This window comes from Mobula hypostoma, chromosome 13, assembly GCF_963921235.1.
Source record: "Mobula hypostoma chromosome 13, sMobHyp1.1, whole genome shotgun sequence".
NCBI classification, from domain to species: Eukaryota; Metazoa; Chordata; class Chondrichthyes; order Myliobatiformes; family Myliobatidae; genus Mobula; species Mobula hypostoma.
This window is the reverse complement of record NC_086109.1, coordinates 24,989,893-25,255,241: the sequence shown is the minus strand read 5'-3', so window position 1 is coordinate 25,255,241 and position 265,349 is coordinate 24,989,893. Positions and strand designations below refer to the sequence as shown.

General features: G+C 41.8%; 3 protein-coding genes across 11 annotated transcripts; 1 reads left to right on the top strand and 2 right to left on the bottom strand.

Moving 5' to 3' along the window:
* The first annotated feature begins 28,321 nt into the window (after window positions 1-28,321).
* On the top strand, window positions 28,322-89,380 carry rbm15 (RNA binding motif protein 15). Of its 4 annotated transcripts, none has more exons than XM_063065464.1 (5): window positions 28,322-36,789; window positions 60,244-65,149; window positions 81,193-81,258; window positions 82,431-82,705; window positions 89,300-89,380. In XM_063065464.1, the coding sequence occupies exon 1, from the start codon at window positions 28,650-28,652 to the stop codon at window positions 31,131-31,133; it is 2,484 nt and encodes an 827-aa protein (XP_062921534.1). In that variant the 5' UTR covers window positions 28,322-28,649; the 3' UTR covers window positions 31,134-36,789; window positions 60,244-65,149; window positions 81,193-81,258; window positions 82,431-82,705; window positions 89,300-89,380. The 4 variants fall into 4 exon arrangements, with proteins under 4 accessions (XP_062921534.1, XP_062921536.1, XP_062921533.1 ...); XM_063065466.1 differs by lacking the exon at window positions 89,300-89,380 and having other exon boundaries at window positions 60,244-63,962; window positions 65,025-65,149; window positions 82,431-83,883; XM_063065463.1 differs by lacking the exon at window positions 89,300-89,380 and having other exon boundaries at window positions 82,431-83,883.
* A 189-nt stretch (window positions 89,381-89,569) lies between these two features.
* Window positions 89,570-190,146, bottom strand: slc16a4 (solute carrier family 16 member 4). Of its 6 annotated transcripts, XM_063065472.1 has the most exons (11): window positions 189,900-190,146; window positions 175,524-175,680; window positions 155,695-155,847; window positions 153,430-153,580; window positions 122,816-122,948; window positions 120,138-120,281; window positions 117,066-117,227; window positions 114,332-114,943; window positions 100,196-100,407; window positions 98,281-98,374; window positions 89,570-91,022 (listed from the first exon to the last, which is right to left on the bottom strand). In XM_063065472.1, the coding sequence occupies exons 4-11, from the start codon at window positions 153,532-153,534 to the stop codon at window positions 90,769-90,771; spliced, it is 1,716 nt and encodes a 571-aa protein (XP_062921542.1). In that variant the 5' UTR covers window positions 153,535-153,580; window positions 155,695-155,847; window positions 175,524-175,680; window positions 189,900-190,146; the 3' UTR covers window positions 89,570-90,768. The 6 variants fall into 6 exon arrangements, with proteins under 6 accessions (XP_062921542.1, XP_062921539.1, XP_062921540.1 ...); XM_063065469.1 differs by lacking the exon at window positions 175,524-175,680; XM_063065470.1 differs by lacking the exons at window positions 175,524-175,680; window positions 189,900-190,146 and adding an exon at window positions 189,613-189,817.
* Window positions 190,147-234,085: 43,939 nt separating this feature from the next.
* On the bottom strand, window positions 234,086-241,475 carry lamtor5 (late endosomal/lysosomal adaptor, MAPK and MTOR activator 5). Its single transcript, XM_063065462.1, has 4 exons — window positions 241,380-241,475; window positions 239,466-239,527; window positions 237,965-238,082; window positions 234,086-234,935 (listed from the first exon to the last, which is right to left on the bottom strand). The coding sequence occupies exons 1-4, from the start codon at window positions 241,412-241,414 to the stop codon at window positions 234,875-234,877; spliced, it is 276 nt and encodes a 91-aa protein (XP_062921532.1). The 5' UTR covers window positions 241,415-241,475; the 3' UTR covers window positions 234,086-234,874.
* Window positions 241,476-265,349: the final 23,874 nt, after the last annotated feature.

The window sequence follows — 265,349 nt, the reverse complement described above, 5'->3', positions numbered from 1 at the left end:
GCAAAAATGTCTGCCACCTTGTTTCCTTTAATATCCTGTCTCACTGGTAAACTAATAACTGAGACGAGAGGAACCCTGCCCACAAGCCTGACGTAACATCAGTGTTGATGTAATCCTACTTTAGTCTTGCCCCATGGTCAAATTAGCACCAAATCCTCAGAATACCTTTTCACCTTATTCATTGGTGATAGTTGGCAAACATCTCACATTAGTGTGTCAGGTTGTAAATAGTCATTGGCAAGTAGTCAACCCTTTTAGACATCTTGTAACTTACTGGTGATTCAGTCAAAGCTGGTAGCTCCTTGTTGAGGTATAGACTTGCGTTGTCCTTACACATCTCCTTGTTTCTGACTGAAGGATGGAACATAATAAATCAATTACAGTGTGCAACAATTGTGCTAATAACCTCAGTTGCCAGAGATAATGTTACTTGTTTGAGGTGCATAGAATGTGTGGGCCTTGGTTACATGCACCTTGTTCAGTAGATTCAAGATACCTTTATTTTCAGTTTTCCTAATACTATTATAGTATTAACATTATTATAACAACATAACTTTCAGCAAATATGAATTATAAGGCATTCAGACAAAAAAAACAACTTTTTCAAAAGAAGCAAATATCACACACCCGATTATAGTTTCCACTCCACTTATTTTTTCCAAGGGATAAATGCTTCATGACTTAAAAAGACATTAAGCAAATGTTCCAAATGTCTGTCCTTCATCATTTTATTCTTCAGCTTTATCTGAGGTGCTGTTCTGGATACCAGACCCATACCAATAATCCTCCCCTCACCCAAAAACAACATAAATCACATTTTTTTGGTGGACCCCTGTTGTTACCAGTCCAATTGAGAAGTGGAGATATATTCATCCAATAGCTTCGCATGTGATTCCACTTTTATGAGAGAAAAAAATGTGATATACTTGAACATCTAATTAATTTCTACATCTTTTCACACTTGGATTCTGGCTCATGGAATAAAGTTCAGCTGTTAACATGGCCTGTCTATTTTGGCCTGTACGTGGTCCCAATAGAGAAGAAGGCTGAATAAGTATAATGGTTACTTAAAGGACAATTGCTGTTTCTGTTGGGTAATTTCTTTCAAGAAGATAGCTGTTTACTTTTTTTTTGTATTAACAACCTTGCCAGTTAACATCACAGTATGATTGGCTTTCTTTCTCTCAGTGAGTATCGATCACTTTCTAGCTCTCTTTGCAGACTTAAAAAAAGGTGCAGCATTGATTTGTTGTTAATTTGTACAAAGAGACACTTCTAATTGTTGCACTTGAATCCGGATTGCAACGTTGAGGTTTTCCCTCTGCAAATTTTACAGTACCACATTTATAGAATGTCAATTTCTCATTATAGGATATCTTATATTTAGTAGTTTTGAGCAGGCTTCATTCAGAATTATTAAAATGCTAATCTAAGAACACTACACTGAGAAGTGCAGTTTCAGTAACAAAGTCCTCAGGTCCTGGTTTCCTGTACGTCCAAGTTCTTTATCACAGTCGCACAGCTAGTAGAGCTGCTGCCTCGTAACTTCAGTGAAGGAGATTTTGTCCTCATCTTTGGTGCTGGCTGTATGGAATTTGTATGTTCTGTCCATGATAACAGGCCGTCTCCAGGTTACGAACACCTGACTTATGGACATCTCTACCCACAAAGGAGCTCACAGAATATTATTAAATTCGCAGGTCTGATGTATGTGCGTGCACTCATACTTGTGGCACCAGAACTAGTCTCCACTTTCTTATGGTCTTACGTCCTTTTGATGCTATTTATTACAATACTATGGAGGTATGGTAATTAGTGATTTTTGAGTATTTTCCAATTTTTGGACAAAATCAAATTATGGATATTTGTTTAAAAAAAGAACCCAGGGATAGCCTGCACGTGGATTTCCTTTTGGTGCTCCAGTTTCCTCTCATATTAAAAATTAAGACAAGTAGCTGAAGGCTCAATAACCAACTTAGATTGACCATAGTGTGACTGGTAGAAACTGGATGCTATTGATGAGAATGTAAGAATTAATGTAGTATTGGTGTAATGGGGTATTTAGTAGTTAGAATAGACTTGATGGATCAACTGGCATGTTTTTATGCTGAGATTATAACTCACCATGAACTGATGACCACACTTGCAGATGTCTGGACTCCTTCTAAACTTTTCTTCTCTCTAAGACAGTCCATATGACCAAGCTTATAGTCACTCATCCTAACAACTCCTGCGATTGCTGTGAAGCACCTTGCCGTTCTTTGGGAATTAAAGAAAAAATCTTGTGGTTACACTGAATTAACTATCCATAAGAATGTTTTTTTTTTCTCTCTGTAAAGATCTGTTTTTGCTTCTCCAAAGTAACCAATCTTCTTAAGTGAGTGGGAAGAATGCTAATGGTAGTATATTTAACTCTTCAAAGTGCAAACAACTACATTTAGTCTGCATCTAATTATCTGGATCAGAAATTTATGGTGAAATAATTTCATATTCTAGATGTGCAAAGTTAGCATGGCTTACCAGTCAGTTAGATGTTATAACTGGAGAATAATTAATGTAAAGTTAATCATTGTATCAAGATGTGCTGCCAGGATAATCAAGGACACGACCCACCCAGCCAACACACTTTTCATCCCTCTTCCCTCGGGGAGAAAGCTCAGGAGCTTTAAGACTCATACGGCCAGATTTGGGAACAGCTTCTTTCCAATTGTGATAAGACTGCTGAACGGATCCTGACCTGGATCTGGGCCGTACCCTCCAAATATCCGGACCAGCCTCTCGGTTTTTTTTTTGCACTACCTTACTTTCCCTTTTCTATTTTCTATTTATGATTTATAATTTACATTTTTAATATTTACTATCGATTTGTAATCCAGGGAGCGGGAAGCGCAGAATCAAATATCGCTGTGATGATTGTAGGCTCTAGTATCAATTGTTTGGTGACAATAAAGTAAAGTAAAGATGGCAATGATGAGGACAGATGGTTTGGTCTGCGTTAGTTTAATGCCCTTCCTGGTTTGTATAACTGAGATGCAACACAGAATCACTCATGTTGATTTGGAGTCACATGTTGGATGGTGTCTCTGTACCTAAGGGATAATAACAGCCAATTATCTCTCAATAATTCTGGTAGTAATTCATAAATGATCAATCACTTAATTTATGAAGTAAGGTAATTTGGTAAAGGCCCCTGTTGACCCTGACTATTTTTTTTATCAGTGCACCACAGAAAGCATTTTGTCTGTTTGCATACTGGTTTAGTGTGGAAGTTGCTCTGCACTTGATCACAAGAAACTGCAGAGTGTTATGGGCAGAGCTCAGGAGCCAGCTTCCTCTCTATGGACTCTAATTACCTCAGTAAAGCAACCTGCATAATTAAAGACCCAACCCATCCTGGATATTTTGTTTTCTCCTCTTTCCCACCGGGAAAAAGATTTTTAAAAAAGCTTGAAAGCATGTACCACCATCTTCCATCCTGCAGTTGTAATATTCTTGAATGAATCCCTCATACAATAAGATGGCATCCTTACCTCACAATCTACCTTGTTATGATCTTGAAATTTATGGTTCACCTGCTCTATACGCCCCCTGTAGTTGTTGCACTTTATTCTGCATTGTAATTGCTTTACCTTGTTCTACCTCAGTGCACTATGCAATGATTTGATCTGTGTGAACTGTATGCAAGACAAGCTTTTCACTATATAGACTCAATGTCATAGAAAAGTACAGCACAGAAACAGGCCCTTCAGGCCATCTGGTCAGTACCAAACCCTTTAAACTGCTACTCCCATCGATCTGCACTGGGAGCATAGCCCTCCATGCCTCTACTATCCATGCGTCTATCCAAACTTCTCTTAAACATTGAAATCGAACTTGTGTGTACCATTCAAACTGGCAGCTTGTTCAATACTCTCAGGACCCTGAGTGAAGAAGTTTCCCCTCATATTCCCCTTAAACCTTTCACCCTTAACCCATTACCTCTTGTTTTAGTCCCACCCAACCTCAAAGGAAAAAGACTCCATGCATTTACCCTGTTCCCCTCATAATTTTCTACACCTCTATCAAATTTCCTCTCAGTCTTCCACATTCCAAAGAGTTAACTCCTAACATATTCAGACTTTCCTTATAACTCAGGTCCTTCAGACTCGGCAACAAGCTTGTAAATTTTCTCTGTACGTTTCAAACTTATTTACATCTTACCTGTAGGTACGTGCTGAAAACTGCACAGTACTCTGAATTAGGCCTCACCAATGTATTACACAACACCAACATAACATTCCATCTCCTGTACTCAATACTTCGATTTTGGAAGGCCAATGTGCCAAAAGCTCTCTTTATGACCCTATCAACCTGTGACACCACTTTCAATGAATTATGGACTTGTATTCCCAGATCCCTTTGTCCTATCACACTCCCCAGTGCCCTCCCTTTCACTGTATAAGACTACCCGGGTTGGTCCTACCAAAGTGCAACACCTTGCACTTGTCTGCATTAAATTCCATCTGCCATTTTTCTGCCCACTTTTCCAGCTGGTCCAGGTCCCGCTGCAAGCAATGATAGTCTTTCTCGCTGTCCACTACACCCCCAATCCTGGTGTGATCCGCAAATTTGCTGATACGGTTAATTACATTATCATCCAGGCTGTTGATATAAATGACGAACAACAACGTACCCAGCACTGATCCCTGTGACCTCCTAGTTTATTTTTAGAGGCTTTCTTAAACAGTGGAACAACATTGGCTATCCCCCAATCCACTGGTACATCATCTGTCGCTAAGGATAATTTAAGTATCTCAGCTCGTGTCCTGGCAATTTGTGCACTTTCACACTTTACTCCCACAGGGTCTGAGGGAACACCTTGTCAGGCCCTGGGGATTTATCCATCCTAATTTGCCTTAAGATGACAAACACCTCCTCCTCCTTTGTAATCTGTATAGAGTCTATGAAGTGGATGCCATTTTAGCTTACATGTATTTACTTTGAGTTTGTCTCCTTTACAGATGCAAGAAATGGATTTAAGATCTCCCATCTCATGGATCACGCATGCATTACCATTCTGATCTTCCAGAAGACCAAATTTGTACCTTGCAGCCCTTTTGCTCTTAACATATATGTAGAATCTCTTAGGATTCCCCTTCACCTTGTCTGCTAAGACAACTTCATGTTTTCTTTTAGCCCTCCTGATTTCTTTCTTAAGTGTTCTCTTGCATTTCTTATACTCCATAAGCACCTCATTTGTTTCTACCTGTGTATACCTGCAATGCAACTTCCTTTTTTTTCTTAACCGAGGTTCCCTACACCTGTTATATTTACCTGTTATTCTGACATGCACATACAAGCTTTGTAGTCTCAATATCTCACTTTTGAAGGCCTTGTACTTACCCAAGTACACCTTTGCCAGAAAACAGCTTGGCCCAATCCACATTTGCCAGATCCTTTCTGATACCATCAAGATTGGCCTTTCTCCAATTTAGAATCTCAGTATATGTGACAATAATTTTTTTAAAAAACATACCAAAACCAATTCTCTTTCATCACTTTCCATAGCTGGATTTCTAATCATGTCCTACGATCTGTTATTTGAGTATTTAACAGTTTTTATTAGGAAATTCAGGGGGATTAATTCTTTTGGTAGGGAGCATCTTGAGCGTATCCAAGAAATGATGCTTCCCTATGGTAGTTGCAAGAATTGCTTGAGAAAGCATGTGGAATTTGCAGCATAGAAAGATCCATTTGCCTAAGTTTGATTCCATGTTTATGCAATGTGTTAGCCTCCTCCCTACTTCTCTTTGCCATGCATGAATATCACCATTTACTCTCAAATATTTATCTTAAAATAAATCTAAATATTTGGACACAAAGCTTTGGACATTACCTCACTTTTTTAATATACAGTATTTCTGTTTTTGCACATTTAAAAAAAAATCTATTCAATGTAGTATATGTAATTGATTTACTTGTTTATTTATTATGGTTTTCTTTTATTATTTTTTTTCTCTCTCTGCTAGATTATGTATTACATTGAACTGCTGCTGCTAAGTTAACAAATTTCACGTCATATGCCAGTGATAATAAACCTGAATCTTATATTTATATCTTAAAATAAATGTAAAATAATTCTGCCATCCCAGGAATCAATCTGCACTACCTCAATGGCTCAAGGCTGCAACAGGCCTGAAGTAAGTATTCTAAATCCTTTTTGCTCCTTCCTGTACTAAAAACCTCTTGCCATGAAGGCCAGCAAACCATTTGCCTCCTTAATTGCTTGCTACACTTTAAGATGCTTTTGCACAATAACATTTCTTAATCTATCACCATTTAAATAGTATTCTACCTTTCTGTTATTCCTATTAAATTGCTTCAGTTCACATTTAGCTACATTATACTGCATGCGCAATGTATTTGCCCATTTACATTTAATCATAGTTGTCTTAAGATGGAATATGATACAGTGAAAATATATGTGAGAAATGGTAATTCAATCTCATTAGCTTTAAGGTGTTATAGAAAAGGTTAACTATTGTTCCATTATGAAAAATCTTGGGCCTAAAAAAGAATCACAGATACTGGACATGCCCAAGTCTTCCAATCTAGACTGAGGAAGTGCATTGAAGAAGAGTCCAAAATAGAAAGGAGTATGAGAAGGATGGATCAGTAGGATTTGTTTTCACTTGGTCTATCAAAGTCTTCATTTTGGCATGACGAAAAATATTTACCTTGTGTACAGGAAACTTCTAATACTGCATTTATTGCTTGTGCTATCATGGTGTAAGTATAATATGGTATTATGTTTCACTGATTCAATTTGCCATAGAACATTGATGCTATTGTTTTGATGTTAAGGGCCCTTCTGTTTAGTACTTCTGTGGTTCCATGATTGATGACTTTACATTCCAAAATCTGTTATATGATCCTCTGGCTTTATGGATCTTTAATATTATAATTCTATAGGTCTGTATTCCATTGTTCACGGCTGTATGATTTTACCACACTAGATTCGAATCAATACAAGAGGGTCATTTACAAATTAATATGTAATTTCCGTATCATAAAAGCTTAAAACTGGACCCAACAGGTGTTATTATTTATTTTTCTTGCAATATTTATCCTTTACGTAATGTCTGTAAATCAGATCATGGTTAATGTTGGGATCTTGTTATTCATTAATTGATCTCATGATTTCCATTACAACAGAGAGAGTGCTTCACTGGATACCAATTACATTGAAAGGTTTTCCAAAAATGGGAAATGTTTTGTTCTTCAAAAGGTAAAGAGCATCAGTAATGCTGTGCCAAATCTGCCAGGTTGTCAATTCTCTATTACACCCAGCCATTCACTCTTTGAGAAGCCAGCCAAGAAAGCCTACCTCTTTGCTTCTTACATGATTCTTTCACAAACCTTTAACAATTAACCAAACTGTAGCAAATTGAAGTTCAGAGTTTCAAGAGCACTTTTATTCAGAACCAGAATTACATCATGCAAAGTCAAACTATACGCTAACATTAATGCAATTACTATTTACCTATTAAGTAATAGTTTGTAAGGAACCTTAACAAAAAGTCAAGTGATATGGTCATAATTGAATCCAGTCATACAATCTGACTTGCATCAATATGGGAGAACTTCAGGAGTACATTATTTTAGAGTCATAGAACACCACAGCATAGAAACAGACCAATCAGCCCATCTAGTCCATGCTGAATCATTAATCTGCCCAATCCCATTGATTTGCATCTGGACCTTACCCCTCCAATCCATGTATCTGTCCAAATTTCTCTTAAATGTTGAAATCAACTGCTCATCCACCACTTGCATTGGCATCTCGTTCCACTCGCACCACCCTCTGAGTGAAGTTCGCCCTCATGTTCCCTTTAAACATTTCAACTTTCACCCTTAACCCATGACCTCTAGATGTAATCTCACCCAACTTCAGTGGGAAAGGCCTGCTTGCATTTACCCTATCTATATCCCTCATAATTTTGTATACCTCTATCAAATCTCTCCTCAGTCTACCATGCTGTAGGGAATGAAGTCCTAACCAATTCAATCTTTCCTGATAACTCAGGTCCTCAAGCCCTGGCAACATCCTCGTAAATTTTCTCTGCACCTCTTTCCTGTAGGTAGCTGACCAGAACTGCACACAATACTTTAAATTAGGCCTCACCAATGTCTTATACAATTTCAACCTAACATCCCAGTATTTTCACCTAATTTTATCCTTTTCAGAGTCGTATAGTCATATGGCATAGAAACAGGCCAACCGAGTCCATGCTGACCATCTTGGTATCATTTTTACACCAACTCTACCCTAACACATTCCTCATGTGTTTGGACAATTGTGGCAAGTATCACTGCAATATTCCCTTATATCCCTCAGCCAGCTACAGTGCATTCCAATTCATCTTCATGACCAGCTTGCAGCCAAGTCTCTGTAAGGTGGCATCATTTGAGTAAATCACCTGATCCTGTTGTTTGCTGAGTGATATAAGGAAGAAAGTTGCAGAGATTCTGGGCATACTGTAACCTCCCAAGCAAGCGAGAAATGTGTTAGGATTGGATCGGTATAAAAATGAGTCTTTGATGGTTAATGTGCATTTAGTGAAATTTAAGTAGCAATATGTGTGCTGTAGCTCTTTATGTGTCTATAAAAATGAGAAGGTGAAAGTTCTCTAACTATATAAACAGAAGAATTTTAGGTGCAGTTCTGGTGTCCTGGCTATTACTTATATTTCATCTGACATCTATTAACAGATTATCTGGTTATTATCATCAACTGTTTGTGGAAGCTTGCTATACACAATTGATTGTCATAATTCCTGCATTATTGTAATGTTACACTTAAATAAGTAGGCCATTGACTGATTAGAGATTATTGCCCATCGAGGGAAGCTATTGGACAAGAAAGTCAGTGAAAAAGCTTTGAATGTGACATACTGGTAAGAAATTATGTTTGATGATGGATTACTATTGCTATTTATTTCAAGAGTGTCATGCCATGGATGTTTACTGACATCTGGTGGAAAGATTGAGATTTTACTTAGCTTGCTGGAGCTCGTTTCATGATTCGAGATTCAAGAATGTTTTTTGTCATTCTTCAGTACACAAGTGTAGAGACAAGAATATGATTCTTACTGCACATTCGACACAGCAAAAAAAAACAAGCATAAAGAATGCAATAAAACAGTGAATATAAACACACAAGTTAAATAAGCATTACTTAAGCAATATGGTAAGTTGATACAATTAAGGGGACAAATCATTTTGAGGAGATATATACTGGGAAGAGCAGTTTAGTGGACGTGAATACAAAAAACTTTAGAAATGTGTGAACATAAACAAAATACGTACTTTGATAATAAATTTTACTTTGACCTGGACTTTGTAAAAACTGTTGAAGCCTATAAAGTATAAGGTAGAGGGGTTAAATTGATATAACCTTTGGTAAGTTTTAGATACTGTGTTACATTTTGGATGTTTACTTCAGGAAGGCTGTTGAAATTATGTGGAGGTGATTGCAAGGATCAGAGTCTTTAGTCTGAAGAAGGGCTGAACCCTCTGGGGTAATTTCTTTAGCTAGAAGCACAGTAAATTGAGTTTGGGAAGAAGTGTATAAGGTGCAGGATGAATAAGTGACCCTGATTATTAAATGGAAGAAATTGAACCATCTTGGATATAAAACCAATGAAGTATATTGGCCATTGTACTTAAGTTTGCTGAATAGCATCTGGATTGATTGACAGACTGAGTGATAGGATCAGTAACATGGTTATTGACAGGTTGATGGATAGGTGATTGTCAATTTGATTGACAGGGGAAGTTATGAATTGACTGACAGGATGAGTGAATAGGTTGATGAACAGGCTGATTGATAGCAATGTCTGTAACCTGGCTGATCAACAGAATAGATGGCAGAATCAATAGCAGGTTCATTGATAGGCTGAGTAACAGAATGATGGATATGCTAAGTGAAGGCATGCTAGAACCAACACTCCTCACTTGCCTTTGGCTACCAAGTTTCTGAAGACCAGAAAACCGACAAAATACACAGAAAATTAAGAAAAATATTTTGAAGTGCCATCAATTAGACTACTTAATATTCTTCCCCCTATTGAGCTGTCCTTGGGTTTGATTCTATTGTTTGGTGAATTGATAGTTAAGAGACATAAAACTAAGATTATCATCAAAAGATATTATGAGAATCCTATTATATTAAGTGTTGGTAGGACATGAAATAAGCTACCAGTAGCATGTGGAAAGCAAACTTAGAATTTTAGGAGAACTGGAAAAATAGTTAGAAAAGCAAACAAGGGGTGCATTTTGAGAGATGGCAGGGGAATAGTAAATAACAACAGGGTTCAGAGAATGATCCTTTTAGAATTGGCATGGGCTTAGTGGGTCAAATTTCTGTGGAATTCATGGTAACTGTTTACAAAATGTGCTACAAGATTCAGGAACAAAATAAAACAGAATACTGTATTGGGAGAACTCAGCAGGTTAAGCAGCATCTGTGCTTGTAATGAGCACTTCAGGCATGTGAGGGGTGCCAGAGAGCATAAAACGCTGAGGTTTTTTCAGGAGAGTCATAAATCCTTCAGAGTTTCTTGTGTTTTTCTTAGCGACTCGCTCTTTGTAATGCAGTCTCCTGGTGTTTTCTGATTAAAATTGTTAGGTTTATTTTGATAGACTTGGGGATGCCATTTTACCTGTATTATTTGTGGATGCCTGATTAGCGGTAATCACAGGGTCCTAATTTTGAAAGTATTACTTCTCGTGGTGTCACTCAGCCAAGCCACCGATATTCTTTTGACATTATTATGAATAAAATCTCGCCATCTCTACATCAGAGACTGTCCTTCCTTCACACTTGGGTTCCAATAGTGTGACAGCACACATCGTGACAGTACTGGCAAGAGGTGTAAGTCGATATTTCAGTCAAGACCTTGCATCAGAATTGAGATGGAATCGATCACCAGTGTACATCAGAACAAGGGAGGGGGGAAATAGAGCTGCTAAGTGATAGATGAAGCTAAAGTGGAAAGGACTGAAGGGCAGATGGAGGACAGAGGCAGGAGGGTGAATGTGGAAAACAAATGGTCTCATGGTGCTTTGGAACCAGGTGAGAGAGAAGGAGGGATATCTATCTAATGGCATGGAAAGGTAAAAGGGGGAAGAAAACGAGTAGATGAGTGTGTGTGGAAGCAGTGCTCTGGTGGTGTGGGCTCATGGCAACGTTTAGGACTTGACAAACTAACAAAAGCAGAAATAATTTAAAAACGCAAACAACAGGAATTCTGCAGATGCTGGAAATTCAAGCAACACACATCAAAGTTGCTGGTGAACGCAGCAGGCCAGGCAGCATCTCTAGGAAGAGGTGCAGTCGACGTTTCAGGCCGAGACCCTTCGTCAGGACTAACTGAAGGAAGAGTGAGTAAGGGATTTGAAAGTTGGAGGGGGAGGGGGAGATCCAAAATGATAGGAGAAGACAGGAGGGGGAGGGATAGAGCCAAGAGCTGGACAGGTGATAGGCAAAAGGGGATACGAGAGGATCATGGGACAGGAGGTCCGGGAAGAAAGACGGCCGGGGGGGGGAACCCAGAGGATGGGCAAGGGGTATATTCAGAGGGACAGAGGGAGAAAAAGGAGAGTGAGAGAAAGAATGTGTGTATAAAAATAAGTAACAGATGGGTACGAGGGGGAGGTGGGGCATTAGCGGAAGTTAGAGAAGTCGATGTCGCTACTCTAACTTCCGCTAATGCCCCACCTCCCCCTCGTACCCCATCTGTTACTTATTTTTATACACACATTCTTTCTCTCACTCTCCTTTTTCTCCCTCTGTCCCTCTGAATATACCCCTTGCCCATCCTCTGGGTTCCCCCCCCCCTTGTCTTTCTTCCCGGACCTCCTGTCCCATGATCCTCTCGTATCCCTTTTGCCAATCACCTGTCCAGCTCTTGGCTCCATCCCTCCCCCTCCTGTCTTCTCCTATCATTTTGGATCTCCCCCTCCCCCTCCAACTTTCAAACCTCTTACTCACTCTTCCTTCAGTTAGTCCTGACGAAGGGTCTCGGCCTGAAACGTCGACTGCACCTCTTCCTAGAGATGTTGCCTGGCCTGCTGTGTTCACCAGTAACTTTGATGTGTGTTGCAGAGATAATTTAGAAAGGTTTCAAAATAACGTCTGGACAAAAATTGGGATTCACACGCTGGTTTTAACTCCTGCCCTCAACCACACTGGCTGATGATGCCAACTTTTGCTTGAAATATTTCCAGTACTTGTGGGTGGAAGATCGAATAAGTTGGGTTCAAATTGTCATTGAAGTCCTGAGAAGCAGCCCTTGGCAGGTCAGTGAGGGTTTGTAAGGGCAGTTTTGCTGATGTGGAGGATGGAATTTGGGGCTAAAAAAATGGGTTCCTGAACTAACAAGAATTTGTACCTCCATTCCAGTCAGTTTAAATTGTTCACCAATGTTCAGTGTGAGAACTTTTTCATTCTGAGGAAACACTGGGAAGTTTAGTTCAATAAGGCTCAGTGTGATTCTCAATGTTTCTGCAGGAATGTGCTGTTAATCTGACATTAGTATCAAGGTTTTGCATGTCCTCAGTCTTTAAGGCAACTAACTGTTTGTGACAAGAGGAAGGATTATTTAATTACTGGAATGAAAAGTAGGAAGACAGGCATTTCTTTCTAATTTTGTAAGTGAGAAAGCAGATGAAAGAAGATGAGCAGGTGAAAGGAGAATTGTTGGCTATCCACTCAAGAAGAAATTTCTTTAGCCAGAGAGTAAAGAATCTGGAATTAATTGCTACAGGCAGCTCTGGATGTCAAGTTATTGGGCATGTTTAAGGCGGAGGTTGATTAGCAAGGATGTCAAAGATTAAAGGAAGAAGGAAGAAAAATGGGGTTGAGAATCAGCCATAAATGAATGGCAGAGCAGACTCGATGGGTCAAAATGCCTAGTTTTGCTCCCACTGTATGTCTTATGGTCCTACTTGCTTCAGCTGAGGTTGTCCCTCAATGCACTCTCGCCAGAAGCAACTGAATGGATACCCAACCATTCATTTGATCTGGTGTTTAATTATCGACGTGCAAATAGAAAAAACTCAGAGAGTTGATGCCTTGTAAACTTTATCCTGTAACCTAAAACCACCTCAGCAATGATACAGTATGTTACTTGGGAGGTGACTACAGCTCTAAACCCTTTGTCAAAGTTTTAGATATCATGCTGAACCTCCACAAACTCCCAAAGCAGTAGGGGGCGCTGCTGAGCTTTCTTCGTAATTGCACATGTATTGGGCCCAGGACATGTGCACTGAAATGATAACACCAAGGATTTTAAAGTTGCTTACCCACTCCACCTCTGATCCTATAAGGGCTGGGTTATGGATCTCTGGTTTCCTTATCCTGAAGTCAATAATCAACCCTTCGGTCTTGCTGACATTGCATCACACAGCAAGATTTTCAATTCCCCTCCTATATGCTGATTCATCACCACCTTTGATTGTGCCTGTGACTGTGGTATCGTCAACAAAACATTTGTCATTGGAGCTGTGCTTAGCTACACAGTCATAATTGTAAAGCTAGTAGTGTAGGGAGCTAAGCACACAGCCTTGTGGTGCACCTGTGCTGATGGAGATTGTGAAGGAGATGTTTTAACCAATCTGAACTGTCTGAGGGCTTTGAGGATCTAATTGCACAAATGATTATTGAGGCCAATGACTTGAAGCTTTTTGATTAGTTTTGAGGGGATGAATGGTAGTGAATACTGAACTGTAGTCGATAAACAGCATCCTGATAACATGTAACTTTGCTATCCAGATGTTCCAGGTTTGAAAGAACAGCCTATGAGATGGCATCTGCTGTGCACCTGTTGCACCAGTAGGCAAATTGGAGCAGAACCAAGTTGCTTCTCAGGCAGAAATTGATACGTTTCATCACAAAACCTCTCAAAAAACTTCATCACTGGGGAAATAAGTGCTACTGGACGATAGTTATTGTGGCAGGTCACCACATTCTTTTTAGGCGCCGGTAGAAGTGAAGCCAGCTTGAAGCAGCTTGGTACCTCAGGCTGCGGAAGCGAGAGGTTAAAGATCTCAGCGAACACTCCAGTGAGTTGATCAACACAGGTCTTTAGTACTTGGCCACGCAGCTCAAATGGGTCAGATGCCTTTTTTATGGGTTCACCCTCTTGAAAGCTGCTCACATGTCAGCTTCAGAGATTGAAATCACAAAATCATCAAGGGCTTTGGGAGTTTGTGACAGTTCTTCCATGTTTTGATGGTCAAAGCGAGCGTAGAAGACATTGAGGTCATCTGGAAGGGAAGCCCTACTATTGCCTATGTCGCTTGATTTTACTTCATACCCTACCATAACTGTTGAGCATCCTTTGTTGATTCAGGTTTAGTCCAGAATTAGCACTTCGCTCATGAGATGGCTTTCCAGAGATCGTACTTGTACTTCCTGTAACTTTCTTGGTCACCAGACCTGAATGCCTCTGATCTGGTCCTAGGCAGATCGCAGATCTCATGGTTTATCCAGGGCTTCTGGTTGGGGAAGACTCTGAATGATCTGTGGGGACATACTCACCTACAACCTTTTTTTTATATAAAGTCTGTGACATTCACTGAGATACACAGATGAGTCCTTGAACACAGCCCAGTCCACCAACTCGAAGCAATCCCATAGTTGTACCTGTGCCTTCTGCAACACCTCTTTGTTGTCCCAATCTCTGGAGCTTTGCTGAATGCAGGTTGGAGAAGGACAGGCAAGTGATCAGATTTCCTGAAATGTGATCTGGGCATGATATGTTGATGGTAATTGGACAGGGATTTCTTTAAACAAGCCAGGGAAAGCATAGGGATGGATTGTTTCTTGTTTGGAGACAGCATCATACCGTATCTCAGCCACTTGATTATAGTAGGCTGCTGGTGATATATAAATTGTGGTCAGGATTATGGATGAGATCTCCCTAGGTAAATAGAAGCATGGCATCTGATCATTAAGTGTTCAAGTTCAGGGAAACACGAGTTTGGCAAATCCACCACAATGGAGCACCACTGAGAGTGTATCATGAAACACACACCTCTACCTTCTGTCTTTTCCGGATCAGCAGTTTGGCCCATCCTGTGAATCGAGAGATTGTCGTACCTGGCATGTTAGGAGTAACCCACGTCTCAGAGCTACCAGATAGATTACACACAGAATACTTAACCTGTTTGGCGTCACGTACAATCTTTGAAACTTTATATGCACGTCCAAGCGTATAATGTGCATTAAGACATAAAAAGCAGTGGTTTTAGCACTCTCACCCCTAGTGAACGCAATCTGAAAAGCAGATACAACGAATCTATTATATGTCCTTGAGGTGGTTTACTTATGCAAACTTCCACTGTAGACTCATATAGTATGTCCTTCTAAAACCATGAAGTCCAGAAATCTGTACAAGTTTGCCATTGAGAATGTTCAATATTTCAGGAAGAGAAAGCCTCTCCTGAGGGAAAGATTATGTCCTGACAGTGAGCTAAAATAGAAAAGCAAACTGCTGGAGGAACTCAGTGAGTCGAGCTCCACCTGCGTGTGGGGGGAGGGGCAATGGGATGGAGAGGGGAGAAGAAATTGTTGAATTTTTGGGTCAAGACCCTGCAGTCAGGATTGATGCAGGGTGTCGGCCTTCATCAGCATCTTCTTGTGTCTCCAGTGATCTGGGATCATTATCGCTGAAAGACAATAAAACTATAATGAGTCACATGACCTTACTGCAATCAAATAGTTTGCTACAATTTCTAAAACAGTGACTACACCACATGAGTTTTCCATGGCTGGGAAGGTCTTTGGTACATACATCTTGGGGTAAATACAGGCCCCTTACTTCTCTTAGACTTTCAGTTTTAAATAAAGTTTTAAAAACATTCAGGCTTAAGTATTAAATTGATTGTCAGTTCTGTGTTTTGTTCATCTTAACTAATAAATCCCTTTGTACAACTCAACAGTTTTGGTACCTGCCTTTTAGTCTACTAAGTTAGGAGAAGAATGCGCCATCAGATTTTGTACTGGAAGTGGTGTACAATGTTAATAAGACATCTATTGCCAATTTTGATTCCTTAAGGTTGTTATATCCGGGGGGTGGTAGTGGGGATAAGCTTCCACTACCTACTAAATGCTCCCAATGACATTCATCTCAAATAGCTTGTGACAACAAAGTCCAGCTCCTGGCCTTCACATGTGGCTTAGCTACCATTTCTACTGACAGGAGGAGGAGCAAGGATGAGTTACTGGCACCTTAAAGCTAGTCACTTTGGGTAGATGGGGCTCACCAATCGTTGTTAGCAGCTCAGCTAGGAGGAAAACTCTGATCTGAAACCTCCACTGCCTTGCGGCTGTACCCACTGGTGGGGAAGTCTTCAGGAGTAAACCCCAAGGGAAAAAATCCAGAACTGGAGTCCCCAAGGCAGTCCTAAATAGAGCTCAATGCTGACTGGCAATTCCTGCGATGCAGCTGGTGCCAAACTGTATTGATCGCTGCCATTCCCATCGGTTCATTAGATGCATGGAGAAGATGAGCTTGCTATAGCATCCTCTCCATATTGTACTGCCCAGGCTTACATATCTAGACAGCAACATCCATGACCAACTTTGACCAATGAGGGCCAATCTTGGTGTTAGTTACTCCAGAACTGGCAAATTTGTGAGTGTTTTTTGATCTCTTGTTCTTTCATAGTGTAATACTGATGGCCTCCTAGCTTGTATAATTCATTGATGAAAAGTCTACATTGCAGCAGAATAACTTGCCGTGTAAAGCTTGGTTAGATAAAATGACCACAGCCTATAGTACCTATTTTATTTCTGCCATTTTGTAGCTACATGATGCAATTATAATAAAATTATTGATCAGGAACATGTCATGAAATACAGTATAACTCACTATCTGCCTCCCAAAAAAAGGATGCTATATTGCACATAGAAGTGATAGAATCAGAGCTCAGGAGTACATATATGTTATATAAGTGAAATATTGTGAATGGGGGAAATCAAAAACAAAAGCAAAACATCCTTAAAATTCTCAATAACTCAGGTAGCATCTAAGGCGAAAGAGAAAGAAGTGGATGAAATTTGTTCAGAATTCCCATCATAGCACATAAAACTAATAAATGTATAGGAGATGAAATATAATTTTAGAGATTTATACATTTTTGAAGATGGTATGACAATTTAAATGCATATAGGAATGTTTATTTTATTACTATTGGCATCCGTTAGTCTTGCGAGACCATGGATCTGCATCACTCTTCAAGTCTTCACTCTCCAGGGTACAGGCCTGGGCAAGGTTGTATGGAAGACCGGCAGTTGCCCATGCTGCAAGACTCCCCTCTCCACGACACCAATGTTGTCCAAGTGTAAGGGCATTAGGACCCATACAGTTTGGCACCAGTGTTGTCGCAGAGCAATGTATGATTAAGTGCCTTGCTCAAGGACACAACACACTGCCTCGGCTGGGGCTCGAACTCATGACCTTCAGATCGCTAGTCGAATGCCTTAACCACTTGGCCACGTGCCCACAAATACAGTACAAATTAAACTTATTCAGCCAACTGGAATTTTGAATCTGTTTTAGGCATCATTGTCAAGCCCGTCGAGAAGAAGATGCAGGTAACTAAAAAGGTATAAAGTACGTGGAAAATAAGGTCTGTTACAGCATTGCAGAAGCTAGAGTTGTTCCCCTTAAAAAGTTTAAGAGGCAACTTTTGTGGAAATGTTAATAAAATTTATTAAGTATCATTTCTAGGCCTGGATGCACTGTATTGTACATACCAGAATTGACATCCTTTTTCTTTCCCCAGTGTGCAACTTGAGTCCAGACTTTCTGGTTCTTTCCATTACCACTGTCATGGGCTATATCATAATTTGCTACATCTGCTATTGCTTTGCGTCCTCTGCAGATGCCATTTATTTTCTCTTGAAACATGTTTTGGTGCACTGAAGGTGCAAAGTAGGTGTTGAGATTCGTAAAATCCAAACATTCCCCTTCGTAAATATCATTTTGCAGGTGCTGGAAATCCAGAGCAACACATTCAAACTGCTGCAGAAACTCAGTAGGTCAGGCAGTATCTATGGTAAGGAATAAACAGTCGATGTTTCAGGCTGAGACCCTTCATCAGGACTCATAAGGAAGGAGGAAGAAGCCAGGATAAGAAGGAGGGGGGCGGGGGGGGGGTGAGGAATACAGACTAAAAGGTGAAGTCAGGTAGGTGGAGGGGAGAGGAATGAAGATCAAATTTGGGAGGTGATGGGTGGACACATAGCTATGGTAGCAAGTCTGAGCGAGTTGGTGAGCAACAGAGATCTTAAAGGAGGAGCAGGTGAGAGAGGGTCTCGCTGAACTCCAGTCAACTTCTCTCTCGCTGCAATTCAATTCACGTAGTCAATAGGCTTAGTGACTTCAGTTCTAGTCCCTTCCCATTTCACATTTTGTCTAGTCCCTTCCCATTTCACATTTTGGACTTCCTTTTCATGTTTTTGTTTTCAGATTCAATTTATAGTTCAGACGAGTGTGGGAAAGGGGATTGATTATGGGTGGGCAAAGAGGTGGGTTATACTGGTGAATATCAGTCACCACAATCTTAAGCAACAAGGTGCAATAAACTCAAAGTCAACACCAGCCCTTGAAGGTGGTCACTGCACATTACCGTGATAGTTCATGTCATGAGGCAGTGAGATCATATTCATTTCCTGCAGAAGCTCTCGTGAAAGGCGTGAAAGTTCATTTTAGGTTCCTGCTGCAACCGCACGTTGCAGAGGAAGTGGCTTGTACCAGGTTGAAGATTCAAGATTATTTATTGTCATTCCTCAGTACATGAGGGTAAAGGAGAACAAAGAAATTGTTACTCCATATCTGATGCAGCATTAAAAAAACACAATAAGCAAAGAAACACAATAAATATAAATATAAAAGCAATCGTATAAAACACAATGTACAATTGTAACTTGAGTGTAAAGTTGCAGTGCATGGGAGAGGGACAAAGGGTGCTGAGGGGCTGTGGAAAGGAGTGGCTGACGTGGATGGAGTGGTGGTGGGTTACCAGCACAGCAGCTTTCTCAGTAATGCATGTTTTTATACACACTATTATGAAACTAACTGGAAGTGATTCGCATGCTTGAAATATTGCAACGGCTACTTCTACAATATTTAGTAAAAACAGAACTAGTGAAGTTATGATAGCTACTGTAGATACAACTATAGTTAATACAAAGAGTGCTGTTTAACACTAGTTTATGTACTAATATTCTTTGATACTGCAAAAACATAATAAACGTATCATACCTTTATAAAAGGCAAGTTAGTAATCTACATACTAGTACGATACTGTGGGGTCTAGAATAAGATATAAATCTCACGATAGGAATTGTGATGAGGATTAATGTCTCCAATGTAGAGGGCCGTAAACCGGTGGAATTTCGCAGAGAAGGTTGTAGCGACTAATTAGAGTGGATTCTGGTTAATTGAGGCATTGTTTAATCGGGGTAGTGGCTTATTTGGGCTAATTCTTAAAGAACAAAAACTAATTGAGAAAATAGCTGGGATTCCAGTCATTTATCTGGGATACTATGCTGCTTAATTGGGAAAGGAAACTGCTGCCGAACGGTTTCCAACTAGTGTCGGTCACGTGCATTTGTGTGGCTGTTAGACAAACACCCAGTCATTTCCAATGGTGTCTTAAGTGGGCATTAGGAGAAATGGAAGTCATTGGGGAGCATTCAAGATTCTTGGGGGGGGGCGGAGAGGCAGTAAGCAGCACCCTCACTTGAGGCACGAGACCTGACCGACCACTAGTAGAGCAGGCACTTTCAAAAATAAAAGGATGAGGCACTGGGACACAGGGACAGCCATAGCTCTGCAGGCGGTGAGCACCTGTTGTCACAACACGTCTGGAACTCAGCAATCTCATTCAACCTTACCAACCAAACAGACATTATTGGGCATGCATAAATTAGCAACCAGGGTCCCCAACATCTAGCCTTGACTCGTGGTACAGAACAAGTTCCAATTTGACAGTTGCTAAATCAAGTACACCATCTCAACTTTCTCTGCAGATTAATGGAAAACAGGTTGTGCAACGATACAGCGCTGGCTGGAACCAAACGGTGAAATAGAGCCAATCAGTGAACCTGCCGATCCCAAGGATTCCTCTTCAGATGTTCAAAGCGACCTTGACTTCAGGTGGTCAAGAACCACCTTTGGGGATTATGAGACCTTATGTGTTTGATTAATCACGCTAACTGAAATAGCATAAAGGTAGCTTGCCAAACATCAGTTCTATCCTGACTAATACTCAGATTCCAATCTGAATCCTTGTCAACGTAATTTTTGCTGTTGTGACTGTCTTCATCTTCACCCTGCCATTACACTGTGTGCCGCTATCATCGTTCCATTCATGTCAACATCCGATAGGCATTCCCAGTTTGTGTTAATTTTTAATTTTAATTTAGCCCTGTTAATGATAGATAAATATGTATGGCGTGATCTGTATGAGTCTGAAGGCAGTGAAGCTTTGAATTCTAATCCTGCTAAGAAACAGAAACTACAGAAAGTATCAGTACAATGTTACATGCCTGGAGTATGGTTTTATTTCATTCCCATCAGATTAACAACACCCCATGTGTCTTATTTGTAATACTGTACTATCTAATGAAGCCATGAAATTATCAAAATTGCAGGAAGACTGCCGTAAGACACCCTGAAGAGGCTACTTATAGTATTACTCAGTTCCAGAAGATGAAAGAAGCATTCAAAAAGCATTGCACACTCGAGTCAGTGGCATGAAAACTAAAAATGACCTTCATAGTGGCCTTATTGCTTCTTATAACATTTCCAAAATGATAGCAAAGTATGGAAAATCTCATATAATTGATGAAAATTAATAATGCCTGTTGTACCAGAAGTGCTCACCACTGTTCTCAAAATGGATACCAGTATTTTAAAATCAATTCCTCCGGGTATTAACTCTGTAGTTCATCGTATTGACAAAATCAGTGAAGGCACTGAGTATCAACTATGCCCAGAGCTACAAAAAAACAGAATTTGGGTTACAACTGGGTGAGTTAACTGTGCGAGACAAAGAGGCATTGCTAATGGCATCCCTTGGCTAATGTATGATTTATCAAAAATATAAATGTTTATGAAACAGTATGGGAACCAGTATGATCGAGCTGAGGATGAGCCAGCAGGTTTACAAGTAGATGATGGTTGTAACATGAATGTAAGGAAGGACAAGACAATGACTGGGTACAAATGCAGACAGAGCAAAGAGTTGAATTGTACCACAGAGGCAAAATTCGAAAGGGTGAAAAATGCAGGAATGAACGTGCTGAATTTAAATGCACGTAGCATTTAGAATAAGGTGGACAAACTTGTGGCACAACTAGAGATTGGTCGGTATGACATTGTGGGCATCACTGAGTCGTGGCTGAAAGAAGGCCATAGTTGGGAGCTTAACATCAAACGATGTACTTTGTATCAAAAAAACAGGCAGGAAGGCATAGGCAATGGTGTGGCTCTGTTCGTAAGAGATGGAATTGCATCTTTAGAAAGAGGTGACATAGAGTCAGAGAATGTTGAATCTTTGTGGGTGGAGTTACGAAACTGCAAGGGTAAAAAAAATAACGGGAATCATATATAGGCCTCCGAATAGTAGCCATGATGTGGGGTTAAGATTGCAAAGGAAGTTGGAAAAGGCATTTAATAAGGGTAATGACACAATTGTAATGGGGTACTTCAATATGCAAGGGGATTGGGAAAATCAGGTTGGTGCTGGATCGCAAGAGAAAGAATTCGTTGAATACCTACGAGATGGCTTTTTAGAGCAGCTTGTATTGAGCCTACTCAGGGAAAGGCTATCTTAGATTGGGTGTTGTATAATAACCCAGATTTTATTAGGGAGCTTAATGTAAAGGAGCCCTTTGGAGGCAGTGATCATAATATGACTGAATTCATACGGAAATTTCAGAGGGAGAAGCATAACTCACATGTATCAGTATCGCAATGGAATAAAGAAAATTGCAGAGGTATGAGAGATGAGCCTGCCCAGGTGAATTGGAGGAGGATACTGGTGGGGATGACAGCAGAGCAGAGATAGCGGAAGATTCTGGAAATAATTCACAAGGCGCAGGATAGATATGTCCCACAGCGGAAGAAGTTCTCAAGTGGCAAGGAAAGGCAACTGTGGCTGACAAAGTAAGTTAAGGACTGCATAAAAGCAAAGGAAAGGGCATATAAGGTAGCAAAAGTGAGTGGGTAGTTGGATGATTGGGAAGATTTAAAATCCAACAAAAAAGCTATAAACAGGGAAAAGATGAATTATGAAGGCAGATTAGCCAATAATATAAAGCAGGAAACCAAGTTTTTCTTAGTTATATAAAGAGTAAAAGGGAGGTGAGAGTTGATATTGGACCATTGGAAAATGATGCTGGTGAGGTAGTTATGGGGGACAAAGAAATGGTAGATGAACTTAATGGGAACTGTGCATCTCTGTTTACTGTGGAAGACACTAGCTGTATGCCAGAGGTCTGTGACTGTCAGGGAGCAGAAGTGAGTACCATTACTATTACAAAGGAAAAAGTGCTAGGCAAGCTCAAAGATCTTAAGGTGGAGAAGTCACCTGGGCCAGATGGACTACATCCCAGAGTCCTGAGAGGGGTTGCTGAAGAGATAACAGATGCATTGGTCATGATCTTTCAAGAACCACATGATTCTGGCATGGTCCCAGAGGACTGGAAAATTTCAAATGATACTTCACTCTTTAAGAAGGGAGGAAGACAAAAGAAAGGAAATTATACGCCAATTAGCCTAACCTCAGTGGTTGGGAAAGTGTCGGAGTCTATTACTAAGAATGTCGTTTTGAGGTACTTGGAAACTAATGATAAAATAAGTCAAAGTCAGCATAGTTTCTGTGAAGGAAAATCTAGCCTGACAAATCTGTTAGAATTCTTTGAGGAAGTAACAAGCAGGGTGGACAAAGGAGAGGCAGTGGATGTTATTTACTTAGATTTTCAGAAGGCATTTGATAAGGTGCCTCACATGAAGGATAAAATCCTATGGTGTTACAGGAAGGATACTGGCATGGATAGAGGAATGGCTGACAGGCAGGAGGCAGCGAGTGGGAATAAAGGCGGCCTTTCTGGATGGCTGTTAGTAATTACTGGTGATCATCAGGGATCAGTACTGGGACCACTGCTTTTCCCGTTGTGTGTCAATGATTTAGATAATGGAATTGATGACTTTGTGGCAAAGTTTGTGGATGATATGAAGATAGGTGGAGGGGTAGGTAGTGCTGAGGAAGCAATGCCGTTGCAGCAGGACTGAGACAAATTGGAAGAATGGGCAAAAAAGTGGCAGATGGAATACAGTTTTGGGAAATGTAAGATAATTTATTTTGGTAAAAGGAACAATAGTGCGGACTATATCTAAATGGGGTGAGGGTTCAAACATCAGAAATACAGAGGGACTTAGGAGTCCTCGTGCAAGACTCCCAGAACTTTATTTTACAGGTTGAGTCTGTGGTAAAGAAGGCAAATGCAATGTTGGCATTTATTTCAAGAATATAACATAAAAGCCAGGAAATAATGTTGAGCCTTTATAAGAGACTCGTCAGGCCGCGGAGCATTGTCAACAGTTTTAGGCCCCATATCTCAGAAAGGATGTGTTGTCATTGGAGAGAGTCCAGAGGGGTTCATGAGGATGATTCCAGGATGAAAGGGTTAACATATGAGGAGGATTTGGCAGCTTTGGGCCTGTACTCACTGGAATTTAGAAGAATGTATGGAGATCTCATTGAAACCTACCGAATGTTGAAAGGACTAGATAGGGTGGATGTGGAGTGTCTGCTTTCTATGGTTGGTGTATCCAGAACTAGAGGGCCCAGCCTCAAAATTGAGGGTCAACCCTTTAGAACAAAGGTAAGGAGGAATTTTTTTTTTAGCTAGAGAGTAATAAATCTGTGGAATGTTCTGCCACAGACACTGTTGGGGGCCAAATCTGCGCATATATTTAAGACGGAAGTTGATCATTTTTTGATTTGTTAGGGCATCAAAGGCACCAATTGTGTTGGGCACGTGGCCAAGTGGTTAAGGCATTCGTCTAGTTATCTCAAGGTCGCTAGTTCGAGCCTCAGCTGTGGCAGCGTGTTTGTGTCTTTCAGCAAGGCACTTAATCACACATTGCTCTACTGTCTGTGCCAGGAGTGGCGCCCCACATAGACTTCCAATCTGCGCCTTGTAAGGCATGAAAATGCCCGATGCAGACCTCTCATGGTCTGAGTCGACGTTCCCCCCCCCCAAAGGATATGGTGAGAAACAGGTGTGTGGGGTAGAGTGGGATCCTGGATCAGCCATGATGGAATGGCAGAGCAGACTTGATGGGCTGAATGGCCTAATTCTGCTCCTATGTCTTATGGTTTTATGAAGAGATTCGCTTTTGGAAAAATTTAAAAACAAATATGGAGAAGATGGCGGCGCGACGGTAGCGCGCACGGCCTCTCCGGTGATGAATATCTGTTATCTGTCAAGCAGGGGACCATGCACAATTCTGATTTGATGGAGACAGACGTGAGAGCACAGCGGAACATCTGGAAAACTTCTGAAATGACTGCTTTGCTACCGCTGCTACTGTGTGGTAACCAGAATCTCTGGAGCTGTAGGCCTCGAAATCCTCGGCTTTGCATGTTTCAGCGGCCGGGGAGAGGTCGAAGGCGCTCAGCAGAGGATGGCGCTTGGGAGGCTGTGTCGGAGAGGCTGCTCGGAAGCTCGGAGTTTTCGGACGGATGGACTCAGGGTTGGCTGCTTCTAAGGCATCGGCAAGTTGACAGTGCCTGGAGGTTTATGGCAGGAAGTTTCTCCCTTTTGCCGCCTGCTATCGGGGACTCAGGGACTTTGAGACTTTTTTTTTGCTGTGCCCATGGTCTGTTCTTCATCCAATTATGGTACTGCTTGCACTGCTGTAACTATATGTTATAATTATGTGGTTCTGTCAGTGTTAGTCTTTGGTCTGTCTTGTTTTCTGTGATATCACGCCGGAGAAACACTGTATCATTTCTTAATGCATGTATGCATTTCTAAATGACAATAAAAGAGGACTGAGTGTTCTCATAATCTAAAAAAAATCAAAAGAGAATCTATCTACAATGAACTCAAAATGTATATTGAGGAGAAAAGTATACCGATTAAGAACATGATTTCTTGAGCAACAGATGGAGCACCATATATGACAGGTTGCCATGCTGGTTTAGTGGCATTTATGAAAAATGAAATTCCAAGTCTCCTTGCAATCCATTGTGTAATTCATTGTCAATCATTCGCAGCCAAAAATTTCAGCCAGTGACTTTTCTCAGGCATGACTCTTGTAATACCTGTTATCAACAAAATTAAAGCTCATTCATTAAATAGCAGTATTTTTTTGCCAGCTAAGCCAAGATAATGATGAAGAGTTTGAATGCTTGCTTCTTCACAGTGAAGTGCGTTGGCTGTCAAAAGGCTGCTGCTTTAAATGTTTCTTCGATCTTTTTGACACTGTTCTAGAATTTTTGCTCAAACTCAACAAGAGCTTGGAAAACAAGATTGAACTTCTACATATAGGTGTGGCATACTTACCCGATCTGTATGACAAAATGAACATTCTAAATATGAAACTCAGCAGGTCAGGCAGCATCCGTGGGAATGATCAGTCAACGTTTTGGGCCGCAACGTTGACTGATCGTTTCCACGGGTGCTGCCCGACCTGCTGAGTTCCTCCAGCGTGATGTGAGTGTTGCTTTGACCCCAGCATCTGCAGAGTATTTTGTGTTTAAAGATGAAACTGTAAGGTGAGAATTTCATTTAATCCAGGCAAAAAGTGCAGTGTCCACTTTTATCAGAAAATAGGAAATATATAAGCAAAACATTGGGAGAAGAATGTTCTCACGGTTTCCCTGCATGCAAAGTATAACACACTCTTTCAGAGATGGTGATTTGCAAGAGAAATGCTTACATCTGCAGTTACTGAAGGATCTTCAGAATTGATTCAAGGATTTGAACGAGCTGGAAATTCCAGACTGTGTAATTAACCCATTTCTTTGCAAGGGGAAGATCAGGAAAAGAGCTGGCAAGAAGAAATTATCAAAATTCAGAATGATGAAGAAGCAAAAATGCTCTTCAAAAATGTCGGCTTTTGTGGTATGTGGCTGCACTGTCAAACAAGGTTTCCTGGTCTTTGAAGAAGAGCCAAATTGCTGTTCATTGCATTTCCATCCTCCTGCCTTGTTGCAAGAGGCTACCGTGCAGTGAATCACATACTCACAAAAAACAGAAACCGCTTGGACATGGTTACGCATGGGACTTAAAGGCTTTTGCTGTCACAACTCTAGTTAAAAACCATCAAGCTCAAGGATCACATTGATATTGAAGCTGCTATATAGTACACGGGTACTGCATAGGCTAGGTTTAAAGATAAATAAAAATTTAAAGCAGAATCATTTTCATGTTAGCATGAGGTAGGTATGCTTTTACACTACAGGGTGCCAGAAAGTATATTGTACCCAGGAGGTGTGTTGGCAGGTATGAAAGTGCTTTCGGGGGTGTTAGGCTAAAAGATGTAGGAAAACACTGCATTACACTGTGCTTAGAGCAAAGAGTTTTTTTAAATAGTATCAGTTGTGTGTGTTTTCGTTCAAACAGTAAGATAATTCAGAACTGTTTTGCTCATTGCGGTTTCAAGCATTCAGGCTTGGAGATGCCAGAAATGGTCAGTGGTGAAAATTAGTCCTGACGAAGGGTCTCAGCCTGAAACGTCGACTGCACCTCTTCCTAGAGATGCTGCCTGGCCTGCTGTGTTCACCAGCAACTTTGAAGTGTGTTGCTTGAATTTCCAGCATCTGCAGAATTCCTGTTGTTTGAGTGGTGAAAATTAAATGATTTCAATATTTCACCATTAGGAATACAAAGAATTTCATGGTATTGACAATCATCTTGAATGTTATAATGAAAATGGAGATTTGGAGGATGCAATTGTCAAAAGCATTGTATGAAGCAGTACATTATCTGCACTAGGTGACTACTGATTTTACATTTATTTACAATCAAAAGAACAGCGTACCGTTGAGAACTATTAGGAACTAATATATTTTTATTGTACTGTAGCAGTAATTGCAGTGCTCCAATTTGTTCTGTATCTCATTTAAATACATAATTTCTTACCGTTAAGCAGTAGGTTTTCTTTTTTCATTTACCTTATTAACCATTTCAATTAAACTTCGGCTAATTTGGGGCAGTCACATAATTGGCCCAAAATTTACTGGCCCCGCTGTGTACCAGTTACCCGGAATCCAGTGTATACTTAATAATGAGGTGGATGGAGGACCAGGCGTGTTGTCCACATCTGCTGGGATTTTTTATCTGTCCATAATTCTAGAAGGATACTAAGACTTTTCGGAAAATTTACAAGAAATGCGAAAGATAATGTATATAGCTAAATCTCAAAGACTGTACCCGCCCTCAAAGCTCTGAAGGTTTTGACGAAAACACTCAAACAACAGGAATTCTGCAGATGCTGGAAATTCAAGCAGCACACATCAAAGTTGATGGTGAACGCAGCAGGCCAGGCAGCATCTCTAGGAAGAGGCGAAGTTGATGTTTCAGAAACGTCAACTGCGCCTCTTCCTAGAGATGCTGCCTGGCCTGCTGCGTTCACCAGCAACTTTGATGCGTGTTGCTTGACACTAAAATAATAAATAGTTTTCAGACATTAAAAAAACATATCTTAAGGGGCGGGACTTCATAGTTATTTGACGGGCGGCTCAGCCAATTGGATACCAACTTGTTCAAGTGAACCAATCGAAATAGGGAAAGGGGGCGGAATGGGGTGACCGACCGTTTGAATTCGAACAGTTGAATTTTGGCCAGAATTACAGATTTTTATGCATTTTATTTTCTCAGATATTATCAGATTATCACCAAACCTAGTAAATTTTCTTGCTTTGTGATGAGAATAAACTTTTATAAAATTCGATCGGATGATTGGCCAATGTGTAGACCTCTCTGTGTCCAATCACAGAGGAGCGTAGCTTGAAAAACATCATTGAATCATCACTATTTCAGCCAACAACAGTTTATAGGACATTATATTCGATAACATCACTTATTTTCAAATAAAATAGAGAATATTTTTTAAAACTTGGGAAATTGATTTTAGCGTCTCCATTGTGTCAATTGAATGACAACCCCTAAAACAAATCAGAGCATGAGACTTTGTGGAAATGACCAATCAATGTCGGGGAATGGGGCGGGACTTCATACAAAATGGCGGCCACGAGCAGAGAAGGTTTGCGGCGTCGGTGAAAATCTCTTGGAAAAAAAATCGGAAAAAAATCGATTAGAAATTGTTGACGAAGCATATTCACCCTCACATCAGTAAAGTTCAAGAGGTAAAGTATCGGTTTTGAAACGTGGATTGTTTCTGTTTGCCGACCGAACACGGGGCATGAAATAGCGTCAGTGAAGGAGGAACGAACGGCCCGTGAAAAGTGGTAGCTCGAAAGCCGCTTAATCTGCTTGTGTTTTATTCTTTTGCAAGAGGATTTAATTTAATTTTCCGGTCCAATCTGGATTTAAAATATAATCCTGAAGGAATATGAAGGAGAAAGACGTCTCGCCCAAAACTGGTGGTAAACGAGGGGAAGAAAGGCGAGGTGGCCATCACCAGCAGCCAAGGAAAATAGGGAATAATCATAACAGTATCAATAGGAACAACAAAAACCATGGTAATGCCAAGAGAACTCGCAATATCAGTGGCAAAAGGACCAATAACAGAGATTATGATGTTTATGCACCTAATCGAACTGCTAATAACTTGAGTCTTTCTTCTGCTTCCTCAAGGACTAGTAGGAATGAAAGACAACCTGGTGAATACAAAACTTTAAAGATCAGCAATCTGGGTTCCCAGTTGAGTGATGGTGCAATTGAGGATGGTCTTTTCCATGAGTTTAAGAAGTTTGGGGATGTTAGTGTGAAAATATCCAGGGATGGTGATGAAAGAGTGGCGTTGGTGAATTTCAGACACTCCGAGGATGCAAAGGCTGCCAGGCATGCCAAGGGCAGACTGGTGTTACATGATCGTCCTCTAAAGATTGAAACTGTTTACCCTGCACCAAAAGGAAGAAGTTACTCACCTGAACTGGATGGGTATTCTGCACCCAGTGTCCAGGCCAATCGTCATCGACAGAGATCTCTGTCTCCAGCAGGACTTGGCTACCGAGAACACAGAGCTCAACAGCGCAGTTCTTTGGGACGTCAGATAGCACCACCGCCGCCACCACCACCACCACCACCTCCTCCCCAGAGAGACTTGGAGAGAGAGCGTGATTATGCCTTTTATGAAGGTCGGGGTCGAACTGCTTATGCTCTTGAGAGGACTGCATTCAGGGAAGATGAAATCTTGCCAGAAGATGACAAACGAGCTAACAGGACGTTGTTTATTGGAAACCTGGATCCTTCTGTTTCACAAAATGATCTTTTGCTTGCATTTGAGCGGTTTGGTGTTATCTTGGAAGTGGATATTAAAAGGCCACCTCGAGGACAAGGAAATTCGTATGGCTTTCTGAAATTTGAAAACTTGGACATGGCTCACCGAGCTAAGATTGCAATGTCTGGCAAAGTGATCGGGAGAAATCCTATCAAGATTGGTTATGGAAAAGCAACTCCCACTACACGTTTGTGGGTTGGGGGATTGGGTGCCTGGGTTCCTGTAGCTGGTCTTGCAAGGGAATTTGACCGCTTTGGAACCATAAGGTCCATTGACTATAGGAAAGGAGACAGCTGGGCTTACATTCAGTATGAAAGCTTGGATGCTGCTCAAGCAGCTTGCACTCAGATGCGTGGCTTTCCATTGGGTGGACCAGATCGGCGGTTAAGAGTTGACTTTGCTGACACAGAGCACCGATACCCTCAACAGTATCTGCAAGCCTTGCCTCTTCCTCATTTTGATTTGATTGGGGATGGCCTTCTTCCTCGTGGTGCGGAATGTCTGAGAGGTAGGGAAAGGAACTCTCCCCCTATGCATTTTCGAGAAAGGGACCTTTTTCCAGGCAACGATTGGCATGTTCTTTCTGTTCGGGAAAGAAGTCGAAGTAGCCACGAACCATTTGAGCACCTTGATTGTGAAGTCCGGGATAGCTGGTCTCTTGAACGTGACCGTGAACATATTTTGCATAATTGGGACCAAAGAAGGAAAAGGAGAGGACCTGTGGATGTACGCCCTTCTGATTGTTCACCCAGTAATGATAGGTCCAGAAAGCGCCGTTGTATTTCACCAGATCGCAGCCCAGGTAATAGCAGCCGTGATGGTGGACGCCATAGTGACTCTGACCGTGATGCAAAGAATGAGCGATATTCCCCCAACAGAGGAGACAGACGTAACAGCGCGGAAAAAATCTCTAGCGGTAAGCACGAAGTCAAAGCCACCAGCTTACCTGAAAAGGAGAAAGATCGCAAGCATAGAACTATAGAGTCCATGAGCCCCCTGAAGAGCAAATCGAAATCTGATCTCAATGCCAAAGCATCTGACAGCTTCCAGGAATATGATCGCAAATTGAACGTAGCCTGGCATGGAATGCTAGTTCTGAAAAATAGTTCTTTCTCAACAAACATGCACTTCCTCGAGGGTGATCTAAGCGTTGCAACCAATTTGTTAGTGGACGTCTCAACTGGTGGGAAGGTAGCGCAGTTAAAAATCACTCAGCGCTTACGACTGGATCAGCCTAAATTGGATGAGGTAACGAGACGTATCAAAGCATCTGGCACTAATGGTTATTGTGTCCTGTTGGCCGTACCAGCTTTAAACAGCGTGGAACATGTGGAAGGAGTGTCCACTGGTTTAGAGCAAGCCACTTCACCACAGCGACCATTGAGGAACTTGGTGTCCTACCTAAAACAAAAGCAGGCTGCTGGAGTCATCAGCTTGCCCATTGGAGGCAGTAAAGAGAAGGACCACACAGGTGTGCTCCATGCTTTTCCTCCATGTGATTTTTCTCAACAGTATCTGCAAACCTCTGCTCGAGCCCTGGCCAAATCTGAAGAAGACTGTCTAGTTATAATAATTGTACGTGGTGCAGCTTAGAACTGAAATTGTATTGTCTCCTGTGGTTGTGTATTGTGATATGTATGGGATACAAAAGAGGATGAAATTCACCAAAATGCTACACAAAAGAGCTATCAGACACCTTAGCCACTTAGTACATAATGGATCTATCTTAATACTGCAAAAATACTGACTGGCTTGACAGCTTTGTCTTTGGTACAAGATGTTCAGCCAGTTGATATTGAAAAACAATAGTTAGGTAATCATGTGAAGTCTATTGACCACCCTCTCAGCATGTGCTCGCCTGACACCAAATTCAGCCATCATACCATAGTGGGCATATGGACACTAATGTCTTTGGCCAAGTCACCCACAGTGTGTTGATTCCCCTATGACTTTACCTTTCTCTTTTAGTAAAAAAAAATTCTCCTATTCTTAAGTGGAGTAGTTTCTTTTACTCTATGTCACTTCAACCTCTTTGAGAAGTATCCAGTACTACATTGAAATACACAATCACTCTCATTACTGAACATAAGCCGTGAATTGTATAAAGCTTGAATGCTTCCTGCATTGTTTACGGTAGTGAGTACCTCTCAGTGCTGGAGCCCAGTGGTTGGTTCTTTACTGTTTCAAGCAGATTATATTATTGGAAACATGGAGTCCTAAAGATACTCTTTTTAACATTATTATTGAGATCTTTATTGAGACGCAAAACATTTGTTCAAAATCTAGTCATTTTCTGGTTTTGTAAATGAGGTAACATATTAGAGCACAGACATCTTGCAAGCTGTTACATGTAATGTGCTGTAATCATTGTAGGCAGTTTTCTTTGCACTTAATATCTTTGGGCACCATTCATCCTCAAACTAACTGAAACACCAGTAAAGTAATACTTTATCTTTTGCCTTTGCCTAGTGATTTAGAAGATCCTTTTAATCATGGATCTTGGGCCAAAGGCTGTAAAATTGTTCATTAATATTTAACATACGCAAAGAGGGCAACTTGAGCTTTTCTAATTACTGAGTAGGCAAAGGATCAAAGCTGTGGGCCATGTATTAAAGCAATGATGGATTATATATCGGGAGTCCTGGGTGTGTAAAAGGAAAAAAAAAAATGTGACTTTCCGAAAAGATGCCTGTGTACTTGTTCCATAGGTGGTTAATTTGTCAGTGTTGAAAGGGAGTCTGAAGGGGATGGAAAAACATGCAAGAAATCAGAAGATAATGATGGAAAGTGAAATCTAGAGATTGTGCTGTGCTTGTCTGTATTGTCTACTAGTCAAAAAATAACTAGAGGCACATGCAAGTCTGCAAAGGAAAAAAAAATGTTCATTTGAAACTTGAGCATTTGATGAGGTATTTTACCAGTCCAAAAGGCATCAGCACTTGTCGATATTGTGCTGTTTGCAGTATTAGTTTGTGAGTTTCACAGTTACCCCAGTCCATCACATAAATGTTGTTTTCTCATTAATTGGGAGTTTTTGAGGTGATCTGGTCAAATCAAATTCATCAGTACAGTACTATGTGGAAGAAAACTGAAGGTGCCTCCTGAGAGAATTGTTCAGTGGAATCTATAAACAGTACTGCTTATCACTTGGGAGGTTGTGAAATGAATTTCACGTGAAATTTGCCAAATGAACTGAGTTTCCATTCACATGTGGCAGTGACAGCTATTCAGAACATTGCTGCAAGGTCAGCAATTATTTCATTTGCAGTATTCTTGCCCTAATGAGTGAGGCGTTTTGAACAAGTACACAGGCATGATTTGTGATTTTTTTAGAAAAACATTAACTCAAAAGAAAAGTGTAAATGTACAGAAGTGCACACTGACTGTAAAACAAATTACAAATTGCTAGAAATCTGACCAAATCATAAAAGGCTGTAAATGCTCAGCAGTTCAGTCATTGTTGTAAAATGAATAGTTCACTTAGCCAGTTTATTTGACATTAACAGTCTATATGTATATTTTCCAGCTCCCTAAATTCTGTCATGAATAACTAATAATGGGAGCTTCCTTGCAAAAATCTACTGGCTTAAGTTATGATTGTGCAGATTTTCAAAAAAAAAATTCCATTTCCTAGTTCTTGGGGTTGGATATGACCACCATTTCATTCCTTTGATTGATTTTCTGCAACCTGTGCAGGCTTACCTGCTGTGACTGAAACTCTGGTTTCTTTGCTAAGGAAATTTTTTGTAAAACAATAGACGTGGGTATTACTGGCAAGGCTACAATTCATTACATCTTCCATTAGCCAATGAGAAGGTCAGAGTGAGCAATCTCCAAATGCTGCTCACTGCTTAATTTTTCTTCTCCTATGAGAGAATTCTTGCTGCATCTTTTGTAGATTTCTGGTAGACAATTGGACTAGTAGAAACAACCCAATTCCGTGAGAGGTGGAATGCCATTGAGATAGGTGGCACTCTGAATGTGAGCATTTAAAGAGGGGAGAAAATTGAAAGGAATATTCCAGAATAATTCCTCATGCCATATCCTTTGCATATGGGCACATGGAAAATTTTCTGAAGGATTTTGTATGTTAAAAGAGATGTCCAGTACATTATAATGCAGCAATTTTGGCTTTGTGCTGTACTGTTCCAGGAATTGTTTTATCTGTGGTCCATTATAACTAGCCTTTACTAATAGTAGCTTCAAATCAGCAAAGCTAATTATATAAAATCATATATATAGTAATATTGGCAACAAATTCTGCCATGAGTAGTGACAAAATCATCATAAAGCTAAATTTAGGGAAGGCTTTTTGTGCTTAAAACTGAATGAACACTTTCACCATCATGTATGGGATCTTGAAGAATAAGAATGATGCACAACTTGAAGGTGCATCTGAACTGCAGAGCCTTGCTTAACTAAATTGGTATGGACTTTTAATTCATAAAAGCAAGTCTGTGTGCACTGTATATTTTGAGTAATTTTAAACAGTGAAATGCAAACAAAAATGGCACTACGTATATGTTTGAATGGTTTAATTACAATCAGAATTTTGGGCAACTGAGATGAGAGATTAAAACATGTGACCTATCAATTACTTAGATAGTAGGAGAATTGTCTCATGGTCCAGTTGTACAAGACATGCAGTTGTCCTGCAAGTTAGATTATCTTCAATGTCATGATACATTAATGATAACTTAAACATCTTTGGACAATAGAGTTAAGCCCAGTATAGAGTCGAGTATGTTAATGTTGGCTTTCTCTCAAAGTCGATAATTATAGCAAGTGGACAAGTTTTATTCTAACTTAGAGCTCCTGCTTTCAGTGAAGGCTCTAATTACCCCTAGCCCTTGTAAATTTACTGGGCAATCTCCTAGATATGCTTACACTAATGTCTTTTACAACATTTGAGAAAGACAGTCATACTGTAAGCTTTAGTTTTAAACTTCAAATTGTAGGCTTAATCCTCACTGCCCTGGCTTTGCTTAGTCTATGCCTGCTTCCACTCATCTGTAGTTGTGAAGAGAACCAGCCAGCTCATTCTTCAGGCTTGGCTGTTGCCACTGTAACCAGATACTCAAAAGTCCAGAGTCATGGTTATCAGTATTTTCCTTGTTTTCTTTTGTAATATTTTGTTGATTTGTTTTCTCCCCCCAGTACCCCAGCTGACTTTTTAAACAGACATTGAATAAACTAGGCAACTCCCTGTGATATTGCTGCACAGTGTAGCAGCTGTTGATACTGTCAAATGCTGGGAGTGTAGTGTTCAAGCAGAAGCACGTGACCTTTTTGGAGATGTGCTGCACAATTTTTAGACATTGTGCTGCTGCAGTCCATTGATTTGGTTGGAGGACCAGTACAAATTGGGTATGTTTTCAATTACTTACCTATGATTGAGCCAGTTAGTTTTGGTCACTACTATTAATATAAAAATTTCTGAAGTCCAACATGTCATTCTCTTTCCAATTCCCAACAGCCATGGCACACAGTATTTTGATGCAGATAACCCCAGCGCAAATAAGTGGTCTTAATTTTGTTTTTCAAAGTGTAAATGAACCAGTGTTAGATTATCATTGTAAATGAAGATGAAAAGTTACTAAGGATTTTGAGCTTCAGACAAGTCTTCAGACTTGCATTTGATAGCTAAGCTTGGGGGCTATTTAACATAGGACTTTTATCTTGGACAAAGATATCAGCTTTTACACCATGTCTTTGACAACTCCGCATAAAAGCATTTGTTTTAGAAAGCTAGGGTTTTATGGGTGCCTTAGTAAGAACCAGTTATCCAATAGCATGCCAATAGAATTTCTTTAGTGATGATTTTTTTCTTTGTTGATGCTATATGTACAATTATTGTATTATTGTTAGTTATATAGAAGAAGCTGCTGTTGCATGTTTTTTTTTGTCTAATTTGATATTTCTTTCCTGCAAAATCCAAATGGCAGAATGTTTGAATGGCAAACCTGAGGAGGATACTTCCCGCTGGAATTTAGTGCAAGCCGAAGACGATGTTTGTGTGAAGTAAAATGGCCTTTTGCAGGGGGAAATTTCTGGTTGTTTGTTTTTAAAAAGCTGGAATGGCAGCTTGAAAAAAATATATATAAAAAGTTCCTGTATCTTCTAATGTGAAACCAGGTCCTGTGTTTTGAGGGGAAAATGATCTGCTGCTGTGTGCTGTTTATAACTGATTTCTGGGGGCAAAAGGAAAAGCTATTCGGGCTCAACCAACTGAATACTGGCTTTCACAGACACACGTGCGTTGAGCTGATTATGTTGTCAACCAAAATCAATAAAATGTGTTTTCTTTTGAGGAAAAAAATCTGCCTTGGAGTAAGTTTGAATGAAGCAAAAAAAAAATGACCCCTTGCGTACGTTTGCGAGGCATTTTGTTTTGGAACTCCCCGTTATTTGAGGAGGAACCGTCAGCGTCACCGTTATCCTAACAGTGGCCTGCAAGAAAGAAACGATGGGGAGTTACCCCATTTCGAAATGCTGAGAATTGACCACTGGCTGATCGTCGTGATACTGTTCTAATTGAAGATCCAGAGTTGCTTGAAAAATTTTTTTTAAAGTTTTGATTTATTTTTGATCCGACATGAGAAGTATTTGAAGAATGTGAATCTTTGAAAATAAGTTTCGATCTTGCTGCCCATGACCAAACAAAAAACAAAGCCTCCCTAAATAAGTATTCTGCTTTTCTCGAATGCTGCCTAGAATACAGGCAGCACCCCCATGTTCTGGAGCTTTAAAAGCATGCCATTTCAGTTCTTAATTTGAAGAGGAAGAAAAGGTACAATACGTCTGATATTTCGTCAGGGCTAGCAATCGGTTTAAATACACTTTTACTGTGTTACTGATGGATGCGTTATGGCTTATAACAGTTTCACACCCTATGGATGTGCATGTCCTTAGGTACCCAAACTCATTCATACCTGTATTGCCTTTCAACTCATCACAGTGAGATTTCAACTCAAGTGTTTTGACCTAGGAGACCTTTTTATGTATTTTTAAAAATGAATATAATTGCCCAGTAACTAGCTGATAAGCTTGCACTGTTAACTAACAGAAGACGCCTGTTCTGAGTTTCACGTGCGCCTGCTGTTAAAACGCTTTGTAAAGGATGAGGGAGGAAGCACTCCTGCACTGCAGTGTTTACAAGACAGACAATCGATTATCAACATTGGATGCTATGGATTTTCTGTCTACAAAGGTGTTTACACTGTTTATCAGTATTGGTGTTTGCACCCAGGTAAGGTTTCTGAAGTGGGATTATAATGTTGAAGTGCAATGTTGTATGATTAAGATGTTAACTTTTTAAAGTTTTGTATTTCCTCAGTGAAGACTGCTTCATGAAACAAAATGTCATAATGATTTTGGTGTTAACGTTTTGCACACAATTCCAGCCATCCTATGTCTCTTAACAGTACAGGTTTTTTGTGGAGATATCAAAGTTTCTTTTAAAGCAATTTTTTAAGAAAAAAGGTTGTATGCTTTGGTACCTGCCATAGTTAACTACAATAACTTGTAGGCTGCTTGTTGGATTTGCCCAGATTTTTCTTATGGGTAGTTCAAAATTATAAATTCAGGATAATGAAAAGAAATTATAGTAGAATTGAGGAAAACATTAGATATTTGGAAATTAAAACTAAAACCATTCCCCCTCAAAGTTGTAATCTGCAAAATACATAATTCTTGTACCACCTTTAGATTTGTACCGTATTTGTTGATGCCAACTGAGTTTTAGTTGGTGTATGCCTAATTTCCTTATGTCCAGGTCATTGTTGCCTGATGCCAAGACTTCAGCCTTGATTAAAATAAAAACAGTGGTGTGAAATTAAATAGTTATTGTCACACTGAAAACATTAACCACCATCTTAGGAAAAAAAGGTTAATTGTAATTTCAATGCTTTTTCATATTAAAGATGATAAATTTCTATTTTGAAGTAATCATCCACCTATTTTTTTTAAACGTTAACACTTTGTTAACATCATCTTTCCTTGCAGCATGCAATGTAATGATTTTCTCCAAAGAACATGACTATTTTGAAAGTATGTGAACAAGTGCTTTTAGACTAAATTGCTTAATTTTTTTGTGTGAATTTTTTGACGTTCGTCAAATGCTTTAGTCTATGGTATTGTGATATGGAGGTAGCACTGGTTTGCTTCTCCTCCAGCCACCCTTGAAGCCAGATCATTCCCGTATGTTGTTTTCTCATTTTACTGAATTTAGATTTTTTTAGTTTTTGGCCAGAAAATCTGAGAGAACTGTTATGAGTATTCTGATTTCCTTTAGTGATTAACTGTCTAACTTAGTGGCTAATTGCATTCTCATTTTAAAATGCTTGCAATCATTGGAAGTGTGGATTTAACTTGTCTGTTCTGAAGGCTCCATGTTATACATTTATGACTCAGACACTAAAGTATTCTTCAATGCTTGTGGTGGACAGAGAGGTGAGAAATTGGTAAAATTGTCATCTTGTTCAAAGTCTGTAAGCAAGATGAGGTATGAACCGCAAAAAGCGATTCGTACTGTAAGTACTAGTTGAGGCATCTTAATTGAGCCCTGCACAGAATTGCTTTCATTTATACTTTTGTGCTTGGAATACACTTCATTGTGAGGAAGCATTATTTTGGTAAAATTTTGTAGCAAAAATATTTGGGTAGGGAAATCAGTATTCTGATTTGTTTTAACCAAACTCCCAAGGTGGTGTTCACCATATTTTGAAGAGATGTTCTTGTGTTTCTCTGAAACCTGGACGAACAGAAAACCTGGAATTGGGCAGATACTGTTTGAGAGATAAAAAGTAAATCTGTGTCAATGTGGATAACTATGAAAATGCTAATGCGTCATCTTGGCATCTGATAAGGAAAAGTGGGAAGATATAACATCTTTTCTCTTTATTTAATGTTTCATTAGTTTATTTTAAAAGATATGTCTATGCTTTGAATTCCTTTCCAGCCTGCATATTTTGAACTAAACAAAAGTAGCATTAATCTGTATTTGGGATTATATTCTCCACTGGACTGTGCACAAAAACAACTCAACAATCTATAGGGGTGGTATTATGGTCAGTGCTTTCGGAACAGATGCAGGAAAATTGAGAGTCTTATATATAAGTTTTTTGAGGCAAAACAAGTTTGTGGATGTTATGCATTTTCTATGAATTAATTGATGACCTAATGTAATCAACAAACTGTGTGACAGTAGATGGTGACTTAAAGCTGAATTGAAGCCTGCCAAGATGACCAGTATTATTAGCTTACTATTTCTCTGGGCATGATGGTTCTCTTTCCTTGCTGCTCTAGCCATCAATTTATAAATTCATTTATTTCTACTTTAAAGTTAGGGGAGCCCAAGGCTTGGTTGTAGTTGGTTTCAATTCTCATACCATGGAGTGCATAGTTGAGTACACAGAAGTGACTTTCTTGCTGAATAGCATGATGTATAAGATATTGTATTTTCTTATTATCCATGTGATTAAACAATTTGAGATTAGCAGGATTACCATGTGATTGCCATGTTTGGGATTGTTATTTATATAGAAATTCCCACATTTAGCATCTAATTGAATGACTGGACAGCATTTTGTCCCAATGAAATTAACCTCTGAGAAATAGTGAATTATTAAATATTTGACTGACTTGGTAAAATCTTGTCTTCGATGCCAATATTTTCATTTACTCGTTAAACTGCCCTCGCCTGGCTATTGCACTTGGCTTTGCAATTTCTGGATGAGGAAGGGGAGCAGAATGAGATGGGGGTCAGTTACTACTATTGTAAAGAATATGCTTTTAAAAAAAAACATAGAATGGAGAGCAGACTTTTTGAATATGTTTTAAGTGCTTTAACCTGAAAATGGATTGGGCAGTTAACTCGCCCCAGTGGAGTCAGAGGATTCAGAAAAACCAGGTACCACCTTCAAAGATTATCGCTTATCCACTTTATATTTAATGCAATTGCTTTCAATAATGGTGAGTGGAGTCTTTGTAAAGTGTGTATGTTCTTAATGAAAAACATAACATTTGTTTTAGGAATAGTCCACTATCAAAACAGAGTTGTCATACAATGCTGTCTAGTGCTTTATTCACAGTTGCTCTTTTCATTGGAAAGTTACAAAGAGTTTAAAATGGGTATTGCTAAAATGTTTCCTTCAGTGAGACTTAATAAAATCAAGCAGTGGAGTTAGTTGGGAAGTCAAGTAGGGCATAAATGGCATAGATTTTGACAAATGCTAATGTACACCATCATTGCAAGTCCATGTACAGTATTTGGTTTTGGTTTTAAAAACCAAATGACATATTAAGTAACTAGAAACCCACTCTGATTGCCACTGAGCAATTCCAAAACTATCTTCAGCAAATGTTGTTTTTTCCAACTTAAGTGCAATATGGTAGCTCCTTATTCATAGAGAACAATTGTGGAAAAGATAAGATAGTTTGCATAAAGCAAAGTTTGGTACTAATTAATACTTTATGATGGTTGCTTATGTTAAATATATTGTGTAGTCTGATTTTTTTCCCCCTTTTTCATGGACTCCACCTCTGCCAGGTATTTCTTTAGCATCCAGCTTGTTGATACCTGGAATATTTAGTTCCTACATGAATAATAGCAGGATGAACAGTTCTGCTGTATCTGAGCTACTTCTGGGTACTGATGCAGGATGGAGAGGATTGAGCTTGAATTACCCTACCTTTCTTAATTAGGGAACATAATCTGACTCTTTGGCATTATTTTGCAGTAAAATGAGAAGGGGCATTGTCCATTTTTCTGCAGTTTCTTAATTCCGTACACATTTCCTACATGTTCTGTTTGGCCTCATTGTCACATTTCTTTTATGTGAGAGAATAGAATGCACATTCAAGTTTAAAATACTACTGTGTGTATTTGGAGTACAAAATGAATGAAGGGTTATCAATTGACCAGGTAGACAAAACCATAAAACATGCTGGATCTGAGGAAGATGAATTTGAACAGTACTTGGAGTTGGAAAGTTAAAATGAGGGTGTGCAAGTTCAGCTTGTATTCTCTTGTGTGTGTGATCTGGTTGAGTATTTTTCCTAGCCTGAAAGTGATGAAGGGATTCTTTGTATGCCTGTTTAATTTGGTGCAAGATTGATCAATTAGAGAAATATTCTAATTGAGTTTACAATACAGAAATGTAAAAATGAATCTTGTAATGAGGCTTACTCCAATTGAATCTGTATTGCATTCAGTTTTCTGTAATCATAAATATATGCTGATCTAGGCAAGGGTGTGGTGCAAATTCAAAAAATATATGTAATTAGAAGAAAAATTTGGAGTGGTAGGCATCTGGAGCATGCTGCTGGGGAAGTGGTGGAAGCAGCTACCATAAGCAATGTTTAAAAGACATCTGGTCAGCCAGATGAACAGGCAGCAAATGGGCTTAGTCCATGTGCAGGCTGATAGGATTAGTTTCAAATTGATATCATGCTTGGCGCATTCTTCGTTGGCTGATAGGCCTGTCTCTTATGTTTTAAACTGAGGCATGTTTAAAGACTTGAGTGGAATAGACAGGGAGACTTTGGTGGAGGAATACTTACATTGATTCAGACTAGTACTGATGGATCTTTCATTCGTCTTGAGGACAGATATGACTTTTACTTTAATGTCTTTTCAAAACGGAGTGAACTTTTGATAATGTGGCATTGAATGCTGCCCAGATTATGTTCTTGGCCCTCCAGAATAGAACCTAAAACTTTTTGAGTCTAGCTTTTGATGATAAGAAAGTATAAGATGATTATAGTTACTACAGAGACACCCTTAATATCTGGATCCTCTGAGCAACTTCTAGATTCCATTTCTTTCCACATTTCCTGCAGATGGGACATCAAAACTGTTCACTCCTCTGCTTTTGTCCTCTTTTGGGGTAATCCAAGTTAATACAAATCAAAATCGTGATCAGTCCGATATTGTGGGAGTAAAGAAACAATTGGTAACCTTTTGGTTGAGTACTATGGACCTCCCTGAGTATTTTGGCAGAGCAGATTTATAGCAGATTCATACCCACTGCAACTTCTGTTTAATAGCAACTTTTCAACTTAGGAAAGGTCATTTTAAATAAGTTGCTGTTAAGCAAAAATGACACAAACCATAAGGAAAACTTAAGGAAAGATCCGAAAGGTTCTAAGAAGCAAGATTTCAAGGACCAACTCGAAGGAGGAGGGGGTAAATAAGCTGTCGAGAGATCCTGGGACTTAGGCAGCTAAAGGCAAGACCGACACTGCTGGAGCATTTAGAATTTAAGAACACGTAAAGGGCCAGATTAGAAGAACAGTTTTTTTTTGTCTGAAGGAGGTTGCAACTGTCGTACAGAGAAATAAGGTTGAAACTAACAAAATGATTTGTTAAGGATATTTGTTTACTTAAGATAGCTCAGCAAAATTAACTTCTTTGACTGAAAGTTGTTCTGTTGATGTTCCTATAATCCATGCTTATGTCTGATTTTGTTCTCTATCCTTTTTTTAAACTTAGTTTCCATTCTTTTAAAATAGTCTTTGTGAATCCTTCATGCCCACTTTTAATCTATGCTTGCTGTTCTAGCAGCATAACTTAAACCAAAGTTCATTTCTGAATTCTTAATTTTAGTTTCGCATTCCTGTTTACTCATTTTGGGAAAATGGATGAAGGGAAAATGAATATTTTTTAAAGTAATATTTACAGCAAATTATGAACAAAATGTCAATTAACTACAAAATTCACTTTCTGCTTGATTGATATGTTTGAAAATTTTGTGAGGTGCTGCCTAAATAGTATTAATTCTGTAACTGAGTTTTTCTCAAATCCTAATCAAAATTGCTCAACATAAAATCCTCCCTCTGTCAACATCTTAATCTCTGTTACAAGTAAAAGTATGAGCACGACTTCTAATATCTCCAGAAAGGGCTCTCATAACCAGGAACATCACTATACTTCGGCACACCTTTCTTTAGCTTTTACTACTTTCCCAGATGTTCAACTAAACTGTTCTATAATTTGAGGGAAGCAAAAAGGAAAATTCAGAGTACCAGTAAGTGCAGTGTAACAGTTTAAAACTGAGCCGAAAAAGGAGCTAAGTAACGGTAATAAATTAGCATGGTCAGTGATAATGATGCTTTATGCTTTAAAATGTTGCATTCTGTCTTGGAATGAATGATATAACAAAACATTCCTCTAGAAAAATCAGGGGTGGACAAAAGGGTGAGATCTAAAATGCAGTATAGACTTACAGTCGACAATCAGTAACTGTTCATGTGTCAAGGATCAGTATTACACCATTCACTGATCTGTTTCTAAAATCAATGTATTTAATGTGGTAAAATGGTACGAGTCTGATGTCCTAATGGAGCTCCTGGAGCAGTTATATTTCAATTTGTAAACAGAACAGTGAAACTTGCAATTCGTGTTTCAAACTAAAAAAAACTTCTTCATGAAGTCTACATTATCTACTTTAATGTAACAATTTAGTCTCTTAATTGTGAAGTTGTCTACCAATTAGGCAAAAGTGTTAACGCAAATTTACCAGACCACCAAGGTGATAAAATTCTATGGGGAAAAGCAAGAAAAAGTAGGATTAGGTCCAGGAAATGTATATGAAAATAAAATAAGACCTGCATTTGCAGGTAATTTGAAATAAAAATTGTAAATTCTTAGCAGACTGTACAGAGTTAAAACTGAGGAAGAAAGCCCTTCATTAGAATTAGAGGGATAGGAAAATTAGGTTAACTGTGAAGGCACTTTGCTTTCTATTGAAAACCAATTGAAAATAAACTGGATAAAGAAATTAGTTGTAAATTTGGGTAGTGTCAAACAATTAGATGAAATACATAAGAGGTGATGAAGAGGCCATAAAGTAAAAACAAGGCAACTTTTAAAATTGACATTTGGTTTTGCCCTCTGTAGAATGTGTTTTAGTTGTACTTTTTTATGAAAAGTCTTAGCATTTCTTCCCCAATGTGATTGGACCCCTAAATGTACCTCCATGGGAACGAATTGTATGATTTTTTTTCCCTTGCTTCAAAAGCTTTTCCATTTGCACTGTTATTCCAAAACTGTGATTTCTGGAATTTTATTGCTTCTAATTTTATTTTATTTGGCCAAATGACTAGAAATCGATCTAGTTGATAGCAAAATTGGTAAGACACAGGCTAGAAATAATCCCTTGACTATTTTTTTTTCTAATTGCAATAACATTCATTTGAATTATAAAATACGCAAGTGCACTGCCCTCTAATAAATATATATTAGAAATGCAGGGAATTTCTTGTTTTATTTACAAAGGCAAATATAAATGATATCAGCAGAATCAGCACCAAAGATCATTGAATTTCAAACAAATGCAATCATGTACCGTTTTGTTTGGATTGCCTTAAGCTTATTTAATGTTTGATTTGTCTAGGATAGCTTCTGCCCACAAAAGGCCCTATTTCCAGTCCTACATTTTGAGATTATACTGATTGGACTTGCAGAGTACGGTCTTTCAAACTGTACTTTATTTTTCCTTTGGTGAGATAGTTCGGCAAGAGGAACAGCCATAATGGACTTGATGTTTAGTAATGAACCTGGCCAGGTGATGATTTTTATGTGGGAGAATAGTTAGGAAGTGGGGATCACAACTCCTTAAATTTTAAATTGGCTTTGGATTAGTATAGACCTTATGGAAGAGTATTAAATTGGTGCAGAGCAAGTTATGAGAATATTAGGTAGGAATTGGGGAGAAACTGTTTTTGGCCGAGTCTATATCTGGTACATGGAAGGTGTTTAAAGATGAACTGCGCAGGGTATAGGACGGGTATGTTCTAGTGATAAGGAAAGACAAGGTAAAGGAGCCTTGTATGTCAAGAGAGGTGATGAATTTACTCCAGAAGAAAATGGAAGTGTGCAAGGTTTAGAAAGCTAAAATCAAACAGATTTGAGAATTATAAAGAAGCTTGAAAAGTATGACAGAAGAGAATTAAGAAAATCAATAGAGGCCATGAAAAGTCCCTTGGCAAGCAGGACTAAAGAAAATCTCGAACTATTTTATACATGCATCAAGAAGATAACTAGCGAGTGGTTAGGATCATTCTGAGGAGAAAGCATGAACTTGGAGGTGTAAGATGTGGGTGTGGTCCTAAAGGAGTGCTTTGCATCAGAATTTACCATTGAGATCAGCATGGAGCATGCCTCCTTGCTATGAGATTTCAAGATAAAGAGGGGGTAATGTGCCTCTTAACATTAAGGTGGATAAATCCCCAGGACCTGGTGGGATAGATCCCACCTTATTGAGAGAGGCAAGAGATGAGATTTCTGGGATCTTGACCATTATTTTTGCGTCCTGTCTAGCCACAGGCAAGTCCCGGAGGACTGGCAAGTAGCTAATGTTCCATTATTCAAGAAGGGAAAGGGGGATAATCCTAGAAGCAATTTACTGGCGAGTCTTGCATCATTTGTAGGGAAGTTACTGGATAGGATTTATGAGCAGTTGGGAATCCACTCATTAGGCACAATCAGCGAGGCTTTTTGGGAGGCATGCCTTGTCTCATTATCATCATTGAGTTTTTCAAGGAAGTGATGCAGATATTTGAAAGTAGGACTGTTGTTTACATGGATTTTCATAAGATTTTTGATGAGGTCTGTCGTAGAGGCACATCCAAAAAGTTAAGATGCAAGCGTCCGCTGTGAATTGGCTGTTTGGATTCAGAATTTGTTTGCCCATAGATGACAGAGGGTAGTAGTCAATGGAAACTTATTCTGGCTGGAGGTCTGTGACTAGCAGTGTTCCACATGGGTCAGTATGGGGCCCTTTGCTGTTGTGACATAAATGACCTGGATGAAAATACAGATGGGTGGGTTTGTAAGTTTGAAGATGATACAAAGGTTGGTGAAGTTGTGGATGGCGTAAAAAGACTGTCAAAAAAACGGTATATTTATCAATTGCAAATGTGGATGGATTTTAAACTGGCCAAATGTGAAGTGTTGCATTTTGGGAAATTAAATGTAAAGAGACATACACTGTTGACTGCAAGACCTTTAACAGTTTTATGTACAGAGGGATCTTGGATCCAACCCCACAGTCCCCTTAATGTGGCTACATAGGTTGTTAGGATGCTAAAGAAGGCATATAGCATGCTTGCTTTTATTTGTCAAATTGAGTTTGAGTTGGAATGTTATGTTGTAACTTTATAAAACTCTAGACTACATTTGGAGTGTGACATTCAGTTCTGGTCACTCCATTACAGGAAAGATGTTGATGCTTTGGGGAGGGTGCAGAAGAGGATTAAGAGGATGCTTCCTGGGTTATAGGGTGGAAGAAGTTGGGCAAACTTGGGTTGTTTTCTCTGGAGCGGTGGAGTTTGAGGAGAAATCCAATAAGTGATTTATAAGATTAGAAAAGGCATAGATAGAATAGATGGTCTGTATCTCTTTCCCAAGGTTGAAATGCCTAATATTAGAGACAGTGCTTTTAAGGTAAGTTCAAAGGAGATATGCAGGACACGCTTTTTTTACAAAAAAAAAATCATAGTTGGTAGGTGCCAGGAATGCACTGCCTGGGTTGATGATGGAAGCAAGCATGATCGAGGCACTCAAGAAGCTCTTGAGCAGGCACGTGAATGTGCAAGAAATGGCAGGATATGGACATTATGTAAGCAAAAGTTGGGCATCTGGTTACCAATTTCATTAGTTTGATGTAATTTGGACTAAAGAGACTGTTCCTGTGCTGTACTGTTTTATGTTCTAAATATTTTCAAATTTCATGCATGCGAAATAAAAATATAAAAGCAATGCATAAAAAACAATGTAGCCAAGCTGGGGGAAGGGGGAAATCCTTTGGCAAATTACGTTCTGCTATTCAACTAACTTTTGAATGCCATTTTCAGCTATATATTTGGACCTATCTGGAAAGAGCAAAATGAGGTTATTCCTTCTGCATAAAAGGTGTCCCATTTTGGTGCTACACACTCCTGTCTGCCATTATGGATTGTAATGCAAGTAGTAGGACATGGTTGTAAATTGGTCTATATTGTTATGTTCTCAAAGCAGAAAAGTGATTTGTAAAAGAGAATTAGAAGTAGGGGTAAAGCCCCTACTTGGTCCCAGTTTCCAGCATCATGCCTCATATCCCTTGATACCTAAAGGCATCTCAGTCTATTGACGCTGCTATATTGGGTAGAGAATTGTTGTTGCATGAATGAAGTCACCAGAGAAAAGTACTGGTAGATATAAAGCAGCTTCTTTATTCAGCCAAACAAGGTGCAGCAGGCATCATACGGAGACGCTTTTGGTCGAAAGGTCTGGCTGGCCTTAGTGAGGCTCGATGTTTTGTGTGCCAAACATCAAAGGACTACTCCATATTTACAATATATGGACAATGCTTTCTTTGTAACTACACACAACCTTCACACCTCCCCATTCACATCCACACTGCAGACATCCAAATGAATTTTACTCGACATTGTCTGGTCTGGGATTCATGACTTTTAGGAACCCATTGTTCAGAGCTGCACTCCATATTAAATCCACAATGTGAAGACTGGTAGCCAAAGTCATTTGGTAAATGTTTATGACATAAACCCAAAAATCTCTCCCAACAAGAATTTTAAAGGTTTGCTACTCTGGATGAGAAACACAAATCTTTTTAACTTTATCTTGAATGGCCAACCCCAGATTTTGACACTTTATTCCCTAGTTCCAGAAACCCCAGCCAGGCGAGACATCAATTCAACATCTACCAAATCCATTGCAACATTTTTTTTTAAAGTATTAGATCACTTCTCGTTCTTCTAAATGTGAAACTATTGGCCAGTCTATTTTATCTGAGATCCATTTGACATGTCTAGCATTCTCAGTTGGGTGGCATGGTGGAGATATGTCTCTACCAAAGCAGGCATAAGGCACTTTTGCCCTCTGGTCACCCTTGGGCACTTCAAGCCATGGGAGCAGGTAGATGGTCTTATGAGCAGCCGGTACATATCACTAGTCCTGGTTATGTGACCACTAACTCCTGGCAGAAAATCTCTACAGAGTATTAATAATGGCTGGTGTCACCCATCTTGTAAAGACACTGCCCCGAAGAAGGCAATGGCAAGCTACTTCTGTAGAAAAATTTGCCAAGAACGATCATGCGACACATCATATGACACAGCACATAATGATGATGATAATTCTCAAAATCAATCTGGTGAGCGTTTATTCCCTCCATTGCAAGTATGTCTTTGGGTAGTGTTAGCAGATCTCTACAGATCAATCTGGGTATGGTCTCACCAAGGCCTTGCATAATTAAATTTTCACCCTTGTGTACACTTCCTGTTGCGATTTAAAAACTAATACAGTTTGCCTTTATAACTGATTGCTTTACCTGTATTTTAACATCCACTGATCCCTTATAAACATCAGTCTTTCAGTCTTGCATTATTTTTTAATGCTTTTCTGCTTTTGAAAAAGAGAATGCCCTTGCATTTTTCTGCAGCATGTTCAATATGCCAAGTCCTCACCCTTTCATTTAACCAATCTGTGCCCCTTTGATGTCTGCAAGCTTCCATGTTGCCACCTTGATTTGTCATTGATTAACTTGGATATGTTGCACATAAATCCCTCATCTAACTCATTGATTTAGATCATGAACCTCTGCAGGCCAGCATCAATCACTATGGCACCTCATTGCTCAGTTTCCCAACCTGAAAATGCACATTTAATCCAACAGTTTCTACTCCATTATGTAATCTTTATTTCACTGGTGTATTTCCAATAATACTATAGATTTATTGTTAGAGCATTTATCTCTCCTCTCCCCCCCCCCCCTCGGTTTAGGACGTGTACATTTAGAAATTGACTTTGGCTACCAGTCTTCATATCAGTTTATTAATCTGTTCATGACCTTTTGGAAGTCCGTATTCATCATGTAGCATGTTATGTGCCTCATCTATTGTTGGCTGCAATCTCAAAAATGATTAATATTTTTTAATGGTGATTTCCTTTTGTATAAAAATTAATCTGAATCAGTTTTATTATCACTGATATGTCGTGAAATTTTGTAAATACTTAGCAGGTTGGGCAGAAACTGGAAAGAAGCAAACCTGATGTTTCAAAGTCCATGCTGTCTCAATTCAATACCATTTTCCAAGTGCCAGTTATCACTTCCTTAATAATGGACTTTGGCATTTCCCTAATAATGCTAGACTTGTTTTCTCTCTTCCACCTTACTGCAGTGATATTGAACCTGATGAAACTGCATCTGGACTATTGTGCATATTTCTCTCATTGGAACCATTCAGTGGAATGTTGGCAGGTTTGTTGTGTGAGGATAGATTGAGTAGCCCATGCCTTTATTCTCCCTGGGTTAAAAGGTCAAGGGGAAGTCTTATTAAAACTTGGAAAATTTACCGTGCCCATGGTCTGTTCTTTATCAAATTATGGTATTGCTTTGCACTGCTGTAACTATATGTTATAATTATGTGGTTCTGTCAGTGTTAGTCTTTGGTTTGTCCTGTTTTTGTGTGATATCACTCTGGAGGAACATTGTATCATTTCTTAATGCATGCATGCATTTCTAAATGACAATAAACGAGGACTGAGTGTTCTCATAATCTAAAATTCTTCCAATACTTAATTGGCTGGCTGAGGGCCTGACATCCAGGACCCACTCTCAGAATAAGGGCTCAACCTATCTTTGGACAGAGGTGTGACATTTTTTCCACTCAAAAGTCTGACAAACTTTTCTCTACACAAGAATTCAAATGCTTTTTTTCTTGCTCTAATTCCTTGTTCTAATGAAGGGCTTTTACTATAGGTACTGCCTGATATCCCATGTATTGCTAGCATTTTTCAGTATTGCAGTGCAGTGCATCATTTAGTTACATAGGTTAAGAAGACATTTAAGTGTTGGATAGTGTAGTTTTGAAGAGGATTGATAATAGAGTCCAAGGCAGTTTATTTCTGGACTGAACTTTGTGGCTCCATGTTTTGTAACTTCCCTCGTACTATCTCACTTCTCTTTATTTTGAATACAGATGTCAGCTTATGTTTCTCTTTCCTTTTCTTTTACCCTTATCAGTGACTCTATAATAGCTTTTGCTTTCTGTATACCCTCTATTATAGATTGGAACTAAATTTTGTGTGTGCATGTAACAAAGCATTGTTTTCTACTGTGCCACAGTTTTCCTGGCCCCTTCTCTACAGAACTTTCCCTTTCTTGAACCAATTTATTCATGCATTATCTTCCTAGATAATATCTTTCATGATTCATTGTGTTATACCAAATCCATCGTAGGAATATAAAATACTACTACATTAGAAGTACCATTGTTTATGCAAACTATTAATAAATGCTGATTTCTAGTTTTAAAATTTAAGATGGGTATTTTCAGACTGTAGTAATGGTTTTGTTATTGATAAATTATTCCAGTGCTGATTCACCTTTAAATCAAAGAGGGGCTCCATAATGGTCTATTTCCATTTAATGTTTTTCCTCTATTCTGGGAGTAGGGTGAGGAGAATAGATGTGGGAGCAGCACAGTTCATTAGCTGAATTCCACAGTCTGATCGCACCCAAAATCATCATTCTTCTCTGCTTCCCTGCTTGCTTCCACTCCTTCACCATCCACCACCCTCCTGCTCCTCTCCCCCCCCCCCCCCCCACGGGAGAGTCCTAGGGAAACTAGTTGGCACAACAAAACATGATCATCTCCTCCTCTTATCCACGTTTCAGCAGGTCAGTGAAGAATCCTAGATTTTTCTGTCCCCCCTGTAAAACGATGCCTCCTATCTTTGTAGTTGGTTGTTTTAAATCAGAGCTTCCTTGACTTAGCTGATTCAGATCCAAACTGGGTAGTGAATGTGCTAATTGATTATTAAGACATGTTGTGGCAAGTTAAAATCAATACAGTAAATCCAAGATGATTTCAGTCTTTGAAGCAAAAGATTGCCAAGTTGCTCTGTAATAGCTGGATTATATATTGGGGGATGCTAGCAAGTCATCCAATATTAATTTGTTCAGTATAAATCTGTATTACTCAATAAGCATTTTTAAACTAGGGACATAAATATACTGGTTCAGTGGATATGAAAAAGTAGCAATGTGCAGCTTTGATCTTGTGAGTAGAGACATAGAGTATAAAAGCAGGGAAGATGCACTGAATCTTTGTAAAACACTGGTCTGAAATCAAATGGAATACTGTGTTCATTTCTAGTTGTGACTTGTAGGGAAGAAATGAATTTGATAAAGGTGGACCAGAAAATATTTAAATGGCTGCTTTCCGGGTTGGGGGCCTATACTTACAAGGTTAGCTTAGAGGCTGAGTCTTTCTTTAGAGAAGAGAAGGATGCAGGAAGGTTTAATAGAAGGAAGTTGAAAAGTTGCAAGGCTGCCGGGAAAGATCCATGGGGTTGGAACTAGTGAGGCACCCTGGTAGAGAGCTGGTGCAGATGCATTGTGCCAAGTGGCAGCCTCCGGTGCTTAAAACCATTTTGTGGTTTTCCATTAACTCTTTTGTGGACGGTTGCTAGCTCCAGCAGTAATGCCATTAATTTTATTTTGTTACCTGCAGAGTAATTACATTCTGGCACTAGCTTTTGAATTGTGATCAGATTACAGTGTTACATTAATTTCCAAATGGAATACTAGATTCAGTTAAGTGCATTTTTTTTCTAGCCTCTAGTTTTATTTTTATTCACTTACTGAATTTACTGTCACTTGTCTTCCAGGAACCTGAAGAAACAGTCTCTCTGACATGATTTCCAACTGTCTGTCTTATCTTTATAATCATTGAGTTATACAGCACTGGAACAAAACTTTGACCTAATCAACTGCATGATCCTGCTCCATATGCCTGTGCATGGCCCATATCCCACTAAGCTAGGGGATCCCAACCTTTTTATGCTATGGATCGCTATCATTAACAGAGGGGTCCATGGACCCCGGGATGGGAACCCCTGATCTAAATCTTTCTTACCACGTACATATCCAAATAACTTAAAAGCATTTGTAATGGCATCCACTTCTGCGAGTGACAGCTCATTTCATATCCCACCACCCTCTGGAGAAACCTGCCCCTCTTTTAAATCTTTATCCTCTCATTTTAAACCTATGCCCTGTACTTTTACTCTTCCCCCTACCCTGGGGAAGAAGCCTGCAACCATCCATTTATCTTCACCCTTTATGATTTTATCAATCTCTTAGGTCATATCTCAGCCTCCTTTACTCTAGAGAAAACAGTCCCATCCTCTGCAGTCTCTCCTGTAACTCAAGCCCTGCAGTCCTGATGTCCTTGTGAATCGCTTCTACCCATTCTAGGTTAATGCCATCCTTCCTTGTAGCTAGGTAACCAGAACTGCAACTCAGTGGAATCTCACCAACATCTTGTACAACCGTAACATGATGTTCCAACTTTTGTATTTACTGCCCTGGCCATTGAAAGCAAGTCTTCACCATTCTCTATGTACGTCTTTTCCTCAATAGTTTCTCAATAGGCATCACTTTGCACTGAGGCAAGTTAATTTTCCTTTACCAATTCTTTGTCCACTTTTTCCAGTTGATCTAAATCTTGTTGTAACATTGGACAACTTTCTTCACTGTCTACCATCAATTTTGATCTCCTCATCTTCCTTGCAAGCTTTCTCATTATGTCACCTCGATTCTCATCCAAATTGCCACTTTGTTCACCCTCGAGGTTTCTGGTTTTCTTCCTGTCTTTATGTTGTTGACCAAAACTGATTACATTGCCATGTCTTTCCTTAGCAAGTGTCTCCGGATTCAACTCTTCCCATATGGATTCCAACTGAAACCCTGTCCTTCCCACTTCCCACCCAGGATTGCTGCTGTGTTTGAACTATTAAGAATCTCTCACGGTCTTGATCTCTTTGCATGCTTAGATCCATGCTCTGTGCCGTGCATTAGTGTATGCGTAATTTGACCTCTCTCCAACAACAACACTTAAGTTTAAAACTTACAAATATGAGATTCTGCAGATGCCAGAAATCACATGGAATGCTGGAGGAGCTCAACAGATCGGGCAGCATTTATTGAGAGGAATAAACAGTCAACATTTTGGGCCAAGACATTGACTGTTTATTCCTTCTTATATATGCTGCCTGACCTGCTGGGTTGCTCCGGCATTTAGTACGTGCTACTCAAATTCAAAAACAATTTTCCTTAAATTGTCATATTCAGTACTGCAGTGGTCTACTTTTCTCCTTCTGTAAGACATCAAAGATCATAAACTCTAGCTGCTCTTGCATTCCAACATCCCTCTGGATCTTTCTACCTTGTCGCTTTCCTCAGACTCCATATCTTCCTCAAGCCTACCTTGTCATATTTTCACTAATCCTTATGATTTTCCTCCTCTCTGTTCCTGAATGATCAGTCCTGAGTAGATGCCTCTGTTTTGTCCATCCCTGTCCAGGCACCCATCTCAAAGAATTCTGTGCCCATTTCTTTGGCAATGAGCCTTCGCCTCATGCTGGATACACTTCCACCTGTCTTCGGTACTCCTTGTCCATCTTGACTCCTCCCTTGTTGGCACTTCCTCACGAGCAGACCCCAGTCAGTTCGGATTAGCAAGAACATCTCCACAATCTCCCTCAGCGCAGGTGCATCACAAGGCTGTGTGCTTAGCCCCCTGCTCTACCCACTTTAAATGTGTGACTGTGAGGCTCAGTGCAGCTCCAGTGCCATATTCAAGTTTGCTAACAACACCACTGTTGGTTGCCCAAATCAAAAGAGGCGCTGAATCAGGACATAGGGCGATTTTAAGTCTGGTGTCACAGCAACAACCTTTCAGGCAATGTTAGCAAGACTAAGGAGCTAGTTATTGACTTCAGGAGGGGTAAACTAGATAGCCATGAGCTAGTCCTCATCAGTGATTCAAAGGTGGAGAGCAGGGGTCGGCAACCTTTTTGCCTCTGTGGGCCAGATTGCGTATTAATGAGCGGACGGTGGGCCAGATAAATGCCCAAAAAGAACTTGAAATATAGGAATTATCCATTTAGATACATCTAGTTATGTTTTACCTCAAATTAATGAATAACACATGCTAGAAAATCATTTGTGCTTAAGGTTGCCTACCCCTGATAGAGAGGGTCAGCAACTTTAAATTCCTCTGTGATATCATTTCAGGGGATCTGTCCTGGGTCTAGCTGGTTTGAGTTACTAACTTCAAACTTTCTGCACAGTCACTCAGAGTTGAACTGCACATGCATGTAACGAGAGCTGTATAACTCATCTCCTTCTACCTTAGACCACAAACTTATCAATCACCCCTGCTGTGGACCACTTTCTGGAGGTCCAAGATGCCGACTTCTACAAAGAAGGGATCTGCATGCTCCACGACCGCTGGACTAAATGTGTAAATATAGGAGGGGACTATGTTGAAAAATAAATGTGCTACGTTTTCTAAAATTGATTCCTTCTACCTTAGACCACAAACTTATCAATCACCCCTCATATTTATCAGAGCCTAAACCTGGCATCTACAAGCTGCAGTAATGTTGCAGAATTAGTGATGGGCAACCCACGCTGTTTTTGGTAATAGTGTATCTCTTTGTCTTCCTTTCACATTTATCTCCTTGGCCCTGAGGCCCAATACAATGCTCGCTTTGTCCTCAACCACAGCCAAACCACTTCATCTCGACCACTTATCATGCATCTGGAACTTTCTGTTCCTTCTACTTGAGTCACCACGTCAGACATCTTGTACAGGGTTAGAATTATCGTAACACTTTTCAAGGGTGAACACAACTTGCCTCATGTTTCAACATTCCTCTGGTTAAAGAAGATTTTCCCGAGGTAGCCATCAAACTTCTCAAATTGGCGATTATTCCAGGGCTGTGACAATCTGTGTGCCATCATGAATGAAACCACAGTACGTGTGGAATAAGTATGCTCTCTTCTGTGGATATTAACATTGGAGAAAATTCCTGGATTTGGTAATCTTGCTCAATTCCACTCTGCAGAAGAATGTTTAAGCTTGGTGAGTTCAATTTAGGAATGAGTGTTTACCACCTAGAAATGCTCAGTGTTTTATAGGAAATACCTAGACACAGGTGCATTTAACATGCTTATTTTTCAAACTGCACTTTTTCAATAATGTAGACTGCCCTAACCTATTTGGAGATAATGTAACATTGGAATTAATGGTATTGGGTGGAACTGTGAAGGCTTGGCACTCCAGACTCCTTTGTTTCCTATCACTTGTGGTCTCTGGCCCTTTGCTTTCATTCACTGCACATTCATTTCTTGCATTATTTTATTATTGTTACCATGTACCAAAATACAGTGAAAGGCTTATTGTGCATGTTGCTTATGCATATCAAATGGTACATACGCATACAATGGTACATTGTGATGCAACAAGGTAAAACAACAACAATGCAGAATAAAGTGTGAAAGCTACCAAAGAACTGCAGTGCAAGACCATAACAAGATAGATTGTGCGGCTGAGAGTCCACCTTATCCTACAAGAGTCTGATAAGAAGCTGTCCTTAACCCTGGTGGAATTTGCTTTCAGCCTGATGGGAAAGAGGAGGACAGAGAATGTTGGAATGGGTGGGGTTTTTGATTATGCTGGTTACTTTACTGAGAAGCGTAGACAGATTCCATAGAGGGCAAGTTGTTTCCTGTTGTGTGCCAGATGGGGATAGAGTAGAGATTTAAAGATCTCTTTAAAATTAGTTTTATTTGTCACACATACATTGAAATATAGAAAAAAATGCATCATTTGCATCAATAGTGATGCTGAATATGTGAAACACACAACTGTCGCTATGCTTCCATCGCCATAGCTCAGTCTATGCCCTGCATAGTGATATTTGTAACATCAAAGGATTTCATTCCTGGAAGTCCTTAACACTTATGAAATAATGGAAATCACTAACAAATGTTAAAAGAAAACTTTACCTTTTAATCTATAAGTTTTTGTCTATTTTCATTTTGTGTGTCGGTTATACCTCCTTTTCACGTGTCAATTTTATCTGCTTTATTTTTTATTTAGAAATACAGCACAATAATATTCCCTTCCTGCCCACAAGCCTCGGCCACCCTATTACACCTACTATCCTGCTTTGTTTTTGGAATGTAGGAGGAAATGGGAGCACCCAGAGGAAACCCATGAAGTCAGGGGGAGAACATACTAACTACGTACAGTAATGGAATTGAACCCGGGTCGCTGATGCTGTAATAGCATTCCTTTCTTTAAACCCCTGCCCCCCCCCCCCATAAGAACGATTATTCTTCTGGCTTTTCTTTCAATTTTGACCTGTGGGGTGAGGGAAGCAAACATTATGTGAAGGGTTCAAAATCAGGCACAACATTTCTAAATAAGACCTAACTAGGATACTAGTCTCTTACAGGATTGCTCATACTGTATATCATTGCCTTAGAGTAGTGTCTTTTCTCTTGTCATGTTCCTTCAGCCACCGCAATCCTTTTAAGGTTGGGTGCAGTATCAACATGTTCTAATGCTTTATTTTTTCAGCATTAGAGGTATCTACCTGATGGGTATCCATTCTTGCATTGATTTTTGAAACAGATATATGTCTTCTACAAGATCCAAATACTGGCACAGTGAACCCGTGGGTAAGTTCTGTGGCTTGCTCATCTAGTTCAGAGGTTCCCAAACTAGCGTCCATAGATCCCTTGGTTAATGGTAGGAGTTCTTAGATCATTGGAATCTCTTCTGGGGAAGGCATGACCTGTACAAAAGTGACGGGTTGCACCTGAACCCGAGGGGGACCAGTATTCTCGTGGACAGGTTTATTAGAGCTGTTGGGAGGGTTTAACCTAATTTGGCAGGGGTGTGGGAACTGGAGCAAAGATCCTCTGGATAGGACGGATGGTAATAAAAGTAAAGATGGCGCTAATCAGACTGTCAGGAAGAGCAGGTTACATGATGGGACTAAATTGCAACTGGCAGGGTGAGTATCAGTGCATTAGGGATGCAGAATCAAAAAGAGTAGCAAATACAGTACTTAGTGTTATATCCCATTGCACAGAGTATAAGAAATTAGGTGGATGATCTTGTTACGCTATTACAGATAGTCAGGTATGATGATGTGGCCATCTCTGAATCATGGCTGAAGGATGGTTGTAGTTGGGGGCTGAATGTTCAAGGTTACACGTTGTATCAGAGGGATAGGAAGGAAGACAGAGGATCAGCTTAACTCTGCTGGTTAAAAAAAATGCCATCAAATCAGTAGGATGATGTGACGTAACATCGGAAGATGTAGAGTTCTTGTGGGTTGAGTTAAGAAACTGCAAGGGTAAAAGGCCCTGATGGCAGTTGTATACAGGCCTCCCAACAGTAGCTGGGATGTGGACCACAAATTACTATGGGAAATAGAAAAGGCATGTCAAAAGGGCAATATTACAGTCATGGGAGATTTTAACATGCAGGTGGATTGGGATAATCAGGTCGCTAATGGATCTCAAGAGAGTGAATTTGTTGAATGTCTACGAGATGACTTTTTAGAGCAGTTTGTCATTGAGCCTGCGAGGGGATCAGCTATACTGGGTTAGGTGTTATGTAATGAACTGGAGGCAATTAGGGAATCTGAGGTAAAAGAACCATTAGGAGGCGGTGATCACAATGTGATTGAGCTCAACTTGAGATTTGATGGGGAGAACGTAAAGTAGCAGTATTTCGGTGCAGCTAGGAGAAATTACAGTGGTATGAGAGAGAAGTTGGCTAAAGTAAATTGGAAGGAGTTGCTGGCAGGGATGGCAGCAGAGCAACAATGGCATGAGTTTCTAGGAAAAATGAGGAACGTGCAGGTTAGATGTATTCCAAAAATGAAGAAACACTCGAATAGCAAAATAGTACAACTGTGGCTGACAAGGGAAATAAAAGCTAATGTAAAAAACCAAGCAAACAATATCAAAGTGGATAATAAAAAGCTTTTTTTTAAGTATACTAAAAAAAATAAGAGATGAGAGTGGATATAGTATCACTAGAAAATGAGGCTGGAGAAATAATTAGTGGGGTGCAAGGGGATGGCAGAGGAACTAAATGAGTATTTTGCGTCAGTCTTCACTGTGGAAGCCAGATATTTAAGGGTGTGAGGGAAGAGAAGTGAGTGCAGTTACTATTACAATGGAGAAGGTGCTCAAAAAGCTGAAGGACCTAAACGTACACAGGTCACCTGAACCAGATGAACTGGATACTTGGGTTCTAAAAGAGGTAGTGGTAGAGATTATGGAGGCATTAGTAATGATCTTTCAAAAATCATTGGAATCTGGCATGGTGCCAGAGGACTGGAAAATTACAAATGTCACTCCACTCTTTTAGAAAGGAGAAAGGTAGCAGAAAGGAAATTATAGACCAGTTAGCCTGACTGCAGTGGTTGGAAGGTGTTGGAGTCAATTGTTAAGGATGAGGTTATGGAGCACTTGGTGACAGGACAGGGTAGGACAAAGTCCGTATGGCTTTCTGTAGAGAAAATCTTGCCTGAGGAATCTGTTGGAATTCTTTGAGGAGATTACAAGTAGGATAGATAAAGGGGATGCTGTGGATATTGTATATTTGGTCTTTCAGAAGGCCCTTAACAAGGTGCCACACAGGTTGCTTACCAGGTTAAGAGCCCATAGTATTACAGATAAGTTACTGGCATGGTTAAAGAATTGGCTGATTGGTAAGAGGCAGCGAGTAAGAATAAAAGGATCGTTTTCAGGATGGCTGCCAGAGACTAGTGGTGTTCCGCAGAGGTCGGTGTATATGCTGTATAAGATTTAGACGATGGATTATATAGATGGCTTTGTTGCTAAGTTTACAGGTGATTAGTGCAGGGCCAGGAGGTGTTGAGCAAACAGGAAGACTGCAGAAGGATTTAGACCGATTAGGAGATGGGGCAGGAAAGTGGCAAATTAAATACAGTGTTGGAAAATGCATGGTCATGCACTTTGGTAGAAATAAATGTGCAGACCTTTTCCTAATTGGGGAGAAAATTCAAGAATCTGAGATGCAAAGGGACTTGGGAATCTTTGTGCCGAACATCCTAAAGGTTAACTTGCAGTTTGAGTCAGTGGTGAGGAAGGTGCTGTGTACAGTTTTGGTCATGTCATCTGAACAAAGATGTGCTGGCGTTGGAGAGGATTCAGAGGAGGTTTGCAAGGATGATTCAGAGAATGAAAGGGTTATCATATCAGCAACGTTTGATGGCCCTGGGTCCATACTCCCTGGAATTTAAAAGGAGGAGGGGGATCTCATTGAAATCTTTAGAATGCTGAAAGGCCTAGACAAAGTAGATGTAGAAAGGATATTTGCCATAGTAGGGGAGCCTAGGACAAGAGGGCATAACCTCAGAATAGAGGGGCGTCCATTTAAAACAGATGTGGAGAAATTTCTTTAGCCAGAGTGGTGAATTTGTGGAATTTGTCATCACAGGCAGCTATGGAGGCTTGGTTGTTGGATGTATTTAAGGCAGAAATTGATAGGTTCTTGATAGGCCACGGTATCAGTGATTACGGGGAGAAGGCCAGGAAGTGAGGCTGGGAATGGGAAGAAAGGATCAGTAGTGATTGAATGGCAGAACAGACTCGATGGGCCAAATGGCCTAATTCTGTTCCAATGTCTTACGGGTTCCTCAATTTTTTTTTAAAAAAAGGTCGGGTACCCCTGAAGTAGATAATTTAACATTGACTGTGAAGAGGAGCAGTCCCAATGCTCATCTCTGCTGTACATGCAGGTTTAAACCTCAGCCTTGGGTGCAGTTAGTGTGGAGTTCAGGATTTCCCTGTGACTATGCATGCTTCTACCACGTGCTCCAATTTCCATCCATTTCCCAAAGACCCATTGGTAGGGTAATTGGTTACTGCAAATTATCCCTTCATTGAGGTAAGAGGCAAATTAGCTAGATAGTTGATATGAGCATATTTGAGAGAGGGGGAAGAAACTGGGACTGATGGGATGACTGGGTGTTGGCATTGTCCTGATGGCTGAGGAGACACCTTTTATTAGATAGCAAGTAAGAAGTGGTGTAGAAAATATAATCATCAAAACAGTTATCACATATTTCGTAGTTCCTGCATGATTGTGATTTATAGACCATTTCCACCCTCTGAAAGTTCAGAGTAAATTTATTATCAAAATACCTATAGATCACTGAGATTGATTTTTTTTCTGGCATTTACAGTAAGTACAAAGAAACATAATAGAATCAATGGAAAACACACACACACACACACACACACACACACACACACACACACACACACACACAACAAAGACTGGCAATGTGCAAAAGTAGACAAACTGCAAGTATAAAAGCAACAATAAATAAATAAATAATATTGAGTACATGGGTTGTAGAGTCCCTGAAAATGAATGCATAGGCTGTGGAATCAGTTCATTGTTGTGGTGAATGAAGTTATCCACGATGGTTCAGAAGCTTGGTCGCTGAAGGGCAGTAAATGTTCCTGAATCTGATAGTGTGCGACCTAATGCTCCTGTGCCTTCTGGATGGCGGCATTGAGGAGAGAGCATGCCCTGGATGGTCGGGGTCCCTGATGATGGATGCTGCTTTGTTATGGTAGCACTCCTTGTAGATGTGCTCAGTAGTGGGGAGGCCTTGCCCATTTCAATATTTTGTCATCTCCACCACATCACAGACATTCCCTTTATCCTCTTCATCCCATCGTCATCTCTCGACCTGAAGCATTGTTTTTTGTTACACCTTTTCTTTGTTCTGATTGAAGGGGTGGAGAACATGAAGTGTTAATTTATATTTCTCTCTCCACAGGTGCTTCCTGACCTCCTATGCAATTCCAACATTTTTTTTACTACTTCATCTATTTTTCCAGCCGTTCAGCCTGCTGTTGTAAGGTAACCTGGGAATGACTGAAGGACTTTCCTGATTTGTGTGGTATGTTTCATCTAACTCAGTAAACACTCTGAAGCTCAAATTCCTCTTTCTGAGATGCTGTTTTGTTCACTCATTGGCCTTCCACCAATCTCCTCTTCCCTTTCTGTCTTTCCTTCCACCCCTCTGTTTTTGCTCACTTAACAATGTAGTTAAGTTGCCTGCTACAGCATAGAACTGCTGATATAATTGCAGTAACAAATACAGATTTTGTGCTGTAAACGCTACTGTACTCTGGGCTTGATAAAGATTTCTGCAATGGACTTTTTACTGAAATGTAAAAGTACTTTTTTTCTTTCCTAAGCTACTGCTCAATCAATCAAGTGTTTTTCAGGATTGTAGACTTTTATATTGATAGTTGATTTATTATTGTCAGGTGTACCAAGGTACTGAGACAATAAATCTCTAAGCTTTTTTGCATGCTCTCTGTACAGATCATTTCATTACATAAATATATAAAAGCACAAGAGAAAACCAATATCAGAATACAAGTAAGTATATTGTTACTCTTACAGAAAAATGCAGTGCTTTGTCGTTTTGTACAAATTGTATCAACTTGCTCCTATGAATTTTCTAAATTCTTAACTTTCGGTCAATTGTTTAATGAAATTTTCATAATATCTTATTCTGGGTTATAGGGCCCTCATTTAAAAAAAAATACAGTTATCAGCAAGATTCGAATTGTTGGTATCCTGAGATTCGCATAATACAGCAACAAATAGTTGATCGATAACAATGAATTAATCCAAAACTAGCACACGCTCACAGTAAAGAAATGTCAGTTTTAGAACTGTAAATTCCAAATAATCTCTTTTTCACCCAATGATAATACTTATCTTAAATGACTAAAGGCAATGTACTTTCCTGAAATAAAATGATTTGAATTATCAGGATTTAAATGTTTTATCTTGTACCAAAAGTTACAAATAATTAGCTGCACAGAGATACATTTCAAGAGGGATTTGGATGGTTTAGAAAATGCTTTTTTCCACTGGAAAAGTTGGTAAATAATTTATAATTCTGAGAACAGTTTTAAATAAAACTGCTTTAAGAAAAATATTTCAAGTTGATAAACAAATGACCAGACATTGACTTAAGGATTTATTGAGGATTCTACATTATTGCAACCACATGAATCAAGCAAAAATTTTTCCATTAGAAGTTATAAATGTTTTTAAAAAACATAAGATGGTTATAAAAAAATTTGAATTTCATTTCACATGAACAAAGTTTGAGTAGCTAACTCAAATGGAGGGGCTGGCTCTGGTAGAGGCATAAAGGATTAAAAGTGAGTTCGAATCTCTTAATTTATCTGCCATCATGTGACATACCTACAAAATCTCTAAACTCTGAGCCAATAATTGTGTTCCCTTCCAAGCCAGTATCTCCATTGTCAGGGTTCTGTTTGGACTTAGCCAGATGCAATGAATGGGCCATATAATTAGATTGGTGACATCCACCTTACTCGGTCGTGGTGAAAGATTGCCGGGAGGACAGAGGCAAAGAATATTTCCAAAGCCACCTTGAATAAAGTATAATATCCTTGCTAACTTTTGGAAATTTCTGGCCCATGACCGCTCGAAAATAGAAACATAGGACATAGAAACGTAGAAACACAGAAAACCTATAGCACAATACAGGCCCTTCGGCCCAAAATGCTGTGCCGAACGTGTGCTTACTTTAGAAATTACCTCAGGTTACCCAAAGCCCTCTATTTTTCTAAGTTCCGTGTACCTATCCAGGAGTCCCTTAAAAGACCCTATTGTATCCGCCTCCACCACCATCGCCGGCAACCCATTTCACGCACTCACCACTCTCTGCGTTTTAAAAAAAAAACACTACTTACCCCTGACATCTCCTCTGTACCTACTTCCAAGCACCTTAAAACTCTGCCCTCTTGTCTTAGCCATTTCAGCCCTGGGAGAAAGCTTCTGACTATGCACACGATCAATGTCTCTCATCATCTTATACACCTCTATCAGGTGACCTCTCATCCTCCATTGCTCCAAGGAGAAAATGCCAAGTTCACTCAACCTATTCTCACAGGGCATTATCACCAATCTAGGCAACAGTGCAGAAAGTTTCCCCAATCCAGAAAATGGGGAAAAATTATTCAGTGTGACACTAAGAACCTAAAATTACAAAATCCATGGGTGGATGGCACCATTTCTCATGCTACTACTCAATTCAGCACATTCTGCCTGACCATGACCAAGTCTTTACACCCCATGTTGCCCCTTAATTGCATCTCTTTTCTAATCCAGTGTGGTGGGCTCCTAGGTGATTAAGATCAATCCATATCTTCATGAGGTTGAACTGGTTTTGTGTATGCAAGGTAAATTTAGGTTTGTGATGCAGATAGATCAGGGTATAACTTACTAGATCTACTCTTTAAGTTTCATTTATTAACCTGATTTTTAGCTTTATGTACTGATCTTGTAAGTGGCAAAGGCTACACAGTCACTTTGAAGAGGGAGGAGGTTCTTGGGAGAGCTATCTCTTGAACTGATAACCTTGTAAGTGTTACGTTTCTCACTGGAGCACTCTAAGGTCTATCTCTGGGGAAGTTAAGCGTACTATTGCAGGAACTATCTGATCTGATGGTGTTCAGTGTTGAAGCTGTGTGTCCGTAGAGTGTTTCCTAATCATCCCAAGCACAAAAGGACCTCCTCCAAAAACTAACAGATTTTCAAAACTATTTGTCCTCAGTGCTGCCTAAACAATTTAAAAACACAGCTGTAATCTTAATTTTTTTTGTTTACTTTTACAGCTAATTTCATGGTGTGCTGATCCATGAACAATGCATGGAGCAGGATTGTGGATAGTTTTCTATTTATCCAAGTGCCCAGTAGACAGATAAGTTGTTGTCCTCATAAGTTGTGATAATTTCATTGCATCATTTTTTCTGGTAAGTAAAATATGCATCTTTCCCTGTTTATTGTTTTTTTTAAGAAGTTTCTAGGAAGATCACTCCAACTCTACAAGCTGTCGACAATAAGTAGTAAGAAAAAGAAACATGTGTTTTCATGCTTCCACAACCCCCCCCCCCCATCTCCCCACCCCCCCAGGTTTGGATTACAAGTTTTCATTCTGCATTTTTAATGGAACAGAACAGCTAGAGCTCTTGCAAAGAGGAATGTGTTTACAGGATTTGTTGTGGGGCCATGGACCAGAATTCAATGGGTGTCCATTAATTTGTTATAAAAGGCAGTCTTGCAGTCGGAAATTGGGATTGGGAAGGGAATTCTAGAGCAAGAGATCGAGTGCCTGAGGATATTAGTGAAGTGCCAATGGGAATCAAAAACTAAAGACTAAAAAGGAGATTATAAGGTGTTGGGAAGTTTCAGCTCTGGAAAAGTGGTGAAGGAACTTTAAACAGAATTTTTAATTGGGAGTTGTGGAAGGTGAATCCATCTGCATTTATCAGTAGCTTTACCTTCACTGCTTGTTCCTGGCTGTACACCAAGTAAAGTACCTTCACAAATAATTTTCTCAAGCTCTGGTGATGTCTCATATTTGCTGGAAAGGGCTCACTCTTCAATCTGAAGCATTAATTCTGTTTCTCTTTCCACAGATGCCACCTGACCCATGAATATACGGTATTTTTGCACATTTCTACACGTAGTCTCTTATCACTGGATTCCCTTCCTGTTCATGAGTTTGTCTAAATGCCTCTTAAACATTACTATTATAAAAACCTCTGGCAGCACTTTAACAGCACTTACCATACATAAATAGATCCTTGTAGGTTTTTAAACTTTGCCATGCACCTTAAAGCTGTGCCATTTCTTGGTGCCTGTCACATGCTTTTACTTTTTTAATATGCAATGCTGCTTAGTGCCCTTACTGATGATTTTCAGTAGAGGAGATTCCAAAGGAATGCCTACATACTGTGGCTGCAGCCTATGTAACCTCAGCATGGAGTGCAGCAACCCTGCTGGCTGTAAATGACAAGGTGCTGGTGGAGCTGCAGGGGCAGGGGTATGAATTTTTGCCAGCCACTTTCCAAGAATAAATAAAAAAATAAGCCAGGAAAGACTGTCACTAGCAAGCCTATACTGGCTCTCTCCAGTTGTGTTTAATACAAAACTACAGTTGAAAACTGGACTATAAATTGAAGTGTTGAATGCTTATTTTGACTGTGTACAGGGGAGATGGGGGAATAGCATGCTGGGTGTTCTGAAGAACATGCTGGGTTGAATTAAGGTTGGGTGTTTGCCACAAATATTGTGTACCCTTGCATTATGGCAGTGCTCAGATGTTGGAAATTTTCCCTTATAGAGTACACATCCCTGCCAAAATTTTGCTCTGAGAGAACTTATTCCAGGAAAAGTAACTAAATAAACAAGAATGTGAAAGAAGCAATAAATTTTGTCATGAGCTTGTGTCAAGGAAAATCACAATGTTGAAAGCTTTCTAAGTAGACAGCCAGTCCTTAAAATGTGGGTGTACTGTCATGGCCCCAGGGTGGTTCTTTACCTTATTAGAAACAATTGAGTTGGCTCATGTTGTGACTCTGAACTCTTCCAAAGTTCTTTTGATTGGAAAATTGGACTTAACTTATTTTCTCAGAAGGGGCAGGATGGATGTCTTGGGCGTAAGTTATCTTTTAGCCTAGCACTTGAGAACTAGTGTCAACATTGGGAGTTCTGTCCCCACAGGCAAGGTGAACAACAACCTCGAGTTCTACAAGTCGGATAGACTGACTGCTGGAGGCAGCACGGTGATATGGTGTACCTTTTATATCTTGTTGACTGAGCAACTCTTGGATCTCATGGCATCATGGGTAAGGAACCTTCCTTTTAATTATCACCCACCGTCCTACCTCATTTTATGAATCTTTACCTACCAGGTTGAAAAATCACTTGCAGGTATCAAGTGTTACGTACCCCGTAACTGGGTTGCCAAACCAGCAGAAATGGATCACTCAGTTGGAGTCTGGAGTACTAGAACTAAGAAAGTTTTATTAAAGAAACAAGCAACACAGTAATCGAAAGGATAATAAATGCAACAATTCAACAATGATAACCACACATGTGCACAGAATTAAGATAACAGCATCAATCAAGCTCTATCGTTGTCTAGGGGTAAATGACCAATTTCAAAATGACTCAAAGTTCAGTCCAGTTTAGTAGTTCAGTTCGCAGTAATCGTTGTCATGGCGATGGACAAGGTGGGGAAGAGAGACAGAATAGGAACAACTGATCATTCAGAACACTGCTTCACTCACAGACCAGCGGGATGGCTCACAGACCAGCGAGATGGCTCACAAACAGCTTTTGGGCAGGTCCTTGGTGATGTCACCTGAGGTCACCGACTGTGACCCCTCCTCCAGATGCGGTCGATCCTCTGCAGTGAACCCGGCACCCAGGCAAGGGCGGACACACACCGGGTTCCCGCTGATCGTACCTTTCCACCCTTGTCGTTGTCCGGTACTTCTCACCCACTCATGAGAAGTGCACCGCTTCCAGGGTCTCGTTACCTCGGGTGGCGTGTGTGTCTGTCTTAGCGAACCTGTCCCTTTTTATCCCCCTGCTGGGGTATCGCCTGTCCATCACTTCAAACAGTTCAGGGTTCAAAGGGGGGAGCCGCTCCAGACAGCTCTTCCTCCCACATCCCTTCATTACACATCTTCAGACGCTGCTCCATTGTTCCTTATCTCTCCTTCCCCTGAGGGCAGGTGGCAGACCAACTGCTGATGCCACTGATGCTAGCCCAGGCCAGCAAACATCTTAATTTTATGTGTATTCTCGTAACACTTCCCCCCTTTAAGGATTTTTACCGGGAGGTAAAAATTGCAAACATGACTACATTATCTGATACATACACAATATACATCTTTAACAGTTATTTAGCTAATACAGAGAATTTGAAGCTGTCAACACCTTGACAGACAGTCATCACATTTTCTGTTCCTTTTACACGTGTTATTAATAATCCCTTAGACCAGGCTCCAACTCAGCAAACTTCATAGTGGCCAAAAACACTGATGAATTGCGACCAATGTAACCTCTCATTTGGTTTTGTCCCGGACCACAATAACAAGGGTCGTCCCATTCCGACTCAATTTTCTCTCGCAAGGGCTTAGTAGGAGGGGGACGGGTATTGACCGCAGAGTTATTGCAAAACTTCCTGCAGTACCCCACCATCTCCAAAAGCCTTCTGAGGGCCCTCTTGTCTGTCGGGGTTGGGAGGTCAGCGATAGCCTGCACTGTAGCTTGCATCGCTGCCAGCTGCCCCTGTGCCACCACAATTCCCAGGTAAGTGTCCTTCGTGTGGCCGAATTCATTTTTTTCAAGGTTCACTATCAAGCTGGCTTCAGACAGCCGTGTTAAATTGCCAATACACACCTCTGTGTTCATCAGCCCTTTAGTCACTGAATTACTCAAAAAATATGGGTGTTGTTTGCTTGGTTGCCCTATTGTAACCACAATCACCCAACGTCCCAGTTCTTTGCATTTCCTCGGGACAATCAAACACATGGGTGCGAGTCGTTTAATTACTCCTTCGGGGATTAAGGGAGAGACCTTATCAGTAGACCTGGCCAAAACAATAGCCTTCTCCCATCTGACCGATCCCATCCTAATCTTTTCAAAATGGTTCTTTCCTCTTATCAAGGGGCCCCAAGCTTCATTGATTTCCACGCTAACACCCACTAGGTTTGTTAGCATATCAAAAGCCGGTGACCGTCTCAGTTCGCGTCGGTCATGATCAATAACATTTTTCCCCCTGGGCAGCCGGTAACTCTCTTTCATGATTCCACCAACTGTTTCCTCCAGCACCGCAAAATGTCCACCGGGGGGTACCTCGTGGGCCATGTTAAAAACCTCATCCCCATAACTCTTTTGCACCACCCCCCACTCCTCATCTGCGGATGCTGTACTTGATTTCCCTTTCTTCCTTAGCACCTCCTTATCCACACAATAGCTTGTCAAGGCTGTGTCAGAGAGAGCGGTCTCGGCCAAAACCATCAGCCCCTCGTCTCGCTCCTGCGTCTGCACAAATTCTTTCCTGGCTACTGCTACGTCCGTCCCAGCTCCCTCACTACCTCTTATCTCACTACACCCTGTCTCATACAAGGTTGGCAGAAATGTTTCAGCCAAATTCACCATCGCGGGCGGGGCCTCCATGCTGGCAGGCTGACCCGTCAATCTCACGACTGGGAACACGATCCCTCCGGCGATGTCATTACCGAGCAAGACTTCCACGTCTTTCATCGGTAATTCGGACCTCACCCCAATCGTGACTAGTCCAGAGACCAGGTTGCTCTGTAAGTGTATCTGGTGCAAAGGGACTGACTCTGTCCCTTCCCCAACACCTTTGACCTCTACCTCCCCAGTCTGGGTCTCTGAGCTAAACTCTAATACACTCTTCAGTATTAGTGACTGACACGCTCCCGTGTCTCTCCAGATCCGCACTGGAACTGGTTTTAACCTCTTTTTCACTGACACCAGTCCGGCCGAGATAAACCTCTCGCGCCCTTCCTGGACTTTTTCAGACCTGTCCTTCCCTAGCGGTTCGCTTAACAGCTCAATACAGCCATTCAAAATTTCCGCTTTTCCTTTCCCCGTCTCCTTCCTTGGGGCAAAGCACCTGGACGCAAAGTGTCCGACTTTCCCACAATTATAACAGACGACCCCAGGAGACTTCCTACCAGACTGCTCCCGGTCTACCTTATCCTTTTCACTAGTCCCCGGCTTACTTTCTGACTTTTCCGGTGGACTCTCCCCGCCGTCCTGACTACCCTTCTGGTAGCCTTTACTCGGGGCAACCTTCATTTTATGCGTCAACGCATACTCATCCGCTAACTTAGCAGTTGCGGCTAACGTGGCTGCCTCTTTCTCATCGAGGTAGGGTCTCATACCCTCAGGGACACAACCTTTAAACTGCTCAATCAGAATCAGCTGCAGCAGTCTGTCATAATCCCCCTCTACCCCTTTCGAGGCGCACCAACGCTCACAATATGTTTGCATCTCGCGAGCAAACTCCAAATACGTGCGGTCCCACCGCTTCCTCGCATTCCGGAACCTCTGCCGGTATGCCTCCGGGACCAACTCATAAATCCTGAGGATGGCCTCTTTCACCACCTCATACCTCTGGGCATCTTCCGCGGATAAAGCGGAGTAAGCTTGTTGGGCTTTCCCTTTCAGTACACTCTGAAGTAAAACAACCCACTTATCCCTCGGCCAGTCCTGACTTATAGCTACTTTTTCGAAGTGGAGAAAGTACCGATCCACATCGGTATCGTCAAATGGGGGAACCAGCCTAACCTCCTGGGTCGCCCGGAACCCTCCACCTTGGTTCGGCACGAGCCCCTGCTCGGCCCTTATCCTTAACTTTTCCAGCTCAAATTCCCTTTCCCTCTGTTTCTCCTCTCTCTCCAACTGTCTGTCCCTCTCTCTCTCTTCTCTCTCCAACTGTCTGTCCCTCTCTCTCTGTTCTCTCTCCAACTGTCTGTCCCTCTCCTGCCTTTCTACCTCTCTCTCTTTCTCCTGCCTTTCTAACTCTCTCTCTTTCTCCTGCCTTTCTAACTCTCTCTCTTTCTCCTGCCTTTCTAACTCTCTCTCTTTCTCCTGCCTTTCTAACTGCCGTACCCGGAACTCGTGCTCGAGTCTCAGTTTTTCAAGCTGTACCTGTACCGCGTCTCCAGCAGGTTTTTCAATAGACACCTCCCCCAGCTCACCTTGGGGAAACACACCTTTAGATACATAGTGCTCTACAATAGCTCTGTGTATCTCCTCTCTCCTCATTGTCGACTTCACCTTAGCAAGATTCACCCGTTTTGCCACAGCTATCAATTCCGATTTCCTGGCATCCTCTAATGCCTCCAAGGTCGGCGCCTTTATAAATTCCTCAACCTCCATTTCTGCTGTTTGTCTTTTCTTTCTTTCGGGAATTTTAACCCAATCAATTTACTCCGTCCCAAATTTAGCGTTCAAAATCGCGGACGAGAACCCCACTTATGTTACGTACCCCGTAACTGGGTTGCCAAACCAGCAGAAATGGATCACTCAGTTGGAGTCTGGAGTACTAGAACTAAGAAAGTTTTATTAAAGAAACAAGCAACACAGTAATCGAAAGGATAATAAATGCAACAGTTCAGTGATGATAAACACACATGTGCACAGAATTAAGATAACAGCATCAATCAAGCTCTATCGTTGTCTAGGGGTAAATGACCAATTTCAAAATGACTCAAAGTTCAGTCCAGTTTAGTAGTTCAGTTCGCAGTAATCGTTGTCATGGCGATGGACAAGGTGGGGAAGAGAGACAGAATAGGAACAACTGATCATTCAGAACACTGCTTCACTCACAGACCAGCGGGATGGCTCACAGACCAGCGAGATGGCTCACAAACAGCTTTTGGGCAGGTCCTTGGTGATGTCACCTGAGGTCACCGACTGTGACCCCTCCTCCAGATGCGGTCGATCCTCTGCAGTGAACCCGGCACCCAGGCAAGGGCGGACACACACCGGGTTCCCGCTGATCGTACCTTTCCACCCTTGTCGTTGTCCGGTACTTCTCACCCACTCATGAGAAGCGCACCGCTTCCAGGGTCTCGTTACCTCGGGTGGCGTGTGTGTCTGTCTTAGCGAACCTGTCCCTTTTTATCCCCCTGCTGGGGTATCGCCTGTCCATCACTTCAAACAGTTCAGGGTTCAAAGGGGGGAGCCGCTCCAGACAGCTCTTCCTCCCACATCCCTTCATTACACATCTCCAGACGCTGCTCCATTGTTCCTTATCTCTCCTTCCCCTGAGGGCAGGTGGCAGACCAACTGCTGATGCCACTGATGCTAGCCCAGGCCAGCAAACATCTTAATTTTATGTGTATTCTCGTAACACAAGGCACACCCAACATGCTGTTGGTGTGGTATTTTCACGGCCATCATCAAGAGTGGCTTGGTGTAGCATCTCTGAATGAGCTGGTTTAGTCCTCCCTGCAGGGACAGTCTCACAAATGGTCATGAGTCAACACATTAAGGCAAACCTTGGCTGTGTCTTCACCACTGAACTGTGGCAGATAATGCCACTGGTAGAAATGAGCAGTGCACAGTCCTTGTTGAGACCAGATATACCCTCCATTGGCTGTTACTACAAATGTAGTGAATGGGGAGAAAAGAAACTCAATCGATCTGGCAGCTCAAAATGGGACGTCTACAAAACATCGTGGAGTACCAGCCACAATCTGTAACTTTGAATCCCTGCTCTACTGTTACTATTAAACCAGCAGTTCAACCCTGATTCAGTATGGAGTGCTGGAACTTGCATCAGGCGTGTCAAAGAATGGAAGTGATAGCCTAATAAGCTAGCACCACAGGACCATTTGTGTGCTAAGCAGCATGCATAAAGCACAGCTTTGACCAAAAACTAACAGTTCAAATAGGAATCCTACTACAACTGGTCATGATGAAGTACAGTTCAGCACCCAATGGGAGGCGGTGATATATTTTAAGCCTCTGTCTTTGATGGAGGCATGTGAATATTACAAACAACGATGAATCTTAAAATTTTGTTCAGACAGAAAAGTTGAATAAGGAATCTATCTCTGCCTCCTCCTGAGGGTCCTCACTATTATGGCAACCAGTTGCATAAAACTGTAGTTAAGAAGGGTAGGGAACAGAAGAGGAGGGCAGAAGTAATAGGGGACTCAATAGTTAAGGGGTCAGATAGGCGATTCTGTGGACGAAGTCCGGAAACCCGGACGGTAGTTTGCCTCCCCGGTGCTAGGGTCCGGGATGTTTCTGATCGCGTCCAAGAGATCCTGAAGTTGGAGGGAGAGGAGCCAGAGGTCGTGGTACATATAGGTACCAATGACATAGGTTGGAAAAAGGGAGAGGTCCTGAAAGAAGAATATAGGGAGTTAGGAAGGGAGTTGAGAAAAAGGACCGCAAAGATAGTAATCTCGGGATTACTGCCTGTGCTATGCGACAGTGAGAGTAGGAATGCAATGAGGTGGAGGATAAATGTGTGGTTGAGGGATTGGAGCAGGGGGCAAGGATTCGGGTTTTTGGATCATTGGGACCACTATTGGCGCAGGCATGACCTGTACAAAGTGGACGGGTTGCACTTGAATCCTACGGGGACCAATGTCCTGGTGGGGAGATTTGCGAGGGCTACTGAGGTGACTTTAAACTAGAATCATTGGGGGGAGGGAATCAAATTAAGGAGACTAGGAGAGGGGAGGTTGATGTAGGAGAAAAGGAAGAAAAAGATAACAAAGTTGTTTGCTCCATTAAGAATAAACAGAGTGGGAGGTAGAGAGTTTCTTAAATGCATCTATTTTAATGCTAGGAGCATTGTAAGAAAGGTGGATGAGCTTGGAGCATGGATTAATACCTGGAAAGATGATGTTGTAGCTATTAGTGAAACGTGGTTGCAGGAGGGGTGTGATTGGCAACTAAATATTCCAGGATTTCGTTGCTTCAGGTGTGATAGAATAGGAGGGGCAAGAGGGGGAGGTGTTGCACTGCTTGTCAGAGATTATATAACAGCGGTGCTCTGGCAGGATAGATTAGTGGACTCGTCTAGGGAGGCTATTTGGGTGGAATTGAGGAATAGGAAAGGTGTTGTGATGCTTATAGGGGTGTATTATAGACCACCTAATGGGGACCGAGAACTGGAGGAGCAAATTTGTAAGGAGATAGCAGATATTTGTAGTAAGCACAAGGTTGTGATTGTGGGTGATTTTAATTTTCCACACATAGACTGGGAAGCCCATTCTGTAAAAGGACTGGATGGTTTGGAGTTTGTAAAATGTGTGCAGGATAGTTTTCTGAAGCAATACATTGAGGTAATAACTAGAGAGGGGGCAGTGTTGGATCTCCTGTTAGGGAATGAGATAGGGCAGGTGACGGAGGTATTTGTTGGGGAGCACTTCGGGTCCAGTGATCACAATACAATTAGTTTCAGTGTAATTATGGAGAAGGATAGGACTGGACCTAGGATTGAGATTTTTGATTGGAGAAAGGCTAACTTTGAGGAGCTACGAAAGGATTTAGAAGGAGTAGATTGGGAAAATTTGTTTTTTAGGAAGGATGTAACAGAGAAATGAAGGTCATTTAAAGGTGAAACTTTGAGGGTTCAGAATCTTTATGTTCCTGTTAGGTTGAAAGGAAAGGTTGAAAGTTTGAGAGAGCCATGGTTTTCAAGAGATATTAGAAACTTGGTTCAGAAAAAGAGAGGGATCTTCAATAAATGTAGGCAGCTTGGAGTTGGAGTTAGAGGTACTGGAGAAATAGAAAGAATGTAAAAAGAATCTTAAGAAAGAAATTAGAAAAGCTAACATAAGACACGAGGCTGCTTTGGCAAGTAAGGTGAAAATAAATCCAAAGGGTTTCTACAGTTATGTTAGTGGGAAAAGGATAGTGAAGGATAAAATTGGTCCCTTGGAGAATCAGAGTGGACGGCAATGTGCAGAGTCAAAAGAGATAGGGGAGATTTTGAACAATTTCTTTTCTTTTGGTATTCACTAAAGCGAAGGATATTGAATTGTGTAAGGTAAAGGAAACAAGTAGAGTAGTTATGGAAAGTATGACAATTAAAGAAGAGGAAGTACTGGGGCTTTTAAGGAATATAAAAGTAGATAAGTCTCTGGGTCCGGACAAGATACTCCCGAGGACCTTGAGGGAAGTTAGTGTAGAAATAGCAGGGGCTCTGTCAGAAATATTTCAAATACCATTAGAAATGGGGATTGTGCCGAGGATTGGCGTATTGCTCATGTGGTTCCATTGTTTAAAAAGGGTTCTCAGAGTAAACCTGGCAATTATCGGCCTGTGAGTTTGACGTCAGTGGTGGGTAAATTGATGGAAAGTATTCTTAGAGATGGTATATATAATTATCTGGATAGACAGGGTCTGATTAGGAACAGTCAACATGGATTTGTGCGTGGAAGGTCATGTTTGACAAATCTTATTGAATTTTTTGATGAGGTTACTAAGGAAGTTGATGAGGGTAAAGCAGTGGATGTTGTCTCTATGGACTTCAGTGAGGCCTTTGACAAGGTTCCACATGGAAGGTTAGTTAGGAAGGTTCAATCGTTAGGCATTAATATGGAAGTAGTAAAATGGATTCAGCAGTGGCTAGATGGAAGACGCCAGAGAGTAGTGATTGATAACTGTGTGTCAGATTGGAGGATGGTGTGTAGTGGTGTGCCTCAGGGATCTGTACTGTCCAATGTTGTTTGTCATATATATTAATGATCTGGATGATGGGGTGGTAAATTGGATTAGTAAGTATGTAGATGATACTAAGATAGGTGGTGTTGTGGATGATGTAGGTTTCCAAAGCTTGCAGAGAGATTTAGGACAGTTAGAAGAGTGGACTGAAAGATGGCAAATGGTGTTTAATGCTGAAAAATGTGAGGTGCTACATTTTGGTAGGACTAATCAAAATAGGACATACATGGTAAATGGTAGTGCATTGAAGAATGCTGTAGAACAGAGGGATCTAAGAATAATGGTGCATAGTTCCCTGAAGGTGGAATCTCATGTGGATAGGTTGGTGAAGAAAGCTTTTGGTTTGCTGGCATTTATTAATCAGAGCATTGAGTATAGGAATTGGGATGTAATGTTGAAATGTATAGGGCATTGGTAAGGCCAAATTTGGAGTATTGTGTACAGTTCTGGTCACCGAATTATAGGAAAGATGTTAATAAAATTGAGAGAGTACAGAGGAGGTTTACTAAAATATTGCCTGGGTTTCATCTCCTAAGTTACAGAGAAAGGTTGAACAAGTTAGGTCTTTATTCTTGGGAGCGTAGAAGGTTGAGAGGGGGCTTGATAGAGGTGTTTAAAATTATGAGGGGGATTGATAGAGTTGACGTGGATAGGCTTTTTCCATTGAGAGTGCGGAAGATTCAAACAAGAGGACATGAGTTGAGAGTTAAAGAGCAAAAGTTTAGGGGTAGCATGAGGGGGAACTTCTTTTACTCAGAGAGTGGTAGCTGTGTGGAATGAGCTTCCAGCAGAAGTGGTTGAGGCAGGTTCGATGTTGTCGTTTAAAGTTAAATTGGATAGGTATATGGACAGGAAAGGAATGGAGGGTTATGGGCCAAGTGCAGGTCGGTGGGATTAGGTGAGAGTAAGAGTTCGGCACGGACTAGGAGGGCCGAGATGGCCTGTTTCTGTGCTGTAATTGTTATATGTTTTATGGTTAAAACTCAAAAGCAGATGATGCACTGGATACAGCAAAGGTAATGAGATTAGATAATGCCCCAGTTTGCTTTTGAAGGCTTGCATTCCAAAAATAGCTGTGCCTCTAGCCAAGCTGCTCCATTACTTCTATACCCCCCCGCCCAGTAGAGTGCCTGGTAAGGCTCTGAAACTTCTGCCACCAACTGACAGGTGTATTCAAGGACAAATTCAACTTCTCATTGCTACGGTTATAAGTTCCTACTTGCTTCAAAAGGGGAGCAATTGTACCAGTGCCCAACAGGAGTAGAGTGAGCTGCCTTAATGATTTGTCCAGTAGCACTCTCATCTATAGTGATGAAATGATTTGAGAGGTTGGTCATGGCCATAATCAACTCCTGCCTCAGCAAGGACCTGGACCCAGGGCAATTTCCCTATCGCCACAATAGGCCTATGGCAGATGCAAGGCTCTTCACATGGCCTTAGATCATCTAGACAACACAAACACCTATGTCAGGATGCTGCTTAGCGTTTAACACCATCATTCCTACAGTCCTGTTCGGTAGGCTACGGAACCCTGGTCTCTGTACCTCTCTCTGCGATTGGATCCTTGACTTCCTGACGGAAAACCTCAACCTGTGCGGATTGGTATTAATAACTCCTCTGCTTTGATGATCAACACTGGTGCACCTCAAGGGGTGTGTGCTTAGCCCACTGCTCTGCTCTTTCTATACCCAGGATTGTATGTTAGCTCAAATGCCATCTGTAAGTTTGCTGATAGTACAACCATTGTTGGTAGAATCTCAGTTGGCAACAAGAGGGCATATGGGAGCGAGATATACCAGCCAGTTGAGTGGTGTTGCAGCATAAACCTTGCACTGACCAGCAGTAAGACCAAAGAGCTGATTGTGGACTTTAGAAAGGGTAGAACGAGGCATCACAATCCTCAGAGGGATCAGAAGTGGAGAGAGTGAGTAATTTCAAATTCTGGGGTGTCAAGGTCTGTCGGGACCTAACCTGGTCCCAACATATCAATGCAGCCATAAAGAGGGCAAAACAGTGGCTATATTTCATAGGAGTTTGAAGAGATGTGGTTTGTCACCCGAGACACTCAAACATCTACAGATGTACCTTGGAAAGCATTCTGACAGGCTGCATCACTGTCTGGTATAGGGGGCCACTGCACAGGATCAAAAGAAACTACAGAAAGTTGTAAAATTAGTCAGCTTCATCATGGTTACTAGCCTCCCTAGTATCCAGGACATCTTCAAGGAGCAGTGTCTCAGAAAGGCGGTGTCCATCAGTAAGGACCCCCATCACTCAGGACCTGCCCTCTTCTCGTTACCATTAGGAAGGAGGTACACAGACCTGAACGCACACACTGGCGATTCAGGAACAGCTTCTTCCCCTCTACTATTCAATTCCTAAATGGACATTGAACCCATGAACGCTACCTCACTTTTTTAAATATATATTTCTGTTTTGCATTATTTTGAATCTATTTAATATCCTTGTATATACAGTGGAATTGATGTACTTATTTTTTTTTCCTATATTATCATGTAGTGCATTGTACTGCTGATACAAAGTTAAACAATGTGAAGACATATGCCAGTGATATTGAACCTGATTCAGATTCTATATACCTACCCTAAAATATAGGGAAATTACTCAGCAATATCCTGTTCACAGAAATAATAGGACAAATCTCATTTAATTTATTAGCATACTGATGATCGGTGGTAGGCTGACTTGCAGAGATGGAAACTGCAGTCTGCAGTGCTCTCAGATGGTACTCACATTTAACCATCACACTTGTATCCATTTTGGATATTACATGGACCGCTTTGCCTTAGACCCCATTCCAGACTTGGTTTTAACATGGAGCAAATATATGAATTCCAGAGTGAACTGAGTAATTACCCTTAGTACCAAATAGCATTTGGTTTTAGCGTGGCATCAAAGAGACCCTGTAAAATTTGATACAGAATGGAAAAAAATTCCAAAAATTGGATTGGCATTCCACTCAAAATTTGTGTCCAGAGGTCAGTCTCCTAGCCCCAGGAATTCCTTGGAACAGTATCCTAGACAACATTCAGTGATCAGCTGATAAGTCGGAAGTAACATGTGTGCCCCAAAAGTGCCAGACAGTGATCTGACGACCCAACATTAAGTAATAATACTAAAGCACTGTGTAAGGTGCTGGAAAGAAAAGTAATTCCAAGTGGCATGGATGTGCAAAGATTACTGAAGTGTTAAGAACACAATACAGGAAATATTCAACGAGGTTCGATGTGAGCTGCTTTAGAGACCAGAAGCAGTAGGGTAGAGTTTCTATAATCAGAGCACAGCTGGAGAACTTTGAAAACCTCTGTGAAGGTCCTTGCAAAGAGTAGTATAGTTTTATCAGAATGCACCTCAAAGTTCAAAGTAAATTTATTATCAAAGTTCATGTATATCGCTATGTATTACCCTGCGATTCATATCCTTGCGGGCAAATCACAATAAATACAAAGAAACACAATAGAATCTATGAAAAATTGCACACAAGATGGTCAAACAAACGCCTGTGCACCAAGAGTTAAATGCCAGTGTAAAGCTACACAAATTAGTCATGTACCTAGAATTTAGACAGTTAAGGGATAATTTGATCACTATTTTCAAAGCTTCATGGAGATTTAACAGGGTACATAGAGCAGTCCTGTTGCTTAGAGAGTCCGGGCTAGATTTTCTAATGAAAGTTTTGTCCAGTGATAAACATAGGGGAAGTAACAGGCTGTTTTGAGCTCTTGAGAAGTTGAATTGTTTGTTTTAAAAATCTATAGACTTTTAGTGACCAGTGGAATTAAGGGACTGAAGGAAAAATAGTTATAGAAAATTAGGATAAGAAGTTCATCTGTAGTTGGTGGCACTGGATGTATGCAAGGACATTAACTGCCAGTTGAACTAGTCTTGGTATTTCTAGCGCTATTACCTTCAGTAGAACTGAAGATGGAATGGCATACATTGGCCTCTGTCTGTATACGCGTACTTAGCATGAGTAGACAAAAATTAATTTCTTTCTCTAGCTCTTGTATCAGCAATGATCTCACACAGTTGTGGTACAGGTTCATATTGCTCAGTATTTCTCAAAGTTATTTTTACCAAGTGACCAGTAATTCCCATAAAATATTTGTGCTGAAACATTTTTGGTAGTATTGGAATATGTAATATAAAAGTCTTTGTCTTTAACATGTATGAGTGTAAATGTCAAGATAATTAATATTTTGGACATCTGAAAATTCAGTTTGAGGAAGTTACAGTGTAAAAGTATTCAGCCCTCAACTCTTCACGTAAATGAGTATTACAGCCAGAAATTTTGACCAATTTAACTGAGTTTTTATTTGTGAACCCCATGATCCTTTTCTCCCCCACAGCAGAGCCCAAAAAAGGGGAAAATTGTAAAGCATGATAAACTAAAACTTCAAAAATTGAAATGCAGCAGTTCAAAAATATTCATTCCCCTTTGCTCAGTACTTCCTTGGGCCACCACTCGCTGCTATTACAGCCAGTAGTCTTTTTGGCTAAGTCTGTTATTAGCTTTGCACAATGTAATGGAGCAAGATTTGCCCATTGCTCCCTGCAAAATTGCTTAATCTGTGCCAGGTTAGTTGGGAAGGGAAGTGAAGTGGGCAGCAATCTTGAGGTCTTACCAGGGATATTTGATCAGGTTAAAGTTAGCATTCTGACTGGGCCAGACAAGGAATTCAATTTTCTTCATTCAAAAGCACTCCATGGTTGCTCTAGCAGTCTGCTTAAAGAAGAACTGCCTTCCCAATTTAAGCTTTCTAGCAGAGGCTAGCAGGTTTTTAAAATCCAAGATCTCTCTGTATTTAGCAACGTTCATCTTCCTATCAATCCAGACCAGATTGCCAGGCCCTGCTGCTGAAAAGCATCCCTATGCCACCTCCACCATATTTTACAGAAGGGGTGGTGTTACCTGGCTGATGGACCATATTTGATTTATGTCACATGTACTGCTTAGTGTTGAGGCCAAGAGGTTCCACTGTAGTTATAGCTGACCACAAGACCACCTTCCACATCTTTACAGTATCTTCGAAGTGACTTTTTGCAAAGTCTTGATGGGAAACAATGTTTTTTTTTAATCCAGGGCTACTGCTTTATTATTCTTCCAAAAATATCCTTATTGTGGAGCCATGAACTACATCTCAAGTTGCAGCCCCTGACTTCTGCAGCTCGTTCAGTGTGACTGTTGGTGTCACAGTAACCTCTTTTGCAAGTGCCATTCTTCTCCGGCAACTAAGTTTAGAGGGGAGCCCTGACCTTGGCAGTGTGGCCACAGTTTCATATTTTTTTCCTGCTTTTTCACAATGGACTGCACTGAGCTCTGAGGTATGTTCAATTCCTTTGAGATGCTGTTGTACCCTTCCCGGATTTGTGCTTCACTATCATCTATCTGACTTGTCTTGAATGCTCTTTTGTCTTCATTTTGCTTTGGTCTGTTGAAAATCTACCATACTGTTGGACTTTGCAGAGAAATATTCTTATGAATTTATTAAAAACAGGTGATCCTCCAGTTTTCTACATCAACAAATTAGGTGAGTTATTAAGGTAATATAGAGTTCAGAATTACAAAGGGATGAATATTTTTTCAGCCTCACAATTTTTGTTTTTAATTTTTAGTAAATAGTTGACAGGTTTTGGATTTTTTTCTTTTGATTTGACATGATGTACAATGTTTTTTAGATTAGCTCAAAAAGTCTTACTTCAACATATTTTAAATTTAGAGAATGAGGCAGTAAAATGTAAAAATAGTTATGGGGGCTGAATACTTTTGTCATACACTATGTTTTCTAGCCTTCCCCGCATCAGTCAGAAGAATGTTTTTTTTTTAAAGGCAGAAACATTGGTTTTGGTACAGATGAAAGTAAAATTAGGGTCATAGTAGTGTAGTGGTTTGTGTGACGTTATTGCAGCTCGGGGCATCGGCGTTCAAGTGCAGTGCCATCTTTAAGGAGTTTGTACTTTCTCCCAGTGACTGCATGGATTTCTTCTTGGTGCTCCAGTTTTCTCCCACGGTCCAAAGATGTACCGGTTAGTGGGTTAATTGATCATTGTAGATTGTCCTGTAACTAAGCTAGTGTTAAATAGGTGGGTTGTTGAACACCTCAGCTCTTTGGACTGCGAGGGCCTGATTCTAATTGTATCTATAAATAAAAAAGGAACCTAAAATTTCAATTGTGCCCATTTATAAGTAAGTTCAAATCTGCTTAAACTTAAGTATTTTTTTTCGTGCGGTTACTATTAACATTGAACTTAGAATAATACAGCACAGTGAAGGCCATTTCGTGCTGACCTACATAAACCTACTCAGTGATCAATCTAACCCCTCCCTCCTACTTAAACCATAAAAACCACAAAAGAAATGTAGCTCTTTATAGACAGCAAGTTCTAGAAGTGTCAGAGATGAGTGACTAGATATCCACAAAGGTGTCACATTTACAGCAAACCCTTCCGCGTTCCCTGAACCAAAGTGATACTTTGAGAAGTGAAGTTGATGTAAACAGCCTGTGTTCCTCAGGTAGGAAAATGTCTCCTGAGGTAGGAGTAAATGTAGCATTGACATTAGCAACTGGAGTTAGATTTGATTATCATCACATGTAACAAAGTACAATGAAAAGCTTGTCTTAGATGCTCTTCATGCTGATTAACTCATTACACAGTGCATTGAGGTAGTACAAAGTAAAACAATAACAGAATCCCAAATAGTGTAACGGCCACAGTTGAAGTGCAGTGCAGATAAGTAATAGGGTGTAAGATGATAACAAGCTAAGTTGTAAGATCAAGGGTCCATCTGTTTGAGCCAGGGAACCATTAAATTTTGCCTTGGAACTAGACCTGATGCTGTAATTAGAGTCATGGAGCAAAGAAATGGGCTCTATGACCCAACCTGTCTATGCTGATCATGGTGCCCATTTGGATGGAAAAAGTTGCCCCTCGAGTTCCTAGTAAATCTTTCCCCACTCACCTAATGAACCTCTAGATTTAATCCCATGGCCTGGCATTGGGTGTGTTTAGTGTTCAGTCCAGAAATGCAGATGTATTAGCCGAAATAAATGAATGGCTTTGGTTTTTCCGACGTTGTGGAAGAAATTTAGATCCTTCACGAGCTGATGGACAACTGGAAGTGACCACAGGTGTCATCCATGTAGGTACGACAGACAAAAACAAGTAGGATTGCTTAAAGTACATTATAATGAAACAATTTTTCTTGTTACTGTAACACTGCCCAGTTGAAGGCAAACTATTTGATTTTTGTCAAATCAATGGCAGAATTGTTCTTTGTTCATCAGACACTGCATTTTCTGTCAGCGGCTTCAATTGCTCAAGTTGAAAAGCAATTTGTCGGTTCGATTAAGAATTACTTGTCAGGAAAGCTGCCTGAAAAGTTTAGATTATAGCAATACCAATGGTCTACATAAAGTGTGCAGGAGCCTTGGCTGGAGCTCATTTGGTTTATTAAAACCCCTATTTCTATAGTTGACATTTTGAAATTCTTCCAGAGTTAAGTTAGAAAACGAAAATGTTTACTGCTTCAAATTTTCTGAAAAATACTGATGTAACTTGATAATTTGAATGAGTGCTCAAAGAATTCTGTTTTGCACCAGTGTTATTAATGCTGTCTGCTGTTCTTGTCTAGGAGACAATTATAAAAGTAAATCAAAGTTTGCTGGCATGAGAGGAATCTTATCAATTGGATAATTCTGTAAGTTATTTCAATTGACTACTACTCTTTTGTTCTGGCAAAACTGGCAAATCAGTTGTCACATAGAATTGATCTATTAGATGAAATCGAAGGTACATTGCAGATCATCCTGGCTAGATTTTTATTATTGAAGTTAAAAACTTTAAAAACTCTTCTGATGCCAATTCCCCACTTACCAGGTTTGATGAATTTATTTTCACAACTTAGCCAAGTGGAGTTTGAACTCTTTCTGTTGACTGCTAGCACAGCACCATAACTGTAGGAAGAAAGAACAGCAGAGTGAATTAATCCACAGTTCCTTTCCCGAAGGGGAAATGAAGGATAGATTTAGATAGGTCTCATCCAAAAGAATAGGATGCTAGCTGTATTTTCAACTGGTTGAAGATGAGATTCTCAACATAGGGGTGTATCTAAAATTCTGTCCAGACAATACTGATGACTGTCAGCACTGCTCAAGTAACACAAACCAAGTCCTTTCTCCACCTTCGTACCTGACTCATTTCAACCAAAGTGCTAGGAAGCTTTATTGTTTGTTCCATGGATGTTATTTGCAAAGATATTCTTTGGGCCACTTGAGGAAATATCGCCACATCCTCTAATGCAGGATGCCACAACTGCTTTGCATGTTTTTTTTAAACTTTTAAGCTGTTAGTACATAAATGGCTTTCATCAGCAAGGGATTCAGTATTTCAAATTTGGCTTAAGTCCATTGTTTTACAGCACTTTGAAACTATTTCCAATAAGAGTAATTTACTGTTCATTCTTAAACATTTCTGAGCAGTCCCTCCATTGTGTGATATAAGAAGATCTACTCAACTTGTCTGCTTAAACTTGTATGATATTTTTGTTTGCAATTCCTTTTATAGTCAAAAATATCTATTGTGGTTTTGTGATGATCAGGTTTATTCTGATCACTGGGTATTTTATGTTAACTGCAGCACTGCTGTGATAGACAGGTGCTTTCATGGTGTGTTCCTTTGAGAGCTGAAATAGCAAATGAAAGAGCCTACTCAAAGTAATTAAAAAGAATTGATCCTCAGGGGAGAAAAGAGTATTTTTGTTAAAAATACACAATGTGCTGACTGTTGCATATCTGTTTGGCTACAATTAACATCTGATTTATCCTTCCAATGTAATAGGATAATTTTGTGTGTGTCTCTCTCTGACTCTAGCTTTGACCAGCGACCAAACCGGACATCAGAAGTTTAAGAGGAGGGGATTCCAATGCGGGCCACTGACAGAGTGCAAAAAGAATGGATCGCGGCAGAATAATTGAGCTTTGACCAGCAATCGATGGTCGTTGAGGATTGAGTAGCAAGAGCAAATTAAAGGAAGGCGGGGTCAAGCACAGCGGCTGTCGTCAGAGTGGACAGAGTCAGAGTGGTGATCTTGAGGCTTTAGCTCAAAGAGGCTTCAGTGAGAGAAAGCAAAACCAGAAAAGCTCTAGGTAAAGTTTTCTTTTTTTGTCTTCCCTTCTTTATATCTGCTCAGTTAGGACAGAGAGATGCCAGACAGAATAGTTGAACGTTCCTTTTCTGGGGTGCGAGAGGGCAGGGAGACCTCCAGTGTCCCTGATGACTACAGCCGTGAGAAGTGCATCCAGCTGCAGCTTCTGACAATCGGTGTTAAGAGTTAGAGCTGGAGTTGGATCAACTCCGGGTCATTCAGCAGGCTGAGGGTGTGATAGGTAGGACATATAGAGAGGTCAGGAAAGGGAAAGGGGTTTAAACAGCCAGTGCAGAGTACCCCAGAATCATCACCCTCAACAGCTTTGGATACTCTTTGGGGGGGAGGAAATGACCTAACAGAGAGAAATCACGTGGTCGAGTCTCTGGCACTGAGTCTGAAGGGAAGGAGGGAGAAGAGACACTCTGTGGTGATAGGGGATTCATTAGGGGAATGGACAGGAGGTTCTAGGGGCCAGAACAAGATTCCAAGATAGTATATTGCCACCCTGGTGCCAGGGTCCGGGACGCCTCGGATTGAGTCCTCAGCAGTGAGATTGTGGACAGCCAGAGGTCATGCTCCATGTCAGTACCAATGGCACGGGTGGGATGAGTGATGAGGTTCTGCATAGGAAGTTAGCTGCTAATTTAAAGGCATGACCTCCAGGGTTGTGTTCTCAAGTGCTAGAGAGGCCAGAACTCAGAAGATTATACAGAGTAACATGTAGCTAAGGAGTTGGTGTAGGAGGGAGGTCATAAGATTTTTAGATCATTGGGCTCTCTTCCAGGGAACGTATACAGAAAGGACAGTTTACACTTAGACTGGAGGGGGACTAATATTGTAGCAGGAAGGTTTATTAATGCTGCCTGGTGGGGTTTAAACTAGCGTTGCCGGGGGATGGGAACCAGAGTGCCAGAACAATTAGTGGATAGGTTGGGAAGACAGATGTTGGTAAGACCTCAAAGTCAAAAATCAAAAGGTTGAGCATGGTGTGACTAGGGTCTTGAGCTGCATATACTTCAATGCAAGAAGTATCATAGGAAAGGCGGATGAGCTTAGGGCATAGATCAACACCTGGAATTATGATGTTGTGGCCATTAGTGAAACTTGGTTGCAGGAGGAGCAGGACTGGCAGCTCAATATTCCGGGGTTCCGTTGTTTTAGACGAAATGGAGTGGGAGGGGTTAAAGGAAGGGGGTGGTGGAACTAGTCAGGAAAAAACGTCATAGCAGTGCTCTATCAGGACAGACTGGAGAACTCGACTAGTGAGCCGTTATGGGTGGAACAGAGAAATAAAAAAGGTTTGACCACGTTATTGGGGCTATATTACAGACCACCTAACATTTCTAGGGATTTAGAGGAACAAATTTGTAAAGTGATCGCAGACTGTTGCAAGAAACACAAAGTTACTATAGTAATACACTTCAAAGTTGCTGGTGAATGCAGCAGGCCAGGCAGCATCTCTAGGAAGAGGTACAGTCGACGTTTCAGGCCGAGACCCTTGACGAAGGGTCAAGACCCCTGACGAAGGGTCTCGGCCTGAAACGTCGACTGTACCTCTTCCTAGTGATGCTGCCTGGCCTGCTGCGTTCACCAGCAACTTTGATGTGTGTTGCTTGAATTTCCAGCATCTGCAGAATTCCTGTTGTTTAAGTTACTATAGTAGGTGATTTTAACTTTCAGTGTATTGACTGGGAATCCCATATTGTGAAAGGATTAGGTGCGATAGAGTTTGTCAAATGTGTTCAGCAAAGTTTCCTTCATCAGTATGTTGAAGTCCCAATGAGAGTGTGTGATTCTGGATATGCAAAGGGAATGAGATGGGGCAGGTGACAGATGTTTCTGTAGGGAAACACTTTGCATCCGGTGACCACAATACCATTAGCTTCAAAGTAAATATGCAAAAACATAGGTCTGGTCTGCGGGTTGACATTCTAAATTAGAGAGAAGCCACTTTTGTTGGTAGCAGAGATGATCTGGCAAGCGTGGATTGGGAGAGGCCGTTTGACAAAAAGTAGGAGGCCTTCAAAAACGAAATTACAAAGCTTGTATGTGCCTGTCAGAGTAAAAGGTAAAGATAACAAGTGTAGGGAACCTTGGTTTTCAAGAGATGTTGAGGCCCTGGTTAAGGGAAAAAAAGGGGGTGCGTAGCAGATAGGGCAAAAGTGGTACTTATGGAGTATAAGAAATGCAAGAGAACACTTAAGAAAAAATCAGAAGGGCTAAAAGAAGGCATGAAGTTGCTTTAGCAGACAAGGTGAAGGAGAATCCTAAGGGGTCCTACAGATATGTTAAGAGCAAAAGGTTTGCAAAGGACAAAATTGGTCCTCTGGATGTCCAGAATGATTAGTCATCTGTGGAGCCAAAACAGATGAGGGAGATCTTAAAAGAATTACTTGTATCTGAATTTACTCAGGAGATGGACACAAAGTCTATAGAAGTAAGGCAAAGCGGCATCAACTTCATGAACCCTGGAAGTGATGTTTGCTACCCTGGGGCAAATCAGAGTGGATAATTCCCCGGTGCTTGACGAAGTGTTCCCTCAGTCCCTATGGGAGGCAAGTGCAGAAATTGCTGGGACCCTAGCAGAGATATTTAAAACATCCTTAGCAACAAGAGAGGTACCAGAGGATTGGAGGATAACCAATATTGTTCTTCTGTTTAAAATGGCTCTGCACATAAAGTGGGAAATTATAGGCCAGTATGTCTCACATCAGTTATAGGAAAATTAATGGAAGGTATTCTAAGGGACCAGATATGTGTATTTTGATAGAAGTGGGCTGATTAAGGATAGTCATTATGGCATCATGTGTGGTAGATCATGTCTAACCAAACTTAGAGTCTTTTGAGGAGGCTGCCATGAAAGTGAATGAAAGCAAGGCAGTGGATGTTGTCTACATGGACTTCAGTAAGGCATTTGACAAGGTCCTGCATGGGAGGCAGGTTAAGAAGGTTCATTCGCTCGGCATTCAGGATGAGGTAGTAAATTGGATTAGACGTTGGCTTTGTGGATGAAGTGAGAGTGTGGTAGTAGAGGGTTGCCTTTCTAAATGGAGGCCTGTGGCTGCTGTGTCACAAGGATCAGTGCTGGGTTTTTTGTTTGTCATCTATATTCATCTGAATGTTAAAGGCCTGAGCAGATCAGATACGGCAAAAAGTTATTTCCCGTGGTTGGGGAGTCTAGGCCTAGAGGGCATGACTTCAGGATTGAAGGATGTCCATTTGGAACAGAGATGCAGAGAAACTACTTTAGTCAGAGGGTGGTAAATCTGTGGAATTTGTTGCCATGAACAACTGTGGAGGCCAAGTCACTGTGTGTATTTAAGGTAGAGGTAGGTAGGTTCGTTCTTGATTAGCCAGGGTTCAAAGGGTATGGGGAGAAGGCAGAGGATTGGGTTTGACTGGAAGAATTAGATCAGCCCATGATTGAATGGCGGAGCAGACTCGATGGGCCGAATGGCCTACTTCTGCTCCTATATCTTATCGTCTTGTATCAGTGATCTGGATGATAATGTGGTTAACTGAATCAGCAAATTTGTGGACGCCACCAAGATTGGGTCTGTAGTGGACAGTGAGGACGGCTATCATGACTTGCAGAGAGATCTGCATCAGCTGGAAAAATAGGCTGAAAAATGGCAAATGGAATTTAAAGTAGACAAGTGTGAGGTAGGACCAACCACAGTGGGTTTTATACAGTGAATGGTAGGCCACTGAGGGGTGATAGAACAAAGGGATCTGGGAATACAGGTCCTTAAAGAAAAGTTTTGGTACATTGGCCTTCATAAGTCGAAGTGTTGAGCACAGGAGATAGGATGTTGAAGTTGTATAAGATGTTGGTGAGCCTAATTTGGAGTATTGTATGCAGTTTTCGCCACCTACCTACAGGAAGGGTGTAAACGAGGTTGAAATAGTACAGAGAAAATTCACAAGGATGTTGCCAGGTCTCGAGGATCTGAGTTATAAGGAAAGATTGAATAAGTTAGGACTGTGTTCTTTAGAACATAGAAGATTGAGAGGAGATTTGATAGAGGTAGACAAAATTATGAGGGGTATAGATAAGATAAATGCAAGCAGGTTTTTTTCCGCTGAGGTTGGGTGGTACTACAACCAGAGGTTATGGGTTAAGGGTGAAAAGTGAGAAGTTTAAGGGAAACATGAGGGGAAATGTTTTCACTCAGAGGGTTGTGAGAGTGTGGAATGAGTTGCCAGCACAAGTGGTGCATACAAGCTCAATTTCAATGCTTGAGAAGTTTGGATAGGTACATGGAGGGCCATGGGACTGGTGCAGGTCGATGGGAGCAGGCAGTTTTAATGGTTTCAGCATGGACTAGATGGGCCAAAAGGCCTGTTTCTGTCCTGCACTTCTGTGACTCTGTTGTTCTCTGTCTGTCCTTCTGCCATGCTGTCTGTTGCCCTCCCTCCGTCGCCCTCTTATGTGTGCATGTCTCGCCCTGCGTGTCTCTCATCTCTTTCCTTATCCCTTGCCCACCAGATACATCTAAAGAGAAGTAATTTTGTCTCATCTATGTGGTACTGAATTGTTTCAAGAATTATGTACTAACTGTTCTGATCATTTTTTATTTGCACTATTTCAGGCTGTTATATAGCCTTTGAAGTTGTCAGGAAAAGATCTCAAAACCTGCTTGTAAACTCTATGATCGAATTCTGATTTCACTTAAAAACTCGTAATGATAAAAAATGAAAAGGAGGTGAACGTTTATTCCTTCTCTGAACCAGTTGAGTTTGAGCCATTATTTTGTAGTCACATAATCAGAAATGGAAAGAACAAATCAGTACTGCTTTTATGTCCCATCGATTATTACTTCACAGTGACCTAAAAGAGAGAGTCTTCTCTGCAGATGGTGTTTTTTTTTCCACAACCTCAGCATATACTGAAAGTTACTAGCTGCCAATATCCACACACCATATTCCTACAAACAGCACTGTGAAATAACTAAATAATCCATTTTGATTTCAGTGGGGAGATAATACTCAGCTGGGGCTATAGGTATTCTATGCAAAATAATTGCATAAAATCTTTAATATCTACCTGATGGAGCAGCTTTAATATTTTATTCAAAATCAGTATCTCTGAAAGGGAGCTCCTGAGGCCTCGGCTAAGAGTCTGCATGGGGTCTGATACAAAATCTCTGGAGTGGGACTTGAATCCACATCTGTCTCAGTAATGAGACGATCAGCTCTGCTACAACTGACGGCTGCCCAAGCAGAAGGCTCAGATAATTAGGCTGAAGTCTGTTCTACTCAATTCCCTGGGTTTCCTTCTCAGCAAGTTTGATTAAAAGCATTGAAAAGTGTTTATCGTGTGAGAACAAAGCTGAATAATTAGGTAGAGTGAGTGTTCCCATTGCTTGTCAAAAATTGATCTGAAATTGTGATGGATATTTTTACTGCATCTATCTATCTTTCACTATTTAATTCAATGTGTTGTTGCTATCTGGAATATAAAGAAAATTCCAACTACACAGTTACTGCCAAGTAATAATCCAGAGCATCTGCGGATGGGGCTCTGATTAGGTTATCCCCTATGAGAAGGCAGATTTTGCAGAGGGTATGACACACGGTGTTTGGCTAAATGGCCACAATATCTATTTTACAATTGCCACAGAATAACTGGAGCTATGACCTTTTGCCATTATCTTGGGTCTGAGACACATCCCAAGAAAACAAAAATGACATTTATTTTATATACAATAAAATCTAAAATCTCTTGCCACTGTTTTAAAAAGTATAAATCCATTTCCATAGAAAAGATTGATTGTTTATTAATTGGGAAAGATTGATAAAAAATAAAATGTGTTTATCAAGAAAGGGTGAAAATAGACTGAGTATGAGTAATGTCAGTGCTCATTTGCAGTGGGTTCATATTTTATATGCATGATAGCAATTGCACTGCGTGCAGAATTGATGTCTTACTGTTAGAGTGATTCCATGTGGAAGATACTGTCATACACAACAAAGACAAACTTGGGACTTAATGATTCCCACAGTTCTAGCTCTAACGAATCAATAACAAATACTAGCATCGATGGAGATAGTAAGCTAATGAAGCTCAAGTAGGCCCAGAAATCAACATTAAAGTTGTTGAGATTTTCAACTAAGGTATGGATATGGCAGATCTAACTTCATGTTGTCTGCAAATGGTTTCCCAAAATATTAGTTTCTAATCATTTCTTTATATCTATCAGAAGTCACTGAAAATCCCGTCAACAATGTCTCCTAATCTTGTCAACCATTAACTGTTTCCATTTCCAACAAAATGAACACAAATCTTTGTCCCAGTGTCTGGATTTTGTTGTCCTTTACTGTTTGCCTACATTGTATGCCCTCTGACTCTTTCTGCATATTCATCAAGCATCAATCATAGCTTTTGATCAATTCCTTGTTTTTTCCCAAAATTATCTTGGCCTCAGCATTTACTTTCAGACTTTATAAGCCTAATTCCCTCTTGTTTAGTATCTGTGAGGTATTATAGAATGTTTACTTCATTAAAGTGACATTGTTGTTCCTCTCCGTGCCTTGTGGCACATTGGGTGGCAACCTTGCCCTTTCTTTAGCATTTTCTCTTTTTTACGAGGCCGTTCGACTCAGCAGGGATGGAAGGCATGCAAGGAGCCAGCCGTATTCGAAAGCAGGACCGCTCGCCACTACACCACCGGCCGGCGTTAGAATGACATGCAAGTATTTCTTGATGTCAGAGAAACATAAAATTTTATTCTGCATTTAACCGTTTGTTAATTGGGCTGAGAGTAGCTGATGTCTTTAAACCTATAAACTGGGGAAGAAAGAAAATGTACACATTCTATAATTTTGAAATAAAAATAAAATTGAAATATACAATAGGTCTGATTTTATTAAGTGAAAATATGCTGAAATACCCTTCACCTGAGCCTTGGAGAGTTGGCCCGTTGTGCTCTTGTACCGCAAGGCATTAAATACCATACATATGTACTGTATTTTGATCTGATAATAAAAGGACTATAATGTTAAGGACCTTTTATAATAGCAGCGTCTGGCTATAGAGGATGGAACACAAACAAATATAGTCAAATCACTGTGGCTTGGGTTTTCAGCAGAATGAAGGATACTATTTAATCTTTATAATAACTTAATTGAAAACAAGAACTTGTAAGTTTTTTAAAAATTAGTTAAAGGCAACTCTTTGGCACTCTGTGTCCTCTAATACTGCCCCAGTATTGCTTTATTTGGTCAGCATATCTGGAAGCTACTAAAAACTGCCAATATTCATCAATAAAATGAATTGTAGGGTGGGTAATAATGAACATTAAGTTTAAAGTAATCAATCATAAAATGGATAAGTCCCAAGAAAGAGTTTTATTAATTAATAAAATAGTGGTTTTGCGTTTTGGATGAGAATGAGGAAGGCTGGCTCAAGGGCAAATGAAGTGATGTTGAGTTTGATAAGATCTTGAACCCATAGTACCTTATGTAAAATTGGGTGTTACTGTGTGTCAGATATTAGTTTCACCCGCTACCCCGTTTGAAATTTGTTAAAAGGAGTTAGGTTGCCATGCTGGGAGAATTGACAGTATGGTTATCTCTGTGCAAAATGGCTCAGTTCGGTTTGGCAGAACCCAAATACAAAAGTGACTAAAGTTTAGCGTTAAACTACTTCCAAGTGAGGCTGTCTGGTGGTGATAAATATGAAAAGTGAATTGTGTTGTTGCTACTGATGGAAGGTTTCTACAATGGATTAAAGTGCATTGACAGTGTGAATGGTTAGATATTTTACTTTGTTTCAAATCCAGGGATGATCTGAATTTCACATGGATGAGAAGTGCAAATCACTGAAGAATTTTCTTGTTTTTTTAAAATCTGGCATTTTCCTACCTCGCGATGACCCCCAAAAATTCACAGCTTATAATTTTTTCTCCAGTGAATTGCATCAAAAACAATACTTTGATGCACAGTTACTGTTGCTGCACAATCTTCTTGGAGCCCTAGGTTCTTGAATTTGCATCAGACGAGATTTCACCACTGCAGTGTATTAAATATATTCAAGTTCCTCGTTGGACTAAGTTTTATTTACACAGAGCTGATATGTTCCAGCTTCTCAGTTCTCACATCAGTTGGAACAATAATTCGTCCATTTTGACGTTCTGCTATACAGGCTACGTTAGCTATGGTTTCAGTCTTCACTGTCTGAGTCTCTGCTTGTTTCCTCGCCTTGTATCTACGTGCTGTGGGCTCCAAGAACAGAGGAATGGCGGACAAAATGTAGCAAATGCCCGCCAGATAAAAGGAACAGTCATATGTCCGTGTGTAGTCATACAGCCAGCCTGGAAAAATTTATGAGAGAGATTCAGTTAGACAATTAAACAACCCCTGTCTGTTTAAAATCTTCCATGACACTTTCCATCAAGTCGATGCTTCTTTCTGACTCATCCAAATCCGCATGCTGCTGAGGGTCTTAACACTACTAGTTCTTTTCTTTCAATGCTGCATTCAAAATCCACCCAACAGAACTTGTAACTAATGTGCACCCCACTTCAGGGAAAACATTGAAGTCCCAGAGGACATGGAAGCCAAATTCACCAGTTTAGGAGCTGTTGCAAAATGCTTTATAGACTAGAGTCAGAATATATGATAAGGTGTTTAATAACTGGGAAGTTTTCTGAATAGAAACAACTATTTTTGGGAGCATCAACATTGTCACAAAGTGCACAGAAATTTAGGAAAGATGTACTTTGGCAGATAGTTATTCGAGCTATGACCGAATAAGTATGGAGAGCAGGTAAAATGGAACTTCCTCACATAAAAGTGAATTGGTGCACGGCTTGTTGACGGGGGGTGGGGGGGGGGATTGTGTGGGGGGTGGATTGGAGGAATCAAAGTTATGACTGGTCCAACCCATCTCAGTGCTCTGTGATAAAAGTCTTGTGAGTATTTGGATGAACCATTGAGAATGAGACACTAGAGGGCAGATGTTCTGAATGAGCAATACTCCCTCAAATCCTCTTATCCTAACCCAGGGATTTCCCAACCTTTTTTATGCTGCGGACCCCTACCATTAACCGTGGACTCCAGGTTGGGAAACCCCTATCCTAACTCCATGTTTGCAAGCTCCTGGCTTCAAATGCTCTGGCATTAATTCTTACTTATCACTCTTATTAGAACAAAAAGCAACTTACATTTACTTCAGTACTCTGTGATATAACTATACATGTGTCCTTTAAGCATTTATCAATAGTAACACCAAGATTCCAGTTCAAGCAGTGATCTCATTTCTCACCTGTCCTTATGCACAGCATAAGAAGTTTTAATTTGGATGCTCGGATGAGGGGACGCTGTTATTCAGCTGTTTATTTATGTAACAGTTTTCCCCCCAAGCCATCGGACTACCAACCTACTGCCCTCCGCTTTATTGTAATGCCTGCACTGTTCTGTGTACTTTATGCAGTCCTGGGTAGGTCTGTAGTCTAGTGTAGTTTTTGTGTTGTTTAACGTAGTTCATTGTAGTTTTTGTATTATTTCGTGTAGCACCATGGTCCTGAAAAAGTCTCGTTTTTACTGTGTATTGTACCAGCAGTTATGGTCGAAATGACAATAAAAAGTGACTTGTTAGCAGAAATTTCTAAAGGCTAAAATAAAAATTAAAAATGGTGGAATTACTTAGCAGATCAGACAGCATATGTGGAGAGGGGCAACTGGAGCATGCAGAGGGAGCGCATGCGTTCATGAGGAGAACATACAAACTCCTTACAGACAATGGCAAAATTGAACTCTTCCTGTTCTACATTGATGACTGCATTGGTACTGTTTCATGCACCCACGCTGAGTTCATCAATTTCATCAACTTTGCTTTCAACTTCCACCCTGCCCTTAGAGATTCACTGATTCCATTTCTGACACCTCCCAATCTCTCTGTCTGCATGCCTGGAAACAAACTGTCCATCGACCTCTCTTGTAAACCTACCGCTTCCTGTGGTTATCTTGTCTGTACCTCTTCCCAGCCTGTCTCTTGTAAAAATGCTTTTTCCTTTTCTCAATTCCTTTGGCTCCGCACCATCTGTTACCACGACGCGGCTATCCTTTCCAGAACATCAGATCTTCAAAGGACAGGGTTTCCCTTCCGCCACCACTGATGTTGCCCTCACCTGCATTTTCACCATTTCTCAAACATCCGTGCTCCTGCATCTTCCCACCACCTTAACAATGATAGAGGTCCTCTTGTCCTTACCTACCTTCGTTCCCATGAGGCTCTGCACCCAACGCATATTCTCTGCAACTTCTGTCATCTCAAAAGGGATCCTACCACCAAACATTTCTTTACATCCCCCCAATCCCAGGATTGCTCCCTCCATAATTCCCTTTTCCCCACTAATCTCTCTTCTGGCACTTGTCCCCGCAAGTGGTCAAAGTGCTATACCTGTACATTCAGGGGCCCAAACATTCTTTCCAGGTGAGGCAACCCTTCACCTGTAAATCTGCTGGGGTTGTCTGTTCAAAGGTTCATTTATTATCAAAGTATACAACTCTGAAATTCTTCTTGAGATAGCCACAAAACTAAGAATAGAACAGCAGCAGATCATCAAACCTCCAAATCCCAACTCTTCACATGGAAAAAACAAATGGAACAGGCATATTGACCCCCAAAATCCTCTTCCCCCCTCACACAAGAAACGAGAAAGATTGGGCAAATATATATATAAAAAAAACTAAGATGGAAAAAAAGTGTATCGTCCAAGTCCATGTCCAAAATGCAGAAAACCTGGGTAGCATTCTCCAGTGAACAGTAGCAGCCTCTTGGGGGGCGGGGGGGGCGAATGGACAAGGGAGTCTCACAGCTACCTGGACTATTCCTCTTCTCACCCTGTCTCTTGCAAAAATGCCATCCCCTTCTCGCAATTCCTCCGTCTCCACCGCATCTGCTCTTAGGATGAGGCTTTTCGTTCCAGGACGAGGGAGATATCATTTTTTTAAAGAAAGGGGCTTCCCTTCCTCCACCATCAACTCTGCTCTCAAACGCATCTCCCCCATTTCACGCACATCTCTCACTGCATCCTCCCACCACCCCACCAACCTCCAGGTCCAACATATTATTCTCCGTAACTTCCGGCACCTCCAACGGGATCCCAGCACTAAGCACATCTTTCCCTCCCCCTCTCTCTGTTTTCCGCAGGGATTGCTCCCTACGCAACTCCCTTGTCCATTCGTCCCCCCCATCCCTCCCCACCGATCTCCTTCCCGGCACTTATCCTTGTAAGCGGAACAAGTGCTACACATGCCCTTACACTTCCTCCCTTACCACCATTCAGGGCCCCAGACAGTCCTTCCAGGTGAGGCGACACTTCACCTGTGAGTCGGCTGGGGTGATATACTACGTCCAGTGCTCCCAATGCGGCCTTCTATATATTGGCGAGACCCGACGCAGGCTGGGAGACCGTTTCACTGAACACCTACGCTCAGTCCACCAGAGAAAGCAGGATCTTCCAGTGGCCACACATTTTAATTCTGTGTCCCATTCCCATTCTGATATGTCTATCCACGGCCTTTTCTACTGTCAAGACGAAGCCACACTCAGGTTGGAGGAACAACACCTTATATTCCGTCTGGGTAGCCTCCAAACTGATGGCATGAACATTGACTTCTCTAATTTCCGTTAATGCCCCACCTCCCCTTCATACCACATCCCTTATTTATTAATTATATATATATATATATATATCCTCTCCCTCTCCCTCTCCCTCTCCCTCTTTTTTCTCCCTATGTCCCTCTCACTATACTCCTTGCCCATTCTCTGGGCTTCCCCCCTCCACCTTTCTTTCTCCCTAGGCCTCCCGTCCCATGATCCGCTCATATCCCTTTTGCCAATCAACTTTCCAGCTCTTAGCTGCATCCCTCACCCTCCTGTCTTCTTCTATCATTTCAGATCTTCCCCGCCCCCTCCCACTTTCAAATTTCTTACTATCTCTTCTTTCAGTTAGTCCTGACAAAGGGTCTCGGCCCAAAACGTCGACTGTCCTTCTTCCTAGAGATGCTGCCTGGCCTGCTGCGTTCCCCCTTTCTCCTATGGTTCACTCTCCTATCAGATTCCTTCCTGTCCAGTCTTTTACCTTTCCCAGCCTCTTGGCTTCACCTATCACTTCTAGCTAGCCTCCATCCCCTCCCCACAAAACTTCTTATTCTGGCATCTTCCCCCTTCCTTTCCCATCCTGAAGAATGTTTTTGGCCCGAAACATCGACTGTTTATCCATTTCCATAGATGCCGCCTGGCCTGCTGAGTTCCTCTTGCATTTTGTGTGTGTTGCAGTACATTAAATATCCATTTCTCTTAGTATATTGTTGACTCTCATGGTTCTGTGGGCTAGAGGAATACCTGGCCTGTGGGTTCTTTACTGTTTATTTCTTTCTCCCATTTGTGTTAAACTGTATCTATGTAATAAAAGAGCTTTCTTTGGTCATCATGAAGGGTCACGACCTGAAACATCGACTGTCCATTTCCTTCTCTAGATGCTGCCTGACTTTGTGTGTTACTCCAGATTTCCGACCTCTACAGTCTCTTGTCTCTCTATGTTGTCATTGTCCCTTTGGTCCTGACATATTTTGAATTGGACTCTTGCATAACTGTGTGACCATGTGTTTGACATTACGCTTATGCTCACTAAGTTTTGGATCCATAGATAATTTATTTCACCTTAAAAGTAATTTATGATCTATTTGAATATAAGATGATCATAAAGCTGTTTTGCTTTAAGCCCTGGCATGTCACTGACGGCAGTAAATACTACTTTCACAAGTATGTTTTAGGGAAAACTGCACCCGCTGATGGGTCACTGAGCATGGGAAAAATTTACATGAGGCAACACGAATTTTTTACATTTGTGGATGGAAAAGTACATAGCCCCTGTGGAAATGAAGCATTATGTAGTTTGCAACTTCAGGGTCGACAAAACTGCTGACAGGAAGAAGTCTGCCTGAGGTAAGGAATGAAATGGAGCTTGTTGTACTTGTCAGCCTGAATTCACTGAGTGATGAAAGGCTGGGAGTAGATTGTGTCTTGATGATTCTTGACCAAGAATTCAAAAGCCCAATTCTCATCTCCAATTGCTTTTATTACTAATGGATAATCAAAACTCTACTAAAATAATAGAAAATACTTTATACATTAATCCTTAACTCAGAGCCATCAGTGTTTTTTTTTTGGTTGGAGTAAAAGTGTTGGGCAGCTGACGATTTATTTATTTAGAGATGCAGTGCGGAATTGGCCTTGCCACCCAGCAACCCACACATCTAATACTCACCAAACCACAGGGCAATCTACAATGATCAATTAACCTACTACTACGTCTTTGGACTGTGGGGGGAGGAAACTGAAGCACCCGGAAGAAACCCATGTGTTCACAGGGAGAATGTACAAATTGCCTGCAGACAGTGCCAAAATTGAACTCTGATCTCTGACCCTCTGAGCTGTAATGGTGTCATAGTTGTAATGCTATGCTACCATTATGAACGAACAGGAAGAATCTTATTATTGCTGATGACTGCAAATAGACTGAGTTGCAGAACAAGTAGGGTTTCTGCCTCACAGTTCCAGAGACCAGAGTTCAATCCTGATCACGGATAATACGTGTGTGGAGTCTGTCTGTTCTCCCTGTGTTTGCACAATCAGAGGTTCCCAACCCTTTTTATGCCATGGACCATTATCATTAAGCAAGGAGTCCATGGACCCCAGGTTGGGCACCCTAGCTGCTCTAGTTTTCTCTCACGTCCCAAAGGTATTCAGTTTAGTAGGATAATTGTCTGCTGTAAAATCATCCCCAGTGTTTATTTCAGTGGCAGAATTTGGCAGGAGTTGATAAAATAAAGTAAGATTAATACAGTCAGTATAGAGTGGGTACTTGTTAGTTGACATGGGCTGGAAGTGCTGTTCCTGTACTGTATAATTTTAATCAATTGCAACAGCGTTTTGGTAGTTCAGCTTTCTGTACCTGCCTCAGTCACTTCTATAATCAAAGAATCGCCCCTGTTTGTCCATTTGAATTCTATTACTACTTAATGTGTGCAGGTCTGTAACATTGCCATGTCTTCTTGCTCCAGCAACATTACGTGCTGAGTTCTGAGCAGCTTTAGGGTTCCGTGTTGAAGAAAATCTGACAACATTGCAGTTACCCTCAGAAGCATCACTGACTATCATATTTTATCATCTCACACATACAAAGAGCAATTCTTTGGATACCTGAACATAAACAAAAAGCTGTCTTCTTTTTGTAATGTTGCCCAGCACTGGACAATGGTCAAGAAGGAAAGATATTACCAGAAGTGAGCTGATTTAAACTAATGACACTGGCTTTAAGAATGAGGTGACACAAAATAGTGCCAATAAAATCAGACTTCTAACTTCAAAAGAGTGAAATCTATTAAATCAAATAAACATACAGTCCTCTGTTTCTTAGTTCTCTCTCTATCCCAATATATCAAGTTGTTTGCAGTATGTTTAATCTTCCCCCTGCACCAACCTTATTTCACATAAAGTTCACATTATTTTTGCTGATCATTGAGTTTGCATGCTTATTGTGCACCATTCATATGCTATTCTACTGCCACGATGAGACCAAATTCAGGTTAGAGGAGCATTTTTTGTCTGAGTAGCCTCCAACCTGATGATGGCATGAACATCAATTTATCCAACTTCTCCGCCTCATCACTTTTTCCATCCTCCACTTGGGCTCCCCTCACCCCTTCTCCTCAACTGCCCACCACCTCCCGCTGTTGCCCCTTCTTCACTTTCTTCCATAGTCCACTGTCCTATCGGATTCCTACTTTTTCACCCCTTTACCTCTTTACCTCTTCCACCTGTCATCTCCGGGCCTCTTATTTCATACCCCCTCAGCTGGTCTCACCTGCTAACTTGTACTCCTTTCCCTCACTCTCCTCCTTATTCCTTCTTCCTCCATCTTCTTTATCAGTACTGATGAAGGATCTCGGCCTGAAATGTCGACTGTTTACTTCCCTCCATAGACGCTCCCTGAACTGCTGACTTCCTCCAGCATTTTATGTTTGTTCTAAAGATTTCCAGCATCTGCAGAATCTCTTGTGATTATGACATGCAAGACTGAGTTTTCTGTGTAATTTTTGATATAGACGGTAATGTCTATCTATCACTATCACTATGTCTATCTACCACACCTATCACTGAACAATGCTTTCCTGGTATTTTGAAGATAATTGGGTGTTCAACGAAATCCAAAGAGATGTCATGGTGTTTTGTTCTAATTTGACAGGGAGGAATTATTGAAATATTAGCAGAAACAGAACCTGGTAATTAAAATCTGCTACTTTGGGCTTTTTTTTTACGGTCATTCAGCAATCCTACAAAAAGAGAATGTTCTGTTTTTTGTAGAACACTTATCTGGAGAAACAAAGATGGCAGCATAACATTTTGTACTTGCAGGTGCTGATTGCAGAGGAACATTATGCTCTTGAGAAACATTGTAGATAGTTGACCTAAAGAAATATTGACTCAGGAGAAAAGTTTGCATTTGAAGCACATTGAGTGTAGGGGAAGCACTGGAAAAACATTGTGCAAGCCTTTACCTGCTGCTGGAGGTCCAGTCAGACAGCCAATCCCAGCAAAAAACATCGAGAAACCCAATGAAATTCTTACTCTAGTCACTCCAACTAGATCAACCTGTGCAACATAAGGAAGCCAAGAAATCAAATCAGTATATTTGAATTCATTTGTGCATTTCTATCATCACTTCAAAAATCTGAGCCAGAATCTGCAGCAGTGCACTCTCCCATTAGAAGATGTTCATTCAGAAGCACCTGCAACTTTCCTGTAACTGACTATATTCAAATGAAGATACAGTACTGTGCAAAGGTCGGAAGAAGCTCCAGAAGAACACGGCGCAGCACATCACACAAACCAATCTTCTGTCCTTGGACTCACTTTACACCGCACGCTGTCAGAGCAGTGCTGCCAGGATAATCAAGGACACGACCCACCCAGCCAACACACTTTTCCTCGGGAGAAGGCTCAGGAGCTTGGAGACTCGTATGGCCACATTTGGGAACAGCTTCTTTCCAACTGTGATAAGACTGCTGAACGGATCCTGACCCGGATCTGGGCCGTACCCTCCAAATATCCGGACCTGCCTCTCGGTTTTTTTGCACTACCTTACTTTCCATTTTTTTATTTTCTATTTATGATTTATAATTTAAATTTTAATATTGACTATTGATTGTAATCCAGGGAGCGGGAAGCGCAGAATCAAATATCGCTGTGATGACTGTACGTTCTAGTATCTTTTGATTGGCGACAATAAAGTATAAGTATAAAAGTATGCTCATATAGATAGGGTGCTTAAGACTTTTGTACAGTACTGTATATTGGTTAAAATAGGAAGGTAGTTGGGAAACTGAAGTAAGAGTACTTAGCTTTGTATTAGCTCAGTAGTATTAAGTGTTATTTGGTAACTGGAAAGACGTTATACAGTACTGTATAATCTGAGATTTAAAAAGTTAACCAAGAATTTAATTCCCCACATTGTCTTTGTTTCCAATGAACTAATTATGAACAATTTTGGGCAGAATTTCAAGAATCAAGTTTCAGCTATGTGGAAAATAATTCCTTGAAATTTCGCTATGGCGTTTTACCTGACTTTACTACTGTTGTGTTGATGCAGAAACAGATTATGACAACACCTCTCAAATATATTGTTCATGGGGCTATTGTTCATCAGAGATCTTCAGACCATTTGATCAAGAGTTAATCAAACCAGCCCTTGCTAGATTTGGTGCTAACACATGGCTCGGTTGATAGCATGCTTGCCTCTGAGTCACAGGCTTTCATTTCCTTCTCGCTCCAGAGACTTGAGCACAAAATATAGCTGGCACTCCAGTGCAGTAAAATGGGAGTACTGGGACTGCTATCTTGCACATGGGATGTAATGCAGCTGAGAAATTTTTAAAATATTAGAGGGTCTCTGGCTCCTGTACACTTTCTCATAAGGTTGCAGAATACTCAACGATGCTATTTTGCAAAGTGGGATGTAATTGCTGGTTGTGAGACCAGGAGTGCACACATTGGCTGCTTCGTCTTCTGTGTTACACTAGGAAGGACATGTAAAAATAAACCAGTGACTGTAACGCAATCAGACATGGTGTAAAAAGCACTATAAAAATGCAAATCTTTCATTGCCATGAATAAGGCCTTTCCATTGAGTCATGGGTGGGGGGGCGTGGTAAAAAAGATTGGGTAAAGTACAGATTTGGGTCTGGAAGATAAAGATATGGGTAAAGGGAGGATCTGGAAGAGGAGATGTCTGATTTTATTTTTCTTCTAAGTTATATTTCTCGTCACCTGATTGGCTAAGTCAAGTCATAATAAAAATCAAAGCTTCGAAGATTTGACCAAACAAAGCATCGTTCATTATTCCAGCAAACTGCCCTTCACCCTATAAATTTTCTGGCATTTTGCACACATAACAAAGAGGATCTGTTGATTTACCAGGACTGGGAGAAGCAGGGCCATGTATCCACCACAGAACACAGCAAAGAACACAACATAAACCATCAGCTGGGCGTAGGTTGTCGCCATTGGAGCCAACAAGTTGGAAAGGCCACAGAGGAGGAGATAAGCTTTGTGATAATGGAACTTGTTGGTGTAGTTTTGGTCAGCTATCCATCCTGATGCAAGCTGGGCCACAGTCTCTGTTATGCCTGAAATCACAGAGTCACAACAGCACTCTTAGTACAATACCAACAACAAGCATTTATGTAGTACTATGAATGCCACAAGACATCTCAAGGTGCTTCCTTGTTTCTTTAGTAGACAGTGAACCCAAGGTTTCAAGGGATAGAATGACTAAATTTCATGGTAAAACAAAACATCAGAGACATGAGATTTTCAGATGCTGGAGATCTTGAGTAACACACACGAAGTACTGGTGGAGAAACTCAGCAGGTCAGGCAGCATTTATGGAAGGAAATGAAAGTTCGATGTTTTGGGCCAAGAATCTTCAACAGGTTTGGAGAGGAAGAGGACAGTAACCATTTCCCGCACATCTGCTCCTTCTCTTACCCCCTTTGGCAACATTAAAACAATAAGATTCCCCTTGTTCTCTCTTATTACTCCATGAGCCACTTCATCCAACAGATCTCTGAAATTTTCCAAAACTTCTGTCATCTCCATTGGGATCCCACCACCAGATGTATTCTTTTTTCTCACCTCCAACCCGCTCACCTCAGTCTCTCAACTTCCTGCAGGGATTGCTCTCTCCTCAATTCCATTGACAACGTGTGCCTCCCCACCAATGTCAGTCCTGGCACTTTTCCATGAGACATAAGAGCAAAGTTAGGCCATGTGGCCCATCAGGACTGTTCTGCAATTTCATTATGGCTGATCTGTTTGACACTCAGCCCCATTCTCCAATCTTCTGCCCATAATCTTTCACACCCTGACTAATCGACAACCTACCAACCTGTGCCTTAAATACACCCAATGACTTGGCCTCCACAGCCACCAGTAACAACAAATTCCACACAACTCCTCATAATCTGTCTTGGCAGTCTCCAAGTTGACAGCATGAACAGCAACTTCTCTAACTTCCAGTAATTTCTCCTCCCTTCTGCCTTCTCTCTTTTTTCATTCCCCATTCTGATTCTGCTCTCACCCCCTCTCCTCTTCTCCTCATCTGCCCATCACCCCTCTCTGGTTCTCCAACTTCTTCCTTATCTTTCCCCATGGTCTACCATCCTCTCATATCAGATTCCTTCCTTTTTTAACCCTTTACCTCTTACACCTATCAACACCTCCCAGCTTCTCACATCATCCCCCCCCCCCACCCATCCACCTACCTTTCCCCTCACCTGGACTTAGCTATCACTTGCAATTTGTGCCCCCCCCCCACCACCTTCTTATTCTGGGCTCTGGCCCCTTCGTGTCTTATCCTGGTGAAAGGTCTCGGTCCAACATAACTGTTCATTTCCCTCCATAGATGCTGCCTGACCTGCCGAGTTCCTACAGCATTTTGCATTTCCAAAAAAAAAATCTTAGATCTAAATTCTATCAAAAAGGAGAGAAATATTTAGGGCATTGAAGGCATAATTTTAGTTTGTTTTCTTTATAACTCACCATCGCAGCTTCCCATTGGGATGCAACTTCTCTGCAATTTGGTACCTTGGCTGTATCATAGAGAGTGGCTCTATCACTTTGAATTCCCCCACCACACAACAATAATGCGATGGCTGTGAGAGCTGAGCCAAGGCAATGGTCAGGAATATAGAGCAAGAGAGTTTAGATGTGAAACAATGGAAGGGGACAAGGGAGATGAAATAAGTTCAAATATATACAGAAGAAGTAATGGAAATCTAACTTAAAGGACATCTCAAGGCAATTTACGCCTTTGAGCCTGCTCCATCATTCACTAGATTGTACCCAATTTGTAGCTCACCTTTATTTACCTGTGAGTTCTATATGCTCCGGTACACTCAGGATCAGAAAAAAATAAAATAATTGCATTTATAGAATGCCCTTCATGATCCCTGTACACCACAAAGTACTTTACCAGTCGCAATAAATTTGAAATGTAGATACTGTGGCAGCCAACCTATTTATAACAAGCTAAGGGGAGAGGGGGAGGTGGAAGATAGAGAGGAAGGGGGGGGTCTAAACTTTGGGGGGGAGGGAAGAGGGAGAGGAAAAGGGAAAGAGAAGGGAGGAGGTAGGGGACGTGGGAGTAAGTGGCTGAAGATGAGTGAGTAAAAGGAGTGAGGAAGAAGAGCAAGAGAGTGAGAGGAGGAAGCAGGAGGGTAGGAAAAGAAGTAGAGGATGGTGGGGAGGAGAGGGGTTGTGAGGAAGAAGAAGGTGAGAAGGGGAAGGAGGAGATGAATGGTGGATGAAGTTGGGTGGTTAGGAACTAATGAAGAAGTAGCAAGATGGGTGAAGAGGAAATAATAATGGGAAAAGAGTGGGGAACATCAGGGAACAGGAAAATAAGTAATAGTAAATCAGGGAAAACTTGTACGTGATCTGGATTTAGGAATAAGCCTTTGAGTAATTCAGTGCCTGTGATTTTGGCATCAGGACAAAGGTTAGTGGGTTCTTTTGGCTGGAGTAGCAAACAGATACACATGCTAAGAATAAAATCAGATATGGATCAAATACTAACAGAGGAACAGAGAGCAATCCTTAGAAAAATACACAGATGATGGAAGAGGATGTGCCAGAGGGTCAGTAAGCAGAACACTCCCCCCACTTCCCAGATTGTGAATGACCCACACTAATCAGCAGGATCCCATAGGTTATACTGATCTGTTGGATCTCAGCCACTGGTAAATGAGGTGTTTTGATTTGTCTACCTCATCATCCTCAGAACTTCAAGCAAATTCTCTTTAACCTAATTCCACAGCATAAAACTTTAACATCCCTAGTCTCTTATAATTACTTAACCCTTGGTGTACAGATATCATTTTGATAAATCCTTTGTCAATTGCTGTTAAGTCAATATATCCTATGATACCCAAAAATGTGCAAACTGAGTAACAACCTCATTGAAGAGAGATGTTCTATCAAGGAAAACAGGTGAATGAGGGGGGGATTTCTGATGAATTTTATAATTGAGTTAGAATACCTCTGATTATAAATTCCAGACAACATATCTTATTTTGCTTAGCCTTTCCTCTTAGGAAAGCGCCTCATCCTGGGAGTGAATTTGGCGAAGTTTTACAGGTATGTCCAATTAGCTGCTCATGGCTGGTTTCCACGATCAGAGAAGTCGCTAAGACACAGAAATCATTAATAATGCATAGATTGCCCCATGGTTTGCCTTCTGTTCAAGGCTGTGGGTTCAAGACTCACCTTATTGTTTCAGCATATAATCCAGATCAGAACTCCCGCTGGAATACCGAGGGACCACTGCACTGTCGAAGGGGCAGTACTGAGGAAGTGCTGTACTGCCCGCCGGTCAGTACTTAAGGACTGCTGCACTAAAAAAGGTGCCGTCTTTTGGATGAGACATTAAAGCGAGGCCCTGTCAGCCCTCAGAAGTGTTGGTATAAGATCCCATGGCACTATCCTGAAGATGAATGGGGGAGTTTTCTTCAGTGTCCTTACTGAAACAACACTACCAAAAACAGATTAACTGGTCAGTCATCTGCTTGTGGGATCTCTCTGTGCACAGAAAATGTTCTCGTACAACAGTTTTGTGCTAAGTGATTTACTTTATGCAACACACTTGCTGAGGACATGTTGCAAGGGTTTCTTTTTCGAGTAAGGAAAAAAAACTGCATTTACAAATGCATTTCACAACCTCCAAATGATCTGAAATGCATCCCAACAATCATTTTGTGGCTTTGTCTCCAGGCATTTGATAAAACACAGGAAAAGTTCCAAAAAACTCTAGCCCTGAGCTGGTTTGAATACAGCTCCCTTGCACTACCATTCACTGGAATATAGAATTGCTATCCTTCCGGAGAACTTGGCAAAAAATTCCATTGGGCAATGTCCAACTGTTAATGTGGAGACACAGCAGGTGTCAGCAATGAATGTTGCTCCGAAATCATCCTGCTTACCGCAGGAAAGAGAATGGGGAAGTGGCAGAGGATTACTGTAGAAAAAAAATGTGCTATTACTGCACCACTGTTGAAATGTCATTGTCATAAGTTTTCATTCCTAACTACAAATCTCCCAACTTTACTGGTGAAGACACAACAGAAATCACACCACCAGTATTGTCCCCATCTTCTATCCCAACCCAGGATAAATCCCAACCCAGGATAACCTACACTGCCTGAAAGTCAAGACAGGTTTGGCATTTTGTATAGTGCTCTAATAACCAGACTACAAAACCTGACATGAATTGTTCTGTGTCTGTCTCACAATAAGTGCCCAAATAAAATTCAACAGGTTAAGCTGTATTGTTGGAAGAGAAACATTCTTAAAGTTTTAGGTCTTTGACTAGAAAAGAAGGAAATATATTTAGTTCTCAGTGGAAGAGTAGGGGAGGTGAGGGATGGTTAGAACAAAAGGAATGTTGCTGATAGCGCAAGACCAAATGAGTTACTGTGGCAGCTGCTTATTTGTCTGTGTTATGTGTTATCAATATTAAAGATGTGGGACATAAAGAGAACAACTTTCTATCTGTCTCTATCAGAACTGCCGTTTCTGTCTTTCACCCATCTGTGGTTTTGGCTCAGTTTTTCTCCCTGCATTAAGAATAGTCTGGACATGCCTAAGGACACCTGCTGTAGCAGCACATCATGCAGGCAACGAAACCTAATCTGATTCTAACTGCCACATTGATATATTTGGTCCCAGTCGACCAGAGATATTCTCTCTGTTTGACCCATTCCTCCTCAACCTTTTCTGCTACTAAGAACTAACTTGTTTTCTGTCTGTCCAGTCCTGATGAAAGGTCTCGGATTTCAAACATTCAATAAGATTCCCTCTCCACATTAGCTCTCGGACCAAGTATTTCCAGCATCTTCTACATTTTTTGTTGGATTTCCAGCATCTGAAGTTGTTAATGTTTATTTTCTGTCTCATTATAACCTAAAGTAGTCCTAGACTGATCCAGGTTCTCTCACCACAGCCTGAATTAATTTCCCTGGCTAGGTTTCGTCTTGCCATTGCCTGGGTTGGAGGTCTCACTGTGGCCTGGGATGGTCTCGATATGACTTGGGAAACTTTCACCATTAGTCTCACTGTGACCTCCATTAGTCTGTAACTGTGACTTGTGTTAATCTCACCCTTATGTCAGTCTCACCCTGACTTGTGTTAGTTGGTCTCACCAAAACGTGTTCGTCTCAGTACGACCTGTCTTAGTCTCACCGCGATCAGGGTGAATTTCACTGTGACCTGCTCGACATACTACTAGCATAGCCTGGGTTGCTTGGAGTGTGGTCTAAGTTAGCCTGAGACCTCCAGTACCTCTCAGGTTCCTCTCAGATTCAAAGCACGGCCCAAGTCACTGTTAGAAAGCTCTGTACTGCACAGCAACAATTCAAAAATGAACTACAGTTAACAAAACCGAAAAGTTTGACACTTTAGGAGTTCAGAACAGCTAAGATGAATAGTCATAGAGCCTCCAGTGTTGAATAGGTCCAATTATAGAATCTTAGATTGACCAAAGAGACACAGGGAGAGAAATGCAGAAATCAGCAGAGCAAGCTTTCCTTTTGCTAGGCAACCAGGGAAACGCAGACTGAGAGGCAAGGCCAGAAAAATGAATGGTTTCTTTTACCAAAAAAAGGGTCTTAAGCAATCAGCTTCAATCCTGGACAGATTTCACACAGCAAGAAATTCAGGCAAAAACATGCAAGGGAACAGAAGGACCATTGTGAAAGCAGGATTGGGCCAGTTCCTTATGCTGATACTTTAGGTTATGTGTAACACGAAATGATCCTGCTTAGCTCTAACCCTCTCTATCCACTCAGTCACTGAGCCAGAGTCTGCCGAAATCCTGACCTGTGTTGTGTTGCCATGTGACTGCTGTTGCTCTCCAGCGAGAGGGCGGACTGTTGGTACTTGCACAAAGTGACCTCTTTTCATTCAATTCACGTACGATAGCAACTGGATTTGAATTTAAGTAATCACAGTCCTCCTCAGACCAAGTACACTGGCGTGCCCTGGGATCCATCTCATTAACGGTTCACATGAAATAAAAAATCAGACTCCGAAGTCTCAGTCAGATATGGAACTATAAAGGTATTGATCTGGGAATGGATTATTGCAGCCTGTGGGTACAAAGGGCGCTAGATAATACACCTATAATCTAGGGAAACTGCATGTAGTTGTGATTCAGTGTGTTCCACCATTTAATGATAGGGCCACAAGGGGTAAAGCAGAGTTAGCAAATTGGCACAATATAAAGATTAACGTGATCTGTGTGCTTTAACAGATCATTGCGGGGGATAGATTTGTATACAACAGGCTAAAGCATCACGGTGTATTCTCAGTGACCAATCCAGCCCCAGGTGAACTCCAGCTAGTTGTGAAGGAAGGCTTCTGCAGCCTCCTCTACAGAGTCTTAGCACACTTCTAACCTCAACACTTTTAGAAAGCTTGTCACTACTTTGTGCCGAATGACATTCGGGGTTTTCGTTTGTAACCTACCTGAGACACAACTGTGAACTCTCTTTGTGCACATCCATGGATTGTTTTATTCAGAGGAACTTGAAAATTTAATTGTGCACAACTGATTGGAACTATGCATCTCCAGTGTACCAAACTGCAGTAATCTTGGCTACCACATTTTGCATGATCAGAATAGGAGAACAGCACTTTAGAATGGAGATGAGGAGGAATTTCTTTAGCCTGAGGATAGTGAATCTGTGGGGTTCATGAGACCAAGTTATTTACTATATTTAAAGTGGAGGTTGATAGGTTCTTGATTAGTAAGAGCAGGAAAATGAGGTTAAGAGGGATATTAAATTTGCTATGATGGAATGGCAGAGCAACCCCGATAGACCAAATGGTCTAATTCTGCTCCTGTATCGTGTTTTGAACTCTTGAGGGTGGGTGGGCCTCACAGACAGTCGGGTGCTACATCAGGAAAAATAAACTCAGCACAAACCAGCCAAACCTGTCAGAATGGGCAACCTGCCTGCTGGGAGAATAGAGCTGGCTGAGGAGTTGTACTTCCAAAATAAACACTGCTGCTTCAGTACCGCTATCCCGAGTGTCTCAATAAACCTTCCCTTCACAGGAATTCAGCTGCTCCTTAACAGTGCAACTCACAAAAACAGCTGGACAAGCTCGGCTGGTCAGGCAGCAAAGGCACACATTGACTAGGTAATCACAGTCTTTTTCCCAGAGCAGGGGAGTTGAGTACTAGAGGGCAGAGGCTTATGATGAGAAGGGAAAAAATCAAAGGGGTATCTTTTCATACAGAGAGTAATGAATATTTGAAATGTGCTGCCTGAGGAAGCAGATACTTAACAGGCACACCCTTGACAGGCCATGCACAAAGTTTAGGGAACATTGGTGCGAATCTTCTTGTATTGTATCTCCACTTTCAGACCTGATTATCTTTCATCATTTTTATGGAGCTGGGTATAGCTGGTATTTATTGCCCACCTTAATTGTCCTTGAGAGGCATCTTAGTGAACCAACTTCCTGAGTTGCTGCATACCTCAAGGAAAAGCTGCTCCCTTGAATACTGTTGGGTACTGCATTCCTGAATTTATAAGGTGACAATTAAGGAATGACGATATAATAGAGATGAGTCACTGAGAATATACTGTGATGCTCTAGCCTGCGTGAAATTGAAATGAATTGAATTGACTTTATTTCTTACATCCTTCACATACATGAGGAGTAAAAATCTTTATGTTACATCTCCGTCCAAATGTGCCATGTGCAATCATAGTAATTTATAATAATTTTAATAAATAGAACTGTCAATGTAACATAGAAATACACTCAGATCAGTGTGAGTTAATCAGTCTGATGGCCTGGTGGAAGAAACTGTCCCGGAGCCTGCTGGTCCTGGCTTTTATGCTGCAGTACCGTTTCCCAGATGGTAGCAACTGGAATAGATTGTGGTTGGGGTGACACGGGTCCTGAATGATCCTACGGGCCCTTTTTACACATCTGTCTTTGTAAATGTCTTGAATCATGGGAAGTTCACAACTACAGAAGCGCTGGGCTGTCTGCACCACTCTCTGCACAGTCCTGCAATTAAGGGAGGTACAGTTCCCATACCAGGCAGTGATGCAGCCAGTCAGGATGCTCTCAATTGTGGCCCTGTAGAAAGTTCTTAGGATTTGGGGCCCATACCAAACTTCCTCAACTATCTGAGGTGAAAGAGGTGCTGTTGTGCCTTTTTCACCACGCAGCTGGTGTGTACAGACCATGTGAGGTCCTCGGTGATGTGGATGCCGAGGAACTGAAAGCTGTTTACCTTTTCAATCCCAGACCCAATTATGTCAATAGGGGTTAGCCCGACTCCATTCCTCCTGTAATCCACAACCAGCTCCTTGTGAGTTGTGAGTTGAAGCTTCAGCAGTCTAACAACCAATTTTTACCATTATAATCAAATGAAGGGTGTGTACCCGGCAGCAGCAGGGATGGGCTAGGTGGGGGACTTCAATCTCCATCACCAAGTGTAGCTTGATAGCATCACCACTGAGCAAGTACCAAGTTGGCTCAGTCCTGAATGATCTAGCTCACAGTGGCAGTCAGTGAGTTGGGTAAGCTTACAGTAGTTGACAATTTACCAACAATCCTTCAAACAGCCTGAAACCTACATTCAAAGTAAATAGATAAAGGTTCAGTTTTCTCAATATGTCAGAATGGAGGAGGAGAAGATGGCGGCGCAACACAGCTTGCAGCAGCCACTTCGGTGAATGATATCTGTTATTTGTCAAGTAGGGTGCCATGCGCAACCCTGATTTGATGGTGACAGATGTGAGAGCACGCAGGAACATGTGGTGAAACTTCTGAAATGCCTGTTTCACTGCTGCTGCTACTGTGTGGACCAGAATCTCCGGAGGGGAAGGCCTCAAGTCCTCGGCTTTGCTTGCTGCTCGGCAGCCGGGGCGGGGTCGAAGCGCTGGGCAGAGATGGTGCTCGGTGCTCGGTGTCAGAGGGCTGGTCGGAGGCTCAAAGTTTTCAGATGGATTCAGAGTTGGCTACGGTCGGGTGCTTCCAATGCATTGGCAAGCTTGTGGCGCTTGCAGGTTCATGGCAGGGAGAGTTTCTCCCTTCTACCATCTGCGTGAGATGTTGGGGCTATCGGGACTTGAGACTTTTTTTACCGCGCCCATGGTCTGCTCTTTATCAAATTACAGTATTGGTTTGCACTGTTGTAACTATATGTTATAATTATGTGGTTTTGTCAGTTTTAGTCTTGGTTTGTCCTGTGTTTCTGTGATATCTTTCTGGAGGAACATTGTATCATTTTTTAATGCATGCTTTTCTAAATGACAATAAACGAGGACTGAGTGTCCTCATAATCTAATCTAATCTAATGATATAGCCTCAGATTAATCATGGTTTAATGCCAGGTGAAGGTTGGTGTTTGGAACATTCTTGAAAGAGACCTGCTGCATGCAGGACGCTGTGCATACATCCCGCAGGTGACAAAGTGATTCCCCATCTTTCAACTTTAACTTGGGATCATTCTGCAGGTTTCTTACTTGACTGCATACAAACACAACAGGCATCCTGCTTGCTGATTGCATCTCTTCCACCTTGGATGACACTCTCTCGAAAGAGGCCACTGGATTTATTGACTGACTGCACTTCAAGGCACCCCAGTCCAGCCTGAAGTGGGAACTAAAAACCCATTCTCTTAATATGGAAACACAGGAGGATGTTTCTGCAGGTGTATATGAGATACCAGGACAGCCTCATGATCTCTTCATCCTATGGCTTTTCACCCTCAGTTCTCCCTTCGATTCTTAGAGTGAGCTACCAGGAACTAAGACTACCTGCCAAGTAATTGTCTTGCCCAGCATGGTTATGAGCGAAGCAGAAGGCTATTACAATCAAAGCTGTCTTTTTACCTAAAATGTTATTAAAAACAAGGACATTTCAATGGTAAGAATACATTTTATGTGCCCTGTCAGCATTGAGAAGGGCCTCAACATGTGCCTGCCAGTGTCAGGAAGAGTGGTGTACATTATGTTCCATAATAATAGCTAAGCAGTAAGGATAAGATAAGAAGCAAGAGAAAGAAAAGGACAGAAAATATGTTTGAAGGCACATTACTGCACAGAAGTGCACTAATTGTTGTGAGGTTCAGTGCATCTGTACTGGCAGATAACAAGATGCAAAGCCCCCAGTCCACCGAAATGAAGTCATCTTACCACTATGCATACAGATTCTCCCTATTGGACTACAGTGGGCCAACACTAGCCCCTGAAATTACACAGATATCTGTTTTATTCATTTTATATTCATTCAATGCACATTGAGATCTCTGATGAGGTCATGCACCACCAATCTTCAGGACTTGACACTCAGGGACCTCTGCTAATACTATTTTGTGACTGCATGTACCATGAGGAACGTTGTTTTGTTGTACGAATGTGTGTGGTTGAATGACAAATAAACTTGAACTTGATCATTTGTTGTCCATCCTTATTGCTGTAGGTATGAGTGACTTAGGATCCTAGGGTAATATAGTGCAGAAGCAAGCCCTATGGACTAACTTGTGCTTACTAACCAAGTCAGTCGGGCAACACTTGCCAAACCATTTCAGAAACAGCAACATTGGAGGTGTAGGGAACACCTACAGGGATGGCAGATTTCCTTGCCTGTGGATACTAATGGACCTGATGTGTTTTCACTGCTGATTTCACAGCCACTGCTACTGATTACTGCTTTCCAATTCATCTGACTGCCATGGGGTCACTGGATGAACCAACAGAGACATTCCCTTAATGTCGTATTATAAAGGACACAGTCACCATTTTGTTTAAACTAAATTGACAGCATAATAGGTTATAACACTGACGCCCCAGGGTCAACTGGAAGTTCTTCATTTCATTACTGTTACAGCTGCCCTATAAAAGGGATCTGGATATCAGAATCAGGTTTAGTATCACTGGCACGCGTTGTGAAATTTGTTGTTGTATGGTATTGCAGTACATTGCAATACATAAGAATAAAAATCAATTACAATTTATATATATATAAAAAAAGAAAAACTATAAAATCTTCTCAGGCTTCCAGCCGGGTACAGTTATTGATTTTAACTGATGTTTCAATGACAAACTCTACCATCTTCATCAAGAATGGTGCTCAGTCTAGTCTGGTGGTACATATACCTTTGCATTCCGTCCCTTCTGATTGGTTAGTCCTCATCCACTCAGGTTCCCGCTGTCCCACCTTGTTTACAATTGAACTCCAATTCTTACTTAGAGTGAGACCTTAGACTTTGTTAATATTCTTTTCTTCTTGCTTTATTTCAATGGCTTCCTTCACTAGGCAGTCCCAAAAGCCACTCGTAAACACAAAATAATCTGCAGATGCTGGGGTCAAAGCAACACTCACAACACGTTGGGGGAACTCAGCAGGTCGGGCAGCATCCGTGGAAACAATCAGTCGACGTTTCGGGCCGAGACCCTTCATCAGGACTGTAGGGAGAAGGGGCAGAGGCCCTATAAAGAAGATGGGGGAAGGTGGGAAGGAGAAGGCTGGTAGGTTCCAGGTGAAAAACCAGTAAGGGGAAAGATAAAGGGGTGGGGGAAGGGAGGGAGGGAGGTGATAGGCGGTGAAGAAAGAATAGGGGAAAACACAATGGGTAGTAGAAGGAGGCGGAACCAAGAGGGAGGTGGTAGGCAGCTGGGGGAGGGGGCGGAGTGACATAGGGCTAGGGGAAGGGTGGGGGAGGGAATTACCGGAAGTTGGAGAATTCTATGTTCATACCAGGGGTCCTCAGTAGGGGAAGGGGAATCCTTGCCAAAGAAGTAGGCTCGGAGACGTAGGCGACGGAAGAAGAGTTGTAGGCGACAGAAGAAGACGGAAGAAGGTATGAACATAGAATTCTCCAACTTCCAGTAATTCCCTCCCGCTTGAGGTTGTCATCAAAATATCAGTTAAAATCAATACCTGTGTCTGGCTGGAAGCCCTAGAAGAATTTATTCATCATTTACACTGGGAAAGCACCAGATCCTTTTTTCAAGAAAAATTATATGAAATAAGTATTACCAAATGAGAGGGGGAAAAACAGTGAGTTCATGGGTTCACTGTGCATTCAGAAATCTGAAGGCAGGGGGAAGAAGCTGTCCTGGAACATTGAGAGTGTGTCTTCAGGTTCTTGTACATCCTCTTTGACGGTAGCAATGAGGCATGTCCTGGGTGATATGGGTCCTTAATGTTGGATGCTGCCTTTTTGAGGCATTGTGTTTTGAAGATGTCCTTGATGCTGGTGAGGATAGTGCTCATGATGAAGCTGGCTGAGTTCTCTCCATACCGAACGGTGATGCAACCAGTCAGAATGCTCTCCATAGCACCTCTGTAGAAATTAATGTGTGTCATCGATGACATACCAAATCTCCTCAGACTCCTAATAAAATACTGTACAACCACTGTCATGCCTTCTTTGTAACTGCATCAGAATTTTGGGCCCAGGATAGATCTTCAGAGATGTTGACACCCCAGGAACTTGAAATTGCTCACCCTTTGCACTGCTGATCGCTCGATGAGGACTGGTGTGCGTTCCCTTGATTTCCCCTTGGTGAAGTCCACAATCAGTTCCTTGGTCTTACTGGTGTTGAGTGCAAGGCTGCTATTGCAACACCACTCGATCAGCTGATCAAAGTGTATCAAGCGCGAGCATCCCAGGAATTCCACTCCTGTTTCTTGTTAACACAGCTGCAAAGCACATTGTGTCCCAGAATGAGAAGACTGCTTTCACTCCAAGGAACCGTGGCCAATTCCTCCTGCCCCCGAGGTTAATTCACAGCAGACAGCAGTAAGAGAATGTGCCACATTGCAGGTTGGAATGGTTTTCCAGGTCACTTTAAACCAGGTGACACAAGAGAGCTATATACTGTGACCATCCCCAAAGGTGCAACTTACAAGATAGTGCTAATCCTACGGAAACAGCACTTGCTGGGATCAGTGAAATCCTGTGTCTGTGAGAGAAATTTTTCTCACTGGAAGAAATAGATGTTTCATTTTTGAGAAATAGTCAACATATCAAATTAAACCTGAAGATTTTTGTGTGATGAAAAGAAACAGAACCTTAAGTGCCTACTCAACAACTACAGATGGTCCATATAGAAATATTTAAATGATTTTCAAATTTCAGATGAATAATCTTCCAAATATCCTGCGCTGTGGAAGTGTGGGCTCCAGAAGTTGACACCGTCAAGTTCAGTCTGCAATCCACTCTGCCTTGTAGTGAACAATCTGCTGATGCCCAAGCCTAACTTTTCTTATGGGTAGGTTACAACTACACTCGGTTGCTCCTTTATTAGTTACCTCCTGTACCTAATAAAGTGGCCACTGAGTATGTTCATGGTCTTCTGCTGCTCTAGCCCATCCACTTCAAGGTTTGACATGTTGCATGTTCAGAGATGCTCTTTTGCACACCACTGTTGTATCACGTGGTAATTTGAGTTACTTTTGCTTTCTTGTTGGCTTGAACCAATCTGGCTTTTCTACTCTGACCTCTCTCATTAAGGTGTTTTCACCCACAGTACTGCTACTCACTGGATTTTTTTGTTTCTTGCACCATTCTCCATAAATTCTAGACAGTTTATGTGAAAATCCCAGGAGATTAGGAGTTTCTGAGATACTCAAACCACACTAACTGGCATCAACGATCATTCCAAAGTCAAAATCACTTAGATCATATTTCTTCCTATTCTGATGTTTGGTCTGAACAAGAACCTCTTGACCATGTTTGTATGCTTTTATGCATTAAGTTGCTGCCACATGATTGGTTGATTAGATATTTGCATTAACGAGCAGGTGTACAAGTATACCTAATAAAATGGCCATTTAATGTACATTGGAATACCTTCACTCAGAGTTTTGGGATTTAATTCGGAGAAGTATACATGAAGAGTTATATTTTACAACATATTTGTGGTATTGAGGAGATCATTGTACCACTGTATTAATGCATACCTTGAGTGGATACCAATAGCAAAAATTCAAACAAAATGTTTTTGATGCGGAGCTTACCTGCAACAGAAATGATGAAGGATGCATCCATTGCATCTATGTCCAAGGTTTTGGCCCTGGCCGACAGGTGAAAGTACGGAATGAAGTATGCTAACTGACTGAACATCACTGAGAAGGTGTATATACAAAAGAAAGGATCTTTTAATAGTGAGAAGTCGAGAAGCTTCTCCTTTGGAGGGAGGCTTTGCATTCCCTTGTCCTTGCTTGAACAATCAACACTCTCACTGTGAGTTTTTTTGAAAGTTACTTTATCCAAAAAGGCTTTGCTGTCATGTGTGATGGTGGTCTCTGTCTCCACTCGCAATGGATTGATGCTTAGGCTGTCGTCAGTCAAGATACAGGTATCATGGCTCTTAGAATCACCAAGGTGACCAATTGCCAAGTGACTCAGTGTGGGGTTGGCAGAGATTAAACAGCCTTCTGAATGTTTCTCAAAGATACCTTGTTTAGTTGTTCCATTCTGAAAAAGACTGTTCTGAGCATTTATGAGTGTTTTCATGTTAGAAGTTGATTCTGACGTCTTGGGCTGGTTTTCCTGGAGATAAATTGGCCTCAATAACATGCTAGTAGCAATAAGGTTCAGCATTATACCTCCCAAAATAAGCAATGCACCTGTAGAGACAAAAGAAATCAGACATTAACCTTTTATTCACTCATTGAAGATATCTGCTGAGTTTCTTCTGCTTTTATGACGTAATTTCAAACAGGTCTGGTCATGTTTGTGTGGTGTCCACAGGTGTGCCACTATTGATAGACGATCCCAGAGGTTTATTCAAATTTACAGAAGAGTCCATGCAAACCTGTAAAAGTTTAGCAGCTGCCTTTCAGGTTTGTCAATATTTTGCAAAAGTTTCACAGGAGTGTAAGTACTTCCAGAAAGTCACTCCAGGTGTCAATATATAGGAAAATGTATTAGGATTTAGTGACCACTTGTATTTTAATATGGGCTCACTTTCAAAGACTCTATAACTTGTATTCTCAGTATTACTTATTTATATATTTTAAAAAATTGCCCATTTTGTTTTCTTTATACATATTGGTTGTTTGTCTTTGTACGTCGTTTTTAATTGAATCCATTATATTCTGTGTTCTACTGTAAATGTCTGCAAGAAAATAAATCTCACGGTAGTATATGGTGACAAATACCTACTCTGATAATAAAATTACTTTGAACTTTGTACTATTGGAGAGTTTCTTAAGTGTGATGATATTTAGAGAAAATCCTACAGACATGTTACTCTTACATATTTGTTAACATTTAGAGTTATGGCAGACACACTAGTTGACAGAGAATCTCCACATATTACTGTTTCCAGAGAATTTTCAGAGATATATTAATATTTGTAAATTTACCACAGTAGGACTTATATTTAGGAATAGTCCCATAGTTGTGATATAGGATCTCAATATTTAGAAAAAGTCCTACAGGTGGGAGTTCATATTTACAGAAACTCGAAGATTTATGTTCGGTTGCATCAGTGAATCATTGATGACTCTATCCAAGTTAAGGCAATAATGAGTATAATCTGCATTAATTTCCCCACATTCATAAACACCGGATACCAATCATTACAATAGATATTCCCTAGGGTTTCAGCCATCTGTCTACAAAAGTTTTAGAGAAAAATAAAAAAAATATAAATGAAAACTCCCAGTGACACTGGCTGAATTCTCTTCCTTTCATCTGGCTGAGTGAATATAGAAACCCTTTGTTAAACAGGAATGGCATCTGGCTCTGTGTGTTTATCAAGATTGCCTTGGACAACTGTTGCAGCTTAACCAACATTTGTACCCACTCACTGACAAGCTTATCTTGAGCACTTGCAGTCACACCTGGAATCAGTTTCTCCTTTGGACTGTTATGGGAAAATCAGGTAGAAGGCTGAAGTTTAAAATGAAGACAGAGACCTTAGACCAGGGGTTCCCAACCTTTTTTATGTTATGGAGCCTTACCATAGACCCCAGGATGGTAAACCCTGCTGTAGACCTTCCAGAGATGTAAAACGTCATGAAGGGCATCTTTTTCCCAGGGAAAGTGAATCAATAACTAGAAGGCTTAAGTTTAAATTAAGAGAGGAAAGGACTAAAGGAGTCAACTTCTTTGTGCAGAAGGCGATGCATATATGAAATGAGCTACCAGAAGTAGTTGTTGATGCAGGTACAACAACAATATTTAAAAGACTCTTGGACAGGTCTATGTATAGGAAAGGGTTAGAGGGATATGGACCAAACACAGGAAAAATGGCCGAAGTTAAAAAGGATTCTTGTGGAAGTCATGGCAGTGTAGTGGTTAGTGCAACCCGGGTCATTCCAGGGTTTGGAGTTCAATTCTGGCGCTGTCAGAAAGGAGTTTGCAAGTTCTCCCCATGATAATATGGGTTTTCTCCAGGTGCTCCATTTTCCCTCACAGTGCAAAGATGTGCCAATTAGTTGGTCAATTGGTCATTGTAAATTGTTCTGTGATTCGGTTGATTGCTGGGTAGTGCAGCTCATTGAGAGGGAAGGACCTATTCTGCGTTGTATGTCTATATAAGATTGGTGTAGAAGGGCCTGTTTCTGTTCCTTGACCATCAGGTCAGCCATGATATTATTAAATGGGAGAGCTGATCTGAGGCGTTGTGGCCCATCTTCCTATTTCTTAGTTGCAAATTTTCTTTGATAAATGCTACTTCTTAAAATTTATGATAAAAAGTGATCTGTACTGGTTAAAAGAATTAAAGCACACATTACTTACCTTGCCAATCATATTCTACGAGCAATAACTGCGTGAAAGGGGCGAGGGCAAATGTCAGGCCCATTCCTGACCTTGCAATGGCGTAGGCAGTAGCAAGTCTTTTTTTGAAGTATTTTGCCTGCATGACACTTGCTGCTTGATAGAGAAAAGCAAAGCCAATTCCTGCAACAAACATTCACACTTTATTGTTTTCTTTTAAACATTTTGTCTCTCTGGTCTGCCACATAACAACTGACACAGGATGTAGGCAACTGTCCATTCTTTCCAATCAGATTATTCCCTCCTTTCTCTTGCTTGACTTAACATAAACTTGACAGGGCAATCTCTTAAAATGCAATTATGAGCTAGATTTGCAAGTGAGCAAACTACAGGAGTGTTAACCTCTCAGGTGTAGGTGGAGTTATAGAAGTGTAACCTGTACAGCCACATTCACTCCCGTCAATGAAGGTTTTGGAAAGAATACTACTGAATATGTTGCAAATAGCAAATTACCTTCATCACAAGGAATGCCATTGTTGCTCCTTGCATATCTCATGTGATTACAAGTTCAACAGTTATCTTTGTTGCACCTTGACTCTTTTCATTTCTTTCAAGTACAAAGTATTGGTGAGAGGCATCAAATGGGTTCTAGCTATGCTGGGATTTTCATGGACAATTGGAAATATTGTTTACTCCACTTTGTCAAAACCAAATAATTGCAGATGAAGATAAAGACTGAAAACGCTGGAAATAGTCAACGGGCCAGGAGTATTTATGAAGAGAGATGTTTCCTGATTGGTTGAGTAACTCCCACAGTTAGTGTTCACAAAACACTAACTCGAAAGGAATAAGCAGCTGATGATTCAGGTTGAGACCCTTCATCAGGATCATCAGCCTTAATATTCCACAGATTATTGTCTGCTACCTCCAATTTATCCTATGTATCACAGCACCCTCCCTTTTCAGAGTTCCAAAGTAATCAATCACTCTATAATCCCTAATTAAGTCAATCATGCCTTTCCCTCCCTAAACACCTTCCCATACAAATCCACAAGATACAACACTTTCATCTTCAGCATCAACTTTCTTAACATCCAGGACCCTAAACACTTCTTCCACATATAAGAGTGATGTACATATTTAGTTTTATTGAGGTACAGTGCAGAACAGACCATTCCAGCCCCTCAAGCTCTGCTGCCCAGCAATCTGCTGATTTAATCAGGGACTCATCACGGGACAGTTTACAATGACCAATTAATCTACCAACTGGTACATCTTTGGACTGTGGGAGGAAATCCATGTGGTCATGGGGAGAACATACGACCTCCTTACAGACAGCAGCGGGAATTGAAATTGGGTTGCTAACCACTATGCTATCATGCCACCCCTTATCCGTTCTATTCTGGTAAATGCTCTTATGCTCACAATGCAGTCTAATATACTGGGATTTCATGTCAGTCTACAACTGAGTCTTGTTTCCTGATAATCATCACTTCCTGTTATGGCCTTTGTACATTGTTCCAATAAGGCTTAAAGCTGACCAGCAATACCCCTTTTTCTGATTAGATACATTCAGGCCAGGCTCAATTCTGAGTTTAACAATCAAAGATAGCTTTGGTTATTTCCTCTACAGTGATCTTATATCCCATTGTCACTCTTTTGTCTCGCACCACCATCCCTCCTGTCAAACACCGTACTTCTGAGACTTGATCTTGTATGTTGCCTTCCCCCATCTTGCACGAAACAAAGATACCATCTCTTATCTCTTCTAGTCTGATCAAAGGTCTTCAAACTAAAATGCCAACTCTATTTCTCCTTCCACCTAATAGGGTCTTTTAAGAGACTCTTGGTACATGGAGCTTAGAAAAATAGAGGGCGATGCAGTAGGGAAATTCTAGGCAGTCGCTAGAGTAGGTTACATGGCTGACACAACATTGTGGGCAGAAGGGCCTGTAATGTGCTGTAGATTTCTATGTTTCTAATGTGCTGCTTATGTTCAACATTTTCTGAATTTTATTTATACATACTTCAGCTTAAGAACTATTAGCAATTCCATATCTTCCATTGGGACCTTACCTTATATCATTTATTATTTTAAGATGCCCTGGTCATTAATTCCACTGAGATACTCACCTCTGCTCACTTCTGCTCAGCTTGTACCACTGGTATAGACCCGTCTGCCCACAACTGTTACCACAGTCTCATGAAATAAAGCATTCTAACCTGTAGCTGTCACTCTTCACTTCACCTTTATAAAGTGGCTGAAGGCCAAGGATGACATTTCACAAAGCTTTTCCTAATTGTGCCATTTCGGGTTTAACAATGTTTAGTAATTTTTCTGGAAAGTGCTTAAATCTCATAGATTGACAGATGAGGAACCGAAACATCTAAGTTACTTTTATGAATGTATTCACTAATCTAAATGTTATTGTAGGAAGTTGTGGAATAGCTACACCATCAATGTTGATTTAATGTACTGAGAGACTACAGATCTGTAATCTGAAATTACAAGCAATCTACTGGAGGAACTCAACTGCTGAAACTGGGACAGGTAGAGGTGGTAAGGAGAGAGGAATTGTTGACATTCCAGGTTGAAACCCTGCATCAGGACGAAGGGTGAAGAGAGAGGGAGGCAGTGGGAAATAGGCCAGTAGACAATTGGCTGACTGAGGAAGGGTGAAGGATGATGGGCAGATTGATCCAGATAGGGGATGAGGGATAGGTGGAAATGGAGGACAAGGGCAGGTGAATGGTAGATGGAAGAAGACAACAAAAGATGCAGATAGACACAGATGGGGTGGGGTATGTGGTAGGGAGGTGGGACGAGAGGGGAGTATGGGGTCAACTGGGAGAATGATGAAGAGGAACATACAGGCTACTAGTGCAGAAAGCTGATAACTAAGAAAGGTGATGGGACAATATGTTAATATGGCCTATCGATTATAATCAGTGTTTTTAACACCTCCCTCCAAAAGTTGTCAAAAAGACACTCTTTGGCTACAGAGAAGCCCTTGGACATTTCCAACAACCATTCGTAAAGATGGTTGAGATCACCATATTGAAACAGATTCTGACAAAATTAACACTTCTTACCAACGACACCGCCAAGAGACACATAAAGGAAGACCACATGGGTAGCCAGCATGCTAATGAGAAATCCCATGCTCACTAGTACAGCGCCCAGAATCGAAGTCCACTGATCCCCCAGCTTTCCACAAGCAACCGAAGCAATTGGACCTGCACAGAGAAGATCAGGTTAAACATTTTAAATTCTTCTCTCTTTTATTTTGAAATGTACTTTTCCTCCACTTAGGAGAGTTAGATTAGATTAGCTTTATTTGCCACGCATACATCGAAACACACAGTGAAATGCGCCATTTGCGTCAGCGACCAACACAGTCCGAGGATCTGCTCCGAGCATTCTGCAAGTGTCGCCATGCTTCTGGCGCCAGCATAGCGTGCCCACAACTTACCAACCTTAACCGTAACCCATACATCTTTGGAGTGTGGGAGGAAACCGGAGCACCCGGAGGAAACCCGCACCGTCACAGGGATAACGTACAAACTCCTTACAGACAGAGGCAGGAGTTAAACCCTGCTTGCTGACCCCTGACACTGTAAAGCACTTCTCTAACCACTATGCTATCAGTCCATCATTCTGTGGTCTGATGAGTCATACCGCATCTGGCAGTGCTCCACATCTATCAACAGAAACTACAGGTAATGACAAAGGGAATGGATGAAAGGTGAAAGTAACTATCTTTCCCCTTGTAATTCTCATTGTCCCCATATCCAGAAGGTGGAGTTTTTCATTTGGGTGTGTTGGGTGGGAGGAAGGAGGTTGGAGGAAGGGGTAAAACTGAAGATTTTACTCCAGAAAATGGTATAGAAAACATGAAGGTGGATTTGGTGAAAGCTCTTCAGAGTGCAGAGAGAGAAAGATAGAAGATTCTTGTCTATTTTCATAAATGGACATACAGCACGTTGATTGGTTTAAAAAGCACAAGAGGGCACAGTTTGAAGGTGCTTGGAAGTAGCTACGGAGGAGATGTCAGGGGTAAGTTTTTTACGCAGAGCGTGGTGAGTGCGTGGAATAGGTTGCCAGCAACGGTGGTGGAGGCGGATATGATAAGGTCAGTAAGAGACTTTTGGATAGGTACATGGAGCTTAGAACCCTAGGTAATTTCTAAACTAAGTACATGTTCGGCACAGCATTGTGGGTTGAATGACCTGTATTGTGGTTTTCTATGTTTCTATGACTCGACACACCCATCATTTCAACGGTCAGCCTATGAAGTTAAATCTCCACTTAGCAATTACTACTGAGTTGTAATATATTTGTTAGAACTGTGAGGAGGGAATTCCCAAGTGCAGGGAGAATGGGAATTGGGGAGAGTTTCAATGTGTAGAGAAAGTGACAAGAGAGTTTGACATCAATAATGGAGCAGTGGATGGGAAGAAAAAGAAGTCTGGTTTTACATGAACACGAAGGCATTCAAGGCCTGCTCTGGGAGAAGATTTGGAGAAATGAGAATAAAGGTCTAAAATCAAATTTCTGGAACAGTAACAGTGGAATATTGATGATACAGAACTTTATGCGGGTGAGGGCAAAGATGTTTAGATGGGTGAGGGATCAACTGGGTGAATTAAGGGAGTTAAGGATAGATGAAAGCCATGACTGTTGTAATAAAATCGAAATTGAGAATGACATTTTGTAGGAATAAACAGTATTCCAAGGTAATTTATCTTCAGAAAGTCTAATATGCTAATTAGTAATCTTTTGCTGTATTCATGATTTGAGTCACGAAGGACAACTTTGAGCGTGCCTCCTCAGTGTCTAAAGAGCAAAGAAGTTGTTGGAAAGATGGTGACAACTATCAAAGCAACTGAGCATTACAGGGCAGCATCTTTCCTGACCTTTCACCATGACCTCACTCAGAGAATGGAAATGAGAACAATAAATTGCCTACCAAGAGGTTTTGGGAAGAAGTTCACACAAGATGTTTTTCACACTAAAAAATGGCTTATTCACACCACGGTGACAGATGCCCAAGGTAGCGTCAATGCAATAATTGCAGGTCAAGGTGCAGCACTAGGACTGATTAATGTCCCCTTCCTGGCTCAGGGGCACCATCTTCTGATCACACTGGCGCTTTCCCATCACCCACATCAGCTGACCTGGCGTAGTTGATGAGAGTGTATCACGGTGTCTGAGTGACTATGCCGACGTTATGTTGTAAATGCAGAAAAAGAATTGGAACAAACCCAGTTTACAGAATTTGACTTTGGGGCAAAGTTTCAGGGTACAGAGAGAGAGAAAGAGTGAGTGATTGTGAGAAAGAGAGAGACTGTGTGAGACAGAATGGCAAAAATGAAGGAGTAGTGGAAGGAGAGAACAAGAAATCAGGCAGCAACAAATAAATCTGTGCTTTATATGCATTCTCATCCGCATCTCATAACCAGGGAGGGCATCAAAAACCATCCCCTGAATAGGGACTGAATTATTGTGAAGCTTCTCACAGTCAAGTAACCAGCCCCCCAACCCCCCTCAATTCACAATCAAAGTTTAAGAAAAAGGCACTTAAACTTGGTGTGAGAGGACTTTAACCTGTATCTTTGCATTGGCTCTTTCAGCATGCGAGGAAGAACCAAAGGAAACAAAAACACTTGAACAGGGGACAATTGTTAAAACTAAAACCATTTCCTTGTCGGCAGATTGCATTGGCTTGGGCACCACGACACTAACCCATTCTCCAATCAAACCTGGTTACCTGCAGAGAGACGGAGGCTGGACATTATGGAGCCAACCCAGCTGATCTGTTCCGAGGAGGCTCCAAATACTTCCTGCAAGGTCACAAAGAAAATCCCAAAGGTTTTCAGTGTTCCCATAACCAAAACGTTCACCTGGAAATCAAAATAGAGGAATTACACAATAAAATTCATCTAGTTTCAAGGTCCAAATAGTGCTTTAGGTGCTTCAGAAAAGTTATGTCCAACATATGCGTGTATGACCCTGGTAAAACCATCACAGTTGCTTAGTCTTGGGCTCTAATGATTCTCTCCAACCCTGAAATGTTCTAAGATTTAACACAGGCTCATTATTCAAAAGAATCCATTTAATTCTTCTAATTAGCAGTGTCCTGATGCAGAAACATCAATGTACAACTTTTTGTCTCCACAGATGCTGCTTGATCTGCTGAGTTCTTCTAGTATTAATTCTTTGTTTTAACAGGTTTCTAGATGTTGTATAGGATTTACAATCGAGATATCCATTTCACCAAAGGTTTAAAAGCAGGAAATCACTGAAATCAATCTCGAGTTAAGTTATGATAATTAATATTTGAAAGGTGTTTTTTTAAGTCATAGGTTGACTTTTGAGCATAAATCAAATTAGCAGTGAGAGAGAGAGGGATGCTGACAGTCCATTGGAATCACATAGGGACCCCAATGAGTTCAGAATCTTAATTGGTCTTAACTGGTCTGTGTCAGTTCTGAATCTGAATCCAAAAAAGTTGGGCAGCACTGTAATGTCTAATATTAACAGCATCCTAGCCTCTGTCCCACTCAGGGTGGAGTTTGCTCAGGATGGCTTTCCCCGGTGTCCTGTTTCCCTCTCACGTCCTCTGGTTGGTGGACGAGCTGCCCATTGTAATTCATTCCCAAATTATGTAGGTGGTAGAAAAATCAGGGATGAGTTGATGGACATGTGAGAGAGAATAGTTACAGGGAAATAAGTTGGTGTAAGAAAATGTAGAGAAGGCTTGACTCAAATGCTGAGCAGCGGAGATGACCACTTTAATAATAAGCAGCAAAATAAAAAACCGTGATGGGCCACAAAACAAGAGAGAATGGATATTTAACATGAAAAGGCAACAAGGTAACTGAAGTCTAGGACCAACTGGTTGAGTCTGGCTGGTTCGAATGAGTGAACGAAGGGATGCAGATAATAGCTGTGTTTAAATAGGTTGCAGGTGATGAGTTGGAAACGAGGGGCAGGTGACTGCTGTGAGCTGGATGGAGACTGGGAGGCCTGACAGGACACCCCTCCTATGACTGGCACTCGAAGGCCCAGGGTGATCCGGATGGGTCCGGTGGAACTCCTCGATGAGCGATGGATCCAAGACGAAATTGAACACCACCCAGGGGCCCAAGGTCTCTCCTTTGGGCCGTATCCAAAACTAGTTGACTGGATACTGCACACCCTGACCACGACAACCTGAATCCATCAACAAGTGAACTGTGTACTCTGGACCACCTTCTGCCATCTTTGGTTCCAGAGGTGCAGGCTCGGGTGGGTTGAGTGGCCCAAGGATAATGGGCTTGAACCAGGGCATGTGGAAAGTAAGTGTGATCCTGAGGGACGGTGACAGATGGAGATGGTAAATGATTGGGTTGATGTGAAGGGTAATGTTAAAACAACAATGAACTAGGGCGAGAGCTTGCAGAAGTTAATGTGCAGCGGTAGATCTTAGGTAGATAACCAGACATGGTCCTCAGGCCAGAGTGGTCTGGCTAGGTGCCAACAGTGGTTAGACTGATGGCCGTAGGAGTGGATGGCACCTAGGATGGCCTTTGGTGCTCCCTTCCAAGTATTCTGGCAGTGATGAGCTAGGGCTCTGACAGACAGGAGTTGGTAGCCATGAAACACTGCAAATGGTGACATACCTGTGGTAGAGGATGTGTGTAGATTGTGAGATAGTTCAGACTGAGCTGATACTTCTTCTATGTGGAAGGGGTGGAGGTAGCAAAACAACACCGAAACTTCATTTGCTGATTGGCTCCTTCTAAGTGACCACTAGTCTGTGGATGATAGCCAGAGGGTAAACTCACTGAGGCAGGGAGGAGGGGACAGAAGGCTCGCCAGAAGTGGGATACCCTGGTCCGACAGGGCCTTAGTGTTCTTGGAGCTGGGTCTGTAGGAGGTGGTGATGCTGAAATGTTCGAAGAAGAGGGCATGGCAAGCCTGACGTGGGTTGAGTTGGTGGGTCTGTCGTGTGGACATGAGGTTCTGGTGGTCAGTCCATATCGGGAAGGGCTTGCTGTTTCCCATCAGCCAATGTCTCCTTTCCTTCAAATAGCCCTCTGTCTTCTTCTCTACCATGGTGCTGTTCAGAGTTGAACTTGTGCAAGAAGAAGGCACAAGGGTGCACCTTCCTGTCTGGTCCTCACCGGCACCCACGTCTGATGCATTCACTTCTACCACAAAGAGTCTGGAGGGGGGTTGAATGATGGAAAATGGGAGTGGTGGTGAAGAGTTTCGAGACCCTCGAAAGCATATTCCATAGTGGCAGACCAGGTTACCTATGAAGTAGGTGATTAGATGAGGGAAGTGAGAGGAGTGGTGATTTGGCAGTAGTTCCTGATGAAACAACTGCTGAAGTTGGAGAAGCCCAAGAAATGCTGTAAGCATTTGAGAGAGTGTGGTCGGAGCCGTTCAATGACAGTGCCCACTTTCTCCGAGTCCATGGTTATGCCTTGGAGTGAAAGGGCACTCCTAGGAAAGAAATCACTGGGGTGTGAAATTGGCATCTTTTAACTTCCAGTACAGTTCATTTTCAAGGAGATGGCGAAGGACTGAATGGATGTGACAGACATGTTCTTGGTGAAAAAGAGTATGTCATGAAGGTGGATGAACACATACCTGTGTAGCATGTCTCAGAGAAACTCGTTCATGAAGGCTTAGAAAATGGCTGCACTGATAGAAAGTCTGAAAGACATCACCAGGTACGTGTACTGAACAGTGGGTGTTGTGAACGCTGTCTTCCACTCATCTCCCTGGTGGATGTACATCAGGTTGTATGTGCCCTATAGATCCCATTTGGTGTAGATTTGGGCACCTTGGAGTGTTTTGAATATGCTATCCAACAAAAGGAGTGGATAGTGGTTCTTACTGATGATTTTGTTGAGTCCATGATAGCCAATGCAGGGACCAAGACCCACATCTTGCTTTTTGACAAAGAAAAACCCCTGCACCAGCTGGGGACCGGGATGGTTGAATGGAGCCACGCTGTAGCACTTTGGCTATTACAGTAGTCGTTCATGATTTGGGTCTCAGGAGGGGAGAGGGAGAACAGATGGCCTCAGGGAAAGGTGGTGCCTCGGAGGAGGTCGATTACACAGTCATGTGGTCCATGAGGCAGTAGGGTGCTGGCTTTCCTCTTAATGAAATCAATAGGTAGGTCATGGTATTCCTGTGGGTGTTTGGTGAGGTCGAGGGTTTCCTTTTTTCTCCAAGGATTTACTGGGTGAAGTCAGATGAGGTTGCAGGCAAGTGGGTCCCTATCTCAGCAGTGAACCGGATGACCAGGCAAAATGGAGGTTGTGAATGGGGAGCTAGGAGTAGCCCAAGTTGAGAGGGGTTTTGGGTGAGTTGAGAAGAAGGAATTGGATGGACTCAAGGTGATTTCCAATGCTCAAGTGCACAGACGTGTGCACGTCCTGACCATCCCAGGCTCCAAGGGATATCCATCAGTGGCTGTGATGCAGAAGGGGCACACAACAGGCTCGGTAGGGAGACCACATGGAGTCCAGTCCAGAAAGTTGCCTGCTGTGCCAGAATCCACCAGAGTCGGGGTTCGGAGGAGGACAGAAAGAGAGAATCGCCCTATGGTGCTAGAACGAGTGGCGGGGGGAGCTTACCAGAGAGAAGACCCCTCAACTCTACCTCATCAGTTCAGAGGGCAAGAGAGCTGAAGCTTCTGAGGTCAGTGAGCATCGCCTGGGTAGACAGCTCATCTTTCAAGTGCTCTTAGAGGCCGTGATCATAATGGACAGCAGTGCTTTTGCATTCCAGCTGCACTCTGCCACGAGGGTCCTGAGTTCCACAGTGTAATCCAGTATGAGCATGAGCCTTTGTGCAGGCGAGGTATCTGACGCATTGCCCCCTTCCACTTCCCGGATGGCCAACAACCCGACATATCTCAGTGGTGAAATCTCCATGACTATTGCATGTGGTGGTTTTATTGCCCCAGTCAGCAGAGAGATGATGAAGGTGATCTTGGTTCAGTCTGTAGAATGCAGAGACGGCTGGAGCTTGTGTAAGTGTCAGATATACTGGGACAGGAAGTTGCAGCATTGGGCTGGGGATCTATTGAAGCATTCGAGAATCGGGATCCAGGGCTCTGAGGGAGGAGGTTCACTGGTGCTGGATTGCTATATGGAGACAGAGAGTTGGCTGAGAGTGGTGAGCAGAAGGTCAATGATTTCCTTCTGCTTTAGGGTTACGTACTCCTTTCGACAGACAATTTCCTTTAGGCAGTCAAACTCTGCTCTGTCAATGATTGGTTCACCCATCCTTTTGGGAAACGTAGAGGAGGTTTGACTCAAGCACAGAGCAGTGGAGCAATCACTTTAACTTGCAAAATAACAAGCCATGAGTGCCCATAAAACACGTGAGATCGGACACTTAACATGACAAGGCTAAAAAGTAACTGAAAGCTAGGAGCAACTGATTGAGGCTGGCTGTTTCGAATGAATGAACAAATGGTGGTGGATGAGAGCTGGGTTTAAATAGGCTACAGGTGGCGAGTTGGAATCAAGTGTCAGGTGGCTCTTGTTTGCTGGTTGGAGACTGGGAGGTGCCTGCCTGTGCAGGCCTGTCAGTTGGGGAATAAAATCGATGGGAATATTGTGAGCGGATGCGTGGACTTGATGAACCAAATGGCCTCTTTTTATATCATAAAGAAATGCAAGAGGACCCTTCATCTGGCAGCTCTCTGACATGAAAAGGGAAAGGAGAACCTGAAGATGCACCTTGAGGGAGACCTTTAATGAGGAGGGTGAAATAACACTGGGAATAAAAAGAAGAATCTACAGGTTGTGCAGAACCTATCGTCACAGCTTTATAAACTGAAAGTGACTGCATGAAAGGTCTTACTGACCCTCCATTGACATCACCCTAAATGCGACAGAGGATCCCTTTAAACATCACTTCAGATCTTAAGATACACACACTTGGGGAAAGTAGGGACAGAATCCAGCAGAACAGAACCAGATTGGGATCAAGGTGCATTTGATTGAACTGATCCCAGCACTTTTAGCTGCTAAACCCTTAAAATCTGGGATTGCCTCTTTGAAACCCTCCATCTCTCTTCTTCTTGCAACATATTCCCTAAACCCAAGGTTTTAGTCAACTGCCCAGATTTTCCCTTATGAGGCTCAGTATCAGAAGTTTGAAACTTTTCAATAAAGCATCTAGGGACATCTTGTCACATTATAGGAAACATAGTAATGTAATGTTTGTTTTTAGTTGTTGCTTGAGATCAAATATATGTTTGCTGCCTGTTGCCAAAGGAAATCACAGACACCAGGATGTGAGGCCACTGGAAACTAATGCTAGTACAAGGGAAACTGAAATAATTAAGGTGATTAGAGGGAAGTATAGAGGGTGGGGGGGGTGTCGGAGGTTAGGTTTTTTTACACAGGGAGTTGTATGGGTGTGAAACACACTGCCAGGTGTGGTGATGGAGGCAGATTTATTAGGGGCATTAGAGAAGCCATTAGATAGGTACATAGATGACAGAAAATGAAAGGCTATGTAGGGGGGAATGGTTGATTCTTCTTAGAATAGGTTCAGAATTGTGGATTGACGGGCCTGTACTGTGCTGTAATGTTTTACGTTCTATGAAACTCTAGACAAGGGTTACCATCAGCAACTAACTCTTTCCACAAATTGCAACACATTGTATCTGTTAAATTCCTGAAGATCCTTTAACAGGTCCACATTTATACAGAACCTCCCACTGGAAGGGGATAAGACTTTATATAGAAGAAGTTCTGCAGATGCAGGAAATCTAAAGGGCCAGACGCTTCTCCAGGGCTGGAAAGGAAGGGGGAAGGCACCAGAATAAAATGGTGGATAGGTGAAGCCAGGTGGGTAGGAAAGGTAAATGACTGGAGAGGAAGGAATCTGATAGGGGAAGAGAGGACTATGGGAGAAAGGGAAGGAGGAGGGGACCCAGGGGGAGGTGAGAGGCAGGTGAGAAGAGGTAAGAGGCCAGATTGGAAAATAGAAGAAAAAGGAAGGGGAAGGGAAATTTATTTTTACCAGAAGGAGAAATGGATGTTCATGCCATCACTGGGCCTATACTCCTTAGCGGTTAGAGGTAATCTCAGAAAAATATATAATATTCTTATGCAACGTGACAGAACAGATGCAGCAATATTTCCCCTGAATGGAGTGTCTAGAACTAGGACTGGTATCAATATGATTTAAGACTGAGATTAAGACCATAAGAACATAAGGCACAGGAGAATAATTAGGCTATTCGGTCCATCAAGTCTGCTGCATCATTGCATCATGGCTGATATATTAGCCCTCTCAACCCAATTTCCTCTCTTCTCCCTGTAACCATTGACGCCCTTACTAATCAAGAACCCATCAACCTCCACTTTAAATATAGCAAATGACTTGCCCTCGTGAATTCCACAGACTCACTACCCTCTGGCTAAAGAAATTCATCCTCGTCTCTATTCTAAAGGGACGTACTTCTATTCATTTTAAAGTTAAATCTTGTCCGTCAGCATGTAGGGGAATGTTTGCAATTCAGTAGAGGGCCATGGAGCATTAATGTTCACATATTCAAGACTTAGAGTTTTGGATATTAAACGGATCAGCAATTATTGGTTTAGTGGAGAAAGTGATACTGGAGGAAATAGATCTCATTGGCAGGGAATGCTGCAAGAGGCCAAATCACTTACTCCTGCCATTTCTCATGCTCATTTAATTTGCTTAACAAGCTGAAGAGTGAGTTGAAGTGGTAGTGGCCTTTGTTTGGCATTTCCACTGAAGGAAACTGTTCAGATCATTATGCCAGCGCTGGCTTCTGAAAGAGCTATTCATTAAGTTCTGCCCTTTGTGTTTTCCCCAAAGACCCCTATGAATGATTTATTTTAAGTATTTATCCAATTCCATTTTGGAGTTTTGTTATTATTATTAAACTTGCTTCTATCACCCTCAGAAATAACTCCTTTAAAATCATTAAAAAGCAGATAAACCAAGGGATCTTAGCCTGGGGTTCACGGACTCCTCAGTTAATGGTAGCGGTCCACAGTATAAAAAAATTCTTGGGAACCTCTGAGATAAATTGCATTGAAAATTTGAAATAAAAACAGCTTCTCTCACACAAACATTCACACACAAAGTGGATCACGCTGACGATGACTCCATCCATACTCACTACAAACCTCCCCACTGATATTCTGTCTTCTACATTCCACATGAAAAGTTTTGTGCACCAGTTACGAACAAGTTACTCAAAGTCATACACACAAGAGATTCTACAGTTGCTGGAATTCCAAACCAATGCACACAGATGCCGGAGGAAGTCAGCATGTCCTGTGGAGGAGGATGAGCAGTTGCCATTTTGGTCTGAGACCCTCCAAGATCTTCATCCCCTCCATTTAATCAAAGACAGTGAAAAATAAGAGAGAGACCAACCACATGAGATTGGACTGGGGGTTGTCCTTAAGTGTGCTACAACTAAAGCACATCAAGAAGGCCATCCAATGCTTTGTGGGCCGAGAAGCCAACAAGCTCCAAGCTATCTCTGGAAAATATATGATATCCTCATGAGCTATGTTTATTGTGACCATTACATTGTCTTTGATTCAGTCACTACCATCCACACTGTTACATTATGAATTGCAATAGAACATAGAATAGTACAGCACAGTACAGGACCTTCGGCCCACAATGATGTGCTGACCTTTAAACCCTGCCTCCCATATAACCCCCCACCTTAATAGAACATAGCATAGTACAATGAAGGGAACAATTTTCTATTTACAGTGTATTAGATTAATTCATATTCTTTCCCCTTCCCTGAGGAGAAGATGATATTGCAAGGAGCTGAGAAATAGGAGGGGAAAGAGGAAGATGAGTCCAGGCCAACACTAGGCCTGGTACAATCATTTCAGAGATTGGGATAGTAGTGGATTGGCACATTAAGATGGAGAGATATATAACAAAGGGACAGAGTACTTAGTACCCAGTCCTCAGTCTAATCTCAATCCAATTTCCCCTGCGATCAATAAAGTATGACTATGACTATGACTATGACTACTGGATATTATGGAGAATCAGATGTCGGGCCTTTCTGAATGAGGTGGTTGTGCATCTGTTCTCCCTCAGGACACTCAGATGAGGATCTCAATTGCAAAGTTCCTTTGGGAAGACATACAAAACTATAGATGCAAAATATTCTACAGATGCAGGAACTCTTGAGCAACATGCACAAAATGCTGGAGGAACTAAGACTTGGGCAGCATTTATGGAGGGGAATAAATAGGGTTTAGCCCAAAACCTTGACTGTTTATTGCTCTCCATAGATGCTGACTGACCCGTTGTGTTCCTCCATTTGTGTGTGTTGATACAAAACTATGGTGAGCAAAGATGCCAGGTTCGTCTCAAATGCAGAAGGTGAGAAACAGCAAGGAAAGATCCACTTCCAAACTCCCACTGAGCCAAGAGGCCAAGACTCCACCTACGGTGACACGTGCAGTTCTTGACTAAGGATCAGCAACAATTCAGCTGAGAGCTTGGAAGTACAATCAGAAGGCACACAGAGTTTTTCTGTACACTTTCATTCAGCTGGATGTCTGATTTCTGCCGCAAGCTGTCAGCATGGCCAAGTAATCTAAAATGGTTGATATAAAGGCTAGTAATCCTTGCCATTGTCAGTGGTTAGTGTATTGGACAGCATGGTGGCACAGCACCAATACTCCTAACTACCAGTTCGGTCTGTATAGTGTTTGTACATTTCCCCTGTGACCAGATGGGTTTCCTCCACATGCCCCAGTTCTCCTTTCACATTGTAAACACGTGAATGCTGAGCTAATCTGCCACTGTAAATTGCCCCTAGTGTGAATGTGAGTGGTAGAACCTGAGGCAGTTCAATAGATCAAGGGGAGAATAGTTTACAGGGGACACAAGAGATTCTGCAGATGCTGGAAATCCAGAGCAACACACAAAATGCTGGAAGAACTCAGCAGGTCAGGTAGCATCTATGGAGGGGAATAAACTGTTGACATTTTGGTCCAAGACTCTTCATCTGTGCTCTTACAGGAAAAATTGGATGGGATTGTTGTGAGAGGCAGCATGGACTTCATGGGTCAAATGATCTCATTAGAGGGCAGCTTGAGAAGAGAGATGGCAATTGCAAGCAGGGTCTTCTTTTCATAGAGTGTAGAATGAGAGTCATAGGGAGATTGCTACTCACTGTGAACACAGATAGGGTTGCCACCTAGGAAGAGCTTACTGGAGTAAATGGATATTGAGTATGATAGAAATTCCCCTCCTGGGGAATTGCTAATGTTTCGTGACAATGGGTTGCTCCAGGTTCTGCTGAAGACTGCATCAACGTGGCAGTAGGGACTCATCTCTCTTGAGCTTAGAGAGGTGTATAAAATCATTTAGAGCAACGATAGGGTAAATTCACATGGTCTTTTTCCCGAGGAAAGAGAATCAAAAACTCGAAGTGCACAGGTTGAAGATGAGAGGGGAAAATTTAAAAAGAACCCTTCACATATAGAGTGGTCCATCTAAGCTACCAGAGGAAGTGTTGAGGCAGGTACAATAACAACATTTAAAGACAGGTACATAGATAGGAAAGGGATATGGGATATGGGCCAAATATTTATTTATTTATATCTTGTGATAAATCGTGGAATCGGCCCTTTTGACCCTTCGAGCCATGCAACCCAGCAAGCCCTGAATTAACTCTAGACTAACTGTGGGCCAATTTACAATGACCATTTAACCAACCAACTGGTATGTTTTTGGACTGTGGGGAGAAAACCCAAGCACCTGGACAAAACACACACGGTCATGGGGAGAACGTACAAACTCCTTACAGACAGCAGTGGGAATTGAATCTGATACTGCAAAGCATTGTGTTAACCACTGCACTGCACTACCTTGCCAAAAGGGATTAGCTTAGATGGTCATCTTAGTTGGCATGGATGAGTTGGGTCTGTTCCCAAGCTCTGTTACTCTATGTCTGTTCTACAGGAGCCAAGGCATGTGCCTTCCATGAATACATCTCTTCATTATGAGCCAAGTCCTGCCAGATTGTGCAGGGAGGTGACTCTAAAAACAAAGGTGAAGGCGGTTTGGACTAAACACACGTTAATCATCATCAGCCACCTCAGCTTTGCTATGGTGTTGGGCTCAGAAAGCCCATTGGTACAATTAGGCAGCATTGTTTATCTGAGCAACAGGCTCAAAATGCTGGAGGAACTCAGCAGGCCAGTCAGCATTCATGGAAAAGAGTACAGCCGAGACCCTTCGGCGGGACTGGAGAAAAAAGCTGAGGAATAGATGTAAAAGGTGGGGGGAGGCGAGAGAGAAGCACAAGGTGACAGGTGAAACCTGGAGGGGGAGGGATGAAGTAAAGAGCTGGGAAGTAAATTGGTGAAAGAGACAGAAGACCATGGAAGAAAGAAAAGGGGGAAGGAGCACCAGAGGGAGGTGATGGGTGGGCAAGGTGATAAGGTGAGAGAGGGAAAAGGGGATGGGAAATGGTGAAGGGTGGAGTGGGGTGTGGGCCATTACCAGAAGTTTGAGAAATTGATGTTCATGCCATCAGGTTGGAGGCTACCCAAATGGAATATAGGGTGTTGCTCCTCCAACATGAGTGTGGCCTTATCACGACAGTGGGGGAGGCCATGGATGGACATATCGGAATGGGAATGGGGGGTGGAATTAAAATGGGTGGCCACTGGGAGATCCCGCTTTTTCTAGTGGACAGAGCATAGGCGCTCGGCAAAGCGGTCTCCCAATCTACGTCGGGTCTCACCGATATACAGGAGGCCACACCAGGAGCACCGGACACAGCATATGACCCCAACAGACTCACAGGTGAAGTGGTGCCTCACCTGGAAGGACTGTTTAGGGCCCTAAATGGTAGTGAGGGAGGAGGTGAAGGGACAGGTGTAACACTTGTTCCACTTACAAGGATAATTGCCAGGAGGGAGATCAGTGAGGAGCATTAATTATCCATCCTCTTGAGAGATCAATTGGTCTGTAGATTCAGGACGTTAATAAACTCCACCCACAACAGATGGACAACTGTCTCTCGGTTGCCCCGAGGCCACTCTCTCGATAGCCCTCGTAGCAGAATGAAGCCTGCCCATCGGTGGGAAGAGCTTCTCGTGAACAACGAAGGTAAGTTGTGCACAACCAAAGTGAACGGAGACCACCTAACAAGAATAAATGACGTGAGTGTAAAGAGCTTGGCTCACACAGAGAGTAAGATGATACCAAAAGACAAAAGGAAGCACAAGGAGTAGTGAATTAAGCGACTGAAAGTAATCTTAACCCAACCATGCAGAAGAAACTAATACTGTGGGGGAAACAACATGATTCCAGGAAGGCAACATTTTGTAAACCTTAAGATGTTTTCACTGAAGTAATAACAGGGGAACATATCTCACGCTCTTCATAAAACAATCAGATTTAATATTCTGCTGAAGTAAAAAGCTGGCATACTGTGAACCTCATTGATGGGTGAGAAGGGGAGTGAAAACTCTCAGATTTGGTAGCATGCTGTGAAACCTGCAAGTATACAGAACTAGCAGCTGGAAATCACTGGATACATGTGTCGGACTTAAAAGTCACATGCGTTCTGCAAGAACTTTCGCCAGGCTATCAAACAGCTGGAGGCAATTTACTATAGATCTTTCCTTTTTAGTCAGGGCCAGAGAAAGGATTACAGATTTCAAAATCAATAGGAGTTTCCTGAGCTAAACCATTAACTGGCCCATGCTTGAAGCAGCTTCTAACGTCCCTCAGTGCTACAGATTCTTTTCTATTGCACCTCCTTCAACTTCCTGCTTCTGTGGCATTTCCGTAGCAAGTTGTGGAGCCACAGGAAGGTGTATTATATTCCTGACAAAGGTCACTTTGGCAGGTTCCACATCTGCCAATTAAGGTTTACATTCATGTAGTGCCTTTTGAAGTCTTAAGTTGCTCCAATGAATAAATATTTATCTTGACGCTTACTCCCTGGAATGTAGGAAATGTGGCAGTCATTTTGTACACAGTAACTCATACAAACATGAAGATAATACTGAATGTGTCCCAGTGGCCACACATTTTAATTTCACATCCCATTCCCATTCTGACATGTCTATCCACGGCCTCCTCTGCTGTAAAGATGAAGCCACACTCAGGTTGGAGAAACAACACCTCATATTCTGTCTGGGTAGCCTCCAACCTGATGGCATGAACATTGACTTCTCTAACTTCCGCTAATGCCCCATCTCACCCTCGTACCCCATCCGTCATTTATTTTTATACACACATTCTTTCCCTCACTCTCCTTTTTCTCCCTCTGTCCCTCTGACTATACCCCTTGCCCATCCTCTGGGTTCCCCCCCGCCCCTTGTCTTTCTCCCTGGGCCTCCTGTCCCATGATCCTCTCATATCCCCTTTGCTAATCACCTGTCCAGCTCTTGGCTCCATCCCTCCCCCTCCTGTCTTCTCCTATCATTTTGGATCTCCCCTCCCCCTCCCACTTTCAAATCTCTTACTAACTCTTCCTTCAGTTAGTCCTGACGAAGGGTCTCGGCCTGAAACGTCGACTGTTCCTCTTCCTAGAGATGCTGCCTGGCCTGCTGCATTCACCAGCAACTTTGATGTGTGTTGCTTGAATTTCCAGCATCTGCAGAATTCCTGTTGTTTACTGATTGTGTTTCTTGTGGTGCTAACTGATGGGTTAATGTAAGCAAGGTAACAGGATAAATGGTTTCTGCTTTTCTACAAAATAGTGTTATGGAATCTTTTGCATTCACTTGAGAAGACAAACAAAGCCTTCATTTAAATTTTAATAGTGACAGCATTTTCTGAAAATTGCATGCCTTCCATCTTTAATTACTGTAGAATTGGAGGGCCAGTTGAAAGTCACCCGTAGTGAAGATATACTTACCCAGACCTAACAAAGATGGCAAATTTGCTTCCTTGAGTGAATCAGTGAATCTGATGAAGTTAGAACAATTAGTTGGTTCAACATCAATCTTAATGGGCCTTGATTAAAAAAAGGATAAGTTCAGAAATGCGGTGGAGGAATTTGAATTCCCCATATCAAAACTTCTAATTTCTAGTTTAGCAACTTAACCACTGTGTTAAGGCAATCCTCTGTGATGGTATCACTAAATGAGTATAAGTTGAGTTTAAGGTATAGAAGGCGAATCAAGAATTCAGAAACAGATTTTGGGATTTCAATAGATTGAAAAAGGATCTAGTGCTTTCCTGGCGTATATGACAAATAAACTCTTCTCGGGCTTCTGGCCAGATATGGGTATTGATTATAACCGATGCTGCAATGGCAATCTTTGCCATCTTCATTAGGGATGGTGCCTGCGCATGTCTAGTCTGGTGGTATTGATAACCTGGTAGTCATTTGTCCTGATTGGTTAGCTCTCATCCAATTAGGTTTTTGCTCTATCATCTTGTTTACAATCGAATTCCAGTTCTTACTTAGTGTGAGGCTTTCACCTTTTTAAAAATTCTTTTCCTATAGTATGCCAGACAAGGTGTACAGATGTGTATCTGTTTGGGTTACCCGGAGAAATCGATGGTAGCGGAACACTGCATTCACAATGGTCATAGGATTGACTTCGACGGCACAAAACTACCATGCCGGGACAATAGCTTTTGGGACTGCCTGGTGGAGGAAACCATTGAAATAAAACTAGGGGAAAAGAATTTTAACAAAGACGAAGGTCTCACTCTGAGTAAGAACTGGAATTTGATTCTAAACAAGGTGGAAGAGTGGAAACCTGATGGGATGAGGACTAACCAATCAGGAGGAAAAGACTACCGGTTATAAATACCACTGGACAAGACATTCCCAGACATCATCATTGATGAAGATAGCAGAGTTTTTCAGTAGATAGTTGGATTAAATGTGTAAAGTGTGTCTGGAATTTGGCAGTTCAAATGTTTTGGAAAATGGAGATGGTCCAAGCTGTAGTACACAGAGTCCTGAATTCAATACATTTCAAGTTAACTTAGGTTTATATCACTTTGTCAATAATACAATAATTCTAATTTAATATTTTAATGTTAATTAAGCATGGGTCGTTTATTAATGCCTCAGTCCTCATGCAATACCAGGAAAGCTATTACCTCATTTGGTTTAATTCTATCTAAATCTGAACAGGAAGATTTCATCTACGTTGGATGAAATCCAACAGAAAGTTGGATGCTGTCCAAATTTAAGTTAATTTGCATTTGGAAAGTAAAGATTGTCTCTACTTTTCGGGAGCCAGAACTAAATGATTGGACCAGTGAGAATAAAACTAATAATCAACACATGTCAAATGTTGGGTCCGCTACCTTTCACGTTATATGTTACTGTTCCAGATGATAGAATTGATGGCTTTGTGGCCAAGTCTGTGGATGACACAAAGATATATAGATGGGCAGGTCGTGTTGAGCAAGCAGGGAGTTTGCAGAAAGATTTACACAGATTAGGAGATCAGGCAAAGTGGTAGATAGAATACAATGTAGGGAAGTGTATGGCCATACTCTTTAGCAGAAGGAATAAAGGCATAGACTATTTTCTTAACTGAGACTAAATTCAGAAATCAGAGATGCAAAAGGACTTGGTGGCCTTAATGCAGGATTTCCTAAAGGTTGACTTCTAGGTTGAGTCAGTATTAAGGAAGGCAAACACAATGTTAGAATTCATTTCCAGAGGACAGGAATATAAAAGTAAGGATATAATGCTGAGGGTTTATAAGGCATTGGTCAGACCACATTTGGAGTATTGTGAGCAGTTTTTGTCCCCGTATATAAGAAAGTACGTGTTGGCATTGGAGAGGATCCAGAAAAAGCATACAAGAATAGTACTGGGAATGAAAGGGTTAACATATGAGGAGCATTTGATAGGTTTGGGCCTGTATTCACTGGAATTTAGAGGAATGAGAGGGGTCTCATTGAAATCTACCAGATATTGAAAAGCCTAGATAGAGTGGATGTGGAGAGGATTTTTCCAGTTGTGGGAGAGTCTAGGCCCAGAGGGCACAGCCTAGGAATGTAGACATGTTCCTTTAGTACAGAGATGAGGAGGAATTTCTTTAGCCAGAGAGTGGTGAATCTGTGGAATGCAATACCACACACAGCTGTGGAGGCCATGATATCATGTATATTTAAAGCAGAGGTTGATAGGTTCCTGTTTAGTTAGGGCGTGAACAGTTACAAGGAGAAGGAAGGATAATGGAGCTAAGAGGAAGAATAAATCAGCCATGATTGAATAGTGGAGCAGACTTGATGGGTAAAATGGCCCAATTCTGCTCCTACGTCTTATAGCATTATATTGATAAGTCAAAATGAAATTTGCAAAGACATGTATTGATGTCATTCATTGCAAAGACAATTCCAAAATATTCTATGTTTGGTGTTTTATGCTCTTTCATGATACTTTAGAGATTCAACTATAGAATCCTACATTCATTCTGGCCATTTTCTTAGAACTGCTGAATCACAGCCTTTCATGACCTAACATAAGTATTCAATAGGTCAGGTAGCAACTGTGGAGAAAAGAACAGAGTTAATTTTTCAGGTTGAAGATCTTCTGTTTGACTAATGAAAGGACACTGACCTGATAAATTGACTCTCTTTCCCTCTCTATAGATGCTACCTAGCCTGTTGACTATTCCCACCTCTTATTTTTTTGCTCCAGATTTCCAGAATTTGTAGTGCTTTGCTTGGACATTGATAATGTAATATGCCACAAGCCTGACACGACAGGTGGTGGGGGAGCTGTGTGGCCTCGGCTATAGCGAATACAAGATCTCAAGCTGTGGTCTTGCCCTTTGCTGCAGTCCAGGAGAGGAGAAACCAGAGGTGGTGTAGCATGGCATTCATGCTCAGCTGGGGCTGGCCTCTCCTGTCAGTGCTGCCCTCTAGTGTTCATTCAGTGAAGTGACAGGCTGGATTGCGTGTGTATGTTTGTGCACTGCTGGGAATTGAATCATCAATTTGCTGGACATGTCACTCAGGGACTTGGGCTATATGCTGTATATGTGTTTTTTCGCTCACTATTTTGAACATGCTGAGCATGTTTTACATCTTGGCCCCAGGGGAATGCTGTTTTGTTCAGCTATATCCCTATAAGCCAGCTGGTGGCATAGTGGCATTAGTGCCGGACTTCGGAGCGAAGGCTCCTGAGTTCAAATCCAGCCGGCTCCCTTGCATGCTTTCCATCCATGCTGGGTTGAGCGTTGAGCTAGCAACTTGGCTTTGTAAAAATAAGAAAGCCTAAAAACACCGTCATGACGGCATCCTGATGACTCCACTCGGAGTTAGGGGCTTTCTTCTTTCATATGCCCATAAGATTGAATTATAATTAAACTTGAATGTGAATTTAATTATGTTGGAATCTGGCAGTTTGATGTGACTGAATGAGAAAACAAGCAAGCAGGAGTAGACTACCAAGCATCTCAAGCCTGCCCTTTCATTTTGGCTGATCTACGCTGGCTCCTCTTATCCACCAGTTCCCCAAATCAGTAATTCCACAATCTTGCAAATACTTATCCATTTCCCCCTTAACTACATCCAATGATCTGGCCTCCATGCTATCGGGGGAAGACAACTCCAGTGATTTGCTACCAGAGTTTCTGAACCAATTCTGGTTCAATTATATTGTATGTTGCTGTGGTTCTGTGGTTACTTACAGGCCAGAATACCCTCAGACAAAGTAGGCACTGTACCATTGTAAAGTGTTTGAACACATTTCTCAGAATCAGAAGGATACTTTAAGCCAAAATACACAAAAAGGGCTTTTCAATGTTTTGTGATGTCCCACAGCATTTAATGTGAAATGAAGTGTGTTTTATCACTTTCCAATAATGAGCAAAGGAATAATACTCCTTCATTTCCTCCAAATGGGCTCATTTCCACATCCACCTGAAATCTTAACAACAAGGCACTCTCGGCACTGAACTTGGCTGTCACTATAGAATAACATACACAAAATGCTGGAGGAACTCAGCAGGTCAGGTAGCATGAATAAAGAGCTCTGATGAAGAGTCTCAGCCTAAAACGTCCGCTCTTTATTCCTTTCCATAGATGCTGCCTGACCTGCTGATTTCCTCCATCATTTTGCTCTGGATTTCCAGCATCTGCAGAATCTCTTGTGTGTATTACTGGCAGCTTAAAATTTTATGCCCGTGCCCTGGAGCAGGATACAATTCGTGATCTACTAACTCAGGGAAAAGGCGACACTGGACCTGAGGGAGTTGTAAAGACAGGTAATGTTACAGAGATATTAGCCATGCTTGGATTTGTACTTCGAAGTCCTTTGACAAGTTCATCAGTGCATTAATCAGTGTGAAATGCCCTGCAGACATGGAACAGGGATACTGTATAAACAGTGGGATGGTTCCCTGAGCAAACTGTCTAAACCATCTCGTGAAACACCCCATCACTGTTTCTCACCACCATCAATTGGCTGTGAAAGGAGCTGTCACACTCAGATCCTTCGTGTACAGATGACATATCATCCCCAACGCCCACTGCCCTTGGGACGGCTGTGGTGGGGAAGAGACAGTCGTCCACCTCTTTGAAGACTGTAGACTTGCAAAGAGGTCATGGAGATGGATGCAAGGGTTCGTGTCCCAGTTCATCCCAGCATGTACGTAACAGAGGACTCTCTGATCTATGGGCTGTTCCTAGGAATACGCACTGAGACAGATACCAACTGTTGCTAGAAGATCATCAGCTTGTAGTGGGTAGAAACATATGCATAAGTCACAGCCGCTCACATTAAGTTGGGGGTCATTTAAGAGGCCGGTCTGACATGATGACGTACAGATGTGAATTTTTTTTACTGCGCTTTATGTTCTGTATTTGGAGAACAATTAAGGAGTTGTTATTGTTTTCCTTAAATTTAAAATGCCTCTGCCATTTCATTTAGAAAAACCTGCAAACTCAGTGAAACCCTCACTCTTCCTTCAGTTAGTCCTGACGAAGGGTCTCGGCCTGAAACGTCGACTGCGCCTCTTCCTATAGATGCTGCTTGGCCTGCTGCGTTCACCAGCAACTTTGATGTGTGTTGCTTGAATTTCCAGCATCTGCAGAATTCCTGTTGTTTGCGTTTAAACTCAGTGAATGGTGCCTTTTGGTCTTCCTGAAACTGGCTGGTTTTCTCCCACTGCGGGATGTCTGTAAAGGAATGCAGAACACTGATGCATTGCAAAACAACACACATAAACTGCTGGGGGAACTCAGCAGGGCAGGCAACATCCATGGCAGAAAGTAAACACTCGATAGTTTATTCCTCTTTGTAGATGTTGCCTGACTTGATGAATTCCTCCAGTATTTTATGTGTTCTTTTGCTGCAGATTTCCAGCATTCAGCGGAATCTTTTGTTTTTATGATTCAGCAAATTCCATCCTGCTAAGGGATTACATAAATGTATTGTCCAAACTTGTTTTGCTCAAATTATGTGTAAAATAATATTCTACCTGTAGTAAAGCGGCTATGACTTCCCACAGCAACACAAACAAAATGCTGAGGGAACTCAGCAGGTCAGGCAGCAGCTATGGAAATGAATAAACAGTGCCAAGACTCTTCTTCAGGACTGGAAATGAAGCGGGAAGATGCCAGAATAAAAACATGGGGAGAGGGGAAGGCAGATAGCTAGAAGGTGATAGGGGAAGCCAGGTGGAGGGCTGGAGATGAAAGAATCTGATAGGTGAGGAGAGTGGACCATAGCAGAAAGGGGAGAAGGAGGGGACCTGGAGGAGGTGATAAGTAAGAAGAGGTAAGATGTTGGCAAAAAGCTTCTGCTCTTTTAAAATTCAGATTTTGCAGCGCCTGCAGTGTTTTGCTTTGAACTAATTTAAGGGTTGCAATTACAAATGTCTAACTCTGACTTTTGGTGAGGCCTTAAGTGCAGACCCAAGTTAAAAGAAATCTTATTGAGCACAGAGGTTTGATTCTGTGGAATCAACTGGCCGACTTCTCCATCTAAAAAAAGTCAACTGAAGATTCAATCTGTCACTGTGAGTGGGATGCAAAATAGTTGCTGGTTTTGCATCCACGGTCAATATTTATGAAAATAATTAACTGCACATGCATCCTGTGTGCACTTTTGCAAAGGATCTGAAAAGTGATGTCGGAAAGCAAATCCTTTTTTCTTTCCCTAGTAGCATGTGTTATCTCATCTGCAATGTATAAATTACTGGTTGGATCCATTTGTGAAATACCTGCGCTAACACAGTATTCCTCTGGTTCTTGTAAGTGCTATATAAGTTGAAGGCAAATTTAATGTACTTTTATGAAGGCAGTTCCACCTTCCTAAAGGGAAAAAAAATTCCAAAAATAGCACGGTGCTAAGTCAGTATGGGCTTTGGTCAGTAGCTTTATTCCTAAACCAAGTAACTTATTGGGAAAGCTTAAGCCATTTTCTGGAATACTGCTTTGATAGGATGTCCCTTTAGAACAGAGGTGAGGAGGAATTTCATTAATGAGAGGATGATGTACTTTGGGAATTCATTGCCACAGATGGCTGTGGAGACCAAGTCATCAGGTATCTTTAAAGCAGAGGTTGATAGGTTCTGGAATAATAAGTGTGTCAAAGGTTATGGGGAGGAAGCAGGAGAATATATATGTTTTATCTCTTTTTCCGTTGTTGCTACACCACCGCATTTACCTCTTCCCTCACCTCCATTCAGGGCCACAAACAGTCCTCACAGGCGAGGCAACACTTTACCTGTGAATCTGTTAGGGTCCTCTATTGTATCCGCTCCCATTATAGCTTCCTCTACATTGGTGAAACCTAACGTAAATTGGGGGACCTCTTTGTCAAGCACCTCCACTCCATTTGCCCAAAGTGGAATTTTCCAGAGGCCAGCCATTTTAATTTATATTCCCATTCCTGTTCCAACATGATGTTCCATGGCCGCCTCTTGTGCCATGATGAGGCCACTCTCAGGGTGGAGGAGCATGTTCCTTCTGGGTAGCCTCCAACCTGATGACATGAACATTGATTTCTCCTTTTGGCAAAAAAAAATTCCTCCCCCTTCCCTCTTCTATTTCGCACTCTAGTCTCTTACCTATTCTCACTTGCTCATCACAACCCCCTGGGTCCCCTCCTCCTTCCCTTTCTCCTATGGTCCACCCTCCTCTCCTATCAGATTCCTTCCTCTCCAGCCCATTCCTAACCTACCCACCTGGCTTCTCCTATCACCTACCAGCTACCCTCTTCCCCTCTCCCCGCCCCCCCCCCATCATTTTATTCTGGCATCTTTCCCCTTCTGGTCCAGTCTTGAGAAAGGGTCTTGGGCCAAAATGTCAACTGTTTATTCATTACCATAGTTGCTGCCTGACCTACTGAGTTCCTCTAGCATTTTGTTTGTATTGCTTTGGATTTCCAGCATCTTCAGAATTTCTTGTGTTAATGACTTCCCACATTTGGGTTCATGCATCATCAAGCCATTCTGCATTACTTGCCAGTAAATGCAAAACACAAAGCATTAATATATGTTGCCTCCAGAATTTCAAAGCTAGGCTTGAAGTTTCCTTTCTCTATTGGGACAAGAAAAAGGTGTTCTTTAATGGAAAATCCCAAGTGATTCCCTGGGCTGTAGGAAATTGGCAGCATTGGCTTCATGCTCCAGAGAAAGTTTTACCCTTGTGACTCAGTGAGAAAAAAGTAATTGAATACATCAACATTTTGTTTGCAAAGCGCAGGACACAGCTACACAGGTCTTGCTGCAGAATCATGTTCTACACAGCTCACAACGCCTTCCTGACTTTCACCCAGCAAGGGCCGACTTGCCAAATAGGTTTCCACGGAGACCGTGCCCCTTTAATCAATACCTGGTGGTACTTGGTGTGAATGGGGCTGAGACTGCTCCTGCAGATTAATTTGTGTTGCTGCTTTCCTGTTAAAATACCTCAACCTTTTAATTAAAAACATTTCCAAACCATTCTAACATGATGGCAAATATTGCCTAGTAAGCACAATATGGCCAGAGTTTTACTAGAGTAGGGCATCATACCATTATTTCTGCAATCCCTCTTCCTTCAGTTTAACAGATTTTGCATGTAATTTGTAAAGTTTATGTAATGCTCTGGTTCATATTTTTACTGTTATGTTGTATGTATTTCACTTAGCAGTTCTGTGAGAGAAATCCGCTCTGCTTTCAGCTGGTTTGGGTTATTGCTGAAGGTAAGAGATGAGGAGAAATGTGTGCCATCCAGTTAGGATGGCCGAATTAAGGGGCGGTTTCTCTGGTGAGGGATACTAAGATTGGGCTTGGGGTTTTTGTTCGGTGGGAGATGAAGAGAGAAGACGCTGGGGAGAACCGGTCGTAGCATACTGTCCGGTGGGAGAGCTGTTTGTTCGAGATGGACTGCCAGCGACATTCGGAAGCTGGTGTGGGTGTTCACGCTGACTGAGGGCCCAGCGCGTGAGTGACAGAAAAATTTAAGATGAGCTCCAGCCTGTGTACATTTGACTGTTTAATTAGAATGGGCCCTTTTCTTTTTGTTATTCTTTACTAACCCTTAAGTTAAGATTCATAAATATAATTCCTTTAATCATATGCAGTGTGCTGTCTCTTGTTTCGTGGCACTAATTTGTAACAGGGTAGCAAATTACACCGCATCCACACAAACCGAGGTTTGGGTTGGGTTGAGCCGTCTCACCTCACAAGTTTGGTGGGACTTGAGAGTGTCTCCCCTAGTCTTACATAGCCATTGAAACCAGGGTGTTTCATTTACAAGCAAGAAAAAGTTTGGAAATATCTGTGAGTAGGAGTCAAGGTGAGAGGATGTACTTGTAAGGGAATACTGGCAGTACAATGAGGGAGGATAGCTGGGAAGAGAGTTGCCGCTGAAGAGGATGGAGGTAGACAGCAGAATCTATCAGAATAGAGACAGGTGTGAACAGAGTTTAACAGTGAGGGAGAATACAGACGAATTATGGAGGGTGTAAATGAGAAACAGTGAGAGAATGTATGGATAGCTGTAAGCAGTATGGATAAGGAGTAATGAAAGGCATGTCTGAGCAGAACATTAAGGAGTATTCTAAAAAGTTTGATCATATCTGTAATTGTGAGGGTGCATACTGACAGTTGTGAGGAAAGATGGACTGAATGAATACACAGGAAGTGTACATGAAGATGATCACAAGCAATTCACTAGTTAAAGATACACTTATCTCCCAGTGAGAAAGCTTATTGTCACATGAAATTTTATCCATTTCACTTCTGAATGCAAGTATAGAAGCTGCCCCTTTTCGAGGCACTGCTCCTTGAAGATGTCCTGGATACTATGGAAGCTTGTGGCCATGATGGAGCCAACTAATTTTATAACTCTCCTGCAGCTTAGCAGTAGTCCCCGCACCACCACCCCCCCCATACCAGACGGTGATGCAGCCAGTCAGAATTCTCTCCACAGTACATCTGGTGAGGTTTGAGTGTTTTAGCTGACAAACCAAACCTCCTCAAACTCCTAATGAAATATAGCCGGTGTCTTGCCTTATTTATAGCTGTATCCAGGCTAGATCTTCAGAGAAACTGACACCCAGTAACTTGGAATTGCTCAGTCTCTCCACTGCAGATCCCTCTATGAGGACTGCTGGGTGCTCCCTCGACTTACCCTTTCTGACGTCCACAATCAGTTCTTTAGTCTTACTGATGTTGAGTGCAAAGTTGTTGCTACGACACCAGTCAACTAGCTGATAGATCTCGCTCCTGTACACCCTTCAGTCACCATCTGAGATTCTGCCAACAATGGTTGGTTCATTAGCAAATTTATAGATGGCATTTTAGTTGTGCCTAGCCACACAGCCATGTGTAGAGGGAGTAGGGCCGTGGGCCAAGCAAATGTCCCTGAGGTTGTGGTAAACCATATATATATTGTAACTGGGTTAACTGTCTGGACATGCCCCTCTGCTGACTGTCCCTGTGGCTCCTCCCACACATTCCTGAATAAAGGTGATTCCGCCTTACCCCTCCCCCTCAGTCTGGGGGCAGACACTCAGCATGGAGGTCGTATTGTACAGCGAATAAAAGCCTTTCAGTATTTTACCCAATTTAAGTCTTTTGGAATTACTGAAGGTGCTTCAGAGGTGCACCAGTGTTCATTGTCAACGAGGTGGAGATGTTTATCCCAAATCTCATAGATTATAGTCTTCTGGTTAGGAAGTCGAGGATCCAGTTGCAGAGGGAGGTACAGAGGCCCAGGTTCTGTAGCTTTTGAATCAGATCTGTAGTCATGGTGTTAAATAGTAGTAAATGGGGTTAAGTGCTGAGCTGTAGTCAATAAATGGGATCCCGATATAGGTATTTGTATTGTCGCGTACAGTGGCAATGAGCTTGTGTCTGCCGTAGGCCTATTGTGGCAATAGGCAAATTGTAGTGGGTCCAGGGAGGTAGTGGGTTGAAGGAGGTTGATTTTAGCCATGACCACATGACCAACCTCTCAAAGCAATGTTCCAGTTCAAGCTAACCGATGATCTAGAAACACCTGAAATGAACATTTCTCTTCATATTACCAGGAAAGATAATCAAGTCAAAGGGTTCCTGCATCTGTAGCCTGTTGTGTCTCCAAGTCAAGTCATTTGCAGTTCAGGTTTGCACATTTGCTGATGCCAAACTAAAAGTCCAGAGAGAACATCCTAAAATCAAAAGGGGTAAAGGGCAGAATATGGTAGGAGAGGGGTGATAGTTTTTTCTAAGGAGGAATTGTTTAACTTGAGCTTTGAGAAAATGGTTAGCACATCACACTTCCCCTCCCCCACCCCTTTATCTTTCCCCTTACTGGTTTTTCACCTGGAACCTACCAGCCTTCTCCTTCCCACCCTCCCCCCACCTTCTTTATAGGGCCTCTGCCCCTTCCCCCTTCAGTCCTGACGAAGGGATCTGGCCCGAAACGTTGACTGATCGTTTCCACGGATGCTGCCCGACCTGCTGAGTTCCTCCAGCGTGTTGTGAGTGTTACATCATATTCTGTCTGGAAGAAGTTACTTTTAAACCTTAATACTTTACCCTTTCTCACTAGTACCCACTCAGTTTGTATATTCGTGGAGTCACATGGCATGAAACGAGACCCTTTGTCTCACTGAGCCTGCACTGTCATTAAGTAGCCTTTTATATAAATCTTTTTTAAAAATTCTGCCCTCATTGCCAGCAATTCCCCCCGGAATCTCCCACCTACCCACATAATATGGATAATTTACAGTGCCGATTAAACTACCAACTCACGCATCATTGAACTGTGAGAGGAAGCTGGAGCACCTGAAGAAAATTCACACAGTTACAAGGAGAAAATACAAATGCCAAACAGACAGCACTGGAGGTTAGCATGGAACTCAGGTCACTGGAGCTGATGTAGCGCTGTTACCACAATATTTCTGAGGAAATTTCAGGATTCAAGGACATAACTTTCTTGTGCCTTGTTGCCAAGATTCTTTCACTTATTTATGAATATAAATTATTCATAGGTTTTAACTAAGGAAGATTTTATGCTTCGTACTGGAGAATCTGATTGCTATAGCCTCTTCTACTTATTAAAATGAACAAATAGTGCATGGTCATAATTCCCACCAACCATAAGCCTGCGATATTCAGGGGGATCAATGGCAGAGCTTCTCAGCAATCATGAACACATCATAAATGCTGGACAATTTCCAACCCACTTTAAATTAATGGTCTACTTCAACATATCATGAATTGTTTGTGTGCTGAGGTTTTCTGAACTCGTGCTCCTTGAAAGCATGAGTTCTTTCTAAAGTCAGTTGAAAGTCAGTAATCACACATGCTAAAACTTCATCTGTATTTTGATTTTAAAAGGGTAACCAAACTTAGTCAGAGTAAAATGCACAGGTAACTTTAGAAAGAGGAAGATTTATGGCTGCCTGTGGCATTCTCCTCTAGTAACTGTCCTTGAATTTCAAAGTTCAGTCACATGTTATAGAGTGCAAAAGAAGTCTAACTGTGCATATACAAGTAATAGGAGAATCTAAGACCAGAGGACACAGCGTCAGAATAGAGGGACATCCATTTAGAATGGAGATGAGGAGGAGTTTCTTAAGCCAGAGAGTGGTGAATCTGTGGAATTCATTGCCAAGCAGCTGTGGAGGCCAAGTCCTTGGATGTATTTAAGGCAGCATTTGATGGATTCTTGATTAGTCAGGGCATGAAGGGAGAAGGCAGGAGACTGGGGCTGAGAGGGAACTGGATCAGCAATGGTGAAATGGCAGAGAAGACTCGATGGTTTAAATTGCCTCCTTATCTCATAGTCTTATTATAACAATAATTCATCTTGTAATATTGATTACCAAAAAGCATTTGACTCTGTCCACACTCATGGTTAATAGAAGCTCTTAATATATATATATATATATATATAAACTCGTCCCAATACTTTTGAAATTCCTGCAACATCTGATGAAGAATTGGCATACTATAATCACCCTATCTATTAAAAATCAAAACAGAACAACCAGCATTATCAAAATAAACCAAGGTTTTTTCCAGGATGATGCTCTAACCCCTTTATGGTTTTGTTTAGCTTCAAACTCGCTTTCTAATTTACTGAAAGGCACAAAAATTTGGTATCAAGTGACAGAAAACCAAACAAGTCATACCTTGATACACCTTCCACACGTGGGCAATTTGAAATTACACACTCCTTCATCAGTAAAACTAAATCAATTGATTCAAGTAGTAGAACTATTTTCTAAAGATATAAACATGAGCTTTGGACTAGATGCTTGTATGTGCAGAATAAAGAAATGTGCAATAGAGCTAGTCAAATACAAAACAGAGCAGCAGGTTACAATACAACAGATGTATGGATATGAAACATATAAATACTTGGGATATCAACAAGCAAAGAAAATAGATCATAGTGCAATAAAGGGAAAAAGTTTGACAATCTACTTTAAGGCTAAAGAAAATCTGCCAAACAGAGCTCAATAATAAAAATATAACAAAGCAATAAACACTTTTGCTGTGCTCATATTAATGTATTCCTTTGGCATAATACCTTGGCTGTCTGGAAAATTTACAAAAAAAGTTAATAACTGTAATGACAAATTTTAGAAAACACTATGTGCACTTGAACGCACTTAGATTAACGCTACCTAGGACAGAAGGAGGAAGAGGAATAACAGATATTAAAAATTATGTAACGTCAGATAAAACTTCTAAGAATATACTTTTATCACCAAAAACAGGATCCAGCACTTCACATGAGCATATGCAGTCCTGATAGATACACACTGAACATAAATGAAAGCACAACCCAGAAAAATGAGGTAATTATCACTACAGAAGAAAAATTTAATCAATGGAAAATCCTAACCCTCCATGGGAAGGGTGAGCAGCCAGAAGTCTTGGTTCATCTTGGCACCTATGACATTGGTAGGAAAATGGAGGAGATCCTGAAGAAAGAATTTAGGGAGTTAGGTAGAAAGCTGACAAGCAGGACCTCCAGAGCAGTAATCTTTGGATTGCTGCCTGTGCCATGTGCCAGTGAGGGAAAGAATGGGATAATTTGGCAGATGAATGCAGAACAGAGGAACTGGCACAGGGGGCAGTTTTTCCGATTTTTGGATCATTGGGATCTCTTCTAGGGAAGGTATGATCTGTACAAAATCCTCGTGAGCCAGTTTGCTTGAACATTCGTGGGGGGTTTAAACTAATATGGCAGGGGGATAGGAAAATGAGTGACAGGGCTGAAACTGGGGCAGTTGGTATACAAGCAGAGGCAGTGTTTAGTGAGACTGGCAGGAAGGACAGGCAGATTATGGGCAAAATTGCAGTCAGTGTGATGATTTGCAGTGTTACAGGGGAACAAAATCAAAAAGGGTGGCAAATACTACTGCAGTATACGTGCAGTAGGCAGGCATGATGTTGTGGGCATCACTGAGTTGTAGCTGAAAGATGATTATAGATGGGGGCTTAACATCCAAGGATACAAATTGTATAGAAAGGACAGACTGGAAAGCAAAGGGGGTGGTGTGGATCTGTTGGAGAAAAATCAAATCAAATCCTTAGAAAGATGCAACATAGGATCAGAAAATGTAGAATCCTTGTGGATAGAGTTAAGAAACTGAAAGGATAAAAAAAAACCTGATGGTAGTTGTATATAAACCTCCAAACAATTGACAGAATGTGGGCTGTAAATTACAGTGTGAGATAGAAAATGCATGTTAAAAGGGCAATGATACAATAGTCATGGGGAACTTCAACATGAAGGTAAATTAGGAAAATCAGGTTGGTACTGATTTTGGATCCCAAGAGAGTGAGTTTATAGAACGCCTACAAGATGTTTTTTTTTTTAAAGAGTAGCTTGTGCATGAGCCCACTAGGGCAGTGGTCCCCAGCCTCTGGGCCACTGCACCCCTGCATGCTTCGCGGCCCGGTATCGGTCCGCGGCCCGGAGGTTGGGGACCACTGCACTAGGGGATCAACTATTCTGGATTAGGTATTATGTAATGAACTGGATTTGATTAGGGAGCTTAAGATAAAGAAACCTTTAGGAGACAGTCATCATACTATGATTGAATTGCTTCCACAATTTGAGAAAGAGAAACTTAAGTCAAATGTGTCTGTATTACAGTGGAGTAAAACAAAATACAGAGGCATGAGAGAGAAGATGGCCAAAGCTGAATGGAAAGGGACGCTAACAGGGATGATGGCAGAGCAGCAATGGTTGGTGTTTCCGGGAGCAATTCAGAATGCACAGTATAGAGACATCCCAAAGAGGAAGAAATATTTCAAAGCTGGGATGCCACAACCGTGGCTTACAACAGAAGCCAAAGTCAACATAAAAACAACAGAGAGGGCATATAATAGGACAGAAATTAATCAGAAGCTCAAGAATTGGGAAGCTTTTAAAAACAAACAAAGGGCAAGTAAGAAAGCCATAAGGGGAAAAGATGAAATATGAAAGTAAGCTAGCCAATAATATCAAAGAGGATAGCAAAAGTTTTCTCAGATATATAAGGAGGAAAAGAGAGGCGAGAGTAGATAGTGGACAACTGAAAAAGAGGCTGGAGAGGTAGCAATGGGGAACAAGGAAATGACGGTCAAGTTTAATAAATATTGTGCATCAGTCCTCACTATGGAATACACTTGCAGTATGCTGGAATTTTGAGAGTGTTACAGGGTAGAAGTGAATGCAGTTGCTAGTTCTAGGGAGAAGATGCTTGGGAAGCTGAAAATTCTTAAAGTTAATAAATAATCTGGACCACATGGACTCCACCCCAGGATTCTGGAAGAGGTAGTTGAAGAGATTCTGGGAGTAGTAGTAATGATCTTTAAAGAATCACTAGATTCTGGAATGGCTCTGGAGGACTGGAAAATTGCAAATGTCACTCCACTCATCCAGAAGGGAGGGAGGCAGAAGAAAGGAAATTATGGGCTAGTTATCCAACCTCAATGGTTGGGAAGATGTTGGAGTCGATTGTTAAGGATGAGGTTCTGGTGTACTTGGAGGCACATGGTAAAACAGGCCAAAGTCAGCATGGTTTTTTTATGGGAAAATCCTGCTTGACAAATCTGTTGGAATTCCTTGAGGAATTAACAAGCAGGAGACATAAAGGAGGATCTGTGGATGAAGTGTTCTTGGATTTTCAGAAGGTCTTTGACAAAGTGCCACACACTTGAGACTACTTAGCAAGATAAGAGCCATGGTATTACAGGAAAGATAATAGCATGGATAGAGCATTGACTGATTGGCAGGAGGCAAAGTGTGGGAATAAAGGGGGCTATTCTGACTGGATACTCGTGACTAGTAGTGTTCCACGGGAGTTGGTGTTGGGACTGCTTCTTGTTGCATTATATGTCAGTGATTTGGATGATGGAAGTGATGACTTTTTGGCCAAGTTTGAGGGCAATATAAAGATAGGTGGGGGCAGGTAGTGTTGAGGAAGCAGTGAGGCTGCATAAGGACTTAGACAGATTAGAAGTCACAACACAATATGATTAAACAATTAGGCCTACACAACAATATTGATGTAAATCTCCAGAGATCCACAATACTAAACAACACTAGAATAGTCCAAACATTCTTAGCAATTAAAAAATGGGTGTCCATCGCTAGATTGAACTGAGAAAAATAAATAAATAAATAAATAAATAAATAACAGTAAGTTGTAGAGTAATTGAAAGTGATTCCATAGGTTGTTGAATCAGTTCAATGTGAGGTACGTGCATTTATCCATGCTGGTTCAGGAGCCTGACTTTTTTTTCCCCTTTTTCTTTTATTTTCTTTATTTTAAGCACGGAGACCAATGGCTGTGGAGCTGCGTGGCCTCGGTTGTAGCGTGGAATAGGCCTCATGCCACAGGCCGGCCTGTCATAGCCGGCCAGGAGAGGAGTTACAGTGTCCATGCTGGACTGGGGACAGGCCCCCACCACTGGTGCTGCCCTCCAGTGTTCACTCGGTGGAAGACAAGATAGATTCCGTGCGTATACGTGTTCATTTGCTGACTGCTGGGGGTTTGTTATTGCTGATAATCATTCTTGCTGACATCATCTGCAGGACATATCACTCAGAGACTTGGGCTATATTATATTTTTTGTGTGACTGTATGATTACTGCTATCTTATATTGCTATATGTGTCTTGTGCTGTGTATGACTGTTGGTACTGTGTTTTGCACCTTGGCCCTCGAGGAAAGGCTTTGTTTGGCTGTATTCTTAGGTATTTATGTATGGTTGAATAATAATTAAATTGTACTTGGAGGGTAATAACAGTTCCTGAACCTGGTGGTGTGGGACCCAAGGCTCCTGTACCTCCTTTGAGCAGAGGGAACAGCAGCAGGAGGAGAGAATGGGCTGGATGGGGTGGTGGGGGGAGCATGGGTCCTTGATGATTGATGCTGATTTCTTGTGGCAGTACACCTTGCAGATGTGCTCAATGGTGGGGAAGGCTTTTCCTGTGATGGGCTGGCCTGTGTCCATTACTTTTTGTAGGCTTTTCCATTCTTGGACATTGACATTTCCATACCAGGCTATGAAGCAACTAGTCAGGATACTCTCCACTGTGCAGTTAAGTATTATTTCTGGGTGACTAGAATGAGTATTAACTTATTCAGGCAGGGCGTAGCAAGATTGCAACTCCAGAATATCTCCTTGAATTCAATCTCAGAACCAGCATACAAATGAATATTCGTATTTCTCACACGAAGTTGACATCTCTCAGCCTTATGCGCGTGTCAATGAAGCAACAATCTGAAAATGCTAAGGCTGCTGGAACAACCGTGAGGAAGATATTTCCAATTCCATTGACCCACAAGGAATTTGAGGCTAGCTCTCTGTGGCAGAAGAATAAATCTGCCCTGAAGTTATCTCATCTCATCCTAAAAAGCAAAATAATTGCCCCATGAAGGAGCAGTTGAAACTTGCTTTCTTACCAGAAAGAAATGGACGACAATCATCCAGCCCCAGCCTCCATCTGGTGGGTTCACGTATCCTTTCACCTTCTGACTCCGGTACTTCACCTCCCTCACCTCTTCCATCTTCTTTTGACAGATACTCAAAACAATCTCCAGCTTTTCTGTACTCCTGCAATTAATTAACAAAGGTCTTCTGATTCTATGGAAAACAGAACAAAATGATTGATCCTTGAATGAAAGGAATCATGTTCCTTTTCCATCTTGTTGTGTGAGTGGAGGGTATTTAGGGTTGATGTTCTGTTAGTTTTTTGTGCTGGGGAGGGGTTGTTCTTTTTTGGGTGGGGGGGGATGAATCGATGTTCCTGTTCTGTTTTGGAGGTTAATGATCAGGATGCCATTCTTGTGTGTGTGTGTGTGTGTGTGTGTGTGTGTGTGTGTGTGTGTGTGTGTTTGATGTTTCTCTCTGAACGACTTTCATGTTCTTTGTTATGTGGCTATCTGAAGAAGACAAATTTCAGAGTTGTATATGGATATATGCTTTGATAATAACTGAACCTTTGAACCTTTGAAATCAAGGAAGAGCAAGCATTCTAAAGGGAGGCTGAGGGAACTGTGATTGACAAGGGGAGTCAAGGACAGGTGAAAAGCAAAACAGAGGGCATACAATATTGCAAAAGTTAGTGGGAAGCAGGAGGATCGAAAAACTTTACAAACCAGCAGAAGCCAACTAAAAAGCAATAAGGAGTGAAAAGATGAAACATAAAGGTAAACCAGCCACTAATATAAAAGATGATACTAAAAGTTTTTTTTCAGATACAGCATGTAAAGAGTAAAAGAGAGGCAACAGTGAACATCGAAATGCTGAAAAATGATACTGGAGAGGTAGCAATGGAGTACAAAGAAATAGCAGACAAACTGAATAAGTGCTTTGTGTCAGTCTTTGTGGAAGACATCAGCAGCATGCCAGAAATTCGAATGAGTCAGGGGGCAGAAGTGAGTGTAGTCGCTATTAGTAAGAAGGAGGTGCTTGCGCAGCTGAAAGGTCTAAAGGTAGATAAGTCACCTGGACAGATGGACTACACCCCAGAGTTCAGAAAGGGAGTAGCTGAAGAATTTGTGGTGACCTTTCAAGAATCATTAAATACTGGAATGGTTCTAGAGGACTGGAAAATGGCAAATGTAACTCCACTCTTATTCTGAAGGATGAGGTTTGGGGGTACTTGGAGGTATATAACAAAATAGACCAAAATCAGCATGGTTTCCTTAAGGGGAAATCTTGCCTGACAAATCTGTTAGAAGTCTTTGAGAATCAACTGGATATTGTTTACTTGGATTTTCAGAAGGCCTTTGAAAAGGTGCCATACATGAGGCTGCTCATCAAAATTAGAACCCATGGTATAATAGAAAAGATATTAGTATGGATAGAAGTTTAGCTGACTGGCAAGAGGCTAGGAATACTCGGGATCTTTTCTGGTTGGCTGCCAGTGACCAGTAGTGTTCTGCAGGGTTGGGTCCTCGACTTTTCTCATTATACTTTAATGATCTGGATGATGGAAATGGTGGGTTTGTGACCAAGTTTGCAGATGATACAAAGATAGGTGGAGGGGCAAGTAGTGTTCAGGAGATAGGCAGTCTCTTGGAGAGCTTGAACAGATTAGGAGAATGGGCAAAGAAGTGGCAGATGGAATACAGTTTAGAAAAGTATATGGTCATGAACTTTGATAGAAGGAATAAAGGCATAGACAATCATATAAATTTTAAAGTCTGACACTCCGCTTCAATCAATGGCAATAGTCAGGTTAACCTGAGCCAGTGCTCCTCTCTAACAGGGTACATTAGTGTGTTAATAGATGTCTACAGGAATGCAGTTTATGTTCCTTTATGTATATTGATATTACCAACAAGCTGGTTGGCCATAGGGAGAACATTTCTAGTGGCAACTGTAATGAGTCTGAAACCTCATAAAGTTGAAATTAAAACAGAAGATCCTGGAAGTATTTGGCTTGTCTGCTAGTGTCTGGGTGAAAGAATCCAGGTTCAGATGCTTCAGATGGGTAATAGTATAAATTTAACCTTTTGTAGCAGATCAGCTTTCCTTTTCAGTCACTTACAAAATTTCTGAGCTTAGAAGAATTCACTCAGTTAAAAGATGAAATCTCACTGGAAGGTGCTCTCCAAATCCCTTGGCCAAGTTGGAATTTCACATAGGTTAGAACCATTATCCTACTGTTGGGCTTTACTTCGCTGGCTGTAAGTGGCACAAAACTTTAGATATCCACTTACCTGCTGCACTCCTGTCAAGTCTTGGTATGTTTGCCGTTCAGTTAAAATGGTTCGCTTTGTTGCCCTTCTACTCATTATTTTTTCATTGTTCAGATGAAACACTTTGTCAGACTTTAGGAGAGGTGAGACATCCCATTTCCAGACCCCTCACACCTGCAATAGAGGGAATACAAATTGTTTTAGTGTTTTGGAACTGATACCAGCTCCTGAGATTTGATAGAAACAATATTTTATCTTCCCTATAAAGTAGACATAGAGTCATATAACAGCAACACCAATTGCCAATCACACATTTACACTAGCAGCATTTAATTCATTCAGGTATTCTCCTCTACAGCCCCCAAATTCCACCACACATCTATATACTAGCTTGCAATTGAAATTGGCTAATTAACCTACTGATCTGCATGTTGTTGAGATATGGGAGGAATCTGAAGCCCATGTGATCATAGGGAGAATGTGCAAGCTGTGCATGAACAGGTCAGGATTGACCCTAGGTCACTGCAGCTGTAAGGCTCCACCAGCTGCACCACAGTATAACACTAAAACTCCTGAGCAATGGGGCAAATATTACACGGGCTATCCTGAGGTCATGTATATTAATTATTAATATATTGAGAGCATTTTACGATGTGATTTTGCCAATTCATAATAAAACTGACCAAAAGGAAGCCTCGATATTGCATCATTCACATATTGCAATACCAACACCAATTCAACCCACATGGTAGATGTTGAGGCATTGAAAGAGCAGTCCAATTATTTCCACTCCTCTGCTGTTATATCCCTGTTTTTTAAAGCTGTTCTTTCAGCAGAAGCATTAAAACATAAAAATCATGACCAAAGGCATTGTAGATAGTTCAGAGAATCTTTTCAAAAATGAAATATCCATACTACAGCTTTCTGAGGGCAATTGTCTCATTATGGTCTAAGACTTTACTGATACTGCCAAACAACATGTGCAGGCAATTAATCTGTTGTTGCCAAACTTCTGACTTAGAGTCAAATATTTCCAGTGTAATTGTTATGCAAGCAGAGTCCTAAGAAGGGCTTTTCCAAGAATATATCTTATTGGACAATTATTCACAATAGGAAACAGACGGCCTCTTTGAATAGGTTTTTATAAGAGCCCCTAGATCGACAATGAACATGCGTGCAAGGTGCTATGTTGGTAAAGGTGTAAACAAACAGACTCTGATTAGTGTCTGGGCTTCCACTGATTCTGGGCACCTGGGAATTGTGGTTAGAGAAGTGTGTTTGGGTTTATCTCACGTAAATGAAGTGTGCTTATAAACTTAGGCTTCAAAGTATGCGTTAAATTCTTGCGGCAAGTTAGTATTGGATTTTTGCATAATATTGAATCAAACCTTTGCAGCAGACTTGGCAAATCTTTCATTTTTCAACCTTCTGAAAACTGCCCTGAACATGTCATCTGGGTCATTTGTGGAAGAACTTATGTACAATCTCAATCTTCCACAAGGCTGCAATTGCATTATCCTTATGCTTTACCTTAATTACATGCACCCGGTGTCTTACCTCATGGATCCCACCTCTGTACTCTCTCCTATATTGCATACAGGATCAGTTTCTGAACTGTCTGTCGGACTATGAAATCAAATGATGATCCATCTTCATCATCATTATTATCTTCCTACACTTGCCTGGCAAGGCTATATTAATGAATAAATTAAATGAGAGAAAACATACAAGGGTAATGCTGTGGTGTGGGAGACTGGTAAGAAAGGAGATAAGTAAATTGTGAATGTTTACATCATTTCTATCTTATAAACCTGAAAGGGTATAGGAAGAGGACAATGAATGATATACACTCAATAGACACTTCATGAGGTATCTCCTGCACATAATAAAGCGGCCACTGAGTGTATATTCGTAGTCTTCTGCTGCTGCAGCACATGACTTCAAGGTTCGATTTGTTGCATGTTCAGAGATGCTCTTCTGCACACCACTGTTATGACACATGAGTATTTCAGTTACGGTCGCCTTCCTGTCAGCTTGAACCAGTGTGGCCATTCTCCTCTGACCTCTCTCTTTAACAAGGCGTTTTTGCCCGCAGAACTACTGTGCTGGATGTTTTTGTCTTTTGCACCATTCTCTGTAAACATTAGAGACTGTTATGCATGAAAATTCCAGGCGATCAACAGTTTTTGATATACTCAGACCACCCAGTCTGACACCAACAATCTTTCTGATACCAACAATCCTTCTACAGTCAAAATCACTTAAATCACATTTCAAAGTTCAAAGTAAAATTATTATCAAAGTACATACATATACAATCTTGAGATCCATTTTCTTGCTGGCATACTCAATAAGTCTATAATATAATAATAACCATAACTGAATCAATGAAAGGTGCTCCAACTTGGGTATCCAACCAGTGAACAAACTGTGCAAATAGGAAAAGAAGGAAATAATAATGACAAATAAATAAGCAATAGGTATCAAGAATGTGAGATGAAGAATCCTTGAAGCTAAGTCCATAGGTTGTGGGAACATTTCAATGGTGGGGCAAGTGAAGTTGAGTGATGTTATCCCCATTGTTTAAGAGCCTGATGGCTAAGGGGTAATAACTGTTCTTGAAACTGGTGCAGTGAGTCCTGGGGTTCCTGTACCTTCTTCCTGATAGCAGCATTGAGAAGAGAACGTGACCTGGATGGTGGGGGTCCCTGATGATGGATATTGCCTTACTGCAACAATGTTTCATCTAGGTGTGCTCAATGATTGGGGTTGGGGTGCTTTACCTGTGATGGGCTAAGCCATATCCATCACCTTCTCAAAAAATGCTGGTGAACGCAGCAGGCTAGGTAGCATCTATAGGAAGAGGTACAGGACTAACTGAAAGAAGAGATAGTCAGAGATTTGAAAGTGGGAGGCGGAGGGGGAGATCCGAATTGATAGAAGAAGACAGGAGGGGGAGGGATGGAGCCAAGAGCTGGAAAGTTGATTGGCAAAAGGGATACGAGGCTGGAGAAGGGAGAGGATCATGGGACAGGAGGCCTAGGGAGAAAGTAAGGGGGAGGGGGAAAAAGCCCAGAGGATGGCCAAGGAGTTATAGTGAGAGGGACAGAGGGAGAAAAAAGAGAGAAAAAAAGGGGAAAGAAAATAAATAAATAAATACATAAGGGATGGGGTAAGAAGGGGAGGTGGGGCATTAGCGGAAGTTTGAGAAGTCAATGTTCATACCATCAGGTTGGAGGCTACACAGACAGAATATAAGGTGTTGTTCCTCCAACCTGAGTGTGGCTTCATCTTGACAGTAGAGAAGGCCGTGGATAGACATATCAGAATGGGATTGGGATGTGGAATTAAAATGTGTGGCGAGTGGGAGATCCTGCTTTCTCTGGCAGACAGAGCGTAGGTGTTCAGCGAAGCGGTCTACCAGCCTGCGTTGGGTCTCGCCAATATCTAGAAGGCCGTATTGGGAGCACCGGACACAGTATATCACCCCAGCCAACTCACAGGTGAAGTGTCACCTCACCTGGAGGGACTACCTGGGGCCCTGAATGGTGGTGAGGGAGGAAGTGTAAGGGCATGTGTAGCACTTGTTCCACTTACAAGGATAGTTGTCCGCCAGAGAAAGCAGGATCTCCCAGTGTATTGTTATGTAGGTCTTACACAGTGAACGAGAGGGCATTAGGAGTGTGGTAGAACAAAGGCATCTGGGAATACAGGTGCATAATTCATTGAAAGTGATGTCACAGGTAGATAGGGTCATAAAGAAGTCATTTGGCACATTGGTCTTCATAAATCAATGTGTTGGGTACAGGAGATGGAATGTTTTGTTGAAGTTGTAGAAGACATTGCTAAGTCCTAATTTGGAGTGCTGTGTGCAGTTTTGGTCACCTGTCTACAGGAAACATGTAAATAAGGTTGAAAGAGTAAGGTGTAAATTTACAAGTAGGTTGGAGGACCTGTATTATATTAAAAGATTGAATAGGTTAGGACTTTATTCCTTACAACATAGAAGATTGAGAGGAAATTTGATAAAGGTATACAAAATTATGAGGGGTGTAGATAGGATAAATGCAAGCAGGCTTTTTCCACTGAGTTTGGGTGGGGCTACAACTGGAGGTCATGGGTTAAGATGAAAGATGAAAAGTTTAAGAGGAACATGAGGGGAATCCTCTTCACCCAGAAGGTCGTGAGAGTGGTGCAGGCAAGCTTGATTTCAATGTTTAAGAGACGTTTGGATTGGTACATTTATAGTAGGGGTACGTAGGGCTATGATCCCGGTGCAGTTTGATGGGAGCAGGCAGTTTTAATTGTTTTGGTATTGACTAGACAGACCAAAGAGCCTTCTTGTTCTCTACTTCTCTATGATTCTATAACTATCTCTTCCAAGAAGAGTATGAATGTGCAGCCTGTGCCTTCCATTGACTGGTTTGATAGATGCTGCTGTATCCAGATTTACAACAACTTCAATTTCCAGAGAGAAGAATGTATGTGGCTGAGTCAATAGTTGGATGACATGTTTTTTCAGGGATGAATTGTTGATGTTCTTTTTGAATAATAAGACATTAGAGTAGAATTAGGCCATTTGACCCATCGAGTCTGCTCTGCCATTCAATCATGGCTGATCCTTTTTTTCCCCTCCTCAGCCCCACTCTCTGGCCTTCTCCCCATAACTTTTGATGCTGCATCCAATCAAGAACCTATGAAGCTCTGCCTTAAATACAGCCAACAACCTGGCCTCCACAGCTGCCTGTGGTAATAAATTCCACAACTTCACCACCTTCTGGCTAAAGAAATTTCTCCACATCTCTGTTTTAAATGAACACTCCTCTATCCTGAGGCTGGGCCCTCTTGTCCTAGACTCCCACACCGTAGCTAACATCCTTTCCGCATCCACACTGTTCAAGCCTTGCAACATTCGAAAGTTTTCAATGAGATCCCAGCCCCTACCCTGCATCCTTCTAAATTCCAGCAAGCACAGACCCAGAGCTATCAAACATTCCTCATATGATAACCCTTTCTTTCCCAGAATCATCCTTGTGAACCTCTTCTGAACCCTCTCCAATGCCAGCACATTTTTTCTTAGATGATGAGTCCAGAACTGTTCACAATACTCAAGGCGAGGCCTTACCAGTGCCTTATAAAGCCCTAGCATCACATCCCTACTCTTGTATCCTAGACCTCTTGAAATGAATGCTAGCATTGCATTTACCTTCCTCACCACCGACTCTAGTTGCAAATTAACCTTTAGGGTGTTCTGCACAACAACACCCAAGTCCCTTTACATCTCAGATTTTTCATTTTTCTCCCCATTTAGAAAATAGTCTGCACATTCATTGCTTCTACAAAGTGCATGACCATGCATTTTCCAACATTGTGGCCAATGTGTGGTCAAGTGGTTAAGGCGTCGGTCTAGTGATCTGAAGGTCACTAATTCGAACCTTGGCTGAGGCAGCATGTTGCGTTCTTGAGCAAGGCACTTAACCACACATTGCTTTGCGACAACACAGGTGCCAAGCTGTACGGGTCCTAATGCCCTTCCCTTGGACAACATCGGTGGCGTGGAGAGGGGAGACTGCCGGTCTTCCATACAACCTTGCCCAGGCCTGCACCCTGGAAACCTTCCAAGGCGCAAATCCATGGTCTCACGAGACTAACAGATGTCTATTTCATTTACCACTTTCTTGCCCATTCTTCCAATCTATCTAAGTCCTTCAGCAGCCTACCTGTTTCCTCAATACTACCTGCCCCTCCACCAATCCTTTCTAAGCAAGAACCAATCAAACTTTCTTTAAATATACCCAACATCTTGGCCTCAACAGGCGCCTGTGGCAATGAATTCCAGTGATTCACCACACTCAAGCTAAAGAAATTCCTCCTCATTTTTGTTTCAAAGGGACGTGTTCTTATTCTGAAGCTACACCTTCTGGTTCTAGACTCTCCCACTACTGGAAGTATCCTTTCCACTTTCTCTTCGTTCAATTCTTTAAAATTCTCTGTAGGTTTCAATGAGATCCCCTCCCTGCATCATTCTCAACTCCAGAGAGTACATACTGAGAGCCAGCAAATGCTTCTCAAATGTTAACCCTTTTCATCCCCAGGGTCATTAGCATAAACTTCCTCTGGACCTTCTCCAATGGCAGCATATCCTTCCTTAAGTCTAAAGCTACTCACAATTCTCCACACGTGGCCTGTCCAAAGCCTTATAAAACCTGAACATGATGTTCTTGGTTTTATATTCTATTCTTCTCAAAGTGTTTAGATGCTTCCACTCTGTAGTCTTTTGGGTATACTTCCACTGGAGTTCCTCCTTGTTCTAGACAAGAATTCACACTTTTCCACCCGTACTTTCAATTTATGAATCCTATTTGCTGCTTCTGAAATCTCTTTACTACCATACTATGGACTAACTGTCTTTTTCGTTTCCTCTTCCAATTACATCTATCAGGACAATATCTCTCCGCAAATAAACGAAAAGTGATTCCTTGACCAGTTACTACTTACAATTTACCAATACCCATTTGTCTCCAAGGCCTGAAGTGTGCTGTCTTGAAGCACACTTCCAAAATCTGTGCGCACCTTTGCAGCAAACTCATGTTTGCATTCTACATCTGATTACTGAAACGGTCCTTGTCAGAGTCACAAGAGACGTGTTATGTATTATGATTGTGATAATCAATCCTATCACTCCATTGCCTTTGTCATTGTTGGCATCCGCTTCTTCAGCATCTCCTCCATCAGTCAGCTCCATATACATTCACTCTTTCTGGCTAGAGCCAGAGAATCATCTGCACTGCTTCTGTCTGTACTTTCAATCCATCAAACCATAAGACCTAGAAGCAGAATTAGGTCATTCGGCCTATCGTGTCTTCTCCACCATTACATCATTTCTTACGTATTCTCTTTTTCAACCCCATTCTCCTGCCTTCTCTCCATAACCTTTGATGCCCTTACTAAATCAAGAATCTATCAACTTCCACTTTAAAAATACCCAGTGACTTGGCCTTCACAGCCATCTGTGGCAATGAATTTCACAGATTCATCATCCTCTGGCTAAAGAAGATAGTGAATCTGTGGAATTCTATCTGGGGATATATAGATTGACTATTTATCCATCTCTCCTTTACCGTTTCCTTCTAGATAATTCTTCTGTGCAGTATTGTCAGAAAGCAGTGTCAGTTTTCAAGTACCTTCTGATGACCCAGCTCTACTTCCGACCTATCTTTTTTCAAAACTTCACTCTCCCTGGTCCAATATCCAGCATTGATTGAGCAGAAATTTACTCAAACGAAGTATGATACTCAGCCAAATCTTTGTCATCAGTTCCAACAAGCTGTTCTGTCGATTACCAGTTGAATCTCTCCCCTAGATTTCCTCAGGCATCATGCTGTAAATGACCTCAATATTACTTGCATTTTCTTGCAAACACTGTCAAATTCCATCTTCGTAATAATGCTCAACTCCATTCCTGTGGGGTCTTCCACTGGTCAAATTCTCACCCCTTCTTTTACCTTTTGCATTCCATAGGTCTTCCTGGCTGGTCTCCGATTTTTTTCTGCTTCATTATTAAAATCTTTGCAAACACCACTGTTAGCTCTTTAACGAACATAACGTCACATGCGAACATCTGTCCAGTTATAAGTATTTCCCTTGATCTGGTGATTCCTTAAAAATGATTCCCATTTTAGTTTTCGTATCTTCAGAATGAGAGGTCATAGCTCTAGAGGCTGTAGGTTAAGGGTGAAAGGATTATTTAAAGGAATCTGAAGGGGGCCTTCTAACTCAGAGGGTGGTGTGCTTTTGGAATGACATGCCGGTGGAAGTGGTGGGTGCAGCGTTGATTGCAAAATTTAAGAGAAGTTTGCATAAGTACATCAATAAGAGGGCAATAATCCAGGTGCAGATCGATGTGACTAGGCAAAATAACAGTTTGGCATGGACTAAATGGGGCAAAGGGCCTGTTTCTGTGCTGTAAAGACTCTATGGCTCTATCCAAGGAATCATTCTCCCCTTCTCTGCAACATAGAAACGTAGAAAACATACAGCACAATACAGGCCCTTTGGCCTAGGCACTAGAACTAGACACTAGAATACAACAGCATAGTATAGGCCCTTTGGCCCTCGAAGATGTACCAACCCATATATTCCTTAAAAAAAGTACTAAACCCACACCACCCCATAACCCTCCATTTTTCTTTCATCCATGTGCCTGTCCAAGAGGCTCTTAAATACCCCTAATGTTTTAGCCTCCACCACCATCCCTGGCAAGTCAGTCCAGGCATCCACAACCCTCTGTGTAAAAAACTTACTCCTGATGTCTCCCCTAAACTTCCTTCCCTTAACTTTGTACATACGCCCTTTGGTGTTTGCTATTCGTGCCCTAGGAAACAGGTACTGGCTATCCACCCTATCTATGCCTCTCATAATCTTGTAGACCTCTATCAAGTCCCCTCTTATCCTTCTACGCTCCAAGGTCCCAGCTTTGTTAACCTTGCCTCATAAGGCTTGTTTTCCAATCCAGGCAACATCCTGGTAAATCTCCTTTGCACCCTCTCCATAGTTTCCACATCCTTCCTATAATGAGGTGACCAGAACTGAACACAATACTCTAAGTGTGGTCACACCAGAGATTTGTAGAGTTGCAACATTACCTCTCTGCTCTTGCACTCAATCCCCCTACTAATGAAGCCTAGCATCCCATAGGCCTTCTTAACTATCCTATCAACCTGTGCAGCGACCTTGAGGGATGTATGGATTTGAACCCCAAGGTCCCTCTGTTCATCCACACTCTTAAGTAACTGACCATTAACCCTGTACTCAGCTTTCTGGTTTGTCCTGCCAAAATGCATCACCTCACACTTATCTGGAATGAACTCCATCTGCCACTTTTCTGCCCAACTCTGCATCCTGTCTATATCCTCTTGTAACCTTCAACAACCTATAGCTCCATCCACAACTCCTCCAATCTTTGTGTCATCCACAAACTTACTCACCCATCCTTCCACCACTTCATCCAGGTCACTTATAAAAATCACAAAGAACAGGGGTCCCAGGACAGATCCTTGTGGCACTCCACTAGTCACTGACCTCCAGGCAGAATACTTTCCTTCCACTACTACCATCTGCTTTCTTCCTGTAAGCCAATTTTTTATCCAAACAGCCAAAGTTCCACTGATCCCATGCCTCATGACTTTTTGGTTGAGTCTCTCGTGGGGGACCCTTTCAAATGCCTTGCTAAAATCCATGTAGACCACATCTACTACGTTACCCTCATCAATTTCTTTTGTTACCTCTTCAAAAAACTCAATTAGGCTCGTGAGGCATGACCTTCCCTTCACAAAGCCATGTTGACTATCCTTGAGTAGACTGCACTTCTCCAAATGCTCGTAGATCCTAACCTTAAGAATCCTTTCCAATAGTTTGCAGACCACCGACATAAGACTCACTGGTCTATAGTTCCCAGGATTCTCCCTATTACCTTTTTTAAGCAAGAGAAATACATTTGCCATTCTCCAATCCTCTGGCACTTCTCCTGCAGCCAAAGAGGATTGATAGATCATGGCTACTGCTCCAGTGATCTCTTCTCTCACTTCCCACAGCAAACTGGGGTATATCACATCTGGCCCTGGGGAGTTATCAATCTTGATGTTTTTAAGAATATCCAACACTTCTTCCTTAATCTCCACATTGTCCAGCACACAGGCCTGTTCTATTTCACCCTCATCCTGATCAAGGTCCTTTTCGCTTGTGAATACTGAAGCAAAGTATTCACTTAGGACCTCCCCAACCTCCTCCGCCTCCAAGCACATGTTGCCTTCTTTATCCTTTAGCGGACCCACCTTCATTCTTGTCATCCTTCTGTTCTTCACATACGCATAGAACGCCTTGGGGTTCTCCTTAATCCTACATGCCTAGGCCTTCTCATGCCCCCTTCGAGCTCTCCTAAGTCCTTTCTTAAGCTCCTTCCTGGCTACCCTATATTTCTCATGAGCCCCTCCTGCTTCCTGCTTCTTATATCTAACATATGCTTCCTTCTTCCTCTTGGCGAGTTGCCTCACGTGTTTCGTCAGCCATGGTTCCTTTTTCCTACCATTTCTTTCTTGTCTCAGTGGGACAAACCTATACTGAACCCAGCACAAGTGGCCCCTAAACTTCCTCCACATTACTTCTGTGCTTTCACCCTTGAACATCTGTTTCCAATTTACTCTCGCTAGTTCCTGCCTCATCCCTTCACAGTTAGCCCTTCCCCAGTTAAGTACTTTCTCATTTTGTCTGTTTTCATCCTTTTCCATAGCTATGCTGAAACTAAGGGAGTTGTGGTCACTCTCACCAAAATCTCCCCCACCAAGAAGTCTGCCACCTGACCAGATTCATTACCCAGAACTAGATCCAGTACGGCCTCTCCTCTTGTCGGCCAGTTCACATACTTTGTCAGGAATCCTTCTTGAACACACCTGACAAATTCAGCCCCATCTATCCCACTTGCAGTCAGGAGGTGCCAGTCAATATGAGGGAAGTTGAAATCACCCATGACTACAACCCTGTGTTTCCTGCACCATTCTAAAATCTGCCTGCTTATCTGCTCCTCGATGTCCCAAGGGCTATTTGGGTGTCCTATAGACTACTCCCAGCACAGTGATTGATCCCTTCCGATTTCTGACTGCCACCCACACTGACTCAGTGGACACTCCCTCTGCAGTATCTTCCCTTTCTATAGCCGTAATACTATCCCTGACCAGTAATGCTACTCCCCCTCCCCTTTTCTACCTCCCATCCTATTCCTTTTAAAACACCTAAACCCCGGTACCTGCATCAGCCAGTCCTGCCCTTCCCCCAGCTAAGTTTCAGTAATGGACACAACATCATAGTTCCATGTACTGATCCATGCTCTAAGTTCATCCCTTTTATTCCTAATACTCCTAGCGTTCAAATAGACTCATCTCAACCCCTCTAACTGGCTACATTTATGTTTTGTTAAATATGTCCCTTCCTTAGAAATTACTAGGCTTAACCATAGCCCTCTATTTTTCTACGCTCCATGTATCTAACCAAAAGTCTCTTAGAAGACCCTATCGTATCTGCCTCCACCACCGTTGCTGGCAGCCCATTCCACGCACTCACCACTCCCTGCGTAAAAAACTTAGCCCTGACATCTCCTCTGTACCTACGCCCCAGCACCTTAAACCTGTGTCCTCTTGTGGCAACCATTACCGCCTTGGGAAAAAGCCTCTGACTATCCACACGATCCATACCTCTCATCACCTTACACACCTCTATCAGGTCACCTCTCATCCTTCGTCGCTCCAAGGAGAAAAGGCCGAGTTCACTCAGCCTGTTTTCATAAGGCATGCTCCCCAATCCAGGCAACATCCTTGTAAATTTTCTCTGCATCCTTTCTATGCTTTCCACATCCTTCCTGTAGTGAGGCAACCAGAACTGAGCACAGTACTCCAAGCGGGGTCTGACCGTGTTCCTATATAGCTGCAACATTACCTCTCGGCTCCTAAATTCAATTCCACGATTACTGAAGGCCAATACACCATATGCCTTTTTAATCACAGAGTCAACCTGCACAGCTGCTTTGAGCGTCCTATGGACTCGGACCCCAAGATCCCTCTGATCCTCCACACTGCCAAGAGTCTTACCATTAATACTATATTTTGCCATCATATTTGACCTACCAAAATGAACCACTTCACACTTGTCTGGGTTGAACTCCATCTGCCACTTCTCAGCCCAGTTTTGCATCCTATCAATGTCCCGCTGTAACCTCTGACAGCCCTCCACACTATCCATAACACCTCCAACCTCCGTGTCATCAGCAAACTTACTAACCCATCCCTCCACTTCCTCATCCAGGTCATTTATAAAAATCATGAAGAGTAGGGTTCCCAGAACAGATCCCTGAGGCACATCACTGGTCACCAACCTCCATGCAGAATATGAACCTCCTAACTCAACTCAGTATTCCTCAAAAACTTCTTGTTATTTCACTTCTAGCCAGATATGCAAATCCTCATCTTAATTGTTACATCATTGGCCTAAGCACTTTTAATTTTTTTCATCATCCATCCCAACCCAATCCAATGTTATATTTACAGCGAACTATCTTAAACATGCTATTCAAATCCTGGTAGCATTAACCATATCAAGCTATTCTGGACTAACACAGACACAAAACTCAGCATGTCGGGCAGCAACTATGGAGAAGGAAAAACAGTTGATGCTTCTGTCCGAGACCCTTCACAACCTGCACCTTTGACTTTTTATTTCGCTTCCTAGATGCTGCCTGGCCTGTTGAGTTCCTCCGGCATTTGTGTGTGTGTTGCTCTGGATTTCCAGCATCCACAGAATCTCTTGAGATTACGACCTGCACAAGGTGCAGCCTGAGGCAGTATGGTAAGGCCTGCAGCAGCTGAAACAGAACCTAAGTCAAAGGTTCGATTAGAATGCAAAAGTGACCCAAACCCAGGCTCCTGTTAGGATCAGATTAAGTAGCCAAGTTCAGACTGTTCCTTAAAATATACACCTTTAACCTAGTTTTAGTCACCAGGTCTAATATATCAATGCTATTGATGGGTGCTGTTACTGGAACATGATGCAACTTGTTTGTGATATCCGTAATCAAGCTCTACAGAAATTCACACCGCCTTACGCATAACGTGGGTCTCTGCCAGCAACTATTTCAAGACCCCTTTCTAGCCTTTTCCCTGCTTGTGCCCTTACCCTGCCCAAAGATTCATGGACTACCACTGACATCTGAGTCTGTGAAGCAGAGATGCTGGTTACTTATAATTGACCACTCTTGACACTTAAAATAAATTCTTCTCTCCGCAACCTACCCTGAATTCAAGTAGGAAATCCAGTGTCAGCCTTCTCTTGTTTGTGGTCAGCCTTTTCAGTTGATTTGCTAGTTCCTTGTGAATCTAAGCTGAATTCAGTTCATTAATGTTGTGTCTCTCATGGGAATTAAGCAACCCCCTCATTCCTGAGTCTTGAAGAATGGTCTCTGCCAGAAATGTCTCTTCCATAGGTGCTGCCTGACCTGCTGAGTTCCTCCAGCAATTTGTGCGTGTTGCTTTGGATTTCCAGCATCTGCAGACTTTCTCATGTTTGTGATTTACCCTGTCATTCAGCAGAATCAATGATCAGTCCAATTAACCAAAGGGTCTGTGTACTCCAAGACATTTCCTTATGCAAAAATCAAATATGATGTTTACATAAGGCAATATGATTAAATCTAAGCTCAATTCTAAGAGTAGAGAAGTTGCAGTTTTTGGTAATTCTATACAAATAAATTGAGTACATTATTTTATTATTATTTTGTTTTTAGGATGTGGCTTTGTCGGCATGGTTAGCATTTATTTTGCAGCCCTAATTACCACAAGAATGTAATATCGCAATAAAGATACCCATGTTAGATGATAGTTATTGACTAAAACTCCACCTTCAATACTGTAAATCCAAGCCAACTCATCACCAATTCAAGACCCTGGGAGTCTATGCCTCCCTCTGCAAATGGATCTTTGACTTTCTGTCCAACAGACTGCAATGAGTAAGGATAAACAGCAATACCTCCACCATGATTATTCCAAACTCTGGTGTTTCACAAACTTGTGTCCTCAGTCCTCACTCTACTCCCTGCACACTCATGACTGCATGGCCGGGTTCTGCTCTAACTCCATTTATGAGTTTGCAGATGATACCACTGTAGTGGGCCGCATCTCAAGTAACGATGATTTGGAGTACAGGAAGGACATGGATAGCTTAGTGAACTAGTGTCATGACAACGATCTTTCTCTCAATGTCAGCAAAACAAAAGAACTGATCTTTGACTTTTGGAAGGGGGCTATGTTAACCGTGTTCAGGTTGAGAGGGTTGGGAGTTTCCAGTTCCATTAAAGCCTATCTTGGCCCAACCACATTGATGTTATGCTCACCAATGTCTCAAATTCCTTAGGAGGCTAAAGAAATTTGTCACGTCCCCGTCGACTCTTACCAATTTTTGTTCATATACCATAAAAGTATCCAATCTGGTTATGTATGGTAACTGCTTTACAGGCGACCACAAGCAACTGCAGAGAATTGTGGATGTAGGTCAGCACATCACGGAAATTAACCTCCCTCTATGGACTCTTTCTATATTTCTTGCTGCCTCAGTAAAGCAGCCAATATAATCAAAGACCTCACCCACCTTTGACATCCTGTCTTTTCTCTTCTCTCATTGGACAGAAGATAGCGCCTATTGGACAGCTTTATCCCACTGATATCAGACTCTTAAACGGACATTTTGACCTCACAGTCTATCTTGTTGATTGTTTACCTGCACTGCAATTTCTCTGTAGTTATTACACTTTATTCTGCAATGTTAATGTTTTAACTCGTTCTACCTCAAAGCACTGTGTAATAAATTCATCTATATGAACAGCAGGCAAGACAAGCTTTTCACTGTATCTTGGAACACGTGACAATAGTAATAAACCAAACCAAATAATACACATTTTCTCAAAGATTATTGTAAATGGAGTTATTTGTAAAGAAGATCCGTTAAAAGGATCACTGCAGGTAAAGCTGGCAACTTCCCTTTGTAAAACAAAAGAACACCATTAAGCCAGATTAATTTTTACAACAAACAGATTTTACATTATATTTTCAGGTGCTGTAAATGGCCAAGCTTATTGTACTCAAATTCACAATTTGTATAGTTGAATGAAGTAGCAACTGGGCTTCTATGTACTTGTTACCCATTTTTGTTTAATCTTGCCATGAACCTGTCCTTTGCCTTTTGCAACTTTTCGAACTGTTGGATACCATGTAGACAGTCAAACCAAGGATGCATTTGACGCTGCAATGGTGCAGAAAAGCAGATGAAGACGTTGCCTGAGAAAATCTGCAGATGCTGGAAATTCAAGTAACACACACAAAATGCTGGTGGAACACAGCAGGCCAGGCAGCATCTATAGGAAGAAGTACAGTCAACGTTTTGGACAGTCAAGACCCTTCGTCAGGACTAACTGAATGGAGAGATAGTAAGAGATTTGAAAGTGGGAGGGGGAGGGGAGATCCAAAGTGATAGGACAGGAGGGGGAAGGGTCTTCTCCTATCGTTTTGGATCTCCCCCTCCCCCTTTCAAATCTCTTACTATCTCTCCTTTCAGTTAGTCCTGACGAAGGGTCTCGGCCCAAAACATCGACTGTACTTCTTCCTATAGATGCTGCCTGGCCTGCTGCGTTCCACCAGCGTTTTGTGTGTGTTACTTGAAAACATTGTCCAGCCACTTCTGCTCAAGGAAACTCAAGGCTTCACCCATTAGGCCTATTATTCATTGCTATTTTCATCTTAATCAGGTACTTCTGTGAAATGGAAGTGTACCCACTCTCGTTGGAGGTCACCAAGAAGCTAACTAGTCTTACAATAGGAGATCTCTGTTCAGAGATAATTTGATTCGTATTTCAACTTTTATAAGGAGACAATGATTGAGGTGGAGCAGATTGAATTGTGCTTTACCTTAATTTATTGTTTCCATTCTTCTGAATATTACTCAACAGAAACCAGAATGTATTTATCATTATCTTATTTACAGTTTCAAATTTCTGTTTTTAATCAAGACACCCACAAACAAGATTTTCAGCTTTAATTTGGACAACTACTGTATGAATAAATCTACAGAGAATGTATAACGCCCACCAGCAAGCACTTAATGTTTTTCAAATATTTAAAACCTTTCATGACCCCAAAGCTATTTTATATGTCATGATAACATGTACAAAGAAAGATCACACAAAATCAATTTCAAAGAAACTGTTGCTTTAGTCTTTTGTTTAAAAGATGCACCTGAGTCCCACTAAATATTTGACACCCACTCAGGTCAGCTAGTGGGATCAAAGTTAAATTTCTCATCAATCTGAATAAGGCATTCAGAAATTTCAGACCGTCAAAACTATTTAATCACATTCAACAGCTACCTGCTTTTAAATATTCCTTCCCTCTTTTGTTGTATGATAAAGCAAATAAATGTTTAAAAAAATATATATATATGGAGGAGATCATTCAGTTCAGAACAGCTAGGACTGACATCATGGACTTTAATTCTATTTCTCTAATTTTACTCAATACACTTTAATACTTCAAAATGTTCAAGTACTTATGTACAATTATCCCTCATGCCATGACTTAATTATATAGAGTGGCACTGTACTTCATCTCTTATAAAAACTTTGCTGAAAAATCTTCCCCTTTACTGTCAGATTTCTGAATGGTCCATGAGTCCAGGAATACTACCACATCTAATTTGCTCTCATTTACACTATTTATTTTGTTCTTATTATAACTTGAAGTAATTTTTTATGTATTGCACTGTGCTACTGCAAAACAACAAATTTCCTGACATATGTCAGTGATAATATGCCTGATTCTCATCATCTTGAATGCTTAATACTATCAACCCAACAATCATAAACACTTCAATCTCTCAAAATTCTTTAGGTTTAGTTTCCTTGAATTCTCTTTTCTTTAGTGATCAGCAATGTAGCATGTCAAACTTACTTTGAAAAGCATGTAAAGACAACGTAAATAATTAAATTCAGACTTATGATCAGTTTTACTTAAGAAGAGGAAAAATTAGAGAAAGGTTAATAGGAAATCTCAATGAAATTTTGAGCAGACAAATCAATTCACTTACTATTGTAATTCACTTAGGAGATGAAGTTAAGATTATCATTAAAGTAGTGATGGGACCCTTTCATACACGGCAACTGTTAAGAGTTGTAGCAATAGTTCTCAAAAATGTGCATGGAGATCTGAATGCACTAGTAATCAGTGCCAGTTCAATTGAATGCAGGCAGATTGCCAGCTTAGTACCGCTGCCTTATTCTTATGATTGTGTCACATGACTACCACTAGCCACATTGTACCATAGATGGACAAAACAGCAAGGGGCCAAAATTGTGAGGGGTTGGCAAGAGTTATACACAGGTTTACATGGTAGAAACCCAGCTACAACTCTTGGAGGATTATTGTGTCTGGGCCATATAATGTCAGTGGAGTTGGCAACTTTAAGAACGGTGTAATATGGGAAACAATGAAGAACACAGACTGTATTAGCTTGTACAGAAGTACAATTCACCCCATTGTCTCTCACTGAACAAACAAGCAGTTATGATAAGTTATAGGTGGGCAATAAAAGCTGGCCTAAAAAACTAGACGAAGGGTCTCGGCCTGAAACGTCGACTGCACCTCTTCCTACAGATGCTGCCTGGCCTGCTACGTTCACCAGCAACTTTGATGTGTGTTGCTTGAATTTCCAGCATCTGCAGAATTCCTGTTGTTTGCGTTTAAAGATCCAAAAGTTCACTAGGGGAAAAAATGTACGACTGGCTGGGGGAATGGACAACATGGATCAAGGATCAACTTTATTCACCATATACATTTATATGTATTAGGAATTTGCCGTGGTCTGTTGTTGTGACAAATAAAAACAGCATCTAGCAATTATGAAAAAATATATTAAAAAATAAAGTTGGAAGTTAAAGTATTGATAGGGAATAAAATGTGCATAAATGCATAAATACCATCGTGCATTTACAATGTAAACAGCATTATAAATAGTGGTTTAATATGTTTACAGCGCAATACAATGCCTGAGGTAATAAATAGCAGGGGTGGGGGGGCTAAATGGAATGGTTGATCAAATTAGCTGCTTGGGTAAGAAACTTTTCAGATTTAAAGTTGCAGTTTAATGCTATGGCTAAAATTCATCCACTATTATGGTCATGTGAAAGTGAATAAAGTATTTTGGACTTGACAACATTCATGGGCACCCCACCTTTCTGAACTCCAAAATATATTTAGGCAGTGAACTCCAAATCAGATCAAAACTTCTCCTGGGTGAGTTTGTCAATATTGTGTTAAAAATAAGGTTCAGGCCGGCTGCTGCTGCTCCCTTCCTTCCTTCTTCCAGACAAGTAGCAACTTGACATCTCTGACAGCGAGCTACGTTCGGAGCCGGTTCAGCAGCTGCAGATGCACGCTATGGAACTGGTATGGCATAGAGCTGGCTTGCACACAATGGGTTGGGCATGTTGTTCAGGGCTGTGAGTAAGGTAGGTAATATCAGGACTTGTTCACTAAGGATTAGGCATACTTTTTTGGGACTTAACATAGAACAGGCTTGTCCTGCCTTACCAGCAAGATTCCTCACTTCATTTTATGTTAATTCCTTCAGTTTGAGTTTCTGATGCTGGTTGACAGCTGTTCTTATTTTAGACGTGCACCTGTTTTTTTTCCCTTAGTTTCTCAAGTTCTCCCATTACTATACTTAGTGAGAGAGGCCACTTTAACAACAAGAGTACTATAGATTTGAACTAAAGATCTCTGAAGCTCCAACTGAAGACTTAAGTCATCTAGCAGCTCCAGGAATAGTGAGCATTTGGGATGTCACATAAAGATCAGACAAGGAGAATTAAACACATTGCTCATGCTCCTCCTTCACACAACTTCTAAATCTGGTAACATACATCAAAGTTGCTGGTGAACGCAGCAGGCCAAGCAGCATCTATAGGAAGAGGCGCAGTCGACGTTTCAGGCCGAGACCCTTCGTCAGGACTAACTGAAGGAAGAGTGAGTAAGGGATTTGAAAGCTGGAGGGGGAGGGGGAGATGCAAAATGATAGGAGAAAACAGGAGGGGGAGGGATAGAGCCCAGAGCTGGACAGGTGATAGGCAAAAGGGGATACGAGAGGATCATGGGACAGGAGGTCCGGGAAGAAAGACAAGTGGGGGGGGTGACCCAGAGGATGGGCAAGAGGTATATTCAGAGGGACAGAGGGAGAAAAAGGAGAGTGAGAGAAAGAATGTGTGCATAAAAATGAGTAACAGGTGGGGTACGAGGGGGAGGTGGGGCCTAGCGGAAGTTAGAGAAGTCGATGTTCATGCCATCAGGTTGGAGGCTACCCAGACGGAATATAAGGTGTTGTTCCTCCAAGCTGAGTGTGGCTTCATCTTTACTGTAGAGGAGGCCGTGGATAGACATGTCAGAATGGGAATGGGATGTGGAATTAAAATAAGTGCCAGGAGGGAGATCAGTGGGGAGGGATGGGGGGGACGAATGGACAAGGGAGTTGTGCAGGGAGCGATCCCTCAGAACATCTTTCCCTCCCCCCTCTCTCTGCATTCGTGTAAGCGGAACAAGTGCTACACATGCCCTTACACTTCCTCCCTTACCACCATTCAGGGCCCCAAACAGTCCTTCCAGGTGAGGCATCACTTCACCTGTGAGTCGACTGGGGTGATATACTGCGTCCGGTGCTCCCGATGTGGCCTTTTATATATTGGTGAGACCCGACGCAGACTGGGAGACCGCTTTGCTGAACTTCTACGCTCTGTCCGCCAGAGAAAGCAGGATCTCCCAGTGGCCACACATTTTAATTCCACATCCCATTCCCATTCTGACATGTCTATCCACGGCCTCCTCTACTGTAAAGATGAAGCCACACTCAGCTTGGAGGAACAACACCTTATATTCCGTCTGGGTAGCCTCCAACCTGATGGCATGAACATCGACTTCTCTAACTTCCACTAGGCCCCACCTCCCCCTCGTACCCCATCTGTTACTCATTTTTATGCACACATTCTTTCTCTCACTCTCCTTTTTCTCCCTCTGTCCCTCTGAATATACCTCTTGCCCATCCTCTGGGTCACCCCCCCCCGTCTTTCTTCCCGGACCTCCTGTCCCATGATCCTCTCGTATCCCCTTTTGCCTATCACCTGTCCAGTTCTCGGCTCTATCCCTCCCCCTCCTGTCTTCTCCTATCATTTTGCATCTCCCCCTCCCCCTCCAGCTTTCAAATCCCTTACTCACTCTTCCTTCAGTTAGTCCTGACGAAGGGTCTCGGCCTGAAACGTCGACTGCGCCTCTTCCTATAGATGCTGCTTGGCCTGCTGCGTTCACCAGCAACTTTGATGTATGTTGCTTGAATTTCCAGCATCTGCAGAATTCCTGTTGTTTGCTTCTAAATCTGGTGATTCATTAAAAGATTTCTTAATCAGACTCGGGTTTAATATCACCGGCATATGTCGTGAAACGTAAACCTTGTGGCAGCAGCACAATGTAATACATGATAAATATAGAAAAAAAGCTAAATTATAGTAAATATATATATAGTACATTAAATAGTTAAATTAAAATATGTAGTGCAAAAACAGAAACAAATTTTTAAAGAAGTAGTTTGGTAGTGTTCATGGGTTCAATGTCTATTTAGGAATCAGATAGCAGAGGGGAGACTTCCTGAATCACTGGGTGCGTGACTTCAGGCTCCCATACCTCCTGAAGTGGAATGTCCTTGGTGGTGGCGATACTTGATGATGGATCTTCCTGAAACACCGCTCCCTGAAGATGTCTTGGCTACTTTGAAAGCTACAGCCCACAATAATTCCCGTCATGTACAAACTCAAACCCTGTGAAACCCATTAGCAAGTCGATAATGCCAAAAATAAAATAAATGCATGTTTTTTGTTCACTGACATTGCGTTACATTTTTGCTTATGTTTTTAAAACATAAAACAAATATCCACGCAGGGCAAACGTTTTCTTGCCATGTACTGTATATGGTGCTTCCTAGTTAAATGAGGTACACCATGCCAGGCTAATGTTGACATTTTATTTGTGTCAATCCATTTATGGTGGATGTGATTTCTCCCAGAGCAAAAATACTAGGCCAATTATCCAATTTTTTTTACACTCAGTCAACTCTGTTGCGTAGGTTCTATCAACACATGTCTGCCAAGAGACTCTAGAAACAGAAAAAGTATTCTGGATTCTACCATGCAATAACTAGCAGGTAGAAAGAGCAAAAGGTTGAAAGCTATTCAAATGACCCATTGAAATCTATGCTGACACCTGGAAATCCCTAACACATAAGACCATAAGATATTGGAGTAGAATTAGGCCAGTCATCCTATCGACACCGCTCCGCCATTCAATCGTGGCTCATTTATTTACCCTCTCAACCTCATTCTCCTGTCTTCTCCCTGTAACCTTCGATGCCCTCACTAATCAAGAACCTATCAAGCTTCACTTTAAGTATAGCCAGTGACTTGGGCTCCACAGCCATCTGTGGCAATTAATTCCACTGATTCACCACCCTCTGGATAAAGAAATTCCTCCTCTTCTCTGTTTCCTTCTCTATTCAACGGGATATCCTTTGATTCTGGTCCTAGAGCCCTTCACTATTTGAAATATTCTCTGCACATCCACCCTAGCTAGGTTTTTCAATATTCAAGAGGATTCAATGAGATTACCCCTCGTTCTTCCAAATGCCAGTGAGTACATACCCCGAGCCATTAAATGCTTTTCATACGTTAACACTTTCAGTCCTGGGATCATTCTTGTGAACATCATCTGGACCGTTTCCCATGACAGCACATCCTTTCTTAGATATGGGACCCAAAACTGCTCATAATACTCCAATTGCAGTCTGACCAATTCCTTATAAAGCCTCAACACTACATTCTTGTTTTTATATTTAGGTCCTCTCAAAATAAATGCTAACAGTGCATTTACCTTCCTAACTGACAACTCAAACTACAAATTAACCTTTAGTAAATCCTGAACTAGGGCTCCCAAGTCTTTGCATACCTCCAATTTCTGAATTGATTCCCTATTTATTCCTTCTACCAAAATGCATGACTATACACTTCCCTATGTTATATTCCATTATATCATGCATAAACTTGGCTACAAAGCCATCAATTCTGTCATCCAGATCATTAGCATGCAATGTGGAAAGTAGCGGATCTGACAACAACACCTGTGGAACACCACAAATCACAGGCAGCCAACCAGCAAAGGCTCCCCTATAAGACTCTTCAGGCCTCCTTCCAGTCAGCCAATCTTCTGTCCGTGCTGGTATCTTTTCTATAATACCACATGCTTATATCTTGTTTCGCAACCTCAAGTGCAGCACCTTGTCAAAGACTTTCTAAAAATCCAAGTAAACAACCCACTGACTCTCCCTTGTCTATCCTGCCTGTTATTTCCTTAAAGTATTCCAAAAAGTTTGTCAGGCAAGATTTCCCTTTAAGGAAACCATGCTGATTTTGCCTTATTTGATCATGTGCTTCCAAGTACCCCAAAATCTGATCTTTAATAATGGACTCCAACGTCATCCCAACCACTGAAGTCAGGCTAACTGGCCTATTATTTCCCTTCTTCTGCCTCCCTCCATTCCCAAAGTGGAGAACAAACATTCAGGCAGTAAGTTCATGCACTGGAAACACACAGAAGCTCAGCATGAACTGCAGGAGGAGCATAAACCCTCACCTATCCCATTTGGTAGCCCCAGCATTCATCTCCTGTCCCTCATGAAGAGTATGCAGACACCATATTGGTCTCATCACTTGTTGCAGAACCCATAGAACCAGAAGAGGAAGGAGTTATCCTCCAAACTGAGGAATTGCATTGGAAGAAGATGATCTGGGTGGGGTATCAATTTCTGTTAATTCCATAAATTATTACATCATTTTGCCATCCGTATCTTAGTTACTTTTTCCAACTGTACAATTCCAATACAATTTTGGCCACTAGAGCATGATTATTTTTAACTGCTTCATCATTGAGAGCTAATTGATTAGCAACATTGATCTATTTGATACTTCTCTTGAAGACCCTCCACCTTACCACTGCTGTTTCATCTTTCAAAGTGCTCCTTAAAAACCATAGAAGAGTTAGTTTCTGTCCTTGTTGTTCTAGATTTCGGAAAACAGATGTGGTTAATTGCAGTTATGGCTAGTTGATCAAAGATGATATTTTTGATGATGAATTTACCTTTTCAATGCTAATGGAAATCAGGAAAGCTATACAGTCTTGTTCACAGAATAATTGCTCAAGATGTAGGAGACGAATCCCATCAGCCTAGAACATCACAAGTTCTTCAGGAAATTTCTTAGAACCAACCACATCAAACTGCTTCACTCTCCTTCTGATATAAGGTCAGAATGGGAATACAGAAAACTTGTTTACATTTACACCTCCTCAAGCACTAAAGTAGTCTGGGCTTGCATTCAGCAACACCAAGATATCAACAGGCATACACTGCTGTAACACGATGCTGCCAGTACTACTGCGCATTGTCAGCATTTTCCATTTTTATTTTGTTTTGTTGAATGGCAATTTCCTCTAGTAATTCTTTATTCTGAATTATTTGAATTCAAGATTCAAAACTGCACACAAATGTAAAGGAGAATAAGAAAATTGTTACTCAGCATCCAATGCAGCACAAAAAAAAACAATAAATCTAGGCTGTAGATTAAATAATCTTGAATTTTGAACCATTAAACCACCTGTTATCCATGTTCTTCCCAAGTTCATGGTGTTCTAATACTTAAATTACTTAAATTAAACTTTTAAGAATCAGGAAGTTCTGCCGATGAACATACTGTTATGTCAACTGATAACACTGACTGATATTGGAAAATGGAAGAAACCTCTTTCATATTATGGGCCCTTCTGTTTGAAGGTATCTGCCCAACAGCAAGATTTATTATCCAAAGCATGTTCTTATCCAACCTAAGTGTTGCATAGGGCAATGTAGAGCAAGCATTCCACTGGATCTCTTGGAAGCTCTTGATACTGAGTAGAGGGTGTACTACTCTGCATCTCTCCTGAAGCATCCTTGCCCTGAGAATATTTTATGGGGTGGTACAGCAAGATTTTTACTGAATATCTAACCAACACTGTACCTCCTGCAGGAGCTTTCATGGTGTACCGTATTGATAAAATTTCTCTGTATTGAACCTACACTGAACAGAAGACTTAATGGGAAGTGTAAAGTCAACTTTGCTTAGTGTTACTGCCATAAGCTTGCACAAAGAACTTCCCGCTGTCACCTTTTCTAAAGAATTGACATTGTGATCTCACCCTATTTCAATGTAAGAGTTACAATGGAAAGGAGGCAGTCATGTAATTTTAATCTCTTGGTTTGCAAATGTATGAAAAATATGCTAAATATCATATCAACAAAGAACTGCTATTACAAAAACATCTATCACTGAAGAGAGAGAGTGTGGATTAGCACTTGTAGATGCTGAATAGCTTTTTGAAAATAAATAATTGTTGACTGCCAAAAGATGTGTGTTTTCTCTCCTTGATCTAGGCAGAATGTTAGAAACATAGATGTTTAATGGCAAGAATGTCATAAAATTAGTGAAACAACTGACATATTGAACAGATGTATCTTTGGCTAAGTATGCTCATTATCTTAAATTGAAAGCATGTGATGAATACACAAGAAGGCTGTGGGTAGATTTTGCCTATAGTATAATATATACACACTCTTGTTGACAACAACATGATGCACAGCTTTTCTAATGTATCATTTGAAGCAGAACATTGTGTAACAGACTGTTTATATCCCTGAGATAATCTGAACTCTGATACACAGACCAACACATGTAACCCCTGAAGATCTCCACAGTGTAATATACTTACTTGCTCTTGCAATCCCTGACATTGCCTACAATGTTCAAAGTTCAAAGTACACAAACACTCATGCAATCTCCTAGACTCCCTAGAGTGCTCTACACAGATAAAACCATGCAACCCCTGACATTATTTATAGTGTGACACAGTGACCAAATTCCACAGGACTTTATAATATACTCACACGATCCCAAGGCTGCCAAACTGTGATGCACTGACTTTCATCGTCACTGGTACCTCCCACAGTTTGGTATTGGCTGTGATTGCTTGGTATTCCCTCCCCCAGAATTTCTGCCACAGACACAGTCTATATCAACATACTGGCCCTGACCTATTGCTCATTAACATGATAATATTGTTTTTCTTATCTTGTGGACTGAGCATATGTTGTATCAGGGATCAAGCTGTGTCAACGTTCGCCAACCTTCTCATCTCTCAATTTATTGTAACAAACAATATGCACCAGTATGTAGTTTTCCAGATTTCTACCTCACTTTTGCACCTTCTGAAAAGGTTTACTTATTCATCCATTCAGTTCTGTGTTATCATTTCAGAGGACGTGTCCCGGGCCCAGCACATAAGTGCAATTATGAAGAAAGCACGACAGCACCTTCGCTTCCTTAGGGGTATGTGGACAGCTAAAATTTTGACAAATTTCTACAGATGTGCAGTGGAGAGTATATCGACTGGCTGCATCACAGCCTGGTATGGAAACACCAATGCCATTGAAAGGAAAATCCTAAAAGAAGTATTAAATACAGCCCAGCCCAACACAGGTAAAGTCCTCCCAAACATTGAGCACATCTACAGGAAATGCTGTCGCAGGAAAACAGCATCCATTATTAGGGACCCGCTGCCCCAGCATGCGGGATATGCTCTCTTCTCACGGCACAGAAAGTTACTATCCCTCAATCCGTCACTTGCCCCACAACCAATGGACTCACTTTCAAGGACTCTTCATCTCACGTTCTTGATATCTATTGCTTATTTATTTATTATTATTTCTTTCTTTTTGTATTTGCTCTGGAGAAGGTGACAGTGAACCATCTTTTTAAAACACTGCAGAACTTCTAGTGAAGCTATTCAAAAACAATACTGGTGGGGTATGTATCTTCAGGATTTATACCCATATTGCAATAACTCAGGCAACCATTTTTGTGTACGGCTGCCTTAGGTGGTGTATGGAAGCCCCACAAAATATTACCACACATGCTGAGCCTCTACAAAAGGTTGCAATACCCAGTTAACTAGGAGGACACGGGACACCCTTGCAGGTGGAACTGATCTTCACTTGAACCCTTTTCTTATCATTCCCAAGTGAAGGAGTTCTGGAGGAATTCCTTCAGATTATGATTGAAGTAAAATTAGCTTTAAGTTGTAAAGAGAGTGGAGAGAATGAGTCCATTTGGGGTTTTCCCTCTCATCAGATAGTTGATACTAATTGGCAAAATATCTTGCAACTGAAGTCATCTAGCGGGCAATTAGATGTAAGCTGGACGGCAGTGGGAAAACATCCTCAGAATCTTACCTTCTCCTTGAGCCTGCTTTGATGGTGCAGCAGGGGCCATGACCTTGCCTACATCTTGCTGAAATGACTCTTTCAGCAGGAAGTTTAGAGAGATCTGTACTTAGATGCGTTTAGTTCATTCATCAACTCAAAAGCACAGGGCTCTGTGCTCTTCAGACTGTTCACAGGGGCACACACTACAGTGGATGTCAATTGCTGCTAGAGGACCAACAACTTTGAAAGAAGCATATTGTCTTCCTGAAGGCAATCATTTGAGCACAGTGATCAAACAGGTTGTCAGTAAAGGTAAAGAAGTTAGCTTTATTTATTACATGGACATTGAAGGATGGAAATGCGCAGTGAAACGCATGACTTGCGTCAAATCAAATCTGCGAGGATTGTGCTCGGGGGCAGCCCACAGTGCCCACAAGTCACCATGTTTCTAGTGCTATCCTGGCACGTTCACAACCTACTAACCCTGACTCTAACTGTATACCTGTAAAATGTAGGAGGAAATCGAAACATTCGGATGAAGCAACACACAAAACATGAGAAAATCTGCAGATGCTGGAAATCCAAAGCAGCGCACAAAAATGCTCGTGGAACTCAGCAGGTCAGGCAGTCATCTATAGAAACGAGTAAACGGTCAACATTTCAGGCCACGATCCTTCTTCAGGACACCTGGATGAAACCCAAAAGGTCACAGGGAGAATGTACAAGCTCCTTAACAGATGGCAGCAGGAATCAAGCACCGATCAGTGATCGCTGGTGATGTAAAGTGATAGCACTAACTGCTATGCTGCTTGGCTGTACTTTGCAACTTTGTTAGTGTCCTTTCTAATCGCCTCTCACTAAGCTCAACAAAGCAAATGGGCACTGTGAGCGGGGACAGGCATGTAAAGAGGGTTCAAGGAAATACAGACGAGCTGAGAGGGCAAGAATATAGCAGATCCAGGATAATGTGGAAGAAATATCAAGTTACCCACTTGACAGTACAAACCAGGAAAACAAAGTATTTTGTAAATGGGGAGAGATTGCATAATGCTGATGTTCATATGGGCTCAGTAGTCCTTGTACCCAAGTCAATGAAAGCTGACAAGCAACTGTTGCAAACAATTGGGAAAGCAAATGATATGTTGCCTCTTACAACAGTAAAGATAACTTACTGAAATTGTACAAGGCACTGGTGACACTGCACCTAGACTATTGTATGCTTATCTAAGCAAGTCTATACCTGCCGTGGAGGGAATGCTGTAAAGATTTGCTAGCTGGTTCTAGGGATAACTTATGAGGATAGATTGAATGGAATCAGCTTGTTTTCTAGAGGAATGAAAGGATACCTCATTGAAACTTAAATGTTCCTTATGAAATTAGACAAGCTGAACAGTAAGGATGTTTCACTGGCTAATGAGTCTAAAATCAAGAGTCATATCTTAGCATTTAGGATTGAGATGAGGAGAAATTTCTTCATCAAGGAAGTGGGAATTTTTGGAATTCTCTGCTGGAGGGCTGTGGAAATGTAGCTGATGAATTTATTCCAAACTGCTCAATGTAGTTCTTGCAAGAGTTGTCCCATGGAGCAGAACTACTGCAGATGCTAATGTCATTCTCCTCTATCAACAGTATAGCAAAACAGACAAGATATTGCAAGTTGGATCCCCATTAATAAGTACAATTTCACCTAATCGATATGGAAGATGGTCAACAGAGAAGGGGAGGGAACGTCGACTCAGACCACGAGAGGCCTGCGTCGGGCATTTTCATGCCTTACAAGGCGCAGGTTGGAAGTCTGTGTGGGACGCCACTCCTCGCACAGACTAGAGCAAGGTGTGATTAAGTGCCTTGCTCAAGGACACAAACACGCTGCCACAGCTGAGGCTCGAACTAGTGACCTTCAAATCACTAGACGATTGCCTTAACCACTTGGCCACGTGCCCAACACAACAGAGAAGGCAGAAGCTAAAGTGACACAAAAGGAGAAGATGTTCAACAATGGCAACATTGAATTTATGGAATCACCATGGAATCCAGGAAGAGCTAGTAAGGTGGATTCAAAATTGGCTCAGAGGTAGGAAGTGGGGGGTTGGTTGAAGGTTGTTTCTCAGTGTCTGAGCCCTTGTTATTCATTAATTGCATTCATGATTTGGATGTAAATGCATAAAACTTGATAAGTAAATTTGAGGATGATCACAGATTACAGGGGATTTTGATTAGTTAGGGAGTGAGCCAAGGAGTGGCAAATAGATTTCAATACAGATTGGTATGGGGTGATGCACTTTGGCAAGTCAAACCTGTGCAGAACTTATACTATGAATAGTGATACACTAGGGAATGTAATGGGCCAGAGGACTTTCAAGTACAAGTGCATAATTCAGTGAGCACAACATCACAGGTAGACAGGGTGATGAAGAAGGCATTCAGCATGCTGGCCTTCATTAGTTACGGCACTGACTATAGGATTTGGGACTATATATATTGCAATTATACAGTATAAGTCATTGATGAGGCTGTACTTTGTGTACTGTGTATATAGCTTTGTTCATCCTGTTATAAGAGGGATGTAGTTAAACTGGAAGGAGTGCTGAAAAGATTTAAGACGGCCTGGGTCATATTGAGAGGTTGGACTGGTGAGGTCTTTATTCTTTGAAATGTTGGAAAGTAAGGGGTGATCTTAAAGAAATGTTTAAAATTATGAGAGGCATAGATAATACGGATGGGTCTCCAGGGTAGGGGGACTTTCAAAGCACAGGGTCATAGAGTTAAGATAGATAGGCAGATACTTTATTCATCCGAAAGGAAATTACATTGTCACAGATAAACAAACATACAAATATTAGAAGAGAAGTAAGAAAGAATAAAAATAAGTTACCTCAAACAATCTAACAGGAGGGATCATCACTTCCCTGGCTATAGGTTGACTCATTATAGAGCCTAATGGCCGAGGGTAAGAATGACCTCATATAGCGCTCTTTGGAGCAGCACAGTTGTCTTAGTCTATTACTAAAAGTGCTCCTCTGTTCAGCCAAGGTGGCATACAGAGGGTGAGAAACATTGCCCAGAATTGCCAAGATTTTCCATAGGATCCTTTAGAAACATAGAAACATAGAAAACCTACAACACAATACAGGCCCTTCGGCCCACAAAGTTGTGCCGAACACATCCCTACCTTAGAAATTACTAGGGTTACCCATAGCCCTCTATTTTTCTAAAGTCCGTGTACCTATCCAAAAGTCTCTTAAAAGACCCTATCGTATCCGCCTCCAGCACCGTTGCCAGCAGCCCATTCCATGCACTCACCACTCTCTGTGTAAAAAACTTACCCCTGACATCTCCTCTGTACCTACTCCCAAGCACCTTAAACCTGTGCCTTCTTGTGGCAGCCATTTAAGCCCTGGGAAAAAGCCTCTGACTATCCACATGATCAATGCCTCTCATCATCTCTGTTCTACCGCAGCCTCCAGTTTGTCCAGTTTGACTCCTATAGCAGAGTCAGCCTTTCTAATCAGCTTATTGAGCCTGTTGGCATCACCCATGTTGATGCCATTGCCCCAGCACATCACCACCTAGAAGATTGTACTGGCGACAGCAGACTGGTGGAACATGTGAAGGAGAGGCCTGCATACTCCAAAAACCTAAGTCTCCTCAGGAGGTACAGGCATCTCTGGCCCTTCTTGTACACAACCTATGTGTTGGTGGCTCCACTCAAATTGGTCATCCAGGTTCACTCCCAGGTACTTGTAGGTCCTCACCTTGTCCACGTCCTCACCATCAATAGTAACGAAGAGCAGTGTAGGTTTAGTCTTCCTAAACTCCTTCACAATCTCCTTTATCTTACTGATGTTAAGGTGACAGGGAAAAGATTTAAAAGGGACATGAGGGGCAACTTTTTCCATGCAAAGGGTGGTGAGTATATGGAATAGTCTGTCAGAGGAAATGGTTGAGGCAGGTACAATAGTATCATTTAAGAAGCACTTCGATAGGAATGTGGCAGGGAAGGACCTAAAGGAAAATGGACCAAATGCAGGAATTTGGGACTAATTTATCGGGCACCATGATTAGCATGGACTTGTTGGGCCCAAGTGTCTGGATCCATGCTTTATTGTTCCATGACCAGTTTTGATCTCCTTATTTAAGAAAGGATGTGCTGACGTTGGAGAGGGTACAGAGAAGATTCGCTAGAATGATTCCAGGAATGAGAGGGTTAACATATGAGGAACATTTGACCGCTCTTGGACTGTATTCCTTGGAGTTTAGAAGAATGAGGGGGGACCTCATAGAAACATTTCGAATGTTGAAAGGCATGGACAGAGTGGATGTGGCAAAGTTGTTTCCCATGATGGGGGAGTCTAATATGAGAGGGCATGACTTAAGGATTGAAGGGTACCCATTCAGATCAGAGATGCGAAGAAATTTTTTTAGCCAGAGGGTGGTGAATCTATGGAATTTGTTGCCACAGGTGGCAGTGGAGGCCAAGTCATTGGGTGTATTTAAGGCAGAGATTGATAGGTAGCTGAGGAGCCAGGGCATCAAAGGTTATGGTGAGAAGGTGGGGAAGTGGGACTAAATGGGAGAATGGATCAGCTCATGATACAATGGCGGAGCAGACTCGATGGGCCGAATGGCTGACTTCTGCTCCTTTGTCTTATGGTCTTATGGACCCGATGTCTCTATCAGCATAATAAAAATATCTCAGAAAGACTTATAGGGATATCATCAAAAATACTGAAACCAAACTACCTGAGGAGATGTTAGGGCAGATGATCATATGCTTGATCAGTTTTAAGGAGCATAGAGATAGAGGTATATAGAAAGTAAATTTCTTAGCTTTGGACTTTGGAAGCTGGAACTCCATCTCAAAATAGTGGTGATTAAATTTGGGAAGATTAAAAGCCAGATTAGACTTCTATAGATAACTCAGTGGGCTCTAAGCCTGGAAGAGATTAGTAAATTAGGGGTGAGTGAAAATGAAAAGGGAATTGAAACAATAAGAACTCAAAAGTCAGGAGTACATGTGTTTCCCAACACTCAATATAACATTGCCAATTGTAAATCACCTTTCCAACTGATTACCAGATTTCTTGAACCCTTTAGTAAATAGACGTTAAGATATAGGAGAGGAACTAGGCCATTTGGCCCACTGAGTCAAGTGATCATAATTGATTTTATTTTCCCTCTCAGCCCCATTCTCCTGCCTTCCTCCCATAACATTTGAAACCCTTACTAATGAAGAACCTATCAATCTCTGTTTTAAATTTACTTAATGACTTACCATCTGTGGCAATGAATTCCACAGATTCAGCAACTTCTGGCTCAAGAAATTCTTCTTATCTCTGTTCTAAAGGGACATCCTTCTATTCTAAGGCCTTGCCTTTATGTCCAAGACTCTCCCACTATTGCAAACATCCTTGCCATGACTACGCTCTCTGGGCAGTTCAATATTTGATAGATTTTAATGAGATCCGTCAACTTCATTCATCTAAATTCCACCAAGTACAGGCCCAGATCCATCAAATTCTCCTCATATGTTAACCCTTTCATTCCTGGGATCTTTCTTGTAAGCCTCCTCTAGAAACACTCCAATACCAGCACATCCTTTCTTAGATATTGGGGCTGTAAACTGCTCACAGTACTCCAAATGTGGTCTTACACCAATGTCTTATAAAGTCTCATCATTCCATCCTTGCTTTTTATATTATAATCCTCTCAAAATGAATGTTAACATTGCATTTGTCTTCCTTACCTCCGACTCAACCTGCAAATTAACTTTTTGAGAATCCTGCACGAGGACTCCCAATCCCCTTTGCATCCCTTTTGTGGAACCTGTGTGTAAACTGATTGCTGAATTTCCTGCAAAGTTACCCAAGCAATGAGGTGCTTTGGATATATTGAGGAGATGTTAAAAGCATTGCTTAAGAGCAACTTTTTTCTTCTACTGACTCCAAAGAAAAAAAACATAGTTACATCTTTAATAAATAATATCAACAAGCTTGCACTAAACCAGATTACCAACTATTGCCAAAACACTGAGATATTTTGAATGAAACTGAGCGCACCAAATCTCTTTCCATTTGTGATTGAAAGCAAAACAGTTAAACTAAGGGAAGAGTGGATTCAGTGAAAATATGTTTCATCACATTGAAAGTGATTTGTAGGAAGGATATGAGGTTTATTATTTATAAGACATTTTATTAACTAATGAGGCTACTTTTAGCTCCACTTTTCCCCAGGTGAACATAAGTACACAATAAAGATGTGGAGAATTTATTATTATTGAATTTGGAAAGACCACCCTTGATGCTTGAACTGCAGAATTTCTGCTTGGTTACTCAGTACTTGACAACAAAAAAGGTAAGCTCTGGACTCTGGAAAAATGTCCCTTAATATTGTGAGGTGGAGGGAATGCAATCATCACTCCTTACAACTGCTTGCAATTAAAAAGGTGCTTATGAATTAACTGAACAAACCAGAAGGACAATATCTTTGCAATCCCATCCCTTGGTGGAGTGTAGATGGCATTTTCTTGTGCAGAATTATCTGCCACCAATTATGATTATGATTACCACAAAATTGTGGCAACAGCACTTGTAAAGCACTTCAAAAGACATTCCGAATCCACTGACCTCAGTCTTGATTATACTCAAAAAATGAAACTCCATATCCTTCTCAGTTAAAGACTTACAACTATCTGTTTGAAGAATGTACATCTTATCCTGGTCTTAAATGACCGGATCCTTATACTGACTCTATGCTTCCTAGTTCCAGGTTCCTGCAGGAGAAGACAACCTTATAGTAGTACATTTTCATCTTTCAAATGGACTTAAGGATGAAGAATTGAACTATGTCCTTTGGTCTCTGGAGCCATTTCACAAAATAAAACATTATTTTCAAACCCACTCTGTTAAGATTCTTTCATTTTCTTTCAGAGTATATTTTGCCAAGAGTGCTCTTGTTATTATAAATTTCATATATTATATGCAAATCTCAGTTGTTTTAATCTCTAGTAGGTAACTAACCAGCCTCTGTATGCAATACAGAGATAAATCTGGTGAATCTGCATTGCCTCAATTTAAAAACTAACAAATCCCTTTGCAGGACTGCAAATGTGTGGACTCAATTTCTAACCTGTTTGAGAATATTTTAGAATTCCTTTCAGGATGAAGTGATTTATTTAAACACTGTGACTCATCTGCACTCGGGATAGGACGAGCTAAGACACTGATTTCCTCTCCTATTTACCTCTCCCTCAGAAACGTTCCCCATGGCAAAGCCTTTACCCTTCAATTAACACCTGCTGTGGAGCTTTTGATGGGACCGTGTACCTGCGTTTGGGCATCGGAGATACCGTTTAAATTGAAGTTTTCCTGACTGCCTTTAAAGTTATTTTTAAACATGGAAATTAAAAACTCCAGTGAATGGACAACTGGATTTCGGGGGGGGGGGGGTGCGGGGGAGGAGAGAAGTTTGATGGGTCAGTCGGGGTAGAGTTTTAGTCCGTACCCACACGTCCTTTCCTCATCAGGGGACAACGAGGAAAATTACTGGAAATCCATTACTCAGGCAAGAAGTCCCTGCATTTTAGCGCGTGTTAATTTTTCCCCTCTCTCTTATGGGGAAGCTGGAAGGAGTTTGAACACTCTCTTCACACTCTTCGCTTTGACACAAACGCCACCCCGATACAATGGTCTACACTTTACCATGACAAACTGAAACACGCTAATTGACGTGATGTAACCAAGGAGCGACCTCCGACCATCTACCCCACACCTGATGCAGGGGTTCGATCCGAAACATCCACAGACACCACTGGACCCCCTAAAGTTATCCAGCAGATTGTTAATCTGGACTGGCCGACATGTCTTTTGCAAACGGAAAGCACCCGTTTAGCAGTTAAAAGTTGGCCTCATTGAGGGCTGAAATCAAAATTGGACAAAGCGACCCACAGACAAAAAAAAATAGCTTCACTACCTTTTTTAAAAAAAAACAGTTCTTCCGTCTCCTGCGTTCAGTGGTTCTTGAATGATATTGCAAGTTCTTCCACGTATTAGGCAGACACAGAGTTTACACGCTCGCTTCCCCTGTCCGCTGTGCGCTCATCGCTGATTCATTCACAAATATCGGAGATCCAAAAACACACCTCTACCCAGCACAACAGTAGAACTTTTTCACCCTGTACATATACGCATTCAGTTTGCCAATTATATCCATTCAGTTTGTGATCTCACAGAGCGAGCGGACGATCTTCAAGAACCTACCGTGTACTATGCACCGCGTGCCGGGAGAGCGGAGAGCGGCTCACGTCTAATCCTCTTCAGGCGCTGGGCACCACAAGGACGGCTTTGTATGGAGACATGGCCCTGTGAGCATGTGACTGACGCTTTAAACAATATCAAAACCTAATCTGCAGTTTTGGCCATCGCTTTCTAACGCCGCCAGTGCGGTGTCAACGCCAGATCTGACTCAGGTCTACACTGACCAGCTCCTGACATCGACCCTGTGCGTTTGAAGATGATTCTCACCTGCTGCCTGTCTCTACCACTCCTCCCTACAGCCAATATTTAACAAAAAGTTACACATGAATGTGTAAGTTTTAATTATTTAACCGCTGGCTCACCTTCAAGACGTGTCTCGCCTCTGCCCTTGCATCTTTTAGCTCCTCCCCTTCCTCGGAATCTTCCTGCACCCACTCAAATCTCGGTCCACCTCGAAGTATATCACCTTCCTTTCCGGGTGGCGTTTTGCGGGCTTCTGAGGTAGCTGATGATTGAGGGGACCCAAGACTCTCCCATGGATGGGGCAATATGGAATTGACGTAGGGGTGGGGGTGTGGTGGGCGGTTTGAGAGCTGGTCTATTCTTTCTGCTGCTTAGGTCGACTCTAGTCGTGACCTCCTGGTACTTGGTGCTATCCCTGAATTCTCCTTCTCCATTTCCAGTTGTTCCCAAGGAATCACTGGAGTTGCTGTATTTGTTCATGGACACTTTGCTCACCTTGAATCATTTCCTCTGTTTTCCTGGCAATATCTTCATTTGTCAGAGCCCAAACTAGAATGTCTGTTTTGGGAACCTGGTCTTGAGTGCACAAGCAACATGGTTGACCTTGTAGCTCCATCTGTACCTCATAACATCTTCCCATAAACCACATGCCCACCCCGTGTCTGGTAATATTTTACTTGGTTTGATAATATCTCCCCATATACCTCATCTCCAGCCTATGTTCGATAATATCTCCCTGTATACCTCATGTCTACTCCTGTTTGATAATATCTCTCTGCATACGTCATGTATAACCCTGTTTGATAATACCTCCCTGAATACCTCATGTCCATCCTATGTCCGATAATATCTCTCTGTATACCTCATATCCCCCCTATGTCCGATAATATCTCCCTGTATACCTCATGTCCACTCTCTGTTCGATAATATCTCCCTGTATACCTCATGTCCAACCTATGTCTGATGATACCTCTCTGTATACCTCATGTCCACTCCCTGTTTGATAATGTCTCCCTGTATACCTCATGTCCACCCTGTGTCTGATAATATCTCCCTGTATACCTCATCTCCAGCCTATGTTTGATAATATCTCTCTGTATACCTCGTGTCCATCCCTGTTCAATAATATCTCCCTGTATATCTCATGCCTACCCTGTTTGATAATATTCCTCTGTGTACGTTTGCCCAACCTATGTTTGATAATACCTCCCTGTATACCTCTTATTAATCTCTCCATGTCCACTGTATAAATCCTTCCCATGTATACCATCCTATGCCTCCCCCCAAATACCTCAATCCCTCTTAGTCTCCTCTGTGATGCTCCCCATGCATCTTACATCCTGGGTCTACTGATCTCTCACCTTGAATCTCTGAAAACTCATTTTTGTAGCTTTCAGTACCTCAGCCCCTATGTCTTTCAGCCCCATCTGTGTATTATTCAACCTCCTCACTCCCTGTACATCGGCCTTGTACCTCTGGTCCCTTACTCATACCCCTCAGTTTCCCCTGGTTACTCCCAGTATCAATTGCACCATGTTTTCTTGATACCTATTAACCCATTGTAAAGATCCCTTTTCTCATTTGACGCTGGAAATTTGATTCCACCTCCCACCCCCAATTAGTACCAACACAAGTGATGGCTTCTCAGAGGCGACACAGGCTGTTTTACTTCTGGAGAAACCAGTACAATTTCTGAACTCAGCTGACAACCAGTAGAATCACTGGGTAGTCCCTGCATTGCATTCTCTACACTACAGCTCTAGTGCATTTAATCCAACTAGTCTCATTGACCAGAGTGTGTCAACTAAAAACATATTAATCCTCTGCTCTCTTCACCAACAGAAACCATTGCCTGATTCCTTGCTTAACAAATCATTCTCATTAGAGTGCCGTTCAAACTCAGATGGAAACTAAATTAATTTAGTTTAAAACTGTTTCTTTCACACTGGAAAAGATTTAAAAATCAATACATATTTGACATATTTGATCATCATGTATACCATCCTATGCTCTCCCCCCAACCACCCCCCCACCCCCGTGTATCTCTCAGCTCCTCTCCTCATAACTCTAAGTCTATCCTGTGATGTTCCCCATACAGGTCACCATAGATGAACAACTAACAATGAAATACTTTGTTGTCTTGCAAAGACCACTATGAACTGAAGTCTGGCCTTCCCTTTCTCCCTTTATGGTAGTGTAGCCGTTTGCATAACGACCGGAATATTAGGGTTCAGTTCCCGTTGCTATCTGTCAGGAGTTCTCCGCAAGACTGCACGGGTTTCCTCCAGGAGATCCAATTTTCTCCCAATTCCAAAGATGTACAGGATAGGGTTAGTAGGCTGTGGGCAGACTATGTTGACATCGGAAGGGTGGTGACACTTGTAGGCTGCCCTCAGCACATCCTGTGACTACGTTGGTTGTTGACACAAACAATGCAGTTCATTGTATGTTTTGATGTACATGTGAGAAATAAAGTTAATCTTAATCTTTAAATCTTTATTGTGAACTACCTCAGGATTCCCAACCTGGGGTCCACAAACCCTTACTCAACAGTATTGGTCCATGGCATTAAAAAGGTTGGGAACACCTGCTCTACAGTAAACAAATATGGCCTGACCCATCTCCAAATATTCATCATGGCAGATACTTGTCCACATTTATCAACATATTTAGATTGGTTACTTCTATTTTGAGGTATTATATTCAGGGAAAACAGTTCAGAATGAGAAAAGGCATTTGGTAATTTCTGCTCAGTTTTCCTCTATCTCCAACTTGCCATTCCTGTGATCAACTATATCGGGCAGCCCGGCGACATGGTAAATATTACTGCGCCTTTGTAGTCCAGAGGCCTGGATTTCATCCTGACTTTCATTCCTGTTTGTTTAGAGATTAGTAATCATGTGCCTTTCCTTGAGACACTCTGGTTTCCTCCTACGTTGTAATTATGCTTCATAAATTAATTGACTTCTGCAAATTTCCCCAAGTGGGTAGCAAGTTATTTGCTGGAATTAAAACTCAACCAGGCAGAAGTTCTATTTTCATTAATTTTATTAAAGAACCGTGCAAATGGCTTTCAAGTTCATCATAAGCATCACACACAAAATGCTGCAGGAACTCAGCAGGCCAGGCAGAATCTATGGAAAACGTTACAACAGCAGTACAATGAAATACATGACAAATAAATATAGAGAATAAAAAAACCTGAGCTTCATGCAGTACATATGTGTCTACTAAGTAGTTAAGTTAAAATAAGTATTGCGAAAAAACAGAAATAAAAAAGTAGTGAGGTAGTGTTCATGGGTTCAATATCCATTTAGAAACCAGATGTTAGAGGGGAAGAAGCTGATCCTGAATCGTGGAGTGTGTGCCTTTAGGCTTCTGTATCTCCTTCCTGATGGTAACAGTGTAAAGAGGGCATGACCTGGGTATTGGGGATCCTTAATGATAGATGCTGCCTTCCTAAGGCACTGCTCCTTGAAGATGCTTTGGATACTATAGAAGCTTGCACCCATGATCGAGCTGACTATTTTTACAAGTTTCTGCAACATATTTTGATCTTGCACAGTAGCGCACCCCCCCCCCCGCCATACCAAAGGGTGATGTAGCCAGTCAGGATGCTTTCCACGGTACATTTGTAGAAGTAGTGTTTTAGTTGACAAATCAAAACTCCTCAAACTCCTAATGAAATATATCCGCTGTCTTGCCTTCTTTTTAGCTGCATTATTCAGTTGTGTTCAGGTTAGGTCCTCAGAGATAGTGATACACAGAAACATGAAATAGCTCATTCTCTCCACTTCTGATCTCTCTATGAGGATTGGTTTGTGTACCCTCGTCTTCCCCTTTCTGAAGTCCACAATGAGCTCTTTGGTCTTACTAACATTGAGAGCAAGATTATTGCAGACATCCCACCTCTCCCAGAAGTTCCAGGAGTCTCCTGCATATTAATAGTGGCTCCCTGATGCCCGCAAATTATACACAATATCCCAGATATCAATTTTTTTTGAGAGCAAGTGAGAGAGCGTGAGAGTGAGAGAGAGAGAGAGAGAGAGAGAGAGAGATAGATAGCGCGCGCCATGGCAGAGTGTTCCAAAGAAAGAAAATATAAAACGTACGTCACCCCAGACTACCCTAAAGTGTACCCCTGCCTAATAGGGGTCAAAAATAATGACAGTGTTGCTTGCTGCACTGTTTGAAACAGTGACTTTTCTATTGCCCATGGTGGGTTAAGACTGTAAAAGACATGTTGAGGTGAGTTTAACAGGTGTCATTCGTTCATTAGCATAGCTAATGTTATTTAAACTAGCTGGCTAGTTGCTAAGGAGCCACTCTATTGCAGACATCCCACCTCTCCTGGAAGTTCCGGGAGTCTCCCGCAAATTGATGGTGCTACCTCCCTGAAATGAGTTTTTGCAGGGTGGGATGTCTGTTATTGCTGCAACATCACTCAGCTAGCTGGTATATCTTGTTCCTGTACGCCCTTTTGTCAGCATCTGAAATTCTGTCTGCAACGGTTGTATTATCAGCAAATTTATAAATGGCATTTTTCTTAAATACCAAAAGTTTGCTGCCTTACTGAGTAAAGGTCATCCAAACAAACCCAAATATGAAAGATAAATTGATTCAAACTATATATATTAGATGCCTAAGTGAAAATATTTGGGATTCAGAAAAAAAAAGCTTTTCTCCCTAAATTGTTTCTTCAGTTTGGAGAGTTAATGCTAATCTGCTCTTGGCATAAATTCTATTGGCGCATTGAGTCTCCCCAGTAACTACTCTTGTAGGCAAGGATAAATCCCATCACCCCCCAATCACAAGGAGCACTGATTATGCATTCAAGTATGCATTCAGTTTGTGGTTCTTGTGATTTCTATCCATTACTGTTAATGGATGTAAAATTTGCAGCGGCCACAAACTTGGCAGTTTCCCAAATTCCTGGTTGTGCTTCTGCTGTTCAAGCAAGTTCGAGGAGCTTAAAGATTAACAATTACCCCTCACATCCAGCAGTTTTGTTTCATTATTCAATGCTCTGATTGTTGGAATTTCTTCTTTTAATTATGTTGTTATCAAAAGTGGTGAATCTACTCCCCCTCCCCCATTCCCAGGCCCTTTCAAATTTGTCTTCTGATAATTCTAATCCTCCTAATGCACATTTACCTTGCTTGTACTTTCTCTTGTCTAGTTAGGATTCACAGTATGATTAATCTACCAAGTGCATCATTCATTCGGCATCCTTCAACACTTTGTATTCGGATAACAAATTCTACTCTACTGTTTAAAATAAAAAATAAAACGTTTACAATTAGTTTTTGTATCCCAGTCACTGAGGAAGATGAGATGCCCCCATCTGTCTGACTTGCTATCTGTTTCTGACCTCTCTCACTGGCCTCGATAGCTTGATCTAGGAGACAGAGACCATTCTTAATCTTTTAAGCAAGGGTCCAATCAGGCTTCATTCAGTTCAGGTAGAGAACTGAGAAAATCAGGATTTACGATCTCAATTGCCCCTCACTTTTTATCTGTCTTTTAATTTGGTAACTTACTTCCATTATTGGTAATCCCTCAATTAGATTTTCATTTAACAATCTTACAATAAAGACCGGAAAACTCTGGGTATGAAAACTGCTACTGTATTCAGAATTAAACATGTTCAGCAATTATTGTTTCTGTTTCTGGAACATTCTGATTCCTGTGAAATGTAACTTTTTTCTTGTTTTTTCCCTTTGTCTTTCTTGAAGGTTATGGCTGCTCAATGATCTTAACCTTCATTCAACTGGCAGGAATTAACTGTGAACTATAATTGTGAATGGTGATGAAGGGAAGGTTACCATGATTGGTCTGATGTATTGTTAGCTGGTGTCTATCTTGAAAACCCATTTCAGAGAGGAGTCCTGAATAGTTTTGGGACTATAATTTGAACTTCCGTGAAACTATCTGTGAAGCAATTATTTAATGCCTTTATCAAGCTCAGATTTCTCTATAGTATGTACCTTTGTAAGAGATGCAATTTAGTAAAGTTTCTTAAACTGCTTTAAATCATAACCAATAAACTTGACGTTGTTTAGTTAGTAAAATCAGAATAAATTCATTGCTCTTTTTTGAAGATCCACTGTATTTTTTTTTATCTCTACTTGAGAAGACAGATGAGGCTTCAGTACTGCTTCTCTAAGAGTGTATTACTGCCTCATTGCTGACCCTCACAATATACTGGCTCACAGACAGTATGACATTTCCTTAGTACTGGGAGATTTGTACACACTCAATACTCCAGACTATTAAATTGGATGTTATGCTCAAACTTCTGGAGTTAGGACTTGAATCCACAGCCATTGGATAAAGTGCCCTGTATCAAATGTTGGATCAGCTGAAGATCACCCATAGCGAAGGTCTCTCTCTCCCTCTCGCTCGATGCTGCTGGAAGGTTATGCTGCAGTTCTGAGTCTTGGGCAAGGTTTAATTGACGCAGTTATGGATTGGACTCTGGTACACATTATGATGTGTTTCTGGTTCCTGATCACTCCTTTTGTGTTGCTATTTTGGGTGATTTTGATCGGGACAGCCTGCCGATAATGAACTGCAGCTCTAGATTGAACTGAACTGAATATGCCTGGACCCTTTTGTTTTGGTGTTTTATATTCTGTGTTTCTCGCTCATGTTTTTTTGCCCTTTGCGCAATTTGTTTCTTTTTTATGAATGGGGGTGGGGGGTTTGATGCTTTTCTTTGATCGAGTTCCAGGGTTTTCTTTGCTTTGTGGCTGTCTATGGGAAGATGAATCTCAGGGTTGTGTACTGAATACATACTTGATAATAAATGTACTTTGAATCTTGGATTCAGCAATAAACTTAGTGAACACATTTTGAAAGGTTATAGAAATGCTTTTATGTTCTAAAGAATATTGTACATTAAAGTGGCCAGGATCCAGGAGTGTCTCAATACTTGAATTTAATATGGCAAGTGTAACTTTTCATTGCATTGTTGTTTTCAAAGCTTCTAAACTTTCAGTTATTGTTAGTGCTTTTGTAACATTATATTTCCTATGAAGTAACACATTTGTGTGTGCTTTTATGGTTTTGAGTCTTCTACTATTTGTGACCATGATAAGCTCCAGGCTAAGAAAGGATTATTAATTCAATAAGGGATTGGAAGGAATGCCTATTGGATGCTTCCCAATATGCCAACCAATCCTTTAATTATTTAATTAATTGACTGGAAGGAAGGTATCTCAGGTAAAGAAAAGAGCTGAAACCTCAGATAAAATACATCAGGGTGGAATTAGTCAGGTTACTGGGTGGATCTTCTCCTAGGAAGGAATGAAGCTTTAGAATGATTGATATGGTAGATCATAAAAACAAAAGATTTGGCAGGTGCTGGAAATCTCAAGGAGAACACATAAAAGTGCTGGAGAAGTCCCGTCTCACCCCTTCTCTTTTCCTCACCTGCCCATCTCCTCCCTCTGCTCCCCTCCTCCTTCTTTTTCTTCCACTGTCCACTGCCCCCTCCTATTAGATTCTATCTTCTTCAGCCCTTCACTCATCTACCACCTACCACCTCCCAGCTTCTTACTTCATCACCCTTCCCCACCCACCTACTTTTTCCCTCACCCGTTTTCACTTACACCTCGGCCAACTCATACGTTACCCCTCCCCCACCTTCTTATTCTGGCTTCTATCCCATTCCTGATGAAGTGTCTCTAACCAAAGCATCGATTGTTTATTCCCCTCCATAGATGCTGCACGACCTGCCGAGTTCCTCTAGCGATATAGTGAATGTTGTTTCTCTTTTGAGATTATAATATCCATTCCTGATTGTAGAAAGTAGTGAACTTTACAGAGAATATTTGCTACATCTTCACCCATCATGTGGCAGACTTGATGGATCAATTGGTCTGTTCCTGTATCATCAAATTTGTTTAACTACATAGACAAATATATTGAATCCTACTGTGGATACCCGGGCACAATATCCAGCAGCAGAAATACACATCCATATAAAAAAAGACAACCTTCTATACCCCTAAGCCCTATTTCACCTTGTAATGGGATGGCATCTGATTTGGGACATCATCCCATCTAGCCATCTCTACTCCATATCACCATATCCCTTACTGCTTTTGGATAACGAAAATCTATCAATCCCCACTTTAAAATTAGAAGTTGACCTATTATCAATGTCCACTATAGTTCATGTTTCCTAACTTTCACACTGAAAACCTGGTTTTAATTTCTGTATTGTGTTCCTTTGTCTTGAATTCTGCCACAATTTTTTTCTCTTTCACTCTCTGATCCCCTGATACCTTGAAAACCAATCAAAACAATCAAATCAGCACATAAGCCATAAGAAATAAATGATATAATTCTTGTAACTTAACCTTGGTCAAAGTAACTCAATTGTGTGCACTCCCTCCTAAATCCATATCTTATGTTTCCTTGCAAGATAGAAGGAAGCTATCTTGAGGACAGACTGAAGGAAGAAATCTTGAGCAACACACACAAAATGCTGAAGGAACTCATCAGGGCAGGGAGAATCTATGGAGAGGAGTAAATAATTGATGATTTTGTTTGGGCTGAAACTTTTCATAATGACTGGAAAGTTATTCTGGATTCTGCCCCCTTCCTTTCAAGTCCTGCTAAAGAGTCTCGGCCCAAAATATCTATTGTACATTCCCCCCCTTAGATACTGCCTGGATAGCTGAGTTCCTCCAGCATTTTGTGTGTGTGTTGCATCAAGTGTGGCAGGGTATCACTGCTATGGTCAACAGTTTCCAAACTATAATTTTAAACACCGTCCATTGATCTTCAGTTATTTTACACAGTAAAAAAATTATCCATTTGCTGTAAGTTGTTTTTGTTTCAATGCCATTACCAAAATCCACTTATAGTTTGTATTTCTCTGTGTCAAGCACTGCCTTGGTTGATCATATTATGACAGCTATTTAGATGAACAATTAGGTAGTTAATCAATTGTTAATTAAATCTGACCTATCACACAATACTAACCTAAAATTGGATTAAATACAAGAAATTCTGTTCCTTTTTGTCAAGAGATGGGATTCTTATTCCAAACCTTATGAAAATTAAAATTCTCCATTAAGATCATTCTGGTTTTTTCGTGGTTGCTTGAACTCTGCTATCTACTTCATGTCAATTTGAACATAAAGAGTAGAGGATAAGTATGTTCCAAAGGGTGAAAATCTACAACAATGGTTTAAATACCTTTGTCCGTGCAAAATGTGCAGGCCTGTTCAAGTACCCATGATGTTCTGCATCTTTTATACCAAATTTCTTCGGTTCTAAACTAAACTGTCATGCGACTCCTGCAGAGCACCACACCCTATAAAGAGAACCTCACAATTTGCCATCTTAAATACAATTTTGAAGTGTTAACTGATTGTCTTAACTCTTTTTTTACTTTTGAAATATTGCCTGTACTTTCCTTCTGAGCCTCTCGCACCCTAAAAAACCTTATGGACCAGCCATGGACTCTGATCGCTATCCAATTCAATGGAGCACATCTTTTACTCTTCAATCCCCATTTAGGAAGCTTTCTTTCCTTCACCCCTGTAAATGCTCGGTGGCAAGCGCACACTAGGTACATCAGCACTTGAGAGCGGGAACATGCAACATCTGAGTATAGATATCCAGAGGCAGGAATGCATAGAATTTCAGTGCTAACTTGTGGGAGCATCATATTTATGACCAATTCATTTGATAGGACTAAGAGTCAAAATATTGGCAAATGGCAGGGGAACTGTGTTACCTTGGATGTAGAGAAGATTAGGCCTCAAGCCATGGTGTTGCCTGTTTACAGCCGACCAGGAGCAAGGCAACGGAGTCCAAGCTGGAGTTGGTACTGCCCCTAGTGTTCGTTTGGCAGAAGACAAGGAGCATTATGTTTACAGAATCAGAATCAGGTTTATTATCACCGGCGTATGACGTGAAATTTGTTAACTTAGCAGCAGCAGTTCAAAGCAATCCATAATATAGAAGAAAAATAAATAAATAAACAAACAAACAAATAAATAAATAAATAAATAAATAAATCAGTTACAGCATGTGTATATTGACTAGATTAAAAATCGCACAAAAAAACAGAAATAATATATATTTTAAAAGTGAGGTAGTGTTCACGGGTTCAATGTCCATTTAGGAATCAGATGGCAGAGGGGAAGAAGCTGTTCCTGAATCACTGAGTGTGTGCCTTCAGGCTTCTGTACCTCCTACCTGATGATAACAGTGAGAAAAGGGCATGCCCTGGGTGCTGGAGGTCCTTAAAAATGGACGCTGCCTTTCTGAGACACTGCTCCTTGAAGATGGGTACTTTGTAGGCTAGTACTCAAAATGGAGCTGACTAAATTTACAACCTTCTGCAGCTTCTTTCAGTCCTGTGCAGTAGCCTCCCCGACCACCTCCCCCCTCCCCATACCAGACAGTGATGCAGCCTGTCAGAATGCTCTCTGCAGTACATCTAAAGAAGTTTGATACAACATTCATGGACACAGGGTCTTAGACTTCTCTTTTGTGTGACTGTATTTTACTGTTATCTTATATGTGCTGGCTATCTTATACGTGCCTTGTGTTGTGTATGACTTTTGGTACTGTGCTTTGTACCTTGGCCCCGGAGTAACGCTGTTTTGTTTGGTGGCATTCATGTGTATTCATGTACGGTTGAATGACAATTAAACTTGAACCTGAACATGAACCCAGCTTTGCCAATGACAAAGTTACATTGTAATCTGTGTAGATGGAAACATTAAATTACAAAGACTTATTAATAGATTAAGTGACTGGACAAAACCACGGAAGAGGTATTTCAATATAGACAAATATGCATTCATCCACTTTGAACATGACAAGGACTGAATTAATACTTTCTAAATGCTGAAAAACTATAAACAGCACTGGTTTGAAGAGACAGGGAGGACCATGTACACAGATCTTTTAAAATCTTGATGATATGGATAGAAAACAAAAAATAATAGAACTGATCTTTAAATTCGTGGGACAAACTGGCAATAATATTAGACTTCCCTTATATTAATTGATCCCTTAGTATAGGTACCGGGCAAGAGAATCAAAGGGGAGTCAGTCACTGGAGATGTGAAAGAGTACATTGTAGGGCTAAAGAAGAATAGGACTGATGGGATTGTTCTGCTGGGAGTTTCTATTGGCTTGATGGACTGAATGGCCTCATTCTGCTTCATAATAAGTAAGTAAGTCATGTAACTGCTATAGCAAGTTCAAGAATACAATTCCAGAAGGAAAACACTCTCTGAGTTTTGGTTTCTGAAACATTTTATTTGCACCAAGCACTTGCAGGAAATCTAAGTTATTAGCTGAAAATCAGCACTTGTTTATTCCTTCAAATCCACACATACAATACAAAGCAGCCTCAGGAAGGAGGGACTATTTTTCATAACACAGGACATTTCTGTAGTTTTAGGAGTGAACAGAGTTTAGCTGCCCATGTTTGTTGCAGAAAAGATCTTTGACTTCAGTCCAAAACTGTAGTTTGCGGACCATCTGGGAGCTGGCCAGCAGATCAATTCTTCAAGGCTTTTACTACAGAAAATAAAATCTAAAATCAATTGATGCTCACTGAAGTTACAAAAGACTGAAAGCACAGTGAAAAATTTGCACTGTGAGTCAACATTTTTTCATTTACAGTGTGGGTTCCTAAGTTTCCCCCCAAATCACAAGATTGTACCCACGGATCTGAGTGAAAGTATATTCCAGGCATCAAGAAACAAATTAGTTTTCTTTACCCCTCTGCCTGAATTAAATGTGGTTATTTATAACTGATCAGGTTCCAGGCAACAATAGATTACACTGAGGGAGCTAAATCTCTCTCACTGAGAGACACCCACGCTTGGGATCACTTACAATAAAGAGCATAAACCTCCTTGTCCTTCCTGAACTCAGCCTCTTCGCTTTCATCCTAACCCCTGATCACCTTCATCTCTGGATTCATCTTCTACTCTTCAATTTAATCTTCCCTATTTTGGTGCCCCCATGACTTATGACTGCGTGTGTGTGTGTGTGTGTGTGTGTGTGTGTGTGTGTGTGTCTGTGTCTGCGTCTGTGTGTGTCTGTGTGGCATGCAGCATGCACCAACTACACAATGAGTGGTGAACTGAAAAGGCGCATGAAATCCAGTCTTTTGCCGATAATGTTGACATGCATAATTTTTACAATGCTGTCAAAACCATCTACGGCTCAATAAATCGATGCATTACTCCCCTGAAAACAGCTGATGGTCTAACACTGCTGAAGAATCAGAATACCATTCTGCTGAGGTGGGCTGAGCATTTGAACACCCTGCTTAATCAGGACTCTGACGCAGACCCTACCATCCTGGATGAACTGCCTGAACTTCCTCCTATCCCTGACCTCAGTTTACCACCAACTTTCCAGGAGGTTCTATCAGCTGTCCATTCCCCTAAGAATGACAAGTCCCCTGGCACGGACAATATCCCTGCTGAGTTACTGAAGAACGGAGCCTACATGTGTATGCGCACCCTCTACCAGTACATCACCAAGGCCTGGACTGATGAAAACATCCCACAGCAATGGAGAAATGCAAACATCGTTGTCATTTATAAGAACAAGGGTGAAAGGCCATCTGCGGCAATAGTAGGGGCATATCACTCCTTTCTGTTGCTGGAAAGGTCCTGGCTAGGGTGATGCTTCGCAGACTCATCAGCAACATCTCCGAGTCAATGCTGCCTGAATCGCAGTGTGGATTTAGGAAGAACAGCAGCATGATCGACATGATCTTCACAACCTGGCAGCTTCAGGAAAAGTGCCGGGAGCAACATCAGCACCTGCTTCTGGCCTTTGTCGACCTCTCCAAAGCATTTGACACTGCAAAGATAGTTCTGATGGGATATCCTCCTCAGGTTTGGCTGTCCCAATAAATTTATTAACTTCCTCCACCAGTTCCACGATAGGATTACCGCTCGGGTGACCATAGGAGGACAAGAGTCCAAGCCCTTCCTTGTACGCACAGGGGTGAGGCAGGGGTGTGTGCTAGCGCCAGCGCTCTTTAATATCTCCCTCTTGTGTGTTACCAAGTTTCTCCACAGCGAGATTGAAGACAGCAGCGGTGTGGCAGTGGACATCAGATTAGATGGCAACCTCTTTGACATTAGGAGGCTCCACGCAACCACCAAACTCCATAGAGAGTGGGTCCTGGAGCTGCAGTATGCAGACGACTGTGGTCTTGTGGCCCATACTCCGGAGGATCTTCAGACTGTCCTTGCTGTGGCGGTGAAAGCGTACAGAAAGATGAGGCTGACTGTCAATACCACCAAGACAGAAGTGGTTTGCCAATGGAGTACCAGTGTCTCACCTACTCTACCTGCCTTCAGGTGATGAAAAGCTGTCAGAAGTGCCAGATTTCAAATATCTGGGGAGCATTCTCTCTGAGGATAGTGGCATTGACAACGGCATCCAGATCCACATTAAACAGGCATCAGCTGCCTTTGGGAGACTTCGGTGTAAAGTCTTTCAGAACAGGAGCCTTTGTCTCTTCACAAAGGTCGCTGTATACCAAGAGGTCTGTGTCACCACCCTCCTTTATAGCTGGAAAACTTGGGTAACCTACAGCAGTCACATCAAGTCCTTGAAGTGCTTCCACATAAGCTGCCTCCAGCACATCCTGGGAATTACCTGGCGTGAGCGGGTATCTCACACTGAAATACTTGTAAGGACCAACTGCAGGAGTATTGAGGCCATGATCACCCAACGTCAGCTGCAGTGGCTGGGGCACGTGATAAGGATGCCCCCATGTCGGCTACCCCGCAGAGTGTTATACGGCCAGCTACATCATGATCGACGCTCAGCTGGAGGGCCGAAGAAGTGCGATAAGGATCAGATGAAGAATATTTTAAGGAAGTGCAAGATCAGACCCGAGGACCTGGAGGATGTTGCTGTTGACTGTATCACTTGGCGACAGCTGTGTAGGGACAGGGTTCGTATTCTGGAGATGGAAAGAACAACCTGAAGACAGCAGAAGAGAGCTAGGAGAAATGCAGCCATGGTTGCCACCACTACTACATATACATGTCCCACCTGCAATAGAGCTTGTGGGTCCAGGATGGGACTGTATAGCCATCAAAGATCTCACCGATAAAGGAGTGGACGTTGTCATCAGATTTCGATGGACAACATGCACACACAGTTTTTGAAATATGGCACTGTGTGATTCATATTCAATTCATAGGACATGTAACTGCTGTTTGCGTCTATAAATTAAGGAAATGTCTTGCAAACCCCATATATTCACAATGTTCGTTTCTGCAGCATACCCAACAACCACATAAGAACTCAACTCCTTCACACTTATGGGATAAAGAAAATTAATTTGAATTTGTAGCCAATAATTTTGGTCAATAATTGGAGCCTTTGGCAGGTGGTACCATTTCTCATAATGGTGATAGCTAGATATCTCCAAGTTCGGGGTGCCTGAGCAGGAAGCTGTGCAGTGACAGGATGAGAAGGGTTGAAGGCTGGAAGGAAGGGTACTGTTTCTAAATCACCTTTCTTTCTCTCCTGTTTAGTGTTCATCAACTATGTGCAGATTTGGATGTCACTGTAAGTAGAGGATTTGGAGATGCTGGATCAATAGTAATATGTTTCAAATATCTATAGATTCAGACACGTCAAAATAACCAGAAGACCACAGTCTCTGATTGACACATCCCCTTGCTGACAATCAACACTGGCACACCTCAACAACGTGTGCTTAGCCCCCTGCTCTACTCTGTACAGCTATGACTGTGTGGCTAGGCACAGCTCAAATACTATCTATAAATCTACAGACAATATTGTTGGCAGAATTTCAGATGGAGATGAGAGGGCGTGCAGGAGCGAGATATATCAGCTAGTTGAGTAATGTCGCAGCAACAACCTTGCACTCAGTGTCAGTAAGACCAAGGTACTGATTGTGGACTTTAGAAAGGGTAAGATGAGGGAACGCACACCAGTCCGCATAGAGGGATCAGAAGTGAAAAGAGTGAGCAATTTCAAGTCCCTGGGTATCATTATCTCTGAGGATCTATCCTTGGCCCAACATATTGTTGCAGTTCTAAAGAAGGCATGACAGTGGCTATATTTCATTAGGAGTTTGAGAAGATTTGGTATGTCACCAAAGACACTCACAAGTTCCTACAGATGTACTGTGGAGAGCATTCTATCTGGCTGCATTACTGTCTAGTATGGGGGAGCTACTGCACAGGATTGAAATAAGCTGCAGAAAGTTGTAAACTTAGTCGGTCTCCAACACAGGCACTAGCCTTCGAACTATCCAGGATTGATGCCTTAAAAAGGTGACGTCCATCATTAAGGACCCCCATCAACCAGCTCATGCCTTGTTCTCATTGCTGCCATCAGGAAGGAGGTACAGAAGTGTGAAGGCGTACTCTCAGTGATTCAGGAACAGCTTCTTGCCCTCTGCCATCCGATTTCTAAATGGGCATTAAACCCATGAACACTACCTCACTACTTTTTTAGTTCTGATTTTTTTTGCACTACTTATTTAACTTAACTATTATGTATATAAAATAATGTGAATTACAGTAAGTATATTAACTTAATATAATTCACATTCTTTTCTACTATAACTGTGTGTATTGAAATGTACAGCTGCTGCAAGGATAACAAATTTCCCACCTTAGGCCAGTGATAATAAACCTGATTCTGATTCTAATGTTGAGGCTTCAGGAAATTAATAATGCTCATTCACGGCCAGATCAAGTTGGCTTCAGGAGCTGAAGTGAGCTGCAACAAACATACTGTGCTCTTTGACAGCTGTCTTGAACATTCTTTTGATGCCATTCTTATCAAGACCGATTATCTACTGTGAATATGGTTCTGAGCAGAGCATCAACTAGAAAGCAGAGTGGTGCATATAGATAATATGAAGAGAAAACTGATACTGTATATTGGTGACAGTGGTTGCACTGGATCAGAAGAAGAAACGTGTCTATCGGGCGCAAAGTGTTCTTGGTGTTGCTATAATTGGGGCAGGAATGGGCCAAACTTATACCATTGCTAGAGCACTCCTCTAACCTCTTTTTCACTTCCTCTGGAGATCAAAATAGACCAAGTTGGTAGAACTCTGATGTACAATGCTCCAGTAAAAAAAGGGGGAAATATTTCCTGTGTGGCCCTCGTTCTCATTTTCAGGCGTGGCTTTCTCTGAGTGTGCTTTTTCTGGACTGTTCCACAGTACCTGTCCCTCACAGACTTTATTCAGAAGAACATCTTTGTTTACAAATCAGTTAAGCAGGGGTCTGCACAAAATGTCATCAAAGTCCTGCAGGTAAAGGAGAGAGTGGATCCACTGGTGGGGTTCTCAATCTGGCTGTCCAACTCATTTAGCAGACTGGTTTATTACCATAGCATCTACGTAAGAACCAAGAGTTTGCCTGGTTGGTGTTGAGGAAGGTCTTCCTTGTTAAATCTTTAAAATGTTTAGAATATTGGCGATACTGCATATTGTCCTATACTGGAAATGAGACCATTGCCAATGTTTTCTAGAAAGTCCCTTTGACAGAAAGATCTGGGAAGAAGTGCAAAGATATTTGTTAAAGTTGATGCTGAACAGAACTTCATGACCCACATGCTGTTTCCAAACACTGAGACAAATGCCAGTGTTGTGAAGATCATCCCCCAGTTTTTCCAATCATATTACAAACTGGCAAAGTGTAAGGTCCCGGACAATGTACAGGGGAATACATTAAGACTGGATGCAGATGCTGAAGAGAAATACCATATGCTTAGGGCCTCTGACCATGACACACTCATTCATGCAAACTGAGAATCATTTGGTCAATGGTTGTATATAAGTGATAAAAGATAGCATGCTACTGTAAAGTACTGGGAATAATATGACTTGTGTATTTAATGTCCTACATATACTGTATCTCAGCCTGAGGCTTACTGGTAGAGGTGCTGGAAATGCTGCCAAGAATTCAATGCTTGGTGTACACATTCTCCTGTGTGAAGAGAGGAGAGCAAATCATTCCTTGAAGTAGCTTCAGAAACCAGGCAAACAGCTGACATTTTCTAAAATTTGAAATAGTTATTTTTGAGATGTGATAAATTCATCACGAATCAAGTGGCCGTATTTCCGTCACAAACAGATCTCCAGCTGAAATGTCAATCATCAGTTTCCCTCCACAGATGCTACCTGAGTCATTTAAGGTATTTCTTTTTTAAATCAACACTTCAGTTGCATCTTAATATGCCCTCAAGGGCCTAATTTTCTTCGGAATTCACAACCGTTGGCATATCTGTACCACATAATTAACTATTTCCTTCTTGTCAAAACAGACAACTCATAATCACTAGAACATGAGGGGACCTTATTGGGATTAAGTTCTCACTGGTATCGAATGGTGTATCCAATGAAATTTCAGCTTTTAAAAAACTGGTGTAGATAATATAAGGACCCTAATCCACAGCAAGAGCTTCAGAGAAATGTAATTTATTGCTATTCTGTTTTATTATTTATGAAGGATATGTAATAACAGTTTTCTACAGAACATCAATTTCATTTGTTTCTGATAACAAATGCAATCCAGACAAGGTCTATGGTGAAGGGGTGACGACAGTGGAATTTAAACATTACCCTAGACATAAAAGGTGAAGCTTGTGTAGGAGGCAATGGGCATCGTTTTGACCATGGCAGTGTGGAGTTTTACCTCCACTGTGCATCCTGTTCTCCCTGTCTGGAAGTCAGGTTGATTGACAGCTTGGATTCTGTGTGGTTGAGAAGAATCCAGAACATGCAGGTGTGGGAGCTCCAGGATTTGGGACTCAGTGGGAATCCTATTCCTGATTCGGTGGATCTTTATGTGGGAGATTGGAATCCTTTGTGGGATGAAGCCAGGGCTGGATTAACCTAGTAGCAAACGTAGCTTATGCTACAGACCCCACATTTTCGAGGGCCCCGCCTGCACTAAATGCTTGCAAGCAGCAGTCTGGTGAAATCGGCATCTCACCGTATTCTCACGACTGTTAAGAGTGAGTTTTGGGTAGATGATTCATTTACATTTAAATAAATGCCGTCAGCCATCAGTCTTCTGTTCTTTGACAAAGTACTGTGGATTGAGTTCATAACAATGTATTTCCTAAAAGCTGTGAACCTAGTTTCATTTGTAACAATGCATCTCTGGTGCCTCTGAGACAAGAATGCTAAGTTTACAGTTCATTAAGAAGACACCATATCTATGCTTTTTGAATATGAATTGTCCTCTATGTTAGCACGTAACATACCAAATAATGTATTATGGATTTTAACTTGCATCCCTAAAGGCCATGAATGCCAACTGGTAGAATGAATTTAATCAGAAGATGTGAAAACTTCAAAGAATTGTCTATACTTGTAACTGTCCTTTGTGTTCAGCAAATAAATATTGAGTCTCAATCGCAAGGCGGTTAGACCTGTTCTGCCAGGGGTCTCTGCCTGCTGTAACTTTGTTTAGTCAAATAAAGAAACTGCCTTGTACCTACTGCTAATGCAACACTCTGTGATTTCATCCACGCCACAACGACGATGATCTGGCAACGCTGTTGTTTTCATGTCAGGGGAGCTGCATGCTGTATGGTACAGTATGTGTGTGCAAGCATGTGTTGGTTCCTTACTGTGTCGTGGTATAAATGCTCATGCAAATAAAGGAAGGGGACATAAATCATGCCTATCTAAAACAACATGTGAGGAATTCATCAATCTGATTGGATCCAGCATACTGGATCACATTATCGGTGAAGTGAAGAAATACAAGTATTATTCTGTTTCATTGGATTCCACTCCAGATATATCTAATGTGGACCAGCTGACTTTGACTGTGTGCTATGTTTTGCCGTCTGGACCAGTTGAAAAATTTGTGAAGTTTTTGGATATGGAAAATCATAGTGCTGAGCAGCTTGCTCGAAGTTTACTTGACTTTTTAAAGGAAAGTGACATTGATATAAAAGACTGCCGTTGTCAAAGTTATGACAATGCCAGCAACATGAGTGGCAAGTATAGTGGCTTACAAGCACAAATTAAAGAGCTGAATGAGTTTGTGGATTACATTCCATGTTTTGTACATTCACTAAATTTGGTTGGAAAATGTGATGCTGAATGTTGTCAAGAAGCATTAATTTTCTTTCAATTTGTAGGAAGCCTGTACACATTTTTTTCTGCTTCTACTTATTGGTGGGATCTCCTTTCTGCTGCATTATCTGATGGTGGTGCTCATTTGCCCATTGTGAAAAGAATGTCAGATACCAGGTGGCCAGCTCGTGCAGATGCAACAAAAGCACTTTTACACAGCTTTTCTGCAATAAAACCAGTCTTGGATGACATTTCAAATAACTATGATCAGAAGGCAGAATGTTGACAACAGGCTCATGGACTACTTTCAACCATGATGAAGTTGGAAACAGGAATAATGGTCATATTGTGGGATCAAGTATTACAGTGTTTTCAAATAACCAGTGCTTCTTTGCAATCTTCTGGGCAAGACTTGAACACAGCTTGTGCATGCTATGAATCCTTGCACGGATATATTCAAGCTATGCAGTCTACTTTTTCAGACAACCTATGAATTCACTTTCGAGGACCCTTCATCTCATGGTCTCTATATTTATTGCTTATTTATTGTTATATTTTTTCTCAGCTCAGGTTGGCAAAACCTGAGGTACAGGTACAACCAAGCACACTAATTTCTCAATTTCTAGGAACTTTCAGACTATTCCAGTGGTGTTTGGTATTGTGGCTTTCTGGAGATTTACATAAATATTGCTACGTAGGCCTAATTGTTTAATTGCTATTATGTAGTGACTTTGGGATGATATCAGTTGCAGATATTATGATTGGGACAATGTATCCCCTGTTCATGTTCCATAGTCTTTCAATTTCCTCTTTTAATTTGCATATTTCTGGTGTTTTTCACTTATTAATTCCTGTAAGTTGTGTGCATTTGAAATGGCTAATTCTATTAAGTAAGTTGTTCTTGCTTACTTATCCTGTAATACTATATCTGGATGGTTATTATGGATTGTCCTATCTGTAATAATGCATCAATCGTAATATAATTTGTAGGACCATGACTCTAGAACTGGATCAGGCTTGTATTTATAGTAAGGTTTGGTGTCTTTTATGAATTTATATTTTAAAGCAAGATTGTGGCACATGATATTTGTCACTTGATTGAGAATGTGTAAGTAATCAGATTGTGTTAAATCGCTGTCGGATCTGTTATGTGTGGGATTATAATTAATATTATTATTATTTCCTCTTTTTCTTTCTTTTTATATTTGCACAGTTTGTTGTCTTTTGCACATTGGTTGTCCTCCCTTTTGGTGTGTTCTTTTATTGATTCTATTACGTTTACTGGATTTATTGAGCATGCCTGTAAGGAAATGAATCTTAGGGTTTTATATGGTGATATATATGTTCTTTGATAAGAAATTTACTTCAGACTTTGAACTGAGTAAGAGCAATGTCACTCACTTCTGCTCCTTGACACTCTCACATTTCTGACATTCTGCTAGTATCATCCACAGTGAAGACAGACACAAAATACTTATTAAGTTCCTCTGCCAATTTTTTGTCCCTCATTACTACCTCTCCAGTGTACTTTTCCAATGGTCTGATATCCACTCTCATCTCTCTTTTACTCCTTATTTATCTGAAAGATCTTTTCATATCTTCTTCTATATTATTGGCTAGCTGACCTTCATATTTCATCTTTTCTCTCTTTAAGGCTTTTTAAAGTTGCCTTCTGTTAGTTTTAAAAGCTTTCCAATAATCTGTTTTCCCACTAATTGCTGCTCTATTACATGCCCTCTCTTTTGCTTTTATGCTGTTCTTGACTTCCCTTGTCAGCTATGGTTGCATCATCCTCTCTTTGCATTCTCATTCTCCAGTACGAGCTGAAGGTCATCAAGCTGCAGCTCCCTGCACTTCATACAGATGTAGTTTTCAGGGAGACTGGAGGTCTCCCAGATTTCTCACACAAGGAACATACCACTACCTCCAGAACCATTCTACACTGCTGTAGCTATGTACTAACAGAAAAAAAAAACTTACTAGAAACATTCTTACTTACTTGCTTAGAATCTGCGCATGTTCTTGCCCAAGCCTGTTCTCGCCGAAGCCCGTTGAGTCAAGCAACACACATAAAAGTTGCTGGTGAACGCAGCAGGCCAGGCAGCATCTCTAGGAAGAGGTGCAGTCGACGTTTCAGGCTGAGACCCTTCGTCAGGACTAACTGAAGGAAGAGCGAGTAAGGGATTTGAAAGTTGGAGGGGTTTGTTGAGTCAAAGTTGGATCACTCTAACAATGTCCCACTCCAACAATGGCCGCTCCACTTACACCTCCTTTCTTTTTGATAACCTCACGCTGACAGCCAACCGCCGAGAAAAAAGACAGAAATTACCCAAGATCTTAAGCTCGTCTTAAACCTTGCGGTGCATCACTGACAAATGATCCCTTGCATTGATTGCCACCCACTGAGAACGGTGGTTAATGTTTGGTGTGAACCCTGTAGACCAAGGGCCTGTTTCTGTGCTTTTTCTTTCTATAACTCTATTCTTAGTTAGTCAGAGGATGTAGGTTTGGAGTTGCTGTTAAAATGGCTTTGCTAAACATTGTTGTGGAATATATTGCAGTGAAGGTGTATCAGTAGTGGACAGATTGCAGCGATTATAAAAGAATGATAATCAAGTGAGTGCCTTTGTCCTTCACAAGCTTCAATTCAAAGAAAAGTCCAACAGTGCAAAATTTCCTTTCTTTAACATTCCCCTGTCCACAAGCGACATTGATTGACAGCTTTCCTTCAACTTGCATGCGAGGAAATTTAAAACTACCAAGTTCATAAATAGGAAAACAGTGGAAACCTTATTGGTAAGCTGGAATCTCTTTACTTGAGAATCAAGGTATGACTCTGGGGAGAAACATCCCATCCTGTAAGATGACTTCACTGTCATGTTATCAGCTGGGCATTGTTTACTTTTCTTCTGGATTAAGATGGTACTGGTGAAGAACAATGAGGACTTGCTGGTAGCAAACAAAACAGACACAATTATAGTTACTATAGTCATACTTTTTTCTTGTATACAATCACTGCTCATCCCTTTTGGAGTTGAGCTTTTGAACCACCTGTACGACCTGGCATTTTTGCAATGTGAACTGAAGTCTTGAAGGTTCAGGACGTTTGTGACGTGTACATAGGCCAAATTGAGGAAACGGAGCCTGGGCCTGAGAGTGGGGATTGAGCCAATGTATGGTGATTTGATGCAGCAGAACCAAGCCGAGATGAGGCAGTGTTGGAGTGGTGGGGCCCAGGCCCAGGCGTGAGAGCGAGGAAGTACTCAAGGTTTGACCAATTTAAGTGCTGGGCCAAATTGGAAAGGTCGGTTATAGGCCGAATCAAAGGAGCAGAGCCCAGGCCCAAGAGCGTATTGAAGTGGCAGGACCTGGGTTTGAGTGTGAGGAAAAAACTTGCTGCTTGGCTGACCTAAGTGCTGGGCCAGATTGAAAAGGTCAGGGTGTCAGGTTCAGAGACTGGTTCAGCTCGCTGCTCTGTAAGGTTTATTTGGCTCTGTGCTGAACTGGCTTGTAACCAGTGGGCTCCTGAATTGGCTGCAGTGATGACTAGTTTTGTGGCTGTGGACTCACCTTCGTGAATTTCAGTTCAGAATGTTATATGCTTACTTTTATTGTTCGCACGATTTTTTCCCCCTGCACTTTGAGTGTTTGATGGTCTTCTTTTTATTCATGGGTTCTAATGGATTTCTTTGGTGTGTGGCTGTCTGCAAGGAGACAAATCTCAAGGTTGTATATAGTATACACACTTCGATAATAAATGTTCTTTGAACTTTGAACTCTCTCAGGAAAACAAAGACTGTCAAAATGTTTAAATAGCTAACCATACACTTGGGAGTATGTTTGCAGCCTGTTCTTTTCCTCGGGGTGGAGGGGAGGGGTTTGGTTTCCAATTTTTAATAACTATGTTTACTCCATTCCCCCTCCTCAGAACCCGCCAAACTGCTGCGTATTTTCAACATTTATGACTTTCATTCCACATTTCTGTCATGGAAAAGGTTTTGTTTTTATAGTTTAGATAATCTCTTCAATGGGCTGTGTGCAGCTATTTTACAGATTACAAGGTTTGTTCCCATGCACAGAAATCCCAGGAACAAACCTCACTTGTGTTTCTCAGAAATTTCCCTCTTGTCTTCATATATGATAAATTGTTTTTAAATCTACAGACGTTGTTCCAATGCCAAAACATTGAGAACAAGAAATTGCCCCAGGCGGCACTGAGATTAATGCAAGTCATCATATAAAGTTGTTTGTTCTTTAAAAAAAAATGTTAACATAGTGGGGCTCCATAATCCCTCTCTTGTCAGGCCAAGGAGTCTGCTTCTGTTGCTCTTTCACCATTGACACCATTGCTGCTTGTAGAATCCTGGATGGCGACCAGGAGGTGTTCAGGAGTGAACTTGATTGAACTTGATCTCACACTCACCAAGGAACTTATTGTGGAACGCAGGAAGGGGAAGTTAGGAGAACACACACCAGTCCTCAGTAAGAAGCCAGCATTGGAAAGGGTGAACAACTTCAAGTTCTTGGGCATCAGTGCCTTGGAGGATCTATCCTGGGCCCAACACATTGATGAAAAGGTATGCCAGTGACTCTACTTCATTAGGAGTCTGAGTATTTGGTATCTCTTATAAATTTCTCTCAATGCATGGTGATGAGCAATCTGACTGGTTGCTTGACAACATGGTTGGGAGCCTCCAATGCACAGAATTGCAAGGGGCTGCAGGGGGAAATAGACTCAGCCAGTTCTATTATGAGCACAACAAGAAGTGGTGCATCAACAATGTGGCATCCATTATTAAGGATCCTCACCATCTGGGACATGCCTTCTTATTGTTACTACCATTAGGGAGGAGGTATAGCAGCTTGAAGACTCACACTCAATGATTCAGAAATAACTTCTTCCCCTCCACCATCAGCTTTCTAAATGCTCCATGAAATCCATGAACACTACTTCGATATTAGTACAATCATTTTACAGCACCAGTGATCATTGACCAGGGTTCAATTCCCATCGCTGTCTGCAAGGAATTTGTACATTCTCCACAACAAACTGTGGTCTAATGTCTCTGACTAAGTGTTCTGAAACACCAGTCCTTGAGAAGAGGCTTCTCAACATGTCAGCAGCATGTAAGGCTATAGGGAAGGCTATTGAGAACACTTCTGGCCAGTTGTAGCTGCATCCACTACTATCAAGAAATTTGTGCCCGTGAACGGTGTGGCAAAATACACATGAATCCTCTGCCGGGGCATTGCAGGCCTTTCCCAGGGACTGATAGGTGCTACTCTTGGTATCTTCTAGATGTGTTGGCATCCCAAACAGCGCATGGCAAGCTGATTGATCTGCTGAATTTTCTCAGGCCACCAGACAAAACTTCAAGCCAATGCTTTCATTTTGACCATGCCTAGATGACCAGCACATAGCTCCTCCAATACTTCAGCTCTCAGCTTGGATGGTACAACAACTCTCAATCCCCACATAAAGCAACCCTCATCAAGGGCAAATTCATCCTGGTGCTGGTAAATATGGTGGAATTGGAATTTCTGCCGCACATTCCAGCCATTTTGAGTGGCCATGTAGGCCTAAGACAGGGTGAAGCATTTTCTCATTTCCCTTTGGATCATCTTTACTGTAACATGGAGACTTTCAATTTTTGCTAGGGCAAATACATCAAGAGAAATGTGCTCTTTTGTAAATTTTCTAAGTATTTCCTTTTCCAAGGATAAATGGGGCAAACGATCAGCATTTCCATGATTAGTTGTCCTCTTGAATTTGAATTTGTAATAGTGTCCTCCAAGAAACAGAGCCCATCCCTGCATTTGTGATTCTGCTGTTAGAGGGACACACTTCTGTGGATTGAAAATGGACAAATAGTGGTTGGTGATCAGCAATGAAGGTAAACTGTCTCCCACGCAAGAACTGGTTGAAACATTTTACATCACAAAGCATACATGAGGTCTTCCTGCCAATGTATGGAATCTTTCTCTGCAATGTAAAGGAAACATTATGCATGACTGCACCCATACCATAAGGTGAGGCATCACAGGCAAGTGTCACTGGATGAGAAGGATCATAACATCTGAGTACAGTTGCCATTTCCTTTACCTTCTGGAAATTCACCTCACACTGTTTTGTCTACTGCCATTTTTTCCTGATCTCCAGTAATGCATTCAAGGAATGGGAAACATTAGGCAGGTTTGGTAAGAACTTCTTACAGTGATTGACAAATCCTAAAAAAGACTGCAAATGTAACACATTCTCTGGCCCTGGGGCATCCAACACTGCTTGAATTTTCCCAGCACACCTGTGTGATGCTTGTGTTTTCAATGGTGTGAGCACAATAAGTGATGCCTGGTTTAAATAATCCACACCTGTTGCATTGTGCTCTGAGCCAGTAATCTTTTAAACAAGTCATGAGACTTTGGAGATGTTTCTTGTCATTCTCACCAGTAACAATGATCTCATCCAGGTAAGACTGAGTTCCTGGGCAGCCTTGCAGCACCTGGAACATAGTTTTTTCTCGTCAACGAAAATGCCTTCAGTCCTGTATTCATCACCCTTTTCAATTTTGCCCCCATGTTACATTTCAACTCATCCGACTGACTGCAATTTTGCACTTTTGCCTACTTAATTCCTGCTCTCTGTACAATATTAGATGAATCAAACCAAGATGGGAATAACCATTCAGTCCTTCTTCATTGACTGTCATTGAAGTAACTCCTTATAGAAAAATAACTCATTATTATTAAGAAAAATCTATGCAGCTAGAAAATGCACCAAATTTCTTGGTAATGCACTAATGACATCCTTCATTTAGCCACGATTTGGCTTCCAAGGTTCCTCTGTTTAGGGTTGATATCATCCGATTCTCCAGCCAATACAAACTGCCTCCTCATTTCTCACTTCCATATTCCTGGATCGCAAGCATCCTGAGTACCATACCCTGTTCTTCAGAACTATCTTCATTTGCGTCTCAGTGCTGGTCTTCTGTGGGAGTGAATGAGTAGCAATGTGCATGAAGAGGGGCTGGTTGACCTGAAAATCAGAACAAGATTGGCTTGCATGAAGTTCCTCAGATTATGATAGTCCTAAAGGTTACCTGAGACTGCTGGAAAGCAATAGACAGTGGAGCTCAGATATTCACAAAGTGTTGAAAGCAAGAATGAGTTTTGCAGATTTCTGGAGAAATACAGTTGAAATTTGTATAAAGGAAGCTCCTACAAACAGCAATATGGACAGTACCAGGCAATCTGTCTGTTGTGGTGCTGGATGGATTCTCCCAGACATTAGGATTTGAAAGTAGAATTCTATGTCTAATTGACAGTTAATAATGGTTGCATAGGAACTTACTTATTTTCTCTGGTGCATGTGCAAATGAGTGTTCAATAGGATAATTTCAGACTTTTACCTGCATCATTCCTACTGATTATTTTCTTCACAAGCATCAGTTGGCTAATTTTGGACAATAAAATCACAACTATTTCATCAGAGATTGTGAAGGTTTGAGATCCATATGTCTTTACTTCAGCCCTTTTTATTGAATCAATGCTCTGCAGAGAAAATGTTCTTTTCTCTCTACATATGAAGCTAACTCACAGTGATCAGCGCAGTACCTCAGCAGTAAAATTAAACGGCACCAGACACGTGAAAGAGCGTAAAGCGGAAGAGCTTCGGAGGAGTACTAACCCTTTGGAGTTCCACAATCGTAAAGGGTTTCAGGTGCTTATCATCCAGTATCCAGTTTGATGATGTAAATAAAGCTGAACGTTAAGAGAAGCTGGTTAGCCTTTCTCTTCCAGTAAGTAGTTGGTGTTCCCACTGGTGTGGCTCAAATATATTCCATTTTCCAAACCAAATCTGAACGTAGTCCAGATTTTGCCCATTTGTAGGCATATACTTCATTACCCAAGATGCTGCAAAGGGAACTGAACACAACGCAATCATCAGCATTCATTCCATGCCTAGGTCTCTTGATAGCTTCATTGAATAAACAATATAGGCCCAGGCTACTGCCCCTAAGGGACTCCTGCAGCATCGTCTTGGGGCTCAGATAGTTTGTGTCTAACAATCACAACCATATTCTGTTTTTAGTTCGAAGAGAGTTTGGTGCGGATTCACATTGACCTAAGTTAACCAGAACTTCTTGAAATTTCCTAAAATCAAAGGTGGTAACTCCCAACTAACCGATGGAACTCAGTTTTTTTGAGTGCTTGCATGGGATTGAATGGAACCCAAGCTAATCCAGTTAATGGAACTCAGACTGAGCAGTGTGCGGATCATCAGTGATTACTGGTTGATAGCATTGCACATAACATCTTCCTTCTCTTTGTTTACAAGTAGGAGAGCTGATGAGTCAATAGCTATTGAATTGGATTGTCTTGCCTTTTTGCAGAGAGGGCAAGCTTAGACAACTTTATATTGCATTAGGTGGCTATACTGGAACAACTTGCATAGAGGCATAACTTCCTCCAGAGCATCAGTCTTCGTGACAATTGCTAAGATGTTTTTGAATATCTATGTTTCCGGTGTTTGTTGATAATATACAGAGTACTGAATTCCCTGAAGACTAAAAACAAAATGAAGACCCTTAGGTAGTTTGTGCAGAGGTGGTTGAAAACAATGTAACCTTATCTAACGAATTCAGTCTTGGTCAGAAAAACAGTCTAGGTTCCTCTCCCCTTTGGAGTTTTAGAGGTTAAGATGGAGGACACTGGTGAGAAAAGTATGAAAGGACTATTCTCAATTAAAGAAGCCAGAGATTATCTTTGCTTCTGGGGTGATCTTGGAGCAGTGAGCAATTTAAAATAGTTTCAAGACAATAAGCAAAGTCATGCCAGTCATTTTCTTTACTTAAAACTTCTGTTCGAATGCAGTCAAAATCAAAGGTAAATGTATTGTCATATTCCCAAGTACATGTATGCATAGGTGCCATGAAAAACTTCCTTGACGAAGCAAAAAAGCACGTAGCCCTCTATCCAGCCCTCTATGTTTAATTCCCCCAGAAACACACTATCTTTCCCATTACATCTACCTCACACTCCCCATATCCTTTGATATCACCCCAGTTTAACACTTCAATTTTATTTCCTATAGTATCCCTCCAATATGATTCCATTCTCCCCTTGATGGTATATTAATCGAAATCTTTGAATCCTTAACTCTTTCAGATCCCATGATATTAATCCCAATCTCCTGTTCATTCTCATACCCTTGAATCTATTTTTTGTAATAAGCATACTAATTCTCTTTTAAAATAACTTCCAGATTGGGAATCCGCAAGTTTGTTGCAGAGATTTCCTCATGGACCTCTTTGTGTAAATAATCAATTCTAATCTCTTTAATCTTTGTTGTGATTTTATTAATTTTCTGGCTCATGTCACTGGCCAGTGAAAACAACATTGCATAACCCTGAAGGGCCCTGCAAAGCTATCCCTTAAACTTGGCTGATCGTAAAAAAGCCCAGACTTCGCAAGCTGCTCCTATTTACTGCATTTGCCTCACAGTGCTGAGTTTGGTGATAATTGTTATGCAGTTTGATGCCACGACCTCTCCTTATTATCAGCTTGGTGCAGTCTTGCACAAAGAGTACAGGAGGCATGGAGACTAGCACATCAGGAGTTGATCCAATGCATCTTTACATAGGCAAAACAAAATTATGAATTAGGGCAGAAAAGATTTAAAAACCCTTTTCACTGAAAGTGACAGTCCCTCTTTAGAACATTAAAGCTGAATGGCATTCAGTTTTTGTAGTATTTGGATCTGTCTGTGCCTTAACTCCATCCACCCTTTGATCCATTCATGTATCACACTCATCTAGCAAAATCTAAGGTTTTAGTTTTAAAAATTTCAATTGACTTCCAGTCCTCATTAAGGAATAGGGCTCCAGATTTCTGCTCTTCCTCTACTTCACTGACTGCTGAACTCATTAGCTTGCCCACAAAATGCTGGAAATGCAGACAGCATCTATGAAGAGAAATAAAGAGTCAGGGAGTAAGGACTGATGAAGGGTCTCGACCGAAACTGTCGGCTCTTTATTCCTCTCCATAGCAGCAGTCTGACCTGTTGAGTTCCTCCAGTATTTTGCGTATGTTACTCTGGATTTCCAACATCTGCAAAATCCCTTGTGTTTATCATTAACCTACCTTCTTGTTCTGGGTTCCTCATGAGAGAAAAGAGTTCCTATCTACTCCATCAAACTTTTAATTACCTTAAACATTTTGACTAGATCAGCCCTTAATCTTTTGAATTGAAATGAGCTGAATACACATTGTGTCTCTAAATCAATCCCATTAAACTAGGTGTCCTGACGAAGGGTCCCGGCCCGAAATGTCCACTGTACCTCTTCCTACAGATGCTGCCTGGCCTGCTGCGTTCCATCAGCATTTTTTGTGTGTGTTGCTTGAATTTCCAGCAACTGCAGATTTCCTCGTGTCCGCGTTTTTAAACTAGGTTCTTCATGGAATTAATTGTGATCACCTGGATACCTTGTGGATATGTATGAAACATGCACTCAATCCTACACATATGTCAGAATCAAGATGTCCCCGCCTTTAGAAACAGAAACATAGAAAAACTACAGCACAATACAGGCCCTTCGGCCGACAAAGCTGTGCCGAACGTGTCCTTACTTTAGAAATTACTGAGGGTTGCACACAGCACTCTATTTTTCGGAGCTCCATGTACCTGGTCCAGGAGTCTCTTAAAAGACCCTATCATATCCACCTCCACCACTGTCGCCGGCAGCCCATTCCATGCACTCACCACTCTCTGCATAAAAAAGCTACCCCTGACATCCCCTCTGTACCTACTTCCAAGCACCTTAAAACTGTGCCCTCTCGTGCTAGCCATTTCAGCCTTGGGGAAAAGCCTCTGACTATCCACATGATCAATGCCTCTCATCATCTTATACAGCTCTATCAGGTCACCTATCATCCACCGTCACTCCAAGGAAAAAAGGCCGAGTTCACTCAACCTGTTCTCATAAGGCATGCTTCCCAATCCAGGCAACACCCTCCTAAATCTCCTCTGCACCCTTTCTATGGTTTCCACATCCTTCCTGTAGTGAGGTGACCCGAACTGAGCACAGTACTCCTAGCGGGGTCTGACCAGGGTCCTATAGAGCTGCAATATTACCTCTTGGCTCCCAAACTCAATCCCTCAACTGATGAAGGCCAATGCACCATACGCTTTCTTAACCACAGAGTCAACCTGCGCTGCAGTTTTGAGTGTCCTATGGACTTGGACCCCAAGATCTCTCTGATCCTCCACACTGCCAAGAGTCTTACCATTAAAACTATATTCTACCATCATATCTGACCTACCTAAATGAACCACCTCATACTTATCTGGGTTGAACTCCATCTGCCACTTTTCAGCCCAGTTTTGCATTCTACTACTGTTCCTCGGTAACCTCTGACAGCCCTCCACACTATCCACAAAACCTCCAAACTTTGTGTCATCAGCAAATTTACTAACCCATCCCTCCACTTTTTCATCTAGGTCATTTATAAAAATCACGAAGAGTAGGGGTCCCAGAACAGATCCCTGAGGCACACCACTGGTGACCAACCTCCATGCAGAATATGACCTGTCTACAGCCACTCTTTGCCTTCTGTGGGCAAGCCAGTTCTGGATCCACAAAGTAATGTCCCATTGGATTCCATGCCTCCTTAGTTTCTCAATAAGCCTTGCATGGGGTACCTTGTCAAATGCCTTGCTGAAATCCATATACACTACATCTACGGCTCTACCTTCATCAATGTATTCAGTCACATCCTCAAAAAATTCAATCAGGCTCGTAAGACACGACCTGCCTTTCACAAAGCCATGCTGACTATTCCTAATCATATTATGTCTCTCCAAATGTTCATAAATCCTGCCTCTCAGGATCTTCTCCATCAACTTACCAACCACTGAAGACTCACTGGTCTATAATTTCCTGGGCTATCTCTACTCCTTTTCTTGAATAAGGGAACAACATCCGCGACCCCCCAATCGCCCGGAACCTCTACCATTCTCAGAGGCTCAATCTCCTCTCTCGCCTCCCACAGTAGCCTGGGGTACAACTCATCCTGTCCTAGTGACAGATCCAACTTGATGCTTTCCAAAAGCTCCAGCACACCCTCTTTCTTAATATCTACATGCTCTAGCTTTTCAGTCCACTGTAAGTCATCCCTACAATCACCAAGATCCTTTTCCATAGTGAATACTGAAGCAAAGTACTCATTAAGCACTTAATGAGTACTTCACCTTGGCCAGCTTACCGCCATTAAGTTTACTTGCAGAAAAAACTTCACGAGATGCAGGACAGCTGGTTCAGCAAGAAGGCCGATGAAATCCACGGCTATGCAGACAGCCACGACATAAAGCACTTCTACGATGCGCTTAAGGCTGTATACGGACCCCAGTCCTCCGGCTCCTCACCCCTCCTCAACGCAGATGAGAGGCAGCTGCTGACAGAGAAGAAGCAGATTCTGGATCAGTGGGCTGAGCACTTTAACAACGTCCTTAACCGCCCTGCCGACATCAACGACGAGGCCATTGCCCGCCTGCCCAAGGTAGAGATCAACAAGAACCTCGACACCCTCCCCACAGTAGATGAAGTCAGGAAGGCAGTGAAGCAACTCTCCTGTGCCAAAGCGCCAGGACCCGATGCAATCCCTGCTGAGGTATACAAAGCAGGAGGCCCTGTCATGATGCAAAAGCTGACTGTACTCTTCCAGTCCATGTGGAAAAAGGGACAGGTCCCGCAACAGCTGAAAGATGCCAGCATAGTCCACATCTACAAGAGGAAAGGCAACCGCCAGTCTTGCGACAACCACCGAGGCATCTCCCTCTTGTCCATTGCGGGGAAGATTCTGGCCCGCGTCCTGCTCAACCACCTTCTCCAACATCTTGAGCAAGGTCTGCTCCCAGAAAGCCAGTGCGGCTTCCGTGCTGAACGTGGGACCGCGGACATGATTTTTGCTGCACGCCAACTCCAGGAAAAATGCCAGGAGCAACACAGCGACCTCTTCGTGACCTTTGTCGATCTAACCAAGGCTTTCGATACGGGCAGCAGAGAAGGCTTGTGGAAGATCATGGAGAAGTTTGGCTGCCCCAGCAAGTTCATCACAATCGTCCGGCAGTTCCACGACGGTATGATGGTGAAAGTTCTGGATGATGGTGACGAGTCGGAGGCCTTCCCAGTGACAAATGGTGTCAAACAAGGCTGCGTTCTTGCCCCGACTCTGTTCAGTATGGTATTCTCTGCCATGCTGACAGATGCCTTCCGTAACCACGAAGAAGGAATCCACGTCAGATACAGGACTGACGGCAGGTTGTTCAACCTTAGGCGCCTGCAGGCAGTTACAACGGTGCGAGAGACTGTCATCAGAGACTTGTTGTTTGCTGATGACTGCGCACTCAACGCCAGCACAGAGCAGGAGATGCAGCGTGAAATGGACTGCTTCTCACAAGCCTGCGACAACTTCGGTCTCACTATCAGAACCAAAAACACCGAAGTTATGTACCAGCCTGCCCCAGGAAAGCCATGCCAGGAACTGCGCATCACGGTGAAGGGCCAGAACCTCCAGGCAGTCGACAACTTCACCTACCTGGGCAGCATACTCTCTCGCGCAGTGAACATAGACGCTGAGGTCAACAACAGGATTGCTAAAGCCAGCGCCGCCTTTGGGATACTCCATGAGAACATCTGGGAGCGGAGAGGACTCAGCCTTACCACCAAGCTGAAGGTCTACTGTGCAGTGGTCCTTACCACCCTCCTTTACGCCAGCGAGACCTGGACTGTCTACATCAGACATGCCAAACAGCTCAACCACTTTCACCTGAGCTGTCTCCGCAGACTCCTCCACATCAGGTGGCAGGACAAAGTCCCCGACACGGAAATCCTGGAACGAGCTGGGCTCTGCAGCGTCTACACCCTCCTGCTGAAAGCCCAAGCCAGGTGGGCTGGACATGTGGTCAGAATGCCAGACAGCCCATTGCCTAAGCAGCTGCTGTACGGAGAACTGTGTCAGGTCAAGCGCTCAGTCGGGGGGCAGAAGAAACATTACAAAGACTGCCTTAAAGCGTCCCTCAAAGGCCTGGGTGTCAACATCAACACGTGGGAGACGCTTGCCCTCGACCGTCCAGCTTGGTGCAGCAAGATCACCACAGGAGCCCATGCAGCTGAAGTCAGGCGCATCATCGAGGCACAACGAAAGCGTGCTGTGTGCAAGGCCCGAGCAGCATCCACTGCCACGACAGCACCCACCCACTTGTGTCCCACATGTGGGCGAGCCTACAGGGCCCGGATTGGCCTCATCAGTCACCTCCGGACCCACAGCCACCAATCTCCCATTTGACTTTGAAGCCATGGTCATCTTCGACTACGAAGGACAAACAACAAGAACAACAACAAGCACCTCTGCTATCTCCTCTGGTTCCATACACACTTTTCCATTGTCACACTTGATTGGTCCTATTTTCTCATGTCTTATCCTCTTGCTCTTCACATACTTGTAGAATGCCTTGGGGTTTTCCTTAATCCTGTCCATCAAGTCCTTCTCATGGCCCCTTCTGGCTCTCCTAATTTCTTTCTTAAGCCCCTTCCTGCCAGCCTTATGATCTTCTAGATCTCTATCATTACCTAGTTTTTTTGAACCTTTCGTAAGCTCTTCTTTTCTCCTTGACTAGATTTACATCAGCTTTAGTACACCACGGTTCCTGTACCCTACCATCCTTTCCCTCTGTCATGGAAACGTACCTATGCAGAACTCTACATGAGTATCCTCTGAACATTTGCCAAATATCTTCCGTATATTTCCCTGAGAACATCTGTTCCCAATTCCTGCCTGATAACCACATATTTCCCCTTACTCCAATTAAACACTTTCCTAACTTATCTGTTCCTATCCCTCTCCAATTCTATGGTAAAGGAGATAGAATTGTGATCACTATCTCCAAAATGCTCTCCCACTGAGAGATCTGACACCTGACCAGGTTCATTTCCCAATACCAGATCAAGTACAGCCTTTCCTCGTGTAGGCTTATCTACATATTGTGTCAAGAAACCTTCTTGAACACACCTAACAAACTCCACCCCATCTAAACCCCTTGCTCTAGAGACATGCCAATTGATATTTGGGAAATTAAAATCTCCCACCACGACAACCTTGTTATTATTACACTTTTCCAGAATCTGTCTCCCTATCTGCTCCTTGATGTCCCTGTTACTATTGGGTGGCCTATAAAAACATCCAGTAGAATTATTGATTCTTTCCTGTTCCTAACTTCCACCCACAGAAACTCTGTAGACAATCTCTCCATGTCTTCCTCCTTTTCTGCAACTGTGACACTATCTCTGATCAACAGTGCCATGCCCCCACCTCTTTTGCCTCCCTCCCTGTCCTTTCTGAAACATCTAAGACCTGGCACTCTAAGTAACCATTCCTGCCCCTGAGCCATCCAAGTCTCTGTAATGGCTACAACATCATAGCTCCAAGTACTGATCCACACTCTAAGCTCATCTGCTTTGTTCATAATACTCCTTGCATTAAAATAGACACATCTGAAAACACCCGTCTGAGCCCACCCCTTGTCTATCACCTGCTTATCCTCCCTCTCGCACTGTCTCCAAGCTTTCTCTATTTGTGAGCCAACCACCTCTTCCTCCGTCTCATCAGTTTGGTTCCCACCCCCCAGCAATCCCAGTTTAAACTCTCCCCAGTAGCCTTAGCAAACCTCCCCGCCAGGATATTGGTCTTCCTGGGATTCAAGTGCAACCCGTCCTTTTTGTACAGTTCACTCCTGCCCCAAAAGAGGTCCCAATGATCCAGAAATCTGAATCCCTGCCCCCTGCTCCAATCCATCAGCCATGTATTTATCCTCCACCTCACTCTATTCCTATACTCACTGTCACGTGGCACAGGCAGTCATCCCGAGATGACTACCTTTCTGGTCCTGCTTTGTTTAGTTTCCAGTTAGATCTGTTCAAATATTTGCAGCAGTCCTCAAGGCACAGATCACTTTAACCTACGAGCCCAGTTTGTGGGGCATTGAGAGTTAGCCATTGCCAAGTTTCCACGGCTGAAACTGCAGCATTGCTGAGAGACTTATATTTCTAATAAATGATTGCGCCATATCGATGAGACACATGAACCTATCAACAGGGGAAGAAAATAAAGTGTGGACATGATGACCTTACACATTGGGTACACTGGAGAACAGTGCAAGATATCTATCTTCTGGCCTTGCCTCATATCTGGCATTTCTCAAGGTTAACAGTTACATTTTAACTTAAATCCTCAAATTGATTAATGAATATGGCCCTTGAACAAGCCTGGCTCAATCCGTGCGGAGTAAGCTAATGGTAGATGAGAAGTCAATAGAACCATAGAAGAAAATCCGCCTGGAATTCCACAAGTGAGATCTTCTGCAAAGGAAATGAATGAAGATCAGATGAAAACAAAATCAGTGTTAGGTGTAATGCATTGTCTTTTAATTAGCATTGTTCATCACAGCACAAACTAGTGATTGAACATGCATCTTTCTGGCATTTATACCCGAGTGCCACATCCTGCTCTGGTGCAGCTGGACTCCCAACTCTAGGCTGGAGGGGATGCAGGGGAGATTCATCAGGCTGTTGCCTGGTATGGAACATTTTGTTTATATGTGGAGACTGGAGAGGCTGGGTGTTTTTTCCCTGAGTGGGGCCGTGGTCGAGTGGTCGACGACTTGGGCCGTCTCCTACACCGGACTTAGTCTGGTGAGGAGGGTGTGAGGACACCCAGCAGAACTAAAAAAAAAACAAAATCTGCAAAGGGCAGATGAGCTCCTTGTCAGCCAACGGCCATCTTCCGGGAAGAGATTAAAGCTTCACCACGTATCTACGAATCGTATGCTATGCACCTAGTTAGAAGCAACATGATGAACTTGGGCGCTGCACCGTGTGCCTGGACCTGCCCAAGGCCTCTGCCTAAGGAAGGGCTGAGCTCGAAGAAGCGGCCGTGGCTGGAGGCCGACACGGCCTCGGGCTCGAGTTCGGCAGGGACAGCAGCGAGCGGAGCCAAGGTGGCCAGCGAGAACAAACTGGAGTAGAGGCTGTACTTGGTGCTGTCGCAAGATCAAAGAAGATGGAGGTGAATAGCCACCAACTCCGGATTCGGGACAGCACCCACTGACTGACTGACTGGAGGAGATGAACAGAAGACATTGATTGAGGTATATAAAATACAAATAGAGCAGACTGCAGGAATATTTTCCCTTTATCAGCGGCAAATAAAACTAGAGGAAAGAGATTTAGGATAAGGGGCAAGGATCTTTTCACCCAGAGAATGGCAAGTACCTGGAATACACTGCCTAAGAGAGGGGTAGAGGCAGAGTTACTGATAGTATTTAAGCAGTGTCCAGACGAGTGCCTGTATTGTCCAGGTATAGACGACTATAGGCCAAGTGCTGGAAGAGTGCATTAACATGGATGGGTCACCAGTAAGTGTGGAGGTTGTCCCATGCTCTGGCACATTTAAGAACTTCCATTTAATTCTTGCCTGCACATGAATTTTATGGAATGAGCAATCACTTAACTTGTTCTAATTTTTAAGAGAACAGTTTTCACATAAAAGACTTTAATCAGCCAACCTCAAAATGTTAAAGGTAAAAAGAAACTATTATGTTAACATTAACACAAAGACATGAATGGAACTGCTTATGATTTTAATCCCTTTATTAAATCTCTTAGCCTTCTTTTCTCAACCACAGCTTTTCCCAGAACTGTAATTCCTCAAACTTGGAACCATTTGAAGTGGTAAAAAGAAACAATTCCATTGAATACTTGATTACATTTTTAACCCATACCTTACAAGTGTGGAATTAGATAAAACATCTTCATATTGCATGCTGACTCCTTCCTAAATATGTGACAGACAGCTGCTGATGATCTATGTCTCCACTCTGTCTCTCCCTGTTGACCTTTTGTTGCATCTTCCTATTTATTTATTGGTTATTGCTCATTTGAAAACTTTCTTCCTTTGTTTCTCTTAGACCTCCCCCCTCTTCTGTCTACTGTAAGTGTTGAAATTAAGCCTCATGCCCTGTCTCCAATTCTAAGTCATTCTTTCCAAGAATTTGCCACTGTAAAAATCTTTACTCAGAATCCTTCCTTTTGATAATCTTCAAGCTTTTAAATCCAAGCTTAGCCTACCTAGTTACTACTTCAGACCTTAATATTGTTTTATTTTCTGTCTTGCTTTCTGCATCAGTGTCTTAATTAATTTCCAGATATTTTAATTGCTATTTAATATTTATGATCTATCCACAAGATTAGTCCTTTCCAAATCTACTGAACAAGAAAATTCAACCCAGGGAAAGTGGAAAAAACAGGAAAAGTATAAGAAGACTTGGTTGATTGCCAACTCATGGAAGCAGCTAAACTTATTTCAGGTCCTCTCATGGAGAATTTGCTCAAATAGAATTAAAGATAGGAACCAGACTTTCTAAGTAACTTGTTAACTGTGCCTATCACTTGTTTTGCCAACCGTTGCCCTTTACTGCTTTTTTCATTTCATCTTGAATATTTTAAATTCCAGCAAATTTGCTAATTCTTTCAATTCTGGATGATTGTTTGTCGGGTGCTAGATCAAAATCAGTGCATGATCCCTTTAGCAATGGATGCATCACATAACGAGTTAATCTCCAGTGATGTTACATGATAATCGTTAGGCAGTAAAGTAACTTTATCTTTGTAAATGAGACACATGCTTACCTTTTGACAAGGCCATTCAGGGGGTGTGGACACAAGAGATTGAAGATTTGAACGTGTTTCCCACTTAAAAGCTAAATCAACAGATCAGGATGCAATTCTTTGGGCAATGGTGAATCCCCATGGACGGATAAACAGGAAAATTACTGGAAGACTGAAGTTAAACATATTTCTTAACAGCTGCCCTCGTGTTCTTTCAAATGGACAATTCAGGCAAATTATTTGACCATCAACTCCAATATTTCCATTCCTGGTAATGTGCATTCCTCTGAGCCTAGATGAATTTCATAAAAATCCAACTACTGAAATACTTCTGCATTAAATTAGCAAACATCATCTACTCTCCATGGAAAATGAGACCATTGGAAAATCCAAAAACCAAAAAGTCACTGTCACTTTGGAGCTCAACCACCTAATAATTTTAAATTCATTCTTGGGATGTGTATCACTACTCTTAGTCTGACTTGAGACAGTCTGAGATGGCGATATTGGTAGCCCATATAACTGAACTTCTACACAGTCTGTGTGATTCCGCTGACTCACAGCACTGTTAGATTAGGGATCCCAGCATTTTTACTTAGAGGTGATGGAGGGATGGTGGTTTGTGCTCAAATCAGGAAGGGAAATTGGAAGGTATTCCCAAATGCCTGCTACCTTTGCCCTTCTAGTTGCAGAATCAAAATGAAAATCAGGTTTATTATCTCAGTCTTGTGTGACATGGTTTTTGATTTTTTTTTTGCAGTTCCATGCAAAGGAATACTATCACTATAAAAAAAATAAATAAATAGTACAAAAAAAAAGCATAAGGTAGCATATATTGACCATTTAGAAATCTGATGGTGGAAGAGAAGAAGCTGTTTCTGAATTGTAGGGTGCAGATCTTTATGATCCTGTACCTCCCTGTTGGAATAATGAGATGAGGACATGTCTCAGATAAAGAGTGCCCTTAATGATGGATGTTACCTTCTTGAAGCACTGCCTCTTGGAAATGTACTTGATGGTGATAGGGATGTGTGCGTGATGAAGCTGGTTGAATCTTCAACTCTTTGTAGGCTCTTGTGATCCTGTGCTTTGGAGCCTCCATACCAGGCTGTGATGGTGTGTATGGGGTGTATGGGGTGTCAGGGAGGGGTAGTACCTCTGGTGGGGGAACATGTTGCGTCCTTTTCAGGGCGGTTAATCCACCTTTAGTCCCCACCTGGCACTCAGCTCTCACCTGTGGCTCCCTGTAGCTGTTTGCATGCGACAGTGGCCACACCCCGGGCAATGGCTTTGACAAGCCGGCTAAACCAGGTGAGGGTAGCTGACAGGTCTCCAACCCTCGGTGAGATAGGGTGTTGTCTATCCCAGTGTGTGAAGACAGACTCTGGCAGACTGAGTGGACGAGACCAATGGAAGGTCCAATGGTCAAGAAGGCGGTCTCTGCAAACGTCATGGAACGTGTAGAGCAGGACAAGACACAGAAGACGTCCTGGTCATCCACTGCGCCTAGTCCTATCTCCAGCCGTCTAGACTCTGTCTTGCCACTGGACCCAGAGGGGAATTGGGAAGAGAGAGTGAGGCTGACGCTGCGCAACTCTCCCTCACTTAAATCCAAATCATACGCTAGTCTCGACACCATCAAATGGCGTCGAGGTCCTCATCGATGTCGATGATGGACGAACACACCAGGCTGTGACGCACATAGCCAGAATGCTCTCTTCGGTGACATATCAAATGTCCTCAAACCCCTCAGGAAATAGATCTGGTAGGATGCTTTCCATGTGGTTGCATCAATGAGTTGTGCTCAGGACATATCCTCAAAGATGTGTTCACCCAGGATCTTAAAGGTGCTCACCGTTTCTATCACTGACCCACAGTGAGAACTGGTGTATGCTATCACAACCTCCCCTTCCTGAAGTCCGCAATCAGTTCCTTGATGAATGTTCAATGCTGACATTTCAAGGTTGATCCTACAGCACCACTTAACCAGCTGATCTATCTCACTCCCGTATGCCTCTTTGTTGCCATTTGAGATTTTACCAGCAACAGTGGTGTTATCTGCACATTTTATGCGCACCCAGTTTTGGAAGCGAAGTTAATGAAACCTTGATGATCTGCTGCAGTACATTTTGTAACTGTTACACGTCAGGTGGATTTAGGAAGTAAACGTTTATGATGGCAGAAGGGTTGATGATCAAGCTGATTACCCTGTCTTGGACAGTGTTGAGATTCTTGAATGATATTGCAGTTACATCCATCCATGCAAATGGAAAATACTGCATGACTTTTAGGCTACTATATGTGTAAATCCAAATGCTGGATGCTACACAATCAGTTCAGTGCTTTATCATTTTCATATAATTCTTTATTCTTATAATGGTTGAATGTCGTTTTTTGTAGCATGCCGTGCCAACACACCACAACAAATTCCTAACACACATAAATGTATATGGCGAGAAAAGATGACACGAGATTGAGGGAGCATCATGAATTGGAGACCCTGATTCAATCTTATTCTGCCCTCTAGTGGTAGAAATACTAATAAGATTAACCAAATTTTCAGATTGTCAGACTGTAATAAAGTTTATTTTTAAAAGGTGCTATTCGATCATTTTTCAAAAAATTGTCTAACCATTGTGAATCTATAAAATAATTTATGGATTTTATTTCCAAGCACACCTGAATATAATTTGTATGCCATCTGAATATTGTGGTCATTGGTGCTTCAACTTCCTAAGCCAAATAGGTGGGAAGCAGGAGATCTGACAAGTGGAAGAGGAAAAAGAAAGTTCTGTTTTTGAAGCGAAACCTGGGAGGTGGGACAGGGTGGTGAAAACGAGGATGATGAGGCCAATTCTAAGGAGTTGGAACACTAGGCCCAATCTGCTCTATAATAGTCACTTTGACTGCAAGAGACTTTAAGGAATTAACAGGCAAGGCACACTTCAGAGTATTCATTGATCTGCTTTGAAGCCATGACATCATGTACTTTGTTTTCTTGAGTTCCTTTATTTTATTTTGAGATACAGCATCGAAACATCTTACCAGCCCAATAAGGCCACATTGCGCCAAATACGCCCCTGTGACTGAGTCTTTGCAACATGGGAGGAAACCCATCTGGTCAAACTATGGGTATGTCAGTTGTGGGGGATTTGGTAATGGCAATGCCTTTGAACATCAATTGTCTTGCATTGGAGATCACTGCCTTGCACTTGTGAGGTTATGAATAATATCTGCCTCAACCCAACTGATCTCCATGGTACTGCTCACATAATTATGTGAGGCTTGATTCAGGCTGCAACAAATTCCTAAAATGACCAATTTGGTTGAATCTAAACAAAGTGGAAGATGTCCTCAGAGTAAATATTGGTCCTGACCTCTGCAAAGATTGTACATTCAAGTCTGTGTGCAGTCATTCTACATCTTGTGCTGCTCAGATGAGATACTTCTCAGCTTGAAAACATTGCCTGTTTATTCCTCTTCATAGATGCTGAGTTTCTCCAGCATTAATTGTGTGATACTTACATTGGTGAAGATTTAGTATTTCCCTCTATCCAGCTTTCTGTTTATTCATCAGTTGACAGAAGGCAAAGATTAAGCATTCTTCCCTGTGACTGACCCCAGTAGTGATATATACTGTATCTGGACTATGAATTGCATGAAAAGCAGAGGGGCTATTGTTCCATTTATTCAGATGGTGTGATGGAACAGTGATTGGTCAGCTCCCAATGAGATAGAGGAAATAGTACCAAGTAGCTCCACCTACCCAATCAATTCTTGCCATAACTGAAACCAAACACATTTAGAGTCTGGATATGAAAGCCTGAGTTAGCAACCTCTGCTAGCAATAAGTGAAGAAACCGTATCACTATCCTTATTATTTCATTTGATAAATGCAGATTTGGTCTATAGAACAAGGGACAGATTCTTACATTTTAAGCAAGTTTTTAATACAAACAAAACATCACCATAGTGATATGGGTTCCAACAACTGTACAACACATTGACTAGGCCACAAGTGGACTATTAGTATACAGTTCCGATCGCCACACTGCAGGAAACATGTGGTAGCACTATAAAGAGATTAGAAAGGGTGTATTAGAGATTCATGAGATGTTGCCCAGAGTAGAGTGTGTTGGTTATAAACAGACTGGATAGGCAGGGTTTATTTTTACTGTACTATGATAGGCTAAAGGCTGATGTTAAAATATTTATCAAATTATGAGGGAAATAGATAATGTCTAGGGCCTAGTGTGGGGAATCTAAAACCAGAGGGTTTAAGGTCAGAGGAATTTAAAAGAGACCCGAGGGCCAGGTTTTTCTTCACAGAGGGTAGGCAAGATATGGAATGAGTTAACAGAGGTGATGGTAGAGGTTGAGATGATTACAGTTTAAAAAGCATTTCAACAGCTACAGGGGCCACCCATGTTTTCAAAGATCAAACATATAGAAATCCTTACTCAAATTTTCCCATAGAACTCTAAATACATAGAATGCTTCTGAAAACAAACCCATGAATTGTTTTTGATATTTGTCACAGAGTCTTCAAAGTTTAAAATAACATTGAATAATACGAGGAAAATGTCTGTATAGGCAAACATCCAAGTATTTAAACTGTGGCTTGATTAAAAAAAATATCTTGTTGAAATTTTGCTGCCTCTGCTGGTGTGTTGGCTTTCATGACTACATCTGTGACTACTGACTACAGATGAATGAACTACTGTTGTTATTTCTGTCACCCACTTGTTTTAGCTTGCTGAGAAATTGTTCCCGACTTCAGAATAATCAGTTTACAGAGAGTTCTCAGGAATGGAACCCTTATATATCCTGGGGAGTGCCTGGACTCAGACAGGAAAGGAGTAGAGGGAGATGAACCTAATGCGAGAAAATAGGTTTGAGTAGATAGGCATGATGGTTGACATGGACGAATGGGGGCCAAAGAGATAATTTCTCTGCTGTTCACCTTGAATACTTTGGTTTGGATTTTTCTTTACCTTCCAATTTTCATGCAAAACAAAGGTATCACTTTCCTGGATAAAAGTATGAGAAATCCACATTTCACAGGTAGGGTAGCAGTGAGTGTGACAGTATTACAGCTTGCAGTGTTCCAGAGTTCAAATCCCACACTGTTCTGCAAGGAGACTCTGTACATCCTCCCCAAGGAATGTGTGGGTTTTTTCTGGGCCCTTCAATGGTCCAAAGATGTATGGGGAAGGTTAATAGGTCACTGTAAAATTGTCCTGTGATTAAGCTTGGGTTAATTTGGTTTGTCGGAGTTGCTGTGGTGACACGGCTTGAGAGTCTACTCTGTGCTGTACTGCTAAATAAACAGGGTTACATACAGTATATTGGTTGCAGATCACCTTGTGGGTAGTTGACTCACAACAGTCCTTCACAAACACCAATGGAACGCACAATTTCCATGGAGATTAAGGTCTACAGGCATCTAGTTCATAGACTCTTGGATCAGAAAATTTTTTGAGAACGCTTCACTATTGGGAGTCTTCAACAGGGCAGCAGACAGCAGCATGTGATACTGCTTAGGAGTAAAGAAACCTGCTATTATAGCACTGAGCTGCAGTCTCGGTGAGATAGCACCTCAGATTAATTGTATTTTAGGTCTGTAGGGATGGTTTTGGAGTGAGAGAGGGGAAGTTAATGGTCAGTTTAGGGTTTAGGAAAGGGATGTGGAGGAATTAGAGGACATGCTAGTGTCTAAGCCTCCACTTTGCATTTGATGTTCAGCGACGAGGAAGTGGGGCATCCGTGGTCGGAGGTTGGGCCAGCAAACCAGCGAAGAGGAGGGCTGGTGGCCACCCCCCAGAATCAGTGAGATGTTTGCATGTTACGGTATCATGTTCTGTGTGGGCTGGAGGAACAAGGGCTGGTAAACCCTCGCTATCTATGCAAACTGACAAGACCAAAGATGGAGGCCTAGTGTTCAGGATCCTATCATTAGCAAGTCTGGAGGTCGCGGTCCAGTGTTTGGGATCCTGTTGTTAGCAAGTCTGGAGGTCGAGGCCCAGTGTTTGGGATCCTGTTGTTAGCAAGTCTGGAGGTCGAGGCCCAGTGTTTGGGATCCTGTTGTTAGCAAGTCTGGAGGTCGAGGCCCAGTGTTTGGGATCCTGTTGTTAGCAAGTCTGGAGGTCGAGGCCCAGTGTTTGGGATCCTGTTGTTAGCAAGTCTGGAGGTCGAGGCCCAGTGTTTGGGATCCTGTTGTTAGCAAGTCTGGAGGTCGAGGCCCAGTGTTTGGGATCCTGTTGTTAGCAAGTCTGGAGGTCGAGGCCCAGTGTTTGGGATCCTGTTGTTAGCAAGTCTGGAGGTCGAGGCCCAGTGTTTGGGATCCTGTTGTTAGCAAGTCTGGAGGTCGAGGCCCAGTGTTTGGGATCCTGTTGTTAGCAAGTCTGGAGGTCGAGGCTCAGTGTTCATTCATCATCAGCGAGGAACTTCCTTTTAAACTCCAAATCTGCCTATTAAATACAACCCACCCTCTGTGCAAAGGTTCCATCAACTCCATTTCACTCATAGTTACTTGTCCAAACCAAGATTAGGAAGAGGTTCTGGATGGGGTCTAAAAGAAATGCTGGCTTGATGCAATTAATACAAAGCATACAAGGGCTCCAAAAGAAATATCACCTCCTCCCAATTCAGGACTGAGTGAAGGAATAATGAAAATTGTGGACATTTTTGCTGAGTTTGCATTTAATCCCGAACTTAATTATCTCAAAAAATTTCTCTTTTCACCACACCCCCATGCCCTCCATGCCAGAGTGTCAACGACTTAACATCCATAAACGAGTCCAGGTCAGACGCTGCCTTTTGAAGGCTTAAAACAAGAAGTTAAACATCCCACAGCACAGACCATGCCAACAAAGCTGACTGCTTCAAGTGATCCGATTCCACTACTTTGGCCTGGCTCACACCGTCACCTTGTGCACAGCCACAGTGATGCTTCCATGTTTCCGTATCATGATATTCCTGTGGAAGGAATCAGAGTGAATGAATAAGGATGTCTGCAGGGTCTTGAAGCTACTTATTGTTAATGGAAATGCTGCTGAGTCTCCCAAATCCATTCACTACACAACTCTGGCACAGATTTTCCATCATTCATCAAGCTTCAGTGACAGTATGAATGTCCTGGTGCAGGGGTTCCCAAACTCTTTTTTAATGCCATGGAACAATACCATTTACAAGGGTTTTATGGACCCCTGCCCTAGTGAGAAACTTGTGGGTCCCAGATTTATTCCAATGATTGGACAGCACTACCCTCACTGCCAGTTGCACTTCAACAGCACTGCCCTTTAAATCAAGAGTTGACACCTTTGTCTTCTCCTCCATGGCACCATTCAGAGAACCAGGGGCTCTCTCCACACTCCCTGCCAGTAGTCATCTTGCCCAGGCTACTCAGCAATTACCCGCTCTTTACCACAACGCCTTTGGTCATTGCACAGAGCAAACTGAATTTCCCTCATCACCACCACACACAGCGTGCAACACACTTCCCAAAAATCATGCACGGTAAATTAGCATTAGAACTTCCCTTCACCCAGTGGCAGCCAATCATTCTCCACTTCCCTCTCACATCAGTTCACTCTTCTTGACGTCTAAATATCTAACGTTCTTTATCATGGTTATACCCCTATACCCCTATGCTACCAACGTGGTTCAAACAGTCTTGAAGGGGGGACCTCAACAGCTGCAGTTGCTCTGAAGTCACGGAGTGCTTTGCAAGATCTGCTGTAAGTGTGGGATTAGCTTCACTCTTGTCCACTTCAGTGAACGCTGACTTGGAAGAGCAGGAGGAATGAGCGAGGGCAAAGGCAGCAGCCGAGTTAATGCAACATGGGATGGGGTGCTAGGTGAAATATTGCAGAACTCCTGTAACCAAGTGTTGGGTTCAACATTAAAGTGTCGGCCTGAACCTTGAGCAGTTTGAGCCAAGGTCAAGGTGAGCCCATTTTCAACCACCTGCAACATACAGAGAGCGATAATGCAGCATTGCATCTGCTGCAAGACATGCAGTTAAAGAACATACATCTGTGGTTGCCTTTCCATTTGGTCTCTTCCTTCTCCAAAGATCTCTTTCTGCAATAGGACATGACATAGCACATGAGGAGTAAATACAAGCAGACTTTTCCCTCTGAGGTTGAGTGAGACCAGAACTAAGAGGTCATGAGTTTAGGATGCAAGGTGAATTATTTAAGGGGAACATGAGGGGGGAATATCTTCACTCAGAGGAAGGCGAGTGTGGGGCGAGTAGTGGATGCAGGTTCAATTTCAACATTTAAAGAGAAATTTGGATACAGGTTTCCCCCGTCATCCAAAGGTGCAGCATTCCTATGTAAGCCGAAATGTAAAGCGAAGAAGCAATTACCATTTATTTATAAGGGGAAATTTTGTGAGCATTCGCAGACCCCAAAATAACCTACCAAATCATGCCAAATAACACATAAAACCTAAAATAACAGTAACATATCATAAAAGCAGGAATGATATGATAAATACACAGCCTATATAAAGTAGAAATACTCCTCTACAACGATTGCCTGCACAGATCTCCGTAGCAAAAATCTCACGCAAGCGCTGTTGGCATAAACGCACTCTCCAGTAACCTTTAAACTATGAAGTTGCCAAATCTACCAAATAACACGTAAAAATACACAGCCTATATAAAGTAGAAATAATGTATGTACAGTGTAGTATCACTTACCAGAATTGGGAAAACAGCACCGAGCACACTGATGATGGTGTGTTAAACTGAGTCGTCGCAGGCTGGGTGGTGCAGTGGCCCCCACCCTCCAGGCCATCGACCCGATACATTGCCGCGAAGAACGCAGCGGTAGCCGGGAGGGACACAGCACATCGTTAAGAAAAATGCCGAAAAAAACATGCTAATTATGTGCCAGGTGGCACCTAATTAATTAGCATGTTTATTTCTGCTTTTTTCTTAACGACGTGCTGTGTGCCTCCCGGCTACCGCTGCATTCTTTGCGAGTCAGTACAAAGTATCTGTCCGGGGCCCAGGTGTTGGGGTGGTGGGACACGGGGGTGTCATCTCATGGTCGATCAGGGCAGGCAGCTCATCTTCTCCTATGACTGCCCGCCTCGATGTCGAAGGTCGAGGTTTGTCGTCTGCTGTGGCTGATGTGGAAGGCTTGCTTGACTGCTGAGCCTCGCGCATTTTTCTATCATACAGTTGTTTGTAAGCACTCAAACCATCCTGCAAATATCCCCTAAACCTACGTACCCTTTCAAAATTAAAGTCGTACTTTATCATTGCAGTGAAAATCTCACGCAGATGCTTCACTTTCTGCATTCGGTTTTGATTGTTTCCTCTTCCAATTGCATCAGCTCTTCATCTATCAGTTCTTGGTCATGGGATGCCAAAACCTCTTCAACATCATCTTCGTCAACTTCCACAAGCCAAACTCACTTTGTCCTTGCTTCGTTCACCACTATCAAAATGCTTAATTATGTCTAGTTCTACGCTAAGTGTAACACCCTTACTCTTTCAGGCTTTTCCGACACTTAGAACTCATCTTGCTAACGGCTGCTCAATGCAACATGTTATAAGCAATGCCATTCCAAATCCGGGGCAGAGCAGCTGCCTTTTATCGTGCGCTGATCTTTTATCGCGCGCTGCCTTTCTTCGTAACAGTGAAAACACCTTCTGAAAGCGAAAACAGGGTACTAATGTAGGTCTTTCATAACAGTGAGGTTTTGTAAAGCAAACGTTTGAAAAGCGAGGGACACCTGTAAGTACATGGATGGGAGGGATATGGTGGGTCAGTCAGATCGCAAGTTGGTGAGGCTAGGCAGATTTATAGGTCAGCATGGACTAGATGAGCTGAAAGGCTTGTTTCTGTGCTGTGACTCTGTATGACAAATGAACAGTAAGTTCTCCAATCACAGGTGGGGAAGCTTCCTTGGGATTTGTTGGTACAGGAATCCTTCAGAAAACAAATATATCCACTGACAATACTCAAAATCAACTTTCAAAGCCTCACCCGTTATCTGACTCCAGGCAAATCACAGGTACATCCGTTGGGTCTGTCGTCAGTTTTGCCGCTTGTTGTGCGAGGACGGAAACTACACCCGCATGTTCATCAATTAGCGACCCACGACCTGGAAAAAGCCGGAAGAAACAATTCAGATCGGACCAGGAATTTCACTGCCCGTTGCATCAGGCGACAGAACCACTAGAGGGCTGTAGTGGCAAAGGTTCTCAGAGGAGGAGCTGAATCAAGACATGGCAATACTGGTCAGTACTTTAGATGGGTGGAGGGATGCATAGCAGAGAAAGGTGGATGCTGGGCAAACAAGTCCAATTCTTATTTTTTTAATTTTATGTCCCAAGAATATACTGTATAAAGGGAGTATTTTATAAGGTTACCTCACAGAAGAGCCGTTAAATGTATTAATAACGAACTGCAGTTGAATTTAGACCCACAGTTTATCGCTTATAGGATTTCACGAAACAGTGTTAATTTTACTAATGCTAGCTCTAGAAAATGCAGAATTAACAAAAACAAGGAATAACTATTCTGAAGTTGACCAAGTGCATTTGAACTATAGCAAGTACCGCATTTGTTAACTACATCCCCTTCCCTAAACATACATACCCATACCCATATATTTCTTATTGTGATTGATAGTTTTTATTATGTATTGCAATGTACTGATGCTGCAAAACAACAAATTTCACAACATATGCCAGTGATATTAAACCTGATTCTGTGCCCTTGATCGGCTTCAGATTACACACAGCAACTTGAAACCTATGACTACATAGGTGCAAAGTTCTCATGCAAAGGCAATTTACATAATGTGCACATTATGGAGAAGGATCCTGCCTAGTAACTGAGTTGTGCTTAAAAATTTGCAGATCAGACATGGCAGGGCCATACCCAAAAATATGCAAGGCAAATATTTATTCATTTTCCACGATCTGAGTACAGCACGCAAGGTAAGCATTTACTGTTCACCAGAACTCTGGTAAAGGCACTTCCACAGAGCAATCTATTTCCAAATCAGTTTCATGTACAACTTGGCACAAAGTCTGCAACACATGGTGTGGCTTCTGCCTTTGTCCACTTTGGTAGTAGAGGGCACGGGAGGTGCTGTTGGACAAGTAAACGCAGTGCCATCACTGTGTAGTAGTGATAGAAATTAATGTTTCGATTGGGTGACTGAGTGCCAGTTAAACAGGCTTCTTTATCCTACATAGCAATGAGCTTCTGGCAAGTTGCTGATGGTGCAATCACCCATGCAAGTGAAGAGTATTCTAATATATTGGGGGTGGCACGATAGGGTTGCAGTTAGCATGATGCTATTACAGCACCAGCTCTGGCTTCCAGCTGGGTACAAGTTCCAGTCTGTAGCCGGCAGGAAGCCCAAGAAAAGATTATTCGGAAAAGTAGAATCATAACCCCTGTAAAGATGATGCAATTTGGCATACACACAGACTACGATCATTGAATTTATGATCAACTGCAGCCCAGTACTTACAGCCCAAGTTAAGGCCTTGTTCATCAGCACAGAGGACTCCTATAATTGCCGGATTCTTCATCCTGGAGAGTCAGAAATGAATGTTAGTCCTTCCAGTGCATTTCCCACAGTGACGATCCCTACTGGGCATTACCTAGGGTTTTACTAGCTGTTTCTCTCCAGCACCCCATTATGGCATTGTCTCATACTCCCATTCAACAGAGTTGTGCGTTCAACCTAAAATCATAAAATCATGCAGCATGCTGCATTTGTGCCAGCTACTTGATAGCTATACATCTGGCTGCTTCGCCTCTTTCTCCATAGCTCAGACATTTAAATATAATTGGTACCTCATACCTGTTTCTGCTGCTCTTACCGGCAGAATCGTTCCAATCTTAACATGTCCTGTATGAAAGAGCTCTAGCTGTTAACTAGTTTATCACCAGGCCCAACACATGCTGTGGGAAACAGCCCAAGACTGGTCACCCTTTTGAACATAATTCTCAATTACGGGTACTTTCATTAAACATAGGGAGGAGCAAGTTGGATGCAAGAGGATAATGGAACACACAATCTCTGAACAAACAGCACCTTCTTTCAGGAACTGGCCAGGTCACTGAAGCTTTGGGGCAGAAGCCACACATGTAGTGGCACTGTGCTGCCCATTTCACAGAGGCATAACTTCCCTGCTTTGCACAATATATCTCCAAACTCCATATATTTTAGCCTATCAGCTTGTAATCTTCATTGATATGAATGTACAAACCATCCCTATAGCACTGCTCTGTACCATTCTTTAAAAATAATTTATAGTGCATATCGAAACAGGAAGTATCAGAAAAGACTGCAGGTGCTGGAAATCTGGAACAACACACATAAAAAGCCCAATGAAGGGCCCTAGCCTGAAACGTGGACTGTTCATTTCCTTCCATTGATGCTGCCTGATCTGCGAAGCTCCTCTAGCATTTTGTGTGTGTTGAACAGGATATGTCATAACCACGAGATATAAATGTGAAAGTGGGATTAAACTTAAATAGTATACTTTGGTCATGCGGACACAACGATGCAAATATCCTGTGTCTGCGTTCCTAATGTCAATTTATGAAACTATGAAAGCCATAAAAATGGTTACTAGTCAGTCCTTCCCTAGAGTACACAGCATATATCAAATATTAATGGGCATAGCTTTAAGGAAAGGAGGAGAAAGGTTAAAGGAGATATATGGGGTTTTAAGTTTTGTTTTTACAGTGTTGCTTGGACTGCATTGCCAGGCCTAGCCATCTCTCCCCTTTCTCATCCTAACAATAGATCTCAACCCAAAACGTCAACTGTCCATTTCCCTCAATAAATGTTGCCTGAGCCACTGAGTTCTTCCAGCATTTGTGTTTTATTCTGTCATTGTTCATTTAGTCTGAACTTAGGTACAATATAATTTTATGTAATTTATATTTCCGTTTGTAATATACCGTACTGCTTCAAAAAACTAACTTCAATGGCTTTCATGCCCGTATAACAATAAACTGGACTTCCAAGCTACTGAGTATCAACATAAGAAGATGTCTCAGCTTCAACTGCTGAAGGAAGGAAGTGTTTGCCATATTCTCTGACACTGGAACAGTTTCCGACCCAGACTCCAGCCATCTCTTTAATACAGGGGTTGTGGTGTCCCTGTAGCAAAAGCCTTCAGACCATTCTAGGAGCCGGCAGCATCGGCCCTCTTCTAGAGCTAATAAAGCGGGCTCGCCTTAGTGCACCATCGGCAGCAAATAGCTCAGCAGCCCACAAGGTGGAACCAGGCCGATCTAGAGGCCCGGCCCCAGAACTCTGCGAGCGAAAAGGTGGTAGGAGCGGGCCGACCAGGGCTCGGGAATGTCGGGCACGAACCGAACTCTAGGTCGGGGCCCCAGAGACCACGGGAGAGCCAGGCTCACTCACGTTTCCCGCAGCTGCTGCTCCAAAACCGCCTCCATCCTAAACTCAAGCGATTCCGGTTCCAGATCACATGATCCGCCGCAACTGATCACATGACGCCGAATTGATAATAGGCGGAGCGAGGACCGGAGGCTCGTGATATCTTCCTTGTCCTTTTCGACCTCCTTTTCTTTTCAGTTTTCTCTTCCTTCACTTGAATAAAAATATATGTACTGTGGAAGGCAACACAGAAAAGGCAGCGAATAATTTAAACGATATTTTGGACAGTGTTAATGCACAAAAGGGAGTTGGCTTCCTTTTCAGTCACTGAAAGCAAATGTTCTGGTCGATCGAGCAGCTGAGAAGGCAGTTCTATTGCAAGAGGTCGTATATAGAGGAACAGGGATGTCTTGTCACAGTTTTTCAGACTGTAACATTTGTCGTGGACCTTTCTGCGTAACTCTCCAACCACACAGGTTTAGTTATTACGAGACCCAAGTATTTCGTCAGGAGTCCCCATGGATGTTAACTCTCCTCGCCAAACCTACCTGACCAAAAGAATGGGAGTTAACGATCACCATTCGACAACCAGCCTCACCTAGTACCGTGGCCAGAGCATCACCATAGGTTAAATACAGAGTATTTCTCTTTATAGTGTTCCATTAAGCATTGTAAGGATGGATACTACATGGGGTAGTTGTACCTGATACAAAATGACGTCCCATATGACAGATTAGACCTAATGAAGCTCCCTTAACCATCAATATTTCCAAGGCAGCTGTAGCATGAATTAGATACAAAAGAATGCCTCGTGCAATACTCCTTCAAATACTTTAAAAGCAGGTACCACAATGATAAGATTAGAATCAGGTTTAATATCACTAGCATGTGTCGTGAAATTTGTTGTCTTTGGGGCAGCAGTACAATGCAATACATAATAACTGAGGGGAAAAAACTATATATAAAACAGTTAAATTGAATAAACAGTATAAAAATAAAAATAAAGTAGTGAGGTAGTGTTCATCGGTTCAATGTCCATTCAGAAATCAGATGGCAGACGGGACAAAGCTGTTCCTGAATCCTACAGTGTGTTTCTTCAGACTTTTGACCCTCCTTCCTGATGGTAGCAATGAGAACAGGGCACCCTTAATGATGGATGCGGCCTTTTTGAGGCATTGCTCCTTGAAGATGCCCTGGATACTACAGAGGCTACTGCCCACGATGGAGCTGACTAGTTTTACAGCTCTCTGCACTACCTCTACACTATTTCATTAATCACTTGCAAGAAGCTATAGCACATAAGGTGCTAAGGAGAGGAAAATCTCCTTCCTTCCCATCAGGCAAGTCACGGAAAGCACAATTAAATATAGGGTCAAACTCTCACTGCACTTGTCTAACAAATACAGTATTCAACAGATACTCCATATTTGCATACAGATTGCTCTCCCATTCCCTGGCTGCATAAACCAGCCCCAATCCTAGAAAAAAGAAGCATGCTTTTGTTTACTTTCAACTTTATCTCCCGAATACTCCTGCAGTTGAAATCCCAGTTAGTATCGAAATATCTATGCATTTAAGGGGCTGAGATAGTTCTGCCTCAGCTCACATAGGAATTCTGCAGCCAGCAGACAGAAGAGATTCTATCCATGACAGCACAAAGGATGGGGTTGTGGAGGAAGATGTGGCGAAGGGTTAAAGTCATGGAGTATTGCAGTATGGATACTGGCCTTTTGGCTCTTACAAATCCCAGTCAACCACCGTACCCATCCAGCTAGCCCCAATTTCCTGCGTTCAGCCCATATCCCACTAAACCCACCCCTCCATTTACCTATTCAAGTGGTTTTTAAATGATACTATTGACCTGCCTCAACCACTTCCTCTAGCTGCTCGTTCCATGCAGGACCTTGATTAAGGTCTTGCTGATGCCCAAGTAGACAAGATCCATTGCTCTGCTCTCATGCACCTATTGTTTACTTCTTTAAAAAAAATTCTAAACGTTTCCTCAGTCATGACTTCTCATGCACAAAACCATGCTGACTCCTCCTAATCAGACTGTATCTATCCAAATACTGTCCTTTAGAATTCCCTCCAGAAGCTTCAGTCTAACCAGCCTGTTGTTCCCTGGATTGTCCTTGCTCCCTTTTTAAGCAGCGTAACATTAGCCACTTTCCAGTCTTCGGGAACTTCACCAGTAGCCCACAAGGACCTCTGCAAATTTCTCTGGAGCCTCCCATAAAGTCTGAGGGCGTACTCAGTCAGGCCTTGCGGAATTATTCACCTTATTGCGCTCTAAGGCTGCAAGTACCTCTGACAAGAGAAAATCTGCAGATGCTGGAAATCTGAGAAACACACACAAAATGCTGGAGGAACTCAGCCAGCCAGACAGCATAAGCAGGAAAAGGGTTTTGGGCCAAAACATTGACTGCACATTTTTCCATAGATGCTGCCTGGCCTGCCGAGTTCCTCCAGCATTTTGTGTGTGTTGCAAGTACCTCTGCCCTATTTATGTGAATTTCCTTCAAAAGATCTCCACTTGTCTCCCTTATCTTTGAGCAACCATGAGTAAAAATCCCAGTTATCTCCTACTGCTCAAGACATAGGTGACCCTGATGATCTCTAAGGTGACCTACACTCTCCCTAGCCATCTTTTTACTTTTAATATGGCTATAGAGCCGTCTCAAAGAATTACACTGAACCAGAACAACCAGGTGGAAGGATCAAACCCTCAGGTTAGATTCATTGGAAATGTCAAACATTGTAATAGATCAATTTTATTTATTTCAACAAACAAGACGGCCTCTTTTCACAATGCCCATGGAGGGTTTTAGAAATAATTTCTGTTTGGCACTATCCTATGGTAAATTAAATCAATAAATAACTCTCCCTCAAGTCAAAGAGGTTATCAAAACACTGAGCATTATTGTAGTTGTTAAACATGGAGAAAATGGACTCATATATCTCAAATAATTGGAAGTTCTTTTTAATGGAAATTCATTAATTAATTGCTTACCCTTTCGACCAACTGACTCTCATGATGGAGCTTTGTGATTGAGATGATCCTGGTAGATGGACTGAGAGCAGTAACGTATGTTAGATTTTAATCAGAAATCTCTCTCGGGAGAACTTAATGTTTTGCATAACTCAGCATGTTCTTTTAAAATCTTTCTAATTTGTTTTAGAGAGCAGTTGCTTAGTTCATCAGCACACAAAACAATGTGTCTACTACTAGAATGTGGCCTAAGTATTAAAATGTCATCCATTTTTGTTCTTTTTCAGATAGATTATCTTTGTCACATGTACATTGAAACCTACAGTGAAATGTATTGTTTGCATCAAATCAAATCCGCTAGGATTGTGTTGGGCAGCGTGCAAGTTTTACCATGCTTCTGGCATGCTCACAGCTCACTAACCCTGACCGTATGTCTTTGGAATGTAGCAGGAAACTGGAGCTCCTGGAGAAAACCCTCATGTTCATGGGCAGAATGTACAAACCCCTTGCAGACAGCGACAGGAATCGAACCCTAATCTTACAGCTAGTGCAGTAAAGTGTTAGGCTAACATCTATGCCACTGTGCTGCTGTTTTTCCCCATCCTCTTCCATCTCCAGCTTCGCTACCTTAAGATAGGTTTTGGTGCCTACAGGCAGAAGCATTGGCACTGAATCTATAGTTTTGATGCTCACTCGCAGTCAGCTCCTCCGTTCTTGAAAGAGAGGTGCTAATAGGTGATAATACCTCTACCTGTTCCGTGACTGTTTACCTCTAATCATCCAGTGCCTATCCACACCGCTCTAGAAATCCCTCAGTGCCCATTAATAACTCATCTGCAATTCCTCAGTGTTTGCCACTGTCTCATTTGAAATTCCTCAGTTCTCTCTAACTCCCTCCCTGAATCCCATGTTGCCCCTTCAAAATCAAAGTGAGTTTATTGTTACATTGCACAAGTACGTGTAGGCACAGATGCAATGAAAAACTTACATGCAGCAGCGTTGCAGGCACATAGTGACAAATACACAGCATTCGAAAGAGAAACATAAATTATTCACTTGTTGTATAGGAAAGAGCACAATTACAATAAAATGGAATGCCATCTGAAAGATGGCACCTCCGTCACTGAAGTACACCTTCAGTAATGTTGACGTAGATTAGAATGAAAGATTTACATTTGTATTCGGGTCTCTAAAGAAGATGCTGAGAATGTTGCTACTGGGAAGGTAGCAGTGGACTTTCACCTCATGGCTTTGCTGTTATGTGTTTATAACACCATAAAGCAGTGAGATCCAGGATATTGATCTGGTAAAAATAAATATATGTTCAACAACATAAATCATAAGCTGGCCGGTGATGTCGTAGCATCCACACCGGACGTCGAGGCAAGTGGTCCCGGGCTCGAATCCAGCTCGCTCGTTGCATGCTTTCCATCCGTGCTGGTTTGAGCGTCAAGCTAGCAACTTGGCCTCGTGAAAAAACAGACAAAATGCTCAAGAAATGGGAAGGTTCCACCCCAATGTGCCACAGGCCATGAAGAGGAGCAACAAAACAAGTCATGGTGGGTTTTCTTTACTATTCTGGCCTCTTGGTGTCAAAAATTGTAGGATGAGTTCGTAGCACATTTGGACAATGTTGAATATTTCTATGTCAGAGTCAATAAAAGTATTGACATTGCTGGCTGTAATGTAGAATCCATTTATACTGATCTTATACAAAGAAGTAAAACCCATTTATGCAGATATGATATTCTTTGTTTATGAATGTTATTTAGAACAGTTTGTCTTCTGACTCTGAATAGCAATCTGAGCATTTCTAATATTCCTAAGGAACAGTGGTGCTTTGAGCAATGCCATTTACCTTTCTAGGAGTGGCACTGTTCAAGCGGTTGCTTTGTCCAGGATGGTGGCAATCTTCCCTACAGTGTTGGGTCTGCACTCATCGCTCACCATTTAGCAAAAAGACTTTGGGACATCAGGAGGTGAGTCACTCATCACAGGATACCCAACATCTGAATTATTCTTGTAGCCATGGTATATACGTGGCTGATCCAGTTGAACTTCTATTCATTATTGACCTCCAGAATGTTGATTGCAGAGAAGTTAATAAAATATAATTCAAAATGCATGTAATATGCAGCACAAGTAAATGGTAAACAGTAAGTAGCTCAGCCACACTGTCTACTACTACTACGTCGACTCAGGCCTAGTGGGCCAGCATCAGGCACGATGACGGACTCTCCACTTCTCCCTCTCCCTCATCTGTGTGTTCAGTTCATCCACATTAGCCGCGCTGCTGTCTTCTAGGAGCGTGTTGACCATAGTCTTCGGAGGGCGCCCAGGGCTCATCCTCCCATGCTTGGGCTCCCATATGATGACAGGCTGGCAGGTAGCTCCAGGTGGCGTAGACAGTGCCCGGTTAGTTGCAGTCTTCTCGCCTCGATTTTAGTAGTGAGCATCGGTAGGTAGCACTGTCCCTTACTGACATCTCGCTGGGCTGAAACACAGACAAGTTCTATGAAAGCCAGAAGGCTCTGAGATGATGATTTTCAGAGGCACTTGATGCCTGTCTTGCTGTGTGCCCCTGGGACCAGCCTGTAGATCAGAGAATCATCTGTTATGTGGCTGCTGGGGATAAACCAGAACACAGACCCTTGCATCCTTGTCCAGGGCTGTCAGAGGTTACAGGGGGACATCAATAAGATGCAAAACTGAGCTGAGAAGTGGCAGATGGAGTTCAACCCAGATAAGTGTGAGGTGGATCATTTTGGTAGGTCAAATATGATGGCAGAATATAGAATTAACGGTAAGACTCTTGGCAGTGAGAAGGATCAGAGGGATCTTGGGATTCAAGTCCATAGGACACTCAAAGCTGCTGCGCGGGTTGACTGTGTGGTTAAGAAGGCATACAGTGTATTGGCCTTCATCAACTGTGGGATTGAGTTCAAGAGCCGAGAGGTAATGTTACAGCTGTATAGGACCCTGGTCAGACCCCACTTGGGGTACCGTGTTCAGTTCTGGTCACCTCACTACAGGAAGGATATAGAAACTATAGAAAGGGTATAGAGGAGATTTACAAGGATTGGGGAACACGCCTTATGAGAGTAGGTTGGGTGAGCTTGGCCTTTTCTCCTTGGAGCAATGGAGGATGAGAGGTGACTTGATGGAGGTGTATAAGATGATGAGAGGCATTGACCATGTGGATAGTCAGAGGCTTTTCCCCAAGGCTGAAATGGCTAACACGAGAGGGCGCAGTTTTAAGGTGCTTGGAAGTAGATACAGAGGAAATATCGGGGCAAGTTTTTTACGCAGAGAGCGGTGAGTACGTGGAATGGGCTGCTGGCAATGGTGGTGGAGGCGGATACAATAGTGTCTTTTATGAGACTCCTGGATAGGTACATGGAGCTTAGAAAAGTAAAGGGCTATGGGTAACCTTAGGTAATTTCTAAAGTAAGTACATATTTGGCACAGAATCGTGGGCCAAAGGGCCTGTATTGTGCTGTAGGTTCTCTATGTTTCTATGGTTTCTATATTTCTATGTTTCTACGTCCCCTGCCTGCCTTCTAGACCTCTTGTAGGAGGCAGTGATCAGAGAAGAACATCACATGATGTCAGTGGATCTGGCTTTGTCTGCCTTCAACACAATGAGGAAGTCTGGCTGCCCCGTCCAGTCCAAGTGCACCGTGGCTCTGCTCTTCCTGCAGGGGTGCAGAAGTTGTCACTCAACTTTGAATTGTTAATTGTTTCTATCAGGAGTCTGGATCTGCTGACTAATCTCCTGTCTGCACTGTCAGATTGTCCAAATGCATTGATGCTGCATTTGAATGGAAAAAAGATTGGAAGGGACATCACCAGCAGCGATGGAAACTACTGGAGGATTCTAGCCACTTGCTCTGCATGGGTGAGGTGTACACACCAGGCTGCCATAGCAGCATAAGGTTACACTTCTACAGCCTGGGGCATCAGAGTTTGAATTCCTATGCTGGCATTGTCTGTAAGGAGTTTGTATGTTCTCTCTGTGACCGTGTGGGTTTCCTTCTGGTGCTCTGGTTTCCTCCCACAGTCCAAAGATGGATCAGTTGGTAGGTTAATAGGGCATTATATTTTTTTCCTGTGATTAGGCTAAGGATAAATAGGTAAGTTCCTGGGCAACACCACTTGTTGGGCTGGAATAAATGAACTTTCTTACTTAATTTATTTAACTGTGTTCCACAATGTATCTCCAAACAAATAAATCAAACGTAGCCATAGTGGATTGTTATAGTACTTTATGTCTGCCACAAGGAGTGGCCCACCCACCATCTATTTGACTTCAGTGATTGGGAAGTTCCCTTTCTGCAGCAGATACCCAAGTTGGATATGCGATTATCATTGCAATCTCTCGACCTTTTGGATAAACCTCGGGACCAACATTGCAACCACTTCTGATCGTGGAGATGTGGCAGGCCCCACTCCTGGAGAAAGATTATATCTGCCTTGACAAGGTATTAACACATCAGAGTTCTCTTCACACTGCACAGTTTTAGGGTTACCAATTTCATCTCCATACGTATTTGAGTTCAGGGATCACAAATGCAATCCATTGTCAATTGCCCTGTGTCCTTATACCAACAGCCTTGGTGAACTGTTTCATTTTTTAGGCTCAGGTATTGGGATGCTCTCCGCCAGGTTGTGAGGTCAGTTGTAATGATGCTCATGGGGTCACTTGGGGGAAATTGGTCCGTTGATTTTGGAGAAGTTGGTAAGTCATTCAGTGTTCAGGGTAGTTGGTTAGAATTCCTCTTATCAGAGACAGTCAATGTTTTCTCGGTCTTTCAATGTGCAGCTATGGATGGGTTCATTTGCTGAGAAGTTGCCATTATAACTGAAGACTGTACAATTCATTGTAGAGGAGACTGTGGACAGTACAAATGAAATACTTGAATTGTGGTTTTACTCAAAAGGAATATATGGTGCCCTGCACAAAAGAACTCGAAGAAAGGGTAGGTTTTGCATTTCCAATGTGATATGAAAGACCTTTTATGCAGTTTATCTGGGGATGACCTATCTACCTTGTATATTTATTCCTTTTCATCCAATTATGTTGCGAAGTTATGAACACTCTGATCTGATTTATGTAGTTTATGATAGAGCATCTTGACTGCCTCTAACATTTTCTGTTCCACTCCGTGGGAAGTCTTGCAAGCCTGCTATCAGAAGCTATCGACATAACAATGGAAGAGACAAAGAATGGGTCTTTTGTCAGGACTCTCAACTTATCTTCACAGACAGAATGTTCTTTGTCTGAATCATGAAAACTTGAAAGAAAGGGAATCATCCTGATAAATGCTGGAACGTCAATATATTCAATGCTCTGCACTTTGAAGGGAGAATGTTATCAGAATCCGACCCAGGATTCTGCGAAGAAGAACTTGGATTACCACCTCAGTCATTGATATTGTTGACTGTTCTCTGTTATTGATCATACCATTCTTGTGTGTAGTTAATAGCTGACCTCATATTTGTGTAATGTGCACTAAAGTTGGCAGTTTTCTATCAATCACACTATCTGCAGCTCAGGGGATGTATATTAAACCAATTCATTCTAATGTATCCCGGCTTTCACTGAGAAAGGACAGATGTACTTTTCAACATTTTTTAAATCATTCTTTACTTTAACTCTTTCTATGGCCACATGCCTACGAGTCCCAATTCCTCTTGACTAGACACATACAGAAACAGTTTTACGACAACGCTCAACTTTAAATATCAGTGTGCTGGTAAATATTCTCCATAGCAGCCATACTTATGGTAGCTGCTTTGCAACAACTTTCTGATAAACATTGTAACCATGTGACCTACCTCGTTTTCCAGTACCAATGGTCCAGCCTCAATGAAGCCCCATAAAATCCCTTTTAAGTTTTTGATGGTGGAACATATCTCGCATGAGGTTTTTTTGACCCAATTGATTTCCCAGCTCTCTGTCCACAAAACTCTGGAATTTCCACAGTCACTGCACTCAGTTAGTATTCCAGACAGTAGAAGGAAAGGCTGTCTCTAAGCTTTATTGTTCACTTGAGCTTTGCTACCTTATTGGAATTAAATACTCTGTCTAAATCACATCAACAATTAGCATCACAGAATTTCTACAGCACAGATTGTTTTTCAACTCAATAAACCCATACTGCCTCTCCAGGCCAATCCCACAGACCAATCATTCACCCTTTTTGCACATTAAGTTACCCCAAGTGATCCAAGTCATTTGCAACATATTTTCCTAAGTGAACCACAGTTGCCTTCTTAATGCCTTGGGCAGATTACATAAACACAATCCGGTTGCCCAAGTACATGTATCTATCAAAAATGTTTTCTTCTGATCTGACAGAATTTTATTTCACCATTGCCTTCAATGTGCCAGCACAGGCTTCAGTTCTTTGAAAAAAAAGTATGCTTGAACATAAAGAACTCATACAAAACTGATGGTTTGATCCTTGCTCTCCTAGACCTGGACTACCCATAGCTGGCACTTTAAGACTTTGGAGAGGTACCTCTGAAATATCATCAAAACCAGAAGAGTAGGTGAAACAGCTCGCATCCTCTCTCAGGTCAACATTCCCAGTGAGGCCATGTTTAAACTCATTGGGGCCATTGGGCAGGCATACAGGTTTGTACATCTGACACCAGACTGCTGAAACAGCCGATCTGCTCCAACCTCTGTAATGAGAGATTACAAGGTGGAGAGCGGGAAAGATTTAAGGATGTGCTTGAAGAAATGCAACCCTGCTGACTCATGGGAATTCTTGGTCCATGACCTCTAAAAGTGGTGAAAGAACCCTTGGGAACACAGAAAAAGTGTTGGAGGAACTCAGCATGTCAGGCAGCATGTATGGAGAGGATAAGAGAGGACGGGGAAGAAGTCAGAATAAGAAAGTGAGGGGGAAGGGAAAGATATTGGGATGGTATTGCCAATCTCAGGTCCATGCATTGAGAACTTAGAAAAACTCAGCGTAAATGGCAGAAGGAGTGCACCACCTTACAACCCATCACTCCATCAGGAACCTCTCTGTCGAAGAGACAGTGGTCCCTACAATGGCCTTGTTGGTGATCTCTGAACCTAATCAATGTGGGCAGAAACCAAAGATCTGCCTAGAAAGAAGAAGAAAGCATTACAGGTTTGATCTAAGTAAAAATTTATCAGCTATCAATTGTTAGAAGTAATGAGTGAGAGAGCGAAATTCGGCAAGACGGGTGCCATTTGAAAATTGCGGGTCTCGTCAGGAGTGCGTCATTGTTTGCAGTAGTGAGTAAGAAAGCAACATCATGTAGGGTGGGAGCCATTTAAAAGCTGCAAGTCTCATGAGGAATGAGTTTTATTTGAGTCAATAAAAAGAAGGGGTGTGTATGCAGAATGGCCATTGTCGGTGCGGCCATTATTGGAGCAGCCATTTATGGAGTGGGCCAATGTTAGAGTAGTCTGGCTTTGGCTCAGCAGGCTTCAGTGAGAACAGGCTTGGGCAAGCACTGACAGAGATTCTAAATGTTTCTAGTTTGTTTTTCTTTCTTTGTCTATTAGAACATAGCTAGTGTGCTGAGAATTGATCCAGAGTTAGTGGTATGTTCTTTGTATGAGATGTGGGAGCTCTGGGAGACCTCAAATTTCCCTGATAACCTCATCTACATGAAATGCATCAAGCTGCAGTTCCTTAGAGACCACGTTAAAGGATATGATGCTGCAATTCGATGACCTTCGCCTCATACAGGACAATGAGGTGATGGTAGATAATAGTAACAAGGAGGTAGTCTTCCATAAATTGCAGGAGGCTGACTGTGCAGAGTACCCCTGTAGCTATTCCCCTCAATAAAAAGTATACTGCTAAGGATACTGTTGATGGGGGGGGGCGGGGAGGTGGGTGTGGAACCTACCAGGGAGAAGCAGACTACATAGGTAGGAAGGGGAGGAGGTCCTAAAGGAACTCCCTATAGGGAGTTAGGTAGAAAGCTGTAAAACAGAACCTCTAAGGTAGTAATCTTTGAATTGTGGACTGTGCTATGCACCAGTGAGTGTAAGAATAGGATGATTTGACATATGAGTATGTGGCTGAGGAATTGGTGCACGGGGCAGGTTGTCAGATTTTTGGATAATTTGGATCCCTTCTGGGCAAAGTATGACCTTTACAAAAAGGACGAGCCCAAGGGAGACCAATATCCTTATGGACAGGTTTGCTAGGACTGTTGGGGAAGGTTTAAACTATGTTGGCAGAAGATGGGAACTGGAATGATAGGGCTGAGGATGGGGATTGATACACAAGTAGATGCTGTTTGGAGTGAGATTATGAGGCAGAATAGCCAGGTGACAGGGCAAAATTGTAGTCAGTGGGATGATTTGAAATGAGGGCAAAATCAAAAAGAGTAATGAATACTGGACTGAAATTGCTATATTTGAATGTGCACAGTGTATGGAATAAGGTAGATGATCTTATAGCATAATTAGAGATTGGCAGGTATGACATTATGGACATCACTGACACATAGCTGAAAGAAGATCATAGCCGGGATATGCCTTGTATTGAAAGGGCAGGCAGGTGGGTAGAGGGGATGGGGTAACTTTGTTGGTAAAAAATGTAAAAAAAATCCTTTGAACGGGTTGATATTGGATCTGAAAATGTAGAATCCTTGTGGGTAGAGTTAAGAAACGGCAGCATAAAAATGACCCTGGAGGGAGTTACTGTGTATAAAGGCCTCAAAATAATAGCCAGGACATGGGATACAAATTACAAGGGGAGATAGAAAAGTCATGTAAAAAAGGCAAAGTTACAACAGTGATGGTGGATTGCAGTATGCAGATAGATTGAGAAAATTAGGTTAGCACTGGATCCCAAGAGAGGGAATTTGTAGACTGCCAATAAGCAGGTTGAGCCCAATAAGGGAAAGACAACTTTGGATTGGTTGTTGCGTAATGAACCAGAATTGATTACAGAGCTTAAGGTAAAGGAACCTTTAGGAGACAGTGATCATAATATGATAGAATTCACCCTGCATTTTGAGAGAGAGAAGATAAAGTCAGATCTATCAGTATTACAGTAGCAAAAGGATATATAGAGGCATGAGACAGGAGCTGGCCAAAGTTGATTGGAAGGGGACACTATCAGGGATGACAGCAGAACAGAAATGGTTGGAATTTCTGGGGGGCAATTCAGAAGGTGCAGGATAGATACATCGCAAAGATGAAGTACTCTAAAGGGAAAATGAGGCAACCATGGCTGACAAGGGAAGTCAAATACAGCATAAAAACAAAAGAGAGGACATATAATATATCAAAAATTAGTGGGAACATAGAAGATTCAGAAGCTTTCAAAAATGAACACTTAAAATTCACTAGATTCTGTAATGGTTCCAGAGGAATGGAAAATTTGCAATGTCACTCCACTCTTTAAGCAAGTAAATTATAGGCCAATTAGCCTGACTTCAGTGGACTGGGAAGATGTTGGAGTCTATTATTAAGGATGAGGTTTTGGGGTACTTAGAGGCACAAGATAAAATAGGCCAAAGTCTGCACGGTTTCCTTGAGGGGAAATCTTGCCTGACAAATTGTCAGAATTCTTTGAGGAAACAACTGGCAGAATGAACAAAGGAGAGTCAGTGGATGTTGTATACTTGGATTTTCAGAAGGTATTTGACAAGGTGCCACACCTGAGGCTGCTTAACACGATAAGAACCCATGGTATTATAGGAAAGACACTAGCATGGATAGAAGATTGGCTATTTGACAAGACGCAACGAATTGGAATAAAGGGGGACTATTCTGGTTGGCTGCAGGTGACTAGTGGTGTTCTGCAGTGGTTGAAATTGGGACTGCTTCTTTTCATGTTATATATAAATGATTTGAATGATGAAATTGATGGCTTTGTGGTCAAGTTTGATGATGATGATACAAAGCTAGGTGGAGGGGCAGGTAGTGTTGAGGAAGCAAAGAGCGTGAAGAAGGACTTAGACTTATTAGTATAATGGGCAAAGAAGTAACAGATGAAATACAGTGTTGGGCAGTGAGTGGTCATGCACATTGGTAGAAGGAATAAAGACACAGACTATTTTCTAAAGAAAATTCAAAAATCAGAGGTGCAATGGGACTTAGAAGTCCTTGTGCAGGATTCCCTAAAGGTTAACTTGTAGGCTAAGTTGGTGGTAAAGAAGGAAAATGCCATGTTAGCAGTCATTTCAAGAGGATGAGAATATAAGAGCAAGGATGTGATGATAAGTCCACACTTGGAGTATTGTGAGCAGTTTTCAGTTCCTCAGCTGCTTATCTAAGAAAAGATATGCTGGTATTAGAGAGAATACAGAGGAGGTTCAAGAGAATGATTCAGGGAATAAAAGGCATAACATATAAGGAGCATTTGATGGCTCTGGGCCCAACTTGCTGGAGTTTAGAAGAATGAGGGAGCTCTCATTGAAACCTGTCAAATATTGAAAGGTCTGGATAGAGTCGATGTGGTGAAGATGTTTTCTATAATGGGTGAGTCCAGGAGCAAAGGGCAGAGCCTTAGAATATAGGGGTGTCTATTTAAAACAGAGAAGGAATTTTTAGCCAGAGGGTAGTGAATCTGTGGTATTCACTGCCACAGATGCCTATGGATGCTAAGTTATTGAGTATATTTAAAGTGGTGGTTGATAGGTTCTTGATTAATCTGGCCATCAAAGGTTATGGGGAGAAGACAGAAGAATGGGATTGAGGGGAATAATAAATCAACCTTGATGGAACGGCAGAGCCAACCTGATGGGCCAAATGGCCTAATTTTGCTTTTTTTTTATGTTTTTATCGTCTAAAATTAATACCGATGTAGGAGTGCTCTGACTGAAGCACATGCATCCCACAGGCCATAGATTGAGAATTCAAGGCCTAATCAAGTCCCCCTTGAAATACCAGATCAAAGATTTAATATAGGTGCAAGTTTCTGTAGTTTAGATTCTGGCCAGTATGCGGATGGATAATTAATCTGCTGTGTTAACTCCATGCAATGAATTGTATAGACAGTCTCCACTGGTTCTATATATATTGAGTACCCAGGGAAAGAAAATACACCTCCACTATTTTCACAAACTCTGGTAGTGTTCACGAGCATCGAGTTATTTCTACTCCCATTTCACTATCTAATTGAAATCTGCTCAACTATACTCAAATGGCTTGATGCAAGGTTATATTTCAGCCCTTAAATCTGCTATGTTTTGAGGGAGAATTCAGGGAGAATGAGCTTGTCTTTCTATCTTGCAATTTAACACAAATCTGGCTTCAACTCCCTAGGTAACATTTGGGCAACTTCAAGAGACTCAAACATGTTTATATTTTTACCGTGCTTGTAGTCATTTAATGGTGTGTATGGGCTGTCAACCCCTCTGGTGAAGGGGCTTGTCGTGTCCATTCTGGGGCAGCTCATTCACCCTTGGGCACTCAGCTCTCACCTTTGGTTCCAAGCAGCTGTTTGCATGTGACAGCAGCCACACCCCAGAACACTACTTCAGCAGGTAGGCTAAATTAGGTGAGGGCAGCCGACGGGCTTCATAACCCAGCGAGACAGGGGCATGTCTATCCTAGCATATTAAGTTAGCTCTGGCGGACTGGGCAGACGAGGTCAACGGTGATTTCCAATCAACTTCCCAGCTCTTTACTTCACCCCTCCCCCTCCCAGTTTCACCTATCACCTTGTGTTTCTTCCTCCCCTCCCTTCTAACTCTGACTGCTCATCTTTTTTTTTTCTCCAGTCCTGCTGAAAGTTCTAGACCTGAAATGTCGACCGTACTCTTTTCCATAGATGTTGCCTGTCCTGCTGAGTTCCTCTAGCATTTTATGAATGTCGCTTGGATTGCCAGCTTCTGCACATTTTCTCTTGATTGTGATTTCAAACGGCAGGAAGGCGGTCCTGCGATGCTTCCTGGAGAGCGAAGGGCATGACAAGGCATAGAAGAAGTCATGGTCGTCTACCGCAACCAAGCAAGACCCCAGTTTGTGATGACTACACATGCCACCAGATCTGGACTTCTGAGGTTAAGAGAGTGAACCTGCCCCAGTACAATGGCTCTTCTACTTTAAAAACTCTCCTGTAATTGTTGATTACGATGGACAACCAACCAGCTATATAATGGTCTATTGGGTAGCAGTGGCTAACACAAATTTACTTCCAAAGACTAATTGCATAATCTGACTACAGCCATGCAGTTTAAGGCTGAGGGAGTGTGGCAATGAAAGGGGAACAGTACTAGGGGAAAGCTGTATTTTCTAAGGAGAATGGCATGAGTGAGTGCTGCATCATCGAAGGAGCAGGAATGAGGGAATACTCCACTTGTAAAGGAGCAGTAGCGATGTAGTGCTGCAGCCAGAGGAACAACATTGAGGGAATACCATACTGTCAGGAAAATAATACTGAGGGAGATCAGTCTGCCCCATCATTTTTATAGCTATGATCCCATGATATTATCACAACTAAATGTGTGGTAATTGGCAGTTTCTTGATCAAATTTTTCCCCACTGTTGATACCGCTAAAAAGTTGCCCGCTGATTATGACCTTACTGTTTGTGGGAGCTTACTGCACACAATTCATTTCTGTATTTCCTATAACATAACAGTAATAATAAAATTAAAAATAAACAATGTAAACTAAAGTGAAGTTTTGAATGATGAAAAGCAATTTTTTAAAATACTGAACACAAACAACAGGAATTCTGCAGATGCTGGAAATTCAAGCAACATACATCAAAGTTGCTGGTGAACGCAGCAGGCCAAGCAGCATCTATAGGAAGAGGCGCAGTCGACGTTTCAGGCCGAGACCCTTAAAATACTGGAGTTTTTTTTGCATTTTTTTTTACTGTTTCTCATTATTTCTGTTTGTTGATCCAGGTAAGGGTCATTCATTAGGAAGGGAGAAACAAATCAGTCTGAATTATATGCATGTAGGACAATGGCATTATTGGGTTCTATACAATGACTCTGCCTATGATTAATCAATCATTCCCTAAACACTCAATGACCACTGAGTGTATATTCATGGTCTTCTGCTGCTGTAGCCCATCCATTTCATGGTTCAATGTGCTGCGGGTTCAAAGATGCTCCTCTGCACACTGTTGCTGAAACGTGTGGTTATTTGAGTTGCAGTCACCTTCCTGTCAGCTTGAAACAGTCTGGCCATTCTCCTCTGATCTCTCTCATTAACAAGGCATTTTCATCCACAGAACTGCCAATCATACATGTTGTTTTGTTTATTGCACCTTTCTCTGTAAGCTCTAGAGACTGTTGTGCGTGAAAATCCCAGGAGATCAGCAGTTTCTGAGATACTCAAACCACCCCGTCTGGCACCAACAATCATTCCACTGTTAAAGTCACTAAGGTCACATTCCATCCCCATTCTGATGTTTGGTTCGAACAACAACTGAACCTCTTGACCATGTTTGCATGCTTTTATGCATTGAGTTGCTGCCACATGATTGGCTAATTAGATATTTGCATTAATGAGCAGGTATACTTAATGAAGTGGCCTCTGAGTGTACATGGGCTGGCTGAATGTATAAATGGATGTTAAAGTGTGTTTGTGCCGTGTTGACAGTCTTCACCTTCATGGACACCTGGAGATTGAAGCCTTACAGGCAATGCCAGAAAGTGCACACCATGACAGAAGGTGCCTACTATAGTCCGATTCAGAATCATCAGGTTAATTATCATTGTCTTATATGATATGAAATTTGTTGTTTTGTGCAAGCGGTACAGGGCAAAGACATAAAATTACTATAAGCTGTAAAATAAATAAATCGTTCAAAATGTCCTTCATGATACTCTATAAATTTAATGAACACTTCATTCTTCAGGAGAGCAATTGATTTTAGGCTGCCGTACATGTTCTGCACTATTCAGTTTAATTGCACTTTTAGATCAAAATGTCAAGAACTGGCAATGCAATTCTTGGAAAATATTTCTCTGCAGTCAGACAATCACACTTAAGCATTCAGGGCCCTTGATTATCTCTTTCCCACTGAGTGGCTAACTACCCAATGAAAACAAAATATTAATAGCTGGGTCCTGAGCATCCATCCCAAACTGTTAACTATCCCTTTGCCTCTACAGATGCTGCCTGACCCACTGCATTTTTCCAGTGTGTTACTGTTCCAGATTTCATCATCTGCAATCTCTTGTGCTGTTTGGCACAACAACATAATCCCTATTTCAATGCAGTATAGTTAATTCTGATCACCATGGGTAGATTGAATCCTAAGCAGTTTCAGGTCCTTCATCAGGATAGGATATTGGGAGAGAAATTCCACCTTTCCTTAAATCTTGCACTTCCTGTAGTGTTTCTGAAACAAATCTCCAGGAGGGAAAGAAATAGCAGAAGATTTCCGAATGTTTCATCTCCTGATGCACCCACACCTTATGCTATCCTGATCCCACAATAGCAACCTCTTGTTTCTTCAAGTGGAGCTAAATACAGTCATCGCCTACCCAGTGAAATAAGCAGTCTGAAGGGTTGAATAGTCTTGTTTACTTCCCTTGTTTCTGCATAGCATGGGAGAGAGTTAAGATAGAGGAATGGTGCTGGATCTTAATCGTGATGTTTGTGTTACAAGTTGAGTGAAAATCTGAAATTTATTAATATGGCTTATATCTTTTTTACTATTTTGCTAAAATCTCATGAACATGACATTGTAATCTGAAATTAACCAGAACAAACCATAACCCTTGCCAGAACCACAACAACATTTCTCAACCTGTTTTGTCACTGTGTTCGTTTCATGACATCAGTAGTAAAGTTCAAAAGGTGGCAATTAGGAAGAGAGATAGTTCTTCAGTTACTAACTGATTAATAAGCCATAAATCCCACTAAATGGTCCAGTGCTGCTCTTGACATTAAATGAACCCATGGGTTTTTCTTCTCAATCAATTCAACCTGATTTAACTAGCTAATATATGGTTGTAAATGCAAGTTATATTCCGCAGTTGCTAGCCAGAGACTAACAGGACTAAACCATGGATCATTGGATTCCAATAAAAGGGAGTCAAGTAGAGTCTAGAGAGAAATAAAAGAAACCAATTTAATAACCTCGTGCACAAATCCATTTTAATCCTATCTATCTTCCCCTATAAATCCTCTACTAGGTTAAGTCAACCTAAAGTTCACACGACTGTACCTACACACTTCAATCACCTAGGGAAACAGAGAAATGATATCCTTACACACTTCAGCACCAAATATTAGAATTTGGTGCTGAAATGAAAAGATCTGACCATGAAATTGGGACTCTCATTTGTTAGAACAGTACAGGTTAAAGAACAATGGCTGGAATAAAGTGGATAGAAATGGGTGCTTGATACTTCCACTGTATGGCATTCTTTGACATTTTGCAATTGAAAATTGATTTTTCCAAGAACTTAGCACAATAACAATCACTTCTGGGCTGTCTTACTTTACTGAGCAACTCAATTAGACACCTTGCACCCCTGCACAAAATCCACATCACGGACATATGAGATGGTATCATTGTCCAGGGGGTGCCTGTTACTGGGCACAACTGTGATGACATGATCCATCTCTTGCAATGCCAGCCTGGGAGATTAATAAAGTAATTATGATGTTTACCTCTTTCTGGCACTGCAATGATCCTTCCTCCGTCCCCTTTATTTACAGCTCCCAATTGTGCAATCAGATCTCCCAAACTTCACCAGTCTCCTTACACTCCTTAAACGCTAGGTTGCACTTCTGATTTTCTCTAAGTTAAACCACCACATGCAACTGCTGGTCAGATTTCCCAGTCACCCTTGCACCAAATACTGGGGTCCTATGTTATTGACATGGGCTGACTTCCTGAGCCCGGTTTTGGGAGGGGAGATCCAGGCAGCACATTTTTAAAGTAACTCGAGGCATTAGTTTTCAATCCAAATTGAATTATAAATCTTTTCAAAATCTTTTGGTGCCCTAGAGTGTCAGGGCAAAATAGTTCCGTGGGGAGAAGGTAGGAGATTGGGGCTAAGAGGAAAATCAAATCAGCCATGATGAAATGGTGGACCAGTCTCAATGGGCCAAATAGCCTAATTCTGCTCCTATATCTTATGGTCTTAATAGTCTTATGGTCCACTGACTGAGAATGTAGAGCAAGGAAACACATCCCAGATGGTAAGGATCCTTAATGATTCTTTCTTCATTTATCGTTCATCATTAAGGATTCTCACCACCTAGAACACGGCCTCTTCTCATAACTACCACCAGAGAGGAGGTGCAGGAATCTGAAGACCCACACTCAAAGTTTTCCCTCTGACATCAAATTTCTGAATGGCCCCTGCACCTATGAGCACTACCTCACTATGTCTCTTTCTTACTTTCACTCTTGCCTGTAATTTATAGCAATTTTTATGTCTTGCGCTCCAGAGCTGCCACAAGACAATAAAATTCATCGCTTATGTCAGTGATAATAAACCTGATTCTGATTCTGAACTATAAGATTAAATATTACAGAGACACTCAGAAATCACTTCATATAGAAAGCTGTGCATTATCAGTATCACTATTTAAGGCAAAAACTCATCAGTTAGGATTACATTAAAGAGGAATACGGGGGTGGGTGGTGAAAGAACTAGAAATAGTACACAAAGATAACTATTTGTTCATGGTTGGTAAACATCAAAATTAACGGGTTAGAGCAATTTGTCTCTTCCCATGTCTTGTCTTTTTATTTTGTATAATAAGCTGAGTGACATTTAGCTAAATCTCAAACAAGCTGAGTTGTTTGATTTCCAATTCTAAATTAATTAACAAGGATAGTTGTGGTTTTTTTTCAACATTCATTGCAGATAAGGCCAACATTTAACACCTGTCCTTCATTGCCCTTAAAAAGGTGATGGTAGCTTCCTTCTCCAACCACTGGAGTCCTTCTATTGACAATCTGCTGATTCTGAGCGCAGAGTTCCCGGATTTATAAAGATAAAGATTTATAAAGATTAGCTTTACTTGTCCCACGTACATATAGTGAAATACGTCTTTTGTGTCAATGACTAACACAGTCCGAGAATTGCTGGGGGGGGTAGCCCACAAGTATTGCCATGTTTCTGGCACCAACAGAGAACGCCATAACTTACAAACCCTAACCTGTACATTAAACTGGAGCACCCAGAGGAAACCAATGTGGTCATGGAGGAGAACATACAACCACATTACAAACAGTGGGAGGAATTTACCCTGATCAGTGATCGCTGGCATTGAAAAGCATTGTTTTAACCACTATGCTAATCTGTTGGCCCAATGATTTGGATCCGGTGACGATGAAGGAGCAATTTCCAAGGCTGGATACTCTATGACAGGGGACGGTGCCCCTATTTGCCTTCTGTTGTTGTTCTTGTTGGTAGAGGCTGTGTTTTGGAAAGTGATATTGGAGTAGTTTAGACAAGGAGCGGCAAAGCCCTTTGTAATTGGTACACGGTGAAGTATGTTAATCTTTCAGGATCCCAGCCAAATGGATTGCTCTGCCATGCATGGAGACGAGCATTTTGAATGATGTTGGAACTGTACTCAATTAAGTAAATGAGGATGAGTCCATTACATTCCTGATTTATGTCTCATAAATGATGGAAAGGATTTGGGGTGTCAGGCAATGAGTCATACCATAGGCTACCCAGACTTTGAACGGCTCTTATTGCACACCATGTACGCGGCTGCTCCAGTCAAATTTCTGGTCTGTGGTGACCTGCCTATTGATGGTAGGGCACTGATTATTAGTAAAGCCAGTGAATATCAAGCATGGATCATTAAACTGCCACTTGTCAGGGATGTTTATTGCCTGACTATTGTGTGGCACCAATCCACCCACGCCTGAATGTTGTCCACATCTTTCTGCAAGCAGGTATGGAGTGCTGCAATTTCTGTGGAGCTACAGGTGGGCAAACATTACACAATCATCAGAAAGTATCCCTTTTTTGGATCTTGGTGGACATGGAGAGGATGTTTCCTGTAGTGGGAGAGTCTAGGACTAGAGGACACAGCTTCGGAATATAAGGATGTTTCTTTAGAACAGAGGTGGGAAGGAACTTCCTAAGCCAGAGGGTGGTGAATTCTGTGGAATTCATTGCTACAGATGATTGTGGAGGCCAAGACAGTGGAAATATTTAAAGCAGAAGATGATAGGTTCTTGGTTAGTAAAGTGGTCAAATGATATGGGGAGAAGGCAGGAGAATGGGGTTGAGAGGGATAATATAGGTTTCAACAGGACAATAGGTGCATTTAATGTTAGAGAAATGTGTACAATATACATCATGAAATTCTTTTTCTTCCATAATGGAATGGTGGAGCAGACTTATTGAGCCAAAAGGCCTAATTCTGCTTCTATGTCTTATGATCTTATAATGGAAGTATCTTGTTGCCATAATAGCGTGCTACAATTACACCTTGGAGCATTCCAGGGCTTGGAGTTCAATTCTGGTGCCGTCTGTAAGGGGTTTGTACGTTCTCCCCATGAACCGTGTGGGTTTCTGTTGGGTGCTCCAATTTCCTCCAACAGTCCAAAGACATACTGGTTCATAGGTTAATTAGCCATTGTAAATTATACTGTGTTCAAAGTTCAAAGTAAAATTTACTACCAGAGTACATACATGTCAAAACACACACCCTGAAATTCATTTTCTGCGGGCATCCTTAACAAATCTATATAACAGTAACTGTAAACAGGATCAATGGACGCAAACTATGCAAATGCAAATATAAATAAATAGCAATAAATAATGAGCATGAAATAAGATAAAGAGTCCCTAAAATGAGACCATTGGTTGTGGGAGCACCAGAAGTAGGATGAGTGGAATTATCTCCTTTTGTTCAAGAGCCTGATGGTTGGGGGGGTAGAAACTGTTCTTGAACCTGGGTGGTGTGAGTCCTGAGGCACCTGTACTTCCAACCCGATGGCAGCATTGAGAAGAGAGCATGGCCTGGGTGGTGGTGATCTTTGATAATGGATGCTGCTTTTCTACATTTTTCAACGTTTCACATAGAAGTGCTTATTGGTTGGGAGGGTTTTACCCAGTGATGTATTGGGCTACATTCACTACTTTTTGTATAATTTTCTGCTAAAAGGCATTGGTGTTCCTCTACCAGGCTGTAATACAGCCAGTCAGCACTCTTTCCACCACACACCTATAGCAGTTTGCCAAAGTTTTTGATGACATGGCACATCTCGGCAGAATCCTGATGGAGTAGAGGGACTGTCGTGCTTTGCAATTATATTTTTATGATGGGTCCAGGACAGGGCCTCTGAGATAGCAACACACAGGAACTTAAAGGTACTGACTCTCTCTACCTCTGATCCTCTGATGATGACTGGCTCTTGGACTTCTGGTTTCCCTCTCCTGAAGCCTAAAATCAGTTCCTTGGTCTTACCGACATTGAGTGAGATTGTTGTTATTACACCACTCAGCCAAGTTTTCAATCTCCCTCCTTTAAGCTGATTTATCACCTCCTTTGATACGGCCCACACAGTGGTGTCATCAGCAAACTTGTATATGGTGTTGGAGCTGTACTTAGCCACACAGTCATAAATGTAATTCAAGTGCATGGGACTAGTCATAGTCATAGTCATAGTCATAGTCATACTTTATTGATCCTGAGGGAAATTGGTTTTCGTTACAGTTGCACCATAAATAATTAAATACTAATATGTAAATTATGCCAGGAAATAAGTCCAGGACCAGCCTATTGGCTCAGGGTGTCTGACCCTCCAAGGAAGGAGTTGTAAAGTTTGATGGCCACAGGCAGGAATGTCTTCCTATGACGCTCTGTGTTGCATCTCGGTGGAATGAGTCTCTGGCTGAATGTACTCCTGTGCCCAACCAGTACATTATGTAGTGGATGGGAGACATTGTCCAAGATGGCATGCAACTTGGACAGCATCCTCTTTTCAGACACCTCCGTCAGAGAGTCTGTGTACTAAGTACACAGCCCTGCGGTGCTCCCGTGCTGATGAAGATTATGAAGGAGAACTGACTGGGGTCTGAAAGTGAGGAAATCCAGGATCCAGTGCACAAGGGGATATTTAGGCCCAGGTCTTGGAGTTTACTGATTAGTTTTGAAGGGATGGTGATTTTAAATCCTGACCTGTAATCGATGAAGGGCATCTTGATGTGTGCATCTTTACTGTCCAGATGTTCCAGGGTTGTGTGAAGAGCCAATGAGTTGGCAACTGTTGTAGATATGTTGCTTCAGTAGGCGAGTTGAAGCAGACCCAAGCTGCCACTCAGACAGGAGCTGATACGCTTCAACATCAGTCTTTCAAAACAATTCATCACTGTGGATGTAAGTGCCACTGGGCGATAGTCATTGAGACAAGTTACCAGTCTTTTCTTGGACACCTGTATTATTGAAGGCTGCCTGAAGCAGGTGGGTAGCACACACTGCCGGAACGAGAGGCTGAAGATACCGTGAATACATGAGCCAGTCGGTCAGCACAGGTCTTCAGGACTCAGCCAGGTACTCCATCTGGACTGGATGTTTTCCTTGGATTCACTCTCTTGATGGCAGCCCACAGGTGATCTTCAGATACTGAGACCAAAGGATCATCGGTAGACTTGGGGTGCGCAATGGTTCCTCCCTGTTCTTGTAGTCAAAGCGAGCATTGGAGGCATTGAGCTCATCTGGAAGTGAAGCTCTGTTGTCCCCTATGTTGCAAAATTTCTTTGTAGGAGGTTATGGAATTCAAACCCTGCCACAGCTGTCGAGCATCCCTCATCGATTCCAGTCTAGACTGGAATCTCCACTTCGCCTGTGAGATGGCTTTCTGGAGATCATACCTGCACCTCTTGTAGTATTCTTGATCTCCAGGCTTGAATGCCTCTGATCTGGCTCACAACAAATTCCAGACTTCATTGTTCATCCAGAGGTTCTGATTGGGGTAAACCCTGAATGATTTCGTGGGGACACACTCATCCACAGCTGTTTTATAAAATCTGTTATGACCCTGGTGTAGTCATTCAGGTCCCAGGATGAGTTCCTGAACATGGCCAGGTCCACTGATTCAA

Excerpts from the sequence above, each read along its gene's own strand:
- rbm15 (XM_063065464.1), top strand. The coding sequence starts at position 28,650 with ATGAAGGAGAAAGACGTCTCGCCCAAAACTGGTGGTAAACGAGGGGAA.
- slc16a4 (XM_063065472.1), bottom strand. The coding sequence starts at position 153,534 with ATGGAAGAGGTGAGGGAGGTGAAGTACCGGAGTCAGAAGGTGAAAGGA. Across the intron at positions 120,282-122,815 it reads CAGCCTCCGTCTCTCTGCAG|GTCCAATTGCTTCGGTTGCT; the intron begins GTAACCAGGTTT and ends TTCTCTGTGCAG. Across the intron at positions 114,944-117,065 it reads CGTAGAATATGATTGGCAAG|GTGCATTGCTTATTTTGGGA; the intron begins GTAAGTAATGTG and ends TTGTCTCTACAG.
- lamtor5 (XM_063065462.1), bottom strand. The coding sequence starts at position 241,414 with ATGGAGGCGGTTTTGGAGCAGCAGCTGCGGGAAAC. Across the intron at positions 239,528-241,379 it reads GAGCAGCAGCTGCGGGAAAC|GATGAAGAATCCGGCAATTA; the intron begins GTGAGTGAGCCT and ends CTGACTCTCCAG. Across the intron at positions 238,083-239,465 it reads ACAAGGCCTTAACTTGGGCT|GTCGTGGGTCGCTAATTGAT; the intron begins GTAAGTACTGGG and ends GGCTTTTTCCAG.